The 288,358-nt window shown below is 42.5% G+C and overlaps 3 protein-coding genes and 1 long non-coding RNA gene across 7 annotated transcripts; 2 read left to right on the top strand and 2 right to left on the bottom strand.

Moving 5' to 3' along the window:
- Positions 1-95,295: 95,295 nt before the first annotated feature.
- lygl1 (lysozyme g-like 1) lies at positions 95,296-113,416 on the top strand. Of its 2 annotated transcripts, XM_067997306.1 has the most exons (5): positions 95,296-95,439; positions 99,062-99,148; positions 100,927-101,123; positions 104,545-104,683; positions 111,075-113,416. In XM_067997306.1, exons 1-5 carry the CDS (start codon positions 95,424-95,426, stop codon positions 111,206-111,208), a joined length of 573 nt encoding a protein of 190 aa, XP_067853407.1. In that variant the 5' UTR covers positions 95,296-95,423; the 3' UTR covers positions 111,209-113,416. The 2 variants fall into 2 exon arrangements, with proteins under 2 accessions (XP_067853407.1, XP_067853408.1); XM_067997307.1 differs by lacking the exon at positions 99,062-99,148 and having other exon boundaries at positions 95,297-95,439.
- An 11,595-nt stretch (positions 113,417-125,011) lies between these two features.
- On the bottom strand, positions 125,012-144,315 carry ids (iduronate 2-sulfatase). The gene is made up of 9 exons (XM_067997305.1): positions 144,071-144,315; positions 141,260-141,396; positions 139,288-139,465; positions 136,728-136,816; positions 134,457-134,657; positions 130,323-130,493; positions 129,862-129,988; positions 128,828-129,001; positions 125,012-125,742 (listed from the first exon to the last, which is right to left on the bottom strand). Exons 1-9 carry the CDS (start codon positions 144,183-144,185, stop codon positions 125,279-125,281), a joined length of 1,656 nt encoding a protein of 551 aa, XP_067853406.1. The 5' UTR covers positions 144,186-144,315; the 3' UTR covers positions 125,012-125,278.
- A 15,563-nt stretch (positions 144,316-159,878) lies between these two features.
- Positions 159,879-285,420, top strand: zgc:66433 (uncharacterized protein LOC321250 homolog). 3 transcript variants are annotated; one of them, XM_067997303.1, is made up of 12 exons: positions 159,879-159,976; positions 231,929-232,005; positions 246,948-247,110; positions 253,265-253,397; positions 260,848-261,006; positions 262,693-262,761; positions 268,219-268,419; positions 272,692-272,809; positions 275,111-276,748; positions 277,454-277,641; positions 278,764-278,890; positions 280,355-285,420. In XM_067997303.1, the coding sequence occupies exons 2-12, from the start codon at positions 231,939-231,941 to the stop codon at positions 280,519-280,521; spliced, it is 3,030 nt and encodes a 1,009-aa protein (XP_067853404.1). In that variant the 5' UTR covers positions 159,879-159,976; positions 231,929-231,938; the 3' UTR covers positions 280,522-285,420. The 3 variants fall into 3 exon arrangements, with proteins under 3 accessions (XP_067853404.1, XP_067853405.1, XP_067853403.1); XM_067997302.1 differs by lacking the exon at positions 159,879-159,976 and adding an exon at positions 186,215-186,479; XM_067997304.1 differs by lacking the exons at positions 159,879-159,976; positions 278,764-278,890; positions 280,355-285,420 and adding an exon at positions 186,214-186,479 and having other exon boundaries at positions 277,384-277,604.
- Positions 164,742-184,947, bottom strand: LOC137332770 (uncharacterized). The gene is made up of 3 exons (XR_010965746.1): positions 184,841-184,947; positions 171,327-171,413; positions 164,742-164,822 (listed from the first exon to the last, which is right to left on the bottom strand). It is a non-coding gene; the product is annotated as an uncharacterized lncRNA (long non-coding RNA).
- Positions 285,421-288,358: the final 2,938 nt, after the last annotated feature.

Below are 288,358 nucleotides of genomic sequence, written 5' to 3'. Positions count from 1 at the left end.
TCATTAGTCCGTGAGTCCAGGAGAAGCAAGTGTGCTCCTCTTGGGCCCACAAAAGATATCCAGCCTCTTGCAAGCAAGATTGAGGCTCCCCTCTCTGGTAAAATTAAAGTTAAAATAGGATGGAGAGAGAGAAACGAAGGAGAGGGTGAAAGGACCAGCCCAACTAAAACAACAAAAGGTGTCAGCCATGCCTCAGAGGTTCATGGCTCGCATTTTCGCTTCTGAGTCAGAAGGTCGTGGGTTTAAGTCCCACTCCAGAGACTTGAGCACAAAATCCAGGCTGACACCCCCGGTGCAGTACCAAGGCTGTGCTGAACTGCCGGAAGTGCCGTCTTTTGAATGAGACGTTAAACCCTCAGATGTTTTGAAGACGAGCAGGGGAGTTCTCCCCGATGTCCAGGCCTGTACTTATCCCTGAACCAACATGAATGTGGAACTCGCTACTACAAGGAGTACTTGAGGCGAATAGCATTGATGCATTTAAGGGGAAGCTAGATAAGTACATGAGGGAAAAAAGAATGCTGATAGGTTTAGATGACGAGGGGTGAGAGAAGGCTCGTTAAGAAACATAAATGCTGGCATAGACCAGTTGGTCCGCGTGGCCTATTTCTGTGGTGTAGACTCCATGTAATCCTATGTAACGTCACTTATCTGGTCATTATCTCATTGCTGTTTGTGGGACCTTGCTGTGTACAAATTGGCTGCCGTGTTCCCTAAATTACAACGGTGACTGCATTTCAAAAGTACTTCCTTGGCTGTATAGCGATTTGGAACGTCCTGAGGTCATGAAAGGAACTACATATATGCAAATCTTTCTTTCTATAACACATAGAGGACACCTTCCCCATGTTGGATCAGGGATTGCTATTAAGCATGCAGTAAATAACTATGAATGATAACGTAATGCAGAAAACATAATTTGCTCCGTGTAGCGTGTTGAATAGCAGCTGAACTCAATTTTTACAGTTTCATTAAAGCCATTAATATTTAATTAAATTTGTTAACCTTCCTGGTAAAATGTCATTATTTGTGTCTTCTCCGGAAGCTTTGTGTAATAAGTTGTTTGTGACACAAAACTACACCACATGCTCTTCTAAATAAAGCTACATGACATTTGAAGAGGAAGATACATGACTTGCTTGTTATCCTTTTTAAATCAGCCCATTCAACTTTCAAATTTCATTAGCTTGGAAGTATAAGTGTAATGACACTAATATGTTAGGGGAAGCTTTTAAACAATACTGAAATGACAAAAGGTTTTAATGAAAAATACGGGTAACAACATTTTAATGACTTCAGCAGATTTAGAATTTCAATTCCGTCACCATTAAGTAAATACCACTGAAGCTAAATGGATTCACTATTGTACCTCGCTAATGCTCATTGATTCTAAGTTGCCATTATGTTTTACTGTCCTGACAACCATTTAATCTTGTGAGTGGTACAGGGACGGTGTCATACAAGCTGTGGAAGGTGTTTGATGAGGCTGAGAGGTGCAAGTGTCACCTTCTGTAGTCTGTAAATAACATCCATTCCGCAGCACAGAAGATCAATGATGCTTCAAACGGGTTGGATATTGAAGGGGCTTCACTGGGGAAGTGCAGACGGGCTCTCAGTCTGAGCACTTCTCTATCGCAGTCAATGGCTGACCGTGGAGAACAAGTGATGCTGAATATAAACTAAGAATGTGGAAGAGATCCTCTGACTCCATTTCAATGAAAACATATTTTGAAGTGGCCAGTACTGATAAGTGTGGGCCGTCGAAAGATATTTATTTTTCCTTCACTTTATTACACTAAGTAACTAATGTCAGAAGATGCTTAGTAATGATTAGTAATGTAGAGGTGCTTCTTCTCTGCTCATTTCTGAGGTACAGTAATGGCTAACAGTAGAACTCAGCGGTAGATTGCAAATGGCACTATTATTATCTCTTTAATATTAAAAAAAAGACTTGCATTTCTATAGCATATTTAACGTAGTAAAACGTCCCACGGCGTTTCACAGGAGCATAATCAGACAAAATCTAACACCAAGCCACAGAAAGAGTATTAGGACAGGTGACCAAATGCTTGGACAAAGAGGTTGGTTTTAAGGAGCGGCTTAAAGGAGGAGAGAGATAAGTAGAGAAGCAGAGGGGTTCAGGGAGAGAATTCCAGAGCTTAGGACCTGGGCAGCTGAGGGCATGGCCGCCAATGTGAGGGCGAAGGAAATTGGGGATGCGCAAGAAGACCAGAATTTGAGGAACGCAGAGATCTCGGAGTGTTGTAGGGCTGGAGGAGGTTACAGAGCTAGGGAGGGGCGAGGGCCATGGAGGGATTTGAACACAAGAATGAGAATTTTAAAATCGAGGCATTTAAAAGTGTGAAGTTTTCTTGCAGATGTCGAAGGATGCATTTATAACACAAGATTAATGTTGGTACGAAGTGATCTTAACTTCTCACCAACAGTAAACTGGTAGTGTAAATCCCAGACTCGGGAGTAATGTGGAGTGAGGCTCCCTGAAGGTAATCATCTCACACTGCTTTCGTTTGACACCCTGCGCAGCGTAAATCAAGCAAGCGCCTGAGTTACAAATCCCTCAGAGGAGGCTGTTGAACCCCAGGGCACATTGTAAAGCTACCTTACCCCATCCCAATTTCAAAATATTTATATTTCTAACTGTTGGGAAAGAGTTCTGTTTCCAAGACATGCGCAGTGATCGCTCTCTCTCTCTCTCCTGGGCAGGTTGGTTAAAGCTCCAGCCTGGAAGGAGCCAGGCGATGTAAACAAGGTTCTGGCTGGCTGGAGCTGGTAGCTGCAGTGTCAATGCAACCTTATTTTGGCAGAGGGTTTTCTTGACATTGTGTTGTAAAACTGTAGTCACTGCCTTAATCAGTATCTGATTCTGTTAACAATTAAATCAGCTTTATCTCAGTGGGTAGCATTCTTGCCTCTGAGTCAGAAGATTGTGGGTTCAGGTCTCACTCCAAGAGACTTAAAAACATAATCCAGACTGAGGGAGTGCTGCACTGTTGGAGACGCTGTCTTTTGGATGAGACGTTAAACCGAGGCCCAGTCTGCCCTCTCAGGTGGATACAAAAGATCCCATGGCACTATTTGATGAAGAGCAGGGGAGTTCTCCCCGGTGTCCTGGCCAATATTTATCCCTCAACCAACATCACTAATAAACAGATTACCTAGTCATTATCACATTGCTGTTGGTGAGACCTCGCTGTGCACAAATTGGCTGCTGCGTTTTCTACATTAACACAGTGACTACACTTCAAACATACTTCATTGGCTGTAAAGCCCTTTGGGACGTACCGAGGTCATGAAAGGCACAATATAAATGCAACTTCTTTCTTTCTTTTAATGTTCCTCAAGAAATAAAGGTCTAGAAATTAGGTTTGAGACAGTATTTACACCAAGTGCACTGAAGATGGAGTTCTGTTTACAGACGCTATATTGATGTTTATATAATGGTACTTTTAAACCTCAATAAAGATATTTCCTTTCAAATTGGGTTGGAGGACCTCGGCGTCCTATTTGACCCTGAGATGAGATTCTGACCCTATATCCTCTCCATCACCAAGACTGCCTACTTCCACCTCCGTAACATCACCTGCCTCCACCTGTACCACAGCCTATCTGCTGCTGGAACCCTCACCCATGCTTTTGTTACCTCCAGACGTGGCTATTCTGACTATGGACAATGCTCTCCTGGCTGGCCTCCCATCCTCCATAGTTGAGCTCATCTGAAACTCTGCTGCCTGTATCCTAACTCGCATCATGTCCCGTTCACCCATCACCCCTGTGCTCGCTGACCTACGATGGCTCCAGGTTCACCAATGCCTCAATTTTAAAATTCTCATCCTCTTGTCCAAATCCCTCCATGGTCTCGCCCCCTCCCTATCTCTGTAACCTCCTCCACTCATACCTCCCTCCGAGGACTCTACGTTCCTCCAACTTTGTGCATTCCCCACTTCCTTCGCCCCGCCATTAGCGGCCGTGCCTTCAGCCGACTTGGGCCTAAGCTCTGGAATTCCTTCCAGAAACCTCTCCACCTCTCTACCACTCTCTCCTCCTTTAAGATGCTCCTCAAAACCTACCTCTTTGACCAATCTTTTGCTCAGCTGTGCTAATGTCTCCTTCTTTGGCTCGGTGTCAATTTTTTGTCCGATCACGCTCCTGTGAAGAATCTTGGGACATTTTACAACGTTAAATGCGATTAAAAAATGCAAGTTGTTGTTTTTGGAGGAGCAGAAGATTGCCACGTAGAACTTTAGAGGAAGTGATGTTTTAGTTGATCTAATGTGCTTAAAGTTAACCACAGAGTATCATTTTCGTATAAAAGTTCAAAACTTCCCAAAGGAACATGCCCCAGAAGCCCCCGGAAATGCACCACCTTCCTTACACCTTCAATATTTGCCATTCTCCCTCTAAGCTAATACTTCTGGGTTTTTTTTAACGTAGAATTACATAATAATCACAGCACAGAAACAGGCCATTCAGCCCAACTGGTCCGTGCTGGTGTTTATGCTCTACACGAGTCGCCTCCCTCCCTACTTCATTTAACCCGATCAGCATAATCTTCTATTCATTTCTCCCTTGTGTGTTTATCTAGCTTCCCTTTAAATGCATCTATACTATTCACCTCAACTACTTCTTGTGGTAGCGAGTTCCACATTTTAACCACTCTCTGGGTAAAAAAGTTCCTCCTGAATTCCCTATTGGAATTAGTAGTGACTATCTTATATTTATGACCCCTATTTCTGATCTCCCTCACAAGTGGAGACATTTTCTCTATGTCTACCCTATCAAATCCCTTCATAATTTTAAAGACCTCTATTAGGTCACCCCTGACCCTTCTCTTTTCTGGAGAACGAATGGTTTGTATATCCTGCAGCTTAAGGTACAAAGCTCGTGTAGCTACTTGTTTTCCTATCACAGGATCATAATCCGGCTGTTCTTCGGTTATCAAGTATCTGAGGGTTGTGTTAGCTTTTGCTAGTTTTCTAGATTAGCATCTATGAGGTAGATTGTTTTTTTAAAAGTTTATCATGACCCCCTGGTCCTGCCCTCCTGAACCCAACCCAACCTGCTACACGACAAATTTACTCTGGTGTACAGGTTTGGTAAAAAAAATTGTTGTGTTGGCATGTACCTGGACCAACTCTTTATGGCCAGCTTAAAAAAAAACTTGAATAAAAATAATGCAAAAGAATTACTGTTCGTGAGCAAGTTTTTATTTTCAAATCTGTATAGTTACGCTAAGATTATATAGGAGGGTTTCAGCTCTGCAATAGCATATTGGTACAAGTCACCTTCATTCTGTGTTGCATTCTGACATTTTTAGATTTGAACATTTTGAATAACCAATCAAATAAGTACCTTTAAAAATCAAATTCTCAGCAGTCACTGATAGCTCACCTGAACGGTGTCTGAGCTTAATTTATCTTTTTTTTTGTCCGGATGTAGCCTGATCTTGCCGACCATAATGTTTTTTTAACTGTTCTGCAGGGGATAGCGTAAGTGCAGCTGTGTCTTTTAGTAACTGTTCAGGTGCCTTTACTGCACAGAACAGTGACAGAGTTCAGGCCCACTCTCCTTTGTGGCACTGATGAAAGTTAAGATGGCAGGTGAGCGACTGAGGAGACCAGGAGGGTACTTATGTGACTTTTATGTCTTTCTAAATGGGAAGACCTGTCAATCACAAGTGCACTGAAAGAAAACGAGGTTGGAACGGGAATCATCAAAGGAAAGACAGCAGCGAGATGTAAGAAGATATCAGCTTTGTAGCAATAAGAAGCTGTGGTTCAGGTCTGGGAGCAAGCCGTATTTTTATTAAACAGGATAGGCTTGACAGGTTTATAACACAGTGACTACATTACACATGTAGCATGAATCTACAATGTTCTGTGCTTCCGTCCTGTCCCATTTTTAAACCGCAGTGTAAAGGACAGCTCAAGACTTCTTCCATTTATGAAGAATGCAGGGTCAATTACAACCACTGATAACTGGGCTGCAGTTAGATGTGCAGCATATCACCCTAAGGAGACACAGCATTAGCCACAAGATCATTACTTTCAACTCTGTCTCAATGGTATTCTAACAGTACCCGGGCTCTTTACATTGATCAATAATCCAAGTCCGTCACATCTCGTTCCATTTCCTGTTTGTACTGGTATTTAACATCTCCTTAACCTGCTGTTTGGCATTATACTAGATAATGAAATTGATGGAAAGTAACAACTTTCTCTTGCTGGCTTTAAGTCGCAGAAATTTTAAGTAAGAAAACAATCAGGCACTTTGCTGCTGTGTGGCTATTTCTACTGGTTTGAACGGGCCGTTCAACATTAGAGATGAGCAAAACCTCTTCTTTGTGTCAGTTTGGCTCAGTGGGTAGCACTCTCACCTCTGACTCAGAAGGACAGTACCTGGGCTCTTTACATTGATCAATAATCCAAGTCCGTCACATCTCGTTCCATTGCCTGTCTGCATTGGTATTTAACAACTCCTTAACCTGCTGTTTGGCATTATTGGGTTCAAACCTCATTCCAGGACAGTGAACACGTAATCGAGGCTGAAACTTCAGTGTAACACTGAGGGAGTACTGCGCTGTCAGTGGTGTCGTCTTTCAGCTTAAGGTAGTGATGTTGTTTGAGGGATAAATATTGGCCAGGACACCGGGGAGAATTCCCCTGCTCTTCAAAATTGTGCCATGGGATCTTTTACATCCACCTCAGAGGGCAGATGGAGCCTCGGTTTAATGTCTCATCTGAAAGACGGCATCTCCGACGGTGCAGCACTCCTTCAGTACTGCACTGGAGTGTCAGCCTAGATTATGTGCTCAAGTCTCTACAGTGGGTCTATGAACCCACAACCTTCTGACTCAGAGGCGAGAGTGCTACCACCAAGTCACGGTTAACACCTACAATTTAAAATTAATTCATTGACTGTGAGGTGCTTTGGGATGGCTTGAAGATATTAAGGTGTGGAATTTTCAATTGCTGACCGCCCGTTTCTTTTTTGAAAAACGGGCGTCCGGCAGAAGAAAATCTGATGGGGATCTTGGACACCCATTTACCTGCCTGGTTCAATTTTCAGGCAGGCCTTTAAAGGGTCACCCAGAAATACCACCTTAAATAGGGGAGAAGCTGTTTAAATATAGAAATTGGGGTCCTATGTTAGTTGTAGGACTTTAAGCAATTTTTATGGAGAAATGGAACGAGCATGCAAAGTTATAGAATCGTACAGCACTGAAGGAGGCCATTCGTCCCAACGTGCCTGTGCTGGCTCTTTGAAAGAGCTGTCCAATTAGCCCGACTCTCCTGCTCTTTCTCTATAGCCTTGCAATTTTTTCCTTTTCAAGTGTATTATCTAATTCCCTTTTCAAAGTTATTATTGATTCTGCTTCCACCACCCTTTCAGGCAGTGCGTTTCAGATCATAACAACTCGCTGCATAAAAAAATTTCTCCTCAGCTCCCCCCTGGTTTTCTTGCCAATTATTTCAAATCTGTGTCCTCTGGCTGCCAACCTCCTGCCAGTGGAAACAGTTTCTCCTTATTTACTCTATCAAAACCCTTTGTGATTTTGAACATCTCTATTAAACCTCCCCTTAAACTTCTCTGCTCCAAGGAGAACAATCCCAGCTTCTCCAGTCTCTCCACATAACTTAAGTCCCTTATCCCTGGTACCATTCTAGTAAATCTCTTCTGCACCCTCTCTAAGGCCTTTGACATCCTTCCTAAAGTGTGCTGCCCAGAATTGGACGCAGCTCTCCAGCTGAGGCCTAACCAGTGATTTAAAAAGTGCATGCCAGTCCCAGTTTGTCTGGCTGCTGAGCTGCCTAACCAATGGTCCTTAAAGGGACTGCTTGAGGCCGCACAGAACGGCTAAGTTTTATTCTTCTCCTGGCCCCACAAAAAGCGTCCGGCATCGTTGGCCCGATCCAGGGTCAGCTCTCTCACCACCCCCCCCCGCAACACCACCAATCAACAGGCAAACTGGCAAGGTACAGCGGACTAAACCGCCAAGGTACAGCAGACCACCCATTTGATGTCTCCTAGCTCTCCGGCAAAATCAGAAAATTGTTTGGGCTTCCTGACTGCCTCGAGCGGATGCACTCCCAATTTCCCACCTATTTTGGGCCTCCACACACCACCCTCACCTCAAGGTGCTTTATACATTGTTTCCTCCCAACATCCGGTGTATTCAGACATGACTTTCTCTTTTTAGTATCACTCCTCCAAGATCCATGTTTCTCCATGTTGGTTACTTCCCAGTCACAAGGAGCACCGTTTAATTAATTAATTAAAAGATTCAACGATTAAATTAGTGCTTTATTTTCGCCGAGGTAGAACAAAGGCTAGCTTTTAAAAAAAAATATGAATTGAGGTAAGCCTTCTTATTATGGAGTCTCAGTCCTCACTGTTTTATGACAGTGCTTTGCTTCAAGCATTATGTGCCATTGTTATATAGAGTCACAGTGCTGCTAATTATATTTAAATCAACAGTAAATTGTATCCACTTATTAGACTTGAACCCAGCATGAGCTGCTGCTGTCCTTAGCTACTTGCTGTTTTTTCCATCAAAGCTTATCAGTTTTACAGAGTGGCCAGGTTATATTTAGTTTATCAGGTAATTCCTTTATAATTCCTTTATAAGGAAGGAAGTTATCTGTTGTCAGACTTGAACCCATTATCTCAGTACTGGAAGGCAGACATCTCACAGCTAAGCTGCTTACTGATGCTCTTTATTGCTTGTTGCTCTGTACTCTTTTAACAAATACACGTTATTCTCTTGTGAGTGTTCTGAGATAATACATCAGGCCCTTTCCTGTTTAAGAGGCTATCAGCTCTTCTAACTTGAACCCACACACTCACTGCTGGAAGGCAGAGTTAATTTTCTGCTAATCCACAAGAGTTAATGGTGCCCTCTGTTGTTTGTGTTTCTGCTTGTTGTAAAGCTTTGTGTTCCTTCTGTGTCGATGTGCTGTGACTCATCAGCTCTGTTAGCTGTGGCTCAGCTGGAAGCACTCTTGCTTCTGAGTCAGAAAGTTGTGGGTTCAAGTCCCACTCTGGAGAATTACAGCACAAAATCTGAGGGAGTGTTGTACTGTTTTGTGGATGAGATGTTAAACCGAGGCCCTGCCTGCCCTCTCAGGTGGATATAAAAGACCCCATGGCACTATTCTGAAGAAAAGCAGGGGAGTTCTCCCTGGTGTTCTGGCCAATATTTATCCCTCTACTGGTGTCTCGAAAACAGATCATTATACCAATGCTGTTTGTGGGATCTTGCTGTGCACAAATTGGCTGCTGAGTCTCCTACATTATAACAGTGACTACACTTCAAAAGTACTTAATTGGCTGTAAAGCACTTTGGGGCACCCTGAGATTGTGGAAGGCGCTATCTAAATTCATGTTCTTTCTTTTCTTTTCTTTTTTTTCAGGCCTTTCCAGATAATGCTGCACCATTGCCAGAGTAGGTGAAGTATAATTGGTTCATCTGCTGACTCCCTTTATTTGGGACTATTTAGCCTCAATCCAGCTCTTGGAAATTTAGCCGTCAAAAAAAAACACCATCGGAAAGATTACTGTGAAACATAGGACCATTACAAGGTTTGAATCTCACTTGCTGTTCCGTAGACTATATTTACTACAGTGAATGGAGGCTTTCAATCAATAAATGACAGCGCATCTACATCACCTCCTGTGGCGATGCTCAAGAATTAAACATTAAGGGAAATATAAATTGAATACATACATTGCGCTCACCACCAACACCGCACATAAAGATTAATGAATAAATCCGCATCACACCCACTTACTATATGCTGACTATGTATAAATAAGGGGTATATTACATCAGTAAATTTATCATTTTTCATTGATGGACTACCTCATTTGGGCTGCAACAGGACCACAGTATTGTGGGTGAAGCACGGAGGCACTCTTTATATAACAGTCGTGAATAGTGATCATGACAGACACACTAAATATACAATATATGACATTACTAGATGGACAGAATAGACAAAAGGTGATAAATTTGCGCAGGCACCTGCTCGATTAAGTGAGGTCAGCGTGCCCAAATGACTGCACTCCCAATTTTCCGGCAATTAATTTACATCATTAAATAAATTTAAAACAGAAATAGACAGTTTCCTAGAAGTAAAGGGAATTAGGGGTTACGGGGAGCGGGCAGGAAATTGGACATGAATTTAGATTTGAGGTTAGGATCAGATCAGCCATGATCTTATTGATGTGGAGATGCCGGTGATGGACTGGGGTTGACAATTGTAAACAATTTTACAACACCAAGTTATAGTCCAGCAATTTTATTTTAAATTCACAAGCTTTCGGAGGCTTCCTCCTTCCTCAGGTGAACGTTTGTTGGAACGTTCCAACAACATTCACCTGAGGAAGGAGGAAGCCTCCGAAAGCTTGTGAATTTAAAATAAAATTGCTGGACTATAACTTGGTGTTGTAAAATTGTTTACAATTATCTTATTGAATGGCGGAGCAGACTCGAGGGGCCGATTGGCCTACTCCTGCTTCTATTTCTTATGTTCTTATGTTCTTATCGCCGGAAAATTGGGAGCACCCAAGGCTATGGGGAAAGAGCAGGGGAGTGGGAATACTTGGATAGTTCGTTCAAAGAGCCAGCACAGGTACAATGGGCCGAATGGCCTCCTTCTGTGCTGTATCATTCTATGAATCACACATGCTGACCTCCATGCCTTAAACCACACTCCAGTTGAGTGAGGCTCCATCCTGGGAGTGGATAATAAATGAAGCTTAGAAAAATATGTACATGGTTGTATAAATGCTAGTACACATCAAATAGCATTGTTCTTGGGTAGACCAGAAGCTTGGGCTCAGTTTCTGACGCTTACTATGGTCCTGTTGCAGACCAAATGAAATAGAGGCATGTCCGTCATTGAAATACAACAAATTTACTGATTCAATATACTCCTTATTTATTTATAATCAGCATGTAGGCAATACGTGAAGGACACGCTTGTTGTCAATCTGATTTTGCCTTGAGAAGTTGCTGGTGGGTCTTCTCCTTGGACCACTGCAGTCCTTGTAGTGGTGCTGCTCCCACGATAGTGCCAAGTAGGGAACTCCAGGATTTTGACCCAGCAATGCTGAAGGAACGGCGATATTTGTCCAAGTAAGGGTGGTGTGTGACTTGGAGGGGGGCCTTGGAGGTAATTCTGTTCCCATCACATTACCGCTTTTGTCCCTCTCGGTGGTAGAGGTCATGTAGCTGGGAGGTGCCGCGGTGAATCCTGTAGATAGTGCATACACAGTGTGCCGGTAGTGGAGAGGTGAGTACTGACTGACAAGGTAAAAATACTATAAATCTCACGGACACTGAAAGATGTTAGAGAAAGGGCCTCATAGATTTGTAGTGCTATTTGCCCACCACTTTAGAAAACTTGCTTAAGGTGCAAGTAACTTTGTATTTTCCCTCCAAAAATCTCTTATCCCACTTATTTATGTTACCCATTTGGTTGCTCAGCCTCCCACAGAAGGGTCTAGACAGACTAGATAGAGAGAAACTGTTTCCATTGGTGGAAGGGTCAAGAACCAGAGGACATAGATTTAAGGTGATTGGCAAAAGAACCAAAGGTGACATGAGGAAAACGTTTTTTACACAGCAAGTGGTTAGGATCTGGAATGCACTGCCCGAGGGGGTGGGGATGGAGGCAGATTCAAACATGGCCTTCAAAAGGGAACTGGATAAGTATTTGAAAGGAAAGAATTTGCAGGTCGACGGGGATAGGGCGGGGGAGTGGGACTAGCTGGGTTGCTCTTGCGTAGAGCTGGTGTGGACTCGATGGGCCGAATGGCCTCGTTCCATGCTGTAACCTTTCTATGATTCTATGATCTCGCAGATTTCCGTTATTTGCTTAAGATGCAATTATTTTTATTTATTCTTCCCTCCTCAAAATCTTTTTTTCTCTCAGTTATTTACATGCCTGTAGATGTATATTTCATCTTTAAATACAGTGTGTTTTACACATCTTGTTGAGGCTGCTGTTGCTATAGCAACACACCAGAGTTTTCCCAGCAGTCCCTAAAGGGCAGGAACTTCAACAGGTGACCATTTGCCATGGCCTAGTCTAGACTGAACGATTCCAGCCATGGTGACCAAGTTTTATTGTCAACTGCCTCATAAACATTCCCTGACATTGCTCCAATGGAACTATAATTCCACTGGTGTCAGCTTTGACTCATTTCAGGCACTCTTGCCTCTGAGTCAAGAAGGTTATGGGTTCAAGTCCCACTCCAGAAACTTGAGCACATAATCAAGGCTGACGCTCCCAGCGCAGTACTGTTAGTCGAGCATGGCAAATTTAATAACTTATATTAGAAATGTTACTCATAGACAATATATACAGCTTGATCAGAAATAAAATTGGTGACTGGAGCCAGTAGAAGTCTAAATAATGTGATCTGGTTTAAATTGCAGCCTTTCAAATGGTTGTTTTTCCGTGGGATCTTTGGGATTCATAACTCAGCCATTCAATGTGGTTAGGTTACCTAATTGAGTCAATGAGAAATGTATAACATAATTTTTCTCTTAATAATTTAATATGCCATATGCTTTATGCAAGACTTGTAATATAAAGCTAAACATATCAACTCATATAATTGTAGCAAATTACATAGATTTATCGTCTACTAGTAATTCAAAGTTGCTTTTCACTTGAAAAAAGAATCGAATTAACAGATAACTTGAATTAAGCAACTTCAAAATAAGAGTAGACTGTATATAAATATATTAGATGTGAATACATCTAATTATATATTAAAAATCATTAACTATAAATATGCACATGCAAATATATGCAATTGTACACACATATATTTCTACAATTGTAATATAAATTATAAATAATATATTTTAGAATACATTTGCTGATATCTGTTGTGTGCATCAACTTTCTGTCTGTTCCTTTCTTGTTCCTCACTGATTTCTTTCTCCGTTCCAATTGTTATTTAAACAATTCTTTGATGCAAAAACTTTCCTCCCTAATCACATTCAACAGACAAACATCTCCCCTATCGAATCCCTTTGTCATTTGAAGCATCTCGATCGGATTATCCCTCAACTTTCTAATCTCAAGGGAATACCAGCCAAGTTTATGCAACCTGTCCTCATAAATTAATCCTTTAAGCCACGGTACCATTCTGGCAAAAACTGAAGCAGGGTCTGAAGTAAGCCACTCCTGCCCTCCATCCTATCATAGACATTCCCCTTTTGTTCTATCTCCACCCCCCACCCCCAACTCACCACCCTTTTGCTGACTCTGCAATTGCTTACAAATTGTTAAATCTCTAATTTCTTCCAGTTCTGATTAAAGGTCATCGACCTGAGATATTAACTCTGTTTCTCTCTCCACAGACACTGCCTGACCTGCTGAGTGTTTCCAGCATTTTCTATTTTTATTTCTAATATTTGAATGTGGACAATTGCTTGGATTAAACAGGTTAATAATAGGATGTAGGTCAGGCTAAAAGCAAAGTGGAAATCTCGCTACCTTTTAAAAACTGAATCTGCTGCGTTTTAACCTTCTTCGTCTTCTGAGCAGAGGAATTCTCCCTGGTGTTCTGGTCAATATTTATTCCTCAACCAACATCACTAAAAAATGCAGATTGTCTCATTGCTGTTTGTGGGACCTTGCTGTGCGCAAATTGGCTGCCGCGTACCCTACAATACAATAGCGACTGCGCTTCAAAAAGTACTTCATTGGCTGCAAAGTGCTTTGGGACATCCCGAGGTCATGAAAGGCCCTATATAAATGCAGGGTTCTCTCCGTCTTTCTTTCTAATATTCGTAAATGGACAGCTCTGTGCTTAGTTGTGTGGGCATTGTGCAATAATTTATGGTTCACTATGTTCATGTTTAGTTAGGGTTAAAGGGTGAAAGATACAATATAAATTCAAGTCGTTTTAAAATCTCTATTGAACTCCCTTTTTCATTGATCAATCCTTGTTATAAAGCAATGTACTTCAGAGCAGCTTGCTTATTTACAGTGTAAGATCTCAGTAGTTAGCAAATGGTTTCTGAACACTGAGATCCAGCTTGATGGTGTCTCAGCAAAAGAAAAATGCCTTACCAATAAAAGGACAATAAGAACACGTACAATGCTTTCAAGAGCTGCTAACCAGTTTACACTTGTCCCCAAATCCTTTTAAGCACATTTACAAGAATCTGATCTGGAAGCTGAATTTGACCCCTGCCTAATGCTAAGTCGGGGAGTTATGGGTGATCCTGGTACTCTGCCAAGAGCTACGTTGCTAAGTAACAATATTTTTAGCACACTGTCTTACTGATGTTGAAGAGAAATACCATTTCTGACACAAACCCGTCAGTAATGGTCACCAAAGGGTCAAAGTCAGCTTCTATAATGATATTGGACTCAGAATAGACCCTTTTCAATGTAATATAGTCGATGCTTTATTTACTCCAATTTCAAAGCTAAATCACTATTGTTTTCTTAAGGTATCACCATTTTTTTCCCACTCAGTATAATCACACAGCATGTCGAGTAATAATATTCATTAAAATCTATTCGGAATTAAAATTACACGAGCTGTAATGGAAACTATTTGGATTCATTTATGTACAGCAATGCTAAACATCTTGTGGTGAAAAATTGATGCGTGAAAAAAAAATGGTGTTACATATTCAAATACATGCCATTAATTAGCACACCAAACCAAACCATTTTAAATCATCATTAAAGTGTCAACTGATGTTCAGCTTGAACACAGCAGGGGAATCCTCTAATATCTTGTTAATATCGCACTCTCTCAGTGCTGAACAAGAAGATATGACTTACAAATTGACAATTCTTCTTCATAAAGTCCTGCAGAGTTTTTAAAATGTCACTGAAGAGTACGTCGGACATCAAATCAAATGATACATTGCGAATATCTATTTTCATGTCATAAGGTTTGTATTATAGTTACCTGCTAATTTGAAAGACTGTGGGGGAAGAAATAAATTGGATAAGGCCTATTATTGGGCGTGGGTAGCGCGATCTGCTATTATCCCGCGCCCAGTGGCCCCTGCACAGGCAGGGCGAGACTTTCATGAGGCCTGAGGACTTAGCTGCAAGCAACGTTCCGAATCAGCATTGACACAAGGATTCAATGCAATTTGCACTTTCCCAGCAAGGGGAGCCTCAATGTCTTAAAGGCAGGCTGTCTCTTAAAGGTAGCTGGTACCTGTTATTTGCCGAAAATAATAGTCTGCTGTCTGCACAGAGTCTGAACAGAGATCAGACATCGCACATGCAAAACACAGATGCAGCTCCTGTCCCTATGTTTACAAACTGATGAGTTATATTAAAACATTGAATAAAAGTTGCACACTACTAAATCACACATCCTCCAATCTGCATGCCGGACCTCGCCAATCTGCTGATCTGAGTTTGTACAAGGCATGCGAGAGTGCGTGCCCCGAGGTTCTCTGCTGATGCACTTGAGGCCTTGGTGCAAGAGGTGGACAGAAGGAGGGACATCCTATATCCCGGAGGGGGGGGGGATGCAAAAGGCAGTGGGAGGCAGAGGGGGACGAAGTCAATGCCAGGCGTACAGCATCATGAACATGGATGCAGTGCAGGAAGAAGTTCTATGCTTTGACATGAGTGGTCAAGGTGAGTGAGGTCAACTGTCAAGTGGCGTCTCCTACCAACTACACCACGCACTACAGCCCCATCACCCACATACCAACAGAATCTTTCCATCAGTAATCAACTCTTCCAATCAGATGCTTCCTCTCACCCTTACACATTACCACTGTTGCAAGCCACCCACCCACAACTCACAGGCCACACACAATGGCAGCTATTCATCCATGGCAGGCACATCACCCAAACACACGTCCCGCTTTCTTGCAGGAGAAGGTGGCGCATATCAGGAGGCAGAAAGTGGCAGCGGCATTTAGCCCTTCGAGCCTGTTCCGCCATTCAATGAGATCATGGTGGACCTGTGACCTAACTCCATATACCCGCCTTAGCCCCATAACTATTAATACCCTTGGTTCACAGAAATCTATCAATCTCAGATTTAGAATTAACAATTGAGCTAGCATCAACTGCCGTTTGCAGAAGAGCGTTCCAAACTTCTCCCACCCTTTGCGTGTAGAAGCGTTTCCTAACTTCACTCCTGCACGTCTTGGCTCTAAATGTTCGGCTATGTTCCCGCGCTCTAGTATTCAAGTACAAGAGACCTCCAAAAACACTTACAAATGTCTCGGCTGCCAGAAGCAATAATCCAGCCACTAACCTGTAAATCCTGCATGGTCCCTTTAAATAGGTGGGGGTCCTCCAGACACTCTTAGACACGTTCAGATGGTTGGAGTTAAGACAGCATTGAGTTGAGTGTTAAGTGCCAAAATGGTCTATCACGTTAAATCAGCGTTACATTGTAACCATTTTCTCTTTACTTTACATGCTTCCGGCGTTCAATATTTGTGCATGCGCTAACTCCTATACCAAGATGGTGTCCGGCGCACGTCACGCTGGAAACGTGCGTGCACAGCCAAGACTCCATCTTGGATGTTGGAGACGCCGCATAGCGCCGAAACAATGGGTGCTACACGGCCCAATTTAATGCCCTGTATTACAACAACAACACAACATAGGAACGTAGGAACAGAAGTAGGCCATTCAGCCCCTCGAGCCCGTCCCGCCATTCAATGAGATCATGGCTGATCTGTGACCTAACTCCATATACCGGCCTTAGCCCCAGATCCCTTAATACCTTTGGTTAACAAAAATCTACCAATCTCAGATTTAAAATGAACAATCCTGGATGATTCTCCTACTCCTATCCAAAGTCAATGGGTCTTTGAGAGGGGTGGAATGGTCTATATGAAAAACCTGTAAGCACTAAATGCAGTGGTGAAGCTTCAAAGAAACACATCTCAAATGACCATCAATAACATTGAAGCAATCAGCATAAGAACATAAGAAATAGGAGCAGGAGTAGGCCATACGGCCCCTCGAGCCTGCTCCGCCATTCGATATGATCATGGCTGATCTTCGATCTCAACTCCACTTTCCCGCCCGATCCCCATATCCCTTGATTTCCCTGGAGTCCAAAAATCTATCGATCTCAGTCTTGAATACACTCAACTGCTGAGCATTCACAGCCCTCTGGGGTAGAGAATGCCAAAGATTCACCACCCTCTGAGTGAAGAAATTCCTCCTCATCTCAGTCCTAAATCGCCCACCCCTTATCCTGAGACTATGCCTCCTAGTTCTGGGCTCTCCAGCCAGGGGAGATATTAGGACAGGTGACCAAAGGTCAAAGAGGTAGATTTTAAGGAGTATCTTAAAGGAGGAGAGGTAGAGAGGTGGAGTGGTTTAGGGAGGGAATTCCACAGCTTCGAATTTCACAGGCAACTGAAGGAAATGGTGGGACGAAAAATATCGGGGTTGCGCAAGAGGCCAGAATTGGAGGAGTGCAGAGATCTCGGAGGGTTATAGGGCTGGGGGAGGTCACAGAGATAGGGAGGGCCGAAGCCATAGAGGGATTTGAAAACAAGGATGAGAATTTTAAAATCGAGGGGTTGCTGAACCGGGAGCCAATGCAGGTCAGTGAGCACAGGGGTGATGGGTAAATGGGAGTCTTCTTTTCTCAAGCTGTTGTAAGTGAACTGTGAAACAGCAGTTTTAGTTATATTTTAAATTCTCATAGGACAAGAAACATAAACATTGGAACATTTAACTTTTCATATCAACAAAAGGAAGGAATATTTTGAAGGGATATTTTCTCTCCATAAATCACATTGTACGTTTTGCAGTCAAATGATCCTTTGTGTAGTTTGGGCCCAGAGTTCTATCACTGTTTGAATGGTAATACTAATCTTGTTTTCACAGTCACTGTTGAGGGAGAGAATTTTTTTTAATATATGAGGAATTTTAATCCATTCCCACAGCACACACCATCCATAGTTGAGAGGGTTGGATGCCAGTGACCTCCAGAGGCCTGACCCCTCTAATGTTCTCCTTACCAGTCACCTAAGTTCCATCCTACATAACTCCAACTCGTCAAAAATCCCACCACCCCCACCCTATCCTGCACCACGTGCTGTTCCCCCTTGCCCTTGGCAATCTCCAGTTACAAGTCTTTCCACCCACCCCCCCCCCCCCCACCTCCTCACCCCTCCCCGCCTCCACAACCACCTCCAGCTCTATTTGGCAGCTTGCACCCTCTGCTGTTCATGATTCTTCAGGCCTCCTTTGCGTCTCCTCTTTATCTCCAAACCGCCTCTGGTGGCAGGGCCTTCAACTGTCTCAGCCCCAAGCCCCGTAATGTTCTCCCTAAACCCCTTCACCTTGTTACCTCACTCCCCTCCTTAAAAAACAACCCCGAAAAAGCCCACCCCTTTCGACCAGAAGTAAAGGGAATTAGGGGCTACGGAGAGCGGGCAGGAAATTGGACATGAATTTAGATTTGAGGTTAGGATCAGATCAGCCATGATCTTATTGAATGGCGGAGCAGGCTCGAGGGGCCGATTGGCCGACTCCTGCTCCTATTTCTTATGTTTCTTATGTTCTTATGACCATCGCTTTGGTGAGCTCCCCTAATTCGTCCACCAGCACTGCTTGACCGTTTTCATCGCTGTGAAATCTTTTGGCATGTTTAATTACAGTAAAGGTGCTATGTAAATACACTCCCGGCCAAACCTGCACCAAGCGCTGTTCCCCCTTGCCCTCTGCAACCTCTGTTTACAAGTCTTTCCACTCCCTCATCCCTCCCCACCTCTCCCTAAACCTCTCTGTGTCTCTACCTCTTTCTCCTCCTTTAAGAGGCTCCTTAAAACCTGCCTCTTTGACCAAGCTGTCCTAAGATCTCCTTACGTGGCTTGGTGTCAAATTTTGTTTGATAACACTCCTGTGAAGCTTAATGGGACATTTTACTACATTGAAGGCACCGTATAAATGCAAGTTGCTGTTGACCTGCACCTCAGTTTCCACTGATGCTGATCTTAAAATGGCTGCTAGGAGTTATGTGAGAGTAGCTTAAGACGAGTCTCCCTCCTTGTGGGGAGGTATCTGGCCTCTGCTCCCCACAGTGACATTGTGGATCATAAACCCACAAACCCAGCAATTAATAATCAAAAAGACTAATGGAATGCTGACCTTTATATCTAAATGATTAGAATACAAGGGGGTAGAAGTTACAAAGCCCAGGATAGACCACACCTGGAGTACTGTGTTCAGTTCTGGGCAATGCACCTAAGGAAGGATATATTGGCCTTCGAGGGAGTGCAACGTAGATTTACCAAGCTGATACCTGGACTCCAAGGGTTAAATTACGAGGAACAATTACACAAACAAGGGTTGTATTCCCTGGAATTTAGAAGATTAAGGGGTGATTTGATCGAAGTTTTCAAAGTAATAAGGGGAACTGATAGGGTGGATAGAGAGAAACTATTTCTGCTGGTTGGGGATTCTAGGACTAGGGGACATAGCCTAAAAATTAGAGCCAGGACTTTCAGGAGTGAAGTTTGGAAACACTTCTACACGTAAAGGGTGGTAGAAGTTTGGAACTCTCCCGCAATTGGCAGTTGATGCTAGCTCAATTGTTAATTTTAAATCTGAGATTGATAGATTTATGTTAACCAAAGGAATTAAGGGATATGGGACCAAGGCGGGTATATGGAGCTAGGTCACAGATCAGCCATGATTTCAATGAATGGCGGAATAGGCTCGAGGGGCTAAATGGCCTCCTCCTGTTCCTATGTTGGACACGATGGGCCGAAGGGCCTCTATCTGTGCTGTATAACTCTATGTTCCGATGTTCCACGGCTGCCAACGTTAATGCAAATAATAATTGGAAGATGTACAGTGCTGCAAAACCTGTCTTATTCCAAGGTGTGACGAGCCACCAAATGAAGATTTTAATTGTAGTTTATAATGCATTTTGGAACTGCACAGTATCTTGGGATCACCATCCTCAATTCTATTGGGCTGCAGCTCATGGTGTTCCAAAAACATAAATATATCATTGACAGTATTTGAAGCAATTTGTGATATTGAGTGTCAGCCATGGCTCAGCTGGAAGCATTCTCGCTTCTGAGTCAAAAGGATGTGGACTCAAATCCCACTCCAGAGACTTGAGCGTAAAATCTAGGCTGACACTTCAGTGCAGTACTGAGGGAGTGCTGCACTGTCGGAAGTGCCGTCTTTCGGATGAAATGTTAAACCGAGGCCCCACCTGCCCTCTCAGGTGGATGTAAATGATCTTACGGCTCTATTTCGAAGAAGAGCAGGGGAGTTCTCCTTGGTGTCCTGGCCAATATTTATCTCTCTAAAAACAGACTATCTGGTCATTATAACGTTGTTGTTTGTGGGACCTTGCTGTGTGTAAATTGGCTGCCGCATTTCCTACATTACAACAGTGACGACACTTCAAAAGTACTTCTTTGGCTGTAAAGCACTTTGGGCTGTTCTGAGGTCGTGAAAGGCGCCATATAAATGCAGATCTTTCTTTCTTAGGCTATAACACCCATACAAGCTGCTGCGATATTGATTTTACACATTCCTATTCTTCAAATGCAGGATATAAGCCTGGAAATTACTCTTTCTGGATGAATGCAAAATGCAGATGTTAAATGAATTTATTTTAAAAATTGCAGACAAAGGTGCGTTATATGAAGATGTTAAATATTTAAGTGTCATTTCTAGGCTGTAGCTCCTGGTCAAATGTGGCTTCCTCCACTAAATATTACAAGGACATGACTCGGTACATGACAAGTTCAGATATATAACAAATACTGTATTGCTGATATTATCATGAACAAGCTAAATTATACTTTATTATGCATATAATAAGATGCAAAATAAAGACAGTTCTAAGTATTTGCTAGTTGATGGATCAATATTTGATCAATGTAATTGATCTTAAAATAGGGTCATTACCATATTGTGGATAGACTGACAATGTTTGTGCCAAATAAATAAATCCGCTATTTGTGATTTATTTGCTGGAATCCTTAACTATTACCCTTGTGAAGAAGCAGGTGAGGTGATATGTAACACGCCATTTCAAACCAGCTGAACAATAATAAATAAAAACTCTCATATACTCAGACAGCAAGTGTGTATATATATATATATTTCTTTTTATAATGACAGCAAAACCAATATTAGTTTAGCGTCAATAAGCATTCACCTCTGCTTCCTCTTCCTTCCCCCGGTTGCTTTCAGCTGCAACACTTCAACAAAATCTTGAAAACAAGCTTTTACTGTGTTCATGATACAAAATAAGAGGGAATGGAAGTCAGCATCAGCAGAATATTACAGCATCAGGTTCAATCAGACGAACCATCTGTTTTCAGCTCCCCTGACCTTGATTTTTTTTTTATTTTCAGTGAAATTCTGCAGCGGAATTTTCCAGCACAGCTGGCGACGGAAGTCCGCATGGATCAGCTGAATGTGTTTGGCTGGTCTCCGAGGAATCTCTCCCATCTTTTTTTTTGTGTCAAGAGATTTAAGAACCAGCTCGGAAAGGCGAATTGGAACGCGGCCAACCTGCCTCGATGAATCTGTTATTTATTCAGTCAACAGCGTGTCAAGACGGCAGGGCTAATTTGAATTAAAAGTGGTTATCACAGCACTAGGAAGAGCCATAGATCTCTGCCTTCGCAGAGTGATAAGACAGTGATTTGGAGGGAGACAAAAAAAAATCATTCAGAGACAATCGCCTGTGGCTGTACCTCTTTTGTTGACAGATACAGCGCAGAAATGTTTTAAAGAAATTATATGATTGAGTATTTCATAGTCTTGAGTTTAATTTATATCAAGGAGCTCTCAATTTGATGTGTAGGTGCTTGTGTGTGGGTGAAGTGTCAAATATTGAGCATCCATTTGTCTAGTATATTTCTTCTCATTTGATAAAGATCAACATTCAGATGTAATTGATTCAGCTGTCATTTTTAATACAAATATGTATGTTTTATTAGAATGCCTTAATAATTAGAATAATATTTGCCAAAAAATGATAATTACATTTTGTCTATTCATTGCGAGGTAACTGCATAAAGGAAGAACTGCAAAGAAAGAAAGGGCCGCACAGCCTATGAATTATTTTTGAAGGGCAGTCACTGTTGTCATGTGGGCAAAGGTGGCAGCCAATTTCTGCACAGCGAGGTCCCACTAACGGCAAATGAGATAAATGACCAAATAATTTATTTCTGGTGGTGATTGAGGGGAGAATGCTGGACAGGACGCCTACTCTTCTTCAAATACTGCTAGGAGATCATGTGCATCCACCTGAACAGAGGTGGACAGACAGTGCAGTACTCCCTCAAAGTCTCAATCCGAATGATGTTCTTAAGCCCTGGAGCGAAGTCTATACCCACAACTGTATGACTCAGAGAATGCCAACAGCCGACACTGCAATCAGTTGAGAATTATTCACTGCACTGGGAGTGTCAGCCTAGATGTTTGCTTAAGTCTCAAGGAGTGGGACTCAAACCCACAACTTTCTGACTCAGAGGCAAGGGTGCTACCAAATGAGCCATGTCTAACATAGCTCTTTCTCCCATATGTTTGGCACTCTGCCGAAGTGAGGGATGCACTAATCTTTTTAGACCTAACAGCAGGAGATGCATTAGACTGCTTTCTGCCAGGGTGTGTCCCCTATGTTTGTTAGTGTGATGGAATACTCACCACTTGCTTGGATGGGTGCAGCTGCAAACTGCACTCAGGAAGCTTGATACCATCCAGGAGAGAGTAGTTCACTTGATTGGCACGCGATCACATGGATCAATATCCACCCCCTCCACTGTGGCTGCAGTGCGTATGATCAACAGCATGTACTCCAACAACTCACCAAAGTTAGGGCAACAGCGCCTCCCTCTCCCATGACCTCTATCACTGAGAAGGACGAGGGCAGCAATGTCGTGGGAATACCAACACCTTCAATTTCCCCTCCAAGTCATCCGCCATCCTGACTTGGACATATATTGCCGTTCCTTCATTATCGCTGGGTCATTAGATAATTATGGATCAGGAAGGCTATTTGACCCATCTTAGTTGATCCATTCATCTGTCCAAAGAGATCCCAAGCCTGCAAGTTTTTACCACCTGTTAATCACTCTTTGCGTGAAGAAGAATCTCCTGATATCAGTCCTAAAGTTAGTTGTTACTAGTTTGAATTTGTGGCTCCTGTTCAATCTAAAGTAAGATTCCAGGTTAACCATCTTTATACCCTAAACAATCTTGTACACCTCTGTAAGATCACCTTTCAGTCGTCTCCTTTCTAGGCTGATAAGTCCATGTATCTCCGGTCTTTCTTTATAAATCAGGTCCGTGACACTGGGGATTGGCGCCGTGACTCTTCCCTGCACTGCCTCCAGCGCTTGAATGTCTCTCGTATTTCTTGGCAATCAGAATATCCTGGAATTTTTCACCTAACACCGTTGTGGGAGCAGCATCACCAAAAGGACAGCAGCGTTTCAAGGAGAAGGCCCATCATTTAGGGATGGGCAATAAACGCCGGCCTTGAAAAAAAAAATCTGGCGCAGAGTTAATTTGGGGGGGAATTCCACGGCCGGTCATTGTGTTTGTAGTCTCTGAGTCCGCCATCGATAATGACTGGATGTGGGAGCAGCAGGAGGGGGCAGCGTAACCAGAACAAGTGCAGCACTGTTTCTTTCTGAATGCCGCCCTCCAGTAGGCCTTTGTCAGGTAGGGGTGAAGTTTATCCCTGGTGTACAGACTCATTCAGCCACTGTGCTCCTGCCCTCTAGTAGAGTTGCCAACTCAGCTTTGACATATTCTTGGAAGTTTCATCACATGACCTCCCACCTCAAACTTCCCTGTCCTGTCAAACAGCCTTTATTTTCCATCTGCAATATATATATTGCCCTTTTGATTTTTCTCCCGGGTGTTGCTCGCAGCAGTGTCCTGGAGATTAATCCTTAATTCCTGAAGACTCCAGGGCAATCCTGGAGGGTTGGCAACCCTACCCTCTAGAAACATGCTCTGAGACGCTCTATATAAAGGCAAGCAGTTACTGTTGTGCAGAGTGTACAATGAATGATCTTGAACTGGCCTTGCTGTACACTGTTGCAATGTTGTAAGGTCTATTATCCTACCCTTTCCACTACTCTGCTATACAACAAGTGTGCATCAAAATGACTGCTCAGGAGATGTCATAATAAAATCAATAAAATCCAGTGTACGAATTACACCATAATATGTCTACATTCTCCAAATACTGATAACCAACTTCCGCACCAGTGTAAGCCGCAATGCATGGACGTATACAGGAACAAGCGTGCGTGTATGTTATCTATTATGTACACACTCATGACTGCATGCATGCTTGTCTATAGGCACAAATACAAGGAAAGACTTGCATTTATACACTGCCTTTCATAACATCTCAAAGCACTTACAGCCAATTAAGTATTTTTGAAATGTAGCCACCATTGTAATGTAGCAACCAATTTGTGCACTGCAAGGTCCCACAAACAGCAATGACCGGATAATCTGTTTTTTTATTGATGTTGGATCAATATTGGCCAGGACACCAGGGAAAACCTCCCCTGTTCTTCTAAATAGTGCCATGGGATCTTTCACATCCACTTGTTAAGGCAGTCGGGGGGCCTTGGTTTAAATCTGAAAGACAGCACCTTTGACAGTGCAGCACACCCTCGGTACTGCACTAGAGTACCGGCCTAGATTTTTTTGCTCAAATTTCTGCAGTGGGAGTTGAACCCACGACCTTCTAACCCAGAGGCAAGAGTGCTACCCACTGAGCCACGGCTGATGTACTTGTGTAGACGTACGCACGATTGAGCATATGCGCACACGTGAATGTATGCTTGTTTAAACACATGTTATGCGTGAGTGTACGTGTGTGGTGATTGGGTGTATATGAAATATATGTATTATGTACACACATATTCCTGTGGGTATATATACATTAAAATTACACATCGACAGTAAAAATGGAAGAATGATATAAACTTAGCCACTTTATTTACATCAGGGCCCTGTGTTAATCATCAATAAGTGGCCTGTAAAAGAACAGAGGAATTACAATACCGGGGTACAGTTTCAAGTTCATTAGAAATTTTAGGCATTATGTTTTCACAAAGTTTCACAATTCACAGGCTCTCGAATATCCTTTTAACTGACTTGTGATTGCTACACCAGTAACGGTAAATTCATTCAAAAAGAACAAGTTTGGGTACATTTGGAAGGCAATAGAAACAGCTGTTGGAAAGTCCTGTCTGTGTATATATATATATATATATATACACCCCAACAGCCTAAGCACTTGCTTGAAGTATTTTCTAATAAATATAAAGCAGTTTCTCAGTTTGATGGGCTTGTCATTATTCATAGCTTTCAAATGCAGTACTACATTCAAAACTAAATAAAAGAGTTTAGTAATTGTTTCTCCAGTGATTAAGGGAGGGTCAGCAATCAGGTTTCCCTAGGGACTCCCTGGTTTAAATGAGATCTATATCCAAGCTCTACCATTGTGGAGAGTATGTAAACTAATTCCTAATATATCAGGTTGTGGAATCATAGAATCTTACAGCACACAAGGAGGCCATTCGACCCATCGTACCTGTGACTGGCTCTTTGAAAAAGCCATCCAATTAGTCCCACTCCCCCCCCCGTTCTTTTTTCTTTAAAAAATAGTTCCAATAGTTCAGTGTAACTGCAAAAGCACAGAAACCTCACTTGATCAGGCGAAGTCATCAAGCGAAAGTCTTGGAACTGTCCAATGTTTTACAGGCTCTGTGACTCTGTTAGTTAGAGTATTCCTATCAAGCAATTGATTTAAAGACACTCCTTTTTTTAAAAAACTTGATTAAAATTTATGATTGTCTCACAATTTACAGCAGCTGCAGGTGTCTAATAACAGACACCTCACTTGTTACACAATTCAAACCGGCATCAACATTTAAAGGTTGAAAGCTGCACATGTATCTGTTTTATTTTAAAATGGAAGGTAATTATTTCCAAACATTATATATCTTTGTAATATGAGAGAACAGCCAAATTAGCTGACAAGATGATGTAACCAAGCTAACTTTTCCTGCTGAATAATAAATGCATAGGCCTATTTATATAAATGAGCTGTTTGCTTTGTTCAGGTGCACTGGTCAATTTTAAAAGTAACAATAATATGTCATGCAAAGGTTGCCTTGAAAAATAATCAGCACTGGATAATGAATGTACAGATCTATTAGTATAGATGGGTCGATAAACATACCTCACAGGATAATTTAATCTTATGACAGACTTAAATGTTAGCTCATGTTGCAAGCTTGTGGTGACATGCATTTAAAACATTACGGCAACCTCATGGTAAACACACTTTAAATTACGTTCGGAACGCCCGACAAGCTGAATCTAGATTCAATGGAAGCTCATAGAGGTCCAAGATGTTTCCATAAGCTCATGGTGTGCTTCAAAGAATGCATCGGTAGGGAAGGAGATAAATAAAGAAAGGAGGAGAGATTGAAGAAAAGAGGAAGGAATGAAGAAAAGGGAAGGAGAGAATGCAAGAGTAGGGAAGGAGCGAATAAAAAAGGAGAGATTGAAGAAAAGGGCACGAGCGAATGAAGAAAAGACAAGAGAACGAAGGAAAGGAAAGGAGAGAATGAAAAAAGGGAAGGGGAGAATGCAAGCGTTGGGGAGAAGAAAATGAGAAAGGGGAGCAAGAGAATGAAGAAAAGGATAGAGAAAAATTGAAGGGAAAGGGGGAAGACACAGAATGGAAGGGAAGAGAGAAATGGAATGGAAGGGAAGAAGGAGGGAGAGAAGGGAAAGGAAGGAAGGAACGAAGAAAGGGTGAAATGAAGGAAAAGAGAGAAACAGAAGGAGCTATAGGAGTTGATAACATTTAATCCAAACCTTTATATCAGGAATACAAGGAATGCTGTAACTGCATTTCAGCATTAAATTCACCACAGAACACCAGTGGTGAAGCTCCACACATAAGAAATAGGAACAGCAGTAGGCCATACGGCCCCTCAAGCCTGCTGTATTTCCACCTGCGGAACTCTCTACCTGACGCCATTGTCACTTAGAACTCTACTTCATGTACATGGAAGTTCAAACATAAAAGTAACCATTATCTGCTGAACTAGGGTTCTTGCAGCATGCACTAGGCCTCGGAGATGCTCTGGTCTTGCCTGCAGGCATCCAATTTAAATAAAAATATGATACACGATTTTGTTCCCTCAGGAACTACCAGGGTCAATTTTGAGAGACATCTGTCCTTATTATAGTTGCCTCCAGCTACACTCTGTTTTTATGCACCTAATACACGCACACACTAAAACAAATCAGTCTAAATCTTTTTAAGTGGTGCTCACAAACTTAGGATGTTGGAATCGAAGTGAAACTGTCTATTAAGAGTCCAACAGCTCAAGCCAGAGTCAACAGAGGGAGAAAGCTCATATCCTTCCACAAATCTGTAAAACATACTTATTGATACACTGTATGGCTGTTGTATGACATTGAAAATAGTCAATCGTAATCTACAAAATTGGTAATGAACACAAATCAATTCTAATCAGCAAATAATGTGGGCTAATAAACAAGAAAAACAATTTTAGTACAGAACACGTTGTCACCTCCATATTACCTGAGATAAGTTTTCTCTTTAATGCGGTTTTTGACTTTGTGGATTGTCAAATTTGAGTATTTGCAAAACCAAAGTTATGAAAATGAATGTTAACCTTACAAGCTTGCACATTAATTTACCTAAAGTGGCACATTTGCACACGCACATGCACTCTCACACCCATGCACACATACACGCACTTGCAAGTGCACACACAAATATGCACACGTACATGCACTTGCAAATGCACACACACTCTCTCCAGAGCAGGGGCAAGATGCAGATCAACAAAATGGATCACCAGAGATCATGGACACTGAGCGCCCATAGAATCAGCTGTGATCCACAACTGGACCACCCATTAGACTCCCAGTAATTATTCTTCCTCCACACAAGCACCAGGTCTACATAAAGCAGGGGCTCATCCAGTTTTGTCACTGCCCACAGATAGTAACTGTTCATTCAATACCAAACAGCGGCAAAGTGAATAGTGAGACGCAGAAAATGGCAGCGTTCACATATATGTATAAAGATGTTTTGAGGTCGTGAAAGGCGCTATATAAATACAAGTCTTTCTCTCATTCTTTTAAAGAGGCAAAAGCAAAAAAAGGTCTTAATTGTGCCAAACTTAGATATTTGTGGGCCCAAAGAGATTCAATTCAGATCACTTCAGATGAGAAACTCGCTTCACTTCCTCATCCACATTACCGAGAGGTAAACAGAGTCCTCAGATGGAGAGGTATAATTTGGAGAATTCTATGGATCTAGTGGGGTTGAAGACGTTTTTCTCTTCAACAACATTTTCCTTTGGAAAGAGATGAGTCACAGCCCCGGACTATCGCCCCTCGAAAAAAGTCTGGAATGCCTGGATGTTGAAGTGTGTCAGAGGGCTGTTACAATATTTATCGAAGGAGTGAAGCACATTGAGCAAAATAGCTGCAGACGGTACCTCAAGGCATTGCTAGGCATAGAACCAAACAGCACAGAAGGAGGCCATTCGGCCCATCGTGTCTGTGCCGGCTCTTTGAAAGAGCTATCCAATTAGTCCCACTCCCTCACACTTTCCTCATATTTTTCCTTTTCAATTATTTATCCAATTCCCTTTTGAAAGTTACTTTGAATCTGCTTCCACCACCATTTCAGGCAGTGCATTCCAGATCATAACAACTCGCTGCATAAAAATATTTCTCCTCATCTTTCCTCTGGTTCTTTTGCCAATTATCCTAAATCTGTGTCCTCTGGTTACCGACCCTCCTGCCACTGGAAACAGTTTCTCCCTATCTACTCTATCAAAACCCCTCTTAATTTTGAACACCTCTATTAAATCTCCCATTAACCTTCCCTGCTCTAAGGGGAACAATCCCAGCTTCTCCAGTCTCTCCGCATAACTGAAGTCCCTCATCCCTGATATCATTTTGACATCAGTGCCAATGCACCCTTGAAGAATAGAATTCAACTCATAGAGTTTCCTTGCTAACTTTAGTTAATTATGAAATAATAGTATAAAAGTTAAAAGATCTCTCCTTGTTGGTCTCCAAGGGTTAATTCTATCACAGGGTAATGTACAAAATCTCCCCTGAATATAGTCTCCCTAAAACATTTCAAGCAGTATTTACAATGCGTACAGAGTAACACATTGCAGCACTTAACGTAATAATTCACCAGAATGTCAAACTGCCAACAATTTTTTTCCCCCGGGACTGTGAGAAATACTCTTGCCTCAATAAAAAAATTTTTTTCCTTTTCTTTTCCTTATTAAACAAATACATGGTATGTTCTGACAAGCCTGATGTATGTCAGTGAGAGTCCTGTGCATACTTGAACGTTGACAGCTTTGAAGTATTATCCATCCAGACTCTCAGACAGAAATCTTTCAGCTTTAATGGGTATATATATATATATAAAAAAAACCTTGGTACGGAGCTGGGGATTCAGGTTAGTTTATGTGTTTTTTTTTTCATTTGCACATTGTAGTAATTATGGGGCGACCCCACCTCTTCTGTTGGATTAGCATCATTCTCAAGTCAAATCTCATTCGTGGCCAGCAGCAGAACCAGCTCTCCGAGGAAACTTGATCGTGATTTCTTTAACTTACCTCATACCTCCATATGGAAACACTTTTGCAGTTCAGAAGAAGGGCTAAATCGTATAATGGACACTGAGCTACGAGTGCCTTAGCAAATAATGTACCAACAGAAAATCCATCTTAAGTATTCTGAATGAAGTTAAAACAACTCCATGCAAGGCAGATGGTTTTGCTGCACGGTCGAGTCCTTTATAAGTCGAGGCATCCCGTTAATATTGTACATGTGGTCTGCAGATCTACAATATCCATAAAATATAATCTTCACCCTGGGGGTTTCTTGATTTATCCTGTGCAAGACCTCCTTGCAATGAATGCATGACACCTGGGAGTACACCCACACATTTTGACATTAACTCGCTAAAATTATTATGTGTCATTCTTGAACGTCCGTGAGAATGTTGTGATTTTTTTTTTCTTCATACTTTGATAGTTGTAAATGAATATGCACAAGTTTATTTTCTGGTATGTTTAATATCCATTAATATTTAAAAGCACCCTTCGGGTCCATGGACGCTGACAAGCATTAATAGGAAATTGACAAGTTTCATGGAGCAAGTGAATTCCAAACTGTTCAATTACAACGGTCCAGGAGCAGCACTTGAGAAAACTGGCAGTCGAGTTGATTATTCCTGTAATCATTCACGGACACACATGCATCAGTGCAGCCAAGGCTAGATTAAACAAATCTACCAAGCATTTTAACTTAAAATACCTGAAGACACACAAACATTTAACCAGTTAATCTATTCAATCTGCCGCCAAATACACCTGGAGATTGAGTACACAGCAAATCCTATGAAATCGGATTAGATTTGCATGGCATCAACTCAAAGTAATTTAAACAAATACATGAAGAGCCAACAGAAAGCGATTACTAGGCATTGAGAGACTGTGTGAATAACATTAAAATATCAATAACACTTTCCTTATTTACCGACAACATTGAGATATCACCCCCCTGCAGCAATTCAGAATTTATCAAAAAAAGTAGTAAGGATGCCAATTTGGCCTTTGGCTCATTTCTCAATGATGTGAAGAGCTTCTCCCATCACTCCCCCCCCCCCCCATTAATTTTTCAATAGCATAGAAAACCAGATGCAGAAATAGTAACTGAATAGAGTGTATATAAAAGAGGCTGAGCTAACACTTCCACTTTATGTGTCTGTTCAGATTTAGACCTTTATCCATTACATAGCTAACCCAAACGTCTAGGCTGGTCCTGCACACTAATCCATTAGAGCTGACAATAAGGGTGGGAAGGAGGCCAACCCCACAGCAAGGGGATCAGGCATATCCATAAGACAGGACAAGGATACAACAAAGGGAGAGAAGGGAAGGAAAGAGAAGGGGCTCAAAAGGGTAAGAACCTGGTTCGACAGAGTTGGGAGATGGAATGCTGTGTGCAGTGTTTGAGGAAAGAGGATCAAGTCTGCAGGAATCCCTCCTGATTGAGCTGTAGCAAATACATAATCGGTTCCACTTGAGCAATTTTCCATAACATCTGCACTCAGGTTGAACGTGATGGTAATTCTATCTGGCGCCAGCATCTAGGGATAGGGCGGGCAATATGTAACAAATTCAAAGGGCTCTCCATGAGAAGACCCAACAAACAATGAGATTGGCAAAGATACTGGAAACCACGTCAATCCATCCATCCACTAGTCCCCAATAACAATACTTCTTAGCAATCCCAAATGTATGGAAAAGGCCGCTGACCCTTTCACAGTTCCTCCAGCATCTTTCAGAGACAAATACATGTAGTTCATCAACTGATGTCAGTTATGGCTCTGCGGTAGCACTCGCACCTCTGAGTCAGAAGATTGCGTTTTCAAGTCCCACTCCAGAGACTTGAGCACAAAATCTAGGCTGACACTCCAGTGCAGATCTGAAGGAGTGCTGCACTGTCCTTCGGCTGAGGCGTTAAACCGTTTGGCTCGCAGGTGGATGTAAAAGATCCCATGCTACTATTTGATGAAGAGCAGTGGAGTTCACCCAGTGTCCTGGCCAACATTTATCCCTCAACCAACACCTAAAAAAATTATCTGGTCATTATCACATTGCTGTTGGTGAGACCTTGCTGTTCGTAATTTGGCTGCTGCATTTCCTACATTGCAACAGTGACTATACTTCAAGAGTACTTCACTGGCTGTAAAGTGGTTTGGGGCATGGGTGACTTTTATTCAGCTCTCCTCAAATTCTAAGATCCCAGAGTCTGCTTCTGGCATGCAGTCTCGCTGGGCATGAGTGCAAGTCGGAGAATCAGCAATGAGTTCATCATACCAATTCACCACATTCCCAATCTTCAGTCAATTTTAACGGCTGGATAATCTGAAGCATCGTAGATCGGGTGTGCTGATGTCCGTGACCAATTCAGAGAAGACTTTCTGAAAATTTACGCAACAGTTTGAGGAGTGCCAAATAAATGTCACTCATCACACTTGCTGCACATCAGTGTATTTATATCAATGACGCGCATTTGTCTCTTGTCCAGCAAGATTCCATGCCAGCGATGAAAATGTATTTGTGTTTCTCAGAACAAAGATAAAAGCTGCAAAACTTAAAGCTTCCCTGTCAACAAATATAGAATTCTGGAGACGTTGTGCTTGTGGCACAAAGTAAAATCTAATATCCTCGCAGACTCCCTGGGAAACCCTTGCAAACCCCTTAGGGTTCCAGGATACCAACTTGAAAACCTACCGATTGAAGCAAAGAAACTTCTCCACTTTGGTTTTCATTAAAACTGATTTGATCTTCCACCCTCCGTAAGCTTCAACTCATCCAAAGCTCTGCTGTCCATATCCTGACGCACACCAAGCCCCATTTACCCATCACCCCTGTGCTTGCTGACCCTCATTGGCTCCCGGTTCACCAATGCTTCAAATTTAAAATTCTCATTCTTGCGTTCAAATCCTTCCATGGCCTCGCTTCTCCCTATCTCTGTAACTTCCTCCAGCCCGACAACCCCCTGAGAACTCTGCGTACCTCCAATTCTGGCCTCTTGTGCATCCCTGATTTCCTTTGCCCCCTCCATTGGTGGCTGTGCCTTTAGCTTTCTTGGCTCTAAGCTCTGGAATTCTCTCCCTAAACCTCTTAGCCTCTCCTCCTTTGACCAAGCTTTTGGTCACCTGTTCTAATATCTCCTTTTGAGGCTCTGTGTCAGATTTTGTTTGATAATCGCTCCTTTGAAGCTCCTTATGATGTTTTACTAAGTTGTTGTTGTTGTAAACAACTTGTCTGTTGGTTTATAGCCTGAGCGTCTGTCTGATACAGTATATATTCAATCCGCCTACTGAAGACATGTGGTGGCATGTCATGCATTTTAGTATGCTGGAATACAATGGTAAGCATTCTCTGTTCATCTTACCTAGTTATTGAGAAGGTAAAAGCACATTCCAGTTCATAGGGGATGCGAGGTCCCCTTAACAGGAGTATTTGTGATGCTGAACCCAAATAGAATATCTAGCGTAAAACCCCAAACATTTAACAGCTCACAAGAGCAGCCCAGGTACCTGGCTATTCAAATTCATGCCTGTCTTTTTTCATGGGAAAATGCTGTTCTCCTCTGCACCTCACTCTGGTGACAGGAGTAGGCTCAGAAAGTCAAACCGTTTGACACAAGCATGAATTCTATGATTGCAACACTCCACTGCATAGTGTGCTGGAATTTCAACATGTTCCATCACTCTACTGCTCTCCAACATTAATATTCCTTTCAGTTTTTTCAACAGCTGAATGTTAATGGAGATTTACTTTTAAATTAAGTGAATTTGAAATGCTAAACAACATTTTGATAGGGCTGGTGCATACTTCATCTGTCATTAATGATATGGTATTTTGTTTTTGCAAATGAAGAGGTTTAATTTCCTCTGGTACTATACTCATTAAGGCAGTAATGTTTTGTGCTGTTTTAATGTAGCTGTTAACCAGCTTTATTTTAAAACAGTGCATTAAAGATTCTGGTGCTTTATATTAACCAGTCCGCTAGTTAAAAAATAAAATTTAACCTCCTAAGTGCTGCTAGAACAGGGCACAGCCAGAGGGAACTGTAATGAGGACAGATATCTCACAGAATTTTCATGAGTGCTTTCAAAGACCCGGAATGTGGACTAGACTGTCAAGTTGTAAGCTACCTTTTCTTATGATTTAAATACAAGTTAAGGAACCCTTGTTCGTCAGATAGTGGGTGAATTTGAATGGTTCAATCATATGGATGTGGACATTAATTGTAAATTCACAGATGACACAAAAATGCGCACTGAGGTTAGCAATTCGAATTAAATCAAACGGAGCCAGTGCGTGGCTGAGACACAAGAATGACCATCCGTGTTAGTGGTCTGAGTTTTTAGAAAAAACTGAAGAAACGTGGGATTTTTTTGCCTCAGAAGGAAGTATCTGAGGGGTGACCTAATAGAGGTAGAAGATAGTAAAGGGTATTGGAAAGGTAAATCTGGGAAATTACTTTAAATTAAATTGAGAGAGTAGCAGAAAGGGGCCATAGGTTCAAACTAGTAAAAGGCAAATTTAGGACTGATATCAGGAAGTTTTTCTTCATGTGAAGGGTGATCAACACAGGCAATAAACTCCTGGGTAGAGTAGCGGAGGTGAAAGCCCTGGATTCATACGAGAAAGAAGGACAGGTAAAGACCAACAGATCCATTAGTCTGTCCCATCCTGGCACAATGTAATCTCTACACATCATTACTGCCATGTAAGAACCAATTGGATACTGAGATGGGAGGACTTTAGGCTGATGGATGAGCCAATTGTATTCCTCATTTGTAATTACCTTGTGATCTCGTGAATGGGTTGCAGGCCGATTTAGATTCGTTAATGCATTGGGAGTGGGGAAACTCCAGCCATGTTTATATCTTCCGGGGGAGCCATTAAGTAATGGATCAAAAAGGGGACTTGGGAGTAATTGTTGAACACTCATTAAAGATGCATTAGTGGTGTGAGGTCACTGTAGGGAATGCAAATAATATTTTAGGACCACCAAATATAGGAACAGGAGTAGGCCATTCAGCCCCTTGTGCCTGCTCCGCCATTTGATAAGATCATGGCTGATCTGTAATCTAACTCCATATACCTGCCTTTGGCCCATATCCCTTAATACCTTTGGTTGCCAAAAAGCTATCTATCTCAGATTTAAATTTAGCAATTGAGCTAGTGCCAATTGCCGTTTGTGGAAGAGAGTTCCAAACTTCTACCACCCTTTGTGTGTGGAAATGTTTTCTAATCTCACTCCTGAAAGGTCTGGCTCTAATTTTTAGACGGTGCCCCCTACTCCTAGAATCCCCAACCAGCGGAAATAGTTTCTCTCTATCCACCCCATCCGTTCCCCTTAATATCTGATAAACTTCGATCAGATCACCCCTTAACCTTCTAAACTCCAGAGAATACAACCCCAATTTGTGTAATCTCTCCTCGTAACTTAACCCTTGAAGTCCGGATATCATTCCAGTAAACCTACGCTGCACTCCCTCCAAGGTCAATATGTCCTTCCGAAGGTGCAGTGCCCAGAACTGCTCACAGTACTCCAGGTGCGGTCTAACCAGGGTTTTGTATAGCTGCAACATAACTGCTGCCCCCTTGTGCTCTCGTCCTCTAGATATAAAGGCCAGCATTCCATTAGGCTTATTGATTATTTTCTGCACCTGTTCATGACTCTTCAATGATCTATGTACCTGAACCCCTAAGTCCCTTTGGATATCCACTGCTTTTAACTTTTTACCATTTAGAAAGTACCCTGTTTTATCCTTTTTTGATCCAAAGTGGATGACCTCACATTTGTCTACATTGAATTCCATTTGCCACAGATTTGCCCATTCACCTAATCTATCAACATCGCTTTGTAATTTTATGTTTTCATTTACACTGCTTACAATGCCACCAATCTTTGTGTCATCGGCAAACTTAGATATGAGACTTTCTATGCCTTCATCCAAGTCGTTAATAAATATTGTGAATAATTGAGGCCCCAAGACAGATCCCTGCGGGACTCCACTAGTCACATCCTGCCAATGTGAGTACCTACCCATTATCCCTACCCTCCGCCGCCTTTCATTCAGCCAACTTCCTAACCAAGTCCGTACTTTTCCCTCAATTCCATGGGCTTCTATCTTAGCTAACAGTCTCTTATGTGGGACTTCATCAAATGCCTTCTGGAAGTCCATATAAATAACATCCATTGACATTCCCCTGTCCACTACTTTAGTCACCTCTTCAAAAAATTCAATCAGGTTTGTCAGGCACGACCTACCTTTCACAAATCCATGCTGGCTCTCTCTGATTAACTGAAAATTCTCGAGGTGTTCAGTCACCCTATCCTTAATTATAGACTCCAGCATTTTCCCCACAACAGATGTCAGGCTAACTGGTCTATAATTCCCTGGTTTCCCTCTCTCTCCTTTCTTAAAAAGCGGAGTAACATGTGCAATTTTCCAATCTAGAGGGACAGTTCCTGAATCTAGAGAACTTTGAAAGATTATAGTTAGGGCATCTGCAATGTGCTCACCTACTTCCTTTAAACCCTGGGATGGAAACCATCTGGTCCTAGGGATTTGTCACTCTTTAGTGCTATTATTTTCTTCATTACTGTTGCTTTACTTATGTTAATTTTATCGAATCCCTGTCCTTGATTCAATATTAGTTTTCTTGGGATTTGCGGCATGCTATCCTCTTTTTCTACTGTAAATACTGACGCAAAGTAATCGTTCAACATGTCCGCCATTTCCCCATTGTCAATGACAATATCCCCACTTTCAGTTTTTAAGGGGCCAACACCGCTCCTGACCACCCTCTTTTTCCTAATATAACTATAAAAGTTCTTGGTATTGGTTTTGATATCCCTTGCAAGTTTCTTATCATACTCTCTTTTTGTAGCTCATATAAAATAAGGGTGCACTATACTTAGAATGTATTGGACTCTTGAGTGTCAATAATTGGAGTATAGTTTTGGTACGCCCACACGGTGAGGGATATTGAGGCTCTGGTGAAGGTGCAGGAGGGTGATCACAATGATACCTGGCCTTAGGCTCTTAGTTATCAATAGGCTCCATGAGTCAGGGCTAGTTACTTGGAGAAACACAGGTTTAGATGGAATGTGATTGAGGTTTTTAAAGTAAAGAACGGATTGAATGTGGTCCAGTTGGGTAGGTCATTTGAGGTTGATAGGGATGGTCGGGTTATGGGGCACGTATATAAAATCCTTAGACGAAAAGTTAGATTCGATGTCAGAAGTGCTTGTTTTCGCAAAGAGTGGGTAAGTCCCCGGCTCCATTTTAACTGCCTCCCCCGAACTGGTTTCTGCCAGGTTGTGGGGGGGAGGGGGGAATTGTGGCAGTGAGTTAAAATCAGAGCCCAAGTTAGAGATCACAAGATTACTGCCTTAACAAGTATAGTACCAGAGGAAATTAAACCTCTTCATTTGCCAAAACAATATACCATATCATTAATGACTGATGAAATATGTATTAGCCCTATCAAAATGTTGTTTCGTGTTCCAAATTCACTTAATTTAAAAGCATATCTCCATTAACATCCAAGTTACAGATCACAAGGTCTGGGACAAAGTTCTGTGGACAGGAGAAGCAGTTTGGGTAGTTTCACCACTGGTGTTCCTCAGAGGATGGCTGTATTAGTTCTGATGTTCATGATGTGAACAGCAGGTATGGATTAAGTGTTGGTAACTCTTGTGGTGCTGTACCAGTCATGACCTTGTAAACTGAAATCTTTTTAATTTGCTAAACTAGGTTTCAGAGAAAATATGTGAAAGCCATATCATGGTACATCATTTAATAATGTAACTTTAATCAGTTTCATCTTACTTCTCCTATGACCTACATACTGTTCCAAAAATGTCAGTAGGAAGTCCACTGTCTATTAATAGAAAGTAGGGTATTGATCTCAGCTCTGACCATGCATCAGATAATCATGCTTCCCAATTTATGTTATATGGACCTTTTCTTAATTACTCCTGTTCCCATCAATAACTATCTAACATTTATAGACTGACTGACCACAACACATTTTTCTCCAGAACAAATAATATGGGCAAGTAATGAACTCTGATTCAATCATAAACATCTTACCATGGGCACCAGCTAGCAGGAGAGGTCCCTGTACCGTTTTATACTCTGCTCATGCAAGTTCTTCACAAGAAATACTATAAATATTTAAAATGCGAACTCTTAAAATATCCCTGAATGAGGCGTGACATAAACAGAGCACTTCCTAGGACATCAGGATGTGGAAACTATCAATTAGCCTTTGTGACTTAGTCTGCCTTGTGTTATTGTTTCCATACAGGTCTGTAGATGCATTCTTTATTTTTCAAACGTTTTCAAAATTTGATAAGCTAGTTGATAATCCCTTTCCTAAATCAAAGAGAAATAGATCACTGGTTAGTTGATTTTGAAATAATCATTGCAAAAAGATACTGCACCTTTCAAGTGACATTATATAATATGCTCAGTCAACATATTCTGCTGACAACATAACTGGCACAGCATTAAAAATAATCAAATCCAATACATCCCACTTAATCTAATCAATTATTCTGCCCTTCAGAGTTCTTGTAACAGCATATGTTGTGCTGAATAACTGTATGCAGAGCCTATTATCTAAAAGAGCAGGGGTTAAGTAGACACGTAGCTCTCAGACAGTTGGCTAGCTTGAGCAGTTGAGTGCTTGACTAGCCAGAAAAGTCAGTTCAAGTCTCAGGACTGCCTGTCGCTCAGACTTGCTTGGGTTGTTTGGGGGTCGGAGAGTAAAACTGGTAGGATCCTATTTAGCCCACTTGGAGCCAACCATCTGCAGCAGTGACAGTGACTGCAGAGAAGACCAGAATCAGGAAGCCTTATGCCCTCATGTAGTAGCGTATTACATAGAATTACATCGAATTTTAAAGCACAGAAACAGGCCCAAATTGTCTATGCCGGTGTTTATGTTCCACACGAGCCACCTCCCACCTTACTTCATCTAGCCGTATCAATATCCTTCCATTCTTTTCTCCCTTGTGTACTTATCGAGTTTCCCCTTAAATGCATCTATGCTATTCGCCTCAACCTCTCCATGTGGTAGCGAGTTCCACATTCACACCAGGGCTCTGCAGTGCCACGGAACAGAATAATATTTCTTTTAACAAAAGGCACATGCCTAGAAATTTTGTTTCCAGTATTAGTCGATGAACACTTAATGCATTTCTCTGACCTTTTTTCTGCTTATTTAACAGAGATACAAACCCGTTTTAAAATTAATGGGTTAAAACTTGCTTTAACATAGCAGAGGAATGTTATACAAATGTATGAAGCATTCGCCCGTTCATATTGCCAGCAGTATTTTCTAGGTTATACATTTCTCTTTTTGCATCCAATTCTAATATAATAAGGGCCCCTGTAACAAAATAAACATTCCCACTAGCGGTTAAGTCAAGAGTGCATTATTGGGTCAAGTTCATGAATGGAATGAGTTTCATAATCCTTGAATACCTAAGATTATATTCTTTCTATACTCCACCTACAGGCGAAGAGTATAACATAACAACTTTAAATAAAAGATTTTTCTTTAATTCAAAAGCAAAATACTGCGGATGCTGGAAATCTGAAATAAAAACAGAAAATGCTGGAGAAGCTCAGCAAGTCTGGTCGATCTGAAACGTTAACTCTGTTTCTTTCTCCACAGATGCTGCCTGACTTGCTGAGCTTCTCCAGCATTTTCCTTTTTTATTTTTTTCTTTAATTGTTGGTTTGAGACTCTTATTTAAAGTCCCACGCCACAGATTTGAACTCCAGTGCCATACTGAGCGAGTGCTGCACTGTCAGAGGTGCCGTCTTTTGGATGAGACGTTAAACCGAGGCCCCGTCTGCCCACTCAGGTGGACGTAAAAGATCCCACGGCACTATCAGGAAGAACAGAGGGAAGGTTGTCCCCGGTGTCTTGGCCAATATTTATCCCTCAACCAACATCACTGAAAACACATTATCTGGTCATTATCACATTGCTGTTTGTGGGAGCTTGCTGTGCGCAAATTGGCTGCCCTGTTTCCTACATTACAACAGTGACAACATTTCAAAAATACTTAATTGGCTGTAGAGTGCATTGGGACGTACTGAGGTAGTGAAAGGCGCTATAAAAATGCAAGTCTTTCTTTTTTTTCCTCTTATTAGATATACTCAATTATTTTAGCAGAGGCACTAACCAGTCCATAATAAATGGGTTAATGCTCCTTCTAAGATAACGATGAAGGGGAATTTCAGGTAAAGGCATTAAGTGTTTGTATGCTAATATTCAACAGCATAATTTCAGGCCCTAGTTCCTTTCAAATACAAGAAAAAGCAACAGAAAGTTTTCATTACTGTATCATCAATGTAACAAAAGTTCAATATAGTCCAATTTTAATAAAATAGAGTCATAGAGTCATAGAGTTATACAGCACGGATAGAGGCCCTTCGACCCATCGTGTCCGCGCCGGCCATCAAGCCCAGTCTAATCTAATCCCATATTCCAGCATTTGGTCCGTAGCCTTGTATGCTATGGCATTTCAAGTGCTCATCCAAATGCTTCTTGAATGTTGTGAGGGTTCCTGCCTCCACAACCCTTTCAGGCAGTGAGTTCCAGACTCCAACCACCCTCTGGGTGAAAAAGTTCTTTCTCAAATCCCCTCTAAACCTCCCGCCTTTTACCTTGAATCTATGTCCCCTTGTTATAGAACCCTCAACGAAGGGAAAAAGCTCCTTAGTATCCATCCTATCTGTGCCCCTCATAATTTTGTACACCTCAATCATGTCCCCCCTCAGCCTCCTCTGCTCCAAGGAAAACAAACCCAATCTTCCCAGTCTCTCTTCATAGCTGAAGCGCTCCAGCCCTGGTAACATCCTGGTGAATCTCCTCTGCACCCTCTCCAAAGCGATCACATCCTTCCTGTAGTGTGGCGACCAGAACTGCACACAGTACTCCAGCTGTGGCCTAACCAGTGTTTTATACAGCTCCATCATAACCTCCTTGCTCTTATATTCTATGCTTCGGCTAATAAAGGCAAGTATCCCATATGCCTTCTTTACCACCTTATCTACCTGTTCCGCCGCCTTCAGGGATCTGTGAACTTGCACACCAAGATCCCTCTGACCCTCTGTCTTGCCTAGGGTCCTCCCATTCATTGTGTATTCCCTTGCCTTGTTAGTCCCTCCAAAGTGCATCACCTCGCACTTTTCCGGGTTAAATTCCATTTGCCACTGTTCCGCCCATCTGACCAACCCATCTATATCGTCCTGCAGACTGAGGCTATCCTCCTCGCTATTTACCACCCTACCAATCTTTGTATCATCAGCGAACTTACTGATCATACCTTTTACATTCATATCCAAGTCGTTAATGTAGACCACAAACAGCAAGGGACCCAGCACCGATCCCTGTGGTACCCCACTGGCCACAGGCTTCCAGTCACAAAAACAACCTTCGACCATCACCCTCTGCCTTCTGCCACTAAGCCAGTTTTGTATCCAAAGTGCCAAGGCACCCTGGATTCCATGGGCTCGTACCTTCTTGACCAGTCTCCTGTGGGGGACTTTATCGAAGGCCTTACTGAAATCCATGTATACCACATCCACTGCGTTACCCTCATCCACACGCCTAGTCACCCCCTCAAAAAATTCAATCAAATTAGTCAGACATGATCTTCCCTTGACAAAGCCATGTTGACTATCCCTGATTAATCCTTGCTTCTCCAAGTGGAGACTAATTTTGTCCTTCAGAATTTTTTCCAATAATTTTCCTACCACTGATGTTAGGCTCACTGGCCTGTAGTTCCCCGTTTTTTCCGTGAGATTAGATGAATATTTAAGCCAATAAAATGAATGCAGTTTCTTTAAACAGCACACTTAAAGTAAGTTATTAGCATTACATAGATTTATAGCCAAAGTTGGCCTATGAAAGCATTTGACCATTCAGTGACAGATCAAGGTGAAAAAAATAAATTGCACTAATATTGGAATAATACATCCTTTAAATGACACGTTTAAGTGTTGATAGATTACGTCATTTTTTTTATTCCCAAGGGCTGCCAGTCAGATTAAAGGGAACAGGATGCCTGAAGGGGGGTTTCAAAATGATCAATTTAGGGATTCATTGCCAGTTTAGAATCCCATTGCTTTGGTGGTAATATATGCTCACAGGTATATATTAGGATATAAATATCTCATTACTGTGTGCATAGAAAATATTAAAATAAGTTCATTCTTTCCAAATGCTTAATTTTAGTGTGGTGTTACAGCTCACTGTCAAATCTGTCGGAAGAGTTTCAATATTAATACCCTCCTTAAAACATTTAAGCCCAAGCCAAAAAAAAAGTTATTTGACATAAATTAAATATGCATTGTATGACTAAGAATTCATTAGCTCATTTCTATGCAAATTACTTTTCCTTATCTTATTATGAGTGCTGAGCAAAGAGAGCTGTGCATGTCAATTAAAAGGAGACAAAGGATTGGTGAGATGTATGATGGGGTGAATCAAGGCAAGGATAACTGCACCTTATGGTTAAATGTAAGTCAAACATCTGGTTACAGATGAAGAGTGATTTGTTTTCTATGGCATTCAGTAATTTAAATTAATTGCAAATGCTCGGATGAAGTGAACAGTATTTGTTTTAACATTGGACAGCTAGGATGTGGCACTCCACTTTGCTCATTTTTCTGTTGCTAACCAAAAAATTGTTACTGGATACAGATAAAGATTAATTTTCAACCCTTTTTCCCCCCCAACAACTTTTTAAATCCCTCTTATTTGACTTCTTTCCTTGTAAATTTGACACACGCAGTTTTGTTCTGAAGTGGCCATTTAATGTGGAGCACATAACATGTTGGGAATGTGTGGCAGATCGTCCTGGAAATTCAAACGGTTTCACACCAGCTGAGTGATTGATTTGAGTATTCCTTAAAGACACTCATAGCACCAAGATCTGCTGAGTTGCGACTCTCCACTTTAGGAGTGCACATGTTCAGAATGAAAGTCGTCAGTCATGGCCAGCCTCTGCACACTGACTCCCATCGGTCAGTCCTGTAAACCCCTGACCCTCTCAAACCATTCTACAGATGACAGTGATAGAACGAAGTAACCATGGATGGATTCCAGCAATCTAGAAAACATATAAATGATGTGATTACTGGCCTCACACCAGAAACTGAGTAGCCTTTCAAATACTTGTTATCTGACCCTGAATTCCAGTCCTGTTAGTTCTACTTGTTACTAATGTTTTCAGTTGTGAATAAAACCACAGCAGTGAGATGGGGTCCTATCAAGGAACGGAAAACTGTCAGCTTGGCTCATTTGGTGGTACTCTTGCCTTTGTATTAGAACCACTGTTTAGGCTGACACTCCAATGCTGTACTGAGGGAATGCCGCACTGTCAGAGGTACCATTCATTGACTGAAATGTTAGACCAAGACACAGTTTGCCTCTGCACTGGTTCAGTGGAAATACATATTATTTATAACACGGAAATAGGCCACTCAGGCTAAACAGTCTGTGTCGAATTTTACCCTCCATGTGAGCAGTCAGTCCTGATCACATTTACTCACCCTGATCCCATGTCCCTTCGTCCCCTTTTCCTTCATCTAGTTTTGAATGTTGACATGGTTTCTGCCTCAACTGCTAACCCTGGAAGTGAATTCCACATCCTCACAACTCTCCATGTAAAGAGGTTTCTCCCGCCCTCTTTTCTAACGCTCTTACGTTTAATCTTGTTACATAAGGTTAAATCTCACGGGATCCAAGGTGAGGTAGCCAATTGGATACAAAATTGGATTGACGACAGAAGACAGAGGGTGGGTGTAGAGGGTTGTTTTTCAAACTGGAGGCCTGTGACCAGCGGTGTGCCTCAGGGATCGGTGCTGGGTCTGCTGTTATTTGTTATTTATATTAATGATTTGGATGAGAATTTAGGCATGGTTAGTAAGTTTGCAGATGACACCAAGATTGGTGGCATTGTGGACAGTGAAGAAGGTTATCTAGGATTGCAATGGGATCTTGATAAATTGGGCCAGTGGGCCGATGAATGGCAGATGGAGTTTAATTTAGATAAATGTGAGGTGATGCATTTTGGTAGATCGAATCGGACCAGGACCTACTCCGTTAATGGTAGGGCGTTGGGGAGAGTTATAGAACAAAGAGATCTAGGAGTACAGGTTCATTGCTCCTTGAAAGTGGAGTCACAGGTGGATAGGGTGGTGAAGAAGGCATTCGGCATGCTTGGTTTCATTGGTCAGAACATTGAATACAGGAGTTGGGATGTCTTGTTGAAGTTGTACAAGACATTAGTAAGGCCACACTTGGAATACTGTGTACAGTTCTGGTCACCCTATTATAGAAAGGATATTATTAAACTAGAAAGAGTGCAGAAAAGATTTACTAGGATGCTACCGGGACTTGATGGTTTGACTTATAGGGAGAGGTTGGATAGACTGAGACTTTTTCCCCTGGAGAGTAGGAGGTTAAGGGGTGATCTTATAGAAGTCTATAAAATAATGAGGGGCATAGATAAGGTAGATAGTCAAAATCTTTTCCCAAAGGTAGGGGAGTCTATAACGAGGGGGCATAGATTTAAGGTGAGAGGGGAGAGATACAAAAGGGTCCAGAGGGGCAATTTTTTCACTCAAAGGGTGGTGAGTGTCTGGAACGAGCTGCCAGAGGCAGTAGTAGAGGCGGGTACAATTTTGTCTTTTAAAAAGCATTTGTACAGTTACATGGGTAAGATGGGTATAGAGGGATATGGGCCAAGTGCAGGCAATTGGGACTAGCTTAGTGGTATAAACTGGGCGACATGGACATGTTGGGCCAAAGGGCCTGTTTCCATGTTGTAAACTTCTATGATTCTATGACTCTCGTTCTTGACCCCTCAACCACTGGAAACAGTTTGTTTCTATCTACCCTGTCCTATCCTTTCATAATCTTAAACACTTCAATCATATCGCTCCATAATCTATGTTGTTATGAAGAAAAAAGCCCTAATTTTTCAATTTTTCTTTGTATTTGTATTTCCTCATACCAGACAGAATCCTAGTGAATCTGCATTGTACCCTCTCTAAAGCCTCAATATCTTTCCTATGGTCTGGAGCCACATAATATTCTAACTGATGTCTTATTAAGGTTTTATATTGGCTCATCATTGCCTCTTGGCTTTTATATTCAGTGTCTCTTGTGACAAAAACAAAGAATTCAGTTAGCTTTTTTACAGCCTTATCAACCTGAGGTGCTGCCTTTAATATCCTGGGAACCTGTGCCTCCAAATCCCTCTGCTCTTCCATAGCACTGATCCAACTTCCATTCACAGCATGATTATTGCTGTTATTTTTTTTACACTTGCTGAGACTGATTGCCATCTGCCTCCTTTTAGCCCACTCCTGAATGTTATCAATATCACTTTTCAGCTTCCTTTGCTCTTCTAAAGAATTAACTACACCTCCTATTTTGGAATCATCTGCAAATTTTGACACCGCTCCATCTGGGTCTGAATCCAAATCATTGATATATACACTCAAGCAATGGCTGAAGCTTCGGACAGACAAACTACGCATGGGATTTGCAAATGAGCTCAGAACAGAACATGAGTTAATGCACCCAAACTCAAATTAGCAACTATGATACATTACACCCGAACTGAAATTTATATTAAAAAAATGCTTTCCTTTCTGTTGTTCAATAATTCTCTTTCCTCAAGGCATTGGCTCCTTGCTGGGGTACATTTCCATTGGTATCAGTCTCTCTTAACTACCTTACCAAAGCAGATATAATTCACATTAAGGACCGGGGGGAGATGAGGAGAATTTTTTTTACACAGTGAGTTGTTATAATCTGGAATGCGCTGCCTGAAAGATTCAATAGCAACTTTCAAAAGGGAATTGGATATATATTTGAAAAGGTAAAATTTGCAGGGTTATGGGGAAAGAGCAGGGGATTAGGACTAATTGGATAGCTCTTTCAAAGAACCGGCATGTACACGATGGGCTGAATGGTCAGCTATGTGCTGTATGATTCAATGATGTTTGACAGTTGACAATGAGTGCATCACAGACTATCACATTCAGATGCTATTCTCACTCGGTGTCTACACACATGCAAATGCACAGCACACACACACCTACCCACACAACACACACACCTACCCACACAACACACACACACAACACACACACACACACACAACACACACACCTACCCACACAACACACACACACAACAAACACACACACACACACACACACATATATATTTTTAGCCAGCAGGAGCAGGAACACTGGCCAATTTCCTCTCTCTAGTCTAAGGCGCTAAGACAAGTGGTACATGCACTCCTACCTCAACTGAGATCAAGTAATTTCCATATACAGAGGGTCAAAATGACAGTCTTATCTTACTGCAAGGTTCCTCATCCTTTAGGCAAGGTAACGGGCAGGTGTTTGCCATCAGAGGCTGGAACCACTGTAAAAAAGGTAAGCGTATTACTAAATCTTTGCCTACCTGATCGCTGTTCATCTTGTGAGGTTGGGGAGAGTTTTTAAAAAATTCATTCTTGGGATATGGGCATCGTTGGCAATGCCGGCATTTATTGCCCATTCTGAGTTGACTTGAGAAGGTGGTGGTGGATCTTCTTCTTGAACCACTGCAGAGGGTGAGAGGAAGGGAGAGAAGGAGCACGGGGGCCTTGTACTTCGTATACATCTATTTGACCCGGATAGGTGGGATTGTGGTCTGTATGGTTCTGATGTATCGCATGCGAGACTTCTCCTTGGTGGAGATGAAATTGCTCTATAGCTGATATGGTTTTAGCAAAGCAGGATGCTTTTTTTGAGAGTCTTTTTAACCTTGTTTTAATTCCTCAACCTAAGAGTAGTGTGTTAAACCAGATTTTTGTAATTCTCACAATTAACCACTATATCTTTCCTCTAAGTTCATGTTTGAATTTTAAATACAGAATCAATGTCTTCTTGCATTTTAAATCTGAGAAACAATGAACAGGATTTTTATGCCGTCTGCACAATAAATGCAAATTACAGTCCAGAGAATAACCTGAAATTAACTATTGCGTGTCTGTTTGAAAAGGACCAAGTTTGGGTCAATTAAAGGCTCTCTGAAACTTCAATGTGCATGGCCCTTTGAAAACCAACTATGTACACAAAAGCCCTGTGCACCATTTAGCTATTCTGACTAGTGACCGGCAGATTAGAGGAGTTGATAGGGTAGATAGAGAGAAACTATTTCCTCTGGTGGGGGGAGTCCAGTACAAGGACAACCTTGAATTTAGAACTAGGCCGTTCAGGGGTGATGTCAGGAAGCACTTCTTCACACAAAGGGGAGTGGAAATCTGGAACTCTCTCCCCCAAAAAGCTGTTGAGGCTGGGGGTCAATTATAAATTTCAGAACTGAGATTGATAGATTCTTGTTAGGCAAGGCTATTAAGGGTTACAGAACCATGGCGGGTAGTTGGAGTTAAGATACAGGTCAGCCATGATCTAATTGAATGGCGGAACAGGCTCGAAAGGCTGAATGGCCTACTCCTGTTCCTATGTTCTTATGTTCCTAGATGTCTACATCCAGGTCCCAACACCGTAGTAGTGACATCAGTTGGCCTGGATCTGAATTTGAATCCAGATACTCTTGATAGAGAATCAGGGTCACAAACTCATGGAAAGTCAAGTGTTTCAGTTTGCTACTGAGCTCGGAACTGAATTTATATCGGTGGTTTGGATTTAACTTGAAATTGGATTGAATTCAGTGGGGGGTGGAGGTGGCGGGGAGGTTGTGACAGAAACTGGTGTCTCATCCATGTAATTCAGTTCATTGACATTTAAAACATGATACAAAAGAGGTATTAATGTTATTTAACAATCTTTAGTGTTTAGTATTAGAATTATGCCAACTTAACTTTAATCTATGGCTAGTACTGTATAAACCGTTTAACCATTTTATTAAACTTATATAGGTTACTCCAGTAGAAAATTAAACTTCTATAAGTTCGATTTCAATCCAGCTCCTAAATTATTAAAATACAGCTGTCGCAAATTCATCTTAAGCGCCTATTCTGACATGCTTCAAACTAAAACTATTCCACAGCATGATAGATTTAAAATTGTATATGCGTCTGCCTTAATATAATTTTAATACACCCTTGCTCCACAAATGACTTTCAGAAATCAGGTTAATGGGGTAGATGGAAGAACAATTTGCATTACGAATATATAAATGGCAGTACTTAAAATACTGTACTTTGTTTGATCATTAAATGTTGAATTTATAATTACAACAGTAATCCATTATATTATTATGCTTGTAGATTACATTAACTGATAATGAAGCTATAATTGATACCCATTGTACATTTTTAGAAAACAATTCCAAAATTATTTAATGGAGTGCTGCATGTTAGTACTTAGTCTGAAACAGCCAAGCGTGTTGGTTTAAGACAATGTGAATTGGTGGCAATGACAGCCAACAGAAGAGGTCAGAGGCTGGGTATTCTGCAGTGAGTGGCTCACCTCCTGACTCCCCAATGCCTCTTTTATATTGAAATCTATGATTTCTCTCCTGTTCCTTTAAAAGGCAGTAAAGGAATTCACAGTAAGGTACATTGCTTACCCTTGTACTTCCCTTCACAAAAGACACTCCTTGGCTTAATTCCAAGTGCCTGGGTGCACACTACTGTATCTAGTCTCCGCTATTTTTCCTCTGTTTGTTGGTTGCAAACCCTTGGGCTTCAGGGGGACTGTGACAAAAATTAAGCATTTTTATCTAAGATTTAACATGGATATTAGCGTCTATAATTCTGCCACGGTTTACGAGTGATTTAGAAACTAGCTCCATTCATAAAATAAACAAGTGTTACAGATTATAGTCATTTTGTCTCAGTTAGATGTCTGAAGGAAGGGGCTAAGCGATTCAATTCAATTCAGATAGAAACATCTTGGGGGATTTATTGAAATAGGGTGTGAATTTCCTCAAGGCTTCTCCCGCTGTGCCAGCATAATGTCGGCAGAGGTTCCACCAAAGTCACGGCGATGAAGAGGGAAATGCACCTGAGGAATTTCACCCCCCCACAAAGTGTTTCATGGGCAGCTTTCTTGAAATTAACAAGACAGTTATTTAAATATGTTTGGTCTCCGGTTATTTCCTGAGGAAGTTTTTCTCCGCCTGCCTGGTTCAAATCAGAGAGTCTGTCGAATGTCTTTGAAGAGTGATAGTTGAAAGCTTCTGTGGATGGTGAGAGAAGAAAGAGAACTGCCATATAGGAATATATATTAATAAGTTTGTTTGGCAGTTAAAGCCTATGTATTATTCATAATCAGAAACCCACTAAAGTGGTGAGGTGAGAAGGAAAGGAGCAGGTTGTGCATTTCCCAGCTTAGGAGAATGATTTTCAATTGAATTGAGGTGACTGAATTGATGGTTTCCCTGGTCTGCCACAAGTTTAAAAGCCATCAAAATATTATCTCATTGCTGCTTGTGGGAGCTTGCTGTGCACAAATTAGCTGCCGTGTTTCCTTACATTACAACAGCGAGTATTTCATTGGCTGTAAAGCGCTCTGGGACCTCCTGAGGTCGTGAAAGGCGCTATATAAATGCAAGTTCTTCACTATTATGTCTGGTCTCAGTGGTTCCCCGCGAAGAGATGGGAGGTTGGCCTTAAAACCACAAAACTCGGTGCAATGCAATATTAACTTATGAAACATGTTTCAAAACAGCTGTCGGTGGCAACAGATGTCATCCTCTATATCGAAGATAAAGAATGCAGTTGTGCCAGAACAGGGGATTCCAGGGATCTACTGGGTAAAAATGAGAATACTTGTTGAATCAGATAATCCCAAAATAGGAGGTGCAAGATCACAATACAATATTCGAACGGCACTTGTTGGTGGCCATTTTGTTTTGCAGTACAAAGACACAAGGCAATAGACTGCCTACGGTGCGTTGTGGCTTTAAGCGAACACGGCGGACTGAATGTTAAATAGAATTACAAGATGGAAGCAGGCCATTCAGCCCATCCAGTCTGTGTTGGTGTTTATTCTCCATGTGATTGATAGTCCTAATCCTATGTGCCTGCCCTGTTCCCATTTCCCTATATGCCCTTTTCCTTCAACCACTTATCTGAAGGCGGCCTTCGAGACACACGACAACGCAAAATCGTCGAGCAGAAATTGATAGCCAAGTTCCGCACCCATGAGGACGGCCTCAACCGGGATCTTGGGTTCATGTCACGCTATACGTGACCCCACCAGCGAATAAAAGTTATCTGTTTTTAATTCAACGGGTCATTTTCTGTCTTTCTCTTCCTTTTGGATGTTTCTCCCTCTCTCTCTCTGTTTTGTGTTCTGGCCGTTTGTATATTCGGTGGTCCTGTAGGTAACACCTCTCTGTCTGAACACTTTGATTGCCTTGACAACGGGCAGTTGGAATGATTATCTGTAATCACCAGGTATTGTTCTTTGAATATAAATGCGAAAGGTTCAAGGATTTCCTGACATTCACCTGACGAAGGAGGAAGCCTCCGAAAGCTTGTGATTTTCAAATAAAATTGTTGGACTATAACTTGGTGTTGTAAGATTGTTTATACTTATCTGATTATCATTAGTTACTATAAAACCATATTACCTAGAAGTTTGTAAAGGATTATAAGGTGTATCATACAGTGTCAATTAAAGGGGTAAAAAAACAATAGCCATGGAGTTGACTACATAATCTTAAAAACTATGGATGCAAAAAAATACATTTGATGTTTTCCTCAGAAATGTCAGTGCTCAATGATACTCTCTGCAAACAATGATTAGTGCTTCTTTCCTCTTACAAACAGGCCAAAAAATTTTCCTTACCACTGCAGTCTGAGGTTTAAAGTTTTCATGCAAAAAGCATTTTTATTAAAAAGGAAGCCACATGCACATTAAAATGGTATGTCGAAGGGTGGCTCAGAATGGAGAAGATTAAGAAGACCAGAAAAGCTTCTAAGCAAAGATTTAAGTGTTTTTTTTTTAAAACAGTGGAAAAATATATGAAGAAGCATAGATCAATTATTAAACTGAATACTCCTGAGGTTACACCATCAAACACCTTTCCAGGATCTTTAATCATTATCCAAATGCGGTTAATACAATACTAATTACAGAGCGCTTGACATTCTTGAGGATTCCTAAATAAAATATTTGGCCCATTGTTTTCTTCATCCTGTAACATATGATTGGATTACTCGCTCCTACTGACACGGTGTTGAATGGTTTGTAAAAGCTACAGCTCCTCCATGTGGTTAAAACAAAGACAGACACTAAAACTGAACGGAGCAAAACTGCCGGAGACACTCAAGCAGTTCAAAATCATGAAGGGGTTTTGTTAGAATAAATAAGGAGAAACTGTTTCCACTGGCGGAAGGGTCGGTAACCGGAGGACACAGATCTAAGGTAGAGAGCCAGAGGTGAGATGAGGAGAATTTTGTTTTTACGTAGCCAGTTGTTAACATCTGCAACGCGCTGCCTGAAAGGGTGGTGGAAGCAGATTCAATAATAACTTTCAAAAGGGAATTGGATAAATACTTGAAGGGGGAAAATTTGCAGAGCTATGGGGAAAGAACAGGGGAGTGAGATTAATCGAATAGCACTTTCAAAGAGCCGGCACAGGCACGATGGGCCGAATGGTCTCCTTCTGTGCTGTAAGATTCTATAAGTGGTAAAGAATAGAAAGCATATGTTGTCGATTCATCAGTATGATACCAGGGATTTGAATCTACAGTTATGACGGGAGGCAGGGAGTATTGCTCTAGAGTAGAGAAGAATAAATGGAAATTTAATGGAGGTTTTTAAAATTATAAAGGGTTTTTATTCGGTGAGTACTGAATGGCTACATCCTCTGATTGAGGTGAGTGGTGGGGTCAGTGACAGGAGTAATCAATTTAAAATTGTGCCTTACGCAAGTGAGGAGATAGATTAGAAGAAATTTCTTTACACAGTGTTGTTGGAACATGGAATGCCTTGTTACAGTGAGTAGTTGAGACAGAGACCATTGCATCTTGGAAGGAGTAGATAAACATTTGAAGTAGAAGATATACAAAGCAGCGAGATTAGTTTTACATTGCTTTAGCACAAAGCCAGTATAGGCACGATGGGCCAAATGGTCTCCTTCCCCTCAACATATAAATTTATATTTTAATATACTTTGCATTAGCCTATTTTAAAAACTATCTTTGTTGCTTCAAATTTAGAACCATAGATGTTTTCAGGGTTCTAATTATGAAGCCACAAAGGTAGTATTTAAAATAGGCTGATGCAAATTATATTATATACACATATATATACTTTTCCACATACACACAATCACACACACACCAGGATGGCGAGAGAATGTACCCATAGGAAAGAATTGGGATGGTTTATACCACCGTGTCTGAATTCACACTTAGTTTATTACATTTTAAGACCAATCTTGGCAATTACTGCCTTACAACATGACAACACTTACAATCTTTGGTCACCTATTGATTCCTGCTACACCTGATATAATGTCATATCCCTTATTGTAACAATCACATGGGTCCTTTTCATGGGCCCTTTTCATGGGCACCACTTAATATTTCTTACCACTTGCCATTCATCTGCCTCGACAGACCTCTGAATTTTTAGATCACTTTCAACGATATCTCTCAAACATCTTTTTTTCACATCCACAACAAACCTGAGGCATTCTTCTCGCAATACCTGTGTTGAACTTACTCAAAAAGGGCTTTCATCCAGGATTTTGTAGCACAGGAATAACTGAAGACCACATGAAAGAGATAGGGAGCCAATATTGCTTCTGTTGCCATTTTACTAAAAAAACAAACTACATGTAGAATAATAGTTTCCAAATAGCAGCTAAACCAAACATCTTCTAAACATACAGTATTCGCTGCTCACGATGCGGTCTCCTCTAAATCGGGGAGACCAAACGCAGGTTGGGTGATCGCATTGCTGAACACCTCCGTTCAGTCCGCAAGCATGACCCTGAGCTTTTGGTCGCTTGTCATCCCATTCCCATTCACACCCCTGTTCTCGACCTCCTACACTGTTCCAATGAAGCTCAAGAAACAGCACCTCATCTTTGATTATGTACTTTACAACCTTCTGGCCTCAATAATGATGTCAATAACTTCAGATCATAACCACTGCTCCCATTTTTTTGGACAGCTGGTAATGGTTCTGCTGTTTACAGCTCCTCTAGACCCATCTTTTGTTTCTTTACTTGTCCCATTACCACCCTCCGTGCCTCGCACTATCATCTCTTTTGTCAAATGTAAGGAATCTTACAACACCAGGTTATAGTCCAACAGTTTTATTTGAAAATCACAAGCTTTCGGAGGCTTTCTCCTTCGTCAGGTGAAGTTCTCCTTCACCTGACGAAGGAGAAAGCCTCCGAAAGCTTGTGATTTTCAAATAAAACTGTTGGACTATAACCTGGTGTTGTAAAGCTCCTTACATTTGTCCACCCCAGTCCATCACCGGCATCTCCACATCATCTCTTTTGTCATTTAATCACTCCTGCCCTCCACCCTATCACATTCCTCTCCCTTTTGTTCTTTCCTCCCCTCCCCTTGTTCCCCGCACCCCCCACCCCCGACTTTCCCTGGCTCTGTACTTGCTTAAAAACTGTTAAATCTCTCACTTCTTCCGGTTCTGCCGAAAGTTCATCGACCTGAAACATTAACTCTGTTTCTCTCTCCACAGATGCTGCCTGACCTGCTGAGTATTTCCAGCATTTTCTGTTTTTATTTCAGATTTCCAGCTTTTATAGACATTTCTCTTGTTGGGTTTTAAATATTGGACTGTGATATGTTGGGTACCTACATGCCAGCCAAGGTTTTCAACTGTAAATTACCCAGTTGCTTATTTTAAAACAGCTTTTGCATTTAATTACTGCTACAACACAGGGATACTGCAGTTATACCTAAAAGCTTAAAACTGTGTTTTGTACTATTTTGGGGCATCAATAGAGGTCAAGAAAGATAAAACACGTGGGAGGAAACTTTCATCTTCACCGCATGGGCGGTAATCTGGCGGAGTGGATCGCCTGCACGTTATAGAACCTGCCCAATTTGCATTCATTGATCCGCTTGGCCAGATTACCACCTATGTGGTGAAGATGAAAATTTCTCCTACGGCCGATTACTATTGCGTGTACTCCCATCACGTTTCCAGTTTTGAAAGAAAGACTTGCATTTATATAGCGCCTTTCACAACCTCAGGATGTCCCAAGACGCTTTACAACCAATGAAATACTTTTGAAGTGTAATCACTGTTGTAATGTAAGGGAACGTGATATCCGATTTGCACTCAGCAAGGTCCCACAAACAGCAATGTGATAATGACCACATAATCTGTTTTTTTAGTGATGTTGCTTGAGGGATAAATATTGGCCAGGACACCGGGAGAACTCCTCAGCTCTTCTTCGAATAGTGCCACCTGAGAGGGCAGACGGAACCTCGTTTTAACATCTCACCCAAAAGCTGGCACCTCTGGCAGTGCGGCACTCTGTTAGTGTTGCTCTGGGAGTGTCAGCCTGGATCATGTACTCAAGTCTCTGGAGTGGGACTTGAGCCCACAGTGTTCTGATTCAGAGGTGAGAGTGCTACCACTGAACCATGGCTGACACAGTTTTGAGTGAACAGTAGCACTCTTCATGATCGTTACATCAACCTCCTTTCCTCCCTCTGGTGAGAAAATTCACGGAAATGGCTGTTTTCTTCTTCCTTCCGATTACAATCAAATCTTAAAACCGGTAAATATATTCTGAAGTCAGGACAATTTGCTGTTGGAGGGAAGCTAGAAACAAGGACAAAACAAAAGGTAGCTTTCACTATCGCTTAATGCTTAATATTTATTATGTGGAGATGCCGGTGATGGACTGGGGTTGACAATTGTAAACAATTTTACAACACCAAGTTATAGTCCAGCAATTTTATTTTAAATTCACAAGCTTTCGGAGGCTACCTCCTTCATTCACCTGACGAAGGAGGAAGCCTCCGAAAGCTTGTGAATTTAAAATAAAATTGTTGGACTATAACTTGGTGTTGTAAAATTGTTTAATATTTATTAGCAATGCACCTTTAGTTCCTTTGAGTGTCACATTATTGATAAATATGATGAACAGAAAACTCCTCGGATTAATCACCAAGTGGCTCCCCTTAGCACAGCCGCTGAACTAAAACTATCAACAACAACAACTTGCATTTATTTAGCACCTTTAACGTAGTAAAACGTTCCAAGACGCTTCACAGGAGAGTTATCAAACAAAATTTGACACCAAACCATATAAAGAGATATTGGGACAGGTGACCAAAAGCTTGGTCAAAGAGATAGGTTTTAAGGAGCATTTAAAAGGAGAAAATAACCAACTTATTATTTACCCAATTAATAGGAAACAATTTAGAGTTTCTCTTTGGATCATAATTTAGCCATTACTGTCCTATGAGAGACCTTACCAAATGTTTTCTGAAAGTTAACCTATGCAATATCCACCAAGTTGCTCTTATCCACCAACTCAATTAAAGCTCTAAAAAATCCCAGTGCACTTTCTGGGTATGGCCTATAATTCATAAACACATGCTGCCTTTACTCACGAAATGCTATTAAATTACCTTCCTTTATTATTATAGACTTCAGGATGTTCCCACAGTCGAAGTCAGGTGAAGTTTGCAGGCCTATAATTCTCCCAGGATCATGCGTTTGATATTGTTATTGAGACTAAAATGGAGTTAGTGACCTTGATTAGTTATACTGCACCTATTTTACATTGTGAATATCATCTGGTACTCTACATGGCACGATAAGTAGGTAATCTTCAGGATGCATAAAGGTTGCAAGGGGTCAATCTTAAAACCCTTACTTTTTCTAATATTTATTGGCTTGGAGAAGAACATAATTAGGAAAGAATTTGCAGAGGATGCCAAAACAGGAGGTGGGCGACCAATAAAAGTAAATTCAGAAGGATTTACAACGACAATGTGGATTTATATAGCATCTTTAATGTAGAAAATGTCCCAGGGCATTTTATGGGAAAGCAGGAGGAGGAAAAGAAATAAAGGAACAGGCGCCAAGCTATAGAGGGAGAGTTTGGAGAGGTGATGGAAAATATGGGTTATACGAACATATGTAAAGGTGAAGAGAGAAGTGGAGAGGCAGGCGAATTTGGGGGGGAGTTCCAGATGGCAGGGCAAAGGCACATGAAAGCTCTGCGTCTATGGTAGGGTGAGATTTACAAAGGCCAAAGTTGGAGGATTGAAGGGTGTGGAAGAGAATATAAGTCTAGAGAAGGTTGCAGAGATTGGGTAAGGCAAGATTGTGGAGGGATATTAAGAGACGGATGAAGCTGTTAAATTCAATGCATTGGGGGAGAGGGAGCCAATGTAGGTCGGGAAGGAGGGAGCTCTTGGGCAAGAGGACATAGTGCAACAATAGATATGGGCATCTGAATTTTGGGTAAGTTGGCGTTTATGGAGGATGAGGGACCAGCATGAAAGCTACTGGAGAAACCAGGTTTAGAGATGACAAGAAAGTGGATAAGGATTTCATCAGAAAAGACTGACTTAGGGGAGCAGGATGCAACGTTGTGGAGGTGGAAGCGAGCAACCTTGGTGATGAGTAGGACGTGGGGTTTAAAGCTTAGCTCTGGGTCAAACAGGACACCAAAGTTTCACTCTGTCTAGTTCAGCCTGAGCAAGTGTCCAGGCTATCAGTTGGTCAATAGAAAGGGAATGGAGTTCATGGCAGGGGCCAAAAACAATGGCTTCAGTCTTCTCGATGTTCAGTTGGAGGGAGGTTTGACTCATCTATGACCTAATGTCAGACAAGCAATCTGATATCACAAAAGTAATCATGAGGTCGAACAAAGTGGAGGAGAGGTGGAGATGAGGATCTCTTAAGTAAATGGGTCAGTCCATGGCAGATGCAATTAAATGTGATTAAGTGTAAATTAAGGAGCAAGGAAGCAGAAAAGGGAATATATGTGAAATAGAACAATGGCTTATTTTTGATCAAGAGGTCTGGGGGCTAAAATGGGTGAATTTATGAAACTGCCGGTAAAGTAAAACTAAATAGAGTACAACAAATTTATATTTTTTATTTTGTTCTGTAATTTGAATGAGGTAAACCTGATTAACTTTCCTCCTTAGTGCAGAAACAAACTATCAATACCAAACTTTTATTCCACATAAATCAATAGTAGGCGATTCGATTTCTGGGGTAGTTCACTGAGAGCATACAAAAATCCTTCATCCAGCCCCATCCACCCTTTCATCTAACCTTGTCATCCAGGAATGGGTAGGATTTCCTCTCCCTGGTATTTATTCATTGGCCTTTATATTTAAATGAGCATTACAGAACATCTCTTAGATATTCAGTTAATTAGTAAAAGAAGTGCTGACCTGGACTGTCCAGCTAGGTACACCCAAAATTGGATTTCAGAAGTCCTAGCCACAGCACCAATAGTTCCCCCCCCCCCACTCCCCCCACCTCTCTAACAACTCTCCGTCAGTGACACTATAATAAGACCCTCTGGGCAAGTAGGCAAAACCAACCTTTCCTTACCCCTCTCATCTCCAGAGAATGATGTGGAGATGCCGGTGATGGACTGGGGTTGACAATTGTAAACAATTTTACAACACCAAGTTATAGTCCAGCAATTTTATTTTAAATTCACAAGCTTTCGGAGGCTACCTCCTTCCTCAGGTGAACGATGTGGAAGGAGGTAGCCTCCGAAAGCTTGTGAATTTAAAATAAAATTGCTGGACTATAACTTGGTGTTGTAAAATTGTTTACAATCTCCAGAGAAAACCAGCATCCTGTCAAAACAACAGATCTGCTGCAGATACGTTTCAACATTCCCAATCAATCCAAAAACATCACTCACACCATGCCACAGGACACAAGTGATGAGGCCTGTGAGTCGTAAATTGAGTTACAACCGCATAGCCCCGATTCTGTGCCCCACGCTGATGGCCAGCATAGCAGTTCTCAATTTCTTCCCTCAGTACCTATGGAACTGTCTCCCCCAACATTCAATCTCTGTCCCTTATACGCAGTGCACTTTCTGGACTAGGAATTTTGGAACATCTCAATGGAAATTTTGTACAAGGGTTTTCCCTGTTCTCAGCAACCACCAAATTCAGGATACGTTTGTCCTTGTAGCAGTTGCTCTTGTTCTGCCAAGATGGGGTGGGGGTGAAACTTAAGATACCTACTGGTTGAGTAACACATTCATTTTCACCATTTGAATGTATCTGTATCAAAAGTGAGATGGGGACAACATTCCATCTTACCCGGGTCTATTTTTACATTTTTTCAGAAATTTTAAGTTAAGGGGTATGAATTTATCCAACTCAGAATCAAGCCCATCTCCTCCCATCCATCAGCAAGTACTCCTATGCTCCTTAGGAAGCATGAAGACAATGAGAGACCACTAATTTAGCTCAATTAATTGTTTGAAACAGCACTGGTAGATGATGTGCACTTTGTATATATTGGTTTTTACATGTTTGAAAGGTCAATTGATCCTGGAGTGAAAGTACCACAACCTGGGAGAACTCACTTGCTCTTCTTCAAAATAGTGCAATGGGATCTTTCACTTCCACCTGAGAGAGCCTCGGTTTAATGTCTCATCCAAAAAAAAAATGGCACCTCCGACAGTGCATCACTCCCTCAATACTACACAAGAGTGTCAGCCTCGATTTTATGCTCAGGCCTCTGAAGGGGAGCTTGAACCCACAATTTTTTGACTCAGAGGCGAGAGTGCTACCACTGAGCAAGGGCTGACTCCCTAAATGCAGCTGAGCTCCCTTTGATGGTTTGTGTGAACATCTACATTTTATGGGTTCCAAAAGCAAAACCAAATGCTTACTCTAGCTCTTAAGTACATGGTGTATTGTCTATGGAAAGAAATGTAAACTGTGAGGCCCAACAGAAATCAATACTTGGTTATTGTTGTTATATGCTGCCTTTTTGTTAATAAATCCTGTAATTATTTCCATGACTTTCTCTGAAACAATGACAAAGGCTAAGGCTCAATTTTTACCACAAAGACACACCAGTCTGAGAAATCAGCTTTCAGGAACAAAACTAACGTTTTACGTATGGCACTCGACCAACACTTCCTCCTAGTTTGCTTTGTCCTAATATGAAACAAATATCGCAGTGAGAAATTAATCAATGAATTCCCACAATACGCTAGGATGCTTCAATACTTATAGCGGCCATTAGACATTTAAAGTGACAGAAAATGGATTGTGAAAATGAGGAGTACAATACTGACCTAAACCAGTTGCAACATTTGACTATAAATTAAAATCTGAAACAATGTTATCAGTGAGTGGTAAAATGCCTGTGCTATCTGTGGCATTTTATTCATGACTAATACAGTTTATGCTTCCTGATTCATTTATAGTACGAAAGTGAAGTCATGGGGCATTAAACACAGAATCAAAACCTTCATCCGCAACAAAGGCATAATAGAACAGCCGAGCTCTGATAGATGTCACCTATTGAAATCTCCATTGTTTATTCCCATCCTCTGTTAACAGAAAAATCACTTATAGTACAACCCTTGTTAGAAAATGCTTCTGAAAGGAGCTTTTAATTCTTAATGAAGTTACAAGCATCACTGTGAACTGAAAGGGTAGCATTTGCACAGTAAGAAATGTATAAAAAAAAGTCCGTCCTACACAATAATATTTAATAATTACTATAATCCCCAGGGATGAGGGACTACAGTCATGTGGAGAGACCAGAGAAGCTGGGATTGTTCTCCTTACAGCAGAGAAGGTTCAGAGGTGTTCAAAGAAATTTAATAGAGGTGTTCAAAATTATGAAAGGTTTTGATAAAGTGAATAGAGAAAAACTGTTTCCACTGGCAGGAAGGTTGGTAACTAGAGGACACAGATTTAAGGTAATTGGCAAAAGAACCAGAAGGGAGATGAGGAGAATTTTTTTTAGGCAGTGAGTTGTTATGATCTAGAATGCGTTGCCTGAAAGGGCGGTGGAAGCAGATTCAATAGTAACTTTGAAAAGGGAATTGAATAAATACTTGGACAGGAAAAATTTGCAGGTCTATGGGGAAAAAGTAGGGCAGTGGGACTAATTGGATAGCTCGTTCAAAGAGCTGGTACAGGGAATGTGGGCTGAATGACCTCCTTCTGCACTGCAGAATTCTATGACTCCATGAACACTGAGTTATTAATATAATCATGTAAAGCAGGGTTTTCCACCTGTTTTGGTGGGCTGTGTAAGTGCATACCATGGAGCCCTAATGAAGTGTAAATCCATGTTCCAATTAATTTGCATATATCTCCATTTGATAATACCAATATACTTTGGTGTTCTGATTTAAGACTTATTCACCAATGAGGCAACAAGAACAGCCCTTTCCAAACCGCCCGGCCCATAAAACTCAAACAGGACAAAGCAGCAAGCACAAGTGAACGGTCAGAAAGATTCCTCTGGGCGAGTGACGAACTTTATGTCAGGGGTATCCAACCTGTGACCTTGGCCCTGAGCTGTGGGGAAAGGCAACCGTTTAGAGCCTTCCCGCCATTGTAGACCGAGGGGCTGCAATCAGGGAAAAACCTCCTCGGGCAGAATGTAAAATTCAAATTGATGTAATGTACCTGTAATGAATCTGTAATGTACCTGTAATGAATCTGTAATGTACCTGTAATGAATCTGTAATCAATAATCTGTATTGTGTGTAACGCAATGAGGCACCCTAGAGTGTCATGAACTGTAATTATGTACAATGTGTAAGTGTTCATTGAACTGCAAATTGTATAATCTATATTGTGTACATTTGGAATGTGATATGACAACTGTATTGTATGTATTGCTGCAAATTTTATGAATAATGTATATTTTATGAAAAAAAAATCTGGACTTGAAGCCCAGGCAACTTTGTCCTATTGGCACTGGGCTAATCCAAAAAATTCACAAGTGCACTGCTCTCTCACAGAACGTGAGGATATTATCATGGTCTAATGGAATAATTATACTCCATTGGCGGCTGACCCAACAGTTCATAGTAAGGAACCAACTCCCAAAATGTTACAGCCTATTACTGGGAACTGGGAGTCCTCCCACCTGCCTCCCGATACCCCAAATCCTCAGGGGTTGAGCAAGAAGTGGCTGGACAAGCGGAAGGCAAACTTACTAGTGCTCCGTGCTAGTAGACTATCCATTTGATGATACTCTAGCCACATTAGGGATGGGCAATAAATGCCGGCCTCGCCAGCGACGCCCACATCCCATGAACGAATAACTCTACCTGCATTTGTAAATTGGGGCCCTAAAGCTGTCGGACCCTGATTGAAATGGTCATAGGAACATCGGAACAGGAGTAGGCCATTCAGCCCCTCGAGCCTATTCCGCCATTCAATTAGATCATGGCAGATCTGTATCTCAACTCTATCCACCCGCCTTGATTTCGTACATCTTAACGCCCTTGCCTAACAGAAATCTATCAATCTCAGCTTTGAAACTGTCAATTGACCCTCAGCCTCAACAGCTTTTTGGGGAAGAGAGTTCCAGATTTCCACTACCCTTTGTGTGAAGAAGTGCTTCCTGACATCACCCCTGAACGACCTAGCTCTCATTTTAAGGTTATGGCCCCCTTGTTCTGGACTCCCCCCACCAGAGGAAACAGTTTCTCTCCATTTACCCTATCAACTCCTTTAATCATCTTAAACACCTCAATAAGATCACCCCTTAATCTTCTATACTCAAGGCAATATAAGCTGAGTGCTTGCAACCTGTCCTCATAAATTAACCCTTTAAGCCCTGGTATCATTCTGGTGAATCTGTGCTGCACCCCCTCCAAGGTCAATATATCCTTCCTGAGGTGCGGTGCCCAGAACTGAATGCAGTTTGGATCTAACCAGGGTTTTATATAACTCTAACATAACTTCCACCTCTATGTAGTCCAGCCCCCTTGAGATAAAGGCCAACGTTCCATTAGCCTTTTTAATTAGCTTTTGTACCTGTCCACTAGCTTTTAGTGATTTCTGTACTTGGACCCCTAAATCTGTCTGCTCATCCACTGTTCCTAGCTTCTTACCATTTAGAAAATACACTGATCTATCTTTCTTAGGTCCAAAGTGAATGATCTCACACTTCCCCACATTGAACTCCATCTGCCACAGTTTTGCCAAACCATTTAATCTATCAATGTCCCATTGCAACTTTCTGCTCCCATCTACACTACTTACTGTGCCACCTAACGTAGTGTTTTAAACAAATGGGCAGAGCTTGTGCCACACATGCTGTGCCCAATTGTTCTGGGAATTCAGCAGCTTAACCAGCGGTCCTTAAGGGGACCACTGGAGGCCACTCCAAAAAGGTAAGTACAATTTATTATAGGATCATACAGCACAGAAGGAGGCCATTCAGCCCATCATGCTTGTGACGGCTCTTTGAAAGAGCTATCTAATTAGTCCCACTCCCTCTGCTCTGTCCCCATAGACCTGCAATGTTTTCTTTTTCCAGTGTAGATCCAATTTCCTGGATGTATCCGATGTTTAATACTTTCAATTCTGTGGAGCCAGGAGGGGCAGGGGTGTTCATCGCGGCTCCACAAAAATACTGCAGGCCGACGTCGGCCCACGCTCTTCCCCCATCTCCTCCCCTGCACTTCATCTCCCCGCCCCCGGGACCTGCCTGCAGGATGGCGCAACATCGGGGAGGGCCGGAATCGGTCAGGCCCTGTCCGAGGAGCTACATCGGGATACCCCATTGGCGTCCGCAACTCGCCAGTTCAATGCAAATAAAGCCCAAGGCCTAATTTCACTCAGGCTGATGGTTTTGGGTGCGCGTTGCAATCACTCCCACTCAGTGCAAGTTCAATTTCTTCCCCCAGAAAGACTTGTTGAAACTGTACAGGACACGAATGCTAATCGCAGTGATTTCCCACAGCCTAATACTTCCTTCGACGACCTTGGTTCAGGAAATTAACTTGCCTTTATTTCACCTAAAAAAAAAGCACAAAAGAACAACAACGACAACTTGCATTTATATAGCGCCTTTAACGTAGTAAAACATCCCAGGGCGCTTCACAGGAGCGTTAGCAAACAAAATTTGACACTGAGCCACATAACGAGATATTAAGGCAGGTGGCCTTAAGCTTGGTCAAAGAGGTAGGTTTTAAGGAGCCACTTAAAGGAGGAGAGAGAGGAAGGTAGAGAGGAAGAGAAGTTTAGGAAGGGAATTGCCAAGCTCAGGGCCTAGGCAGCTGAAGGCAGTGGTGGGGTGAAGTAAATCAGGGATGTGCAAGTGGCCACAATTGGAGGAGCACAGCGATCTCAGAGGGTTGCAGGGCATGAGGAGGTTACAGAGATAGGGAGGGATTTGAAAACAAGGATGAGAATATAAAAATTCTCAACGGTTGAAGTCTGAAGAATTTTCGGATTTTGCTGTTGCATTGTGTATATTGGATAACTGTTAGAAATTGGATCTCCTGAAGCAGAGTTTGACACAGGGGCAAATGCATATTGGGAATTCACAGGGAACTCTGCATTGGGAGTGCTAATTTGTATAATCTACCCTATTATGTAATGTGTGGCCACCTCAGATTCACCCTTAATTCCCTGACCACTGCAAGCCCTCCTGTATGAGCAAATTGGTGTAGCTCTGTATCTTGCATGGCCAAGGGATAACAACATGAGATACCATGGAATGCGAAGAGGCCATTTGGCCCATTGTGCCTAGCCCCACAAACATACCACGCACAACTACACTGTGATGGGCTATTTATTCCAGGCAGAACATCTAAAAGAAGCAGAGGAGAGATGAGGAGAATTTATTTCATGCAGCAAGTTGTATGATCTGCAATGCACTGCCTGAAAGGTTGGTGGAAGCAGATTCAATAGTAACTTTCAAAAGGGAATTGGATAAATACTTGAAGAGAGGCTATTGGGAAAGAGCAAGGGAGTGGGACTAATTGGATAGCTCTTTCAAAGAGTCAGCACAGGTACGATGGACCAAAAGGCCTCCTACTGTGCTGTATCATTCTAGGAACTTCCAAAAAAAGAAAGAAAATGAACTTACTCCTTATATTCTTCCCACAAATTCAACAAACCACCGGCGATCTTAAAACTATTCGTGACTTATGCCTAAATTTACCCTTATAACGTACAATCCATTACTTGCCAGGTAATTATCTGACTTCTTTTCAAAGCATGCAATGAATTAGCACCAATTCTGATGACATTTATCGCACACATTAATCATATTGTGAAAAAGATCTATGAGTCTCTAACTACACGGGAGGTTTGACTATCTTGAATCTGTCCTTAACTCTGAAGATCAAAATTGAAATTAAAAAAACAACTTACATCCATTCTTTTCATTATTCTAGACTTGAATTATATCACACCTCAATTTTTCTTTCCAGTGAAAGCAAATTAGCTCCATTAGCCTCTCCTTACAATTTAGAGTTTTGTGTCTCAGAATCATCCTCAGCATATTTCTCCGGATTTTCTCCAGCGCATTCTTTTTTCTTTGAAGATAAGGTGAGCAAAATAGGCCACAGAACTCCAAATGTGGCCCCTTTAATTAGATATAAAGCATTAAATAAGACCTACAGGAGTAAACCTGTCACCATGAGCTGAGACTCCATAATGAAGAAAATGCCCCAACCAGTCCGGAGAACAAAAGTATACTTTCACCATCAGACTGTGCAAATTCACAGGCCTGATTAGATCTGTTTATCAATTATTCAGTAGAATTATCATAGAGTCATAGAGTCATAGAGTTATACAGCACGGATAGAGGCCCTTCGGCCCATCGTGTCCCCGCCGGCCATCAGCCCTGTCTACTCTAATCCCATATTCCAGCATTTGGTCCGTAGCCTTGTATGCTATGGCATTTCAAGTGCTCATCCAAATGCTTCTTGAATGTTGTGAGGGTTCCTGCCTCCACAACCCTTTCAGACAGTGAGTTCCAGATTCCAACCACCCTCTGGGTGAAAAAGTTCTTTCTCAAATCCCCTCTAAACCTCCCGCCTTTTACCTTGAATCTATGTCCCCTTGTTATAGAACCCTCAACGAAGGGAAAAAGCTCCTTAGTATCCATCCTATCTGTGCCCCTCATAATTTTGTACACCTCAATCATGTCCCCCCTCAGCCTCCTCTGCTCCAAGGAAAACAAACCCAATCTTCCCAGTCTCTCTTCATAGCTGAAGCGCTCCAGCCCTGGTAACATCCTGGTGAATCTCCTCTGCACCCTCTCCAAAGCGATCACATCCTTCCTGTAGTGTGGCGACCAGAACTGCACACAATACTCCAGCTGTGGCCTAACCAGTGTTTTATACAGCTCCATCATAACCTCCTTGCTCTTATATTCTATGCCTCGGCTAATAAAGGCAAGTATCCCATATGCCTTCTTTACCACCTTATCTACCTGTTCCGCCGCCTTCAGGGATCTGTGAACTTGCACACCAAGATCCCTCTGACCCTCTGTCTTGCCTAGGGTCCTCCCATTCATTGTGTATTCCCTTGCCTTGTTAGTCCCTCCAAAGTGCATCACCTCGCACTTTTCCGGGTTAAATTCCATTTGCCACTGTTCCGCCCATCTGACCAACCCATCTATATCGTCCTGCAGACTGAGGCTATCCTCCTCGCTATTTACCACCCTACCAATCTTTGTATCATCAGCGAACTTACTGATCATACCTTTTACATTCATATCCAAGTCATTAATGTAGACCACAAACAGCAAGGGACCCAGCACCGATCCCTGTGGTACCCCACTGGCCACAGGCTTCCAGTCACAAAAACAACCTTCGACCATCACCCTCTGCCTTCTGCCACTAAGCCAGTTTTGTATCCAAAGTGCCAAGGCACCCTGGATTCCATGGGCTCGTACCTTCTTGACCAGTCTCCTGTGGGGGACTTTATCGAAGGCCTTACTGAAATCCATGTATACCACATCCACTGCGTTACCCTCATCCACACGCCTAGTCACCCCCTCAAAAAATTCAATCAAATTAGTCAGACATGATCTTCCCTTGACAAAGCCATGTTGACTATCCCTGATTAATCCTTGCTTCTCCAAGTGGAGACTAATTTTGTCCTTCAGAATTTTTTCCAATAATTTTCCTACCACTGATGTTAGGCTCACTGGCCTGTAGTTCCCCGGTTTTTCCCTACTCCCCTTCTTGAATAATGGTATTACATTAGCGGTTCTCCAGTCCTCTGGCACATCCCTGTGGCCAGAGAGGTTCTGAATATATGTGTCAGAGCCCCCGCAATCTCCTCCTTTGCCTCACACAGTAGCCTGGGATACATTTCGTCCGGGCCTGGGGATTTATCCATTTTTAGGCCTGCTAAAACCGCCAATACCTCCTCCCGCTCGATGTTAATATGTTCGAGTATATCACAGTCCCCCTGCCGTATTTCTATGTCTACATCGTCCTTCTCCATAGTGAAAACAGATGCAAAAAATTCATTTAGAACCCCTCCTACATCTGCCGGCTCCACACACAGATTGCCATTTTTGTCCCTAATGGGCCCTATTTTTTCCCTAGTCATCCTCTTACCCTGAATATACTTATAAAACATCTTAGGATTTTCCTTTATTTTGCTCGCCAGTGTTATTTCATGGCCCCTCCTTGATCTCCTAATTTCTTTTTTAAGTATCCCCCTGCACTTTTTGTACTCCTCTAGGGCTTCCTCCGTCTTTAGCCTTTTGTATCTGTCAAAAGCCCTCCTTTTTTTCCTAATCCATTCTCGTATATCCCCTGACATCCAAGGTTCCCTGGAGTTCTTGGAACCACCCTTGACCTTTACGGGAACATGTTGCCATTGTATGGTCTCAATCTCCCTTCTGAAAGACTCCCATTGCTCCGATGCGGATTTTCCTACAAGCAGCTGATCCCAGTCCATTTTGGCCAGATCCTGCCTTATCCTATTAAAATCAGCCTTCCCCCAATTTAGAACCTTTATTTCCGGCCCCTCCCTGTCCTTTTCCATGACCACCTTAAATCTCAACCCTGAATTAATCCCATATCCATGATCTTTTAACGGCTATCCTTCAATATCTTGCAAAGGTTCTACGCAGAGCAAATTAAGACTGAAATAATGGCTCAAATGTTGAACCAGTGTTTACCCATGAGTAACAACATTCCGATGTTTAAAAATTGAACGAAAACCATTGAATGAAATCCTTCACTGTTTACAGAGGCAAATAAACTCTGAGCAGCTAGACTTACTTTGATATACACACAATTAACAACATCAACTGAGCTTGGGAGAGCGGCTATGCCTGATGTATTTGTTGAATGCTCCTCTCCTTGAGGGAAATGAATGTATCAGGAAACCATTGTTAAGGAGCATCTATGACTCCCTGTGTACACACATAATTGAGCGGGATGCCTAAATCAATTGAGACTTTACAGTTCTTGTGTATAATGCCGTATGTGAGCCGCAAAATCACTGGGCAGCTTGATTGAATCACGCTCTTCCTTAGTAATAGGTTTCATTGATAAGTGAGTGGGCAAGAACTTGGCAGATGGAATATAATGTGGAAAAATGTGAAGTTATCCACTTTGGTAGGAAAAACAGAAATGCAGAGTATTTTCTAAATGGTGAGAGATTGGGCAATGTTGATGTTCAAAGGGACCCTGGTGTCCTTGTACATGAGTCACTGAAAGCTAACATGCAGGTGCAGCAAGCAATTAGGAAGGCAAATGGTATGCTAACCTTTATTAGAAGAGGATTTGAGTACAGGAGTAAAGATGTCTTACTGCAATCATATAGGGCCTCGGTGAGACCGCACCTGGAGTATCGTGTACAATTTTGGTCTCCTTACCCAAGAAAGGATATACTTGCCATAGATGGAGTGCAACAAAGGTTCACCAGACTGATTCCTGAGATGGCAGGATTGTCTTATGAGGAGAGATCTAGTAGACTAGGCCTGTATTCTCTAGAGTTTAGATGAATGAGAGGTGATTTCATTGAAACACACAAAATTCCTATAGGGCTCGACAGGGTAGACGCAGGGAGGATGTTTCCCCTGGCTGGGGAGTCTAGAACCAGGAGTCACAGTCTCAGAATAAGGGGTAGGCCATTTAGGACTGAGATGAGGAGAAATTTCTTCACTCAGAGGGTGGTGAACCTGGAATTCTCTACTCCAGAGGACTGTGGAGGCTCAGTCATTGAGTACATTCAAAACAGAGATCGATAGATTTCTAGATATTAAAGGCATCAAGGAATATGGGGATAGTGCAGGAAAATGGCATTGAGGTAGAAGATCAGCCATGATCTTGTTGAATGGCAGATCAGGCCTACTCCTGTTCCTATTTCTTATGTTCTTATGTTCTTACTATTTGCGCATTAATCCCATACAACTGAAAATATCAGGTGCTGTTTAAGACAAACAGATAAAAATTCAAAGGTTGATCTTTAGTGCACTGAAATGGTGCAACACTAATACAGAGTCCATTGCTTTTGTCATACCAAAAATATTGGTTCATAGAATCATACAGCACAGAAGGAGGCCATTCAGCCCATCAGGCCTGTGCCGGCTCTTTGAAAGAGCTGTCCAATTAGTTCCACTCCCCTACTCTTTCCACATAACCCTGCATTTGTTTCCTTTTCGAGTATATATCCAATTTCCTTTTGAAAGTTACTATTGAATCTGCTTCCACCATCCTTTCAGACAGTGGGTGCCAAATCATAACAACTCGCTGCCTAAAAGAATTCTCCTCACCTCCCCTCTCTGGTTCTTTTCCCAATTACCTTAAATCTGTGTCCTCTGGTTACCGACCCTCCCGCCAGTGAAAACAGTTTCTCCTGATTTACTCGATCAAAACCCCTCATAATTTTGAACACCTCTATATAACTCCCTTTAATCTTCTCTGCTGTAAGGAGAACAAACCCAGCTTCTCTAGTCTCTCCTCATAACTGAAGTCCCTCATCCCTTATGCCTTGAGTGCTGCCAACCTTCTAAGTTTTTTTTTGAAAGGAACAATCTCGGACACCTCACCTACATAATATATATATAGATATATATACCCAAACCCCTCCACATAATGAATTACCAACCTCAGCTATACCATCAGGGAGACAGGAAACCAGGTAAAAGTCTCATATCTTCACGAGGTGGGAGGAAAAATTGGAGAGATAATCGCCATCAATTACCAACTTGTAGTACCTGGGTATACAGCAGCACTGGTTGAGATCTGAGGGCAGGTCATCCACCTTTGGTCATGGGTAGCACTAAATGGAGAAAGGACAAAGTAATAAACACTGGAATCTTAAACTTTAAAGTTTCTACGTCTGGTGAATATTCTGAAGATATGATTCTGACTTTCACTTCCAGTAGCAGACTCTAAAGCTGAAATTCAATGTTGCAGAATTGACAGAACCTGGAAATCCTGGAATTTGGTCCAATTCAGGCCATTTTGGATTTAGATCTTCATATCTTATTAAAGAAGACGGTAACTCACCTATAAGTACAAAATGTCGCTTCGAGATGGGGCAGCGTCTTCAGCAGAGCCCTGCTAAAGGTGCTGTGCATCTGTTAAGGCTGATGTCAGTATCGGGTTCAAAGCAACAAACATTGCTTTTATATATTTGGACCATATCAGTGGTGGAATGGTTCTGTCATGGTGGGTCAGTATTGTTCCTGTTGTTTGTGTTAGGCTTGTCCATAATGAATGCTTTCCCTGATAACTGTGTTGGATACGATGTGAGGTATGTGTACAAACCATTGAGAGCCAGTGGATGGGGATAAATCCATTCCCTACTAATCTACTGAGGAAAGAGTTGTGTTCCATCTTTTGTGAACTAGTGGGAAGAGGTAGTAAGTATTCAGTTTCAGAACTAAAAGCTCCTGACAGTCCCATGAATCGTTGGCAGTGTACAGTGTAATACTTGCAGAATGTGTAAAAATGTTCAGAGCCACATTTAATTTAAAATCTCATCAAGCTTGATCAGTCCACTGTCATCGTTGTTTTATTAAATGGAATTAAATGGCGTGGAGACCTAACAGAATGTATATCAATGGGACTTCCTTACAGTGCATTTTGAATTGCTCTTTATGTTAGTTGTGCAGCTCCTACAGTTGCCAGCAGGAGTCATCTGTGATCTGCTACGTTGGTACATTGATATATATTCATTTGCTGCTGCAGTGTGTACCATCTACAAGATGCACTGCAGCAACTTGCCAAGGCTTCTTCGACAGCACCTCCCAAACACGAGACCTCTACCACCTAGAAGGACAAGAGCATCAGGCACATGGGAACAACACCACCCGCACGTTCCCCTCCAAGTCACACACCATCCCGACTTGAAGATATATTGACGCTCCTTCATCGTCGCTGGGTCAAAATCTTGGAGCTCCCTACCGAACAGCACTGTGGGAGAACCTTCATCACACGGACTGCAGCGGTTCAAGAAGGCGGCTCACCACCACCTTCTAAAGGGCAATTACGGATGGACAATAAATGCTGGCCTTGCCAGCAATACCCACATGCCATGAATGCATAAATTTTTTTTTATAGCAATACCATGTGTCAGCCATGGCTCAATGGTAACACTCTGAGTCAGAAGGTTGTGGGTTCAAGCCCTACTCCACAGAGTCGACCACATAATTTAAGCTGACACTCTAGTGCAGTCCTGAGGGAGTGCTGTACTGTTGGAGGTGCCGACTTTCGGATGAGACATTAAACCAAGTCTCCGTCTGCCCTTTCAGGTGGATGTAAAAGATCCCATGGCACTATTCGATGACCAGCAGGGGAGTTCTCCCCGGTGTCCTGGCCAATATTTATCCCTCAACCAACTAAAACAGATTATCTGGTCATTATCACATAGCTGTTTGTGGGACCTTGCTGTGCGCAAATTGACTGCTGCCTTTCCTACATTACAAAAGTGACTACACTTCAAAAGTAATTAATTGGCTGTAAAGCACTTTGGGACGTCCTCAGGTTACAAAAGGCGCTATATAAATGCATGTCTTCCTTTTTTCATTCATGTTGGAAGCTCTGGTAGTGCTATATTCAAAATATGATGACCACGATTTAAAAAAGAGATGTTAACTTGTTGTTTTATGCCACATATATGGATTAAATGTCAATCATTAATTTGTATGGGACAAATTTACATCCTTAAGGCCTTAACAAACAAAAGATTTTTGTTAAAATAGCAAGTTGAATGATAGAGCTGAGAACAGTTGCACTGTGTGGGAGTATAATGCATTGGTTTCTAAATGCATGCTACAAGGAAATCCACATGTGTCTGAGATCCATATTCACAGCACATACACTGAACAGTTAATGTATCACCATTAATTTATCAAGTGAACTGACACCTTGCGCAAGTGAGTGCAGCAGGAATAACAAGATGCTGTAACTTGCAATCTTTTCACCATAACGATTGACAATTAACTTTGATACATGTTTTACAAATTGATACAATAACCCTTTACTGCAACTTGCAGTTTAAAATATGGCCAGATGTTCCTTCGGCAGAATTCCGAAAGCAGATGCAAAGGCGCAGAATTATTTTGGGGAATAAACTTGCGATTTAAAAAAAAAAGGTAATTCAAAAGCGTTTTCGATTGCATTTTAGCAAATCATCATGCTGTTTGATCTGTTATTCTGTGCACTTTGCAGAGGGCACTGACAGTTGAATTTTCATCACTGAGGCAGTTTGTACTCAACACTAAACTTAGTGGCACTGGTTTTAAGCTTCTTCAGATTGTTTGAAGGCATAGGTTTAACAGTTTCTCATTTTGTTTGTCAGTTAGCTCTAGTTCCATGCTGTGTTGTTACAAATTCACGTAGATGATCAAACATAATTTATAATTACTGAAAGATGTAAGGACTGAAGAAGAAGAAGAGTAAACTAATGCAATAAATTAAGGGGGAAATAAAGAATCTAAATAGGGTGGAGGAGCGAAGGGATCTGGGGGTACAGATACACAAATCACTAAAAGTAACGACGCAGGTTAAAAAAGCCATAAAAGAAAGCAAACCAAACACTAGGGTTCATTTCTAGAGGAATAGAATTGAACAGCAGAGAAGTTATGTTAAACTTATATAGAACCTTGGTTACACCACACTTAGAGCACTGTGCACAGTTCTGGTCTCCATATTATAAAAAGGATATAGAGGCACTGGAAACGGTCCAAAAAAGATTCACAAGCATGATAGCAGAAGTGAGAGGTTATACCTATCAGGAAAGACTGAACATTCTGGGCTCTTTTCTTTAGAAAAGACAAGGCTGAGGGGTGACCTGATAGAGGTCTTTAAGGTTATGAAAGGGTTTGATAGGGTAGACCTAGAAAAGATGTTTCCACTTATTGGGGAATCCAAAAGTAGGGGCCATAAATATAAGATAGTCACTAATAAATCCGATAGGGAATTCAGGAGAAACTTCTTTACCCAGAGAGTGGTTAGAACGTGGAACTCGCTACCACAAGGAGTAATTGAGGTGAATAGGATAGATGCATTTAGGGGATTCTAGATAAACACAGGAAGGAGAAAGGAATATAAGGTTATGCCGATAGCGTTAGATGAAGAGGGGTGGGTGGAAGCTCGTGTGGAGCATAAACACCGGTATGGACCAGTTGGGCCAACAGGCCTGTTTCTGTGCTGTACATACTATGTAATTCTATGCAATCAAACATAATTTATGATAATGAAACTTTTCAAATCTTTTTTTTCGAAATTGTAACTAACGATTTTAATACAGTGACGACAGACCTTTTAAGGTAGAAAAACAGCCCAAGTCACTTCACAGAGGAAGAGAGAAAAGGATGCTGAGCCTTTGTGAGGAGTCAAGAGAGGTGACCAAAGACTTGCTCAAAGAGATGGGTTTTAAGGAAGCTTTTAAAGATGGAGAGAGGGGAAAGAAGTTTCGGGATTGGCTTCCAGACATTGGGACTGAGACAGCTGAGGGAACTGCACCCAATGTTGGCAATGAGGGGGATGCAGAGAACGGCAGATTCAGCAGGCAAATTAGGCTGGATAAGGTTGCTGAAGCAGGGTGCAGCGAAGCAATGGAGGGATTTGTAGATTGGAAGTTATTAAAATAATCCAAGCTCAGTTTTTATTGGATTCCCCAAATCGAATATAGTAGCTGTTATCACAATCCCTGTTATAACATGCTCAGAAACTTCCTCCATCATAACATAACCCTTGTTATAACATTTTTAACATAAGTCTGAAAGCAAGCCTCATGGATTCTAATGTAACCGTCGAATAAACATAACGGCCTTGAATCTCCTTGAGCATTCTGCTGCTGCACCACCGTCGGAAGCCATATTTACGGTGTGTCAATGGGGTTTCTGCTGCTCTTCAACAAAGGTATGGTGTCATATTGGCAGAAAGTCCTAGGAAATTCAGGGCCAACATTTCAGAATAGGATTATACACATCAGGATGATATTACACAGACAACATTGGGAGCTCACACACACTACCTGGGCTTCTTGTCCACGTACAATGCAGCAGGCACAGAAATAAAATGAAACAACTTTTATCACCTTCTCACCCTTGCACTTGTGTAATCGAGGAATAAGGGTTCAGAAGAAGAGTTGAAAAATCTGTGGCAATATTTTGCGAATAAAATGATCATCATGTCAGATATTGCTTTGCAGGTTCATATATCCATATTAAACATGTGAAAATGATCAATGCTACTTTATAATTCCCTGTTTTTTGGACATTTGTTGATTTCAATTTTAGGTGGGATAGTGCAGTCAGCTGGGTGCCAATTATAATTACAAAATAAAGACTTTCCCTTAATTCATTGCACTTATTTACTTTTCTTAGATGTTCTTAACTTCATCATGGATGCATTTAAAGGGAAGCTAGATAAGTACATGAGGGAGAAAGGAGTAGAAGGCTATGTTGATAGGGTGAAATGAAGTAAGGTGGGAGGAGGCTCGTGTGGAGCATAAACACTGGCATGGACTACATGATTTAATATTCTCTTGTGATTTGGTTATTGAGTTTCAATAATAACACTCACTCTTTACCCAAAGGCTCACTCCGTTTTTTGATTTTCATAGGCAAGGCTGTAGCTTTTCTCACTCAAAGGTATTGTATTAATTTGTATTGATTTTGTCTTCAACATTATATTTTGTATCTATGAACATGTAGGATAGATAGAGAGAACTGTAAGGCAGATTATTTACTTTCTATGACCTTTATCTTGTTCAGAAAATGTCTATTTTCCTAAGAGTCGACTTATTCGATTTTGATAATGTAATCAACTCAATTAAATCACTTTACTGGCAAATAAACGTTGTTTTTAACCATATCTGGCTGTCCTGTTCCCAACTGAGGTAGAGCGAGAGAGAGTGAGACCATAGATGAAGGAAGAAAATTATTCTAAAAACGCATTGAGGAGAACCCATTAGGATTGGCCCGATTTGTACTAGGAAGTCAAAATGCCTAACCTGTTATAAGTTTAGGGTCCGTGTTAGATAGTCTCTGGAAGTTACTCTTCTGAGTAGTCTGAGTATCTTATGTTTAGAGTTGTGCCCATAGTGCCCATGTGTTCTTCTTCAATCTCTTCAAAGACAGACTGAAAAAAACACTTGGTAAGATGAGGTCAGATGCAAATTATTAAGTTGTATTATTTCACAGCAAGTGAACATACTGAGCAACAATTACGATCAGACTCACTTATTTCAATCAGTGCAACTTGCCTTCAAGTTATAATACACAATAATGAAAATGCCACGCTTTCCTACAGCAGTGTGTCGTCTTGTAAACAAAATAATTCCTAACTAAACTCTTACATGCTCCTTCTGATCTTAGCCAAAGCTCACCTTTGTAGCTTTCTATTCATAGGCCTGATTGACTGCCCATGTCTCTCTCTACTTTTTTCATCTGTTTTTTCATCTGTCCTGTTCACTGCCAGAAGGGAACTGAGACTTCCTGTCGCAGTGGGTGTGAGGTGTTAATCAATGGCCATGGAAAACTAACAATTTGCTTAATATTTAGTCTATGGGTGAAGAACATCAAAGTGAGCTTATTATCACTGCAATCGCCTATTGTCTCAGTACCTATTTTAATCTTGTGTGATTACATGTTGTTTTAAAAACCTAATTTTCAAAAGTAACTCTTTTATTCCAAATCCTTTCTCTGGAAAAATGGTAAGAAAAAGAAAGTTTGAAATGTGACATACCGTGACACTCCCACTCCCCACGCTAAGTCTTACCATTACTCCCCTAACTCCACTATAGCCGCACAACACCAGGTTATAGTCCAACAGCTTTATTTGAAATCACAAGCTTTCGGAGCTTTGCTCCTTCGAGCAAAGCTCCGAAAGCTTGTGATTTCAAATAAAGCTGTTGGACTATAACGTGGTGTTGTGCGATTCCTTACATTTGTCCACCCCAGTCCATCACCGGCATCTCCACATCATCACTATAGCCAAGTCAGTGATTTTCAAATTGGGGACTGCAGACGATGATGGGTTCTATGAGAGGTTGCCATGGGTCCACAATGTCATAACAGTCCGCCTGTCATTTCAACAGATCAGCCATTCCAAGCACCACATTTCTGTTGCGATAACACAGCTTACCTTTGGGTTGCTGACATTGTCGATAGGATGGTTTAGGATAGAGGTCCAAAGGAGCATGTCAATATTCACAAGGTGTACCTCGCAAAGAGGAACATAAAAAGCACTGACTGAAGGCTTTTCTTTGCTCTGCTGTCACCTGTGGCATCATTGCCCCCCCCCCCAGGCCTTTATCCAGCACTGCTGAAGGATCACCCGACGAAGGAGGTAAGCTCCGAAATCTTGTGATTTTCAAATAAAACTGTTGGACTATAGCCTGGTGTTGTAAGATTCCTTACATTTGTCCACCCCAGTCCATCACCGGCATCTCCACATCTATATCCCTCCTCCTTCCTCTTCTTGGTGCAGCTTTAACCTTGGCTCCCACCTATTCCCCCATTCCCTCAACCTTACTGGATGATGTAACCTTAAAGTGTTTTGGTTGCACTTCTTTACAGTTTGAACTCCTACTTGTTCATGCCTTTTACTTCAGCTACTGTGAAATTGTCAGGTACACTGTAGCTTTCAATACATCCTGAAAGAACACAGCAGTTCAATGTAATTACTACCTGCTGACATCTGGGATTTTAGTTGGAATTAATGAGGAGAGGCATCAGAAGACACTATAGTCTAGTTAGATTCAGATCAATTGCTTTTTTCCTTCTTTTTGATTTCATTAAGTCTTCACAGTGTTGACCACTTTGATTTGTTTTTCTCCTCTTCTGAGTCCCGTGATCCTTAAATATTTTATATATTCAAACGCTCCCATGTTCTGCTCCAGTAGCTTCTTTCTTGTCATTTACTGAAGTTAATCTCAAAAACAAATTTGCTACAGAAAAGTACTGGAGAATTCTGCCAAGCGTTTAATTAACAGATGATAATTTAACATGAGTTATGGCTGTTCACATGACAAGCAGTTTGTCTGAATGAAAAACTGTTCTTGATCTTTGTCTGACATGCTGCAACAAAGGGTTGTGATGTCATTGCCAATCATCCAATTTACACTTCCTTCTGGCAATTGGGAGTAGATCAGTAGTTGTAGGAACTTGCAACTAGATTATCCAGGAGCATTGCTTCTAGTTCACATATACCCTCCCCCCTAGATCATCAGGGATCAGAAGGATGCAACAACATTCCAACTCTGGCCTCATGTCCACCCTCCACTTCCTTCACCCCACCATTGGCTGCCGTGCCTTCAGCTGTCTAGATCCTAAGCATGGGAATTCCCGCCCCAAACCTCTCCGCCTCTCCACCTCTCTCTCCTCCTTTAAGATGCTGCTTAAAACCTACCTCTTTGACTCAGCATTTGGTGACCTGTCCTAATATCTCTTTCTTTGTCTCAGTGTTAATGTTTTTCTGATTACGGTCCTGTGAAGTGGCCTTCGGACATTTTGCTACTTTAAAGGAGCTATGCAAATACAAGTTGTTGTTGTGAAAACGTCACATACACTCTGCTCCCTCCCCAATTGGAGAACCAGGAATCAGATGCATCTGTTGGGAATTAGTGATACCACCCCCCCATTAGACTGACAGCCATATTTAACCTTCTGGTTTCTCATTTCATTAATATATTGATATATAGATGATTTGCCTTCTGCCAGGTAAATCATAAATAATTGTACAGAATGCAGTTTCCAATAATATTTTCAGACCACTGTCTAATAATGTAATTATAGTAGGCAGTTTTCACAAAACTGATTCATTGCACAAAATCAAAAATAAATCCATCACAGGTTAATAATGTATCTTCTATTCATATTTAGTGTAGAAACTACACGGATAATATGAGAGTAAGACATGAGGTATTAAAATTATTTTCAAATTGATTGAATGCAAAACAACAATGTTCAATACCTTCTTTCTTATTCTTCTCCCCACACAATAAAACTAGAAATTGCCTGTCTATCGTATACAAAGGGATCCTCTCTACATCAGGAGGCCAATCTGCGACTACCTAATCCTGGACAACTCTGTATCAACAAGGTTCTGCTACATTATTGGCCAGCAGAGGACTTTCTGGGGTGGTGCTGCTCTAGATCAATTATTAGGCTGCCCTAAAGTGCTGGTCTGCATTGACGTGAATGGAGCTGTTCTGGGAGATACTTAGTTGCCCCCTGTGACTGATAGAGTAGAGCTTCCACTTAAATGCATCTATGCTATTCACCTTAACTACTCCTTGTGGTAGTGAGTTCCACATTTTAACCACTCTCTGAGTAAAGAAGTTTCTCTTGAATTCCTTGTTGGATTTATAAGTGACTATCTTATATTTATGGCCCCTAGTTCTGGTCTCCCCCGCAAGCGGAATCATCTTCTCTATGTCTACGCTATCAAACCCCTTCATAATTTTAAAGACCCCTATCAGGTCACCTCTCAGCCTTCTCTTTTCCAGAGAAAAGATCCCCAGCCTGTTCAGCCTTATTAAGAAAGAACACATATTGAAAGAAAAAGTAGAACAGTATAACTCCCAGCTTAGATCCACAGTAATTTCAGCTTTGACACTCCTCTACACACACACACAGCGGGCTAGCTTGCCTAGACTTCATCCAGCTTGAGCACATCAGCAAACAATTATACTCAGGAAACCCTTACTTGATCACCTTTCAGATCACACTTCGGTTTTTATTGATTCCTTGGGCCATCGGAAACCTGTGCTGCAATTATATAAAACACACTGTACCTGAATGAAATAACCAAGCCAGCTTTTACCAGAACAACTAGGAATAGTTCCACAGCTACACACCACTCCGTAACGCAAAGGAGAACAGAATTCATTTGAATGCTATTTATGGCAAAGCCAAGCATGGATTATAAAGAACATGTTTCCAATAACACTATGAATAGTGAACAGAGGAAATCCCCCCTCCCCCACAATTTATTCATTTTTCAGTTAATTCTCAGGATGTGGGTGCCACTGGCAGGACTGGCATTTATTGCCCACCCCTAGTTGCCCTGGTGACAGTGGTGGGCCTTCTTCTTGAACCGCTGCAGTCTGTGTGGTGAAGGTCCTCTCACGATGCTCACATATAAAGATTGCAATATATGAGCACTCAGTAGTCGTCTAGAGACGACACCTAATCTCTATGTGGAGAAATCATCTGGGCAAAACCTATATTTATATTGGGGTTGACAATTGTAAACAATTTTACAACACCAAGTTATAGTCCAGCAATTTTATTTTAAATTCACAAGCTTTCGGAGGCTTCCTCCTTCCTCAGGTGAACGATGTGGAAATGAAATCCTCGAAATGAAATCGCATTTATAATTCACAGAACAATGCTCGGTGATTACAGACAGTTTTTTCAACTGCCCGTTGCCAAGGCAATCAGTGTGCAGACAGACAGGTGTTACCTGCAAGGTCTCAGAATATACAAATCACCAAAAAAAACAACAAACAAAAAAAAACAGAGATAGAGAGGTAGAAACATAGAAAAGACAGCAACTGACCCGTTATATTAAAAACAGATAACATTTGTTCGCTGGTGGGGTAACGTGTAGCGTGACATGAACCCAAGATCCCGGTTGAGGCCGTCCTCATGGGTGCGGAACTTGGCTATCAATTTCTGCTCGACGATTTTGCGTTGTCGTGTGTCTCGAAGGCCGCCTTGGAGTACGCTTACCCGAAGGTCGGTGGATGAATGTCCATGACTGCTGAAGTGTTCCCCGACTGGGAGGGAACCCTCCTGTCTGGCGATTGTTGCGCGGTGTCCGTTCATCCGTTGTCGCAGCGTCTGCATGGTCTCGCTAATGTACCATGCTCTGGGGCATCCTTTCCTGCAACGTATGAGGTAGGCAACGTTGGCCGAGTCACAGGAGTATGAACCATGCACCTGGTGGGTGGTGTCCTCTCGTGTGATGGTGGTATCCGTGTCGATGATCTGGCATGTCTTGCAGAGGTTACTGTGGCAGGGTTGTGTGGTGTCGTGGACGCTGTTCTCTTGAAAGCTGGGTAATTTGCTGCGAACGATGGTCTGTTTGAGGTTGGGTGGCTGTTTAAAGGCGAGTAGTAGAGGTGTTTATATTGTTAGATTTCACTTGATACTGCGACTTAATGCCGCCAATAATTTAATGTTAGTAGCGATTTCAGGAGGGCTAGATTTTCATTTATGAGTGAAGATTTGGGGATGGTACATAAGGGTATGCTGTTAAACAATAACTGTGATACAGAAGAAAAGTGGATTCTTTTTTAAATCTATGCGGAAGGACGAGGAAGTCCTAAATATCCTTAGGGTTAAAAAGGAGGGTTCGAGATAACGTGACATTTAAAGGACTAAATAGGGATGTTTGTAGAGTATTTTGTTACATCAAAAACTATCACAAAACTGTCATAAAAGTAGATGAATATCAAAATATAGCAGAAGATAATTAAAGTTGGTATTAGGAATGTTAAAATGGCATTAGACAAAGGATGGTGGACCACTGCAATAGAGATGACCGAGTTATATTTCAAGTCAGAAAACAACTAGGGCACACATAAGTCCTTCAAGAGATTTGTCAGGGCAAGTTAGGTGTAAAGATAAGGACTTAGCTGAAATGTTAAATAGATCCTCTTTCGGTGATGTCACAGCGGCAGTATTACAGGAATGGTGTGTAGCTAAAATTGCTTCCTTAGATGTAACTATGGAAATAGTTTTGGCTCAAATTAATGTGCTTAAGACTGATAATCATAGGATCATACAACACGGAAGGAGACCAATTGGCCCATCGGGCCTGTACCGGCTCTTTGAAAGAATTATCCAATTAGCCCCACTCCCCCGCACTTTTCAAGTATATATCAATTCCCTTTTGAAAGTTACTATTGAATCTGGTTCTACCGCCCTTTCAGGAAGTGCATTCCAGATCATAACAACTCGCTGGGTAAAAAAATTTCTCCTCATCTCCCCTCTGATTCTTTTTCCACTTATCCTAAACCTGTGTCCTTTGGTTACCGACCCTCCTGCCAGTGGATACAGTTTCTCCTTATTTACTCTATAAAAACCCTTCATAATTTTGAACACCTCTATTAAATCTCCCCTTAACCTTCTCTGCTCCAAGGAGAGCAATCCCAGCTTCTCCAGTCTCTCCACATAACTGAACTCCCTCGTCCCTGGTAACATGCAAAACAATGTTACAATTCACTGCACCCCCTAACTATATATCTTATAATCTCTGTATAATTCAATAGGTGATGGGGACAGGTGCCCATAGCTAGATCTGAAGGGATAGAAATTGGACAGGGCCAGCCTGCTGGCAGAAGCTGGGCACAGGGAACGATCTCTGCGCTGGAACAGATAGGCCTAAGGCCCGATCGAGGCCCAGGGCAGCTCGCCGACAAAGCGGACATCAATTTCTAGCTGTCAGCGGCTCTCGGGTAAGTCCTGGGGAGGGGGTGGGGATGGGGGGACGTGGGTTGGAGCGGGCTGTGTGGGGAAGGGGGAAGATCGCAATGCCGGTGGAGCTAGGGGAACATTCCAGGCTCCCTGGGAAGGGCTTTTAATAAGAAATAATTAAAATTACCTATCGTTGGCGGCCGCAAGGACCTCTGAAGAATCCTGAGCTAATTTTGAAACGGGGACCTTTAATAAGCGATAGGCCCCTAATTTATGTATTCAAGGGCATTCAGTCATGACACCTAAAAAGTAGGCCCCATTAATTTAGCAGTGAGACCAATGCCTACGCAGATTGGGAGCAGGCTGTCCCGCTGATAAATTGGTACGCTTTGCACCCATTTTACGCCCGAGAAATGGACGCACGCACACCAATTTCTAGCCCAAAGAGTTTAGTACTGTTGCTAACGCAGAACACATTTCAGAACCTGAGCAAACCACAGCTTAAAGACTGTAAACATACAAGTGACTTTGTCATGCCCCCATTTCATGAATGCGTTTGTACATCAGTGCACGCGGGCAAACTGTGAATTAAAGAACGGTCACAGCAGCCCCCACAACTTCACTCGCAATCTGTGAAAGTATTGACAATCAATGAGGTAATTATGCACTCAAAGACAGTGAATTCTGCTAGTTGCAACCAGGAAAACGTTAGCTTAAAAATAAAGGGGAAGCCAGATAAGTACATGAGGGAGAAAGGAACAGAAGGTTATGCTGATAGGGCTAAATGAAGTAGGGCGGGAGGAGGCTCGTGTGGAGCATAAACACCAGCATAGACCAGTTGGGCCGAACGACCTGTTCCTGTGCTGTAAATTCTATGTAATTCTTTGTGAAAATGATAATCAAATATTCCAGCGTTGAAGGGTTTTATTTAAAAAAACAGTAGCCTGTTTGGAAGAGCCCAAGGCCAGTGTAATAATTAGTAATTGGACAGGTGCACTCCATTTCATTTATGGCACCAAAACCTTGAAGGTAACGTGCTATCAGTAAGCCATGACTGTTTGCCCGCAGGCAAAACCAAACTGTTTATGCACAGTCACTCGGGGCTAACACTCGCAAAGACCTGTCTGGCTGTGAAAAGGGAAATCAGTAAAAGGATTGAAGTTTCAAATTTAAATTCTTCTTACTTTGTTGGGACGCCACAACAACATCTTGCAATTATATAGCACCTTTAATGTAGTAAAATGTCCCAAGGCACTTCACAGGACCGTAAACAGACAAACAAAATTTGACACCGAGACACATAAGGAGATATTAGGGCAGGTGAACAAAAGCTTTGTCAGAGAGGTAGGTTTTAAGGAGCGTCTTAAGGGAGGAGAGAGAGAGGTGGAGAGGCGAAGAGGCTTAGGGAGAGAATTCCAGAGATCTAGGGCCTAGGTGGCTGAAGGCACGGCCGCCAGTGATGGGGCAAAGGAAATCGGGGATGCACAAGATGCCAGAATTGGAGGAGCGCAGAGTTCTCAAAGGGTTGTAGGGCTGGAGGAGGGTACAGAGATAGGGAGGGATGAGGCCATGAAGGGACTTGAACACAAGGGTGAGAATATTAAATTTGAGGCATTGGTGGACCACGGTCACTAAAGGAATATTCAAACATGATTTTGCAGTCAAACAAATACCTGCATATTTTCTGTCTGTTGCAGATGTAACACGATAAACAAAATTGGATCTTTCGATTAAAAATCATCCTCACATTTCCTGTAATTATAGCATGGGGTGCTGGTAACACCATCAATCCTAATTACTTGGAAAAACTCGCAGTTTAAACTTCAGAGGCTTTTGCATTCCATTGCTGTGTGAATAAACCGATGCCAACCAGATCAAACCAAGCACTGATGGCACAGCCTAATGCCCTTCCTTTTACACTGAGCAAAGTAAGCTGGTGGTAACCTTCCATCCTGATCGGAGGACTGAGATGTAAAGGGTCTTGAGCTGGGCAAAAAGAGGTCTAACCGATTCAGCTTCCCTGGTGTCCATGAGTATGAAGTTAACAACCCGAGTCCTTCAATTCAACTCAGGCAACACGAGAGTGTCTTAGTAGAAACAGAGCTGTTCACTTGCCCAGAGCAGTGCAGCTTTGTCAAAATAAAATTTAGGAATTGTAAAATGAAAGAAAAAAATCTGTTTTCATCCATAAACATTCAACATGCCGCTGGATTTCTGGAGGGGAGAGGTTAACGTGAGTGGTGAACTGACCTTTGTTCAGGCAGATCCTTCCTCTCAAACGTTTAAAACCCCACTCCATGTAAAAGCAAGATTCTGAATTAGCCCCCGTTGACAATATTTATTAAAGAGAATAATATTTTGTTTATTTATTCTTGGGATGTGGGCATCGCTGGCAAGGCCGGCATTTATTGGCCATGCCCAGTTGCATTTGAAGTGGAGGTGTTGGGCCTTCTGCTTGAGCCGCTGCAGAAATTGGACTCTGCCCCGTTGACTTAAGAACCTGAGAGCGTGGAAAAGAGATCACACAAATCCAGACCGAGCACGGAAACATGAGTGAGCCTGCCTGCCTCCAGCGAGATCCTTTACAACTAGTTTCTCTGTCCCCAGGTGAGCAACAGCTGCCTGGGCAGTGGGCAGGGACAATGTTAACTCCAGTCAGATCATGACACAGCACAGGCCCCGATTCAATTCTTCAGCCTCGTATTGTATTTAACAGTGTTGCGAATTGCCACTTGTCTGCTTGGAATCAGTTACAACTCAAGAATGACCCACACTTGGTCAATTTGAAGGGAAGACCACAGAGATATCCAAAGCATTGAGTAGCTCTCACTGAATGTTAGGTAAGACTTCTATTAGCAGTTGCTAAAATAGTAACTCAAACTACTGATAATCCTGAGTAACTAGCAGTGAGAGAGTAATCAATGAAAAACTCCTCAGCTGCCTGGTGAAGGCTAACCAAAAAAATCTGTCCTACATAGACACTGGAATCAGCCAAGGGAAATAATAATCCACTTGCTATTTCCATCAGGGAAGAAATAGAGATTGAACTGAATGAATAGCTCTTATTTATTTTATTGCATAATACCAAACAGATTATATTGAGTATTACCCCTCCTTGCCTTGCTACTTTCCTCCTTGTCTTTAAAAGCTTGCTCAAAACCAATATTGTTCAAGCAGCTTTTCTGTTAATCCTCCTAATTCTACTACCATTCAATCTACTCTCCACTATGTAAAGAGCCTTGGGGATTTTTATTACCTCAAGGGTGCTACACTACTGCAGCTTGTTGTTAAACAGCTTGACTTCCATCAGGCTAATGGCAAACACTTTTTTTTTCAGTTAATAACTTAACTTTCATTAGATTCCAGATGGTGTCAGGATGGGAAAATTGGCAAATAAATGAAATAATCTAACATTCCGCACAGAAGTGGTGATATGTTTTGCATGTGCTCGGAATACTAGTTTGTTTGGCTGTGTTTATCAGTGCATGCAGGAAATAAATCAAACAGTTTTATTATACAGTGGGTGGAATTTTCTGTTGATCATGATTTGACTCGAGCGGAAGGCTGGATCCAGTTCTTTTCTGATTAAGCGCTCTCCACTGCACTTGTATCATTATTTGTTGCAGGCCAATCATCTCAGCCCCAGGACATTGCTGCAGGAGTTCCTCAGGGCAGTGTCCTCGGCCCAAACATCTTCAGCTGCTTCATCAATGACCTTCCCTCCATCATAAGGTCAGAAATGGGGATGTTCGCTGATGATTGCAGTGTTCAGTTCCATTCGCAACCCCTCAAATAATGAAGCAGTCCGAGCCCGCATGCAGCAAGACCTGGACAACATCCAGGCTTGGGCTCATAAGTGGCAAGTAACATTCGCGCCAGACAAGTGCCAGGCAATGACCATCTCCAACAAGAGAGTGTCTAACCACCTCCCCTTGACATTCAACGGCATTACCATCGCCGAATCCCCACCATCAACATCCTGGGGGTCACCATTGACCAGAAACTTAACTGAACCAGCCACATAAATACTGTGGCTACAAGAGCAGGTCAGAGGCTGGGTATTCTGTGGCGAGTGACTCACGTCCTGACTCCCCAAAGCCTTTCCACCATCTACAAGGCACAAGTCAGGAGTGTGATGGAATACCGTCCACTTGCCTGGATGAGTGCAGCTCCAACAACACTCAAGAAGCTCGACACCATCCAGGACAAAGCAGCCCGCTTGATTGGCACCCCATCCACCACCCTAAACATTCACTCCCTTCACCACCGGCGCATAGTGGCTGCAGCGTGTACCATCCACAGGATGCACTGCAGCAACTCGCCAAGGCTTTTTCGACAGCACCTCCCAAACCCGCGACCTCTACCACCTAGAAGGACAAGAGCAGCAGGCACATGGGAACAACACCACCTGCACATTCCCCTCCAAATCACACACCATCCCGACTTGGAAATATATTGCCGTTCCTTCATCGTCGCTGGGTCAAAATTCTGGAACTCCCTTCCTAACAGCACTGTGGGAGAACCTTCACCACACGGACTGCAGCAGTTCAAGAAGGCGGCTCACCACCACCTTTTCAAGGGCAATTAGGGATAGGCAATAAATGCCGGCCTCGCCAGCAACGCCCACATCCCATGAACGAATAAAAACAAAATTTGTACCTTCTATACCAGCTTATCTTGCCCCAAAAACAACAGTGACTATACTTCAAAAGTAACCCGCTGGCTCGGATTTGGGACATTATGAAAATGTGCAAGGTGTATATATATATATATATATATATATGTCAGTAGAAACTCTCACCTCTGAGTCAGAAGGTCGTGGGTTCAAATCCCACTCCAGTTCGGTATTAAAAACCCGAGTTCTCTCTCGAAGATAAATCCCATGCCCACATCTCTCCTCAGTAATTTCTAAATTCACCACTGCTACAAACTGTGCTTTTGTGCACTTTAGATTCCACCACCCTGCCCCGCAACAAAAGCAATAGCGTTGGGTGAAGCTACAGCTTACATTATGAAAAACTCATATCCTGCTCCACTTTCAGTCTAACTTCTTGTTTTTATGTGTTGTGGAACCTATATTCAGGGCTGTTTCAGAGTTTGGTGCTGCTGATCGGTTTTAGCTAGTTTTTTTCAGGTTAGAAGGTATGTGTATGTTATCTCTATGTGTACTCTTGCCAATTATTGCTTAAGAAAATATTGGGTGTTCTGCATTATGTAAATAAAAATAAAAAACTTGCATTTATATAGCGCCTTTCACATTGTGAGGACCTCCCAATGCGCTTTACAGCCAATTAAGTACTTTTGAAGTGTAACCACTGTTGTAATGTAGGAATCGTGGCAGCCAATTTGCGCACAGCAAGGTCCCACAAACAGGAATGAGATAATGACCTGGTAAGCTGTTTTAGTGATGTTGGTTGAGGGATAAATGTTGGCCAGGGAGAATGCCCCTGCTCTTCTTTGAATAGTTCCATGTGATTTTTTACGTCCAACTGAGTTGGGGAGATGGCGACTCACTTTAACATCTCATCTGAAAGACAACATCTCCGACAACGCAGCACTCCCTCTGTACTGCACTGAAGTGGTCAGTCTAAATTTTATGCAAAAGTTCCTGGAGTGGGACTTGTACTCTCAACCTTCTGACCCAGAGGCGAGAGTGCTACCAAGTGCACCACAGCTGACACCTAGTCAGTGTAGTCAGTGTCTCGTGGATAAAACTAAGGCCTTGAATTTCCTCACAACTGCTTCAATTCTGTTTGCGCACATAAATGGGGTTTCCATCGCACTTCCAGTTATGTCGGTAGGAGCTTCAAGCGGGAGCAGCTTCAAGTAAATTCCCCATCTAAGTTAATGTTACTGGCCCTTTAATGGTTCGTCCCGAGGAACCAGCTTCAACCTCTGCCATATTGACTTAGAATTTGCATTACAATAGGGGTGAGATTTTGAGAGGTCAAATACTAGGCAATAGCGAGTGCGACTTTCGCTTGTGTATTTACGTTTGCATAAGTCTATAAGAAAGGGACACTGGAATGCTTGAGATCCTGGAAGGGCCTATAACTACTTTGGCACATCGTAATTGGAATTCATGCAAAAAATAAATGGCGGGAGCAAGAAAAGAATTATTGGATGGTGCAATTTGCTGATGCTGGTGACGTTCCATTTCCTATTATGTTATCTGGTCATGGAATTTACAGAAAGCATCATCCGATTATGGGAAAGTGCCCATTGACACAAAAGAGTTCATACCGCTTCTTGTGCTGGGTTCATACCGCTTCCTGTGCTGGGCTGATACAATCAGCACAGCATTTATTTGTCAAAAAGAAACAGAAAGTCTGACAAGCACAATTTCGCAAAAATGGGTACGTTGTTTCCTGATTCAATTCACAGGCTGAATGCATAAATTAGAAAATGTGATTTATAATAAATCTGCACTGTCCTTTTAAGCAGATAACCAAGCCTCAATATAATACAAACTCTATTCTAACATTGGTTTTCTGTTTATGCCTTAAGCCTCGGTCTATGATGATATTACAAAGGTTGACACAGAAGATCGCAAAAAAAGGACAGGCTGCCATTGGTGCTGAGTGCAGAATATAATTTATACTTTGAATTTTAAAAATATTTAATATAACAACTTGCAATTATATAGCGCCTTTAACGTAGTAAAACGTCCCAAGGCGCTTCACAGGAGCGTAATCAGACAAAAATTTGATACTGAGCCACATAAAGAGATATTAGGGCAGTTTGGTCAAAGAGGTAGATTTTAAGGAGCATCGGAAAAGAGGAGAGAGAGTTAGAGAGGTGGAGAGGTTTAGGGAGGGAATTCCAGAGCTTAGGGCCTAGGCAGCTGAAGGCACGGCCGCCAATGGTGGAGCGATGAAAATCGGGGTAGCGCAAGAGGCCAGAATTGGAGGAGCGCAGAGATTTCGGAGGGTTGTAGGGCTGGAGGAGGTTACAGCGATAGGGAGGGGCGAGGCCATGGAGGGATTTAAAAACAAGGATGAGAATTTTAAAATCGAGGCGTTGCCAGACTGGGAGCCAATATAGGTCAACGAGAACAAGAGTGATGGGTGAACAGGACTTGGTGCAAGTCAGGATATGCGGCAGCAGAGTTTTGGATGAGCTCAATTTACGGAGGGTAAATATATGACTGTTTAAAGAAATACCACTGTGCTTTGGATGTGGTACATGGAAATATCCCACAAGTCTTGCCAACATTAAGGTAATTTGGTCATGTAAAAGGCTATTACTACCACAAGATAATCTGTATTTTACAGTCAAAATTTGTAAATAAAAAATTATACCGGTCTTGTCAGGGACTCTTTTGATTCAGGTACATAGGTTTAAAAAGAATGAAAAGGTTTCCTCTAGCTCACGTGTGAGATCCAGGACCAAGCTGTGGGGGGAAGCACGTGCAAAGAAAAAGGCTTGAGGCCTGCAAACCTCTTGTGTCTTTGGGTATCCTGGCGGAAAATCAGCCTCCCACCATGCAACGTCACCGCTATACCCGGGCCAAGATGGAGATGAGTAGATAAATCACTCCCCCCCCCCCCCTCAATCAATCATGCTGCAAGTCCTGCCCCACTCCTGACACCATTGTGTCAACCAATGAGTTGGAGGCAGGGACGGGACTTACGGCCAGAGAAATGGAGATGATTGGGTAAATCCCCAGGTCAATCACGCCATCAATTCCCCAGTCACTCCCAGCAGTGCAGTCTCCAGGCATGATTGACAGGTAAGGGAATTACCCAATCATCTCGATTCCAGCCTGGGACTTGTGGAGTGCAGTATGGGCCAAATGCCTCTCCTTTCGGTGAAGAGCTGGATTTCAAACAGTCAGTGGTAAGTAAGGCTTAACAGGCAGAACTGGGGGTGGTGGACATTTGCGAGCTGCCCTGTGTATGCCCCTGGAGGCAACTCATCAGGTGAGGTGAGTGAAGGTCCCTGCCTCACCTAGGCTGTGGTAGTTGATAGTGACGGACGGTTCAGCCTTCTGATGGTCAGGTGCAATCGCTTCCCTCTTTTGTTTCTGCCATTTCATCACAAAAAAAAACTACATCGAAAATGACAGGTAGGCAGATGGAGGGAGTGCAGCGTAGATTTACTAGAATGATACCTGGACTTCAAGGGTTAAATTACGAGGCGAGATTACACAGACTAGGGTTGTATTCCCTGGAATTTAGAAGATTAAGGAGTGATTTAATCAAAGTTTTCAAGCTATTAAGGGGAACTGATAGGGTAGATCGAGAGAAACTATTTCTACTGGTTGGGGAGTCTAGGACTAGAAGACATAGGCTAAAAATTAGAGCCAGGACTTTCAGGAGTGAAGTTAGGAAACACTTCTACACACAAAGGGTGGTAGAAGTATGGAATTCTCTTTCACAAACGGCAGTTGATGCTAGCTCAATTGTTAATTTTAAATCTGAGATTGATAGATTTTGTTAACCAAAGATATTAAGGGATATGGGGCTAAGAAGGGTATATGGAGTTAGGTCACAAATCAGCCATGATTCGATTGAATGGTGGAACAGGCTCGAGGGGTTAAATGGCCTACCTCCTATTCCTATCTTCCTATGTCCTGGGACTGTGGCACAGGATATAGGCGCATTCATAAAGGGGCCAATTGCCATGGAAACAAGCTGGCTTAAGTTAGTCATGTCTCACCTGGTCACCAGACATCACTGATGATGCCCTCTGCCTCCCTAAAGACAGATGTCTATCGTACAGCTGATTTTAGTATTTTAGAGCTGCCCTGTGGTAGAATTTAGTCATGGCGGTGAGATATCCATATGTCTTTCGGATGTGACGTTAAACCAAGGCCCTGTCTGCCCTCTCAGGTGGGTGTAAAAGATTCCGCGGCCACTATTTCGAAGAAGAGCAGGGGAGATCTCTCCCCGTGTAGTGGCCAATATTTATCCCTCAACCTACATCACCAAAACAGATGATCTGGTCATTATCGCATTGCTGTTTGTGAGAGCTTGCTGTGCACAAATTGGCTCCCGCGTTTCCTACATTACAACAGTGATGACACTTCAAAGGTACTTCTTTGGCTGTAAAGTGCTTTGGAACACCCTGAGGTTGCAAAAGGCACTATATAAATCCAAGTTCTTTCTCTATAACAATGTTTAAATTTCCCACCAGTGGCACTCGGGTAATTTAATGCCTGAAGTGATGAACACTCTGAATGGGAACAGAATAACAGGGGGCGTGAACATGGCAGGTAAGTATGAGCTCACTGGAAAGGGTTGCTGATTGCAGGGAACCCATAAAGATGAAGTCCAGAGACATGGAGGACAATTGTGAGAGAAAGTATTTAAATAAATAGCTGACTACCATGGCCTTCAAGGCTACTTTGTTGCCTTTCTCATTACACAGGTTCTTATACTGGAACATCTGGACAAGGCAGCAATTACTGACGGCCATCCCCAGTTGCACTTATGCCATCGATGAACCCACTCCAGCTGTAAGCTATTACCAGTCATGTGAATGCACAGCAAAATATGGGTTGCTGATGGTAGTGCCGTGAAAGATGGATGGCACCAGTAACTGTGAAGAACATAAGAAATAGGAGCAGGAGTAGGCTGTACGGCCCCTCGAGCCTGCTCCTCCATTCAATAAGAGGCTGATCTTCTACCTCAACTCCACTTTCCCACCTTACTTCCATATCCCCTGATTCCCTTAGTGTCCAAATAGCCATCGATCTCAGCCTTGAAATTACTCAACGACTGAGCATCCACAGCCCTCTGGGGTAGAGAATCCCAAAGGTTCACAACCCTCTATATAAAGAAATTTTTCCTCATCTCAGTCCTAAATGGACGAACACTTATCTTAAGACCCCCTAGTTCTAGACTCTCCAGCCAGGGGAAACAGCCTCTCAGCAACTACCCTGTCAAGCCCTCTAAGAATTGTATACGTTTCAATGAGATCACTTCTCATTCTTCTAATCTTCAGAGAATGTAGGCCCATTTTACTCAATCTCTCCTCATGGGACAACCCAGGAATCAATCTAGTGAACCTTTGTTGCACCCCCTCTAAGGCAAATATATCCTTCCTTAGGTAAGGAGACCAAAACTGTACACAGTACTCCAGGTGTGGTCTCACCAGAGCCCTATATAATTGAAGCAAGACCTCCTTATTCCTTTTTTTAATTCATTCATGGGATGTGGACATTGCTGGTAAGGCCGGCATTTATTGCCCATCCCTAATTGCCCTTGAGAAGGTGGTGCTGAGCCGTATGTCTTTTTGTAGCAGGATTGTACAAATGAGTGGCTTGCTAGGCCATTTCAGAGGGCAGTTAAGAATCAACCACATTGGTGTGGGTCTGGAGTCACATATAGGCCAGACCGGGTAAGGACGGCAGGTTTCCTTCCCTAAAGGACATTAGTGAACCAGATGGGTTTTTTTTTAATGACAATTTAGTAGTTTCATGGTTACCATTACTGATACAAGCTTTTTATTCCAGATTTTTATTTAATTAACTGAATTTAAATTCCCCAGCTGCCGTGGTGAGATTTGAACTCATGTCGCTGGACTATTAGTCCGGGCCTCTGGATTACTAGTTCAGTAACATAATCACTATAACCACTATACTACCGTACTCTTATACTCCAACCCCCTTGCAATAAAGGCCAAAATACCATTTGTCTTCCTAATTGCTTGTTGTACCTGCATGTTAACTTTCTGTGAGAGAATCATGGAATCATAGAATAGTTACATCATTCGGCCCGTCGAGTCCGTGCTGGCTCTCTGCAAGAGCAATCCAGCTAGTCCCACTCCCCTGCGCTTTCCCCGTAGCCCTGCAAATTTTTCCCTTCGAGTACTTATCCAATTCCTTTTTGAAAGCCATGATTGAATCTGCCTCCACCACCCCATTAGGCTGTGCATTCCAGATCATAACCACTCGCTGCGTAAAAAAGTTTTTCCTCATGTCGCCTTTGGTTCTTTTACCAATCACCTTAAATCTATGTCCACTGGTTCTTGACTCATCTGCCAAGTGGGAACAGTTTCTCTCTATCTACTCTGTCTAGACCCTTCATGATTTTGAATACCTCTAACAAATCTCCTCTCAACCTTCTCTGCTCTAAGGAGAACAACCCCAGCTTCTCCAGCCTATCCACGTAACTGAAGACCTTCATCCCTGCAACCATTCTAGTAAATCTCTTCTGCATCCTCTCTAAGACCTTCACATCCTTCCGAAAGTAAGCTGGCCAGAACTGCACACATTACTCCAGTTGTGGCCAAACCAGTGTTTTATAAAAGTTCATCATAGCGTCCTTGCTTTTATACTCTATGGCTATATTTTTAAAGATGTGGAGATGCCGGTGATGGACTGGGGTTGACAATTGTAAACAATTTTACAACACCAAGTTATAGTCCAGCAATTTTATTTTAAATTCACAAGCTTTCGGAGGAAGCCTCCGAAAGCTTGTGAATTTAAAATAAAATTGCTGGACTATAACTTGGTGTTGTTATATTTTTAAAGCCCAGGATCCCGTATGCTTTTTTAACCGCTTTCTCATCCTGTCCTGCTACTTTCCAAGATTTGTGCACATATTCCCCAGACCCCTCTGGTCATGCACCCCTTTTTGAATTGTACCCTTTAGTTTATAGTGCATCTCCTCATTCTTCCGACCAAAATGTATCACTTCACACTTCTCTGCTTTAAATCTCATCTGCCACGTGTCCGTCCATTCCACCAGCCTGTCTATATCCTCTTGAAGTCTATCACTATCCTCCTCACTGTTTACTACACTTCCAAGTTTTGTGTCATCTGCAAATTTTGAAATTGTGCCCTGGACGCTCAAGTCCAAGTCATTAATATATATCAAGAAAAGCAGTGGTCCCAGCACCGACCCATGGGGAACACCACTGTGTACCTCCCTCCAGTCTGAAAAACAACCGTTCACAACTACTCTCTGCTTACTGTTACTTAGCCAATTTCGTATCTATGCTGCCACTGCCCCTTTTATTCCATGGGTTTCAACTTTGATGACAAGCCTATTATGCGGCACTTTATCAAACACATTTTGGAAGTCGATATACACCACATCATAGGAACATGAATAGGCCATTCAGCCCCTCGTGCCTGCTCCGCCATTTGATAAGATCATGGCTGATCTGTGATCTAACTCCATATACCCGCCTTTGGCCCATATCCCTTAATACCTTTGATTGCCAAAAAGCTATCTATCTCACATTTAAATTTAGCAATTGAGCTAGTATCAATTGCCGTTTGCGGAAGAGAGTTCCAAACTTCTACCACCCTTTGTGTGCAGAAATGTTTTCTAATCTCGCTCCTGAAAGGTCTGGCTCTAATTTTTAGACTGTGCCCCCTACTCCTAAAATCCCCAACCAGCGGAAATAGTTTCTCTCTATCCACCCGATCCGTTCCCCTTAATATCTGATAAACTTTGATCAGATCACCCCTTAATCTTCGAAACTCCAGAGAATACAACCCCAAATTGTGTAATCTCTCCTCGTAACTTAACCCTTGAAGTCCGGGTATCATTCTAGTAAACCTACACTGCACTCCCTCCAAAGCCAATATGTCCTTCCGAAGGTGCGGTGCCCAGAACTGCTCACAGTACTCCAGGTGTGGTCTAACCAGGGTTTTGTATAGCTGCAGCATAACTTCTGCCCCCTTGTACTCCAGTCTTCTAGATATAAAGGCCAGCATTCCATTAGCCTTATTATTTTCTGCACCTGTTCATGACTCTTCAATGATCTATGTACCTGAACCCCTAAGTCCCTTTGGACATCCACTGCTTTTAACTTTTTACCATTTAGAAAGTACCCTGTTCTATCCTTTTTTGATCCAAAGTGGATGACCTCACATTTGCCTACATTGAATTCCATTTGCCACAGTTTTGCCCATTCACCTAATCTATCAATATCACTTTGTAATTTTATGTTTTCATCTACACTGCTTACAATGCCACCAATCTTTGTGTCATCGGCAAATTAGATATGAGACTTTCTATGCCTTCATCTAAGTCGTTAATAGATATTGTGAATAATTGAGGCCCCAAGACAGATCCCTGCGGGACTCCACTAGTCACATCCTGCCAATGTGAGTACCTACCCATTATTCCTACTCTCTGTCGCCTTTCACTCAGCCAACTTCCTAACCAAGTCCGTACTTTTCCCTCGATTCCATGGGCTTCTATCTTTGCTAACAGTCTCTTATGTGGGACCTTATCAAATGCCTTCTGGAAGTCCATATAAATAACATTGACATTCCCCTGTCCACTACTTCAGTCACCTCTTCAAAAAATTCAATCAGGATTGTCAGGCACGACCTACCTTTCACAAATCCATGCTGGCTATCATGTACATCATAGCAGCCCAATTTACATATCTTAATGAGGTTCCTGCCTGAAACAGGCAGATACCTAGGCCATCCTTGCCAAGACCCCAACAAAAATGGCAGAGGGCAGATCAGGAACGGGAATCAGGCAGTAAAAGAAAGAACTTTCATTTATATAACGCCTTTCACGATCTCAGGACGTCCCAAAGCAATTTACAGCCAATGAAGTACTTATGAAGTGTAGTCACTGTTGTAATGTAGGAAACACAGCAGCCAATTTGCCCACAGCAAGGCCCCACAAACAGCACTGAAATAAATGACCACATTTCTCTTTAAAAATCTGTGCAAAAAAAATACAACCCAGTGACAGACTAGATAAAAATTTTCAATTATCTTCTTGGAGTGTTCTGTGACTTTAACTTTGCTTCCTGTTCTGTGGGGCACACCGGACACATGAAATGTCAATGAGCTGTATGCCTCTTGCAAGTCTTTCCAGTTAAGTCTGATCAAAGGAGCCCCCCGATTGCTTCCTTTGCTCCTCGGAGATGATTTTTTTTAATAAACTATAAAATAGATTTTACTTCAGAATGCTTGTGGTAACACATTTGAGGTAAATTACTTGTCAATATTTTTTTTAATTTTTATTTAGCTATAAGTTTAGTCAGGAATTCAGGAGAAACATTACCCAGAGAATGGTTAGAATCTGGAACTCACTACCACATGGAGTTGTTGAGGTGAATAGCATAGATGCATTTAAGGAGAAGCTAGATAAACACATGAGGGAGAAAGGAATAGAAGGCTTTGGTGACAGGGTTTGAGGTGGCTCGTGTAGAGCACAAATACCAGCATAGATCAGTTGGGCCGAATGGCCTGTTTCTGTGCTGTCAACTTCTATGTAATTGTATGAAAATGTTGGTTTGAAGAACATAACTAGATTGCATATAAGCTATCACGGGAACTGAAGTAAAACATAATCAGCAAAAAGAAAATGCCACAACATTACATAATGATTTCCATTAGAGGTTATCTAAAACTGAAGGAAAACAGATGAAACATAGTACAGTACATCATAAAATAAATATTACATTTTACAATATATTACAAATAAAAAGCATTATACTCAGTATATTATAAAATTCATTAGTTTACTTCTCTTCACTCTCCAGCAGGGGTCTGTCACAGTGCAGAAGCTGTCTGACTGATAAGCTCATTACCAAATTAAACACGTGAAAAGATGGAGTTAGCTGACTGTGGAATCAGAAAGTCCCCTTTAGAAACTTCTGCACACATCTGTAGCACCTTTTGACTGGTTACCAACTGTAGGCACTTTAAGCACCAACAAATCGCTGGGGAGGACACTTGCAGCTAAAACGACAGAGAATTACAGGGTGGAGTGATTGAGATCAATTGTTAGCAACATCCCTTTTATATTACACAACCTGATCGTACATCCTGTCATTTCCGAGAAATACTGAGAGCTAGTGTACGCCCTTTATATAACGACGCAATCGCATAGTTTTCTAACCGAAGATCATTCGACCTGCAGCGACAACAAGTAACAGCAACAATGTGCTCACCAGTTGGTAAGTCCTTCTGATACTCCATTAGCCAGTTATTAGAAGTTAGTTTCTCAAATCAACTTTAATAGAATTGCAGTCAAAACATGTAAAAGAAGGATATGCAGATAGGGTTGGATGAAGTTGAGTGGAAGGAGGCTCCTGCGGAGCATAAACACAGTTGGGTCTAATGGCCAGTTTCTGTGCTATAAATTCTATGTATGTAATAGAGTCATAGTCATAGAGTCATAGAGTTATACAGCACGGATAGAGGCCCTTCGGCCCATCGTGTCCGCGCCAGCCATCAGCCCTGTCTACTCTAATCCCATATTCCAGCATTTGGTCCGTAGCCTTGTATGCTATGGCATTTCAAGTGCTCATCCAAATGCTTCTTGAATGTTGTGAGGGTTCCTGCCTCCACAACCCTTTCAGACAGTGAGTTCCAGACTCCAACCACCCTCTGGGTGAAAAAGTTCTTTCTAAAATCCCCTCTAAACCTCCCGCCTTTTACCTTGAATCTATGTCCCCTTGTTATAGAACCCTCAACGAAGGGAAAAAGCTCCTTAGTATCCATCCTATCTGTGCCCCTCATAATTTTGTACACCTCAATCATGTCCCCCCTCAGCCTCCTCTGCTCCAAGGAAAACAAACCCAATCTTCCCAGTCTCTCTTCATAGCTGAAGCGCTCCAGCCCTGGTAACATCCTGGCGAATCTCCTCTGCACCCTCTCCAAAGCGATCACATCCTTCCTGTAGTGTGGCGACCAGAACTGCACACAGTACTCCAGCTGTGGCCTAACCAGTGTTTTATACAGCTCCATCATAACCTCCTTGCTCTTATATTCTATGCCTCGGCTAATAAAGGCAAGTATCCCATATGCCTTCTTTACCACCTTATCTACCTGTTCCACCGCCTTCAGGGATCTGTGAACTTGCACACCAAGATCCCTCTGACCCTCTGTCTTGCCTAGTGTCCTCCCATTCATTGTGTATTCCCTTGCCTTGTTAGTCCCTCCAAAGTGCATCACCTCGCACTTTTCCGGGTTAAATTCCATTTGCCACTGTTCCGCCCATCTGACCAACCCATCTATATCGTCCTGCAGACTGAGGCTATCCTCCTCGCTATTTACCACCCTACCAATCTTTGTATCATCAGCGAACTTACTGATCATACCTTTTACATTCATATCCAAGTCGTTAATGTAGACCACAAACAGCAAGGGACCCAGCACCGATCCCTGTGGTACCCCACTGGCCACAGGCTTCCAGTCACAAAAACAACCTTCGACCATCACCCTCTGCCTTCTGCCACTAAGCCAGTTTTGTATCCAAAGTGCCAAGGCACCCTGGATTCCATGGGCTCGTACCTTCTTGACCAGTCTCCTGTGGGGGACTTTATCGAAGGCCTTACTGAAATCCATGTATACCACATCCACTGCGTTACCCTCATCCACACGCCTAGTCACCCCCTCAAAAAATTCAATCAAATTAGTCAGACATGATCTTCCCTTGACAAAGCCATGTTGACTATCCCTGATTAATCCTTGCTTCTCCAAGTGGAGACTAATTTTGTCCTTCAGAATTTTTTCCAATAATTTTCCTACCACTGATGTTAGGCTCACTGGCCTGTAGTTCCCCGGTTTTTCCCTACTCCCCTTCTTGAATCTAATATCTGCAAGTTAACTTTAAAATTTAGACTGTAACAAATGCATGTATACAGGGTCGTAGTGCTGTTTCTGTATTCTGGTGTCTTAGAGACTGGGGAAAGCCTCTTACTTGGCTAAAAATAAAGCATTCAGGCTTTCCTCAGTCACCCAGTAGCTGCCAAGCCCGTTTCCTGCCCGACCTGTCACTCCTGCAGGTGCTCCTCTGGTGTAAAGCACTGCAGATGCCTTCCTGCTCTTGCTCTGATGGTGCGAGGGGCAGGGAATGTTAGCAAGAAGTGAGGCTATCCCAGCCTTCCTTACGCTGTGGGAGGCGCTTTGAGTGGCGTCCCCATTTCCATGACCCCTTTCGCCATCACCCCTTCCCTGGGCCAGGCCCACACCACTCCAACCGCTCTGCTAGACGACAGTATGGAGGACAGGTGTGAAGCCTTGCAAGGCCAGTGCTGGTGTATCTGCCTGCCTGTTTAAGGCAGCAGAATGTTGCTTCTATGTATGTAATATCTGCAAGTTAACTTTAAAATTTAGACTGTAACGAATACATGTATACAAGGCCGTAGTGCTGTTTCTGTATTCTGGTGTCTTAGAGACTGGGGAAAGGAAATCAGGGAGGAACGAAAATCAGTCGGTGCAGGGATGTGGGCAATAAAGTGGTCAGGAGGAGGTGGAGGAGTATCACGTGGACGGGGAAGGAATCTGGGGAATTCGGGAGCTTGGCTTGAGGGTGTCAAGAGTTACATCCTGGAAATCTGATCACCACCTTCAGCATATCTCCACCCTCCCTTTTGTTTCCAGGCAATTCTCTATATTGGCAGCCAATCTGTCTGCCCTTGCCTGACAATCCACCTGCCCTGTCGTCTCTTTTTACCCAGAATCAGTCCCAGTGATCTAAAATGTCCTCACCTTTCTATGGAGACCACCCAACGTGTTTGCTAAATGAGTCCATGAGTAATGGCACTTCAATCCTCCACCTATTGCATTCAATTCTTAAAATGATTTCTTCCTTTTCTCTTTCTGGGCCTCGTTACCCAAAGCTGGGAGATCAGCCCCGGGTGATCTGCTGCCAAACCTTTGCATGCCCTCTGGTAACCAGTCACTAAAAGGTCCCCAAGAGCAGATTGTGATGATTCTCCCTTTAAACTTTAAGGATACAACACGTGAAAGATCGTAGTTAAGACGGGTGGTTTGCCAGAGAGTGACATCTTCCGGCAATTCTACATTCGTAGCCGGACTTGCTGCCCATGCACAGCAGTTTTATATAAAATGTCCTGGAGGCAGTGAAGGTATTAAATTTCTGACTGATCATAAATTACTTGCCCTAATCAGAGAATCATAGAATTTTATTGCATGGAAGGAGGACCTTTGGCCCATCATGCCTTTTCCAGCTCTTTGAAAGAGCTATCCAATTAGTCCCACCTTCCTCATATTGCAATAAACTCAATCTTTAAATGTACATTAGTTTTGCCTACAATGCCCTTTGACCTCTGTTACTGTCATAAATTTTGGGTCTGCCTTAGATAGTCTCTTGGGTTTTAACAGCTCTGGTATCTCCCATAAGTGGATCCTGTATTTCTTACATTCAGGAATTCACCTGTACTGCCTAAATATCTCATGTCAAATATCTTTGAAAGAGTGATCCAATTATTCCCGCTCTTTCCCCATCGCCCTGCAATTTTTTCCTTTTCAAATATATCTCCAATTTCTTTTTGAAAGTTACTATTGAATCTTTAAGGAGAGGAAATATGCATAGTGTCTCCTACAAGACCAAACGTTCATTCCATTGCAGGGCATCTGACTGGAACCAACAGAGTTCAGTTGGCAAGACTCTGTTACCTTAATGTTGGCAGTGGCTTTGAACATACCCCAAAAATTGTACTTCATGTTTCAACTGGTGCAAGAAGAAAGGAGGAGCAGAAACACTATTCTCGTGTTATGTTTCTGTTTGTCATTTAAACATAATTTAGTCATTTTTTCCCATTTTACGAGGGCGTTCCATCTATGGCGATATTACAAAGGTTGACACAACAGGTGCTTCCCAGGCGACTGCAAATCAGGACAAATTGAAATATCACGGTAAGCGATGGATGTGACTAATAGCTAGCGTGATATCACAGATGTGCGGCTGCAACATATGGAAATATCCTGCGAGTGATTGTGCTCCAATTCACAGTAATTATAAAATGCTTCTAACACTACTGTATGTAGTCTACATTTTATGGTCAAGATGCATTCTGTTATTGAAAAATTATACTGGTCTTATCAGGGATTCTTTTGATTCAGGTACAGAGGTTCAAAAAGACTAGAAAGGCTTCCTCAGTAATTTGTCATTTGTCCAGATCCACAGCACTACCATTTATATTGACCAGGCAAGTTGGCATACTATTGGAAACTACAGGTTGGGAGGGCTAGGATTCTTCCCTATCTGCTGCTAACCAAAACCTTAAAGGGTAGGGCAGTCCTTGGTGGACTCACAACATAGGCTGGGTGGTTTTAGCTGGTTAAATTCCAGCATTACCACCATGCAAACTTGGGGGTCCCTAATCCCTGTCTCCCCAAATCTGGACCTAGATAAACGGGAGGTGTTCCTATGGGGAGGAATTGTGCACTTCATATCAGGCAGGTTTCCCAGTAATTGAAAAAGAGTTGGGTGGGCGTTGGACCAGGGCAGGTTTAGATGGAGCCAGACTATGATACTGATGGATCGCTGTCTAAACACCTTCGAGATTCACACACAAAGAAAGTGTGGTGGATTAGTGAGACCTGCCTGAACATGGAACCACAATAAGTCTTCCGATCAAGAACTGGGAGGGAACCATGGAGAAAAAAAATTATGTTTACGAGTCGGTTAGAAAATTATTCAGGATGAGCGTTGCTGTTTTAATTGTTAAATATAAGATCCATAACATAGGAAGCTAGGTAAGGTTAAATCTAGGATTGCAACGGGATCTTGATAAATTGGGCCAGTGGGCCGATGAATGGCAGATGGAGTTTAATTTAGATAAATGTGAAGTGATGCATTTTGGTAGATCGAATCGGGCCAGGACCTACTCCGTTAATGGTAGGGCGTTGGGGAGAGTTATAGAACAAAGAGATCTAGGAGTACAGGTTCATAGCTCCTTGAAAGTGGAGTCACAGGTGGATAGGGTGGTGAAGAAGGCATTCAGCATGCTTGGTTTCATTGGTCAGAACATTGAATACAGGAGTTGGGATGTCTTGTTGAAGTTGTACAAGACATTAGTAAGACCACACTTGGAATACTGTGTACAGTTCTGGTCACCCTATTATAGAAAGGATATTATTAAACTAGAAAGAGTGCAGAAAAGATTTACTAGGATGCTACCGGGACTTGATGGTTTGACTTATAGGGAGAGGTTGGATAGACTGAGACTTTTTTCCCTGGAGAGTAGGAGGTTAAGGGGTGATCTTATAGAAGTCTATAAAATAATGAGGGGCATAGATAAGGTAGATAGTCAAAATCTTTTTCCAAAGGTAGGGGAGTCTATAATGAGGGGGCATAGATTTAAGGTGAGAGGGGAGAGATACAAAAGGGTCCAGAGGGGCAATTCTTTCACTCAAAGGGTGGTGAGTGTCTGGAACGAGCTGCCGGAGGCAGTAGTAGAGGCGGGTACAATTTTGTCTTTTAAAAAGCATTTGGACAGTTACATGGGTAAGATGGGTATAGAGGGATATGGGCCAAGTGCAGGCAATTGGGACTAGCTTAGTGGTATAAACTGGGCGACATGGACATGTTGGCCGAAGGGCCTGTTTCCATGTTGTAAACTTCTATGATTCTAAATCAAATGGAATGTGAATCTGTAGCAGGATTTTTTTTTTTGCTTCTGTTTTTACAGGTGTGGCAGCTTCTCACAAGTTGATGGAGACTGACCTGCAGAGGGTGAACAAGTATGAGACTTCGATAAATAGAGTCGCCTGTGCTAATCAGATAGACCCGACCATAATCAAGGCGATCATGTCCCGTGAAACTCGCGGTGGCAATACCTTAGTAAATGGCTGGGGCGACAATGGAAATGGATTTGGCCTCATGCAGGTAAGAAGCAAGGCACTTTGTGACATAGCAAGCTTTCTCCTTGGCACGTGTTAGATCCGCCGTGGCGAAATTAGCCACTGGCTATAATTTAATGGCTGAATCCCTAATACTACCAAGGGAGAGAGGGTAAAAAATTGGATTGTCAGTGTAGTGGATAGGTACGAGACCAATGCTGTGCCCCTCCATCTCCCAAGAGAAGGAATGGAAAGTGCCCCTTGACTCCAATGAATTCACGAGGCTGGAGTTCTGAGACACACAAGAGAAAAGGGTTGCATCTGAGTGAAGGGAGAAGTAAATAGCTGGCTGCCTTCTTGCCTTTCTCAAACTGGAAATTCTGGTGGAATCAGATGATCGTTGAATGCCCAGCCTCTGTTTCCCATAATACCAGACATCAGTTCACAGAACACGGCGGTTCTGATGTTGACGTAATTTGAAAATATTAACACATTGAATCCAACTTCTCCCATTCCAGCTGGCATTTGCCTGGTACTGGGTACGCTGGTATAATGAAAATAGTAGCTTGCAAACTGATCTTAAACTCAAAAATATCAAAAAGACCGAGCAAGAATGCGCTTTTACAAAACATTCCATTTTATCACTTTAATTAATGGGAATTAAACAATTTCTAGAACACAAAAGATGAAGTCTAATTACACTTTTTTTGGGGCCGGGGGGGAAGGGGCAGGGGGGAAAGGGCAGGGGCAGGGGGCAAGTGTTGGAAAACACCAGGAACTGAGGCTCAACGCTTTGTCCCATTGTACAGATAATTGTAACGATCAGCAGCAGACAGCCGGACTCTGTTTCAGCCCATATCTCCACCAGCGCCACTATTCACAGCGGTAAAAACCCAACCAACCTGCAGACGGGTTGATTGTTGCTGTTTTCTTGGCACCTCCTAGATGTCACTGTGCCCTCTGAAGGGGGATGGAGGGAAGGTCTGGGCATCCAACTAACAGGAAAGCATGGGTACACACTGCACAATGTCACTCCTCGAGGCAGGTAGCATTGGACGGGCAGTAATTATTTCAGGTCGGCAGACTCTGTGACCACCGCCATCTTTTCATACCTTCTCTGAGATGTACTGTTGGGCCACCTCACAGTGAGGCAGGCAGCAGGACTGTTGTTAAAGGCTCCAAAAAACTGCTCACCTTTGAGATGACTTCATACCCACTATAGCACTCCTCTGCCCTACTGTTGCCTGATGACATCAGTCACCATGACAAGGTTGAACAAGACAGCTGAAATCTCCCAGGTGCCATCCATCCAGCTTATCATTTCCATGGAACACATCTCGAATATAGCAGATTGTAGGAATCATGCAATCTCCCTAACTTGCATCAACACCAATAACTTGCATTTATGTAGCAGCTTTGATGTAGTAAAATGTCCCAAGGTGCTTCACAGGAGCGTTCAGACAAAATATGACATCAAGCCACATAAAGAGAGATTCAGACAGGTGACCGAAAGCTTGGTCAAAGAGGTAGGTTTTTAAGGAGCGCCTTGAAGGAGGAGAGAGGTGAAGAGGTTAGAGCCCAGACAGCTGCAGTCATGGCCGCCCGTGGTGCGGTGAAGGAAGTGCGAAATACACAAGAGGCCAGAATTGGAGGAATGCAGAGATCTTGGAGGGTTGTAGGGCTGGAGGCATAGCACACGTACACTGATTGAGTGATAGCCCCTTCTATTTCTGTGCGTTATGACGTGGCACAATGGAGCTACATTTGTGCAACAAATGATGCCCCGAACCCTAGGGAAATTGGTAAAAGAAACCTTGTGCAACAAACAACATTCAACGAGTCAGCAACAACAGCTGATGGTTTCCGCACCGTTTTGGAGCTGGTGGAGAACTCCAATTCTTCGTAGCACTGGCAGTTGCCCTGATCAGTCCATTTCTTCTGTTCTGCCTCCACTTTAACCCTAATAGCAATGGGCGCTGGCCTGAAATCTAAGTGGAAGATTGGATCTGAGATGGTGTGTTTATGTTGCCTCCAGTTTCACAAATCTGTACACATGGTGCAACATTGTCACCTATTGGCAGAAGATCTGTACTGCAGCAACAACCTGCTTGATAGGAACAAGAGTAGGCCGAGCACCTGAACTCCATTTACCCGCCTTTGCTCCATGTCCCTTGATACCCTTACCCAACAAAAATCTATCGAACTCAGTCTTGAAAGCTCCAATTGTTCCCCAGCATCCACATCCTTTTAGGAGAGTTCCAAATTCCTACTACCCTTTGTTTTTTTTTTATTATTCGTTGATGGGATGTGGGCGTCGCTGGCGAGGCCGGCATTTATTGCCCATCCCTAATTGCCCTTGAGAAGGTGGTGGTGAGCCGCCTTCTTGAACCACTGCAGTCCGTGTGGTGACGGTTCTCCCACAGTGCTGTTCGGAAGGGAGTTCCAGGATTTTGACCCAGCGACGATGAAGGAACGGCCGATATATTTCCAAGTCGGGATGGTGTGTGACTTGGAGGGGAACGTGCAGGTGGTGTTGTTCCCATGTGCCTACTGCTCTTGTCCTTCTAGGTGGTAGAGGTCGCGGGTATGGGAGGTGCTGTCGAAGAAGCTTTGGCGAGTTGCTGCAGTGCATCCTGTGCAAAAAAGTGCCTCCTAATTTCGCTAATGAATGGCTGAGCTCTAATTTTAAGATTATATCCCCCTTGTTCTAGATTTCCCCACCAGAGGAAATAGTTTCTCTGTATCTACCCTATTGAATCATTTTAACATTTTAAACACCTCAATTGCAAGCTAAAATTAAAAATGAAGAGGAATTTCCCCCCCCCCACCCAGAAAAAACCATTGTACATTGAATTGGCTCATATTAGTCTAGTTTCTTATCATTGTTGAGAAATGATATGACCAGTGAAACCTATAGTTGCTTTAATATTTTTTATTTGTTGACGGGACATGGGCGAAGCTGGCAAGGCCGCTCTTACTGTCATCTCGAGTTGCCCCAAGAAGGTAGTGGTGTCCCTTCTCCTGGAATGGCTGAAGTCCTTGAGATGATGGGGCTCTCTCAATATGATGAGGTAGGGAATTCCCAGGATACTGACTCAATGACGACGAAGGACTAGCCTGGATGTTGTGTGATGTGGAGGGGTACCTGGGGGTGATGGTGCTCCCTTGATATTGCTGCTCTTATCCTCCTCAGCGGTAGCGGTTGCGGGTTGGGAGCTGCTATCAATATTGGGTTTAGTGGCGTATTAGTGCTACTGCCACATCGAGATCACGCAGACAGCAGTGATGTCAGAGTAGCTATGCTGGAAAAAGCCAAGTAAACTTTTTTTTTGACAAAAAGTTACTCATCGACAATAGCACCCTATTAAACTCAACATCAACTCATCTTTATGTTCATGCTTAATTCAATAAACTTCTTTTGCAAAATGGATCCCAACACATGGCAAAGAATGTAGTGTTTATTTCAGGTTGACAAAAGATATCATGAACCTGTTGGAACTTGGAACAGCGAGGAACATCTTACACAGGGGACACGGATACTGACTGACATGATTAAAAGCATTGAAAAGAAGTTTCCCACTTGGACCAAAGAACAGCAACTCAAAGGTTTGTGCCCTTTTGTAGAATCATAGTATGGTTACAGCACGGAAGGAGGCCATTTGGCCCATCGAGTGTATGCCGGATCTATGCAAGAGCAATCCAGCTAGTTCTACTCCCCCACCCTATCCCCGTAACCCTGCAAGTTTTTTCCTTTCAAGTATTTATAAAGTTCCCTTTTAAAAGGCCATGATTCAATATGTCTCCATCACCCTCTCTGACAGTGCATTCCAGATTCCAACCACTCACTGTGTAAAAAAGTTTTTCCTCATGTCACCTTTGGTTCTTTTGCCAATCACCTTAAATCTATGTCCTCTGGTTCTTGACCCTTCTGCCATTGGGAACAGTTTCTCTCTATCTAATCTGTCTAGACCCTTCATGATTTTGAATACCTCTATCAAATCTCCTTTCAACCTTCTCTGCTCTAAGGAGAACAACCCCAGCTTCTCCAATCTATCCACATAACTGAAGTCCCTCATTCCTGGAATCATTCTAGTAAATCACTTCTGCACCCTCTCCAAGGCCTTCACATCCTTCCTAAAGTACGGTGCCCAGAACTGGACACAATATTCCAGTTGTTGCCAAACCAGTGTTTTATAAAAGTTCATCATGACTATCTTGCTTTTGTACTCTATGCTCCTATTTATAAAGCCCAGGATCCCGAATGCTTTATAATCACTTTCTCAACCTGCCCCCAGATCTCTCTGTTCCTGGACCCCTTTTAGAGTTGTGCCCTCTAGTTTATATTGCCTCTCCTCATTCTTCCTATCAAAATGTATCACCTCACATTTTTCTGCATTAAATTTAATCTGCGACGTGTCCGTCCATGTCACCAACCTGTCTATATTCTCTCGAAGTCTATCACTATCCTCCTCACTGTTCACTACGCTTCCAGGTTTTGTGTCATCCGCAAATTTGGAAATTGTGCCCTGCACACCCAAGTCCAAGTCATTAATATATATCAAGAAAAGCAGTGGTCCCAGCACCGACCCCTGAGGAACACTACTGTGCACCTCCCTCCAGTCCGAAAAACAACCATTCACCACAACTCTTTGTTGCTTGTTACATTGCCAATTCTGTATCTATGCTGCTACTGCCCCTTTTATTCCATGGGCTTCAATTTTGATGACAAGCCTATTTTGCGGCACTTCATCGAATGCCTTCTGAAAATCCACATACACCACATCAGCTGCATTGCCCTCATCAACCCTCTGTAACCTCATCAAAAAATTCTATCAAGTTGGTTAAACACAATTTGCCTTTAACATATCAGTATTGGCTTTCCCTAATCATTCCACACTTGTCCAAGTGACCATTAATTCTGTCCTGGATTATCGTTTCTAAAAGCTTCCCCACCACTGAGGTTAAACTGACTGGCCTATAGTTGTTGGGTTTATCCTTACAGCCTTTTTTGAACAAGGGTTTAACATTCGCAATTCTCCAGTCCTCTGGCACCACCCCCATATCTAAGGATGTTTGGAAGATTATGGCCAATACCTCCCCAATTTCTACCCTTACTTCCCTCAGCAACCGAGAATGTTTCCCATCCAGACCAGGTGACTTATCTCCTTTAAGTACAGCTAGCCTTTCTAGCACCTCTTTATCAATTTTTAGCCCATCCAGTATCTCACTTACATCTTCCGTTACTGAGACTCTGGCAGCATCTTCTTCCTTGGTAAAGACAGATGCAAAGTATTCATTTAGTACCTCATCCATGCCCTCTGCCTCCATGAATAGATCTCCTTTTTGGTCCCTAATCGGCCCCACCCCTCCTCTTACTAGCAATTTACTGTTTACGTGCCTATAGAAGACTTTTGGATTTTCTTTTATGTTGGCCGCCAGTCTATTCTCATACTCTCTCTTTGCCCCTCTTATTTCCTTTCTCACTTCCCCGCTGAACTTTCTATATTCAGCCTGGTTCTCACTTGTGTTATTAACCCGACACCGGTCGTACACCCCTTTTTGCTGCTTTATCTTACTCTCTATCTCTCCGTCCAGACCAGGGGTTTTATCCTCGAAGTTTGATTAGTTTATCAATTATCTCCCCCTTTTCTATCTTAAATGTCTATACCGTTTTTGATCTCTTCTTCTAAAGTCATGCTCACCATGTTAGTTTCCCTGGTAAATACCGAGGCAAAGTCATTATTGACTATTTCTGCCATTTCGCTGTCGGTACTTGAGTTTATTGTGTGTGTCCCTCAGTGGCTCCATCCCTAGCCTCATTTTTCTTTTGTTACTTAGGGTGTTTGTAGAATACTTTATCAAGTAATATCAAAAGATATAGTAATTTAATTTCATAGTTTCTCTTTGCCTTCCCATTTTTTTTTATTTCTTTCTTAACCTTCTTGTATTCCCTTTTGTCATCCTCTGCTTTGTATGTGTATGTCTTTTTAATTTAGTTTCAACTTTGCCCTTATTCATCCATGATGTATCATTACTGGCTAGTTTGTTCTTGCTTTTTGGTGGGATATATTTCTCCTGGACTCTGTTGATCACCATTTTAAATGTTTCCCACTGCTATTCCATTTCTTTGTTGGTCTATAAATTTTTCCAGTTTATTTTCCCCTAGTTCCATTCTCATCCCCTTTTAAAATCAGCTTTTTTTCCAATTTATTACTTTGGTCTTTGTCTTACTTATTTCCTTCTCAATCTTTATCTTAAACCTTATGTTGTGATCACTATTGCTTACTTCCCCTATGCTTACTTCTCTTATCTGTTCTGGTTCATTTCCCATTACTAAATCCGGCAGTGTTTCCTCTCGTGTTGGGCTTTTGACATACTGGGTAAGAAAGGAGTCCTGAACACATTGTAAAAACTCCATTCCCTGTATCCCTTTACCTACCTCTTCTTGGCAGTTTATTTGGGGGTAGTTAAAATCTCCCATGATTATTCTTCTATGTCCTTTACTCATTTCACATATTGCTTCCCCCACCTCTTTTCCACTATTAGGTGATCTGTAGTATACTCTATTAATGTGATCGATCCCTTCTTGTCTTTTATTTCAATCGATATGGATTCCATTTCTATCCTTCTGTCAGTTATGTTCCTATTTTCAACTGCCATTATATTATCTGCAATTAGTACAGCTACTCCACCCCCTTCCTGCCCTAGCCTTTCTGATTAAGTTATAACCTGCAATATTTAGTTGCCAGTCCTGTTCTTTATGTAGCCATGTTTGTTGTTCCTACTACATCTGGGTCTACGCTACAGATTATCCTCCAGTTCCCCTGTTTTATTTTGGACGCTGTTTATGTTGCTGTACAGGCAGTTTAATTCATCTTTAAGAGTTATTCCTTTTACTTTATTTTTAAACAGTCCTTTTATACTTTTGTTCCTTGACTGTTTGTTATCTTAATTCCTTACCCTGGTCTGACCTTTACATTCATCTCCTGTTTTTTATCTTTAGGCTTTTGTTATTGCTACCAGATCCCTCCCCTCATCTTAAAACCTTATCCACTGCTCTATTTATCCTTTCCACCAGGACTCTGGTCCCAATCCAGTTCAGGTAGAGCCCATCGCATTGGTACTGCTCCTTCCTGGCCCAGTACTGAAACCCCTCCTTCCCAAACCAGTCTTTCAACCATGCGTTCACCTTTCTAACCTGCCTATCGCTATGTCAATTAGCACATGGCGTGGGTAGTAATACCAAGATCACCACCTGTGAGGTCCTGCTTTTTAATTTAATTCCTCGATTCTGATATTCCCTTAGCAGGACCTCCTCCTTATTGTTCTCATGTCATTGGTGTCGACATGGACCACAACAACTGGATCCTCCCCCTCTCTTTCCAAGTTCTTCTCCAGTTGCTCAATGTCCTTTACCCTTGCACAGGTAGGCAACACACCCACCTGGATTCTTGGTCAAGACTGCAGAGGACGCTATCTATCCCCAATTATAGAAAATCCCCTATGACTACAACCTTTCTATTCTGCTCCCCCCCCCACCACCCATCCTCACCTTGGACTGCCTCATGCTTTGTGGTGCCTCGATTAGCGTTCTGGGCATCGTCCCTGCAGCCTTCATCCTTATCCTCACAGGTAATAAGTACCTCTTACCTGTTGGACAGGACTAGTGCCTGCGGACCTCCTTCTCTACCTCTCCTAGGTTCCCACTACCCTGCTGACTAACAATCTCCTCCCTTAAGTGTCGGGGTGGCTCAAGCCAGAGACATTTACTGCAGATGTGGCAATCCGAGACAGTCTCGCTATCCACAAACTCCCACATTTTACAGTCCTGACACAGCCTGGACTGCCATTTTCTAGTTTTGAATTTATTTATTTATCAGTAGTTTATTTCTAGGACAAATATATAGATCTCAAGTGATTCTATTTAGTAAATGGATTCAGCCTGATTTTAAAAAAACATAAAAAGACTAAGTAATTACTAATTATTTTTAAAATTTAAGTTTTAAAAGTTGATTAGTTTATAGGCCCTTGGTTTAAATCGCTTCGCACCTCCTTCCCCCTCTGCACCTAATTCCCCCACTCACCAAGTTCCCAGTTGAAAGTCCTCACTCTGTTAGCAATTTACTCCGTTAGAAGTTCACTCTCTGTCCTTACCAATCTCTGCTGAAGCTCATATGCCAATCCCATTTCAACCATACAGACAGGATTGTTTTCTCCAAACACTGTCAGATGTCAAACAAATTTTGGGCTGCCTTCAAGTCTCTGTTCACATCTTGTAATCATCACGTTGTAATTACACCCTCCAGCCAGTGGTAGCACTCCACTGGGGGTGGGTGCAACTACAGCCTGACAGCTGCCTGTGGATGTTTTCCATTGTAAATGAGGACATTGCATCTTATAATGGAAAAAAAGGGACAGAAAATGTGCGTACAAATGTAAGATTTTTAATACATATGTAAAAAAGGCCACTCATGTATACAATATTTACAGTTTTCATTGAAAAATTAAGAGTCACGGAATTCAACCCCCAAAACATGGATAAAAATCCCAAAATACAATGTAATAAGAACAGAATATGACTTAATCTGTCAATCTTAAATCAGGCGGCCCAATATATTTTGTGTTACATGGCATAACTCCTCCATTGCAAAATAGTTTATCATCTCTTTGTGATAACCTATGGGATAGTTGCATACTACACACATTATATAAATGTGCACACACAAGCACATGTCATGCAAATCTCCCATGGAACCACTCAGTGAGTCAAGGAAATGTTATTTTATAAGGATAGGGTATTATTCTACTGCTAGAGTGTACTTAATTAGGTGTCCCTTTAAGGCCTCAAAAGTCTGATAAATAAACACTGGGTGAGTTCATACATTGGTCCATTAAGAAGCTGCAGACATTCTGGCTCCAGTATTTTTGTTCCATCGTAAATGACTGCCTTAGCTTCTTTATACTTTTTTTTTGTTCTTAAATGTAACAGATATTTGCAATATACAGTGTCTGAATTGTGGCAGAGATGACATTTGCATAGTCATAGATAGTTTGGGGTCCAGATCAGTTGCTTTGTCGAAAATGCCAACAAATCATTCTTTACAACCATGCATAGAAAGAGAAAAAGTCTGCTGCTAATCTCTAACTGACCATGGAATTTGTCAGTTCACAAAATTATACCTTGTGGCCTTAAGCAGATAAGCCATTAAAACACTTCTCTACCTTCATGCAGAATGATGCTTTCCATTATATCATGCTCCTGTTACAAAACAGAATGACATTCACCAGGATGTTACCAGGGCTGGAGCGCTTCAGCTATGAAGAGAGACTGGGAAGATTGGGTTTGTTTTCCTTAGAGCAGAGGAGGCTGAGGGGGGACATGATTGAGGTGTACAAAATTATGAGGGGCACAGATAGGATGGATACTAAGGAGCTTTTTCCCTTCGTTGAGGGTTCTATAACAAGGGGACATAGATTCAAGGTAAAAGGCGGGAGGTTTAGAGGGGATTTGAGAAAGAACTTTTTCACCCAGAGGGTGGTTGGAGTCTGGAACTCACTGTCTGAAAGGGTTGTGGAGGCAGGAACCCTCACAACATTCAAGAAGCATTTGGATGAGCACTTGAAATGCCATAGCATACAAGGCTACGGACCAAATGCTGGAATATGGGATTAGAGTAGACAGGGCTGATGGCCGGCGCGGACACCAGTATCAGGTTTAAATTTATCACTCCACTGTTGGCGGCCATGCCTTCAACTGCCTAGGCCCTAAGCTCTGGAATTCCCTCCCTTAGCCTCTCCGCCTCTCTCTCCTCCTTAAAACCTACCTCTTTAGCATAGCTTTTTGGTCACCTGTCCTAATCTCCTTTTGTGACTCGGTGTCAAATTTTGTCTGATTACGCTCCTGTGAAGCGCCTTGGGATGTTTTACTACATTAAAGGCGCTATATAAATGCAAGTTGTTGTTGTTGTAAATGTAATGTGTGATCTGTTTACTGCAGGTGGGATTTCAGCGTACAATGCTGGGCCAAGCAATGTCCAAACCTATGCAAGAATGGATATTGGTACGACCGGTAATGATTATGCTAATGATGTGGTTGCAAGGGCCCAGTGGCTGAAGAATAATGGATATTAATTGTACTTTGATTCTCCTTTCATTGATGCTAACCAGCATGTTCTGTCTCTGATAACAATTCTTAGAACATTGTGGCATGTGAAATGTCAGAATCCTGTAAAAGATTTTTTTCCCTGTATAATACTGGTGAATAAGATTGACTGAATCTGGAACGCAAAGAAATTTAAATCAACGATAAAATGCAACACCACAAACAAAATGGCATTCGACAGCTTGAATATTTCTGAAAACAAAAAACGAGCATAAGAAATTAAACGCCACTGGGGTCGAGCTTCCGCTTGTAATATCAGCGGAATCCGGGCGAAACCAGTGCAAAAGAGCAGGGAGTTTTAAACGTGAGTGAGTAACGGCCAAAACCATTTCCGTGAGCTTTTACGCTGGCTCAAGATTCAATTCACCCAAATCAGGCCCTGCCCACAAAACCGGCCACACCCCCAGGTCGAAATTTCGAGATTGCGCTGGTTCAGGAAAGCTCTTCAAAATGCGCTCATTTGGTTTTTTTTGGTGCACGGGCACTAGTAGTCACGTTTTTAAAAAAAAGTTTCTTCATATCGAAAAATGTTTAATTTTCTGAGGAATTGGCTAGTGTACACCAATTAAACTATTAAATGGTTCAGTACAGGTTTTCTTTTTTAAAAGTCATTTTCAGCGATTTTAAATCGGGTTACTCGCAGGTGGAGGACTGACTACCCTTACTGAAAATGCTTATTTTTGGTGGTAAACCCATTTTCAGCTGCATTAATAAAACTGCGCCAGGTTTCCACTCTTAAACACATCAAGGAATACTTTTAGAAATGGAAAGAAAAGTTATATTCTTTTACTCTGCCGATTGAACTGGTTCATTGAAGATTTTATGATTATGCAAATGAACTTTCCAGTTGCGCCCAAAGCAGAAACTCTACCCTCAGTAGTTTTATCTTTTCTTACAATACTGGTCAGTTTTTGTTGTTTACATAATATTAAGCGGAATTAAAAACAGCCAGCGACAACTGGAAGAGTCAGTGCCTCACAAATTTAAGGTTGCTGAGACCTGGATTTTGAAATTATATTGTGGGATATTAACGCAAGCTCAATGTGTTTCAGAAGTTTCTCTCTCAGCTACTTTAGTGGAGTTAAGCTGTTTATATTTTTAAAAAAGGCTTATCGCCTGCACTAAAAGAGAGGAATTTCAGACAAACCCATTAAGTGCTCATATGGGGGGGCGGGGTGATTTTAAACCCCAAGAACGGGTGGGTGGGAGTTGAAAATAATTGGTTCCTTTGGGGTCGCAACCGCAAAATTTTCAGACTTTGCATTCCCGGTGGGAAGCCCGTACTTTTACAACGCCGACATTAAACCCGGAAATAAAGCCGGGTTGCGGTCAGCGACCCAAGAAACAACTATTTTCAACTCCCACCTGCCCCCAAGCCACCCGTTCTGGGGGGTTAAAATCCCCCCCATGGTAATGCCCCACAGTGCAATGTCAGGGCCCTGAATAAACCATGCTGTGTGCTCTCCAGGGGAAGCCCAAGTACGAATGTCAGTCAAAACTGGAATTCAAATTGGTCTCCTTGGTTGGAAATGCAGGAGCTAAAGTGGCCATTATAGTCCTTCCTTTGATAGTTATTTTATATATACACAAGAATGTGCACTCAGAAAAATGAGCAAACATGTACGGCTTACATCATGTAAATTATAAAATTACTTGTTTTCAAAAATGAAATTTCATGGAATCACACAGCACAGAAGGAGGCCAATCGGCCCATCGTGCCTGTGCTGGCTCTTTGAAAGAGCTATCAGGGCTTTCCTCATAGTCCTGCAAATGTTTCCTTTTCAAGTATATTAGATTACCTATAAATTATACTCACAATCCTTAGAAATAATCCACACAATAATCCACAACTGATAAAGTGCAATAAAATCAAAAGAATACTAATCAATGTGACACTTCAGACTTGAGAATAGGGAAAGGTCCTGCACAAAACCTCTTTTTGTGGCCAATTTAATCAGGTCGCAATAACTCTATAGCTTTCCAATTCTTTGTCAAATTCAATTTACCCTAATTCAAAACAATTAATATACTTAACAACTGAACCCAACAGAGTCAGTCAGTCACTCACAATGTGAAGTTTTAAAGGAACTCAATGATTGAGAATCAATTTACAGACACACAAAAGTGGCTCCATGCCATCTTGAATATTTAGAATAAAAGGAAAATTTCAAACTTTTGCTGCTGTTTTCAGTTTAAATGTATTACATAGAATTTACAGCACAGAAACAGGCCATTTGGCCCAACTGGTCTACGCCAATGTATATGCTCCACACGAGCCTCCTCCCTCCCTACTTCATCTCACCCTATCTGCATATCCTTCTATTCCTTTCTCCCTCGTACTTATCTTGTTTCCTCTTCAAAAGGCATCTCTGATAGATGTTTGAGAGATCCACAACTCCATGAATGAAGTACGATTGCTTCATTCACTACAGATGGCAACATCCTCCTTTTATTCTTGTCGGAACGACGACATAGGCATATCTTTCCATAATAAACTGATGAAAGGATCCCCCACATCCAGTCGATTACTTACCTTGTCATTCTGAAAAGATATTTTTAATAATTCTAATACTTTAGATTTTACTTCGGAATGTCTATGGCAACATATTTGAAGTATTTTGTTTTCTTGTTCATTAAAATTATTTCAAGGACACAATAAATAGGAGCAGGATAAGGCCATATGGCCCCTCGAGCCTGCTCCGCTATTCAATCAGATCATGGCTGATCTTCGACCTCAACTCCACTTTCCCACCCTATTCCCTTAATGTCCAAGTATCCATCGATCTTAATCTTGAATATACTCAACGTCTGAGCATCCACAGCCCTCTGGGGTACAGAATTCCAAAGATTCACAACCCACTGAGTGAAGAAATTCCTTCTCATCTATGTCCTAAAATGGCCGACCCCATAGTTAGTTTCCCGCATAATTTAATCACAGTAATGGAAGTAAAACAGACCCAGGAAAAAAAAGATTTTAAACAGAATTCTCACTTAAAATACGGCATATTACAAAATAAATGCACAAGAATGACATTATAAAATTTGTTACTTTAGTTTACTCCTCTTCGTTCTCCAGCAGGGGTCAGTCACTGTGAGCATCAGTCAGGCACAGTACAGAAGCTGACTGTCTGAACCTCAATACCAACTTAAACACGTGAAAAATTATAGCTGAATCAGAAAGTCCCCTTCATAAGATACTGCATGTATTTGTAGCACTGCGACATCTACAAGCACTTTAAACATCAATAAATCGCAGGGTCAGACACTGCAAGTTCAACAGCATATTACAGAGTTGTGTGCCTATGGTTAACTACCAGCAACACTCATTTTATATTATTTAACTTGATCGTTTGGGGAATACTTAGATTTAATTACCAGGTATTTGATCTAAGCTCTTTATATAAAGACACAACTGTTTGATGTTTTTTTCTGTGTCCCATGCTTTTCAATTTGGAGTGAAAACAAGTAACATCTTGATGCACACAATTGAATAAGTGTTTCCTTCTGATATGCCATTAGTCGGTTATCAGAAGTTAGAGTTTGAAATCAACCCTAATAGGATTGGAGTCAAAAGATGTAATATCTGAAAGTTGACCTTCAAATGTAATTTTAACCTTTAGACTGTAACAAATGCATATATACAGGGTTGTAGTGCTGTTTCTGTGTTCTGGTGCCTCAGAGACTGAGGAATGCTTTTAAATAGGCCAAACAAAAGGTATTCTGGATTTCTTCAGTCACCCAGTAGCTTCCAAGCCCCTCTCTCTCCTGTCCGATCTGCTGGTGCAGCTCCCTCCCTGCCCTTGCTTTGACGATGAGGGGCAGGGAATGTTAGCAAGAAGCAACAAAATATAGAACATGCTCTGGGAGAGAAACTGGAGGATAATGAATATCTGTCGAGTGATGTGCTCCCAATTGTAGTCCATCTGGAACAGAGTGTGAACCTCTGGAAACACTTGGCAGTTATTTTAACAGCTGGTCCTTGTTTTGATATTATAGGACAGTAAATTATTTTTTAAATCAGATGTTTTACTTTTCAAAACATGTGGTCAGATTTATCCTGTATAAACAGATGTGCCGTGACATTGTAAAAAAAGTTGGGCAGATTTCCTTTGTTCAGTATTCCTGGCAAAATCATAAAACGTCTTGGGGCCAATAATTGATGGGTCACCATCCCAGCAGTTACTCTGGAATGGCATCTATTGGTGCCCTCCAGCACTGACCCCGCTGGGGTTTATGGGTTCAGTAGGCGGGCACCTCATTAGCACGGTAGAAGCGGGCACAGAGCCCATTTTGGGGCAATCGCTGGTGTCTGCCTGCTCGTTGCAGCTGGAAACTCTGGCGCACTTGGCGGCGTTGCCCTCAAGAATCCGTTCAAGCACCACTTCCCCTTCAGCAGCCAAAGAAGAGGCTGGGCGTCAGGCTGTGCCATCATTTGCCTGCGCCATCATTTGCCTGCAACATAAGGCTCTCTTTTCCTTAGTCTGGCCTACCACTTCTTAATTCGAGAAAGAGCAGGGGAGTTCTCCCCAGAGTCCTGGGCCAATATTCATCCCTCAACCAACATCACTAAAACAGATGACCTGGTCATTATCACATTGCTGTTTGTGAGAGTTTGCTGTGTGCAAATTGGCTGCGGCGTTTCCTACATTACAAGTGACTACACTTCCAAAGTACTGCAAAGCTGTAAATGCTTTTGGACATCATGAGGTCGTGAAAACCGCTATATAAACACAAGTCTTTCTTTCTCTGCCAGGAGCTTCCAATCGTGGGCTTATACTTGGCCACTTGTGCTGAGCTCACCTGTCGGTTTGAAGCCAGCAGAGATACAGGGCTAGTCAGAGGACTTCTTACTGGAGTGGGTTTCAGGTCTCAAGAGCTATGCCATGTCTCAAGAGTTGGGGAAGGTCAAACCTGATTGGCAAAAGCATTGGCAAAACAGCTTCCCCCTCAATGATCCTGTGGATGATTCACCTTTCTAATCGTTTTCATTCTAGTTTTGTAGCCCAGTAGCAAGAAGTCGGGCCATTGCAAATACATGCCAGTTTCCAACAGCTGAGTAACAAACTCGTGTAGTACAAAAGGTAGCACTAGGTTTTGAAACAGAAGTAGTTGAGAATCAGACAATGAACTCGAGCGTTGATCGTGCATTAATTTGAGGGGCTCATTAAGCAGCCAAAATTCATTATCTGGCACAAGAAAATCATTATGGGCCTCATCTATTGATTGGGCTATAAAGCCAATTAATAATCATCTCTTGGCCAAGTTGCAGACACATTTTTCATTAGTGCACAACTTTAAGTTATTTTAAGATTGACAACACCATAAAATAGACTGCAATCAGAATGAGGAGAGCTTACATAAAAGGAACAAGGGGCCTCCTCGCCAGACCATGCAGAAACAACCATTACCTTCATATTAAATATTTCATGGGACCACAAAATCATTTAAAAACTGGTACATTTTGATGAATGCTCTTTTAGCTACTTTCAGTTTAAAATACACCAGTTCAATAAAACCAAGACTCACCAACAAAATATAGAACATGCTTTAAAAGCACAACTTTCCCTCGATTGATATTTCCCTCCCAAAATGGACAGAGATCAACATCTGAGTCAGGGAGCAGGAGTATTAAGCAGTCACTTCTATAGACACCACTGTGGGATTGCAACAGGTCAGCTAGTTTCACCTTAAAGCAATAATCTATTTTAACAACGGGTAAAATTGTATTACTAATCGTAGAATAATTTTCCATCTATAAGCAAACGTTGTTTCAAAAAAAATTCCTCTGATGACCATGAGAGAGAGAGGGGGAGAGTCTTGCATTTGTATGATGCCTTTTATGACCTCAGGACGTCCCAAAGCGTTTTACAGCCAATGAAGTACTTTTGAAGTGTAGTCACTGTTGCAATGTAGGAAAGGGGGAAGGTTTGCTCTCTTTCCTAGGCGTGCTAGAATCAGCATCACATTTAGAAAGGACAGGTTGAATGATTTTGTTACAACTAACGTACACACAGTAAATCTTGACCTAACTGTAGTTAGTATGATTTTCAAAGTACATTATCGATCACTTGGTTTCAGGGAGTACCTGAAAAGGCAAGCAGAGTAAAGCACACTACTTCTGCAATGCGTACAGCTACAGGAAACAAACTAACATACATTTCATTTTTAATGGTTGTGTACCCTTATGGCAGTGCTGAGGAACAAGGCATTCCCGCACTTTACAATCCAGGATAGCGTCACGCACTTACAGCAAGTATAACAGGTACAGAAAATAATCAAAGAAGCTAAAGGAATGCTGGCCTTTATATCTAGAGGACTAGAATACAAAGGGGTAGAAGTTATGTTACAGCTACAAAAAGCCCTGGCTAGACCACACCTGGAGTACTGTATTCAGTTCTGGGCACCGCACCTTAAGGAGGATATATTGGCCATGGAGGGAGTGCAGCGTAGATTTACTGGAATGATACCTGGACTTCAAGGGTTAAATTACAAGGAGACATTACACAAACTAGGGTGGCATTCCATAGAATTTAGAAGATTAAGGGGTGATTTGATCGACGTTTTCAAGATATTAAGGGGAACAGATAGGGTAGATAGAGAGAAACTATTTCCGCTGGTTGGGGAGTCTAGGACTAGGGGACATAGGCTAAAAATTAGAGACAGAACTTGCAGGAGTGAAGTTTGGAAGCACTTCTACACGCAAAGGCTGGTAGAAATTTGGAACTCTTCTGCAAACGGCAGTTGATGCTAGCTCAATTATTAATTTTAAATCTGAGATGGATAGATTTTTGTTAACGCTTGTTATTAAAGGTAATAAGGGATATGGGGCTAAAGGGGGTACATGGAGTTAAGTCACAGATCAGCCATGATCCCATTGAATGATGGAACAGGCTCGAGGGGCTAAATGGCCTACTCCTGTTCCTACAAAACCTGACAGATGGAATATCCAGCACTGCTACATTTCACAATGCACATTAACCCTTACCTGAATGCCTTTTAATTGAGATAATACAATTCATCCGTTCCCTACATAACATCCAGGGTTTCTTGGACCAAGACTGTAGAATCATTATCAATTAGTGCTTGGTGAAGTTCACTGCTACACTTTTTCCAGGTATGGAAGGGTTTTCTTGTGAGGAAAGATTGAACAGGTTGGTCTATACTCATTGGAGTTTAGAAGAATGAGAGGAGACCTTGTTGAGACATACAAGATTCTGAGGGGACTCGATAGGGTAGATGCTGAGAGGATGTTACCCCTCATGGGGGAATCTAAAACTAGGGGGCATAGTCTCAGAATAAGGGGTCGCCCGTTTAAGATGGAAATGAGGAGGAATTTCTTCTCCCAGAGGGTCGTGAATCTTTGGAATTCCTTACCCCAAAAAGCTGTGGCGGCTGAGTCATTGAATACATTCAAGGCTGAGTTAGACACATTTTTGATCAGCAAGGGAGTCAAAGGATATGGGGAAAAGGCAGGAAAGTGGAGTTGAGGTAAAAATCAGATCAGCCATGATCTCTTTAAATGGCAGAGCAGGCTCGAGGGGCTGAATGGCTGACACATCTTTCTTATGGTCTACACTGTGAGCTCGCATCCTTCTGGAGTTTAACTTAATTACAACCCCCTCTCACCCCCCACAGATACACCAACAACTTACATTTATAAAGCGCATTTAACATAGTAAAATGTCCCAAGGCGCTTCACAGGAGCGCAATCAGGCAAAATTTGACACCGAGGCACATAAATTGGAATTCTGGGAATTGTTGGAATTAGGACCATAATGATCCACTGTTGAGCTGTGGCTGAGTTGGTAGCTCTCATGCCTCTCAGTCAGAAGGTTGTGGGTTCAAGTCCCACAAAATATAGGCTAACACCACCAGAGCAGTACTGAGAGAGTGCTGCACTGTTAGAGGTGCCGTCTTTTGGATGAGACATTAAACCGAGGCCCCGTCTGCTCTCTCAGGTGGACATTAAAGATCCAATGGCACTATTTCAAAGAAGAGCAGGGGAGTTCTCCCCGGTGCCCTGGCTGATATTTACCCCTCAATCAACATCACTAAAACAGATTATCTAATCATTATCACATTGCTCTTTGTGGGACCTTGCTGTGTGCATATTGGCTGCCGCGTTTCCTACATTACAACAGTGACTACACTTCAAAAGTACTTCTTTGGCTGTAAAGCGCTTTAGGATGTCCAGAGGTCTTGAAAGGCGCCAAATAAATGCGAATCTTTCTTTTTTTCCCCCCCCGGGGTGAGGGGCTGAGCAGCCTCAAATGTTCAGACGAAAGAACCTATTCTGATAAAGGGCATGCACCCAATATTTATTAATCTTTATAGATGCCGACTGACCTGCTGTGTATTTCCAGCATTTTCTGTTTTTTATTTAAGAACATGGGAACAGGAGGCAGCCATTCAGCCCCTCGAGCCTGTTCCGCCATTCAATTAAATCACAGCTGATCTGTAATTAGATAATGGCTGATTTCAGCCTCACATATGGTTGTACTTTACATTCTGTTTCTTTTAAAATTCTTCATTCACTTATTCAAGCCGACAAAAGATTTGAACGGAGAAGGAATGCAAGAAGTGTGTGTGAAATTGTTGGCTGCAGTAGGGAAAAGGCCGTCGGAGGAAGAAGAAAAGTAAGGCCGTCGGGAGCAGCAACAGAGGCAACAATTGGCTGTTCAGGGAAGGGGCGGGGTGGAGCCGCCTGTATATGGCTCTCCTTACATTTTATTTCACTTCAAAGGAGAGGTTGAAAGGCTCTTCCGTTCCCCTCAACAGCTGACCAGTACCCTCCGGTGTGCGGACAACACAGTGTGAACGGAGAGTTTGGTAAGTGTGGGAGGTGGTGCTGCTTTGCCTTGCTTTTCCTAACTTTTTCCCCAGAGCGGCAGTGGACCTGAGAGTGGAAGACTGAGATTGGGGCATAAAAGCAGCAGCAGACCTGCAAAAAGAGACAACTACTGTGCGACGTCACAGGTGAGGCAGGAGAGTCCGAGAGGTGAGCACAGTATAAAAGGGGAGACTGAGAGCGGGAGGAGAGTCTGAGAGTCTAAGGCAAGTCATGGCAGCACAGCTCGCACCCGTGATATGCTCCTCCTGCACTATGTGGGAAGTCATGGACACTACCAGTGTCCCTGACGACCATGTGTGCAGGAAGTGTGTCCAGCTGCAGCTACTGGCTAACCGTCTTTCAGAGCTGGAGCTGCAGGTGGATTCACTGTGGAGCATCGGCGATGCTGAGACTATCGTGGATAGCACGTTCAGTGAGGTGGTCACACCGCAGGTAAAGATTACGCAGGCAGAAAGGAAATGGGTGACCGCCAGGCAGAGTAAAAGGACTAGGCAGGTAGAGCAGGAGTCCCCTGGGGCCATCTCCCTCTCAAACAGATATTCTGCTTTAGATACTGATGGGGAAGGTGGCTTATCAGGGGTAAGCAGCAAGATCCAGGTTCGGGGCACCACGGGTGGCTCTGCTGCACAGGAGGGGAGGAAGAAGAGTGGCAGGGCTATAGTGATAGGGGATTCGATTGTAAGGTGAACAGATAGGTGTTTCTGCGGCTGCAAACGTGACTCCAGGATGGTATGTTGCCTCCCTGGTGCTAGGGTCAAGGATGTCACAGAGCGGCTGCAGGGCATTCTGGAGGGGGAGGGTGAACAGCCCGTAGTCGTGGTCCATATTCGTACCAACGACATAGGTAAAAAAAAGGGATGAGGTCCTGCAAGGTGAATTTAAGGAGTTAGGAGATAAATTAAAAAGCAGGACTTCAAAAAGGTAGTGATCTCAGGATTAGTACCGGTGCCACGTGCTAGTGAGTATAGGAACAGGAGAATAGACAGGATGAATGCGTGGCTGCAGGGATGGTCTAGGAGGGAGGGATTTAGATTCCTGGGACATTGGGACCGGTTCTGGGGAAGGTGGGACCTGTACAAGCGGGACGGGTTACACCCGAGCAGGACCGGGACCAATGTCCTCGCGGGGGCGTTTGCTAGGGCGTTTGGAAGGTTTAAACTAGAGTGGCAGGGGGATGGGAACCTGAGCGGGGAGTCAGAAGGAAATAAAGTTGAGAGCAGCAAGAGAGGGGAAGACCCAGGGGAAATCTACAATACAAATAGTACAAACAGTTGCTCAAGAACAAGTGAAAGGGAAAAGCGTAGAGCAGCGGAAAGAAAGTGTACCTTAGGCACAACAGATAAAATAAAATCTAGAAGGCGTAAGGCGATTAACCCAGCATCAAAGCTGTGGCAGGAGGTTGGGAACCTGAGCAGGGAGACAGAGGAAAGCGTGTCAGGATGGGACAGAAGGTATGGAGTAAAAGGTAAAGTGTTAAAAAAGGAAAAAGCAGGAACTAAGTGTCACAAAACATATTTGAAAGTTCTTTATCTGAATGCACGTAGCATTCGTAACAAAATGGACAAGTTAACGGCACAAATAACTACGTATGGGTATGATCTTGTGGCCATTACAGAAACATGGCTGCAGGGTGACAACAACTGGGAATTAAATATGCCAGGGTATTTAACAATCAGGAAGGACAGGCACGAAGGAAGGGGAGGTGGGGTGGCTATGTTAGTAAAGGAAGGAATCACTGTAATACAAAGAAATTATATTGGGACAAAGGATCAGGACAATGAAACAGTTTGGGTAGAGATAAGGAATAATAAGGGAAAACAACTAGTGGGCGTAGTATATAGGCCTCCTAATAGTTGCAACTCTGCTGGAAGAAGTATTAATCAGGAAATAGTCGGGGCATGTAATAAGGGAACAGCTATAATTATGGGGGATTTTAACTATCATATTAACTGGACAAATCAAATTGGGCAGGGCAGCCTTGAGGAAGAGTTTATTGAGTGTATTAGGGATGGATTTCTTGAGCAGTATGTAACTGATCCTACAAGGGGGCAAGCAACCTTGGACCTGTGTAATGAGCCAGGATTAATTAATAATGTCCTAGTTAAGGAACCCCTTGGAACAAGTGACCATAACATGGTTACATTCCATATCCAATTAGAGGGTGAGAAGGTTGGTTCTCAAACAAGCGTACTGAGCTTGAATAAAGGAGACTATGATGGTATGAGAGTGGAATTGATTAAAGTGGACTGGGAAAATAGATTAAAGGGTAAGACGGTACATGAACAGTGGTGTTCATTTAAGGAGTTATTTTACAACTTTCAAAAAATATATATTCCACTGAGGAAAAAAGGGTGTAAAAGAAATGACAGCCATCCATGGCTAAGTAAAGAAATTAAGGACAGTATCCGACTAAAAACAAGGACATATAAGGTAGCCAAACTTAGTGGGAGGATAGAAGATTGGGAAGTCTTCAAAAGACAGCAAAAAGTAACTAAAGGATTGATTAAGAAAGGGAAGATAGATTATGAAAATAAATTAGCAAAAAATATAAAAACAGATAGCAAGAGTTTCTATAGTTATATAAAAAGAAAAAGGGTGGCTAAGGCAAACATAGGTCCCTTCGAGGATGAGACCGGGAAATTAATGGTGGGAAACATGGAGATGGCAAAAATGCTGAACAAATATTTTGTTTCAGTCTTTACGGTAGAGGACACGAAGAATATCCCAACACTGGACAAACAGGGGACTCTCGGGGGGGAGGAGCTAAATACGATTAAAATCACTAAGGAATTGGTACTCAGTAAAATAATGGGATTCAAGGCGGATAAATCCCCTGGACCTGATGGCTTCCATCCTAGGGTCTTGAGGGAAGTGGCAGTAGGGATTGTGGATGCTTTGGTAATAATTTTCCAAAATTCTCTGGACTCGGCAAAGGTCCCGGCAGATTGGAAAACTGCTAATGTAACACCGTTATTTAAAAAGGGTAGTAGGCAGAAGGCTGGAAATTATAGACCAGTTCGCCTAACATCTGTGGTGGGTAAAATTTTGGAGTCTATTATTAAGGAGACAGTAGCGGAACATTTGGATAAATATAATTTAATAGGACAAAGTCAGCATGGCTTTATGAAGGGGAAGTCATGTCTGACAAATTTGCTTGAGTTCTTTGAGGATATAACGTACAGGGTGGATAAAAGGGAACCAGTGGACGTAGTGTATTTAGACTTCCAGAAGGCATTCGACAAGGTGCCACATAAAAGATTATTGCTCAAGATAAAGAATCACTGGATTGGGGGTAATATTCTGGCACGGGTGGAGGATTGGTTATCTAACAGGAAGCGGAGAGTTGGGATAAATGGTTCATTCTCGGACTGGCAACCAGTAGCCAGTGGTGTTCCGCAGGGGTCGGTGCTGGGTCCCCAACTCTTTACAATCTATATTAACGATTTGTAGGAGGGGACCGAGTGTAACATATCAAAGTTTGCAGATGATACAAAGATGGGAAGGAAAGTAGAGAGTGAGGAGGACATAAAAAGCCTACAAGGGGATATAGACAGGCTGGGTGAGTGGGCGGAGATTTGGCAGATTCAATACAATATTGGAAAATGTGAGGTTATGCACTTTGGCAGGAAAAAATCAGAGAGCAAGTTATTATCTTAATGGCGAGAAACTGGAAAGTACTGCAGTACAAAGGGATCTGGGGGTCCTAGTGCAAGAAAATCAAAAAGTTAGTATGCAGGTGCAGCAGGTGATCAAGAAGGCCAACGGAATGTTGGCTTTTATTGCTAGGGGGATAGAATATAAAAACAGGGAGGTATTGCTGCAGTTATATAAAGGTATTGGTGAGACCGCACCTGGAATACTGCATACAGTTTTGGTGTCCATACTTAAGAAAAGACATACTTGCTCTCAAGGCAGTACAAAGAAGGTTCACTCGGTTAATCCCGGGGATGAGGGGGCGGACATATGAGGAGAGGTTGAGTAGATTGGGACTCTACTCATTGGAGTTCAGAAGAATGAGAGGCGATCTTATTGAAACATATAAGATTGTGAAGGGGCTTGATCGGGTGGATGCGGTAAGGATGTTCCCAAGGATGGGTGAAACTAGAACTAGGGGGCATAATCTTAGAATAAGGGGCTGCTCTTTCAAAACTGAGATGAGGAGAAACTTCTTCACTCAGAGGGTAGTAGGTCTGTGGAATTTGCTGCCCCAGGAAGCTGTGGAAGCTACATCATTAAATAAATTTAAAACAGAAATAGACAGTTTCCTAGAAGTAAAGGGAATTAGGGGTTACGGGCAGCGGGCAGGAAATTGGACATGAATTTAGATTTGAGGTTAGGATCAGATCAGCCATGATCTTATTGAATGGCGCAGCAGGCTCGAGGGGCCGACTGGCCTGCTCCTATTTCTTATGTTCTTATGTTCTCACTCCCTACAGCACAGGCGGCTGGTCTCATGGCTCTGGTGAAAATTCTCAGGTTGATAAGAAAGCAAATAATCAAGGTTTCGCTGTCCACAACATTCCAGCAGATATTACAAACTCTGAATGCATTCGAAGTGTTAACCTTGGCTCAGTGGTTGCACTCTTCCCTCTAAGTCAGTCAGAGGGTTGCAGTTCCAAACCCCACTCAGAGTACACAATCTAAAACACTCGAAGCTGAAAAATTAGTGCAGTGCTGAGGGCTGCATTGCTGGAGGTGCCGTCTTTTGGATGAGATGTTAAACCAAGGCCTTGTCTGCCCATTAAAGATCCCATGGCACTTATTTCAATGCGAGCAGGGTACTTTTCTGCATGTCCTGGCCAACAATTTATTCCTCAACCAACACAACTAAAGCAGATTAACTGTTCGTTTATCGCATTTGATGTTTGTGGGATCTTGTTGCAAAATGACTCATCACTTTTGCCTAATTAACGACAGGGACTGCAGTTCAAAAATAATTCATTGCATGACAGCCAGGGCACTACATAAAACGCAAATTCTTCCCTTCTAACAGACTCGTGGGCACTACCGCAGCAAACATTAGCTAATCAAAGACAGAATTAAATTCGGAACCTCTTCAAAAAGTTAAGTACTGTGTTTTTAAGAGCAGGAGACAAAATTTGGACATTCTTCATAACGTCACTTTTCTATTTGCGCAAAAATCTAGTACAAAATCAGCGCATCTCATTCACAAAAAAATGTAAAATCCTTAGGTTTTAAGTAAGGCTGTAAGTTTTTGTACCATAGCAGCAAATTCAACGTTGTTATACAAGTTGTTATCCTGTCCTGGGTCAGTTTTATAAAGATAGAGTTCTCCAGCATGAATGTCACTGAGATTGGCACTGAAAGTAGAGGGGTTATAACCAACCCATTGCGTGTATCTGTACTCATCAGAACGGATAGAGTATCCCATGATTCGAATGTCCTTCAGGACAGGAAGGTCAGAGTTCAACTTGGGTGCGTCCGCAGGCCGAGGGTATTGGCTGTAGGCGACCAATTCACTGTTACAACTCGTGGGGTCGGAGTTTAAATAACGGGCAATACCTGTCCCCTCGGTACACAGTTCTACGTGAAAGGAAGATTCCGGACACTTCGGTGGGACAGGTAACCCAAGAAGTTGACAGAGTGTTGGGAAGAGGCCCACTAATTCCACATTGACATCCCTCGTCAACCCTGTAACAAAATTCAAACACTTGAGTCACTTATTTTGTGAAGAAAAAGAAAATGCACCAAGGAAAATGAGGCTTTTAACTAGACATCGCCATTATTTTGCACACATCAGTGGAGCTGGCTTATTGCGCAAGAAGTGTCAAAAAAAACAAGAAATGGTTCTTTGGTCTATTATTATAACTATCCCAGCCCGTACCCAAAACAACATAATTCGCAGACATGGCATCAGATTCCACTCATACGCTGACGACATCCAGCTCTACCTCTCTGCCACCCTCCTTGTTGTCGGGTATCCGGTCATAGATAAGCCGCAATTTCCTGCAGTCAAAGGTTGGGAAAACTATAGCCATCCCCTCACCACAGATTCCATCACCGTTCCCAGCCACCATCTCCGGCTGAACCAGGCTGTTCGCAATCTTGGCGTCCTGTTCGACCCCAAGCTGACCTTCAGATCCCCTGTCCTCTCCATCACAAATATCTCCTCCCTCCCTATCTCTAACCTCCTCCAGCCCTACAACCCTCCGAGATCTCTGCACTTCTCCAATTCTGGCCTCGAGCATCCATGATTTTAAAATCGCTCTACTATTGGCAGCCGTGCCTTCAGCTGCCTAGGCCCTAAGCTCTGAAATTCCTTCCCTAAACCTCTCCGCCACTCTCTTCCCCTTTAAGATGCTCCTTAAAACCTACCTCTTTGATCAAGCTTTTGGTCAAAAATATCTCCATATGTGGTTCGGTATCAAATGTTGTTTGATGATCGCTCCTGTGAAGTGCCTTGGGACGTTTTAGTACGTCAAAGGTGCTATATAGATGCAAGTTGTTGGTTCTTGTTGGATTGTACATCTCCGCCCTTGCCTCTGCTCATCTGTCTCTGAAACCCTCTTCCATGCACTTGTCACTTTCAAGAAACAACTATTCCAATCCTCTACCTTCTGTACACTTCAGTTCATCCAAACCTCTGCTGCCCCGTATCCTACTCCGCACCAGATCCTGCTCACCTATCACCCGTTTTTGCTGACCTACAGTGAAGGCATTAAAGGATCAGGATCCAATTTAAAATTCACATGCTCGCCCTTCATGGTTTTGCTCTTCACTATCTCTGTAACCTTCCTCCCTCCCATCGTTCCACTATTGGCAGCTATGCCTTCAGTCACCTGGGCCCCATGCTCTGGATTTCCCTCCCACACCACCTTCCTCTCCTCCTTTAAGACTTTAAGGCCCTCCTTAAAAATCAATCTCTTCGACGAAGCTTTTGATCACCCCTCCTAATATCTGATAACGCCTCTTGTGAAGTGCCTTGGGATGTTTTTCTACATGGAAGACACTATATAAATGCATTTTTAAAATAAGTCAAAAGACACATTCACTTCAGCAAAACATGAGAGGTACAGAAAGATAGACGTACAGAAGAGAGGAAACCAGAGGGAAGGAGAGATTTACAGATGGAAAGGGAGAAAAAAAAAGTGGGGAACAAAGAAATAGGAAGGAAGCACATACAGATGTGGCAAAAAGAGAAAGTATGTAACAACAACTCGCATTTAATGTAGTAAAACATCCTAAGGCGCTTCACAGGAGTATTAACAAAAAAATTTGATACTCAGCCACATAAGGAGATATTAGGACAGGTGACCAAAAGCTTAGTCAAAGAGGTAGGTTTTAAAGGAGCATCTTAAAAAGGAGAGAGAGGTGGTGAGGTTTAGGGAGGAATATAAGCAGAAGGAAAGAAAGAGAGAGGCAGAGGACTTGACAGTAGAACACCCCAAGTTACAGGGGCCTACAGTGGCATTTTATGAAAATTGGTAACAACACTTCCACTTCATGCAACCTGATTTTTAAAAACTCAGCAAAATCCATTCAACTTCAGGAAGCAGACTACTCCACATGCATTCATACTTTGGAAACTAGCTTCTGTTTTTTTCAAAACCAGGAAGTGTTCCAACTTTTTAAAAGCTGGAATCAATGTCAGCTTGGGGCCTCGACTCATAGCATTCTCCTCCAACTCAAAGTCTTGGGTTCAAGCCCCACTCGAGGACTTGAGTACATAATCCAAGTATTAGTACTGAGGGAGTGCTGCACTCTTAGCAGTGTCGTCCCTCAGAAGGGGTGTTAAACAGGATCTTTTCTGCCTTTTTCAGAACTAAAAACATCCCTCAGCAGAAAGTGTTCTCGCAGCCAATATTCCTCACTGAATCATCACCAAAAAGAGATTAACTGATCATGTACCTTCCTACGTTTTGTGGGATCTTGCTGTGCACAAAATGGCTTCTGCACATGGTTACAAAGGAGCAATTACTGTACCTGAAAGTAATTCACTGTATGCAAAACACTTTTGAATGTTCGAGAGATGGTCCTAAAGGAACTACTTAATTACACGTCTCTCTTTTATTGGGAGTTATAAATTAACGCACAGCTGATGCATTGAGGATTAGTAACTCTGGTAGGTACCCATATCCTGGCTCCCCTCACCAAGTTGGGGAGATATATGTATCCACACAACTTCCACCTTGACACCACATTTAGCGTGCAGTCACCACAGTTGCTTGGCTTCCATGGAAGAATGAAAATGAGTCAACCATTTGAAGGAGCAGAGGTAAACTCCAGTGAAACATACACTCTACAGGACATCATTGAGGACACAATGCTGGCAGTCAAAGCACACGGAATACTTGTACTAATTGATTAACAGGACTTCACATCTATATAGGTTACACAGGGGGAAAAAAAATCATTGAATGGGGGCATCTAGAAAATTAATTCAGGTATCTTAACACATTAGTCAAAATTACTTTGTCAGACGTTAAAAATAAGGAAAATGAGAATGGTTGAGGCATCATGTAATTTATAAATATGCAGATTAGTTTCTAGGTTATGCACTGTATTACATCTTTTACTTATTACACTTTACTGGGTTTTGATTTTTTTGCATACATTACTCATATATTTTGAGCAAAGTACTTTGAATATTGAGTGCTAAAGTACAGTTGGGCTAGCAGCATTTCAAACATTACTGCTGGAAGCAGCAACAAGTTTCACCTTCCAACCTCTGAAAATTTTCAGATGGACTTATTTACACTGAATGCTATAAACCTACCTGTGGGCAACTCCCCCACTTTATTATTAAAGGGACTAATAAAAGGAAAGATCCTTTGGCCCGGAAGAGGAAAAGCCGCAGTCATTCCTGGTACATAAAATATCAAAGGGACACGGGTGGCTACATCGAAGTTGCTGTACTTAGCCCATTCTCCATGTTCTCCAAGTGACCAACCTAGAGGATACAAGACAATAGGTCTAATTCTAAAACCAGAACATTAAAAAATACTGAATGTGCAACCTCTTGCACAGATAGTTCAATGTTAGAATTAACAGCAAATTCCCCAATGGAATGGGGACATTAATGAACCAGTTGGGTTTTTAATGACAATCGGATAGCTTCATGGTCACTTTTACTGATACCTGTTTTATATTTCCAGATTTTTTAAACTGAATTCAAATTCTCAAACTGCCATGGTGGGATTTGAACTCTCGTTCTCTAGATGGACTCGTTCTCGTTCTCTGTTAGCTGGATTACTGGTCCAGTAACATAATCACGACACTACCGTTCCAACTCACAAATCTTCAAAGGAAATCCTGTACATTGCAGCACTTAATGTATTTTACTAAGCATCAGCTCCTTCACAGTTAGCAATTTTATTAGTTCACAATTTACCTACCTGCACAATGATTAAAGTTGTCTGATTAAGCTTCTATGAAGCATCTTACGACGCGTTTCTATGTTAAAGGCACTATATAAATGCAAGTTGCCGTAGTTACCATTATCGTCACTAGTGCACATCAAACTAGTTGACTGATCTGGTATCACTGGGGTCAACAGTGCCAACTAGTGCAGTGACTACTGAGTGAGAAACGGCCAGCACAGAGTTTGTGTGGAGCAAGAATCAGGTACGTCGAGGAAGTATTATTTAATCACTATCAGTTTATCAATAGGTTCGTGAATAAAATCAATAGTTCTTCCTCATTACTGCCAAACAAAAATTCCCCAACATGAACCATTGAATATAGTTAAAAATATCGATGTAGTTCTACATAATATCCATTTGCCAAACTAGACCCAACTTTATTCCTTACCATGGTCAGAAGTAAACACAACAACTGTATTATTGGCCAGCTCCAGTTCATCCAGTGCATTCAGCAGTTGGCCCACCTGAGTGTCTATGTAGGAGACAGCAGCAAAGTAACTCTGGCGAATCAGCACCTGGAAGATACGACAGCACAAATCACACAGCCAAAATTCCGAATTAGTTGAATATGCAAGACTAAAACGTAAACAAAAAGGTTTCATTTTCCAGACTTGTGCCAACAAGAAGTGGAGCAGGCGATAGAGACACAAGGCTTATAAAGGGGACATTGCCCCATACAATATTTCAAAATCCCTGGTGAAACTTGGGAGCAAGTCATAATTTTCCCCTGCCAAAAAATATCTAAAAGCTAGAAGTCCATTTCCTTTACTCTGTATGAAGGAGGCTGTGCTCAGCACCTGGTATTTTCATTAACTGAATGCTCCCTTTATGAGCGGATTAAACACATACCTGAAAGTCATCAGGAATGGGTCCATATGGAAAACTTATATTTAGGGCCTGAACGTCCTCTCTCCTTCTTATATCAGCCCATGGATTATATGCCACTGGGGGTAGTTTTGGCGGGACTTCGGGATCAGGTGCAAGGTGGATCTCCTCGTGTGGATACAATTTTAAAAATTCCTGAACAGAATAAAATCACCAGCTTAGATTTACACAACCGGCTGTACAAAAATTCTTGATACCAGCATTCTTTGACCCTTTACGGATGCAAGCCTTCTCCTGTACACCCACAGCCTGAGACTCAATTCTTGTTCAAATAGTTTTTAAGACATGTACAGTTGTATCCATTATAGCATTAAACAATGGGCCATAATTTGCTCTCACCATCTGCTTCGTATTTCAAAGAAGAGTAGGGGAGTTCTCCCCAGTGTCCTGGCCAACATTTATCTCTCAACCAACATCACAAAAAACAGATTATCTGGTCATTATCACATTGCCGTTTGTGGGAGCTTGCTATGTGCAAATTGGCTGCCGTGCTTCCTACATTACAGAAGGGAGTAAAGTTGAGAGCAGCAAGAGAGGAGAAGACCCGGGGGAAATTTACAATACAAATAGTACAAACAGTTGTTCAAGAACAAGTGAAAGGGAAAAGCGTAGAGCAGCAGAAAGAAAGTGTACTTTAGACACTACATGATGTGGAGATGCCGGTGATGGACTGGGGTTGACAATTGTAAACAATTTTACAACACCAAGTTATAGTCCAGCAATTTTATTTTAAATTCACAAGCTTTCGGAGGCTTCCTCCTTCGTCAGGTAAACATTTACCTCCGAAAGGAAGCCTCCGAAAGCTTGTGAATTTAAAATAAAATTGCTGGACTATAACTTGGTGTTGTAAAATTGTTTACAATTAGACACTACAGATAAAGTGAAAACTAGAAGGCGTAAGGCGATTATCCCAGCATCAAAGCTGAAGGTCAGGCTAGGGTGTGAGGCCCAACTAAGTTCTATATACAAATGCACGGAGTATAAGGAATAAATTAAATGAACTACAGGTTCAAATTCAAATTGGAGGGTATGACATGATAGCTATTACTGAGACATGGCTGCAGGATGGTCAGGATTGGGAACTAAATATACCGGGTTATAAGGTCTACAGGAGAGATAGGGAAAATGGAAGAGGGGGAGGAGTAGCCTTAGTGATTAGAGATGAAATCAATTCAATGATAAAGGAGGATATAATGAGAGATAAGCAGCCAACAGAGACCTTATGGGTTGAATTGAGAAATAGGAAGGGATCTAAGACTATAGTGGAAGTTGTATATAGGAGCCCTGGCAGCAGCTCTGAAGTGCTAGATTGTATAAATGCAGAGATTAGACAAGCGTGTAAGAAAGGCAGAGTGGTCTTAATGGGGGATTTTAACCTTCACATAGATTGGGGAAAGCAGACTAGCAACTGTCAGAAAGGTAGGGAATTTCTTGAGTGTGTCCGGGATAGTTTTCCACAGCAGTATGTCCTAGAGGCAACAAGGGGGCAAGCCATGCTAGATTTAGTAATGAGTAATGAACCAGATTTAGTTAACAGCTTAACTGTGTGAGAACATCTATCCAATAGCGATCATAACATGATCGAGTTCAATGTAGTGTTTGAAAGGGGAAGAAAAAGTGAGTCAGCTGCTAAGATTCTAGACTTAGGTAAGGCCAACTTCAATGGGATGAGACAGAAACTGTCCACAGTAAACTGGGCAAATCTGTTAATGGGTAAAACGACTGATGATCAGTGGGAAATGTTTAAAGAAACATTTAACGAGATACAGAACCGGTTTATACCCCTGAGGGGCAAAAACTCTACTTGCCAATAAAAACAGCCATGGACAACTAAAGAGGTAAGGGACAGTATAAGACGTAAGGAAAGGGCATACAAAAAGGCAAAAAATGGCACAGATCCAGATGAATGGGAAAGGTACAAAGATCAACAAAGGGTCACCAAACAGATAGTAAAAGCTACAAAAAGAGAGTATGAAAAGAAACTCGCAAGGGATATCAAAACCAATACAAAGAACTTTTATAGTTATATTAGGAAAAAGAGGGTGGTCAGGAGCAGTGTTGGCCCCTTAAAAACTGAAAATGGGGATATTGTCATTGACAATGGGGAAATGGTGGACATGTTGAATAATTACTTTGCGTCGGTATTTACAGTAGAAAAAGAGGATAGCATGCCGGAAATCCCAAGAAAACTAATATTGAATCGCGGACAGGGACTCGATAAAATTAACATAAGTAAAGCAACAGTAATGAAGCAAATAATAGAACTAAAGAGTGACAAATCCCCAGGACCAAATGGTTTCCATCCCAGGGCTTTAAAGGAAGTAGGTGAGCAGATTGCAGATGCCCTAACTATAATCTTTCAAAGTTCTCTAGATTCAGGAACTGTCTCTCTAGATTGGAAAATTGCACGTCACTCCGCTTTTTAAGAAAGGAGAGAGAGAGGGAAACCGGGGAATTATAGACCAGTTAGCCTAACATCTGTTGTGGGGAAAATGCTGGAGTCTATAATTAAGGATAGGGTGACTGAACACCTCGAGAATTTTCAGTTAATCAGGGAGAGCCAGCATGGATTTGTGAAAGGTAGGTCGTGCCTGACAAACCTGATTGAATTTTTTGTAGAGGTGACTAAAGTAGTGGACAGGGGAATGTCAATGGATGTTATTTATATGGACTTCCAGAAGGCATTTGATAAGGTCCCACATAAGAGACTGATAGCTAAGATAGAAGCCCATGGAATCGAGGGAGAAGTACAGACTTGGTTAGGAAGTTGGCTGAGCGAAAGGCGGCAGAGAGTAGGGATAATGGGTAAGTATTCACATTGGCAGGATATGACTAGTGGAGTCCCGCAGGGATCTGTCTTGGGGCCTCAATTATTCACAATATTTATTAACGACTTAGATGAAGGCATAGAAAGTCTCATATCTAAGTTTGCCGATGACACAAAGATTGGTGGCATTGTAAGCAGTGTAGATGAAAACATAAAATTACAAAGGGATATTGATAGATTAGGTGAATGGGCAAAACTGTGACAAATGGAATTCAATGTAGACAAATGTGAGGTCATCCACTTTGGATCAAAAAAGGATAGAACAGGTTAATTTCTAAATGGTAAAAAGTTAAAAACTGTGGATGTCCAAAGGGACTTAGGGGTGCAGGTACATAGATCATTGAAGTGTCATGAACAGGTGCAGAAAATAATCAATAAGGCTAATGGAATGCTGGTCTTTATATCTAGAGGACTAGAGTACAAGGGGGCAGAAGTTATGCTGCAGCTATACAAAACCCTGGTTAGACCGCACCTGGAGTACTGTGAGCAGTTCTGGGCACCGCACCTTCGGAAGGACATATTGGCCTTGGAGGGAGTGCAGCGTAGGTTTATTAGAATGATACCCAGACTTCAAGGGTTAAGATACGAGGAGAGATTACACAAATTGGGGTTGTATTCTCTGGAGTTTAGAAGGTTAAGGGGTGATCTGATCAAAGTTTATCAGATATTAAGGGGAACGGATAGGGTGGATAGAGAGAAACTATTTCCGCTGGTTGGGGATTTTAGGAGTAGGGGGCACCGTCTAAAAATTAGAGCCAGACCTTTCAGGAGTGAGATTAGAAAACATTTCTACACACAAAAGGGTGGTAGAAGTTTGGAACTCTCTTCCGCAAACGGCAATTGATACTAGCTCAATTGCTAAATTTAAATCTGAGATAGATAGCTTTTTGGCAACCAAAGGTATTAAGGGATATGGGCCAAAGGCAGGTATATGGAGTTAGATTACAGATCAGCCATGATCTTATCAAATGGCAGAGCAGGCACGAGGGGCTGAATGGCCTACTCCTGTTCCTATTACAACAGCGACTACACTTCAAAAGTATCTTACTGGCTGTATAGCGCTTTGGGACATCCAGAGGTCGTGAAAGGTAATATATAAATGCAAGTTATTTCTTTCTACCCACAGGATATTTAAATCTGTGATAATATAACAAGCGTATGCTTAATATTTATACAGCAACCTCTACAATATTTGTGTTGTGCTAAGCTTACGCGCACACACAATATAACATACAGCTCCCAAAGACTGCATCATACTCTTCGGTTGTTACCTGAGGATATTTCAACGGAATGTGTGGTTTATGGTAACCAACAGCCAAAAAGAAAGGGCTTTCCACGCTTTTCATGCTCTTCAGTAACCAAATTGCCTCTTCGGTGCTCTGTATATCAGGCAGCGTGTGTTCTGGCATTTCCTCAACATCCACTGGGCAAACCAAGTTAGCATGTCTTTTACCCTCTGGTCCTTTGCAGACCTAACTGAAGAAAAAGCCAGTTAATCAAGTTCTCTCTGAGTGCCAGTATTTATATTTTGAATGGGCTGTTATCATACACATTACTTGCAGAACTTCCAATGTTAAACTGTCAGTGCAACAATGCTTATTTTTGTATTAAAAAGTACCACAGACAGTTATATCAGCTTTGAATTCTTCAGCTGACTAAGGAACAACCTGAACAGGACAAAGTTTCTGGTCCTTACAGTAAATTAAATCTGGTCACAGACTCATGCATTCTTGTTATGTGGTTAGTGATACTCAAACGTAGCCATGTTTGAACACAGACTGCCTGTACAAGCAAAGAAGTGGAGAGAATGATAACGCCAACAGCAGGAAAGTAATCTCTCCCATTTTACATGACATGCTTTTCAACCTTCTGACTCAGAGGCGAGAGTGCTACCCACAGCTTACACTAGATCCACGTGAACCCTTAGTTGGCTGAATTGAAAGTAACTGAGGCACGGTTCCCTCAGAGATGGAGACGAGAGATGGAAAAAGTCCATCCCAAGGCATATGCACTTACTTCTGGCAAGCAAAAGATTGCGCATTACCAACAGGTGAAGACTAAGCTAATGCATCGGTGCCAAATCTACCATTTGAGACACAAGGCCTGGTCTGTGAAGAATTTTACAACACCAAGTTATAGTCCAGCAATTTTATTTTAAATTCACAAGCTTTCGGAGGCTTCCTCCTTCGTCAGGTGAACGATGTGAAAATGAAATCCTCGAAAAAAATTTTTTTTCGAGGATTTCATTTTCACATCGTTCACCTGACGAAGGAGGAAGCCTCCGAAAGCTTGTGAATTTAAAATAAAATTGCTGGACTATAACTTGGTGTTGTAAAATTGTTTACAATTGTCAACCCCAGTCCATCACCGGCATCTCCACATCATGGTCTGTGAAGACAAGAGGAATTGTCAGCGCTCTGCTCTAACAGATCCAAGAACCAGACTTCCTCAGTTAGGGCCTATCACCTGGGCTTGTAAAGAATGAGAGGAGCAAGTAAATTAACATCCCCCCACCCCAAACTAAGAGAATGCATAATCTTTGAGTTTTACAGATCAATGTTCTCAATCCCTGAAACACAACTTTGTTAGTTCCTTCTTTCGTTTTGAGAATTTAACAGAGCAGTCACTAAAGATGGAGCATCCATCCCTGGGGCAGGGGATACTTTGCTCCAAACTAAGAAACCTGCCCCTATATTCTCTACCCTAGGTGCTCCACAGACGGGACAATCTAGCAATTTGCAACCTTGACTCCAAATGCACAGATTTCTCCCCTAATTAGAACTAGGTGATGTGCACATTGCACAACTGATTTGTTCACCTTAAATCATTAATAAGAGTTTAAATTGCCCAAGCTATGAACATATAGTTATTATTGTACACTGCGTTGAATGTATGCAGTAGTGTAATGGTTATAGTGCTGGACCAGCAACCCAGAGTTCACGTGTTCACCCTGGCAAGTTGTGAAATTGAATTCAATAAATCTGATGATTTGTGGATTAGCACCAGTAAAATGACCATGAAAGTGACTGAAATATTGTAAAAACCAAACTGGCTCATTAGTGTTCTTCAGAGAACGGAACCTGCTGCCCCTCCACAGTCTTTTAAAAAAAATTCATCCTTTAAATGCGGGCATCGCTGGCAAGGCTGGCATTTATTGCCCGCTCCATCCCTGGTTGCCTTTGAGAAGATGGTGTTGGGCTGCCTTCTTGAACCTCTGCAGTCCATGTGGTGGAGGTGCTCCTACAGCGCCTTTAGGTAAGGAGTTTAGGTTTTTGACCCAGCGACAATGAAGGAACGGCCGATATACGTCCAAGTCAGGATGGTGTGTGACCTGGAGGCGATGCGTGTTCTCATGCACCTGCTGTCATTGTCCTTCAAGGTGGCAGAGGTCTCGGGTTTGGGATGTGCTGCCAAAGAAGCCTTGGCACACACGTGACTCCAGTCCAAACTATGTGGTTGACTCAATGCCCTCAGAGCAAACACTGTCAGTGTCGCCCACATCCAGAGAACAATCTTTTTTAAAAAAAACATTTAAGCCTTACCTTGGCATTTTTATATTTCTGCGTTGAAGGATGAAATGGAGGAATGGACCAGCTGTAAGGATAATCATCTGTATGATTGGACACAATCCCTGAAAGATGAGAGGCATTTCAGTTAATTTTTAATACTGTAGATCATGCACTGAAGTATATCTTGAAATGAAACATAAAAAAGGTACAAAAGTTTTGAGAGGAAAAGAAGCCAGACGTTAGTCTTTTGTGCCACATCTCTGGTACTGTAAGCAAAGACAAATCATTGTATTGCAATTAGTTACTTCATTCTGTTATTCACAGATAATGAGAATGTTAGCACAACCGACTTTACAAAGATTGCTAGGACATAGAATTTGCAGCACAGAAACAGGCCATTCATCCCAAATGATCTGTGCTGGATGTTTATGCTCCAAACAAGGCTCGTCCAACCCTACTTCGTTTGGCCCTATTGGCATAACCTACTAATTTGTTCAGTATGTGTATATACACACACACACATATTGAACAAATAAATATATGATGGAACATCCTGGTCCCGCCACAAATTCCGACCCCTCCCCAAACACAAGAATTGCTTGGACATGGTCTTCAGAAAGTGCTCAGTGGCCTTGTAGAAAGGAGATTAGATTTGATTTGCTGCCCTGAACTATAGAAGCGGACAGTCAATCAACTGAGCAAATCCTTTTGAGGTCACACTCGATGGGAGTGTACTGTAACGAGGCAGGGAGGAAGGAAAGAAACAGAAAGAAAGAGGGAGAAAGAAAAAGAAAGAAAAGAAATTGAATTTATATAGCGCCTTTCACAACCTCAGGGCATCCCAAAGCGCTTTACAACCAATGAAGTACTTTTAAAGCGTAGTCACTGTTGTAATATAGGAAACGAGGCAGCTAATTTGTGCAGAGCCAGATCCCATGAAGAGCAATGAGATAATGACCAGATCATCCTTTTTTTAAAAAAAAATGATGTTGGTTGAGAGATAAATATTGGTTAGGACGCCGGGAAGAACTCCCCAACTCTTCTTCAAAACAGTGCCACAAGATCTTTTACGTCCACCTGAGAGGACAGACGGGGCCTCAGTTTAACGTCTCCAGATGCTTGCAGGACAACATAGAAACACAGACATTTGATGAATTTAATTGAATGTGACTGTGCTGGAAGAAGATTTGCTCTGTGCACGAGATGCAGTGAAATCTTGAATCTTAAATAAGTTCTTTATAAACGAGCTTACAATTTCACTACAGCTAGTGCAGAGAGGAGAGAACTCTCCTGCTCTCCTTTGAAATATTGCCACGGGATCTTTTACTTTCCCCCCCCCCCCCCTCCCCCCCGAGAACGCAGTCGAGGCCTCGGTTTAACGTCTCATCGCAAGTCGGCACCTCCAACAGCTCAGCACTCCCTCAGTACTGCACTCGAGTGTCAGCCTAGATTGCGTGCTCAAGTCTCGAGTGGGACTTGAACTCACAACCTTCTGACTCAGGAGGTGAGTGTGCTGAGTCACAGCTGACACCTCTCACCTGGATGAGGGATAAAAAAAAATGACAAATTGTGCTCCAAATTTGAATTCAACGATGCCAACATTTTAATTGCCAAGATTAAGGGAACATTCACAGACTGGATCCCCAAAAGCAAAAACTACAGCGATCTGCAAGTTGTATAGCATCACTCCAACCTCATCGCACACTAACAGCTTAAAACAAACAACAACTCCTTTGCCTTAAGCCACCCGTCCACTCTTAATGAATGCAGCAGAATGGCAACATCTTCTGCAATGTCACAGCTAAGATCACCTTCAGCCATTTATTTACTTCTGGTTAGCATTAAGGCAGAAAATAACTCAAAACACAAATTCACGATTCCCCCGCCCACCTCGAGATTCTTCGCCGCCTGACGAGTGGGAAGCAGAATGCGACGTCTCAGTGTTACCCGTCCACAGCACAGAGGGGCCAGGTCCGCCAGAAGATTAACACCCATTTTAAAATGTTTTGTAGCCTATAGTCGCATTTCAAGTACTACGTTCAGTTCTGGGCATCGCACCTCAGGAAGCATATATTGGCCTTGGAGAGGGCGCAGCGCAGATATACCTGAATTATACTGGTGCTAAAAGGGTTAAATTATGAGGACAGGTTGCATAAACTAGGCTTGTATTCCCTTGACTATCGGAGGTTAAGGGGTGATCTAATTGAGGTGTTTAAGATGATTAAAGGAGTTGATAGGGTAGAGAGAGAGAAACTATTTCCTCTGGTGGGGGGAGTCCAGAACAAGGGGGCTAAACCTTAAAATTAGAGCCAGGCCATTCAGGGGTGATGTCAGGAAGCACTTCTTTAGGGGTAGTGGAAATCTGGAACGTCCCCCCCCCAAAAAAATGCTGTTGAGGCTGGGAGTCAATTGAAAATTTCAAGACGGAGATTGGTAGATTTTTGTCAGGCAACATTATTAAGGGATACGGAACCAAAGCGAATAAATGGAGTTAAGATACAGATCAGCCATGATCCAACTGAACAGGTTCAAGGAGCTGAGTGGCCTACTCCTGTTCCTAGGTTCCTATGCTACAAAGAAGCGGAGATCTTACCTGGATGAAAGACTTTTCCCACTGACATGGTCAAGTAGCCATTCATCTTCAAATACTGAGGAAGTGTTGTGTAGTTCCCAGCATGCGCCCTCCAGTAGGAATTGTGATCATAGAGCCGAGTGGTGTCAGGCCTACGGCTGGTTAAAAGTGATGTCCTGCTGGGCCCACATAAAGCTTGCTGCCACAAAATTAAAGAAGTGTTACTTTGCTTCCTAAAATTTCACACCAAATAAAACATTAAGTCTAGTTTTCAATACAACCCCTTTTCAAACAGCGGAGGGGGCGGTTCTATTTTGAGCATTGTTTGGGCATACGCCCGGAGTCTTCGGTGTGTGATCCGATCGATTTTGGTCCTGGATCCTCATTACAACGTGGTAGGTGGGCTGGCAGTGTGAAATGTGGTCCCCGATAGGCAGCTCGTGATCTGGGGGGACGGGACAGGACGGCCGAATGTGATGGGCCTGCAGTAGCACCTTATAGGGGAGAGGTAGTGGCATCGGGTATCGAATGAGGCCACACTTTAGAACAGCAACATGTGCGCAGAACCTACAGCAGGAGGTTCATTACATAGGGAAGCCTGAGGCTCAAAACCAACAAGCGACTGGCACAAAAATATCTCACAAACCTCCACCCAGCTTTTCCCAGGTTTGGTCTGTGCTGATCTCAACTCGGGTAAGAAAAGACTTACATTTATGTAGTGCCTTTCATAACCTTAGGGTGTCCTGGAGCACTTTACAGCCAATGAAGCACTTTTGCAGTGTAGTCAGTGCAGCAATGTAGGAAATGCAGCAGCCAATTTGTATGTGGCATGGACCCACAAACAGCAATGAGATAATGACCACATAATCTGTTTTAGTTGTTGGTTGAGGGATTAAATATTGGCCAGGACCGCAAGAAGAACCCCCCTGCTCTTCTTCGAGGTAGTGCCGTGGGGTCTTTATGCCTACCTGAGAAGGCAGATGGGACCTCGGTTTAACGTCTCATCCGAAAGACAGCACCTCCGACGGTTCAGCACTCCCTCAGTATTGCACTAGGGTGTCAGCCTGGATTTTGTGCTCAAGTCTCTGGAGTGGGACTTGAACGCACAACCTTCTGACTCTAGAGGCGAGTGTGGTACCGCTGAGCCATGGCTGACAATGTAGAACTTGCCTCACCATCCGCAGGTTAGGGATGGGAAAATTGACCAGGGTTCTCACTCCTGATTGATATGTGGGCAAGCAATGAATAGAAAGGATATACATTACCATCGGATAGACTTGGACCATTAATTAGATGGGCTTACGCATGAAACAAGCGATCTAATGTGGATAAATGTAGGGTAATGCATATAGAAACATCCAACAGCAAACACGTATATAGCTTGAAAGCCTCTACCAGTACAGAACCTGAGGGGAGAGGATTTGGAATTATATTCTGAAATCAAATATTGCAACAATGCATAACTGCTACACCAGATTAAGGTTTTTCAGCTAACAGATAAACGAATAGTAAATATTGCAACTTTAAGCAGGGTGAGGGAATCTACTCCCATTTTTTTGCAAAAGAACTGGGTGGGGGGGGGGGGAAAAAGGAGTTGAGGAGAAACTTTTTTCCGCAGCGAGTTATGATGATCTGGAATGCACTACCTGAGAGGGCGGTGGAAGCAGATTCAATAGTAACTTTCAAAAGGGAATTAGATATATACTTCAAACGGAAAAATTCGCAGGGCTGTGGGACTAATTGGATAGCTCTTTCAAGAGCTGGCACAGACAATGGGCCGAATGGCCTCCTTCTGTGCTGTATGAATAAGGTAAGTGGAAAAAGAGGTAATCTAGTAAGTACGAGTTGAATTGGCCTGATTAGGCTAACTAAGACAAAGGACATCTCTTACATATTATGTCATGTAATCATTTTTATCGTTGATTATACTAGTACAATGCCAACACAAGCTACACAGTGTTTCATTTTTACCCACAGTGATTGTTCAACTTACTTGGGCGAATGCATTTTTGAAAACAACACTCTTGGAGGCAAGCTGATCAATGTTTGGCGATTTCACTATCGGATCACCATAGCATCCCAGACTAGTGCGCAGATCATCAGCAATAATGAAGAGTACATTCAAGCTCTCTGATGGCAAAAAAAAATGATATAGATATTAGTAATTTAATGTTACTTGTTCTAACTTTGCATGATTTTCTAACAATGCCAGTTTGGTTAGATCAGTTGCAACAATCGTTGAACATTTTTGAATAGTGGGGGGGGGGGGTGAAATTGGCCTTCAGCAAAACAGGCGTTAGCGAATCGGCAGCCGGTTTTACATTGCGCCCGGTTTTCTTTCCCATTGATGTCGCTATTGCCCATTTAGCGATACTACAGAGGATCAATTTCACCTTCAGTGTGTCAATAACATTTGGCAATCAATACACAAGGTGCATTAACCCACATAGAATTTTTCAAGGTATCCTAGACAGGACTGGAACATAATCTGTAATTATCTTGAACAATGAGTTGATATTGAACCTGCATAGTGCTTATAACAATATCACAATTGGTTGCTGCTACTGGTTGTTATGAGAAGTGAACACATTCAGACACAATACCAATTATCAAAGATAAAATGATTTATGAGATATGAAAAAGAAAAGGATCCTTTTTTTCTTTATATTTCTCTCTCATATACTGCTTTCGGTGAGATGTTTGCACACTTGACTTTGGATCACTTCCTTTACTGACCAGCAAATCATACATAGAGTTTAATACCCAAGTGGTGGAGGCAGATTCAATTGTGGCTTTCAAAAGGGAACTGGATAAGCACGTGAAAGGAAAAAACTTGCAGGGCCACGGGAATAGGGCGGGGAGTTGGACTAGCTGGATTGCTCTTGCATAGAGCCTGCACGGACTCAATGGCCTCCTTCTGTGCTGTAACCTTTCTATGATTGTAAGTGGAGAAAACTATCAAAAAGCCACTTTGGTGTAAAGGCGTGGTCACAAATGTTGTTATCCCAACCCAACCGCGTAGAGTTGATAACATCTCCACAGCGTGAAATTTTAGACTATCAAAAGTTAATACAGCAATGGATTTCATAGAATCACACAGCACAGGAGGCCATTCGGCCCATTGTGCCTGTGCCGGCTCTTTGAAAGCTTCCCTGCAAATTTTTCCTTTTCAAGATTTGCCCAAGTTTCTTATTTTGTTGCATCCTCTTCAACTCTGCTGCTCCCCAAGTTGTGGAAAAATTATAGTGCGGCAGAAACAGAGCTTTACCGTCTGTCAAATAGGGAAACATTCTGTGTTCTATATTTTTTTATGTGACTTTAGATAGACAACATAACGTGAATTAAAGATTGGCTTTGGATTTACAGTATCCTAAAAAAAAAAGAGTTTTCTCTGTAGCAGAAGAAGAATAAACAATACATGAAACTCTCCTGAGTCAGCTGAATTGTAGTTAAGGGTCATCTGTCCCAAGATGGTTTTCTTAATGCAGAGGATTTTTTTTGTCAGTACCTTTTAATAGATAGAAAATAATAGGCAGTGTAGAATTTTGTGAGGTAGAATTTTTACCCCAAGGTCCCTACGTAAGACAGAGAAGCAGAATTTGTTTTAAGTCTTTCTCAATAAAGGGACCATTATTTTCTTCCCTGCTCTGAGCTGGGTTAGCTGGTGGTGACCAATGGACAGTCAATGAAATCAACAAGTTTTAGTCCCATCAGGCTAGAAAGTTGGGGGTGGGGAGAGGATGTCAACCATGGTCCCCATTCCGGATTATTTAGTAACCCCCGTTACAAATGTATCGATATTGAGTACAGGACCAACCACAGTTGTGATTCAGCCTCTCTCTCTCTCTCTCTCTCTCCCTTCCTTCCACCCAGTCAAACTGTCAACAACACTCACTGTCTAGGCTCATGAATGAAGATGAGCTACACCCAATCAGTCCAGACCTTATTCTTAAAACACACAACTATATTTGTCCATGTAATACAGAACAGTAGAGTACGTAACCAGTTCTTTGATCCAAACTCTTGGAAGCAAATAGAAAGGCCCAAATGCCATTTTTTTTGCATCAGATTCACTTGGGGCTGGTAAAGGCAGGGCTTGGGTTAAAACAGAGAGAAGAGGGGATGAACTGAAATAATATTAAAATTCCTTATTCTCTATAACTAATAGCTTACCAAATTAAACTGCAGGAACACACAACTTTGAAACACCAGAATGTGATTTTGTTAACAGGTCATTATTGCAGCAAAACACTGGTGCTCTCACAATTTGCATGACAGAAATCTTACTCCCAAATCATAGGGCAAACTACTTGTGTGAAGGGGTTAGAATAGAGTTACCAACACTGGCTGGACATAGTCCTTGAAGGTTTCATCACATGACATCCCACCTTTAACAACCCCACCCAGTCAAACTATCTCTCCACCCACCCCCCATCTCCAATATTTTAATAACTAATAAACGAAAGTGTTCAAAAGAGAATGAGTAAAACACAATTCTTTTTTAACACCTCTTCGATTTTTCTCCTGGGTTGCTAGCAGCATCGTCCAGGAGATTAACCTTTCACTCCTGGAGACTCCAGGGCAACCCTGGAGGGTTGGCAACCCCAGGTTAGGAGGCGTGTTTCCCCATGCACTTTACAGCCCATCCTCTCCCTCCCATCTTTCAAATCCCAGAACTGCCCCTCCTGTGCCCTCAAACTCATTATATGCGGGCGGACCTTTGATTCCAGGTCACGCCAATACGGCAGCTCCTGAAAGACCCGCTAGTACTCTCCTCGAAAAGCCTCTCACCACCTCTCCATACCTCTCTTCCGCATAAAATCTTGGGCTGCAGTGGGATCGAGCTGCCCGAAACCAATGCAACAGGTCAACGCGGCCACCAGCATCAGCCTTTCTTCCGATTTCCACTTGCGATTCATTCCCGAAAAGTTGCAAAACGAGAGCCAGAAATCACAATGTCGACGGCAGACTCCTCACTTGCAGCAATTCAGGTCATTCCAAAAACACATTATCGACAAACTTCCAGCTGATGCACAACTCATGTGACCATCCGCATCACAGGTCCCGCCTCTGATGCCCGCAATAAACTCGCTCCCTGGTGGTGAAACGTCCTGTCATTCAATTCACTGGCCGCTGACAATGTCTGGAATACCCGGAAATTCAGGGAGCCGAGCTGCTGCTGAAACTTGCTGGATGTCAGACCATCTCACCAATGGCACCAATCGATGCAGTGAAGACACTTTAGTGTCAACTTTAGCCAATGACAGATGCAAAACATTTCACTATTGGCGATTGACCAGGCAATGGGATTACTGAGTTAATTTCATCTGGGGCTATTCTAAAGCTTGTTTTGTAGCAAATAGAGTAACTATTACACATTAAACCTTCCCAACGTGCTATTTCTCTCAAGGATAGAGGAAGCAAGTTTACAATTGTACAAACTCCTTCCAAATACCCCACCCCCAAAGAAAGAAAATACTTGCATTTATATACTGTGGAGCCTTTCACAACCTCAGAACGTCCCAAAGCACTCAACAGACAATGATGTGTATTTGCAGTTGTAATGTCAGAAACACGGCAGCCAATTTGCGTACAGCAAGCTCCCAGAAACAGCAATGTGATAATGACCAGATAATCTGTTTTTTGGTGTTGGTTGAGGGGTAAATGTTGGTCAGGACACTGGGGAGAACTCCCCTGCTCTTCTTCAAAATAGTGCCATGGGATCTTTTATATTCACCAGAGAAGGCAGACAGTTTAACATCTCATCCGAAAGACGGTACCTCCGTCAGTGCAGCACTCCCTCAGTACTACACTGGAGTGTCAGCCTAGATTTTGTGTCCAAGTCGCTGGAGTGGGACTTGAACCCACGACCTTCTGACTCAGAGGCGATCTGCTTACACCCTTCATCCTTCCACTGAGTTTTAGGAGCAGGTTGTTTCAGAATCTCACAGATCACAGGATAAATACAGATGAGGAGGCCATCTTAGCTCATCCAGCCAGGAAAAAGAATGCATTAAGCTTTTTGTCTCGAGTACCCTACCCAGAAGGCCATTAATCATTCCACGAGTGAAGGACTTCCTGACATCGGTCCTAAATTGACTTTTATTTTAATCTGTGTCCCATTTTCTGCTTAGGAAATCTTGAAGTAGTGCTTCAGAATGATTTTATGAATGCCATTTAGTACCTTAAATACCTCTGTAAGGTCATCCATCAGCCACTTACCTTCAAAACCAAAAGGACCCAGTTGCTCTAGTTTTCCTTCATAACACAATCTTCTTGCTCTAGGGATCAGCCTTATGGCTTTTCTTTGGACTGAGGAACATAGGAACAGGAGTAGGCCATTCAGCCCCTCGTGCCTGCTCCGCCATTTGATAAGATCATGGCTGATCTGTGATCGAGCTCCATATACCTGCCTTTGGCCCATATCCCTTAATACCTTTGGTTGCCAAAAAGCTATCTATCTCAGATTTAAATTTAGCAATTGAGCTAGTATCAATTGCCATTTGGGGAAGAGAGTTCCAAACTTCTACCACCCTTTGTGTGTAGAAATGTTTTCTAATCTCACTCCTGAAAGGTCTGGCTCTAATTTTTAGACTGTGCCCCCTACTCCCAAAATCCCCAACCAGCGGAAATAGTTTCTCTCTATCCACCCTATCCGTTCCTGTTAATATCTGATAAACTTTGATCAGATCACCCCTTAACCTTCTAAACTCCAGAGAATACAACCCCAATTTGTGTAATCTCTCCTCGTAACTTAACCCTTGAAGTCCGGGTATCATTCTAGTAAACCTACGCTGCACTCCCTCCAAGGCCAATATGTCCTTCCGAAGGTGCGGTGCCCAGAACTGCTCACAGTACTCCAGGTGCGGTCTAACCAGGGTTTTGTATAGCTGCAGCATAACTTCTGCCCCTTGTACTCCAGTCCTCTAGATATAAAAGCCAGCATTCCATTAGCCTTATTGATTATTTTCTGCACCTGTTCATGACACTTCAATGATCTATGTACCTGCACCCCTAAGTCCCTTTGGACATCCACAGTTTTTAACTTTTTACCATTTAGAAATTACCCTGTTCTATCCTTTTTTGATCCAAAGTGGATGACCTCACATTTGTCCACCTTGAATTCCATTTGTCACAGTTTTGCCCATTCACCTAATCTATCAACATCCCTTTGTAATTTTATGTTTTCATCTACACTGCTTACAATGCCACCAATCTTTGTGACATCGGCAAACTCAGATATGAGACTTTCTATGCCTTCATCTAAGTCATTAATAAATATTGTGAATAATTGAGGCCCCAAGACAGATCCCTGCGGGACTCCACTAGTCACATCCTGCCAATGTGAATACTTACCCATTATCCTTACTCTCTGTCGCCTTTCGCTCAGCCAATTTCCTAACCAAGTCTGTACTTTTCCCTCGATTCCATGGGCTTCTATCTTAGCTAACAGTCTCTTATGTGCGACCTTATCAAATGCCTTCTGGAAGTCCATATAAATAATACCCATTGACATTCCCCTATCCACTACTTTAGTCACCTCTACAAAAAATTCAATCAGGTTTGTCAGGCACGACCTACCTTTCACAAATCCATGCTGGCTCTCCCTGATTAACTGAAAATTCTCGAGTTGTTCAGTCACCCTATCCTTAATTATAGACTCCAGCATTTTCCCCACAACAGATGTTAGGCTAACTGGTCTATAATTCCCCAGTTTCCCTCTCTCTCCTTTCTTAAAAGCGGAGTGACATGTGCAATTTTCCAATCCAGAGGGACAGTTCCTGAATCTAGAGAACTTTGAAAGATTATAGTTAGGGCATCTGCAATCTGCACACCTCCTTCCTTTAAAGCCCTGGGATGGAAACCATCTGGTCCTGGGGATTTGTCACTCTTTAGTTCTATTATTTGCTTCATTACTGTTGCTTTACTTATGTTAATTTTATCGAGTCCCTGTCCGCGATTCAATATTAGTTTTCTTGGGATTTCCGGCATGCTATCCTCTTTTTCTACTGTAAATACTGACTCAAAGTAATTATTCAACACGTCAGCCATTTTCCCATTGTCAATGACAATATCCCCACTTTCAGTTTTTAAGGGGCCAACACTGCTCCTGACCACCCTCTTTTTCCTAATATAACTATAAAAGTTCTTTGTATTTGTTTAATCCCTTGCAAGTTTCATTTCATAATCTCTTTTTGTAGCTCTTACTATCTGTTTTGTGACCCTTTGTTGATCTTTGTACCTTTCCCATTCATCAGGATCTGTGCCATTTTTTGCCTTTTTGTATGCCCTTTCCTTACGTCTTATACTGTCCCTTACCTCTTTAGTTGTCCATGGCTGTTTTTATTGGCAAGTAGAGTTCTTGCCCCTCAGGGGTATAAACTGGTTCTGTATCTCGTTAAATGTTTCTTTAAACTTTTCCCACTGATCATCAGTCGTTTTACCCATTAACACATTTGCCCAGTTTACTGTGAACAATCTCTGTCTCATCCCATTGAAGTCGGCCTTACCTATGTCTAGAATCTTAGCAGCTGACTCACTTTTTTTTCCCTTTCAAACACTACATTGAACTCGATCATGTTATGATTGCTATTGGATAGATGTTCTCACACAGTTAAGCTGTTAACTAAATCTGGTTCATTACTCATTACTAAATCTAGCATGGCTTGCCCCCTTGTTGCCTCTAGGACATACTGCTGTGGAAAACTATCCCGGACACACTCAAGAAATTCCCTACCTTTCTGACAGTTGCTAGTCTGCTTTCCCCAATCTATGTGAAGGTTAAAGTCCCCCATTAAGACCACTATGCCTTTCTTACACGCTTGTCTAATCTCTGCATTTATACAATCTAGCACTTCAGAGCTGCTGCCAGGGGTCCTATACACAACTCTCACTATAGTCTTAGATCCTTTCCTATTTCTCAATTCAACCCATATGGTCTCTGTTGGCTGCTTACCTCTCGTTATATCCTCCTTTATCATTGAATTGATTTCATCTCTAATCACTACTCCTCCCTTTCTTCCATTTTCCCTATCTCTCCTGTAGACCTTATAACCCGATATATTTAGTTCCCAATCCTGACCATCCTGCAGCCATGTCTCAGTAATAGCTATCATGTCATACCCTCCAATTTGAATTTGAACCTGTAGTTCATTTAATTTATTCCTTACACTCCGTGTATTTATATATAGAACTCTTAGTTGGGCCACACACCCTAGCCTGACCTTCAGCTTTGATGCTGGGTTAATCGCCTTACGCCTTCTAGTTTTCACTTTATCTGTAGTGTCTAAAGTACACTTTCTTTCTGCTGCTCTACGCTTTTCCCTTTCACTTGTTCTTGAACAACTGTTTGTACTATTTGTATTGTAAATTTCCCCCGGGTCTTCCCCTCTCTTGCTGCTCTCAACTTTACTCCCTTCTGTAATGTAGGAAGCACGGCAGCCAATTTGCACATAGCAAGCTCCCACAAACGGCAATGTGATAATGACCAGATAATCTGTTTTTTGTGATGTTGGTTGAGAGATAAATGTTGGCCAGGACACTGGGGAGAACTCCCCTACTCTTCTTTGAAATACGAAGCAGATGGTGAGAGCAAATTATGGCCCATTGTTTAATGCTATAATGGATACAGCTGTACATGTCTTAAAAACTATTTGAACAAGAATTGAGTCTCAGGCCGTGGGTGTACAGGAGAAGGCTTGCATCTGTAAAGGGTCAAAGAATGCTGGTATTAAGAATTATAGTTAGGGCATCTGCAATGTGCTCACCTCCTTCCTTTAAAATCCTGGGAAGGAAACCATTTGGTCCTTGGGATGTGTCACTCTTTAGTGCTATTATTTTCTTCATTACTGTTGCTTTACTTATGTTAATTTTATCGAGTCCCTGTCCGCGATTCAATATTAGTTTTCTTGGGATTTCCGGCATGCTATCCTCTTTTTCTACTGTAAATACTGACGCAAAGTAATAATTAAACATGTCCGCCATTTCCCCATTGTCAATGACAATATCCCCACTTTCAATTATTAAGGGGCCAACACTGCTCCTGACCACCCTCTTTTTCCTAATATAACTATAAAAGTTCTTTGTATTGGTTTTGATATTCCTTGCAAGTTTCTTTTCATACTCTCTTTTTGTAGCTCTTACTATCTGTTTTGTGACCCTTTGTCGATCTTTGTATCTTTCCCATTCGCCAGGATCTGTGCTTTCTTTTGCCTTTTTGTATGCCCTTTCCTTACGTCTTATACTGTCCCTTACCTCTTTAGTTGTCCATGGCTGCTTTTTTGGCAAGTAGAGTTCTTGCCCCTCAGGGGTATAAACCGGTTCTGTATCTCGTTAAATGTTTCTTTAAACATTTCCCACTGATCATCAGTTGTTTTACCCATTAACACATTTGCCCAGTTTACTGTGGACAGTCTCTGTCTCATCCCATTGAAGTCGGCCATACCCAAGTCTAGAATCTTAGCAGCTGACTCACTTTTTTCCCTTTCAAACACTACATTGAACTCGATCATGTTATGATCGCTATTGAATAGATGTTCACGCACAGTTAAGCTGTTAACTAAACCTGGTTCATTACTCATTACTAAATCTTACTATAGTCTTAGAATGTTTCCTTCATGTCTGGTGAACAAAATTGGGCACAATGCTGGAGCTGCAGCCTAACCAGCACATTGTACAGTTTCAGCATGACAACGTCTGACTTATGTTCTGCTATATAGTTCTGCATTAGTTTTATTGCTGCTCCACATGTTAAGTGCTGAGCCTCCGATGACTCATCTCCCCCCTTCCCCGTCCCCATGGCTCTTTTCAACTTCACTATTAGTTTTATTATATTCCATCCATAATGTATGTACATCATGCATTCTTCCAACGTACAGCACCTCATGTGTTTATATTAAATGTCCACTGCCACCTTTCCTTGCCTGCATCCCCACCATCACCACCAGTTCCCCTCCATTACCATGTTAGGACTTTAAATATATCAAAATACAGTGGACTACCTCAAAGAAATTTTCACTTTACATTTGCAATAAAATAAATATTAAAAGTCTGGTCTGAATGTTCACTCATTGCACTGTCCATGTGGACTATCCTCCTACAAGTTGGGTCTGTATAGATTGGAGTTTAGAAGAATGAGAGGTGATCTTATTGAAACATATAAGATCCTGAGGGGATTTGAAGGGTGGATGCTGAGAGGACATTTCCCCTTGTGGGAGAGACTAGAACTAGGGGACACAGTTTAAAAATAAGGAGTCTCCCATTTAAGACGGAGGTGAGGATAAATTTTTTCTCTCAGAGGGTCGTGAGTCTGAGGAACTCCTTTCCCCAGAGCCTTGAATATTTTTAAGGCTGAGTTAGATAGATTCCTGATTAACAAGGGAGTCAAAGGTTATAGTAGGTAGACGGGAAAGTAGGGTTGAGGTCACAATCAGATCAGCCATGATCTTATCAAATGGCAGAGCAGGCTTGAAGGGCCGAATAGCCTACTCCTGCTCTTAACTCGTATGTACGTATGATAGTATGTTGGTACAAGTCTCAGTTCATTTGCAAAATCATAATCCTAAATTAAATCTGCATGTTGTATTAAATCTCAAATGCTCTCTTACAGTCTCAACACGAAGTACATTTAGTCGTGACTACCTACCGCATTTTCAGTATTCCATGGCAGATGAGACTGTTCAAAAAATGCCTTTGGCTTCTGAAAACCTATCTGAAGTGGAGATTGAACCATAGCGTTGGTTGGAAGTAATCAAACTCTATTGAGCAAAATCAGACTCAACTTAGAATACCATCAGGAGATTCTCCCTGTAATACATAATGAATATCAGTCATTTGCTTTGTTCTGTCAACATCAATGGAGAATTTTTTTGCCCAGTCAGTATCCTTGACAGACCTCTATTTCTAAATTCCCATTTTTATAGAAAACTAATGCGCTTCCTCATAATTTTCAAAATGCAAATTGAGTCATCCACAAGCATGATGTCAGCTTTCATATTTACATTGGTGATCACCAACTTTACTTCTCTGCCATCAAATTCGACTCCATTTTTCTGTGCTGTCCCAACTTACATCAAGTTATGGATCAGCGGGAATTTTCTCTAGCCCAACATCAGCAAGGTAGCAGTAATACTTTTCCGCCCTCACCAGGTTACCAAAAAGGCTAACGGAATGCTGGCCTTTATATCTACAGGACTAGAACACAAGGGGGTAGAAGTTATGCTACAGCCATACAAAGCCCTGATTAGACCACACCTGGAGTATTGTGTTCAGACCTGGGCACCGCACCTTAGGAAGGATATACTGGTCTTGGAGGGAGTGCAACATAGATTTACTAGAATGATACCTGGACTCCAAGGGTTGAACTACGAGACGAGATTATACAAACTAGGGTTGTATTCCCTGGAATTTAGAAGATTAAGGGGTAATTTGATCGAAGTTTTCAAGATATTAAGGGGAACTGATAGGGTAGATAGAGAGAAACTATTTCTGCTGGTTGGGGAATCTAGGACTAGGGGACATAGCCTAAAAATTAGAGCCAGGACTTTCAGAGGTGAAGTTTGGAAACACTTCTACACACAAAGGGTGGTAGAAATTTGGAACTCTCTTCCGCAAATGGGAGTTGATGCTAGCTCAATCGTTAATTTTAAATCTGAGATTAATAGATTTTTGTTAACCAACGGTGTTAAGGGATATGGGGCTACGGCAGGTAAATGGAGTCAGGTCTCATTGAATGATGGAACAGGCTCGAGGGGCTAAATGGCCTAATCCTGTTCCTGTGTTCCTACCGGAAACTTTGCATCTTAACTTTCCATTCCATTCCCCTTGCTGGCTGCTTGCTCGGACTGGAACCTTTCTCATCAACTTCACTCCTGAATCTGGAAATTCCCAAATCAGTAGTGCAATTCTGTGCAGACTTCACTTTAGTAAGGAAAAGCTGAGGAAAACAGTTAGGTAACAATGTAGGGACAGAAATTTGGAAAGCGCAAATGAAATGTGAATGAATACTAGACTGAATCCTGCCAATTTAAAATTGTATACCAGGCATATCTAACCCACTACGGGTTACAGAAGCTGAGCATTGTGCCACACACGTAGTGTTGGTGACGCAGAGGGGAGTATACAGTTAATAGCAGTCTGCCAGACTGCCAGTCCTCAAGATGTTACAGGAAAGAATGTTTAGTAGGCCAGTTTATGTGTTAAATCAGTTACATTAGAGTACAGCCAGTTAAATCCCAGGTCAATAAAAAAAAAACAGCAAAGAATGGGCTTGTTGTCAGTGCTTTTTTGCAAAGACAGTCATGTCACAGTTTTGGAAAAATATCGTAGCTCCAACAAAATTCCAGTGATGGAATGTTCTACTAGTCGTGGCCTGTGTGGCAAAGAAACCATTTAAAATACAGGGTAGACTGTGGAAATACGACTGCAATCCATCGTAGGAAATAGTGAAGTAGTGAGAAATAGTTGGAGTGACACATGAGTTCGTATCAGCGAATGGGATAGAATCTACTGCAGGAGAAAGATAAGCTTTGCCTGTGAGGTTACCACCTATTATAGGGGTCAAGGATCTTAATAACATACTCTTAATGAGATACAAATATGATAATTGGAGCTTTGTGCTGATTCGGTGCCGTAAACTACCACCACCTCCCCCGCCCCACCACCCCCCTCCCCTCCCCCTCCGGGGTAATGACATCTGTCATCTACGAACATACCAAAATAACGGGCAGGAAAAGACCAGCTGGCCCATCAAGCCTGCCCCACACTCATGGTGCCTGGAGCATCATGACTAGACCCTTCCTTTACCCCCTCTCTCTCCCGCCCCCCACCCCGCTCCTCCCCGCCATGTAATCTCCTGGGAGGGACAAAAAAATTCCTCTCCGACCCCCTCAGGTGATCAAAACCAGTCCAGGAGATCACATTGACCATGTGTACATTAACGGTTAACCCACTTACCTTTTATATGATGCAAAATATATTTATATTTGTCTACAAATATGTTATTATCTGAGCAGAATCTTTGACCTGAATGGCCAAGTCTAAAAGTATTTAATGCTCTCTGCTCGGATTAACACCTTAATCGTGTTTGGTATATATCAATTTTCAGAAAACCTTTCTTCAAATATGAGGAGACTTGGCTACAAATTCAGCAATGTGGGAAAACTAACTTTTGTTTCACTGCCAACCAATACTAAAACAGTTAATTCCTTTCTTGAATCCTGCCAAGGAAATTGCCACTAAAATGTTGCTCCCCTATGTTTTAATGTAAATGAACCACAGTCACATAACTAAGAGTGGTTTGAATACTCTTCATTTTTAGAAGAGTACAAGGGGTGCTGTTTCACTTACCACTCCCTCCCCTCCTGTTCCAAAAGCAAATTCAAGCAACATTTATGATTGCCACTGTAAAAACAATAATTTGGAGATTACCGTTGGTGATATTAATGGACGGATGCTTAACCCGCTCGTTTGACACTCCTCTGTCCGTTATTTTATCGGAGTGGTTAGCTCATTTAAAATAAACAAATTAACACCTCTGTTGAAACAAGGAACAGAATGTCATTGGAAGAAGTTAAGCATTCATCCATTAATATCGCCAACAGTCATTTCTTTCTTTTATATCAGCTTTAAAAATTGCTAAGAAGAAAGAATTCTGAATGAATTCCCCTTGTGTGTAGTGCCATTCTGACTGTTGTCTGCCTCTAGCTGTTATTGTCTGATATTCTCTTTACTGAATATATTTGTTCCTATCTCCAGTTGTCTAATCCCTCCCCTCTCTCTCTCTTTGTCTCTCTGTCTCAGACAAATATATATTCTGGATACTGTGGTTAGACTGTCTTTTTGATTTCTTCTCCATTCCTAGTGTATTCTCTGACTGATTCCTTCCTTTGTTGCTGTCAGTCCTGTCTCATCCTGAACATATATGTTAATGCCTTGCATTGTGTGAAATTCTGTTATAGTCAAGTTCTGCCGATGGTTCAATAAGAACAACAGCAACGCAATCTGGCGCACACTAAGCCTATTTTTAAAAAAAAAACTAGATGTACTTATGCTTTAAGGTACTGTTGAATTTAAAATTATTTTCATTAGTAGGTCTGTATTGTTATAAAATGCTGAACAGCTAACCAGTGCAGAAAGGTATGGTATGGCTTCCATCTCAGACAATCGGTTTGAAGATGTCAGTAGTAGCTACACCCCAGCCAGTGTAAGGTGATAATGCTGCCAGGCCACCATTAGAAGATGGAATTAATTGTACCAGTCCAAATGAATTTGCGATAGCACCAGTGATACTTTTCCACACTCTGAAATCAGACTTTCAAAGGTAGTAACACGACACGAGTCAGGAATGCATGACATAATTATGGACATAACAGTGACTTGTAGCACTGAAAAACAAAGATTAACATTTATATCATGTCTTTCACAACATCAGGATGTCTCAAAGCGCTTTACAGCCAATGAAGTACTTTTTGAAGTGTAGTCACTTTTGCAGCCAATTTGCAAACAGCAAGGTCCCACAAACAGCATTATGATAATAACCAGATCATCTGTTTTTAGTGAGGCTGGGTGAGAGATAAATATCAGCCAGGACACTGGGGAGAATTCCTCTGCTCTTTGAAATAGTGCTACAGGATCTTTTACATCCACCTGAGAGGGCAGATAGATTTAAAGTCTTATCTGAAAGACTACACCTCCAGCAGTGTAGCACTCCCTCAGTACTGCATTGGAGTTTGAGCCTAGATTTTGTGCTCAAGTCTCTGGAGTAGGGTTTGAACCTACAACCTTCTGACATCAGAGTGCTACCCACTGAGCTATGGCTGATATTTCATCAGTTAATATCTCCATTTCTACACAATCATTCATTAGTTTGATCATATCAGCAACAAACTGAGTGGAAGACTTTGATTTTCTTCATTTCTTTGCTTCAAATTGCCCTTATAGAATCATAGAATCATAGAATCATAGAAGTTTACAACATGGAAACAGGCCCTTCGGCCCAACATGTCCATGTCGCCCAGTTTATACCACTAAGCTAGTCCCAATTGCCTGCACTTGGCCCATATCCCTCTATACCCATCTTACCCATGTAACTGTCCAAATGCTTTTTAAAAGACAAAATTGTACCCGCCTCTACTACTGCCTCTGGCAGCTCGTTCCAGACACTCACCACCCTTTGAGTGAAAAAATTGCCCCTCTGGACCCTTTTGTATCTCTCCCCTCTCACCTTAAATCTATGCCCCCTCGTTATAGACTCCCCTACCTTTGGGAAAAGATTTTGACTATCGACCTTATCTATGCCCCTCATTATTTTATAGACTTCTATAAGATCACCCCTTAACCTCCTACTCTCCAGGGAAAAAAGTCCCAGTCTGTCTAACCTCTCCCTGTAAGTCAAACCATCAAGTCCCGGTAGCATCCTAATAAATCTTTTCTGCACTCTTTCTAGTTTAATAATATCCTTTCTATAATAGGGTGACCAGAACTGTACACAGTACTCCAAGTGTGGCCTCACCAATGCCCTGTACAACTTCAACAAGACATCCCAACTCCTGCATTCAATGTTCTGACCAATGAAACCAAGCATGCCGAATGCCTTCTTCACCACCCTATCCACCTGTGACTCCACTTTCAAGGAGCTATGAATCTGTACTCCTAGATCTCTTTGTTCTATAACTCTCCCCAACGCCCTACCATTAACGGAGTAGGTCCTGGCCCGATTCGATCTACCAAAATGCATCACCTCACATTTATCTAAATTAAACTCCATCTGCCATTCATCGGCCCACTGGCCCAATTGATCAAGATCCCGTTGCAATCCCAGATAACCTTCTTCACTGTCCACAATGCCACCAATCTTGGTGTCATCTGCAAACTTACTAACCATGCCTCCTAAATTCTCATCCAAATCATTAATATAAATAACAAATAACAGCGGACCCAGCACCGATCCCTGAGGCACACCGCTGGACACAGGCATCCAGTTTGAAAAACAACCCTCTACAACCACCCTCTGTCTTCTGTCGTCAAGCCAATTTTGTATCCAAAATTCCATATTTCTTCCTAATTTTTGCTGCCAATGGTGTTTTGTTACTTTTTTTTTAGAAACAACAACAACTTGCATTCACATAGCAACTTTAACATAGTAAAATGTCCCAAGGTGCTTCACAGGACCATAATCAGACAAAAATTGACACTGAGCCATATAAAGAGATACTTGGACAGGTGACCAGAAGCTCGGTCAAAGAGGTAGGTTTTACCTAAAACCTGACTTAAAGGAGGAGAGAGAAGTGGATAGTCGGAGAGGTTTAGGGAGGGAATTACAGAGCTTAGGATCTAGGCAGCTGAAGGCGATTCTTTTAATTAGGGCTCAGCCACAAACATCAGTCAATTGCCCATCACTCCTCGTGTCAATCAGATGCAGAAAGTCATATGGGCGGAGAAGGAGACCATAACAAAGCCCATGGGTTTACAAAAAAAAACCTACGATGGCTTAAATTTGAGACACTTGGGGGCCCAATTTGGTTCAGGTTTCTTTCTTAGTACCAGCAATTCCTGAATTAAAAAGGATCAAAAGTTATCATTTTGATATCACTTTGACATTTCCCCCTTTCAATCAAGTGATCCACTTCCACTATCACACCACAAGCTTGCACTTACTCATTTGAATAGAATATCATAGCATAATTTCACTTCTAATTGTTGTGCGGTAAAATATATTTATACACAACTTGCACATGTGCACATCTCTGAATGTCTAGCTTATATCACAATGATTAGTTGGGAGGAACAGGCAATGGAATATTGAAACAGCTTTACAGATGCACTGTCCAGTCCCAAAAGTGAGCAAGAATTGATCATCAGGGTCATTTGGGGTTTCATCTTCGTCTTGATAGGCCCTTAAATTTCCTTATTTTTGAAGTCTGAATCTGAAGACAAGGCTCACTAGCTTAGGTTAGTGAAACACTGCTGAAAAGATGAGGGGGGGGGCGGAAATTTTATTTTACTTACTGCCCGTTTATGCTGAAAAATGGAGTGGTTGGATAACAAAAATATTTTTCTTTAAATCTCCCACTCAGTGGTCACTAGAGGCCCGCCCAACTCAACTTTTGAGCGGGCATCGAAAAGGGCGGCCAGTGCTCCCACCGAAAACAGGCTAAGAGTGACCGAAGAAAGAAAGACTTGCATTTCTATAGCGCCTCTCACCACCTCAGGATGTCCCAAAGCGCTTTACAACAAATGAAGTACTTTTTTTTTAAAGTGTAGTCACTGTTGTAATGTAGGAACATAATCACTTCTTGTTAGAAAGTGAAAACGATTGCACTAGTTATAATGAATGTTTGATATCAGTGCCCAGATCTCATTGACTCCAATATCAAAAAAGTTAAAAGAAAGACTTGCATTTATACAGCATCTTGCATGACCTCAGGACGTCCCAAAGTGCTTTACAGACAATAAATACTTTGGAAGTGTAGTCACTGTTGTAATGTAGGAAAAACAGCAGCCAATTTGAGCCCAGCAAGATCCCACAAACAGCAATGTGATAATGACCAGATTAGTGATAAATTTTTGACTAGGACACCAGAGAGAACTCCTCTGCTCTTCTTCGAAATAGTGCAATGGGATCGCTTACATCCACCTCAGTTTAAAGTCTCATCCTGCACTGGAGTGTCAGCCTAGATTTTGTGTTCAAGTCCCTGGAGTGGGATGATGAACCCACAACCTTCTGACTCAAAGGCAAGATTACTGCCACCGAGCCAAGGCTGACACTTACACAATACAAAGCAGCTTATTTAGTAAAGATATCAAACATGGTGGAGTAGATGGATTATGTACACCTATCAAGCAATGGAGTGAGCCCGACGTGCTAACTGCTGTTTTCCCTTCATCACTTTCTATGTTTTTAGGTACTAAGGATTTCCATTTTCATACATTTGAGAAATACACCAGTCTGCCATCTTGTTCCCCCTCCCATTGGTAATGTCTTGTAAACACCATTCTTTGGGGGGGGGGGAGAAACATTTAGGAACATAGGAACAGGAGTAGGCCATTCAGCCCCTCGTGCCTGCTCCGCCATTTGATAAGATCATGGCTGATCTGTGATCCAACTCCATATACCCGCCTTTGGCCCATATCCCTTAATACCTTTGGTTGCCAAAAAGCTATCTATCTCAGATAGATCAGATTGAGCAATAGTTAACCAGATCTATATTAAAAGACCTATCATGTTCTCTCCAAACCATCAAAAGTCACTTGCTTTGCAGACTTTGCACACTTCAATAATGCAACTGTCATTCTCATTTTAAATATGTGATTCCAATATTCAAAAAGGGAGATCAAACCAGTCCAGGGAGCTATAGACCAATTAGCTTAACTTTGGTGGTAGGAAAGAGAATGGAATCCTTACTCAAAGATGTAATAGAAAAACATCTAAAAACCAAAAATATAATAAATAGTCAGCACAGATTTCAAAAGGGAAGGTCATGCTCGACCAACCTTATTGAATTATTTGACTAAGCAACAGAAAGGGTAGACAAGGGTAATGTAGTAGATGTAATATATTTGGATTTTCAAAAGGCCTTCGATAAGGTACTGCATAGTAAACTCATGACTAAGGTCAAAGCATGTGGAGTTGGGGGGACAAGTAGCAGAATGGATAGAAAGCTGGCTACAAAACAGAAAAGAGATTTGGGGTTAAAGGCAGGAATTGGTGTTCCACAAGGATAGGTGCTGGGACCACTGTTGCTCACAATTTACATTAACGATTTGGACTCGGGAATCAGAAGTACAATTTCAAAATTTGTGGATGGCACGAAATTGGGGGGGGTGTAGTTAATACTGAAGAGGACTGCGACAAAATACAGGAAGACATTAATAAACTTGCAGAATGGGCGTGTAATTGGCAAATAAATTTCAATATAGATAAGTGTGAGGTGGTACATTTTGGTAGGAAGAATAAGGAGGTCACATACTGCTTGGAAAATAAGAGTTTAAATGGGGTAAAGGAGCAGAGGGATCTGGGGGTACAGATACACAAATCACTAAAAGTAGCGACTCAGATTAATAAGAACATAAAAAAACAAATCTGAGGTTCATTTCTAGAGGGATAGAATTGAAAAGCAGAGAAGTTATGTTAAAGCTGTATCAAACCTTGGTCAGACCACTCTTGTTGTACGGTGAACAGTTCTGATCTCCATATTATGAAAAGGATGTAGAGGCACTGGAGAAGATCAAAGTAGATTTACCAGGATGATACCAGAACTGAGAGGATATACCTATCAGGAAAGATTGAACAGGCTGGGGCTCTTTTCTCTAGAAATGAGAAGACTGAGGTACAGTGTTCGCATGTGTACACGTTCAATAGTGCCCAGGGATAGACTGTGCTCTGGGGTGGTTACGACAGGAGCAACCCGCTCCCCGCTCCCCGCTCCCCATACAATAAACCCCCTGTTAGTTGCTGGGGCTCGGTTTGCTCCGTCGGTTTCATGTGGTCTACTTCGCCCCTTATAAGGAAAATGACGCGGGGGGCGAGGCCCTCCAAACAGATTAACTGTTTGATCTCGTCGGGTAAAAAGCAGTAAGAAAGACACCGAGAGAGAGAGAGAGAGAGCTGCAAACACCAGAACTCCGGCAAGCAAGCAAAGCATTTATTACAGATAAACAAATAAGGGAAATCGCAAAGAGATCGGCTCCGGGAGAAGGAATCGCAGTAACTGTAAGGCATTCTTGATATTTTTATTGGCATTTTTTTTTATTTAGCAGCGACTGATGCTCAAACTTCTCATCTGAGAGTAATGTATCTGTGTAGAGATAAGCGAACTTCGAAAGTCTGATACTTGTTGGCAGCATTAAGCTTTGAAGTATATCTGGACACTGTTGCAATGTTATATTGTTCTTGGCTTTAATTTGTAGCAATAAATTCTAGAGGGACTGATTTACTGCGAATATTAGACCTGGGTTCAGCATTGAATGCTCAAAATTTTTAACATAAACTCAACCCCACCCCCCCCCCAGTCAAAATGGGAAACATTTGGGGTACGGGGGTGGGTTATGGTTTATTTATTGTGGTCCACTCAGGCACAATAAACAGAACAGGTCTGCTATTAGCATGGAGTAAATGGACCGCAACTGTGGCACGGATCGTTTGACCGTGAGGACGTGTCAGTTCCCCCCCCCCTGTAATTAACGAGTGATCATTACTTTACTGGGTGGAACTTGCTTGTTGGGGCATTGGGCAGCAGGACCGGCCCGTGAAAAGGACCCTGGATGTCTGGTGACGACAATATTAACCACCACCAATCGATGAAATACTCTGGTGAAATGGCACCGCTGTCTCCCTCTCAGCAGCACAGACTTCCAGTGATGCTACAGGACTATTTACATTGCCAATTCGTATATTTTCAATTTTCGTCGATAATACCATTTGTTTCAAAGCTTCAAATTATTCCCTTTGCCTTTTTTGTTTTTTTATTTTTGCAAGCATGAAAATAGATGATCTTAAAGGTCTGAATTTGAGCCTTCCCCAGTCCACCCATTGACTCAGTGGGGTGAATTAACTCAAGTACCAAGAGGATACCAGGTTATCTCGCTAGCCTGTGATGAGTTGATCCATTTAGGGCATCAGCAGTGATATTACAATTGGCCTCAGCATTCACAGTGGGGGGGAGCCTGATCCTTATCCTTATCTAGCTCTCCTTTCTGGAAGAGCGCATGTGAGGCCAGGACTTCAGTGCGATGGCTCAGTGGCTGAATAGCCCATGAGCTGGAGTAAAGGGGAAAGTGATATGATTTGTCAATGATGGCAGACAACACAACATGAACAAGTGTGATGCATATGTGCATGTCACGCGATGCTGTCGGAGACATGAAACATCCAGTGTGGCTGGAATGAGTGAAAGTCCAGCTCGGTCACAAGTAAAAGAAAGAACGAAAGAGCATTTATATAGCGCCTTTCACAACTTCAGGACATCCCAAAGCGAATTACAGCCAATGAAGCACTTTTGAACTATCGTCACTGTTGTATTGTAGGAAACGAGGCAGCCAATTTGCACACAGCAAGGTCCCACAAAGAGCAATGTGATAATGACCAGGTCATTTTTTTTTTAAGTGATTGAGGGATAAATATTGGTCAGGACACCAGGGAGAACGCCCCTGCTCTTCTTCAATACAGTGCCGCGGGATCTTTTACGTCCACCTGAAAGGACAGACAGGCCCTTGGTTTAACATCTCCAAAAGCTTCCAAGAAACACAAGAAAATTTGATGAGTTTAATTGAGTGTGACTGCGCTGGGGGAAGATTTGCTCTGTGCATGAGATGCAGTGAAATCTTGAATCTTAAATATGTTCTTTATAAATGAGTTTACAATCTCACTGCAGCTAGTGCAGAGAGGAGATATTTCCCTCTCCCTGTGTGGGTACAAAGGTTATTTTTAAGATACTACATGGTGACCATATATAGTTACCATTTAACAGTCAGTATGTAATTATTTGTAGTCACATATGGTAATTTCCTCTTGACAGTAAATTACACCATTCCACAGAACATGTAATGCTACAAATGAAGTAGCTCGGCTTCCGGAAATTAATCATTTGACCTTAGTTAACAAATGTGGCTTTGTTTCTGGTAGTAGTAAATGCTGGAAAATAACATACAAACTCAAACACTAATCCACGGCCATATTTCATGGAACACAAGCATCAAACTTCTGTGAAGGAATTCAGAAAAAAGAGAGCCAAGTTACAAGTTCAAAAAACATGCTCCCTACAACTTGTAGGAATCATAGAATCACACAGCACAGAAGGAGGCCATTTGGCCCATCATGTCTGTGCTGGCACTCTGCAAGAACTATCCAATTAGTGCCACTTCCCTGCTCTTTCCCCATAGCCTTGTAAATTTTTTCCCTTCACGTATTTATCCAATTCCCTTTTGAAAGTTACAATTGAATCTGCTTCCACCGCCCTTTCAGGCAGCGCATTCCAGATCATTACAACTGGCTGTGTTAAAAAAAATTTCTCCTCATCTCATCCCTGGCTTTTTTTGCCAATTACCTTAAATCCGTGTCCTCTGGTTACCGCTCCTCCTTCTACCAGTGGAAATATTTTCTCCCTCTCTACTCTATCAAAACCCCTCATCATTTTGAACACCGTTATCAAATCTCCCCTTAACCTTCATTGCTCCAAGATGAACAATCCCAGCTTCTCCAGATAACCGGTACCATTCTAGTAAATCTCCCCTGCACCCTCCTCAAGGCCGTGACATCCTTCTTAAAGTGTGGTGCCCAAAATTGTACACAATACTCCAGCTGCGGCCTAACCAGTGATTCATAAAAGTTTACCAAAGGAGATCAAAACAACTGGTTAAAGTATCCTGAAAAATTAAAACATTTTCCAAACTGAAGTGGATCGAAAGGGCAGCGGGGAACATGTCCATTTCCTTTAAAAGGGTTTCAAAGATGAATGTTATGAATCTTATAGCGTTAAAAACCAGGTTAATTCACATAAAATGGCCCAGCTTGTTCTCCAAACTGACATTTTGGGTGAAATTCAACATTGCCGGTGGTGCAAAGTCAGTGGAAAGGAGAGTCGTGTGGTGTGTGTAATGGGCCGCAGATCCGCAACTGCCTGTTTTTGCACCCCCCACCGAAGTTGAATCTCACCCCCATCATGTCTGGCAGGTATCTGAGGGAGCGGCCAAGCCACTCAATTCAAATGCAAGCTTCCAGCGGGTTCTATTGTACCACTGATCCAAGGCTGACATCTCGGCTCATTATTATACAATAGAACCCACAGGATGCTTGTATTTGAAGTAGCAGCGATAGGACATATATGGACATTAAAAGTACGCGCCAAAAATGCAGTGCTGATTAAAGTCAATGGACGGACGGCCACGAGCTGCATGCCCGCCATTTTCCAAGATGCGCTTGCCGGGAGAGCTGCTCCACACTGGGAGCGCCAGATTGCGGAATCATCGCTGTGGTGTCGTGATGTCATTTCCATGAATGTGAAAAATGTTCAATGGAAATTGCCTGACATATCACGGATATATCACGGATATATCGGTCTAGACTTTCGGCCGACCCCCCTGTCAATTTTCAGCTAGGAGGGGAGAGAGTAGCGCACTGCCTCCTTGCACCTCCCGCCCCATCTCCCAGAAGCTGAGCCCATCGGCGGAGGATATGCCAGCTCACATGTTTTTTTAATTCTTGGGATATGGGCATTGCTGGCAAGGCCAGCATTTATTGCCCATCCCTAGTTGCCCCAAGAAGGTGGTGGTGGGCTGCTTTGTTGAACCATTTGATACAACCAAGTGTCTTGCTAGGCCACTTCAGCCGGCAGTTAACAGTCAACTACGCTGATGTGAGACTGGAATCACGCATAGGCCAGACTATGTGAGGACAGCAGGTTTTCTTTCCTAAAGGATATTGATGAACCAGTTGGGTTTTTATGACAATCTGATGATTACTTTACTGACACCAGCTTATTTAATTTAAATTCAATTTGTCAAAGTACCACGCTGGGATTTGAACTCATAGTCTCATGGATTATTACTCCAGGCCTATAGGATTACTAGTCCAGTAACATAACCACTTCACCACTTATGTGGATGGACATAGTTCCCCCTCATTCATCTCTTTTACCTATGTCCTCTGGCATATTTCCCACAGTTCCATCCTTTGAGCTCTGGATGCAGGGATTGCCTGTTATGCCTCAATATCCAATCTTCCCCTGGTGATTGCGGGGACACCAAAGTGTTTTTTTATGACTACGTTGCTGCACAGGGCTGAAGAGGAGGCCCCTTCATTTATTGTAAAACAAAAAAGGCTGTGTTTGGTGACACCACAAGTTCTGGCCAGAATGGAGATGATTGGGTAATTCCCCCGGAGACCACACTGCTGTAAGCGACTGGGGTTGATTTTATGCACATAATTTGTATTATATATATTACATAACTATTCCCCACTCACTGCATTTTGCGGGAGAAATAATTCTGCTTTTGTCGGGAGACTTTGCTGTAGTTTCGGTCATGAGTTCTGTTTGCTGTAGTTTGTGGAGACTCTGTTTAAATAGATTCTGTTTGCTGAGTAAATAGACTGTTTGCTGTGAGTCCTGCCATAAGTCCTGCCCCTTCTCCAACTCATTGGGTGACACAGCTGTGTCAATACTCACTTTGAAAAGAAAATGTTGTTTTTTGCAGGAGGCGGCCTGTATCCCCACTTGGTGGCAACCCTCAGGGACCACCCAGTTAAACTGCAACCCTACCTTGGCAAGGCTCTCCTGAGGCCTTGGCGGCATATTTCTATGGCAGCCAAATGGACATTCCCCCCCCCCACCGATTACAGGAAGGGGCCGCAGAAAGTCTATAACACTTATTGTCCACTTTCATCGTGATCCACTAGAATTTTAAAAAGTAAAATTAGGTCAATATTTCATGTAATGTCTTTTAAAAACGTCACAGATAATGTAGAGTCCAAAGTCATACGTTGATAAATCATTCTTTAATATCTATAGAGTTCGTTCATTTCTCCAAGCCACAGCTGAATCCTCTGCAGAAGATGTTATAGTCTTGTCCAAAGAAGAGGAAGAAGAAACAGAATTAAAAGAAAAAAGTCAGCCATCATTAGTGAAATAAAACATGAAAGCACATATCAGCCAAAGAAATCAGGAATTGCATCCTCAAACCCTCCAATCCAACTTCCTAAGACAACAATGGAGACAGAGAGAATTGCAAGAGATCATTTTTAAAAATTCATTCTCGGGAGATGGGCGTCATTGGCAAGGCCGGCATTTATAGCCCATCCCTAGTTGCCCCTTGAGAAGGTGGTGGTGGGCCTTCTTCTTGAACCGCTGCAGTCCACGTGGTGAAGGTGCTCCTATAATGCTGTTAGGTAGAGAGTTCCAGGATTTTGACCCAGCGATGATGAAGGAACGGACGGTATATGTCCAAGTTGGGATGGCGTATGACTTGGAGGGGAGCTTGGAGGTGATGGTGTTCCCATGCACACACTGCCCTTGTCCTTCTAGGTGGTGGAGGTCGTGGGTTTGGGAGGTGCAATAATGACTTGGGTGGTGCCTGGGATTAGTTGCATGGCTACAAAGCAACACAGACTGCAATTTAGCTGGACACAGCCAAGCAGACTGTCTGTACTCGTGATTTGCTGAATATATTGGATTACATCCTCCTTCGTGCAGTTCAGGCCTTGCACCAGTGAGACCGCTCTAGAGATTTCTGATGGCTAACCTATTGCAATTTTTAGCAGTCTGGAGTATCACTGTGGCAGAAGTTCCTCATCTCTCCATGGCTGACCTTTGTACAGCCTTCCGTTTTTACCAGAGACTCATGAAAATCCTGTGCCCTGCACGCTAGCTGTTAGGAATCTGATGGAATACCTACCACTTGCCTGGATGAGTGCAGCTCCAACAACACTCAAGAATCTCAATACCATCCAGGACAAAGCAGCCTGCTTGATTGGCACCCCATCCACCACCTTAAACATTCACTCCCTCCACCACTGGCGCACTGTGGCTGCAGTGTGTACCATCTACAAGATGCACTGCAGCAACTCGCCAAGGCTTCTTCGACAGCACCGCCCAAACACGAGACCTCTACCACTGAGAAGGACAAGAGAACCAGGTTCGTGGGAACACCACCACCTGCACGTTCCCCTCCAAGTCACACACCATCCCGACTTGGAAATATATCGCCGTGCCTTCATCATCACTGGGTCAAAATCCTGGAACCCCCTACTTAACAGCACTGCGGGAGAACCTTCACCACACGGACTGCAGCAGCTCAAGAAGGCGGCTCACCACCACCTTCTCAAGGGCAATTAAGGATGGACAATAAATGCTGGCCTCGCCAGCGACACCCACGTCCCAAGAATGAATTTTTTAAAAAGCCGACTATTATGGCAGGTTCCGACTGAGTAGATTAACTGCTACTTCAGGTTAATGCTTGCATGAAATTAATGCACGCATGGGGTTTGGTACAAGCACGTTCAGTGTTTGGTCGTGAACTTCGCCAGTCAGATTCTCTACCCTAGCGGCTGATTTATTCATGTAGTTCATCATTGGAGCATTCTTTGTAGTTAAATCAGAAACATGCACTTATCCGTATGGGCTGTGCTTACTTTAAATTCTAGTGGATTTCCTGGCTGCCTTTTAATCATTTCTGTAGAAAATAGTGATTTTAAATGGGCACTTGTGTGGAGGGTGGAACACTGGGGGATGACATCAGGTTGTACTGTTACACAGCATGCTGGAAGCTGATGCAACTCATGTTAGTCATGTCAAATAGTGGAATAAAAACAGAAAACGCTGGAAAACACTCAGCAAGCCAGTCAGCCTCTGTGGAGAGAGAAACAGAGTTAACGCTTCAGGTCGATGACCTTGTCAGAACTGGAAGATGTTAAGAGATGAAAAATATTTAACAAGAACAGAGACGGGGAAAAGGGGGGCAGGAACAGAACAAAATGGAGAGGTTTGGTGATAGGGTGGATGGCAGGAGTGATTAAATGACAAAAGTTGCACCATCATCAATTGCCATTGATCGAGCTGACCAGACTGACAGCTCCCCCTCTCCTTGCAATGTTACTGGTGATTCCCTGGTGCTGAAGTCCAGCGTTTTCACCCGTGTTATGCACATTCTTAGCCGATTAGCAATAACCAGGGCAGTACAGCACACTCAACGATCAAAAAACACGGGCACACTCTGCTTTTCATCTTACCATTTTACTAACAAACGCCTAAAAAGGTTAAAACACACAAGCATACGCCGTACAACTATGAGTAGTGAGATCACATGCCCATTGGTGTCTATTACTCTTTTTTTTTTATTAACTAATCAGAAATACCAAGTAGCCACATTTGGATTCCCAACTAGCCACATATGGCTAATGTATTGGACAACACTGCTTTAAGAGTGGTATTGGTGAATTGGTCCTATAGTATAAGAGTTTCTTTTGCCTTGTGCCTGTTCTGTGTTCTGTTTCTGATATTGCTAGGCTGCTCATTTCATTGCAATGAACTCTATCCAGGAAACACTGTGCGATACAGATTAGAGCCGGGGTTTTGTTTGGTTTGTTAGCGGGGTAAATGAAAGTAATGGAGTGCAGCTGGGCTAAGCTTACGTTTGCAGGTTTGTTGACAATAAATTTGTAACGCTGTTGCTCAACTTATGTTGTTCCACTCACAATGGGGTAGATCTTGACTTTGTGACAGTGTAAAATGGGCGCTAGCGAGTCGACAGCTCATCTTACACCTCTCTTGAATTTTATTTCCATTGGAGTCAAGAATGACAACTTGCATTTATTTAGTGCCTTTAACATAGAAGGATGTCCCAAGGTGCTTCACAGTGGTGTAATCAAAAATATGAACACCAAGCCAAAAAAGGAAATATTAGGAGGGGTGACCAAAAGCTTGGTCAAAGAGGTGGGTTTTTAAGAAGGATCTTAAAGGAAGAGAGGAAGGTGGAGAAGCAAAGGGGTTTACGGAGGGAATTCCAGAGCATGAGGTCTAGGTGGCTGAAAGCACGGCAGCAAGGTTGGGGCAAAGGTGGGGGGGGGGGGGGGAGTGCACAAGTGGACAGAGTTGGAGGAACACAGAGTTCTCGGAGGGTTAGAAGAGGTTACAGAGATAGGGAGGGGTAAAGGCATGAATGGATTTCAACATGAAGATGAGAATTTTAAGTTTGAGGTGTTGGTGGACCAGGAGCCAATGTAGGTCAGCAAGGACAGGGCTGATGGGTGAGTTGGACTTGGTGTGAGTCAGGATACAGGCAACAGAGCTTTGGAGAAGATGAAGTTCATGCAGGATGGAAAGCTGGCTAGGAGAGCATTGGAATTGTCAAATCTTTAGGCTAGAAAGGCGTGGATGAGGGTTTCAGCAGCAGATGGGCTGAGGCAGGAGCGGAGGTGAGTAATGTTACAGAGGTGGAAGTAGACAATCTTTGCGATGGAGACAATATGGGAGTCGTAAGCATATCACTGGGTCAAATAGGTCGCAGAAGTTGTGAACAGTCTGGTTCAGACTCAGACAACGGCCAGGGAGGGAGATGGAATTGATGGCAAGGGTATGGAGTTTGTGGTGGGGGCTGAGGTGGGCCCAATGTTTAGCTGGAAGAAACCAGCTCATCCAAGACTGGATGTTGGACCAGCACTCTAACAACACAGCGGCAGTGGAGTGCCTAGAGGGGTGGTGGAGAGTTAGAACTGCATGGCATCAGCGTACATGTGGAAGTTGTCTTCATGTCTATGGATGCTATCACCAAGGGGAACCATTTAGATGAGGAAGAGGAATGGGCGATACATAGATCCTTGGGGGACTCCAGAGGTGACGGTGTGAGGAAGAGCAGAGACAACATTGCTGGAGATACTTTGGTTATGATCAGAGAGGTAAGCTGGAGGAGGATGGTGTGGTCGCCCAAGTCAAAGTTTCGCCCATAGAATGGGACAGGCTCAAGATGGGGACAGACTGTACTGGAATATAGAGTGAGACAGGCCCAATATGGGGACAGACTGTACTGGAATGTAGAATGAGACAGGCACAAGATGACGTTGGCTAAAACAACTTTTAAAAACTCTGTTTGGCTCTGTGGTGATGGCTGAAGCACGGAATCGAGTGGGAACTTGAGAATTTGGTGAGAGGGGGAAGGACAGTGAACAGAGAGGAGGAGCTCTGAGAGACCTGGAATAAAAGGGTAGGTTAATCGGAGTAAGTAAATTAATAATAATCGAGTATCTAAAGGGTTTTTAGAAAAAAAAAGGTTTCTGAATATAATGGACGGGCAGCTGAGACCCATTGCCTGCAATTCCTGTGCCATGAGGGAACTTCAGGAAGCTTCATGTGTCCTGGAGGGCCACATGTGCAGGAAATGCCTCCAGTTGCTCGAGCTCAAGCTGAGTGTTTCTGAGCATGTGGGGCGGCTGGAGTTACTGCAGAGCATAAGGGAGGCTGGTGGTTTCCTGGATCATAAGTTCCAGGAGGCGGTCAGCCCGCAGCCACAGAAAGTGGGTGGCCATCTGACAAGGTAGGAAGAGGCAGGCAGTGCAGGAATCTCCTGGGTTTGTGGCACCCTCAAACCGGTAGACAGCATTGAATACCAGTGAGGGTGGCGGCACCTCAGAGGAGTGCGGTTCTGAGCATGGCACCATGGGGCAAAGGACTGCACAGGGGGGCACAGTGAAGTGTAGAAATGCAATAATCACAGGGGATTCGATAGTCAGGGGGACAGATAGGCGTTTCTGTGACCATCAGCGTGAGTCCCGCATGGTGTGTTGCCTCCCTGGTGCCAGGGTAAAGGACATGACGGAGAGGACGCGGAACATTCTGTGGGGAGAAGGGGAGCAGCCAGAAGTCATGGTCCATGTGGGTACCAACGAAATAGGAATGAGGAGGGATAAGGTCCTGCGGCTAGAGTTTCAGGAGCTAGGGAGGAAGTTAAAAAGCAAGACCTCAAAGGTAGTAATCTCTGGATTGCTCCCAGTGCCGCGCGCTAGTGAATACAGAAATAGGAAGGTAAGGCAGGTTAATGCCTGGCTAGAGACATGGTACAGGAGGGAGGGCTCCAGATTCTTGGGGCATTGGGACCAGTTCTGGGGCAGGAGTTCAAGATGGATGGGTTGCACCTCGACAGAGCTTGGACCAATGTCTTCACAGTGAGCTTCACTCGTGCTGTGGGGGAGGGTTTAAACTAATTTAGCAGGGGGATGGGCACCAGGATGTAGCATTAGAAAGGAGAAACAAGGGGCACAAAGGATTGGGAGAGACAGATAGCACTAGAGAAAGAAATAGTTAAGCATTAGGTGGGCTCAGACTGAGAGAATACAAGAACGTCTAAGAGATTTAGAGTGGATGTGTGTAAACGCACGAAGTGTGGTAAATAAGGTTGGTGAGCTGCAGTTGCAAATAGCCACATGGGAATATTATGCAATGGCAATAATGGAGACCTGGTTCAAAAAAGGGCAGGATTGGGTACTAAATATTCCTAGACACAGTGTTCAGGAAAGATAGGGAAGGAAAAAAAGGAGGGGGGCGGTGTGGCAGTATTGATTAAGGAGAATATTGCAATGCTGGAGAGAGAAGGACAGAATCTATTTGGTTAGAGTTAAGAAACAATCGAGGTGCCATTACGCTACTGGATGTATTCTATAGGCCACCAACTAGTGGGAAGGAAATAGAGGAGCAAATTTGCAGGGAAATTACAGAGAGGTGCAGGAATTATAGAATAGTGATAATGGGGGCTTCAACTATTCTAATATAGAGTGGGATAGTAATATTGTAACGGGCAAAGAGGGGCAGGAATTTGTGAAGTGTGTTCAGGAGAACTTTCTTGATCAGTACGTTTCCGGCCCAACGAGAAAGGAGGCATTGCTGAATGTGTTCAAAATAATGAAGGGTTTAATAAATAAGGAGAAACTGTTCCCATTGGCAGAAGGGTCGAGAACCAGAGGCCACAGATTTAAGATGTTTGGCAAAAAAACCCAAAGGCGACATGAGGAAAAGCTTTTTTACGCAGCGAGTCGTTATGATTTGGAATGTGCTGCCTGAAAGTGCGGTGGAAGCAAATTCAATCATAGCTTTCAAAAAGGAATTGGATAAATACATGAAGGGAAAAATTTGCAAGGCTACGGGGAAAGAGCGAGAGAATGAGACTAACTGGAGTGCTCTTACAAAGAGCCAGCACGGGTTCGATGGGCCGAATGGCCTCCTTCTGTGCTGTAACCACTTTACGATTCTATGATTAGGTTGTGATGAAGGGGACGAGGGGGGTTAGTTAAAAATGTCCTTTTTACAATGTACAACTTGTGATGCATTGGTGGGTAGAAACGTATTTTTCAATTAAAGTAATAAAGTTGATGCTACAGATCTGTATTGAACTGGATCCAAACATGACATTTCGAATCACATACTCATCTATTTATATTATAAAAGTCTTCCATCTGCCTGTATTTCCTGTTTAACATTTAGTTCCTATAACAATCTTCTATCATGGTTCTTCTGTCACAGTCGTGCTTGTGTCTTACTATAACTGTTGTAGTTTTTTGCAATTTTTCCATTGATTTTACTTACCATGCTTGGTCTCCAAGGTAGGAGGCGCTGTTGTCTTCTTGACATTGAGGCCTTCGAGTCTCCACTGTGGCTGGTGTTATTTCAAGCCTTTGAAAGTTATATCAAAAAAAGATTTTAAAAGGTTTTAAATATCCCTGGCCTACTCGTGCCTCAGCCTTCCTCGTCCTGTTCTTAGCTGTCGTAGGCTTCCTTGAGCCCCTTCTCAGTCACTATTCTGGCCCCCTGGTCTGCTTCCTGCTGCCAATGTCCTTTGGGCCTCAGGCCTTGCCTCTGTGGTTCCTTTCACTGACCCTATCCCTCCCCATCCCTCCGTTCCTGGGCATCCCTAAGCACTAAGCTGGGAAATTAACAATTCGTTTTTTCAAAGCGCTTATAATGCTTCAGTATATTTTTGCCCACTGACCTATAGCCCTTCCCAGACACCTCCCTTGATGGAACCTCTCCCTCATCACCTGAAAATGTGCCCTGCAGCCACCTGGGGCTCCATTCCCTGACCAACTAGTGCCCGCCACTAACAAAAGGTGGCCTGTGGCCATGAGTAGCTACCCTCCCTGCCATGCCCTGGCAACCACCACTTGCGTCTGAAAGGAAAGGAAAAAGAGAACAAAAAAAGGACAAAGAGAAAAATGCTGAGAAGAAGTGAAAAAACAGCAGCAGAAGGGGAGAAACAGGAGAGAGAGGCACAGAGTAAGAACCAGCAACAGAAAGATGAGAGAGACAGTCCGAATGCTCCAAATACCAGAGAGCATTGCCAGCAGAGATCTACTAGTGTTACAAAAACTTTACGTACACCCTCCTTGTCCGTCACAATTCAGATGTTATACCTGGATGAACATTTCTGTGTCAGACTTGGAAAAAAAGTATAAAGAAGCCAAAAGTAATCACTTCATCCTTCCCCTCATCTTATCGCTCTCTTCATAATTTATATCTTCCCTCCCCCTAACACTTTCCACTATCTCCATTCCAGCAGCCTAACTCTGAAATCCCACGAGCTTTCTCCCCTTACTTTTCCATCCCCTCAGCTGTCACTTCTTCCCCTTACTGTTTCCCCTTCCCCTTCACTCACTCTTCCCCATCCCCTTCACTCACCCTTTCCCCTCTCCTCACCCTGTCCGCTCTTTACCTCTCTCTCCCACTGTCTCAGGCCTCCTCTGCCACTCTTCGCTATAAGTTGGCAAACACATTATAACTGCTTTGGGCCTTAACGAGCAGCCTAAGGAAAGTGGTGAAGAGCTGGAAGACACTGCGGCTCTTCTCTTACCTTCTTTGTTTTAACGAAAAGATCTGATAGAGGGGTTCGACATTATGAAGGTTTTGATAAAGTGAATAAGGAAAAACTATTTCCAGTGGTTCATGAGTCAGTAACTAGAGGGCAATCGTTAAGGTAATCGTTAAAAGAACAAAGGGAGAAGTTTATTTGATGCAGAAGGTCATTAGGATAGGACTGTCCCACCTGAAATAGTGGTGAAAACAGAATCCAGAATAACTTTCAACAGAGACATGGATAAATATTTGAAGAAGAAAAAAAGTAAAGGTGATGGGGAAAGGGCAGGGGACTGGGATTAAGAGGATAGCTCTATCAGATCAAGTGGCCTCCTTCTGTGCTATAAAATTCTGATTCTCTAATGTACTATTTGTGATTCTACCAGCAACAAGGATAGATTAGTATTTCAATCTGTGCAGCCCACACAGGGTTGGGGTTTCTTATGTTTGCCCGAGAGCAGCGTGATCAATCAACTCTTTAATTAGATGCCATGTTGTATTAATTTAAAATGCTCAAAACCAAACTTAGTTTCTTTCATAGAATCATTGAATCTTACAGCGCCGAAGGAGGCTGTTTGGCCCGCCGTGTCTCTGCTGGCTCTTTGCAAGAGCTGTCCAATTTGTCCCATACCCCAACTTTTTCTCCTTAACCCTGCAAATTAGTCCTCTTCAAGTACTTGTCCAATTGCCTTTTGAAAGTTCCTATTGACTCTGCTTCCACCCCCCCCCCCTTTCAGGTGGTGCGTTCCAGATCTTAACAACCCTCTGTGTGAAAAAAAATTCTCCACATTTCCCCTTTAGTTCTTTTGCCAATTATTTTAAATCTAAGACCTCCGGTTACCGACCCACTTGCCAGTGGAAACAGAGCAAATAGGGAGAAACTATCAAAGCCCCTCATCATTTTGAATACCTCTATCAGGTCTCCCCTTAACCTTCTCTGCTCTAAGGAGAACAATCCCAGCTTCTCCAATCTGTCCACATAACTGAAGTCCCTCATCCCCGGTATCATCCTGGTAAACCTGCTCTGCACCCTCTCCAAGGCCTTGACAGACTTCCTAAAGTGTGGTGCCCAGAATTGTACACAATACTCCAGCTGTGGCCTAACCAGTGATTTATAAAAGTTTAGCATGACTTCATTGCCCCAATTTACTAAGCCAAGTATCCCTTGATAACTGCCTTGTCAACTGGCCCTGCACCTTCAAAGAATAGTGAACTCATCACGTCGATGGATATGCTGGAAACAGAATTGGCAGATTATGTTGGTCTGGAGTTTTAATCTGTCTCTCTAGATCTGTTTAATCCAATGGGGGAGATTTCGAGGCCTCTTGCCCGGGTTGTTTTCTGCCCAGCGGACCTCTGACCCAATGCTGTTGAGGCCCAGCCTCCCGTTGGTACTATCGGTCGGCCAGACAGGGCGCTCCGCCAACTGGTTAACCTAACACTGCTGTGGTGGGGGCGGAATCTACGACAACAACAACCAATTGCATTTATGCCACATAAGGAGGTATTAGGGCAGGTGATCAAAAGCTTGGTCAAAGAGGTAGGTTTTAGGGAGCGACTTAAAGGAGGAGAGCGAGGCGGAGAGGTTTAGGGAGGGAATTCCAGAGCTTAGGGCCTGGGCAACTGAAGGCACACTCGCCAGTGATGGAGCGATTAAAATCGGGGATGCATAGGAGGCCTGAATTGGAGGAGCGCAGAGATCTCTGAGGGTTGTAGGGCTAGAGGATGTTACAGAGATAGGGAGGGGGCGAGGCCGTGGAGGGATTTAAATGTAAGGATGAGACTTTTAAAATCGAGGCAATGTAAGTCAGCGAGCACAGGGGTGATGGGTGAGGCAACGGACCAATGGAGATGGTTGGAGCACAAAGATCAGAACAGATGTGAGAGGCCATTTGGTCCATCTAGTTTATCTTTCCACAGAAACCCACCGCAGCATCTAACTGCCTCTTGAATGATTCCAGATGATTTTGACACTACCTTTCCAGAAGATCATTCCAGGTATTGATCAGACTTTGGGGTAGATTTTCAACTTGACACCTGGACGTAAATCTGGTGTTGTGAATCGACCACACATTATAGAGACCATTGAGGGGCCCACATAAAGGAAGAAAAGAAAGAACTTGCATTTATATTGCGCTTTTCACATCCTCGGGACGTCCCAGAGCACTTTACAGCCAATTTGTTGTGTCGTCACTGCCGTAATATAGGAAACGCGGCAGCCAATTTGCGCATAGCAAGGTCCCACAAACAGTAATGTGATAAATGTGATAAATCTGTTTTTAGTGATGTTGGTTGAGGGATAAATATTGGCCAGGACACTGGGGAAAAACTCCCCAGCTCTTCTTCGAAATAGTGCCATGGGATCTTCTACGTCCACCTGAGAGGACAGCTGGGGCTTCATCCAAAAGACTGCATCTCCGACAGCGCTTCCTCGGTACTGCACTAGGGGTATCTGCCTGGGTTACGTGTTCAAGTCTTCGGAGTGAGACTTGAACCCACAACCCTGTGACTCAAAGTCTAGAGTGCTACCAACTGAGCCAGCAAGCCTCCAGTACTTGGCGTACTGACCACCATAGCAACACAGAGGCCCAAATGAGCCACAGGAGCAGGATCTCCCTGTAAAGGGAATCCCTGGCCACGATTTTAACGTGAGGACAGGTTGTGTAGACTAGACTTGTATTCCCTTGAGTATAGAAGGTTAAGGGGTGATCTTATTGAGGTGATTAAAGGAGTCGACTAGGGTAGATAGAGAGAAACTATTTACTCTGTTGTGGGAGTCCAGAACAAGGGGGCATAACCTTAAAATTAGAGCCAGGCTGTTCAGGGTGATGTCAGCAAGCACTTCTTCACACAAAGGGTAGTGAAAATCTGGAATTCTTCCCCCCCACCGCCCCCCCCCCCCGCCCCAAAAGCTGTTGAGGCTGGGGGTTAATTGAAAATTTCAAAACTGATATTGATAGATTTTTGTTAGGTAAGGGTATTAAGGGTTACAGAACCAAGGCGCGTAAATGCAGTTAAGCTACTTTTCAGCCATGATCTAATTTGAATGGCTGAACAGGCTGGAGGGGCTGAATGGCCTACTCCTGTTCCTATGTTTCTAACACTTACAGAATTCTAGGGCCTAAATGTTCTAAATTTAGAACAGGAAAACTATTAACTGAAAGATAAAACAATTCTTTAATCGTTCTCTTGATGTATCGTCTCTTCTTTTGATATCAAGAACAAGCACATTGGTATTATAACTACACACCATAGTTTAACTGTGGAAACCACATCGGAAAGAAGAGATAAAAGAGTATGAGTGAGGCAGTGTTACACCCCTCAGAAATGACGCAACAAATGGTCATTGAGATTATAAATGGTAATTCTGTAAACACATTAAGCAGCAAAAAAACTAGGATTAAGTTCGACTAAATGTCTCCTGAATGAAATTCATTTGGCATGCCTCTTCATGTCACGATTTTATTCACCATTTACTTCTCGTAGTACAAACAGCACCAAAGGAAACCAATTTTTTTTAAATAGACACTCCAGTCAAAAGACCAAAAAGTAAAACTGGCATTCAACATCAACAGCTAAATATTGCAGCTAGGGTTATCTTTTCGCTCACTTTTTAAAATAAAAAATGTCCTTGTTTTCTTTCCAACAAACTCTGCTTCCTGCCTCCAATCTGTCCTTGGTCAGGGAGTTCCTAACTCAACAGATACCATCAGTGTAACTGCTGAACAGATCTGCTGAGAGGGGTACTCAAATTTCACAAGCAGGAACCCTTTCTCAGCTGGGATTCTTTCCATTCCCTCGATGCGCTGACTGAGACCAGGAAGTTCATCACTCGAGAAAGCCTGAGTGCAAATGTCAGTCAAATCTGGAATTCAAGTTGCATAAGCACCTGAATGTTTAATAGTGCAGCTACCAAGCTGTAGCCAGAAACATAGCTACTTAAAACAAGAGGAAAGGAATATTTAATGACGAGGCTTCCACAGATTTTTTTTTCCACAGGAATTGCACACTTTAAACAATTTAATTAGAAGTACCATTCCAAGGGAATACTAGAGCTCATTTTATCTTACCATACACTTGGATAACACCTACAATACCATATAATTGTTACAAAGTTAATGAATTGATTATTTTCTCGTTATTGTTAAGCATAAAAGATCAAGGAAAATACTGTGTTGTTCAATGTGAAATAGTTCCAACATGCTCCGAGGCAGGCATACTGTCAGTGCAGAGGCCAGCTCCCACTTCAGGCAGGAAAAGAAGCTCGTCACGAGCATCTCAGGAGACCCCCTTGATTCATGTTAGACTCCCTGTATTCTGTTACCAGGAATGTAGTCATGGATGAGGCCACTCTACAAGGGAAAGGGCTATTACCCATATGAGAATCAGGGCAATAGTGCAATGCTATGCATAAATTGTCAGTCCAATGCTGACTCACTTTGCAAAGCTCACAATTACAAACCTCAGTAAAACTGCCAGCGGCAACTATAGGTTTAAATGTTGTGTCGCTGTGGTGAATAAGCAGTAAAAAAATGCTCAGATGTTCCTTCTTAAAAAACATAAATGAATAAAGTAACTGTTTGCATTTGGGAAATAAGACACTGAAATTATCTTAGATCCACACATAAAATATATGAAAGTGGAGAAAATTATGGTTTTCCTAGTTAAATCATGACATTTAGAGAAGCCTTATTTGATATTGCCGGAGTGAAAGGTTGGGGTGAAAGGTTAGAGCAAGGGTCAAAATGGAATTTCATGGCTCTTATGAAGCAGACTCTCCAGAGTATAGTCACTGCCTCTTTCATCAGTGTGATTTATTAGTTTTTCATCATCATAACTTGGTGACCAATTATCCTGCCACTACCATCAGGTAAATGGACAGGTACTCTCGGACTAGGGATCAAAAAATTCTCCCACTAGATCATCAAGAAAAACACGTGCTTACTTACCAGGGGAAATGAGATGTGTATTCAACTCTACCAAACCTCCCCCACATACAGAGTCAAAAAAACACAAAATCAGAGACATTTTATTTCTCTTAAACTGCCACTGTTGCTGTGATTCGAGCTAGAGTGAGCAGTTACTCAACTGCCTTAGTGGAAAACTAAGAGACAGGGCAGTAATAATAGCCTGCTCACAAACAGAAGGTCATTTGTCCACATGTGCAACAGCAATTCTTAAAGCAACAGGTCAATCCCAAAGGAAAAGGAAAAGGAACGGAGAAGACTTGCATTTATACAGCGCCTTTCACGACCTCAGGATGCCCCAAAGTACAGCCAATGAAGTACTTGTTTTGAAGTGTAATCATTGTTGAAATGTAGGGAAATGTGGCAGCCAATTTGCGCACAGCAAGGTCCCATAAACAGCAATAAGATAAATGACCAGATAATCTCATATGGGTAATAGCCCTTTCCCTTGTAGAGTGGCCTCATCCATGACTACATTCCAGGTAACAGAATGCAGGGAGTCTAACATGAATCAAGGGGGTCTCCTGAGATGCTCGTGACGAGCTTCTTTTCCTGCCTGAAGTGGGAGCTGGCCTCTGCACTGACAGTATGCCTGCCTCTGAGCATGTTGGAACTATTCTGTTTTTTTAGTGATGTTGGTTGAGGGATAAATATTGGCCAGGACATGGGCAGAACTCCGCTGCTCTTCTTTGAATAGTGCCCTGGGATCTTTTATGTCCACCTCAGAGGTTTAACATCTCATCCGAAAGACATAGAGATGCTTGTTCCACGGGCAACAAAGAGTTAATTAAGACACGAGGGTCTTGAGTTGACAGCCAAGTGTTTTTATAAGCCTATTGGAAAATACTGTCTGCAAATTCATCCACCCCGGGAGAGCAGACGGGGCCTCGGTTTAACGTCTCATCCGAAAGACGGCACCTCCGACAGTGCAGCAAATCCAACCCTGAAACGAAATTGGGCAAAGTTCAGGAGGTAGATTTTCGTCTACACAGATTTCATCGATTTCCACGGAACGAACATCAGGTGGGTTCTGCAAAGGAGTGTGTGATCCCCTCCATCAGATTACTACCCAGTCAGTGAAGACAAAAATCTACCTCCAGGTGTTTGAACTTTAACTAGAAGTAGTTCCATTTGGGCCACTTTGGGCAACGAACTGAACTCTTAACCTTAAGATGATAACACCCATTAAGTTAGCTCAGTGCTGACATAAAAGAGTCTTCTGTTCTTAAACTGGCCAGTTTGGTGACTTTTTTTCCCATCCATCTCTAATGTTCAATCAATGCATAATAAATTGTCCTAGATTTTAGAAATTTGAGGAGTTCGTAGAGTTCACCTGATGGGTAAAGAGGACTTTGGGGTAAATGTTAAAGTTCCTGCTCTCTGCACACAGCTTGTCCTGTCAGGAGCAAATATCAGGAATTTGGGTCCGGAGGTCAGTCGAGTCTCAGGATTTTCCATTTAGTAAAATGAATGGACAGAAAACCCAAATTAGTGATGTACACTCCCAGGGATCAAAACTCTGCACCAGGAGTGCAAGATCCTAAATTCTGCCCTTATACATATTAGTACGAAAAACCAACAGAAAGACTACTTGAATATTTAAATTAAGTCTTAATAGTGAACAATACAATTTTAAATAATCATTTTGAAATTAAATTTGTAAAAATGGATTTAATTCAGCAAAGTATTGTTAACATAGCCCCATCTAGGAGGCATCTTGCATTTCAAGTAACAGGAAAACATTCATCTTCCTGCTGATAATTCCTCGTGTTTACACAAGTTTGATGGATGACTTCCTTTCATTAATTTAATGAGTAGCATCTCTGTGCTGTTGCTTTAGACCTTGCTATGAACTATGGAATATTAAAACAATGCAAGATTCTATAAAAGTGTGACATTCCAGTCAATTAAAAGTAAGAATTTTTAAAGTTAATCTTCTAGCACTATGTATTAATATATTTTTTAGTTTTTCCCAAATTCTCTGTTTTTACTTTATAACAATATTTTCTGGAACTTGCAGAAAATTAATTTTTCAATGTTATATGGAAAAATAAGCTACATATTTTAAATGCCTTTAATCTTTTGGTACTTGAAGGGTTAATGTTAAGTGTTGGGGAACTGGGTGGTGCAGTGGGCTGAGACACCTCTGGGATCAAATCTAGCCCCGACTGATAGGATGAAAGTCTCCTGGCTGTTGGCTGTAAATGCCCTATGTGGAATGAGTTTGGACAGTCTCAACCCAGTTCCTAATGGGCACAGCCCAACAGCACAATACTGCCCCTAATTTGGCCCCAATTGTCAATGCCATTCAGACAGGCCTCGGATGGTTGGTTGTTGTAGGAAATGCCACACTTCCACAGTTCGGGTGTGTTTCTGCGATACGGTGTTGGGACAGAGTAGAGGAAGAAAAAATAATTGCATTTATATAGTGCCTTTCATGCCCTCAGGAGGTTCCAAAGTGCTTCACAGCCAATTAAGTACTTTTGAAGTGTAGTCACTGTTGTAATGTAGGAAACACGACAGTCGATTTGTGCACAGCAAGATCCCACAAACAGCAATGAAATAAATGACCAGATCATCTGTTTTAGTTGTTGATTGAGGGATAAATGTTGGCCAGGACACCAAAGTGAACTCCCATGTTCTTCTTCAAAATAATGTCATGGAATCTTTTACGTCCACCTGAGAGGGAAGACGAGGTCTCGGTTTAATGTCCTATCCAAAAGACAGCACCTCTGACGGTGCAGCACTCCTTCAGTACCGCAGTGGAGTGTCAGCCTAGATTTTATGCTCAAGTCTCTGGATTGGGACTTTGAACCCACAACTTTCTGACTCCGAGGCGAGAGTGCTATCACTGAGCCACAGCTGATACCAGAGCTTTAACAGCTGATTCTGTTCTTCCAATGGTTAAACCATGCTCACAGGCAATGCCTTGCAAGCACGCAGCTGGTGATTCTAATGAACAGAAAATCGGGGGCTGTGGGCCTCACGATTGCCCCACCAGCACTCCGGGTCACAAACATCTGATCGGAGAACCAGCCCTCAATCCCATCAGATCTCGCCATCCCTTTAACAAACATAGAAACTAGACAAACTCTTCGGTGGTACAAGCTTGCTTGAAAATTGCTCCAAAAATGAAACAATTAGCCTTGGCCTTGGCCTTCCTTTTACACAAACACTCCGGGAACCAGGCCATGTTCCTGTTGTCCAACAGCTCCACACCACAGATATCAAAGCCACACTGAAAGGTTACATAGAATCTACAGTACACATACAGGCCATTCAGCCCAACTGGTCTGTGTCGGCGTTTATGCTCCACACGAGCCTCCTCCCACCCCTCTTCATCTAACCCTATCAGCATACCAAAGGTGATTTCCCTCCACCAATTTCTCCGAGGCTGCTTCGCTCGATACTATGAAACAACCATCTTGTGCTCTATTAACATCAGCAACTTGATGAGATGCTTGCGACCCGGAGTGCTGGTGGGGCAATCGCGAGGCCTGCAGCCCCTGATTTTCTGTTCATTAGAATCGCCGGCTGCGCGCTCCCAAGGCACTGCCTGTGAGCCTGGTTTAGCCGTTGGAAGAACAGAGTCAGCCCTTGGAGCTCGCTGTCAGCTGAGGCTCGGTGATCCATACAGCGTCCCTAAAAAAGTGGAACTCACCACCACAAGGAGCAGGTGAGGCAAATAGCATTGATGCATTTAAGGGGAAGCTGGATAAATACAAGAGGGAGAAAGGAATAGAAGGGTATCCTAGTAGGGTTAGTTGAAGTTTGGGGGGGTGGGAAGCACAGTGCTGTAGTTTCGATGTAACTCCATCAGCTTTCCTCCCGATTATTCGCTAGAATATTCACAGGAAAAAAAGCCTCGCGTGGATGCTGGGGGGGTCAATTGAATATTTGAAGACTGAGATCGGTAGATTTTGTTAGGTAAGGCCATTAAAGGATCTGGAACAAAGGCGGGTAAATGGAGTTGAAGTGCAGATCAGACATGATCTAATTCAATGGCGGAACAGGCTTGAGGGACTGAATGGCCTCCTCCTGTTCCTGTGAAATCGACTAATGGGGGTAGATTTCCCTCTGTGCCTAAATTTAAAGCAAAATTGTTTCTTTAACTTTTAACTGGTTTATATTAGTTCAGTTAGAGAATTTTTCTCTAGCTTTACACACAGAGAACACACACCCCATGATGGAAAAGCACCACTCTATGCTTGTTTTGGAAATAAGTGGAGCAACACTCTATTTATAATTAAATACTGTGCACTTGTAATGACAGTTCAAGTGCTAGGCCGAGAAATTCGGCTAGGCAGCACCCATTTTCCCGGCGCTAAACGGCCTCATAAGCCTCCAATATGGCGGCAGGAGGCGCGCGCTCATTATGAGCCAGAATTGCGCCGCCCGCCATATTGGTAAAGGCTGAAAAATCGGCGTGCAGTGCTGACGCTTGAAACAGGCGTTAGTCCCTTTGCAACTGCATCAAGACCCAGTGATCAACTGCAAGTTTGATCCTGCAGGGCAGGCCACAGTATTGAACCACTTGGATTTCAAGTCAGTAGAGTATTCATAGTATCATAGCATGATATAGCATAGAAGGAGGCCATTCGGCCCATCGTGCCTGTGCTGGCTCTCTGGTAGAGCTATCCAATTAGTCCCGCTCCCCTGCTCTTTCCCCATAGCCCTGCAAATTGTTTCCCTTCAAGTATTTATCCAATTCCCTTTTGAAAGTTACTATTGAATCTGCTTCCACCGCCCTTTCAGATCATTACAACTCGCTGCGTAAAAAATGCTTCATGTCACCTCTGCTTCTTTTGCCAATCACCTTAAATCTGTGCCCTCTGGTTGCCGACACTTCTGCCACTGGAAACAGGTTCTCTTTATTTACTGTGTCACAACATTCTCTACAGTGTTGTCTAGAAGGGAAAGATCGCACATCTGTGAGACGAGAAGAAACAAACTTCTTTTCTCCTTTGTTGTTGCTTCCCAAATTGTAAGAGGACTGCCCAGGGTGAAGAAGATTTATAACTGCAGTGATGATTTGCTTGTGGAACAAATTCATTAGGGTCACATACGTAGTCATTCGTAACTCATTCAGCAGCAAACCATTAGATAATGAGTTTTATGAAATAATTAAACCGCAACATCACTTCATTGACATTTTGCTTATGTATAATGTTGTTGTCAAACATACATTAATAATGCAGATATATTGAAATTAATATATCTTTTTAATCAGTTGAAATCAGCAACAAAAATAACACTCTCAACAGTGCAGTGCAATTATCCAGACAGTAGAAATGCTGGAAAATCAAATGCTGCTTTGAAAATCCTAAACCTTTCCTTGTGGATTGATTTAAATCCTTCTGCAACAAAAGGACTTTGTATGACCTGAAATATTCTGGCTGCCCCCAATATTTTTTTAAATTTTGTGTTCAGGAAATGGCAGAATCTGTAGCTAGGAAGTGAGAAATGAACCAACATTCCATTCCAACCCACCAAACTCACAAGTCGGCATTATGGGATGGGAGAGCTGCTTCCTAGGAACATAGGAACAGAAGGAGGCCATTCAGCCCCTCGAGCCTGTTCCACTATTCAGTTAGATCATGGCTGACCTGTATCTTAACTCCATCTACCCGCCTTGATTCTGTAACCCTTAATACCCTTGCCGAACAAAAATCTATCAATCTCAGTTTTGAAATTTTCATTTGACCCCCCCCCCAGCCTCAACAGCTTTTTGGGCGAGAGAGTTCCAAGATTTCCACTACCCTGTGCACTTGTAATGACAGTTCAAGTGCTAGGCTGAGAAATTCGGCCAGGCAGCACCCATTTTCCGGGCGCTAAACGGCCTCATAAGCCTCCAATATGGCGGCAGGAGGCGCGCGCTCATTATGAGCCAGAATTGCGCCGCCCGCCATATTGGTAAAGGCTGAAAAATCGGCGTGCAGTGCTGACGCTTGAAACAGGCGTTAGTCCCTTTGCAACTGCATCAAGACCAAGCATAGAGTGGTGCTTTTCCACCATGGGGTGTGTGTTCTCTGGTGTGTAAAGCTAGAGAAAAATTCTCTAACTGAACTAATATAAACCAGTTAAAAGTTAAAGAAACAATTTTGCTTTAAATTTAGGCACAGAGGGAAATCTACCCCCATTAGTAGATTTCACAGGAACAGGAGGAGGCCATTCAGTCCCTCAAGCCTGTTCCGCCATTGAATTAGATCATATCTGATCTGCACTTCAACTCCATTTACCCGCCTTTGCTCCATATCCTTTGATGGCCTTACCTAACAAAATCTACCGATCTCAGTCTTGTGAAGAAGTGCTTCCTGACTGTTAATTGTATCCATGTGGTTTATATTAATTAGTGTTAATTGTATTCAGGCGGTGGGTATCAATGGGGGACTCTCTTGTATCCATTTATAGGACAGAGCTTATCTAGGGGGTGCACGATGTGTAAGGGTGATCTCTGAATAAAGGCTTGGAAGCAACTGAAGACCAGGCTTTAGTATTCTATCCTTTATCACCTGGCTATCCAACTTTTGACACTGACATCACCCCTGAACAGCTTAGCTCTAATTTTAAGGTTATGTCCCCTTGTTGTGGACTCCCCCCACCAGAGGAAATAGTTTCTCTCTATCCACCCTATCAAATCCTTTAATCATCTTAAACACCTTATTTAAATCACCCCTTAATCTTCTATACTCGAGGGAATAAAAGCCAAGCCTGTGCAACCTGGCCTCATAATTTAATCATTTTAGCCCCGGTATCATTCTGTTGAATCTGTGTTGCACCCCCTCCAAGGCCAGAATATCCTTCCTGAGGTGCGGTGCCCAGTTTCAAATGTTGCTTTGAATGGGGTTCCTGCAGAAGTAACACTTTGTCCTGACTTCAGTGGATCAACTGGGACATGCTACACAAACTAGTTCTCCTTTCAGATACACTTCCTTTCATGCTTTGCTAAGTTATTCATTACTGTTATAGATAACCCTTCCATCCCACATGGGAAACATGACCCTAATTATTTTTGGATGAGATCCGTGTGTTTAGACAATGTCACAACCCTACGTTCCATCTGACCGATCGAAGGCATCCTGCTGAAGGAGGTTATTGATCAAATATTCTAATGCTCTCCTGGCCGGCCTCCCACCTTCCACCCTCCATAAGCTCATCCTAAACTCTGCTGCCCCGTATCTTAACTTGCACCAAGTCCAGTTTACCCATCAACCCTGTGCTCACTGATGTACATTGGCTCAATGTAGGTCTGGTACATGAACATCTCCATTTTAAAATTCTCACCCTCGTGTTCAAATCCCTCCGTGGCCTTGTCCCATCCTATCTCTGTCACCTCCTCCAAGAACTCTGTGTTCCTCCAACTCTGATCTCACGTCCATGCCACCTTTCCTTCAGACCACCATTGGCTCCTGTGAAGCGCCTTGGAATGTTTCATTATGTTAAAGGCACTATATAAATGCAAATTGTTGTTGTTGTAATGCAGAAGTCAAAGGCAATTTGAATACAATAAATCTTTGCAGGACTTGAGCACGTAATCCAGGCTGACACTCCAGTGCAGTGCTGAGAGAGTGCTGCACTGTCGGAGATGCCACCTTTTGGATGAGACGTTAAACTGAGGCCCTGTCTGTCCTCTCAGGTGAATGTAAAAGATCCCATGGCACTATTTCGAAGAAGAGCAGGGGAAGTTTCCCCCCAGTGTCTGGGCCAATATTTATCCCTCAACCAACACCTGAAACAGATTATCTTGTCATTTATCTCATTGCTGTTTTTTGGATTTTGCTGTGTGCAAATTGATTGCCGCGTTTCCTACATTATAACGGTGACTGCACTTCAAAAAGTAATTCATTGGCTGTAAAGCACTTTGGGAGGTCCTGAGGTTGTGAAAGGCGCTATATAAATGTAAGTCTTTCTTTGAGTTCAATTCCCACCGTGGCAAATTGAGAATTTCATTAAATCGGGTAATTCTGTGCTCTCACCAGAAAATGACCATAAAAAACTACCAGGTTGTTGTAAGAACCTAGTTGGTTTACCAATGTCTTGCAGGGAAAGGAACCCTCTCGCCTACATGTATCTCCAGTCCCACATTGCTTGGCTGACTCTCAGTGTTCCTCATATCCCCCCAAAAAAGTCAACAGCCCAGTCGCATCAAAAAAAAGCCTGAAAGATTATGAAGATATAATTACCCTTAAAAGTTCAGGAGAACAACTGGATACAACACCTTGCTCCCAAAAGAAATATATTTTGTGTCCTTTTTTTTTCATTCCTGGTCCTAATTAAAAGAATCTCCACATAGTCAACAGGACAAATGCAGCGACAAGTATAAGTGCTTACCAGAACAAAATATCTTTAAAAGAACATTTGTACAAGTTTTTTTTAAACTTGGATAGAACCAGGAGTGGGTTTTAAATCTAGTGACAGAATCTGCTGTTGACAGTTGGATTGACTTCATACATTTCTCCGAATGTACGCCTGCCAAAAAACACAGAATTTCCTCAGGGCAATTTATACCAATTAGTGACTGAGAGAATTCACTGACCGTGCAGATAAATACAATGTCAAACAACATGTCTGGGCTCTTAGATATCGTAGACATGGGGAGGAGAGTTGGGAGGGGTGGGGGGCAGGGGAGTGGTGTTGCATTTATATGTGTGGAATGAGTGCAGCTCTTTGACACGGTTCAGTACTAGCACTGGGGCCTCTCAGTCATTACCCCGTGTCACTCTTGAAAGCGAATAGTGCCTTGAGCTGGCTAGTAATTACAAACGCATTCTGGAGTCCATGTGTGTGGCCAATTTACTCAACAGAAGGCCACTGACCGGTTCTTTGTGCTTGACACTCATGACTTGGAGAGAATGGAGTTGGGACTGAGCCTTCTGTGACAGAGGATGGCGGGCTTTTATTGCTGTCTTCGAGGCACTTCAGGGTAAGGGAAAGTCTTCTTTTAAATAAAATCTACCTTGGTATCTTCTGCTGGTGCAGAAGACTGCTGTTCTCTTGATGTATATGATGCTCGCTGTGTAAAGACACACTACTCTGTAATAAACTAACAGCAGGAAGTAAGTGGGAGGAAAAGGGCTTTTACTGCGTGAAAGCTTTCTTCGGGCAGTATATCCTTAATAATAAAAAAAAAACTTCCTGTTAAAATGGAAAGACTTCACAAAGAGTTTTGGAGGATATTGTTTACATTGGGGCATGAAAGTGAAGTTTGCGTTGGAGCTGGGGACTGGTTAGTTCCATGGTAAAATTAAAAAAAGAGCCTACACTACTTTAAGCTTGCAGCTGCAAAACATTCAGACTGCAGCATGCTATCTGTCCTGCTCACTCTCTGAATTCTTATTCTTATCAGCAGTCTCCCATGGGTTTCACGCACTGTCTTAAGTCAAAAGTAACTCGTTTTCGACACAGATCTTTCTGTGGAACATTTGTCAGTCATCATGTGTCGGTGAACATTTTTCCTCTGAATGCTGCATTCCATTTAGCTGAATAAAATTATGAAACACCGAGCTGTCTTTAACAAGGACAGTTTGTATAAAATGAGGCTCCCAGCTTTTTGGGGATCCAACTAATTAAGGCAACAAACCAGCAGAGTAATGATAAACTAGATAGTGCTTCTCAGATTCCAAACACATATGTTACCTTGAAGCTGGAAAACATTCTGAAGATTTAGCCTGTTGTATTATTGATTATGAAGATGTTGTAAAAACTGTTTGTCTCCCATCATCGATTCACAGGAGCAATTAAACAAGATCCTGTCTCAGGAAACGGTAATTTTAAAATTGTACAAATGGCTCTGGGTTTCAAGCATTATAGGCTAAAGAACAAATTGTGTTTTAAATTAAACTCTGACTTTGTGTTCAAGTCTACAATTTAGCTGAGAGCTAAACAGATCAAGGTTCAATGGACTGGACACAGAGGAGCACAGAATGGCTGTGGGAGGGGGATTGGGGTTGGAGGGGATGAGTGCCCAGATGGTACCCGACTGACAGTATCAATAGGTCACAGATGAAATTCTATCACCTATCTTTCCTTTTTCAGTTCTCATTGTATCCAGTGATACTGAAAGTCATTTGAAGCCTCGTTTGTCCAAAGCATTGTTAAAGTCTACTAAAGAACAATGAACATTTATAAAGTGCTAATGCAGCTTATTCTTTGTGTGAAGAGAGCACTAGCTGGAGAATCCAGCTATTAATAAAAACAAAAAAAGGGCTCAGGATGTCCATAGATGGGCTGAGTCCATGAGACTGAAGTTAAGCAGCACCTTACTTTCAGTGTACTTGGGAGTCAACATGGGCCCTGACTCCTAAGTTATACCACCATTTTAACATCAATGTGCACCTAAAACACTGTGCACCAATGTGGAATTGACAGTATAACTGCGCCCTAAGTGATGATGAGGTAGATCTTGACTTTGCGCGATAGTATAAAACGGGCGATAGTGAGTCGGCAGCCTGTTTTACATCTCTCCCCATTTATATTTCTGTTGACTTCGATGGGGAGAGATGTAATACGGGGTGTCAATTCATTATCACCCGTTTTACACTATCGCGCAAAGTCACGGTCTAACTCGTAACTGCTCTAAGTTAATAAAAAAGACCCTTTTTGCAATGTGAAAGACGTGGTTCTGCACATGGGGCTATTGGATCATCAGCGAATACAGGAAAATCAGGCGGGCTTGTGTAGCGGGCGGCGCTCCTCCCACCTGATTTTCCTGTATTCACTACAGGCGATCCAATACCCCCAGGTGCAGGACCAGGAAAATCTGCCCCGTGCAGTGTGTTAGTTACTGCTTCATTATTTGGTTTGCATGTTTTAGGGATTATGCAGTTTGCAATCTTGGACCCGATGTGCATTTTCAATCAGTTGTTGGAGTCTCCAGTTTTACAGCCTGACCTTAGCACAATCCGACTTTACTCGCACCCTAGGTGATGCTAAGGGTGCAGTTACACCGCAGCTGCTGGTCGGAGACTGGTCGCTATAGTTTGCGTTGCAGTCATGCAGAATCGTGCCTTTATGGCCTGTCTCCTGCCAGGCAGGAACCTTATCTGTACCACCTGAGATGCAGCTCTCTGGACGCACTGAATTCTCTCAACAGTGGTGTAAGACTACGCCTTCGAGGAGTCTCACTCCACTTTGCTCCAAAGTCAGGTTGGGCCCTGACTTCAGAATTATGCTACCAGTTTAGGGCCAGTAGAGAGCAGAAATTGCTTCACACCAGCGCTAATGCACCGTAATGCAGAAATACCTGATGACAGTGCCTCTTTAGTAAAGATATATCTCCCTATTGCACTCCCTATTGCACTCATTGGGTCAAGCTTTAATCTCAATACATTGGCCCAGAATTTGCTGTAGCAGGGCTACGAGCAGTGCCTGCCGTTAGTTAGACTTGCCTGTGCCCGTTTAATCTCGATGGTTTTTTGCGCCATAAATTGCTGAAAGTGCAAGGTGATAATGTCGCAGCGAGGGAAACAGGGCGAGCATCTCCTTAACCGAACAGGTTGAAGGATTGTGAAATTAACAGCACCATCACGGAGAAGGAAGTGTAAATTAGAGTGGATGAATTCAATGTCAAATCAGGTACAGAAAGAGAGAGAAAGAAAGATTGGATTGAGAGAAAAAAGAGAAACAGAAAGGAAAAGTTTTTAAAAAAATTTAATTAATTTTTTTTCAAAACCTTAAGGATTGAGACTCCACACTTGTAATAGTTAATTTTCAGTGCCAGAGAGGTTGATTGGTAGTAATTAACACTTATCACGTTGTTAAAAGGGTACTTAGACTTGAAATGACTTGACTTTAACTTTCTCGGCAAGTTTAGTTCGTATCCACCGCGCAAATACAGGAACTTCATGCAGTTCAATACATTTCAAGGGTGAGGCAGACAGCAAGATGCCGCTTTCACGAAGCTAATAATGGAGCGGTGCATCGCGGATAGCAACTTTTGGATTTCTGCGTTTAACCGCACACTTGCCCTTGCCTGAAGTTGCTGTCACATTTGCGCATAAATAACGGTGAGCGACATTTGCCTCAGTGTTATTTTGACAGCAAATTCTGGGCCATTATGTGCAGTTTAGATGGATTACACTTAATTATCATACTATGTGACTCAACAGATGACATAATTTCTATGTGAGCTACTATGTTGCAGGTTCCCACGTTGCACTAAAGTGGTTTGTTACTGTATCAGTGTTGTGGGATATGTTCAGGCATGTTATACTTGAAACATTGGTTTAAGAAAGAGATGCAGTAAATAGCTTTGGGTTTATGCCGTCTCCTGTAGGGGCACTGATAGCTTCCAAACCCCTTCCCAGAGAAAATGGCCTAAGCTGTAGTCTTTCCTGAGGCCACTATCAATCCTGTTCAGAATTTCAGTTTGATCCTGTTTAAACTAGTTGCTCTACTGATGAGATGTGCTTCACGTAAAGTGTGTTAGGCACCGTCTTGTTTTCCGTTTTGCCTTGAGACAGAACATCTCACAACCAAGAGCTGCCCAAAATCAGCCAGAGAACACAAAGTACCTCCAGCTGACAGCAGGCTGCCCGAGGACCATGACTCGTGACCTTCTTGTTGAGAGTCACGCACTTAACTGATTGAGTTACCAGGCTACTGCTAATTAGGTTTCAATGAACAAACTTTTCTTACCACCAGCACTGAACAACTAGCATACTGACCATGAAAAAACCTCTCTGTTGATTTGGCATGAGCAGAATTCAAAAATGAAGAAGTTACATGTTTTTTTTTTAAGTTTCTCGTTTATATGCAGTTCGTTCAGTGGTGATTCAGGAGAGGTTAAACGTCAAAACGCATTAATAAATGAGGTACAAACATTCGTGACAATATTCCCGTACTCCCCTCATAAGGAGATTGCACAAAAGACAATCTGAAGCTTATTACCTTTTAATAAAGTGCTGAACTCGGGCCTCTTGCGTATCTCCCACTCCCTTCGCCCCACCATCGGCGGCCGTGCCTTCAGCTGACCGAGCCCTAAGCTCTGGAATTGCCTCCCTAAACCTCTCCGCCTCTCTCATCCTTTAAGACCATCCTCAAAACCTACCTCTTTGACCAAGCTTTTAGTCACTTGACCTAATATCTCCTTCAGTGGGTCGGTGTCAATTTTTTGTCTGATTACGCACCTGTGAAGCAACTTGGGATTTTTTTTGACATTAAAGAAGCTATAAAATGGAAGTTATTGTTGATTTCTATTAATTATAAAACATTTGACTTGGAAACGTATATTTGTTGTATCTTCTACCTTTTTGACCGGGTTCTGTTTAAGGCTGATCTGAATTAAACTTTTTTATGAAAGTAGCCTGGAGTTTCTTGAAGTAAATTTTCTGACATTCTAAATGGCTAGAAGTTCTGATAAAGCAGCTGAGTGGCCGCTGCTCCACAAGTACTTGGAGCTATTTCCCCACCCAAAACCTGAATAGTCGTCAAAAGTGAGACTTTAGTGAACCAGTTGGATTTATATGACCATCTAGCAGCTTTCATGGTTGTAGTTCTGGTGCTATCCCAGAAATCGTTAGATTTGATCTCGTGACCTGAGCCTAAGCCTGCCGCACCCTGTGGATGGACATCAACCACTGAGAAAAGGAGGCATTTGAGTTTTAATCTGACTTTTCCCCTTGCAAATCTGAGCGCAAATATCTTCAATTGGACCAAGCACTTCAGTTGAATTGAATTTAAGGAATATTGTGTTAACAAAAATGTTTGCCAATGGACTAGGGATTTGTGGAGCCAAAACAGAAATCAGAATAAAACAATCCTACATCACAAAAAAATCTCCAAGTCGTTTATATTTCTCCCTCACCAGCAACTAAGACAATGCCTCTTTAACCTGTACCAAATATATAGAAAGTGACAAGGGGCTGGTGCTTCAGTTTTGCAATGTAATTTTCCACTGATGTGACAAAAAAGTACTTCAATAGTCATCTGAGACTGGGCTTAATCGTGAAGAGCTGTAGGGTTCAATAGCGAAGGGCAGTAGGGTTAAGAACATAAGAAATAGGAGCAGGAGTAGGCCATACGGCCCCTCAAGCCTGCTCCGCAATTCAATCAGATCATGGCTGATCTTTAATCTCAACTCTACTTTCCTGCCCGATCCACATATCCTTTGATTCCCCTAGAGTCCAAAAATTTATCTATCTCAGCCTTGAGTATACTCAATGTCTGAGCATCCACAGCCCTATGGGGTTGAGAATTTCAAAGATTCACAACCCTCTGAGTGAAGAAATGCATCTTCGTCTCAGTCTTAAATGGCCGACCCCTTATCCTGCGACTATGCCTCCTAGTTCTAGTCTCTCCAGCCAGGGGAAACAACCTTTCAGCCTCTACCCTGTCAAGCCCCCTCAGAATCTTGTATGTTTCAATGAGATCCCCTTTCATTCTTCTAAACTCTAGAGAATATAGGCCCATTCCACATAACTTCTCCTCATAGGACAATCCTCTCATCCCAAGAAGTAATCTAGTGAACCTTTGTTGTACCGCCTCTAAGGCAAATATATCCTTCCTTAGATAAGGAGACCAAAACTGTACGCATTACTCCAGGTGAGGTCTCACCAAAGCCCTGTACAATTGTAGTAAGACTTCCTTACTCTTGTACTCCAACCACCTTGCAATAAAGGCCAACATGCCATTTGCCTTCCTAATTACTTGCTGTACCTGCATGCTAACTTCTTGTGTTTCTTGTACGAATACACCCAAGTCTCTCCGGACACCAACACTTAATAGTTTTTTAACATTTAAAAAAAATTCTGTTTTTCTATTCTTCCTACCAAATTGAATAACCTCACATTTCCCAACATTTCCTCCATCTGCCACCTTCTTGCCCACACACTTAGTCTTATCCTCACTTATCCCTTTGCAGACTCTTGGTGTCCTCCTCACAACTTACTTTCCCACCTAGCTTTGTATTGTCAGCAAACTTAGACACACTGTATTCGGTCCCTTCATCCAAGTCATTAATATAGATTGTAAATAGCTGAGGCCCAAGCACCGATCCTTGCGGTAACCCACTAGTTAAAGCCTGCCAACCTGAAAATGACTCATTTATCCCTACTCACTGTTTTCTGTCCGTTAACCAATTCTCTATCCATGCCAATGTTATCCCCAACCCCATGAGCCCTTATCTTGCGTAACAGCTTTTTATGAGGCACTTTATCGAATGCCTTTTGAAAATCCAAATATGCAACATCCACTGGTTCCCCTTTATCTACCTGCTAGTTACGTCCTCAAAAAACTCTAATAAATTTGTCAAACACGATTTCCCTTTCATAAAACCGTGTTGTCTCTGCCTAATCATATTATGATGTTCTAAGTTCCGTGTTACCACTTCCTTAATAATGGATTCCAGCATTTTCCCGACGACTGATGTCAGGCTAACTGGCCTGTAGTTCCCTGTTTTCTCTCTCCCTCCTTTCTTGAATAGTGTGGTTACATTTGCCACCTTCCAATCTGCTGGGACCGTTCTAGAATCTAGGGAATTTTGGAACATCGTAACCAATGCGTCCACTATCTCTGTAGCCATCTCTTTCAGCACCCTTGGATGTAGGCCATCAGGTCCAGGGGATTTAGCAGCTTTTAGTCTCATTAGTTTCTCAAGTACTTTTTCTCTACTAATAATGATTACTTTAAGTTCCCCACTCTTATTAGCCCCTTGGTTCCCCACTATTTCTGATATGCTTTTTGTGTCTTCTACTATGAAGACAGATACAAAATATTTGCTTAACGCATCTGCCATTTCCTGATTCCCCATTATAATTTCTCCTGTCCCAGCCTCTATGGAACCCATGTTTACTTTTGCTACTCTCTTCCTTTTTACATACTTGTAGAAGCTCTTACAGTCCATTTTTATATTTCTTGCTAGTTTACTTTCATATTCTATTTTCTCTCTCTTTTTATCAATTTTTTGGTTGTCCTTTGCTGGTTTCTAAAACTCTCCCAATCCTGAGGCTTACTACTCTTCTTGGCAACATTATAGGCCTCTTCTTTTAATCTAATACTATCCTTAACTTCTTTAGTTTGCCATGGGTGGATCACTTTCTCCGTGGAGTTTATATATCTCAATGGAATGTATATTTGTTGAGAATATTGAAATATATCTTTAAATGTTTGCCATTGCTTTTCAACCATCATACCCTTTAATTTAATTTCCCAATCTATCTTAGGTTTACCGGTGAAGAGCAGTGGGGTTTACCGGTGAAGAGCAGTGGGGTTTACCGGTGAAGAGCAGTGGGGTTTACCGGTGAAGAGCAGTGGGGTTTCTACAAAAACAGAGTTTAGTTTGGGGGAAAAAAAGGCTAAAACAACCCTTCTCTAAAAATTCAGGGATGAACAAAAAGAATTTGATGTGTAAACTTCCGTGTATCAACTATCAATGGGTTTGATTTATAAAAACTCTGATTAGTGCTGAATTCATTCTTTTTGCTTTAATGTGCTGTAAATCATTAACAGGTAGTTTATCTGTGGGTATAGGCATTTCAGTTTATGCAGAAGTAAAAGGGCTTGATTTGAAGTTAGAAACTGTGTGGTATTTATCTGAACGATTTTGGAAAATGAAGGCTACAGATTTCAATGTTAAACCTTTTGCTTTCACAGCTCTTTTTAATGTTATACCTTAATCCTGTTCTACTGAGTACTGATAGTACTTTTCATTGTACTTCAATGCAGCACTATGTATATTAATTAAACATTTTCTATCTCATTATATAGAAATGGCACGTTAACATCTTACCAGTCATTAAAGATAGGCTTTTGAGTAGCTTTTTACCTAATGTTCTTGGAGTTGTACTCAGCTCTATGCACATTATGGGAGCTTTCAAACCCATATGGGCAAATTACTTGGTGGCACAGTTTGAATAATAAACATCAGTGAAAAAATATCTTAATTGTTACTCAACCGCTTAGCGAACAGATTTCTTTTTTGAACTCATCCATATAAACTGTTCCCTCTTACAAAAACTGTTATTTGGAGTTTAACCAGAGAAAAGAAGCCTTCAAAAAGATTTTTTTTTAAATGTGCCTTTGGTTCTCAATGAGGAGCTAGTTAGTGGAGAAGGGAAGAATTTCAAAGGGTAACATATGATTGAGTAGGTACAGTAAGAAAGCAGGGGGAAAAGGTGATGAAGGGTTGACGCTGGAGATATAAGCACTGGTGTCACCAGCAAGCTGGTCAGTTGCTTTGATTTTAAGGTCACCAGTCCCCCCTCAGCCTGTTAATGATTGGAATTTTACAGACCTACAACATACACAGTATAATGCAGCTTTGTGCACTGGTCCAATAGTCTAGGAACAGGGGTAGGCCATTCAGTCCCTCAAGCCTGTTCCACCACTCAATTAGATCATGGCTGACCTGTATCTTAACTCCATCTACCCACCTTGGTTCCATAACCCTTAATACCATGCCTAACAAAAATCTATCAATCTCAGTTTCGAAATTTTAAATTGACCCCCAGCCTCAATAGCTTTTTGGGCGCGAGAGTTCCAGATTTCCACTACCCTTTGTGTGAAGAAGTGCTTCCTGACATCACTCCTGAATGGCCTAACTCTAATTTTAAGGTTATGCCCCCTTGTTCTGGACTCCCAGACACCGGAGGATATTGTTTCTCTCTATCTACCCTCTCAAATCATCCAATTGTTTTAAACACCTCAATTAGATCGCCCATTAATCTTCTATACTGAAGGCAATCCAAGCCGAGTCTATGCAGCCTGACCTCATAAGAAGGCCAACGGAATGTTGGCTTTTATTGCTCGGGGGATAGAATATAAAAACAGGGAGGTATTGCTGCAGTCATATAAAGGTATTGGTGAGACCGCACCTGGAATACTGCATACAGTTTTGGTGTCCATACTTAAGAAAAGACATACTTGCTCTCGAGGCAGTACAAAGAAGGTTCACTCGGTTAATCCCGGGGATGAGGGGGTGGACATATGAGGAGAGGTTGAGTAGATTGGGACTCTACTCATTGGAGTTCAGAAGAATGAGAGGCGATCTTATTGAAACATATAAGATTGTGAAGGGGCTTGATCGGGTGGATGCGGTAAGGATGTTCCCAAGGATGGGTGAAACTAGAACGAGGGGGCATAATCTTAGAATAAGGGGCTGCTCTTTCAAAACTGAAATGAGGAGAAACTTCTTCACTCAGTGGGTAGTAGGTCTGTGGAATTTGCTGCCCCAGGAAGCTGTGGAAGCTACATCATTAAATAAATTTAAAACAGAAATCGACAGTTTCCTAGAAGTAAAGGGAATTAGGGGTTACGGGGAGCGGGCAGGAAATTGGACATGAATTTAGATTTGAGGTTAGGATCAGATCAGCCATGATCTTATTGAATGGCGGAACAGGCTCGAGGGGCCGATTGGCCTACTCCTGCTCCTATTTCTTATGTTATAATTTAACCGTTTTAGCCCTGGTATCATTCTGGTGAATCTGTGCTGTACCCCCTCCCAGGCCAATATATCCTTCCTGAGGTGCAGTACCCAGTCTCGTCATTTTGAATTCATACAAGCAAAATATTTGTATACAGTGACCAGCTGCAGCACAAACTGAAAAGAATGAAGACAAATGGATTGAGGTCTTCAACGTTAGGAAGGATTATGATAAGGCAAAATAGTAATATATTGTGTGTGCTGGTCACTGAGCTAGCAACAAGAAAGAACGTGCATTTATATAGCACCTTTCACAACCTCAGGATGTCCCAAAGCGCTTTACACCCAATGAAGTACTTTTGAAGTGTTGGAATGGTAACCAATTTGCTCACATAAATTTAAGATCATCTCAAAAGGAATTAGAGTGGTGACAGAAGATTTCTTTGCACAGCGACTGTGGCGTTCTATCACAAACCATTGTTGAATCAGCGTCTAAAGATCCATTCAAAAGGGAATTAGTTGCTTGAAAGAGAGGATTTTTAAGTGGGAGCAAGCAAGAGAGTTGGACTAGGCTGGATGAAGAAAAGCACGATGGGCTGAATGGAATGTTTCTGTGTGCTGTGACATCCTGTGATTCTATGAAAGCTTTTGTTTATTGTTAATGCTGCGAAAGGACTCCATGCTTAACACTTGGGGGAAGAGAAGGAAATTAGTCGAAAAAGGGAAGCACATGAATTGAAAAGTCATTGTTGACTAAAGTAGCCAATGAAGTACATTTGAAGAGTAGTCACTGTTGTAATGTAGGACCAAGTCTATATGTGTGCGTGTGTATAATGTGTATATATATATATAGTGTCGTCACTGTTGTAATTTAGGATAGATATGTGAACACCCAATAATTTGGCAGCACAGTGATCAAAGTACTTGCTCAATCTCTCTACAGTTTGGTGTTCTTCTGGCCAACATCCCAGCCCATCAACTAGATGTAGAAGGAATGCTGTCAATTTTTATCCATGCTGTGCACCACCTTGGGGGTGACCCACTCTCCATCTTTCCTCATAGAACTGTGCCTCCTGGTTAGACAATCCACAGCACACCATGGGCTGCTGAAGAGTCTACTCAGTCTGTCTGCTTTTCCTGTTGCCCCAAGATAAATTTTATCAAAAATGGTCATAAAGAGGAGCTGAAGCAGTAACAAAATAACAATATCGCCGAGTGTTTACACTCGTGGGCCCTTGAACCACAAATTTATATATGGGGCCAGAGTTGCATCACAGGCATTCTTAACTGCAATTAAATAGACTATTTTATCCACATTGTTTAGCATTCAAAACAGGATATGCATTTGAGATATCGATTTAACACTTCCTTTTTCCAAACTCGGAGAGAGCGTGCCCAGACAGACGCATGGATTGTCGGCCGGGACTAAGGGTCAATTATTGAATTTCATGGGATCACCTTCTATGTCGTTCTTTCAGTTGGTTTCTTTTGCTTTACTTGCTCTCGAGGCAGAGGCCAGTGTAATTCATCTTGTTTTCACACATTTATCATTAGTGAAAGGTCCTTTTCCTGGCCCCCGTGTGTGGCACTGTAATTGTTTCCATTACTTTACATGTTTGTGTAGGTAATAAACCGTTGGAACATTTTAAATATGTACGTTAAGAACACCATGTTAGTGCTTCATACTGGATTGTGATGCTTTTAAAGTGCTTTTGGTTATTTGCTACAAACCTGTTATATTTGGAAAAAAAAAGAACATGAATTTATATAGCACCTTATCACGCTCTCAAGATAGGATCATACAGCACAGTAGAAGGCCATTTGGCCCATCGTGCCTGTACCAGCTCTTGAAAGAGCTATCCAATTAGTCCCACTCCCCTGCTCTTTCCCCATAGCCCTGCAAATTTCTCCTTTTCAAGTATTTATCCAATTCCCTTTAGAAAGTTACTATTGAATCTGCTTCCACCACCCTTTCGGGCAGTGCATTTCCAGATCGTAACAACTTTCCGCATTAAAAAATTCTCACCTCCCCTCTGGTTCTTTTGCTAATTATCTTAAATCTGTGTCCTCTGGTTACTGACCCTCTCAGCAATTGAATTAGTTTCTTCTTATTTGATCTATCAAAACCCCTCATGATTTTGAACACCTCTATTAAATCTCCCCTTAATCTTCCCTGCTCTAAGGGGAACAACCCCAGCTTCTCTAGGCTCTCCAAATAACTGAAGTCCCTCATCCCAATCCCAAGCAAATATGACAGCTAATTAGTGCACAGCAATGTCTTACAAACAGCAAATGAATGACCAGATGATAGGTATTTTTTGGTGTTGTATGAGGGAGGAGTGTTGGGCAGGTCACTGTTGTGAGTCAAATGGGATCTTCCACATCCATAAAGGTGAAAAGCATTGATCAGCGACGGCAAGTGGTAATCCACAATTGACTTAAAGACTTGGTTAGTGCTCGACTCAGCCACCTGCCTGTTGAATAAACAGGAATGCCACACTATTACCATTTTAGCAAAAGGCTATCCTAATTCATTTGTGCACAAAATGCTGATGTGAACGAATTGCAGTAACTCAGCATCGCTAGTGAGCTGCTCTTTATTAGCTGCATTGAGGGAGGTTTCCTCTGTGTGCAGTAGATAACCAAGTCACAAGCCCCACAAATAGGAGGACTTCACAGGAAAAGAAGATCGGGAGAGGTGTATAATGGGCGGCTGATCCAATATCACCGGTTTTACACTGTTGCCCAAAGTTAAAATTACCCCCAATGAGTTACATGTTGTATAGCACAGAGGAAATTTTCTCAGATTGCCTGCGGCGTACTTTGCTCAATATGAAATTTCATTATTTGCTCTTTTTTCTACTTCCTTTGTGTAACCACTCCCGAGTGGCCTTGGGAATTCCTTCTTCCCAAGGTCAGCCTCTCACGTCCACCGTATTCTCCTTGAGAGGCAGAATTCAAATGATGCTGTTCCCAGAGACCTCCATAGATGCTTTGAATATTATAACTACCCTCCTTGAGACACACTTGAAAAACACAAAAAGGGTTCCACATGCCAATTTTTCCTTCACTCCCAGATAGCCCAATCTCAGCCAAATTCCTTTTGACAGCAACTAACTAGCTGCAATGTTTTAGCACTGGACTCTCAACCAAGGGACCTTCTTAGTTTTGACCCCGAAGGGTAATAATAATGGTCAAGGCAGACACAAGTCCCTCGGTCGATATCCAGTGCTGTACCTTTACAGAAAGTCCATCACCATCCCCTTCAGATTAAATAACCACAGACTAGCATGCAAGTACAGTACTTAGACTGTGTTGCAATGTTACCAATGGAACTTCAATTAATTACTTCAGCATGCAACCTCAGAGTGGAGGTTACAAGAACTTGCTTTTTCTATTTGTGCCGGAGCTTACTGAGGTTGCTTCTCTTAAGGAAATTCCTTTTTCCTTGTACAGCATTTCTGAATTCAGCCAAGGGCAGAGCAGCTGTAGTCTATTAGTGCTTCATAAACAAAGAATGTTATTCGATTCACACGACGACTCCATAAAAGAAAGTAAATCTGTCTATATATCTATATATACAATTCACATATAACTTTTTATCTACACACAGATATATATATACACACACATATATATATATATATATATATATATATATATTAGGTTTCTATAGAAGCATGACCTAGAAGGGCTAAATGGTCTCCCTCAGCTGTCCTTTGTGATAAAACCTCCTTCAGATAATCCTTATCTTCTCACACATCCAGAGGTCATTTAAGAGCTGGGTGAATTGAGAAGGGTCCTTTTCCTGGCCTCCTTGTGGGGCACAGTAATTGTTTCCATTACTTTACCAGTTTATGTAGGTAATAATCTTTTGGAATGTGAAAGGTGCACATTTTAAATATGTTTGTTAAGAGCATCATGTTAATGCTTCATTCTGGACTGTGATGCTTTTAAGGTGCTTCTGGTAATTTGCTATGGACCTGTTATATAAATTTTTTTTAAAAAAGAACTTAGATTTATATAGCACGTTATCATGCCCTCGAGATGTCCCATGATGTTTTACAACCAATGGACTACGCCTGAAGTGCAGTCATAGAATCATGCAGCACAGAAGGAGGCCATTTGGCCCATTGTGCCTGTGCCGGCTCCTTAGTAGTAGAATAAATTTTGCAAGGATCCATTCACAGTGTAGAGCCTCACTTGTTGGATTAATAAATGGGGAACACCATGCGTCAGACACACTGACCTCTGTACCCAATTCTCCAATCTACGCTCCTGTCTAGTAAGGCTCCGTGCTGGGAGTGGAGCCTCATAATGGTTACCACACTGATGTGAATTTTTTTAAAAATTCATTTTCAGGATGTGAGCAACGCTGGTAAGGCTGGCATTTATTGCCCATCCCTAGTTGCCCAGGTTTCATATGACTGAGTGGATTGCTAGGCCACTTCAGAGGGCAGTTAAGAGCCAACCACATTGGTGTGGGACTGGAGTCACATATAGGCCCAGATCGGGTAAGGACGGCAGGTTTCCTTCCCTAAAGGACATTAGTGAACAAGTTGGGTTTTTATGACAATCCGACAGTTTCATGGTCACTTTTACTGATACTAACAACAACTTGCATGTATATAGTGCCTTTAATGTAGGAAAACATCCCAAGGCGCTTTCCAGGAATGTAATCAGACAAAAATTGACATTGATCCAAAGAATGAGATATTTAGATGGATGACTAAAAGCTTAGTTAAAGAGGTAGGTTTTAAGGAGGGTCTTAAAGTAAGAAAGTCGGAGAAATAAGATACCAGCATTTTTGGTGTCCATACTTAAGAAAAGACATACTTGCTCTCGAGGCAGTACAAAGAAGGTTCACTCGGTTAATCCCGGGGATGAGGGGGTGGACATATGAAGAGAGGTTGAGTAGATTGGGACTCTACTCATTGGAGTTCAGAAGAATGAGAGGCGATCATATTGAAACATATAAGATTGTGAAGGGGCTTGATCGGGTGGATGCGGTAAGGATGTTCCCAAGGATGGGTGAAACTAGAACTAGGGGGCATAATCTTAGAATAAGGGGCTGCTCTTTCAAAACTGAGATGAGGAGAAACTTCTTCACTCAGAGGGTAGTAGGTCTGTGGAACTTGCTGCCCCAGGAAGCTGTGGAAGCTACATCATTAAATAAATTTAAAACAGAAATCGACAGTTTCCTAGAAGTAAAGGGAATTAGGGGTTACGGGGAGCGGGCAGGAAATTGGACATGAATTTAAATTTGAGGTTAGGATCAGATCAGCCATGATCTTATTGAATGGCAGAGCAGGCTCGAGGGGCCGATTGGCCTACTCCTGCTCCTATTTCTTATGTTCTGATGTTATTTCCAGATTTTTTAGGAACTGAATTCAAATTCTAAAACTACCATGGTGGGATTTGAACTCATGTTCTCAGGATTATTTGTCCAGGGCTCCGGATTAACACAACCAGTACACTATCGTACCCAGCAGGAGACATGATTCACACAGTTAGACAATAGATATAGATATTTAAACAACAATGTGCAGACACACTTATATGGAATAACGCTGATCCTCAGCTTTTTCATGTTGAGTCTTTATTAGGACTTTATCATAAACAGAAGTAATAAGTATACAAGCTTAATTGTTTGGGTTTAATTTGTATGGTCCATTATTGCCATACAATGGGTCTGTTTTACACCTTCTTATCACTCAGTGCAGAGCTGCTGTTATTGATGGTTTAATGATTCTAATTCTTGACCATTTCCAGGATATACTCCTGCCAAATGGACCTGTACTCATTGTTACGGCAATGTTTTCTTAATAAAAATTATTGGCTAAAGGAAACAGTTTTCTCCCTAAGGGAGAGTTCCCAATATGCTGAAGCCTTGTTTATATTAGTACTGTGTTGTTCCTCCGTTATATTGTTGCTAAACTTCTGACAATTCAACAGTGAACATTGAAGGAATAATAACTAGATTTATCCTGGTTGAAAACAATGTTACCTTCAGCAGCTCAAACTCTGCTTCCAACCAGCAGACTGGCTTAAATCTCCAATCCAGTTCTAACTGGTTGCTCTTTAATTGAAATATTAACATTACTTATTGATGTTAACGGAATGCCTATAAAGCCTTGCACTCAAACTAATAAAATACAGGTATGTTCCAATATACTTTGATCCAGGGTTCAACGGCTTCACTTAAACTGCAGCACACAAAAAGAAAGAAAGACATGCATTTATATAGCGCCTTTCAAGACCTCAGGACGTCCCAAAGCACTTTAGAGCCAATGACTTACTTTTGAAGTGTAGTCACTGTTGTAATGTAATCAACACAATGGTATGCAGAATGAACGGTGCACATACACAAATATCTGATAACAATTTGGTACTTACTCTTAGGAACACGAGTAGGTCATTCAGCCCCTTGAACCTGATTTGTTAGATCATGGCTGATCTGTACCTCAACTCCATTTACCCACCTCTGCTCCATATGCCTTGATACCCTTACCTAATGAAAATCTACCTATCTTAGTCTTGAAATTTCCAATTGTCTCCCAGCATCCACAGCCTTTTGAGGGAGGAAGATCCAAATTTCTACCACCCTTTGTGTGAAAAACTTATCCCTGATTTCGCTCCCGAATGGCCTAGCTCTGATTTTAAGATTATCTTAATCCAATGAGTCACACAATACAGGAAAATTCTAGCTTCAAAAGCAGTCTTTGCTGAGTGAACTGATCTCAACTAGACCCAATAGAGGTACTGAAATTTGGCCTCAGCACCCCTAAGCTATGGAGGAAAATAATCTGCCAGGGTCCCAACTTCTGGTCAACCAGTGTCTTCGACTTTGTGAGCATTGGATGCGGACAGGATTAGGCTCAACTGTGATGTGCCCTGTGGTCAAATAGCTACTAAAGCCGCCACACAAATCATTGCATTGATTTGCTTGCCACTTTACATAATATGAAGCTGATTCAGACAACATCATTTTAATGATTGTGGTCCTCAGACTGACACTCTCGGCATTTCTTGTACATGTCGCATCTCAGTAATGTTTAATTGTACACTGAAGAGGGTATGTTTTCTGGTCTCGACTGGGTCACCTGAAGGGTGAGAGATAACTATCTTGGAGGGGGGGTGGGGGAAGTAGAGACCATGTTCTGCATCACTCAAGAGTGTCCCCGTTAAGTCAGCCAACTAGTGATACTGGCAAGCTGCACGCAGGAGTCGGCCAGCTGAATTTTTCCACATGCTGAACTGAAGAGGATTGCGTGAACACAAAATATGTGTGGGAGTGGGAGGGATTGGTGGAGCGGGGAGAGAAGAGGGTGTAAAGAGCACATAAATCACAAACACAGAATGCTTATAAAAATCGGTATGTACATCAGGGCAGTGTGCCGCTAATGTGTGCAGGAAGTGTGTCCAGCTGCAGCTACTGGCTAACCGCATTTCGGAGCTGGAGCTGCGGGTGGATTCACTGTGGAGCATCCGCGATGCTGAGACTATCGTGGATAGCACGTTCAGTGAGGTGGTCACACCGCAGGTAAAGGTAAAGCAGGCAAAAAGGAAATGGGTGACTGCCAGGCAGAGTAAAAGGACTAGGCAGGTAGAGCAGGAGTCCCCTGGGGCCATCTCCCTCTCAAACAGATGTACCACTCTGGATACTGTTGGGGGAGATGGCTTATCAGGGGAAAGCAGCAAGAGCCAAGTTTGTGGCACCACGGGTGGCTCTGCTGCACAGGAGGGGAGGAAGAAGAGTGGCAGGGCTATAGTGATAGGGGATTCAATTGTAAGGGGAACAGATAGGCGTTCCTGTGGCCGCAAACATGACTGCAGGATGGTATGTTGCCCCCCCTGGTGCTAGGGTCAAGGATGTCATGGAGCAGCTACAGGGCATTCTGGAGGGGGAGGGTGAACAGCCCGTAGTCGTGGTCCATATCGGTACCAACAACATAGGTTTAAAAAAAAAAGGGATGAGGTCCTGCAAGGAGAATTTAAGAAGTTAGGAGATAAATTCAAAGGTAGTGATCTCAAGATTACTACCAGTGCCACGTGCTAGAACATAAGAACATAAGAAATAGGAGCAGGAGTAGGCCAATCGGCCCCTCGAGCCTGCTCCGCCATTCAATAAGATCATGGCTGATCTGATCCTAACCTCAAATCTAAAGAACACAAGAAGTAGGAGCAGGACCCGGCCACTCAGCCCCTGGGCCCTCTCCGCCACCCACAGGGCATTGACCGATCCGAACTCAGCTTCATGTCCAATTTCCTGCTCGCTCCCCATAACCCCTAATTCCCTTGACTTCTAGAAAACTGTCTATTTCTGTTTTAAATTTATCTAATGATGTAGCTTCCACAGCTTCCTGGGGCAGCAAATTCCACAGACCTACTACCCTCTGAGTGAAGAAGTTTCTCCTCATCTCAGTTTTGAAAGAGCAGCCCCTTATTCTAAGATTATGCCCCCTAGTTCTAGTTTCACCCATCTTTGGGAACATCCTTACCGCATCCACCCGATCAAGCCCCTTCACAATCTTATATGTTTCAATAAGATCGCCTCTCATTCTTCTGAACTCCAATGAGTAGAGTCCCAATCTACTCAACCTCTCCTCATATGTCCACCCCCTCATCCCCGGGATTAACCGAGTGAACCTTCTTTGTACTGCCTCGAGAGCAAGTATGTCTTTTCTTAAGTGTGGACACCAAAACTGTATGCATTATTCCAGGTGCGGTCTCACCAATACCTTATATAACTGCATCAATACCTCTCTGTTTTTATATTCTATCCCCCGAGCAATAAAAGCCAACATTCCGTTGGCTTTCTTGATCACCTGCTGCACCTACATACCAACTTTTTGATTTTCTTGCACTAGGACCCCCAGATCCCTTTGTACTGCAGTACTTTCCAGTCTCTCGCCATTAAGAAAATAACTTGCTCTCTGATTTTTCCTGCCAAAGTGCATAACCTCACATTTTCCAATATTATATTGCATCTGCCAAATCTCCGCCCACTCACCCAGCCTGTCTATATCCCCTTGCAGGTTTTTTATGTCCTCCTCACTCTCTACTTTCCCTCCCATCTTTGTATCATCTGCAAATTTTGATATGTTGCACTCGGTCCCCTCCTCCATATCGTTAATATAGATTGTAAAGAGTTGGGGACCCAGCACCGACCCCTGTGGAACACCACTGGTTACTGCTTGCCAGTCCGAGAATGAACCATTTATCCCAACTCTCCGCTTCCTGTTAGATAACCAATCCTCCACCCATGCCAAAATATTACCCCCAATCCCGTGATTTTTTATCTTAAGTAATAATCTTTTATGTGGCACCTTGTTGAATGCCTTCTGGAAGTCTAAATACACTACGTCCACTGGTTCCCCTTTATCCACCCTGTACGTTATATCCTCAAAGAACTCAAGCAAATTTGTCAGACATGACTTCCCCTTCATAAAGCCATGCTGACTTTGTCCTATTAAATTATGCTTATCTAAATGTTCCGTTACTGTCTCCTTAATAATAGACTCCAAAATTTTACCCACCACAGATGTTAGGCTAACTGGCCTATAATTTCCAGCCTTCTGCCTACTACCCTTTTTAAATAACGGTGTTACATTAGCAGTTTTCCAATCTGCCGGGACCTCTCCTGAGTCCAGGGAATTTTGGAAAACTATCACCAAAGCATCCACAATCCCTACTGCCACTTCCCTCAAGACCCTAGGATGTAAGCCATCAGGTCCAGGGGATTTATTCGCTTTGAGTCCCATTATTTTACGGAGTACCATCTCCTGAGTGATTTTAATCGTATTTAGCTCCTCCCCCCGTAGAGCCCCCTGTTTGTCCAGTGTTGGGATATTCTTAGTGTCCTCTACCGTAAAGACTGAAACAAAATATTTGTTCAGCATTTTTGCCATCTCCATGTTTCCCACCATTAATTTCCCGGTCTCATCCTCTAAGGGACCTATGTTTGCCTTAGCCACCCTTTTTTTCTTTTTATATAACTTCCCTTTCTTAATCAATCCTTTAGTTACTTTTTGCTGTCTTTTGAAGACTTCCCAATCTTCTATCCTCCCACTAAGTTTGGCTACCTTATATGTCCTTGTTTTTAGTCGGATACTATCCTTGATTTCTTTACTTAGCCACGGATGGCTGTCATTTCTTTTACACCCTTTTTTCCGCAGTGGAATATATTTATTTTGAAAGTTGTAAAATAACTCCTTAAATGAACACCACTGCTCATGTACCGTCTTACCCTTTAATCTATTTTCCCAGTCCACTTTAATCAATTCCGCTCTCATACCATCATAGTCTCCTTTATTCAAGCTCAGTACGCTTGTTTGAGAATCAACCTTCTCACCCTCTAATTGGATATGGAATTCAACCATGTTGTGGTCGCTCGTTCCAAGGGGATCCTTAACTAGGACATTATTAATTAATCCTGACTCATTACACAGGACCAGGTCCAAGGTTGCTTGCCCCCTTGTAGGATCAGTTACATACTGCTCAAGAAATCCATCCCTAATACACTCAATAAACTCTTCCTCAAGGCTGCCCTGCCCAATTTGATTTGTCCAGTTAATATGATAGTTAAAATCCCCCATAATTATAGCTGTTCCCCTATTACATGCCCCGACTATTTCCTGATTAATACTTCTTCCAGCAGAGTTGCAACTATTAGGAGGCCTATATACTACGCCCAATAGTGTTTTTTTCCCCATATTATTCCTTATCTCTACCCAAACTGTTTCATTATCTTGATGCTTTGTCCCAATAGCATTTATCTGTATTACAGTGATTCCTTCCTTTATTAACATAGCCACCCCACCTCCCCTTCCTTCCTGCCTGTCCTTCCTGATTGTTAAATACCCTGGCATATTTAATTCCCAGTCATTGTCACCCTGCAGCCATGTTTCTGTAATGGCCACAAGATCATACCCATACGTAGTTATTTGTGCCGTTAACTCGTCCATTTTGTTACGAATGCTACGTGCATTCAGATAAAGAACTTTCAAATCTGTTTTGTGATGCTTAGTTCCTGCTTTTTCCTTTTTTAACACTTTACCTATTACTCCATACCTTCTGTCCCTTTCTGTTACGCTTTCCTCTGTCTCCCTGCTCAGGTTCCCAACCCCCTGCCACTTTAGTTTAAACCCTCCCCAACAGCACTAGCAAACACTCCTCCTAGGAGAGCGGTCCCGGCCCTGCCCAGGTGCAGACCGTCCGGTTTGTACTGGTCCCACCTCCCCCAGAACCGTTTCCAGTGTCCCAGGAATTTGAATCCCTCCCCCTTGCACCATTCCTCTAGCCACGTATTCATTTGAAATATCCTCCTATTTCTACTCTGACTAGCACGTGGCACTGGCAGCAATCCTGAGATTACTACCTTTGAGGTCCTATTTTTTAATTTACCTCCTAACTCCCTATATTCTGCTTTTAGGACCTCATCCCCTTTTTTACCTATATCGTTGGTGCCTATGTGCACCACAACAGCTGGCTGTTCGCCCTCCCCCTCCAAAATGTTCTGTAGCCGCTCCGAGACGTCCTTGATCCTTGCACCATCCTGGAGGCAACACACCATCCTGGAGTCTCGGTTGCGGCCGCAGAAACGCCTGTCTATTCCCCTTACAATTGAGTCCCCTATCACTATGGCTCTTCCACTCTTTTTCCTCCCACCCTGCTAGTGAGTATAGGAACAGGAGAATAGACCAGATGAATGCATGGCTGCAGGGATGGTGTAGGAGAGAGGGATTTAGATTCCTGGGACATTGGGACCGGTTCTGGGGATGGTGGGACCTGTACAAGCGGGACGGTTACACCCGAGCAGGACCGGGACCGATGTCCTCGCGGGGGTGTTTGCTAATGCTGTTGGGGAAGGTTTAATCTGGAATGGCAGGGGGATCCGAACCTGAGCAAGGAGACAGAGGAGCGGGAAACAAGGATAGAAACAAAAGACAGAAAGGGAAGAATCAATAGTGGAAGGCAGAGAAAACAAGGGTGAAAAACAAATGGGGCCATAGTGCAAAATAAAACTAAGATGACTAGCAATCTTAAAAAGACAATTCTAAAGGCATTGTGTCATAATGCACGAAGCATTCGCAATAAGGTAGATGAATTAACAGCACAGATAGATATTAACGGTTATGATATAGTTGCGATTACGGAGACATGGCTGCAGGGTGACCAAGGATGGGAACGGAACATCCAGGGGTATTCAATATTTAGGAAAGACAGGCAAAAAGGGAAAGGAGGTGGGGTAGCATTGTTAGTAAAGGAGGAAATCAATGCAATAGTGAGGAAGGATATTGGCTCGGAAAATCACGATGTGGAATCTGTATGAGTGGGGCTAACAAACACCAAGGGGCAGAAAACGTTGGTGGGTTTTATCTATAGGCCCCCAAACAGTAGTGGAGATGTAGGGGAGGGCATTAAATAGGAAATTAGCGATGCATGCAAGAAGGGTACAACTATAATCATAGATGACTTTAATCTACATATAGATTGGTCAAACCAAATTAGCAATAATACTGTGGGGGAGGAATTCCTGGAGTGTGTACGTGATGGTTTTCTCGACCAATATGTTGAAGAACCAACTAGAAAACAGGTGATCCTAGACTGGGTGTTGTGCAATGAGAAAGGATTAATTAACAATCTTGTTGTGCGGGGTCCCTTAAGGAAGAGCGACCATAACATGATAGAATTCCTCATTAAGGTGGAGAGTGAAGTAGTTGAATCCGAAACTAGGGTCCTGAATCTAAATAAAGGAAATTACGAAAGTATGAGGTGCGAGTTGGCTATGATAGATTGGGGAACTTTACTAAAAGGGATGACGGTGGATAGGCAATGGCTAATATTTAAAGAACGTGTGCAGGAATTACAACAATTATTCATTTCTGTCCGGCGCAAAAATGAAATGGGAAAGGTGGATCAACGTGGCTTACAAAAGAAATTAGGGATAGTATTAGATCCAAAGAGGAGACATATAAAATTGCCAGAAAAAGCGGCAAGCCTGAGGATTGGGAACAGTTTAGAATTCAGCAAAGGAGGACAAAGAGATTGGTTAAGAGGGGGAAAATAGAGTATGAGAGTAAACTAGCCGGGAACATAAAAACTGACTGTAAAAGCTTCTATAAATATGTCAAGAGAAAAAGATTAGTGAAGACAGATGTAGGTCCTTTACAGTCAGAAATGGGGGAAATTATAATGGGGAACAAAGAAATGGCAGAACAATTAAACACATACTTTGGTTCTGTCTTCACAAAGGAGGACACAAATAACCTCCCAGAAATGTTAGGGAATCAAGGGTCTAGTGAGAGGGAGGAACTGAAGGAAACCAGTATTAGTAAGAAAATAGTGCTATGGAAATTAATGGGGCTAAAGGCTGACAAATCCCCAGGGCCTGATAATCTACATCCCAGAATACTAAAGGAAGTGGCCCTGGAAATAATGGATGCATTGGTGATCATCTTCCAAAATTCTATAGACTCTGGAACAGTTCCTACAGATTGGAGGGTGGCAAATGTAACCCCACTATTTAAAAAAGGAGGGAGAGAAAAAACAGGGAATTACAAACCAGTTAGCCTAACATCAGTAGTGGGGAAAATGCTAGAGTCTGTTATAAAAGATGAGATAACAGAACACTTGGAAGGCATTAACAGGATTGGACAAAGTCAGCATGGGTTTATGAAAGGGAAATAATGCTTAACAAATCTACTGGTGTTTTTTGAGGAAGTAACTCGTCGAATAGATAGGGGAGAACCAGTGGATGTGGTGTATTTGGATTTTCAGAAGGCTTTTGATAAGGTCCCACACAAGGTTAGTATACAAAATTAAAGCACATGGGATTGGGGGGGAATATACTGGCATGGATTGAGAATTGGTTGACAGACAGGAAACAGAGAGTAGGAATAAACGGGTCTTTTTCCGGGTGGCAGGCAGTGACTAGTGGGGTACCGCAGGGATCAGTGCTTGGGCCCCAGCTATTCACAATATATATCAATGATTTGGATGAGGGAACTAAATGTAACATTTCCAAGTTTTCAGATGACACAAAGCTGGGGTGGAATGTGAGCTGTGAGGAGGATTCAAAGAGGCTCCAATGTGATTTAGACAAGTTGGTGAGTGGGTAAGAACATGGCAGATGCAGTATAACGTGGATAAATGTGAGGTTATCCAGTTTGGTTGTAAAAACAGAAAGGCAGATTATTATCTGAATGGTGATAAATTGGGAAAAGAAGAGGTGCAATGAGACCTGGGTGTCCTTGTACACCAGTCGCTGAAAGCGAGCATTCAGGTGCATCAAGCAGTTAGGAAGGCGAATGGTATGTTGGCGTTCATTGCAAGAGGATCTGAGTACAGGAGCAGGGATGTCTTACTGCAGTTATATAGGGCCTTGGTAAGACCACATCTGGAGTATTGTGTGCAGTTTTGGTCTCCATCTGAGGAAGGATGTCCTTGCCATGGAGGGAGTGCAACGAAGGTTTACCAGACTGATTCCTGGGATGGCAGGACTGACGTATGAGGAGAGATTGAGTCGACTAGGCCTATATTCACTTGAGTTTAGAAGAATGAGAGGTGATCTCATCAAAACATATAAAATTCTAACAGGACTAGACAGACTAGATGCAGGGAGGATGTTCCCGAAGGCTGGGGAGTCCAGAACCAGGGGTCACAGTCTCAGGATACGGGGTATGCCATTTAGAACCGAGATGAGGAGAAATGTCTTCACTCAGAGGGTGGTGAACCTGTGGAATTCTCTACCACAGAAGGCAGTGGAGGCCAAGTCGTTAGATGTATTCAAGAAGGAAATAGATATATTTCTTAATGCTAAAGGGCTCAAGGGATATGGGGAAAAAGCAGGAACAGGGTACTGAATCAGACGATCATCCATAATCATTTTGAATGGCGGAGCAGGCCAGAAGGGCCGAATGGCCTACTCTTGCTCATATTTTCTATGTTTAATAGACAAACAAATTCATACTTCCCCAGTTCTTTTGTAGTGAACAGCCGAGTGGAATGATACATGACCTAACAGGGGAGATGTTCATGGGTCTGCCCTTAGGTGCACTGGGTCTTCTGGGCGCTGGGAATATCGGTCCAGAACATGCACCTGTAAAGGAATCCGCCCAACTCTCCTTCCATTAATTTAAATCCTTTGATATCCACTCTCCCCTTCCACCAATAAAATACTTTGTTCTTTCTTATGTTGTAGGTTTTTAAATGGCGGCGGGGCCTTGGGGGGAGGATCCTGGACGTGGGAGGATCCATGAACTGTTCACAGGAAGGCCCGAGATCATCAGATTTCTATGTGCCTGCCATGAGATTTCTGTTGATTCATAAGCATGGTACTGTTGTTGTTCATTAATTAAAACATGGTTTCTGCATTGATAATACTGTCTTTCAGGAACTAGGAGGACTCGGTATCAATATTTACAGCGGATCCCCATGAGCGTGTCAATATTTACAGGGGATCCCCAGGAGTGCGTCAGTATTTACAGGGGATCCCCAGGAGTGCGTCAGTATTTACAGGGGATCCCCAGGAGTGCGTCAGTATTTACAGGGGATCCCCAGGAGTGCGTCAGTATTTACAGGGGATCCCCAGGAGTGCGTCAGTATTTACAGGGGATCCCCAGGAGTGCGTCAGTATTTACAGGGGATCCCCAGGAGTGCGTCAGTATTTACAGGGGATCCCCATGAGTGTGTCAATATTTACAGGGGATCCCATGAGTACGTCAGTGTTTACAGGGGATCCCCAGGAGTGCGTCAGTGTTTACAGGGGATCCCCAGGAGTGCGTCAGTGTTTACAGGGGATCCCCAGGAGTGTGTCAATGTTTACAAGGGATCCCCAGCATTGTATCAATATTTACAGGGGATCCCCGGGAGTGTATTAATATTTACAGGGGAACTCTAGGAGTGTGTCAGTATTTACAGGGGAACCCCAGGAGTGTGTCCATATTTACAGGGAACCCCAGGAGTGTGTCAGTATTTACAAGGGAACCCCAGGAGTGTGTCAGTATTTACAGGGGGTACCCAGGAGTTATCGATTTTACAGGGGATTTCAGGGAGTGTGTCAATATTTAAAGACAGGCTTCCACTCAGGAGTGTTTGAAAGCCATTCATTTGCAGGATTACATTTTTCATGTTACTGTAATATTTCTGGAAGATAACTGTATAAGGAATTCTTCTGTGTTGGAGGTTAATTGGCAAAATGCTGTTCCTGTTGAAACCGATGACTTGTTGTAGCAACGTGCTGTACAATTGAGTGTTCGGATGGCCACAGCGAGTTCCTGATTTCATTCAGGTCATCGGGGATAGCACTGACTACAAGTGAAATGATGAATAGTGGTGTGTTGCTTATCCACATGAAGGGGCAGGGGGAAATCAGAAAGTGAGTCGTCCTGGGGCCACTCTCCATGACCTCTTAGTGTGTAGCTATGGAGAAGTATTGACCGAAACCTGCATGCCCACCATCTCGGAAAATGCAGCCTGGCACAGGGTGAAAACTTAAATGTGGGAGGGAAGGGAGGTGAGAGAGCAAAAGAAAGAGTGAAAGAAAGGAACTTGATTCATACAGCACCTTTCATGATCTCAGGACATCTCAAAGCTCTTTACAGCCAACGAGGTACTTTTGAAGTGTAGTGACTGTTGTAATATAGGAAACGCAGCAGCCAATTTGTGCACAGCAAGCTCCCACAAACAGCGATGAAATAAATGACCAGATCATCTGTTTTAGTTGTCGGTTGAGGGATAAATGTTGGCCAGGACACCAGGGAGAACGCCCCCAGCCCTTCTTCTCTACCTGAGAGAGTAGACGGGACCTCGGTTTAACATCTCATCCGACAGGTGGCACCTCAGACAGTGCAGCACTCCCTCAGTACTGAAGCATCGGCCTAGATTCTCTGCTCAAATCTCTGGAGTGGGACTTGAACCTAGAACCTTCTGACTCTGAGGCGAAAGTGCTGCCCACTGAGCCAAGAGGAAATAGCTTTAAAAAAAAACGATCAAGCACTGAAATTCACAGAAGTAAATTTCCAGGCTTTGTCAGGCTAAAAAGTTGAGCCACAGGAAAACTTTGGAGAGGGCTCTGTGAAATGATGTGGGAGATTCTGCATGCCACACATCGCCATACAGCTGATGCACTAACTACTATGTAATGGCAACATACCGATAAGCACCCTATATCACTGTCCTAACTGCTGATTACTGTGCAAATTCAGCCAATAATCCACTTGTGCTCATTGTTACTAAGTGAAACTGAGTAACTCTCCTGAACTGCAGGCCAAGGCAGTTCAAAATGCCATCCACATTGCCAGTAAATTTATACTTTCGATTGCAGCCTATACAAAATACTTTAACTATCGATAGTCTAGGGGAGTCTAGGAAATCGCGTTTTATACAAATAATGATTAAAACACCCTTTAGAACTGCAACAAGTGATAAAGGTGAGAGTCCCATAGTTTAGGATAGTGAGTGACTTCATCTTTTAATATTAATTGGTTAAGACTGAAATATGCAATGATTTTCAGTTAATAAATGGCCCCATTCGTGTCATCCGATGCATGCAGCTCCTGTACAAACTCTTCTACCGGATTCCTGACTGCGCCATTTTAACTCTGGCATTAAGCAGGTTTTCATCTGCATTAAAATAACACAGACTCTAATGTACAAGCGCATTAAGCATCCGTCTGAGAACAACGGCAATTGTTACTCCTGTCCTGTCAGTGTACCTTTCTCTTTCAGATGCTTGACTGACCGGATGTGTAAAAAAGAATGAACTTGCATTTAAATAGCGCCTTTCACAACCTCAGGACGTTCCCAAGTGCTTTACAGCCAATTAAGTACTTTTTCTGAAGTGTAGTCACTGTTGTAATATAGGGAAACACGGCAGCCAATTTGGGCACAGCAAGGTCCCACAAACAGCAATGTGATAATGGCCAGATAATCTTTTTTTAGTTTGTGGCTGAGGGATAAATATTAGCTAGGACACTGGGGAGAACTCCCCTGCTGTTCTTCATGGAATCTTTGACATCAACCTGAGACGGCAGACAGGGCCTCGTTTAAACATCTTATCCAAAAGACAGCACCTCCGACAGTGCAGCACTCCCTCAATACTGCAGGAGTGTCAGCCTAGATTTGTGCTCTGGAGTGCAGCTTGAACCCACAACTTTCTGACTCCGAGGCGGGAGTACTACCACTGAACCACAGCTGACTTTGTGTATTTACTTGCTCATCTTTTATAAACTAAATTTCCCTGATATTTTACCTTAAAACAAGGTCTGAGGTGATGCTCTGCTGCTTTCCAAGACTTGAGTTAGATCTTATAGAGACAGTAAATAAGTCCAGTCGCTAAAAGCAGTTACCAGACAGGGTTTGCTGTTTGTTTCCCTGGCTTGTTAACAGAAGCTGACCTAGATTTCAAAGCATGGATAGACCCACCCAAAAGTGTGGGAGTAAGGACTCACCCATGAGAGTGCCCTAAGATACAAAAGCCAAAATAGTCCAGAGTAAGAAAGTTTCTTAAAAAAAAATCCCATAAACATAACACACTGTTTACAGACTAACTCGGCAAATATGCTGTTCACAGACTAAATTGGGAATGATATCATTCAAGCTAACCCAGGAAGTATAGTGTTTACAGACTAAATCAGGAAGCAAACTTTTAACATAATCAGGTACTATGCTCCCACATTGTTTTATTTAGATTAACTTTTATTTATTTGATTCTGCTACAGTACTTCAAAGCGGCAGTGCGCCCACACAAACTGAATAAGCATGCACTGAAATTCCTGATGGTGTACTGATATCTCCGACAACACTGTAGCTAATGCGACATGTTCAAGAGCAAACCAAATACTACTTCATCATGGCTCTCTGCAGCTCATCTGTCGGCCGGTATACTGTTTACAGACTGAATCAGTTAGCAAACATGTTCACAGGCTGAATTAGTTCCTCCACTTTCCATAAACTCCAACTTGTCCAAGAATCTGCTGCGCACTAAGTCTTGCTTGCCCATCGTCTCGCTCTTGCTGACCTACATTGGCTCCCCATCCCATAGCGCATTAAATTTTAAATCTTCGTTCTAGCTTTTAAATTCCTCAGTGGCCTCGCCTCATCCTATCCCTGCGATCTCCTCCAGCCCTATATTCCCCCCCCCCCACCCCACTTCTCTCGGGACACTCTTGCCTCTGGCCTTTTAGTACGTATCTTCCTCCATTCGTCCCATCCTTGATGGCAGATCCTTCAGCTGCTGGGGTCCTACTCTCTGGAATTCATTCCCTAAACCTCGTCACCTCTCTCTCCTCCTTTACAAATCTTCTCAAAACCCATTTCTTCAACCAACCCTTTGATCACCACTCCGAATCTCTCCCTTTCCTGCTCAGTGACTGTTTTCCCTGCATATTTGGGATGTCTTTTTTTTACATGTTAGAAGCACTATATAAGTGCAAGTCGCTGTTGTAACCAATGAAACTTGCAATATTATATAAAAATAACGGTAAAAGAATCTTAACTGCAGTTGTTTTTGAACTGCTTACGTACCATAAGTAGATTGAAATTGTCCAGTGATTTTTTTTTTTCCTCCTCATTTATCTTCTACCGATTTTCTGCCCCCTTCATAAGGTGTTCACTCCTTGTTGTGATACAATTTCATGGTAAGACACCCTGACGTTCTCACACAGATGATTATTCTTTATATGTGAGCTTCGACAGGCTAGTTGACCAAAGGAGTATCACTTCCGAGTGTGGATCCTGTCATCACCAGAGGGCCACACGGAAATGTTTCTAACTTTGGTCACTGGATAGTGATCAGGGTGGAAACTCTCGATGGCTTTCTTCTCCCCCAACCCAATTGTAGCATCTCTTCCGCTGACCAGGCCAACGTCGACTAACTGAGCACAAACCAGAGTCCACCCATTGGGACACACTCACTGAGCCACTGGGAAACCAAATCACTCTGTTTTTATCTCCAACTGTATATGGGGGACTTTAGTTTATTGTATATGGGCGACTTTGGATTTTTGTGTATGCAAGCCTGGATTTTTATATATGGGAGTGCCTTGGAATTTATGTGGGGGCTTAAATCTTTTGCATGTGGCAAGTTGATTATTTTATATATGGGAGTCGCAATGAGGAGCAGCACTCACAGTTTTGCCAACACTCACAAATCCTGTGATTTTTGGAAGTACATTTGAATCAAATGGGAAATTTAAAACTATATTTTCTCTGTTTAAATTTCTCGTGTGAAGTATGAATGTTAATAAAATAAAACCCAACAATCACGTGATTCACATGTGAATGGGAACATCAAGTCATGAATGGTTTTGTGCAATAATTCTGTGTTTCAAAAGTATAAAGTGTGAATTAGCCAAGTTAATCACCACCTGTTGTTAAATCATGTGTGGCCCATTCATTGGTGCAGTGCTGAGGGAGTGTTGCATTGTCAGAGGTGCCGCCATTCGGATGAGATGTTAAACCAAGGCCCCGTCTGCCCTGTCAGGGGGACGTAAAAGATTCCATGGAATACACAATCAATGGGAGGACCCTAGGCAAGACAGAGGGTCAGAGGGATCTTGGTGTGCAAGTTCACAGATCCCTGAAGGCGGCGGAACAGGTAGATAAGGTGGTAAAGAAGGCGTATGGGATACTTGCCTTTATTAGCTGAGGCATAGAATATAAGAGCAAGGAGGTTATGATGGAGCTGTATAAAACACTGGTTAGGCCACAGCTGGAGTACTGTGTGCAGTTCTGGTCGCCACACTACAGGAAGGATGTGATCGCTTTGGAGAGGGTGCAGAGGAGATTCACCAGGATGTTACCAGGGCTGGAGCGCTTCAGCTATGAAGAGAGACTGGGAAGATTGGGTTTGTTTTCCTTGGAGCAGAGGAGGCTGAGGGGGGACATGATTGAGGTGTACAAAATTATGAGGGGCACAGATAGGATGGATACTAAGGAGCTTTTTCCCTTCGTTGAGGGTTCTATAACAAGGGGACATAGATTCAAGGTAAAAGGCGGGAGGTTTAGAGGGGATTTGAGAAAGAACTTTTTCACCCAGAGGGTGGTTGGAGTCTGGAACTCACTGCCTGAAAGGGTTGTGGAGGCAGGAACCCTCACAACATTCAAGAAGCATTTGGATGAGCACTTGAAATGCCATAGCATACAAGGCTACGGACCAAATGCTGGAATATGGGATTAGAGTAGACAGGGCTGATGGCCGGCGCGGACACGATGGGCCGAAGGGCCTCTATCCGTGCTGTATAACTCTATGACTCTATGACTATGACTATTTCGAAGAAGAGCAGGAGAGTTCTGGCCAATATTTATCCCCCAAACAACATCACTAAAAATAGATTATCTGGTCATTATCATTTGGTGTTTGTGGGACCTTGCTGTGTGCAAATTGGCTGCCGCATTTCCTACATTTACAACAGTGACTACACTTGAAAAATACTTCATTCACTGTAAAACACCTTGGGATGTCCTGAGGTCGTGAAAGGCGCTGTATAAAGATGCAAGTCTTTCTCTATTGGATGTAGTACGTGGATCCAACCTCTGATCCAAAAGTTTGGACACCCCTGGGCTGGGATATAGGACATTTAGCCTGGGGGACATGATAGTCTTCATCCCTTTTAACTTATCAAGTACCTCCTCCTCTCTGCTTTCAAAAGTTCTGCGGTATTCACTGTACCACCATAATTGGTTAAAGGAATTTTATTACTTGCTAAGCAATCTAGAAAATAAGCAATAAGTGGTTGAACTATTTTCTCTTCACCTACTGTTACTCCACTTCTTTATCTTTTAGAGATCTAACTCTCTCCATCACTAACTATTATGACACTGAAAAATTATTTTGTGCCTAATGCCCTTGGCTATATTCCTCTCTTTGCACCCCATAGACATTTTTAACCCTTTTTAAACGTTTTTGTTAATTCTTTCCAAATTACTTCTCCTCCGTTATCCCTGTAGACTTTATATAGCGGGCCCGAAATCCCAGGGTCCCTACTCTGCCGTCTGAAGTGCTGCAGGGTGGGACTACCAGCCGCCACTGTGCCGTGGAGTTGACCCCTTCCCAAATTGCGGGGAAGGGTCGCAAAAATAGTCTGGGCAAGCCTGTAGAGGCCCATCAGAGGTGCCTGGTTGACTGCCCAGGGGAAACGTGGGAGCAGTACCATGTTGCTCCAGTGAAGCCTTTAATGGGAACACCATCACCTCCACGTTCCCCTCCGAGTCACACACCATCCCGACTAGGAAATATGTCGGCTGCTCCTTCATCGTCGCTGGGTCAGAATCCTGGAACTCCCTTCCTAACAGCACTGTGGGAGAACCGTCACCACACGGACTGCAGCGGTTCAAGAAGAAGGCCCATCACCAACGCCTTATTTCTGCGTTAATTTCTCTGGTCATCCATATTGAAAAATGTTCAGCTTGCATTTATTTCTGTAGAGGTGGGAGTGTTCTTAATATTTTGGGGTTCTTATTATGTGACCTCCTGTTTCGATTGCCTGATGGGGTCGGAGGGGATTTTTTCCCTTTTTGGGCCCGGGTTCTTTTCTCTGATTTTTTTTTTTGCCTCTCCCAGGAGATTACATGGCTGCAGGGGGCGGTGGGGGCATGGTGGGGGGGGTGGGGAAATGTTTAGTCATGAGGTGTAGGGAAGACTTGATGGACCAGCTGGTCTTTTCCTGCCTGTTAATTTCATATGTTTGTATGTTCCTAATGTTTGAACACGTTTTGTTCCTGTAATATTAGTGTTTGTTTGAGCGTCACAGTCTTATCAAGTGAAGGCAAATTAAACTAGTTGGCCCATGGAGACAGAAGTTTCCCCTGAACCTGCCAGGAGTGTGGAGCTTGATTCCTGCCAAAACTAAGATAGAAGTAAATCTGTAGCATTGGGTGTGTTTGGCAATGCAATAATATTGTCAGTGATCCTATCATTACATCCAATTCTGTTTACAAATGGCACATTACCCCCAAAGTTGCCGCCCCTTTTAAGTCACCTCTTTGGAAAACATCTAGACTACTTGTCAACAAATGGGATTCAGGGTTATCAGAAATGCAGCACAGGAATACTGTTTCGGACAGCAAGTGCTGGTAATGGTTCTGCTGTTGCCATTTACAGCTACTCTGGACAGATCTTTTGTTTCTTGTTCCATTACCACCCTCCTTGCCTTGCACAATCATCCCTTGTGTCATTTAATCACACATGCCCTCCACCCTATCACAGACCTTCCCCTTTGTTCTTTCCACCTCCGTCCCCCACCTTTCCCTGCCTCTGTACTTACTTAAAAACTTTAACTCTTTAACATCTTCCAGTCCTGACGAAAGGTCTTCGACCTGAAATGTTAACTGTGTTTCTTTTTCCACAGATGCTGCCTCACTTGCTGAGTGTTTCCAGCTTTTTCTGTTTTTATTTCAGATTTCCAACATCCTCAGTATTTTGCTTTTGACAGAAATACTGTGGGTAGGTGGGCTAGATGGGCCAAAGATCTTCTCCTGCCTAAAACTGTTACTAAGTTAATTAATTTTTTTTTGGCACATTACTAAAGTGTAATGAAAAGTGTGTTCTAATTAACCTTTTCAATAATTCAGGAGTAGTTGCTATTGCATTATAGGAAATGATAGCGTGAATCTGACAGCAAATCCTCCACCTGTGTACAGCCCTCTTAAACCCATCTCTCACACGTCAGATTGCTATTGTTTCGTTAAGAGGTGGGAGGGTGGGAGGGTCGATGTTGTTGGTGCTGTTCTGACAGTTCCTTTCCAACATTTAGCTGGAGAAGCTCATGATATTGCAGGTATACTACTTTATAATACACACGGCATATAAATGAGTCAATCTTTTGAACATTGCTCTGTTCAGCTAACCATTCCGTCAAACAACCTGTTTGTATGTTTAGATTTATCTCACACCTTCAATCATTTATTTCAAGTCACCTTGTAGTTATTATGTTTAACACCGAGCAATTGATCCATTTACAATTTAGCTTATTGTTTGCTTATGATTTGCCCTGACTTTATTGATTATAATTCAACATTGCTCTGTTTAACTGCCAAAACTGCATTACTTCAATTTGATTGCAATGCAGGCCATAGACTCATCGAAATTTACAGCATAGAAGGAGGCCATTCAGCCCATCGTGTCTGCCGGCCGAAAAAGAGCTATCCAGCCTAATCCCACTTCTCAGCTCTTGGACCGTAGCCTTGTAGGTTACGGCACCTCAAGTGCATATCCAAGTATCCTTTAAATGTGATGAGGGTTTCTGCCTCTACCATCCTTTCAAGGCAGTGAGTTCCAGACCCCCACCACCCTCTGGGTGAAAAAAATTCTCCTCAACTCCTTCCTAATCCTTCTACCAATCACTTTAAATCTATGCCCCCCTAGTTATTGACCTCTCTGCTAAGGGAACTGGTCCTTCCTATCCACTCTATCTAGGCCCCTCATAATTTTATACACCTCAATGAAATCTCTCCTCAGCCTCCTCTGTTCCAAAGAAAACAACCCCAGCCTATCCAATCTTTCCTCATAGCTAAAATTCTCCAATCCTGGCAACATCATCGTAAATCTCCTTTGTACCCTCTCGAGTGCAATAACATCTTTCCTGTGATGTGATGACCAGAACTGTATGCAGTACTCTAGCTGTGGCCTAACTAGTGTTTTATACGGTTCCAGCATAACCCCCCTGCTCTTATATTTTATGCTTCAGCTAATAAAAGAAAGTATCCCGTATGCCTTCTTAACCACCTTATCCATCTGTCCTGCTACCTTCAGGAATCTTTGGGCATGCACTCCACTTTTCTGCCCAACTGACCATTCAATTGATATCTTCCTATAGCCTACAGCTTTCTTCCTCACTATCAACCACACAGCCAATTTTTGTATCATCTGCAAACTTTTTAATCATGCCCCCTACATTTAAGTCTCAATCATTGATACACCACAAAAAGCAAGAAACCTGGTATGAGCCTTGCGGAACCCCACTGGAGACAGCCTTCCAGTCACAAAAATACTCGTCGACTACTACCCTTTGCTTCCTACCACTGAGCCAATTTTGGATCCAACTTGCCACTTTCCCTTGGATCCCATGGGCTTTTACTTTTCTGACCAGGCTGCCATATGGGACCTTGTCAAAAGCCTTCCTAAAATCCATGTAGACTACATCAAACATGCTACCCTTATCGACCCTCCTTGTTACAGCCTCAAAAAATTCAATCAAGTTGGTCAGACACAACCTTTACTTAACAAATCCATGCTAACTGTCCTTGATTAATCCGTGCCTTTTCTAAATGACGATTAATGCTGACCCTCAGAATTTTTTCCAATAATTTGCCCACCACTGAGGTTAGGCTGACTGGCCTGTAATTACTCGGCCTATCCCTTTCTCCCTTAAACAATGGTACAACATTATCAGTCCTCCAATCCTCCAGCCTGTAACCAGTGAGGACTGGAAAATGATGGTCAAAGCCTCCGTTACTTCCTCCCTTGCTTCTTTTAACAGCCTGGGATACATTTCATCCGGGCCTGCTGATTTATTTACTTTCAAAGATGTTAAACCCCTTAATATTTCCTCTCTCACTATGTTTATCCCATCCAATATTTCACACTCCTCCCCCTTAACTACAATGTCTGCATCATCTCCCTCTTTTGTGAAGACAGACGCAAAGTATTCATTAAGAACCATGCCCACTTCTTCCGCCTCCACACATAGGTTGCCTTTTTGGTCTCTAATAGGCCCTACTCTTTCCTTAGTTAGCCTCTTGCTCTTTATGTATTTATAAAACATCTTTGGTTTTCCTTGATTTTACTTGACAGTATTTTTTGATGCCCACTCTTTGCTTTCCTAATTTCCTCTTTAATTTCACCCCTGCACTTTCTATACTCCTCTACGCTTTCTGCAGTATTGAGCTTTCTGTGTCTGACATAAGCTTCCCTTTTTTGGTCTTATCCTACCCTGTATGCTCCTTGACATCCAGGGGGCTCTAGATTTGGGAGTCCCACCCTTTTTCTTTGTGGGAACATGTTTACTCTGAACCCCTTGAATCTCCCCCTTGAATGCCTCCCACTGCTCTGACACTGATTTACCTTCAAGTAGCTGATTCCAGTCCACTTTTGCCAAATCACATCTCAGCTTAGTAAAATTGGCTTTTCCCCAATTGAGAACTTTTACTCCTGGTCCATCTTTGTCCTTTTCCATAACTACATTAAATCTAACTGAATTATGATCACTACCACCAAAATGCTGGCTAAAAAAGTTTTCCTGAATGCTTTTTAAGAATTCTGCGCCCTCTATACCTTTTTACACTGGTCCCATCCCAGTTAATATTAGGATAGTTGAAATCCCTAATAAGTTGAAAACCGATAGATGATCGCATTGTATATTCTTCACTCATATACTTCATTTGGAATTCAGTTAAGAATTTCTTACAGGGTTTGATTCTTCATCTTCCAGCACGTGACAGAAAATAGACATTGTGTAGCTAATATAGGGATAAATGTAGATGGTTTTGTCGTTTTGAAGCAATAAGTTAATTTTCAAAACTGGCACCAAATATCAGGTACTATTTTAGGCCCTGGATATGATCACTAAGAGACAATATTACTTTTGATTACCTTTGTAGGATATTTGCCAAGTTAAAAGAACAGGATCACCTTTTGCTGGATTAAAACCTGGTTAAAATGATTCAATAATCAAACCTACACGAACATCTCTTGTATTATTCTCAGTGCCCTCTTAATATTTATGGTAATAACATCCCTTTCTAGAAGTGTACATGGGCTGCATTTCAAACCACGAAACCTCTCAAAGCACATTATTGAGGGAAGATAATTCTTCATAATGTCTATTTTCTTTTTTTTTTCTTTGCCAAATATATATCATAAATATTTATTTAAATAATGCAATCGTTCCTCAGCTGTGAGGAACAAATATAGCCACTGTTGTCCACACACCAGATGATCCAAGTATCATTTCCACAATTCCAGACATATTACGTGCAAAAAGATTCTGCTGCATTGAAACGTATTCCAAATGAAGTATATGAGTGAAGAATATACAATGTGATCACCTACAGCAATCCTAGGGGATTTCAACTGCCCTGATATTAACTGGGATGGAACCAGTGTAAAAGGTATAGAGGGCGCAGAATGCACTGTAAGATAATAGGTGCGAACATTTAATGGATTCACCTGAAATGTGCTGACGATAACTCCCTGAAATATGGAAATCCAGGCTGTTTGTTAACCAGCTAATTAGCCATTCTGCTTTCCAGTTTCTAGGTCTTCCCAATGATTCTACTGCAGGCTTCATTCAGTCACTATGAGCTGCCATCTGTTATACAGATCACATATCCCATTATATAACACTTGCAACCTGTCTCTTGTCCCCAAGCTGCCTGCTGATGTATCTGTAAAACAAATATAATTTTTTTTTTGAAAAGCAGAAACCGGGGTGGAAATTTGTCTTAGGCTGTCATGTACAATGGGCGTTATCGCATTGGCCGGCTGCTAAACCCCCGGACCCGTTTCTACCCCCACATACTTCCATTAAAAGCCCATCAGGATTGCAGATCAGAATGGTCTGCAATGAATCTTATGGCCTTAAAATGACACTGCAAAACAATAGGTACAAACACATACTTTGTTTGTCTAAAGTTCCTCTCTCTGGTTGTTTGAGTAGAGCAATTAACCGATTTATTCTTGACTGTCAATGCGACAGGTAAATTAGCAGAGGTACAAATTTCAGGCGAATGCAGTGGGATCCTGTTGCAGGTAATATGTCTGTACTTGGATCCATCTGTTATGTTCATAACAGTGACTACACTTAGAGGTATAAATTACTTGGATGGTTTATTTGCAAAAATTATATTTTGATATAAATCAGAAAAGAGCACAACATTCAAGTTAAAATAATAGTCCTCATTCTCTCTGTCTCATTATTGCCAGTAATGCACTACAATACCCATTAAAGAATTTGGGTTGTACATTTAAATGTACTGCTGCGATGTGCACAGAGTTCTTTTAGAAACTGCTGCAGAACTGAAATAAGTTCACTTGTCAACGCATGTGGTATAACTGCCCTAGACAGATATTGCTAGTTAATTATTCAACTGAGTAAACTATTTATCCCTCACGCAACATCGCTATAACAGATTGTCTGGTCATTATCACATTGCTGTTTGTGGAATCTTGCTGTGTGAATATTGGCTGCTGCATTTCCTGCATTACAACAGTGACAACAGTTCAAAAGTGTTTAATTGGCTGTAAAACACTTTGGGACGTCCTGAGGGCATGAAAGGTGCTATATAAATGCAAGTCTTTCCTACGATTGGTTGTCAAATAATAAATATCTCCGCATGTTCATCGATGCGCTGAATAAGTTTCTGAGTTTCAACTGACTGTGAATACACAAGAGTCTTTATTTTGATGCAGTTCCAAACTGGCGCAAGGTATTTCTTTATGTAATTCTTTTTCATTCAGTATTGTATATTGGAGGACTCTGCTCAGTTCTGGTCTCCATATTACATAAAGGATATAGAGGCACTGGAGAAGGTGCAAAAAAGGGAAGGGGAGAATACAGGAAGAAATAAAGAAAACCAACAGCAGTGTCAGAAATGCTATCTTGATTCCACTCTGCTGATACTTAGTAAGAACGATGATATGAACGATAACAGAAAGATAGGAGTCACGGTCCATCAGTAAAGAGAAGCTCAAACCCGACTGCTGATAAACCTGGACATGATTAATTGCAAAGTGAAGGTTCTCAAAGCACAAATTCCCTCGCAGAGGAGAGTAACTGGAGCCTAATTAATCACAGTGCGGGAAATACTCTGCAGAATAACAGGCTCAGTGTTGAAAGCAATAATATGCTGTACATCAAGAGATTTCAGAGGTCTGGAAGTATCTGGAATTTGATGGAAACTTCAGAAAACTAAATATTTTTACATTGCTAACATTCTTCACAGCGCCGAGGATTGGCTGTAATTTCTCCAAACTTCCTTTTTTTTGGTGGGTGAGATTCCCTGCCTGGAAAGTAGTTATGCCCCTTTCTCCTTCTCTGATTTCACCCCTCGATGCATGTGCTCAGCACCTCCCAACAGATGAGAATTGTAAAATAGAACTTATATTTATATAGCGCCATTCATAACCTCAGGACGTCCCAAAGTGCTTTACAGCCAATGAAGTACTTTTGAAACGTAGTCACTGTTGTAATGTAGGAAACGTGGAAGCCAATTTGCGCACAGCAAGCTCCCACAAACAGTGATAATGACCAGATAATTTGTTTTAGTGGTGGTGTTTGAGGAATAAATATTGGCCAGGACACCATGGAGAACTCCTCTGCTCTTCTTTGAAATAGTGCCATGGGGTGTTTTATATCCATTTGAGAGGGCAGATGGGTCCCCCATTTCACCAAGCTGATCTTTAAGGTCAAGGTAAGAAAAATGTGGGGGGACGGCATCTTAGTCAGAGATAGGTTTGTCGTCGCACAGGGGAAGTTACAGCATCAGCCGTGGCTCAGTCAGCAGGCGCAAATTCAACTCAGAGGGTACGACATGGTAGCCATTACTGAGTCATGGCTGCAAGACGGCCAGGACTGGGAACTGAATATACCAGGTTGTAAGGTCTATAGGAAGGACAGGGAAACTGGTAGAGGGGGAGGAGTAGCCTTAGTGATTAAGGATGAAATTACTTCAGTGATAAGAGAGGATATAATGAAAGGTAAGCAGGCAGTGGAGAATTTATGGGTAGAATTAAGAAATGGAAAAGGATTTAAGACAGTAGTAGGAGTTGTGTATAGGCCCCCTGGTAACAGCTGTGAAGCAGCAGAATGTATAAATGCAGAGATTAAACAAGCATGTAGCAAAGGCAGTGTGGTTTTAATGGGGGATTTTAATTTTCATATAGATTGGGATAAGCAGACGAGCTCATGTCAGAAAGCTAGCGAATTTCTTGAGTGTGTTCAGGACAGCTTTCTGCAACAATATGTCCTAGAACCAACATGGGGGCAGGCCTTATTAGATTTAATAATGAGTAATGTGACAGATTTAGTTAACAGCCTAACGGTGTGTGAACATTTATCTAATAGCGATCATAATATGATCGAGTTCAACGTTTTGTTTGAAAAGGAGAAATCTGTATCAGCTACTAAGATTCTAAATTTAGAGGTAAGGCCGACTTCAACAGGATGAGACAGAATCTGTTCATAGAATTGTACAGCCCAGAAGGCCATTCGGTCCATCATCCTTGTGCCAGCTCTTTGAAAGAGCTATCCCATTAGTCCCACTCACCCTGCTCTTTCCCCATAGCCCTGCAGATGTTTCCCTTTCAAGTATTTATCCAATTCTCTTTTGAACGTTACTGTTGAATCTGCTCCCACCGCCTTTTCAGGCAGTGCATTCCAGATCATTACAACTCGCTGCTTAAAAAAAATTCTCCTGATCTCCCCTTTTGTTCCTTTGCCAGTTACCTTAAATCTGAGTCCTCTGGTTACTGACCCTCCTCCTAGTGGAAACAGTTTCTCCTTATTTACCCTATCAAAACCCTTTATGATTTTGAACACCTCTATTAAATCGTCCCTTAACCTTCTCTGCTCTAAAGAGAACATGATGTGGAGATGCCGGTGATGGACTGGGGTTGACAATTGTAAACAATTTTACAACACCAAGTTATAGTCCAGCAATTTTATTTTAAATTCACAAGCTTTCGGAGACTTCCTCCGAAGGAAGGAGGAAGTCTCCGAAAGCTTGTGAATTTAAAATAAAATTGCTGGACTATAACTTGGTGTTGTAAAATTGTTTACTAAAGAGAACAATCCAGTCTCTCCACGTAACTGGAGTCCCTCATCCCTGGTACCACTTTGGTAAATTTCCTCTGCAACCTCCAAGGCTTTGACATCCTTCCTAAAGTGTGGTGCCCAGGATTAAACACAATACTCCAGCTGAGGCCTGACCAGCTGATCTCTCACCCTGATAGATACAAGGAAATGGAAAAGAAAAACCGCAGAAAATACTCGCTTTTATGTTACTCTGATGCTGCCCGGTTTTTCAAAAGCGTGAAAAGGCTGTAAGCCAAATGTAAAACTACCAGGACCGGCTTGGACCAGCATCCCAGGAACCTCACTAAAAAAAGGCCTGTCTAAGCGAGCCCCGTGTTTTGGGAACCTAGCGATGTAAAACTGCCTCTGGTTACCTATTGATAAGCACATGGACTCTGGGTAACCCGAGTACCCTGTTAATGGGTAAAACGACAGAAGATCAGTGGTATTCAAAAATGAATTTAACGTGATACAGAACCAGTTTATACCCCTAAGGGGCAAGAGTTCTACTTGCTTAAAAAAAAAGCCACTGACGACAAAAGAGGTAAGGGACAACATAAAACTAAAAGAAAAGGCATACAAAATGCAAAAAATAGCACAGATCCCAACGAGTGGGAAAGATAAAAAGAACAAAGGGTGACAAAACAGACAGTAAGAGCTACAAAAAGAGAGTATGAAAATTAACTTGCACAGGATATCAAAATCAACACAAAAAATGTTTACAATTATGTTAGGAAAAAGAGGGTGGTGAAGAGCAATGTGGGCCCCTTAAAAACCGATAATGGGGATATTGTAAATGAAAATAAGGAAATGGCGGACATGTTAAATAATTACTTTGCGTCAGTATTTACAGTAGAGGAAGAGGATAGCATGCCTGACGCCCCAAGGAAACTAATTTTGAATCAGGGACGGGGACTCACCATGATTAACATAAGCAAATTAACAGTAATGAAAAAAACAATGGCACTAAAGAGTGACAAATCCCCAAGACCAGATGGTTCCATCTCAAGGTTTTAAAGGAAGTAGGTGAGCAGATTGCAGATGCCCTAACTATAATCTTCCAAAGTTCTCTCGATTCAGGAACCGTTCCTGTAGATTGGAAAATTGCACATCTCACTCCGCTATTTAAGAAAGGTAAGAGAGGGAAACCAGGGAATTATAGACCAGTTAGCCTAACATCTGTCATCGGGAAATTACTAGAGTCTATAATTAAGGATAGAGTGACTGAACACCTTGAAAATATCAGCTGAGCAGAGAGAGCCAGCATGGATTTATAAAAGGTAGGTCCTGCCTGATGAACCTGATTGAATTTTTTGAAGAGGTGACTAAAGTAGTGGACAGGGGAATGTCTTTGATAAAGAAGGCATTCGATAAAGTCCCTCATAAGAGACTGTTAGCTAAAATTGAAGTCATGGAATTGAGGGCAAATTATTGACCTGGTTAGGAAATTGACTGAGCGGCAGGAGACAGAGAGTAGGGATAATGGGCAGGTACACAAATTGGCAGGATGTGACTAGTGGTGTCCCACAGGGATCCGTGTTGGGCCTCAACTATTCACTGTGTTTATTAATGACTTAGATGACGGGATTGAGAGCCACATATCCAAGTTTGCCGATGACAAAGATAGGCAGTATTGTAAGCAATGTAGATGGAAGCATAAAATTTATAGAGATATTAATTAAGTAAATTGGCAAAACTGTGGCAAGTGGATTTCAGTGTAGGCAAGTGTGAGGTCATTCACTGTGGACTTAAAAAGGATAGATCAGAGTACTTTCTAAATGGTGAAAAGTTCGAAACAGTGGAGGTACAAAGAGATTTAGGGGTCCGTGTACATAGATCATTAAAATGTCATGGACAGGTACAGAAAATAATCAAAAAGGCTGAAGGAATGCTGGCCCTTATATCTAGAGGACTAGAATACAAGGGGGTAGAAGTTATGCTACAGCTATACAAAGCCCTGGTTAGACCACACCTGGAGTACTGTGTTCAGTTCTGGGCACCGCATCTTAGGAAGGATATATTGGCCTTCGAAGGAGTGCAGTGTAGATTTACTAGAATGATACCTGGACTCCAAGAGTTAAATTACAAGGAGAGATTACACAAACTAAGGTTATATTCCCTGGAATTTAGAAGATATTAATGGGTGATTTGATCGAAGTTTTCAAGATATTAAGGGGAACTAATAGGGTAGATAGAGAGAAACTATTTCCGCTGGTTGGGGATTCTAGGACTAGGGGACATAGCCTAAAAATTAGAGCCAGAACTTGCAGGAGTGAAGTTAGGAAACACTTCTACTTGCAAAGGGTGGTAGAAGTTTGGAACTCTCTTCCGCAAGCGGCAATTGATGCTAGCTCAATTGTTAATTTTAAATCTGAGATTGATAGATTTTTGTTAACCAAAGGAATTAAGGGATATGGGGCTAAGGCACCCGCCTTAGCCCCAGTTAGGTCACAGATCAGCCATGATCTCACTGAATGGCGGAACAGGCTCGAAGGGCTAAATGGCCTACTCCTGTTCCTATGTTCAGTGGGTAACACTTCACCTCTGAGTCAGAAGGGTGTGGCTTCAAGCCCCACTCCAAAGACTTGGGCAAAAAATCCAGGCTGGCAGTCCAATGTAGTACCGAGGGTGCACTGCACTGTCAGAGGTACCGTCTTTTGGATGAGCCTGCTCTCTCAGGTGGATGTAAAAGATCCCAAGGCACTATTTCGAAGAAGAGCAGGGGCGTTCTCCCCGTGTCCTGGCCAACATTTATTCCTCACATTGCGGGCACATGTCAGAAAAGGATGATTAGCAAACTAGTAGGTAATTTAAACAGGAGCCATCTCTAATACACTTGACTTCGACTGCCCTTTATCATCAGTAAGAGAATACAAAAACCAACTACTCGTCTGATCCATTTTTGATAGTTGGTGAAGCGGTTTGAGACATAAACCAGTTGTAACAAAGAAAATGCTTGGCGGTGCTCGCTCAGTGTTACTTTAAACATTTTCTGGGAAAACAGATCTATCAGATTGGCTTCAGGGCTTTACATGTGCTAGCTGAGCTTGTGTTGTGAGGTGGTGTTTGGAAGCTTTGTGATGCTGAGAATATACTGTTCCCACAAAAGCTCTGAATGGATAGGAGCATCCATCTTTAATGACTTTTTTTGTGTGAGTTTTCAAGGTGAGGGATGTCAATGTTGGGCAATGAAACTCCTTCCATTTTGGGCACCCAGAGCTAGCACCAAGCAATCTCAGGTCAGGTCACCTTTACTCTTCCCTAACAATGTGCATCAGACCCAACCTCAGAAGAGCCAACCCTACTGGACCAGAGTGGTATTTTGAGCCCATTCTGTGACATCTCCTGAGTGACATTATCAACTGATGCAAATTAGGTGCAGTTTCGTTCTGTGGGGGACTACACCCAACAGGACTTGCATTATGACTGCCACAATTATTATTCAGGCAAATAGACATTTTAAGAAATCAAAGGCCACTCCATATTTAGTCTCAAATAGGTTTTACAATTGGACCATCAAAGTATTTGTAAGCTTCCAACTTACTTGTTCATATTTTACACACTTTAAATTACACAAAACAAATCTGGGAACATCAGTAGAATTATTCGCATATATTTCATTCCAGCTACTTATATTAGCATTTAACACCTCTACCTATTAAATCGATTAGGTACTAACACTTAGAAATGAAATCCAACAATGTTGCTATCCCTTCAGACTGTAAAAGACTGAAAAGTTCACCCCTGATGTGTGGTCCAAGAACTACAATATTAGAGCACTGAGTTCTACATAAGAGACGCAAAAGAGTCAGTTGTAGCTCAATGGCAGCACTCGCGCCTCTGAGTCAGAAGGTTGTTGGTTCAAGTCCAACTCCCAGGACACCCAAGTGTAGTACTGAGGGAGTGCTGCACTGTTGGAGGTGCCATCTTTTGGATAAGACCTTAAACCGAGGGCCTCGTCTGCCCTCTCAGGTGAGGGTGAAAGATCCCCGGGCATTATTTTGAAGAAGAGCTGGGGAGTTCTCCCCGGTGTCCTGGCCAATATTTATCCCTCAACCAACATCACTAAAAAAATAGATTATCTGGTTATCACATTTCTGTTTGTGGGACCTTGTAGTGTGCAAATTTGCTGCTGTTTTTCTCTACATTACAACATTTCAACAGTCCTTCATTGGCTATAAAGCGCTTTGGGACGCCCTGAGGTTATTAAATTGTGCTACAGAAATGCAAGTCTTGCTTTTTAAAAAAAATCTCAATCCCATTCTTGACCGATGCTTTCCTTAGAGGTGAGTTTGAGTTGGATCATTTGGAGAAGAAAGGAAAAAGGAGGCGGGGGGGGGAGCATCCCCCTTCTACACTGGAAAAAACCTTCTGGAACAACACGGACACTCTGCGTGGAACTGTCTGCTTTCTGGATGATCCAACTATTCCAGCTCAGTGGGTGGGTGGTGGGAGGAGGGGATAAAAAGAGTGTGTGGGGGAAGAGGAGAAAATTAGATTAACGGCAGTTACAGACTAAAGTATTTATTGGAAAAACTTTATGACTGGATCCGCTGTTTATATTTAGAATTCAGTTATAAAATTGTATTTTTTGTGCTGAGGACTCGTGAGACACAGAACAGCAGTTAAAAATCAAGGGGAATATTATAAAGGTCCGTCTGTCTGCTGGAGAGACAGAAATATCTTCCAGATAAAACCCTTTTAAGTCGTACGGTTTTCAGTCACTTAGCTCTACATTTAATGAAACAAATAATTGTGTTCAAATCCCTCCAAGACCTCGCCCTTCTCTATCTCTGTAACCTCCTCCAGTCCTACAATCCTCCGAGATCTCTACGCTCCTTCAATTCTGGTCTCTTGCCCATCCCCGATTTCCCTCGCTCCACCATTGGCGGCCGTGCCTTCAGCTGGTTAGGCCCTAAGCTCTGGAATTCCCTCCCTAAACCTCTCTGCCTCTCTCCTCCTTTCAGTCGCCTCTTAAAACCTACCTCTTTGACCAACCTGTCCTAATATCTCTTTATGTGGCCCGGTGTCAATTTTTTGTCTGGTAACGCTCCTGTGAAATGCTTTGGGATGTTTTACCAAGTTAAAGGCGCTATATAAATGCAGGTTGTTCTTGTTGTTGATCCTGCCAGACAAAGACTAAGGGCATTTTAGGGTTTCATGAATGCACAATTATAATTCACAAAAAGTAATTCTCTTACTTTCCTCCCCACACAGAGATTATATTATGGCTACGGGACTGCCAGATGTAAGGCAGGCTTCAGAGGCTGAAGAATTCAATGAAGAATGTTCAGGTACATCATTTCCGATTTACCCATTTAACGTTTTCAAAAGTCGAAAGAGCTCTTTGTTGAACCTAGCTGCCCGGGCTCTCATCTGTTGAGCAGTGAGTAATGTATATATTGTGGTGAAAAGTCAGTGATAGTCTTCACATGATTTCAACCGAAAACGAGTATTTCCCTTGGCAAAAGTTACTGACCTTCTACAGGGTTCACCAGCTGTTCAAACCAGCAGTTTGACTTGCCAACATCATTACAACAGGAAAATAAACCCAATATCCTCCGATCCTTCCAAGATGCTGCCTTGTATACTTTGCAATCCGATTGACATGGCCCTCACCAAGTTTCCTGATTTCAACTGTCAATGGTACCAGGACTTTTGTGTCAGTTGACTTGTTTATCTATGCACACTTGAGGGCACTGGGAATCCAAATTGAATAAGAAAATAAAGAAAGTTCTGACACATACCAGTTGAACTGTTTTTTCACTATATGGTATACAAAGTCTTCTAGACATCAGTATTCAGCTAAACCAAACACTGTCCAGTGAAGCAGCTTAAATCTGTCATCCTTCCATTTGAAGTTAAAGTCCTTCCCACACACATTCAAATCTTCCCAGAAGGTGGTACTGTGACCATCTTGAGTTTGAAATTAATTGCATTAAGACCCTGACATCTAGTATAGGGCAGTGTCTTTTTTTTAATGTGACCACCTCATAGAATCATAGAATGGTTACGGTGCAGGAGGCCATTCGGCCCATCAAGCCCATGCCGGCTCCTTGTAGGAGCAATCCAGTTAGTCCCATTCCTCCGCTCTTTCTCTGTAGCCCTGCAAATTTTTTTCCCTTCGAGTATTTAATCCAATTCCTTTTTGAAAGCCTCGATTGAATCTGCTTCCACCACCCTTTCAGGCAGCGCATTCCAGGTCATAAGTACTCGCTACGTAAAAAAGTTTTTCCTCGTGTCGGCTTTGGTTCTTTTGCCAATCACCTTAAATCTATCTCCTCAGGTTCTCGAGCCTTCTGCCAATGGGAACAGTTTCTCTTTATTTACTTTATCTAAACCCTTTATGATTTTGAACACTTCTAGCAAATCTCCTCTTAACCATCTCTGCTCTAAGGAGAACAATCCTAGCTTCTCCAGTCTATTCATGTTACTGAAGTCCCTCTTCCCTGGAACCATTCTAGTAAATCTTTTCAGCACCCTCTCTAAGGCCTTCACATCCTTCCTAAAGTGCGGTGCCCAGAATTTAACACAATACTCCAGTTGTGGCCGAACCAGTATTTTTTATAAAGGTTCAGCATAATTTCCTTGCTTTTGTACTCTATGCCACTGTTTATAAAGCCCAGGATCCTGTATGCTTTTTTAACCACTTTCTCAACCTGTCCTGCCACCCTCAAAGATTTGTGCACATACACCCCCAGGTCTGCCTGTCCCTGCACCCGCTTTGGAATTGTACCATTTGTTTATATTGCCTCTCCTCATCTTCCTGCCAAAATGTATCACTTTGCACTTCTCTGCGTTAAATTTCATCTGCCACATGTCCATCCATTCCACCAGCTTGTCTATGTCCCCTTGAAGTCTATCACTATCCTCCTCACTGTTTACTACACTTCCAAGTTTTGTGTCATCTGCAGATTTTGAAATTGTGCCCTGCACACCCAAGTCCAAGTCATTAATATATATCAAAAAAAGCAGTGGTCCTAGTACTAACCCCTGAGGAACATCACTGTATACCTTCCTCCAGTCCGAAAAACAACTTCAGCTGAACCATGCCCAGCCAGTGCCCCCTTGCTGCAGTGCCTCCCTTTCCCAAACAGTAAGGACCAACTAGACCTCCGCTCTAGACTTGATGTGGTGGTTAAAGGAGGACAATGTACGACAGGGCAATCCCCTGTGACAACATCTCCCACAGTTGACAATGTTAACAGACATGCCCTGGAAAGGAGGTGCCATCCATCTGTAAGAGAACGGGGCCCGAAATTTCCTCGGAGCTGCTCCTGCACTGTCGCCGTAACTTTTGCCGAAATCCCGTTGGCAGCGGAGTGGGAGCAGGTCTGAGGAAATTCCAGGCCCTGGTCTGAGGACAGGCGGATGACAGAGCAATCTACTTGGCACGTCAATTGATAGGAACTAAGGACACCAAAGTTAGATATGAAACAATTCCTAATCACAGTACAGGAGACTGGGCTGCAATGGGGGAACTTGCTCTTGCTCTTGCTCCCTTTGTCAAGATGCTATCCAACTAGTAAGCTGATGTCTTGATCATTAGGTTATTCTCTCAGCCGAGTATTCATCCAAGGTAGACAACACAACAGCGGATGCTTTCAGTCATCCTCATGAGTGGATGACCAGAGTTCAGGAGATGTGGGTACCCGGGAATAGACCTGTTCTCCTCTCCTGACAGCCATCAGCTCCTTTATTTCTTCTTGAGAACAGAGGGCGTACGAGCATAGAGGCTGGGCTCTTTCCCTGGACACTGAGGCCCCGAAATTCCATGGGGATTCTACCAATGTCCCAGTGTTGATGCCATTTCCCTGGGAGTTCTGGCGGAAGATCAGGAGAATCCCCGCAAAACTTCAAGGCCTCGAATTTCTGCTGCACATTTTCCCTGTTTCCCTTGATCCCTAGAAATTCGAAACACATGAAACTGCTATACTGGTGACCACATATTGGCCCCACACACATGAATGGCTTTTGGACACAACAGCAGTGAGCAGAGGATTCTTCTCAGAGTTGGGGAGGGTCGAAGCTCCCATCTGATCCAGGAGGCATTCTGGTTGACTGCTTGGTTGTTGAAAGATGAAGGCCATTTGGATCTCCTTTCCCTGATGGTGGATACCTTGACTGGTTTCCAGAGAGTATTCACTAATAGAGGAGGTAAAAGGGAAAGTGCCTGCACAGTGGTGTTCTAATGGTGCTAAGTCAGTTATTCCCATCTCATGTGCTGTCCAGCATATTATGGAGTATCTCCAGCATTGGTCCAAACTGATTCAAAACCTGGTTTTATTCGGGTTCATTTTATAACTGTTTTAAATCTTTCCTGCATTTGGAACATTGATCACCCATTGGCACCCTGTTTTGGGCCAGCTATTTGCAAATTGTGGCCAGTTTAGTCTTCACTGGGCAACTAACTTAGTTCTTCCATGTACCTGCCGTTGATTCTCTTTGTGCGTGCGAGTTGAAGTTTCTTACGTGGATGACTGCACTGTGGTTAGTTCTGGGTTTTGCTGCCTGAGCGCGTGAACTTATTGTAGATCAGCTGTATTTGGGTGGTCCATGGTTCCCACCCAGAATCTTTACCTCAAGTTGCTTCCCTGTTTCATCTGGGTCCAGAAACTGTTGTTCCATTGTGTTATCCACCAGCGTACAAGTTAGAACTGGAACACCTGCATAGAATCATAGAACCGTACAGCATAGAAGGAGGCCATTTGCCCATCGCGCCTGTGCCGGCCCTTTGAAAGAGCTATCCAATTAGTCCCGTTGTGGATATGGAGGTGTAGTGGTTAAGTTACTGGACTAGTAATCCAGAGAATGAGTTCAAATCCCACCATGGCAGTTTGAGAATTTGAATTCAGTTTAATTAAGCTGGTATCAGTAAAAGTGACCCTGAAGTTGTCGGATTGTGGTTAAAAACCCAATTGGTTCACTAATATCCTTTTAGGGAAGGAAACCTCCCATCCTTACCTGGTCTGGCCTATATGTGACTCCTGTCCCACACCAACGTCCTTGACTCTTGGCTGCCCTCTGAAATGGCCTAGTAAGACACTCAGTTATACAAGGTCAACTCGGGATGGGCAATAAATGTCGGCCTTGCCAGTGACGCCCACATCTCGAGACTGAATAAAGGAGAAAAAAAAAGTTCACACACCCCTGCTCTTTCCCCATAGCCCTGCAATTTTTGTCCTTTTCATGTATTCCCTTTTGAAAGTTACTATTGAATCTGCTTCCACCAGGCAGCTACTTGTAGAGCCCAGAGTATATTAGGAGCCAGAAATAACTGGCACCGACATCTTACAGATGCTCAAGTTGTTTGTGTTAAATCCCTTTCTCCACCATTTTAACAGAAGATTTAACCTATTTAAAACAAAGAGATTAAATCGCAGCGAAGGGAATTTGACATCAGTGCGTTAAACGTTTCTTCGATAACACGGCTTGCAGTGATTTCTGTGCTCAGGTCTCTCAAAGCAGTAAATAGCCAAATGTATGGCTGAGTATGTTATTACATTGCTACACCATCTTGCAGGGAAGAAGCCCTGGAGGTAAGGTTAAAGGTCATTCCTCTCAATCCACAGCTGCTTCCTGGGCATTTCTTAGCCTGGTTCCAGTCGATAGCGTCTGCCAGGCTGCCACATGCAGAAATCCTCACAGGCTTACTCGACGTTACTGCCTCAGTTTAACCACAGCACATGGGAATGCTTTTGGCAGATCAGTCCAATAAGCTGATGACTCCACAGCGTAGTGGAATTCCCCCCCACCCTCCTAAATTTATACTACTTTGGTGTTTGGAAGGTGTGGAATGAAGAAGAAAGATGGATTATTTACCTGGGTAATAAAGGGTGCAATAGCCTAGTGGTTGTGGTTCTGGACTAGCAACTCAGAGGTCAAATCTCACCAAGCCAAGCCCTGAAATTGAATTCTGGTATTTTGTGGACTGGCACCAGGAAAATGACCATGAAAGCTGTTGGATTGTTGTAATGCCCCTTCAGGGATAGGATCTGCCACACTTACCCGGTCTGGACTACATGTGATTCCTGTCCCACACCATGTGGTTGACTCCAAGTGCCCTCAGGGCAACTAAGGATGGGCAATAAATACTGTCCTGGCAATGTTGGCCACAACCCAACAACAAATGTATATTAAAAAAAAATGGTAGGTTCTTCTTCATTGAATAATATCCATCCTCCACATATCAGACTTCTGCCCTGCCGGGGTAAAGCTTTGGATGGGGAAGATGGGCCCGATGAGCCCCCACAGCAGCCAGCGTGCCTCCTTTAACTGGATGTACCAGATGCTGCTGTTCCATCAGGTCGGAGACAGGGAAACTACCAGCCTGGCAGACCCCTCCCCCAGGCCACGCCCTCTCTAGCGCATGTGACCTTGTTTGAAGCTTACAGATGTTCCACCAGGATGGAAACCGGCGGGGCGGGTGGGGGGGGGGGGGCGGTAGGTACAGTGGGGGAGGCTGGGATCTGGCATATCTGGGTCCCAACCAATTCCCGGCCCCTGTACCCAATCCTGCCAGATTTATGACAAGGGTTCCCCAGATAGGGGGTGCAGATTTGAAGGCGCACGCCTATCTGTAACACAATGACATTCACCTTTATGCTCAGTGCATTTTTTTCGCCAGTATCTTTCTCCTATGTTGTGTGGACGATGCATGTCATTTTAGGAATGAATATGACCCTCCTGGCCAGGTAATCAATCTGTTCTCTATGTTGGAAGGTGAGGCCTAGCTAGGGGTGGGAATAAGTGAGCTTGAGGGGGCGGGGGTTGTGCGTTGCAATAATTGCAGAGCTGCACTGTTAGAAAGAAATGAACAAGAATCAAGCATCATTTCTCCTTGTTATATTATTTGCTTCTGAGCCGTTTAATTCAGTGGAGGATTTCCCCTGAGCATTGCGAATGTGTTTATGGAGAGCACATATACGATTTTGTTACAGAGACTAAATAAGAAATGTTCCCCCGTCGTTGGATCAAACATGCATTGCTACATGTTAATTAACAAAATGTGTTCACATACATAAAATGGCATGGTCCCTGAACTTATGCCATGGGGTACAAGGCCTCCATGGCCCCGCCCCTCAATATCCCTGTACCCTCCTCCAGCCCTACAACCCTCCGACAACTCTGCGTTCCTCCAATTCTGACTTCTTGTGCATTCCCCACTCACTTCGCCCCACCATTGGCGGTCGTGCCTTCAGCTGCCTCGGCCCTGAGCTCTGGAATTCCCTCCCTGAACCTCTCCGCCTCTCCACACCTCTCTCCTCTTTTAAGACGCTCCTTAAAACCTACCCCTTTGACCAAGCTTCCTGTCCTAATGTCTTCTTTGGCTGTGGAGCGTTTTCACTATGCTAAAGGCGCCATATAAATGCAAGTCGTCGTTATTGAATACTTAACACCTTTAAAATTCCTCTGGCTGTTAATTTGGTCACTTGAAAATAAATGGGTTAACATGTCCACTAGTAAAATGCGGAGATGAATATCAGACAAACATTCGAGCACTCGCACACTTGTATCCCATGGTATAATTTCAGGGCCAAGGTTTTTTTTTTAAAGTGCTCAAGTACTTCAACAAAATAAAAAGGCAAATCTATAATTAAACACTAATGTAGTGAAGTGGTAACATCATGTGGTGAAGACCAGATTCCAATGGGCTCTTGTCTTGAATGGCCCTCTGTACAGGCCAGGTCACAGGCAGGACAAGCAGAGCTTCAAATCACTGTTTGTTTCCATAACTGGCTGCTTTGTGAACTTTTAAGTTAGCCCCAGATGGGAGCTCACTGCAGTGCAGTCCAGCGAAGTCTGCAGCACAGATTTACTGGACAGAAATGGAGAAACAGTCTGTTGTTGTCTAGGCCGCACTGAGCAGTCAGAATGGCTCATCGAAATGAACAATTAAAATAACACTCACGTGTTTCATTCCTGGCCCGGGGAGACTGAATTACCCGGGACCTGTTGGCAGTCTAAGGGTTAACGAGGCACACCAGTTTCAATCAGGTTAAAAAAACTCCATTGCTTTCCCAGCAATATTATCAAGCGGTTTTATTATATGAACTGTTATGGGTAGGCAGATAAAATGCAGCCAAAAAAATATATATTCGACAAGAAAAAAGCCTAATCGTGCAGCTGGATCCAGATAATGGCTGCACACCAAAGAGTTTATGTTCTCTTGGTAAGAAACACTGATGGCATCGCACCTATGGATAAAGTTGTGCCAATGTCCTTAAAATATTCAGCGTAAATTAAACTGCCTGGCGAGTCACCATTGAATAACTGCATGAAACATTCCTTAAGCATGAAGTAATGTTTGGTTGATTCACTTAGCAAAGTTATTGACAATGTCGATGTACGTTCATTGATCTAATTGAGCCCCCAATTATTCCTACTGCTCGATAGATATCTGTATGATTGAGTGGAGATGTTGAGGGAATGTTTCCTTTGTACATGCAACTTCAGCACAATTGAGGTGTTTAAGATGATTAAAGGAGTTGATAGACAGGATAGAGAGAAACTATTTCCTCTGGTGGGGGGAGTCCAGAACAAGGGGCCATAATCTTAAAATTAAAGCTAGGCAGTTAAGGGGTGATGTCAGGAAGCATTTCTTCACACAAAGGGTAGTGGAAATCTCTCCCCCAAAAAGCTGTTGAGGCTGGGGGTCAATTGAAAATTTCAAAACTGAGATTGATAGATTTTTATTGGACAAGGATATTAAGGGTTACGGAACCCAGGCGGGTAGATAGAGTCAAGATACAGATCAGACATGATCTAATTGAATGGCAGAACAGTCTGGAGGGGCTGAATGGCCTCCTCCTGTTCCTTTGATCCTACTCCTATGTTCAGTGTATTATTACGAGGGGAACTTTTCAATCGTACTCAACACAATGTCTAAAATAGTCACAATTCCAAACAGTGAAAGGATTTTTTCCAATAAAATTTTGAACAGGCCATGTTTTGGTATTATTTGATTGCTAAGCTCAAATACAGCAACTTCTCATCAGCACCTGATGAAACAACATTTTTTCTAATGCTCATCGAGGTGAGGATATGGTAGTGCCGAGCAATGGAACTCTTCCTATTTCCTGCACTAATTGTCAGCATCAGGAATTCTCAGGTCAGCGAAAGTACAGCCAGGTGCAGAGTAAAAACTCATTCCAGTCTTCCCTTAGGGTTGCCAACTCTGCTTGGACGTATTCCTGGAGCTTTCATTACATGAAATCCACCTCCAATCCACCTTGCCCAGTCAAACAGCTTTATTCCCCCCATTTCCAATATGTTTAGAACTAATAAATAAAAGTGTTCAAATAAAATGGAAAAAACACAGTTGTTTTTAACGCCCCTATGATTTTTTTTCTCCTGGGTGTTGCTCACAGCAGTGTCCGGGAGATTAACCTTTAATTCCTGGAGACTTCAGGGCAATCCCAGAGGGTTGGCAACCCCAACAATGTGTCTCAGCCCCGACCTCTGAAGATCACTAGTGGGACACTTTTTCTCTCCATTTCCCACACCAGCCATCTTGTGATCTTTCTGAGTGAGAGTGACAATGTGTCCCAAATTTGGGACAGTTTTGTGATTTAGGCCCACCTGCGCCAGGAACTAGATTGAGGCTGATCAAAACTCATTTCACATTGGACCCCATACAACCAGCAGATAATGGAGTCCTTCACCCTATTAATCAGGGGTGAATTTGAACCCAGGTCCCAGCTGTGAAAGGCTAGCTGTCTAAGCCACTGCACCATCCAAGATCACCATCTTGCATTATTATAGTGCTTTAGCTGCAGCTTTCTGTTCAGGTCCAGCAGTATGAGCTAAAGTGGAATCTCCAGCTGTAATAAACGTTTAGTAAAATACTTTCACCTCTTCAGTGAATTCACACACAGTTTCTGCCTTCTCAGCATAACTTTTCTCTCTGGGGGGATGGGTGGGTCGCAGGTCAAAGAATTCAACCACCAGTAGGAGTCAAGACGTTTGTGTTTTAATTAAGTGCGAGAGACACTTGCAATGGAGTCTCTTGTTTCCCGAAGGTTATGTGTCGATCCTTTCCTGTATACAAGTTTGGCAATTTTCTAACCAAAACATTGTGGGCTCTTAGAATGAGATTTTCTGCAAGCTAATTACATATGAGGAAAGATGTAGCTAGCAGTGCAGGCCCGGGGAAGAAAAATCTGATTTCACAAAAAGAGAAAGGTACTGAGTACTGCTATGCTTTTCCGTCACCTTTTGTTACAGATAACAATAATGGGTGACTGTTGAAACCCCATCAGCCAGCACAAGTACCCTTCTCTATTCCAAAGTAATTACATGGCATTTCTGTGTAACTTTTTGGAATTGCTTCCAGACTCGACAGGAACAGACCTTGAAGTGGCAAGTTGCTTCTCATGTTTGCGTGCCAGTGTCGGATTAGATTGCAAGACAAACAGAAAACGTTTCAAGGCTGGAGTTAAATCAATCAAGGACAATACGATGAGGGGAAGTTGGAGAGGGTACTGGTTTTACAAATGACAGCTTTTAACGCTATAAAGACGATAAAAGCTCAGCACTACAATGCCCATCCATCTGGCTGTTGCATCTTGTGTGCTTTTAGCTGGTGGTGGTAATAATATTACCTATATGTATAAAATCCGTTAAAGTTACAAGTCAATAGAATAAAATTCAAGGCAATCTAATCTCACGGCGACAACTAAAATTCCAAATTAATCAAAGCCTTACTCTCAAATCTGGTAGAAACATGTATCAAGCCCAAATAAAATTCAAACTGATCTAAGCTTAGATTTGACGAGATAGATTTTTGTTAGGCAAGGGTACCAAGGGATCTGGAACCAAGGTGGGTAAATGGAGTCAAGATACAGATCAGCCATGATCTAATTGAATGGCGGAACAGGCTCGAGGGGCTGAATGGCCTACTCCCGTTCCTATGTTCCCATGTATGTCCCTATGCATGTTCATATTTTCCCGTGCATGTTTCCATGTATGTTCCTATGTATGTTCATATGTTTCCATGCATGTTTCCATGTATGTTCCTATGTATGTTCCTGTGACTAGTTTGGGTTTAGTGTTTGTCTCGACTGGTTTTCAGTCCAAGACTTTCCTAAAGTTGAATTTTGCCTGTGTCCTTTCTCGTAGGTACACACCTGTCTTTCTCCGACCATCTAATACCCCGGGAGCAAGCTTTCAACTCCTGGCAATTAGTAGGTGGTGTACTTGATCCGTTTTGGCCAGTGGCTGATTGGTGTGCGGTGTCCTTGCTGATGTGGGTTAAATCGCCCACTTACTTCTGCAGCAGGCTCAACGCTCAGGCTTCAGATTTGGATTTGGATTTATGTCGAGCTACATTTTTGAGCCTCTGAAGCTGAACTCTGCATATCTAAATATTCACCCCTAGCATCTGATTTATTAGAACATTAGCAGCTTAGCAACTTGGAAAGATTTATTACACTATTGCCTGGTAACCTTTTTGGCCTGGCTCTATCTGGTGCGGTGAAGATTTGTTGGACTCGCTGATGAAGGGGCACAGGCATCATACATCACAACATCCTGCCAGCCAGATGTGCAATGCATCTCATCTGTTCCCAGCAGGACTGTTTGGGTGGTGTAGACATCTTGACTTACTCTGTGGTATCGCATTGTGGAGTAGCTCGCAAATGCTACTTTGCATCTGGATTTGCTAAATTCCCTATTTTAACCCCCCCGCCACAAGTGCCCAATGAGAACGGGGCATGCGGGGGGTTTAAAATATTGGTAGTATGACGCTCACCTGGAGCCCCGCGTCAATCTGAGGTCCCCATCTGCCCTCTCAGGTGGACGTAAAATTACCCACAGCACTACTCAAAAGAAGAGCAGGGGAGTTCTCCCTGGTGTCCTGCTTAACATTTATCCCTCAACCACCAATCACTTAAAAAAAAAAGATTATCTAGTTATTTATTTCATTGCTGTTCGTGGGACCTTGCTGTGCGCAAATTGGCTACCGATTTTCCCTACATTACAACAACGACTCCAATTCAAAAAGTACTTAATTGGCTGTAAAGCGCTTTGGGACATACTGAGGTCATGAAAGGCGCTGTATAAATGCAAGTTCTTTCTTCCTTTGAAGTGTTAAGGTAGCCTCCTAAATCATGTTGTTATCTACACTTTCACTTTTCTGTAATTTCCCTTCCCCCCAATTCCTTCACAGTTGAAAGATCACAGCTGCAACATAAATCAATCCTTAGGAAAGCAGATGAGTGAATCAGGCTTCAATCCATTTTCCCAAATACCTTTGTTAGTCCTTATTTCTCTGTTGTTATTTTTACTCCCAAAAGGTATTAGTATTCAGGGTTTTACAATCTTTAATAATGCCGCCTTAACTTAAAGTTGGACTGTTCCCAAGGCAAGTCTTATACACTAAAATTTTAATGATTCTAATTTCTACTAGAACAAAAAGCACTCAGTTTGACTGTAACAATCTATTTGTCGTACCATGTAATGTTTTAAGAGATATAATAAGGCCTCTTCCAGAGGTTTGGTGGGTAAAGAGATTGGCCTCGAAAATCCGCAGCGTCTGCAGGGTAGGTTGGAAACTAGGCCCGAACCCGGATAGGCCGAGTCCCCCGTCGTTGCACGCGAATTTCCTGCTTGGACTAGCAAGGGTTGGAGCCTCCCGTCTGCCACTCACAAGCCAGCTATGGAAGGAGGCGGGGCCGGGAGTCTTTCAGTCGATGGGGAAGCAGGATCGGCGGTCGACGCACCCGGTGAAACCAGTGTACCAGGCCGCCGAACAGCGGGTGTGGGGAACAACGCGGGAGTTCGGATTGAGATCATGTCCTGCACCCCATGAAGAGGGCTATTAGGGGGCTAAATTTGGGAGCACCCACTTTTGAACCGCCTCGGGGCAAACCAATGTTGGGGCGCAGACATGAAGCGGGCATTAGGCCCCTTATTTTCATACGCAAAGGGATTAAAGTCTGCTTCAGGCGCGGGTAAAGGACGCCTCTTGTTTGTCCTTACCCAATACGATGGGCGGCGCACATCCGGCCGGAAGTGTGCGCGCGTGCTTCTTGCCCGCCATTTTGGGGCCTTAGGAGGCAGCTGTAGCGCCTGAAAAAACGGGCCAATTTAATTCCTAAATTTTTTTTTCAATTTTAACGCAGCCCCATTACAAAGGGGGCCGCTTGGGGCAGCTGACGGAAGTTTCCGGGAGGAGCCAGCTGGCCGCTCTTCAGCTGGGCTTTCCGGCCTCACTGGCATGTCGGGTGTCCCTGGTGCAACCCCTGAAAAAACGGGCGCGCTGCTTGCCAATTTCTACCCCAATAAATTCAGAGCGGAGCGCGGGTCCAACCATTAATTCAGCAGGTTCTGTGCAGCACTGATCTTTTTTTTATATATATATATGTGTGTGTGTGTCAGAATGCAAAATGCTGCTGAGCCTTTACACGTAAAATGACACAGGCAGCACAAAAGAACTGAAGAGGAGTCACAGCCCAGCTGGGTGTCAGGCGGGTCTTGTCAGATATAATAAGCACGGTAGAATTTGCTTGTTATTCATGGTCTGGCAGAAATGACACTGTTTGTTATTTCACTTCCACTTTGATATGCTACTCCCTTCGCTGCAAGTAACGCACACACATTGACTTGTGTTGGAACATTTTAAAAGTCTGCTGAAGGAGCATCAAAGTATAAGGAAATAAAACATCTGGCAATGCCAAAACACTTACTTGACTCAACAGAATCAGAGAATCATACAGCGTAAAAGGAGGCCATTCGGCCCATCGTGCCTGTGCCGGCCCTTTGAAAGAACAATTTGTTCCCACTCCCCCGTTCTTTCTCTATGGCCCTGCAAACTTTTCTTTTTCAAGTAAAGATCCAATTCCCCTTTTGAAAGTTACTATTGAATCTACTTCCACTACCCTTTCAGAAATTGCATTCCAGATCATAATTTAAAAGAACACCTGAAAGTTATCAGAAATGATTGCTTCTCAGCGGGTGATCAAATAAACATTGAAAGGATTTAAGGACTATCAGTACTAATCGCTTCATATTAACTCTGTTATACTAGTATAGCACTTAGCAAAAAGCATATTAAGTAATAACTTCTGTTCTTTTGTAATTCTTGGACTACATATTAGCAATTTGTAACATTTTCAACCGATACACAAAACCTAAATGGCTCATTAAATTTTTTAAACTGCTTGCTTTCAATTGAGGTTAAAATGGGTGTCATTAGATTTTTCTTGCCGGTCAAATTATTATACTTCAGTATTTAATTCAATTTATTTAATGCTCCCCCCCCACCCCCCCAATCATTTGAGGTTCCCCTGTTAAATATGCCATTGTCCAGATGTCAGCTCGCTCCCAAGCACCTGACGATGCTACTTTTGATCTCATCACCAGGGGGTGCCCGGGAGGCTACGGGTGATCTGCCGTCTGATTTTTCGCTCCCCTAGTGTCCTCTGCGCAGCAGTGCGTGATAATGGGATCAGGATCAGGATCAGGATCAGGAATCGACTGGTGGGGATCACAGCTGATCTACTACTACACATAGAGTAAGCTGGAGCATTAGGGTTCTGTGGCACGATGCCAGCTGGGTGACAGTCAGCAAAGAGTTCAATGGATGGTTTTATATCTTAGCCGGTTCTGGTATATGAATGGAGGGTAAAATGCAGAACTATTCTAAGTTTTTCCTTTGCCCTACCATTGGCGGCCGTGCCTTCAGCTGCCTAGGCCCTAGGCTCTGGAATTCCCTCCATAAACCTCTCTGCCTCTCCACCTCGCTCTCTTCCTTTAAGATGCTCCTTAAAACCTACCTCTTTCTCCAACCTTTTGGTCACCTGCCCTAATATCTCCTCATGTGGCTTGGTGTCTAATTATTTTGTTTGATAATCGCTCCTGTGAAGCGCCTTGGGTTGTTTTACTATGTTAAAGGCACTATATAAATGCAAGTTGTTGTTGTAATGTGTGCAGTATGTTCTTTATATACATGGTCCAGGAATCTAGCTTGGGCCTAAATCAATAATGACAAAGGAAAGGGTCAAAGAATCACTATATTAACTGTAGTATTGCTGACAGATAGTCTGCGATCAAACAAGCAGATGTTTAACTATTGAGATGGATCTGTGCTTAAACTGGCCTATTCCTTTAGGGACACTTGCCTTGCACTCCCTGAGGGGTAGTGATCTACGTCGGGACACCTAGTTCAGTTAGAGGAACATTTCCATAGATTGGCAGCTGCCTGTAAATTCTTCGTTCCTGTCCTTAGGGACAGGCTGGATAATCAAGGTTGGAAAAAACGAACAGGAAATGACTAACTTTCTTCTCTCTCTTTTTTGAATACTTTTATTAAGATTGTTCAGCCGGATATCTGACGAGTGATGGATACACACTAAACTTTTATTTTATATATTTTTATATAGACCTCCTATGTCATTGCTCACAGTTAAGTCAAATGCTTTCAGTTCTGGGCACCGCACCTCAGAAAGGATACATAGGCCCTTGGAGGGGGTGCAGCACAGATTCACCAGAATGATACTGGGGCTAAAAGGGTTAAATTATGAGGACAGGTTGCATAGACTAGGCTTGTATTCCCCTGAGTATAGAAGATTAATTCTGGTGTTTAAGACGATCGAAGGAGTTGATAAGGTAGATAGAGAGAAACTATTTCCTCTGGTGGGGGGAGTCCAAAACAAGGGGGCATAAACCTTACAATTAGAGCCAAGCCGTTCAGGGGTGATGCCAGGAAGCAAATCTTCAAACAAAGGATAGTGGAAATCTGGAAAACTCTTCCCCCCCCACCCCCAAAAAGCTGTTGAGGCTGGGGGTCAATTGAAAATTTCAAAACTGAGATTGATAGATTTTTGTTAGGCAAGGGTATTAAGGGTTACGGAACCAAGGCAGGTAGATGGAATTAAGATACAGATCAGCCATGATCTAACAGGCTCGAGGGACTGAAAAGCTCAACAGGTTTTTGGAGCTAAAAATTTACAAGCATTTAGCAATCTGCAGACATCCCTCACCAAACAACAATTGAACTCTATATGCCCTCAGCAACCAATTAGACCACTTTCCCATAAGCCTTACCTTAAAGAGACTGGCCAGGTTAGTAGCTAAATATCACAAATGGGCTGCAAATCCCAGAGTAATCATGAGCAACTCCGCAGGAGATCAGCTGATAGTGTAAAATATATCACCGAATAATGCGTTGGCGTGTTAGCTATGCCCTCTGTCCTGAATTTCCTGTAACATTTGGAATTTTATTTGTTCTTCACAGGTAAAAAGAAGTCAAAATTTAAAACCTTCAAAAACTTTTTTGCCAAGAAGAAGAGGAAAGAACCAACAGCTCCCAGGGGAGAAAGCGGTCTGAAACCCAGTCAATCAAGCAGCGATGTCAGCATTCCAGAACCTTCCGTAGCCTTGCCGGACTCTGAGACAGGGTAAGAGATGTCATGGAAGCAGCCCAATGAGATGTGAACTTCCGCAAGTATTGCAATAATCTTATGTCCAACCACATCTTAGTGTTTTTGCCACAGGCAAATCTCTGGTGGGTAAGTAAAGGGAAAGACCTTACCCATCGAGAACAAATATGCCGAAGTGCTACAATTAACAGATCAATAACATCTGCATCAACAAACAACTGCTATGCAGTTCCAGCATTTCTTGTGATTTTAAAGTTTAGTATAGCGATATTCGTGTAAACTTATCAAATCCAGAGAATGTAAATACTCTGTCTGCTACAAATAGTTTCCTTATTATTCCACGGAAAGCTCTCCAAACAACTCTACATTACCAATAAACCCAGGATCATTTATATTGTAGGTGTGGCCAGGGTATGGTAAATGTTGATACAGCAATAAAATGCAGCTCCTCCCAATCCCTGACTGATGGATCCATTAACAGACATTGCAGTTGTATTTCCCAATTCTATTGATCAATAGTTTATAAAAAGCATTAACAGTACTGTAACACACTTAAGTTACATCTAACCTCATTTACTTCTAAAAGAAAAAGTATTTTACGAATGTGATTCTACATCCAGTCCACTTAGCCATCAAATATTAGAAAACAGTGCAATCAATCATTCTTTTCCCGTCCCCATCATTAGCACTTAAGCCCTTAAGTCATGCTCTGCGTTATTAGTGCCTGATGCGTTGCTTTGAAATCCTTCTCCCTGCTATTTTAGTAGAGGCCATTACGTTTTGGGGGTTTCTTTACTTTTTTTTGTACCCTAACTATTTTTGGCTTCCATCAATCAGACTACTTTTATAGGCGAGCCCGAGCTCCCCATGTCACAGCGAGTGTTTTTACTTGCCCAGGTATCTAGGTAAATCCATACCATGTCCAGGGAACAAACAGCAGACCCTTTTCAGTTTATTTGAGCTATTGGTTTTACCAGGTGATCCTCCTCATCTTCAGAAGACAACAGAATAATCGAAGTGAACATTGTCACCACTGTGTCAGCCAATGAGTTGGAGGTGGGGCGGGATTTTGGCAGAACTCACAGCAAACAGAGTCTATTTATTCAGCAAACAGAGTCTATTTAAACAATGTACTATAGCAAACAGTCTACTTACTTAGCATACAGAGTCTATTTAAAAAGTGTCTCTATGAACTACAGCAAACAGAACTCATAACCAACTTCTCCCGATAAAAGCAGGGTTATTTCGCCAGCAAAATGCAGCGAGTGGAGGATAGTTACATGATACAAATTATGTGCGTAAAATCAATCCCAGTCACTTACAGCAGTGCGATCTCCAGGCATGAATGACGGGGGAATTAGCCAATCATCTCCATGCTGGCCGGAAATAGTGGTGTCACTATATGCGGCCCAAAATAATACTACGCTAGACTTTGACTTCAGATTTAACCATCAAGCAAATTTATTAAACAATAATGAAACAAGCAAATAATAGCAGAAATATAACATATGCTATGTCAGATATTACACTTAGCTAGCTCTTCAAATATTAGAAAAGAATAAAAAGTTGTACCTCTTGCATTGAATCGTGAAGTAATATTCGATATAATGGCTCCTTTTTCTCATCATCTACGCAAGTTATCGGGCCTGCTCTCGGAAGGCTTTAGGCAGATTTCCTGACTTGAAAAAGGCAGGGTGATAAATGCCTTCAAAAAAGTAACCTGAATTATTTAATTTAAAAAAAAACCTTCCAATCAAAAGTAAATTTAAACAAATCCCAAAAGATACTTCTATTTGAGTTGAAAGATTTGTCTCAGACAAGCTAATGGATTGTTGCAACAGTTGTACCAAGTTAACCCTGATTATGTTTAGCGTGAGTGAAGCTGATATAGCAACAGAAATAAAAAAGGCAACAGGCCAGATTTTGCTGGGATGGGGTATCTTGCAGTCCTCTCCGTTAGTTAGATGTGTTCGTGCACGTTTAGGTTTTAAAAATTTTTCCCCACAAGTTGCTGGAAGTGCGAGCTGGTAACAGTGCAGCGAGGACGATAGGGGCATCGGGGACCAACAGTCTATCTCCCTAAATAATGAGGTTTAAGGACTGAGAAGAAGGGTGAATTAGAATGGGTGAATTCAATGTCAAATCAGGTACAGAAAGAGAAATAAAGAGGTAAAAAAAGAGACAAAAGAAAAGTAAGCAAAAAAAAGTTAAATTTTAAAATTTGACTTTTTAAAAATCTTCTGTAACAATTCACAACCTGAAGGAATGAGACTCCACACTTTTAATTGTTCGCCTACTGGGCAAGAGAGGTTGATTGGCAGTCATTAACAATTATCACATTGTTAAAAGCGTATTTAGGCTATTAATTACTAGACTTAACTTTCTGTGGCGAGTTTAATGAGCAATTAATGTGCAAATGAAGGAAATTCATGAAAATCAGGGGGCGGTTGAGGGCAAGATGTCGTTTTCGCTAAGCTAACGGCAAATCGTCCAGCAACTTGTGGCGATTCGCAATTCACGGGGTATCTCTTCCTCGCCACAAGTTGCTGGCCGGTTTGCACATTATTTTAAATGGATTAGCATTTAGCCAAAATAGCCGAAAGAGGAATTTTAGATGAACACATTAAGTGTTTGTGTTCTTAGCATTCATTACTTAAAGTAGCACAGTTAGACAATCCCACTGTTGCTTAAGTCACCATTGAACAATGAATAAATACTTTACTGACTCAGGCTTTTAAAAAAAAAAGCATTATTTTCCTGGCTGTCCTATCTTTATTTATTCTAATAAACTGCGGTTCAGTCTCAGCCTCCAAGATCACAACATCAATTCAGAACGTATGGCTAACTTCAACAGGACATTGATATCATGAATAATTGGCGCTATTTAGACAGATATTAACAGCAATCACTTTAAAATCAATCCACATACTCTGGTTTTTAATATGACAGAAACAAAATGATTGAAATAATTTTCTTTGTTACTGGAGCTGCTCATCTTGGCGAGAGCTTTTGGTGTAAACTACGACAGTTTGCCTGCAGTACAATTTTATGTAGGAACAGGAGTAGGCCATTCAGCCCTTCGAGCCTGCTCCACCATTCAATTAGATCTTGGCTGATCTGCATCTCAGCTCCATTTTCCTGCCTTAGCTCCATATCCCTTGATAGCCTTACCTAACAAAAAGTGCTCAGAGGCAGTTAGAGGTTGGGAGAACTGAGAAATAGTCTGCTTTGGTGTCACTCTTAGTTCCAATGGTGTATAAGACCTGTGATCAGCCAGTCATGCATTATTGCCAAGCTATTTGGGGAATGGTGGCATAAACTAGGCAAACATGTCGAAAGTGAAAAAGGAAGATATCCAGGGTAAGTTTAAGGTCTCTTGGCTGAGGAATCTGCTGCTGCTAATGTTTGATGACTGGGATAATGCAGTTGGTGACTGTCAACATGATAATGATACCAGGGATGAGGGACTTCAGTTATGTGGAGAGACTAGAGAAGCTGGGGTTGTTCTCCTTAAAGCAGAGAAGGGTAAGAGGAGATTTAATAGAGGTGTTCAAAATCATTAATGGTTTTGATTGCCAGTGGCAGAGGGATCGGTAACCAGAGGACACAGATTTAGGATAGTTAGCTAAAGAACCAGAGGTGAGATAAGGAGAATTTTTTTTAATGCAGCGAGTTGTTATGATCTGGAATGCACTGTCAGATTCAATAGTAACTTTCAAAGAGGAATTGGATAAATAATTGAAGGGGGAAAATTTGCAGAGCTTATGGGGAAAGGGCTGAGGAATGGGACTAATGGGATAGCTCTTTCAAAGAGCCGGCACAGGCACGATGGGCCAAATGGAGTCCTCCTGTGCTTTATCATTCTACGATTTTATCATGGGTGGTGTCATTCTGTTTACGATCCCGGTGAAATGCACCGCAAGGTAGTTCACCGACTGACCATGCTCACTTAGGATTCATTTTCTACCGCAAGAACATTAGCTTCATACTTAAACACAGAGCTCAGCCTCTGTTCACTCCCATGGCCCATATACCAACCAGTGAAGGCCACACTTATCTGCCACATGGCACGTCTTGATAAACCCAAAAGTTGTAAGACTCATGCAGAGATTAAAGAATCAAAAATATAATTTGGCTAAAGTAGAAAATTTGTCTCAAATACTGTTTCATTAAATCAAAACGCTTCATCTTAAAATCAACCCTAAGGCCAGACATCATACATTCTAACCTTTTAAAGGGACACTGTCTCCATGAAAAAAGTGCTGGGCAAACTTGATCTTCACATTTACAAAAGAACCAGAAAAAGGCTTCCATGAAGAAGTGTCCCTTTTAGCTAAACGTATGGTCCCATCAGTGCTTCTGTACGATACTACAAGTGCAGTTTCCGTAACACTTTACAGGGTGTCAATGTTATTTCCATCATCTTAGATTCTAATGGGTTACCCACCGTCTTGAACATTTTATTTGCCTTTGGAAGTTCTGCCCAAAACTGACAACCCATTCAGTGTTTGATAAACGATTGCATCTCGATCTTTTTCTTAACACACGTTTTTAAATGTTAAACCCTTCATTTTGTAATAGTACTTGCTGTTTTTAGAATCAGTATGTATACTTACAGTATATCAAATTCTGTCAATGATTCATTCATTCTTTTGTTAACGTCAGTAGATAGAGACTCCTTCAACAACAAATTGCACTTTTTGTAGCGCCTTTAACGTAATAAAACATCCCAAGGCGCTTCACAGGAGTGATTATCAAACAAAATTTGACACTGAGCCACATAAGGAGATATTAGGACAAGTGACCAAAAGCTTGGTCAAAGAGGTAGGTTTTAAGGAGTATCTTAAAGGAGAAGAGAGAAGTAAAAAGGCAGGGAGGTTTTGGGAGGTAATTCTAGAGCTTAGGGCTCGAGCAGCTGAAGGCACGGCCACCGATGGTGGAGCGAAGAAAATCGGGGATGTGCAAGTGGCCAGAATTGGAGGAGCGCAGAGATCTCGGAGGATTGTAGGGCTGGAGGAGGTTACAGAGATAGGGAGGGGCGAGGTCAGAGAGGGATTTGAAAACAAGGAAGAGAATTTTAAAATAACGGCATTCCCGGACTTGGAGCCAATGTAGGTCAGCGAGCACAGGGGGTGAACGGGACTTGGTGCGAGTTAGGATGCAGGCAGCATCCTATAAGTCCCATATTTAAGCAGTGCATCAGTGTACATACTAATATAAGCAAGCAATTTATGACATGGAGAATAGTCTTAGGGCCATGTTATCCAACTCTTATTGGCTTGCTTAAACCTGCTGGAAAGCTCAGAAGGCCACATACACTAGTGATTTATGATTGGTTCCTGAATGGAAATAAAAATCACCTCGATGGGCTGTTTTACTGATGAGTGTACTCAGTGCTATTTCTAAAGTTTGTTGTATTTTTTGACGAATGTGAACCCAGACGTTGCTTTCTTGCTTGCTACGATCAGACCTTGCTTTCTTTGTTTCACCACCCTGCAGAGGCAGCCATTTAAAAAAATCCCTGGGGCAGGATAAGTTTTCAAACAGAAGGGTCATCCCAGCTTCAAATACAGCTGATTCAGAGGGAGCCTAGGGGATGTAACATAGGAATAGGAACATAAGAACAGGAGTAGGCCATTCAGCCCCTCGAGCCTGTTCCACCTTTCAGTTAGGTCATGGCTGATCTGTATCTTAACCCCATTTATGCCTTGGTTCCGTAGCCCTTAATATCCTTGCTTAACAAAAAAGTAATGAATTTAAGTTTAGGCAAGAAGCTACTGTTAGTGATCTTAGGGGGAAAGGACTCAACCTGTTTGCACGACATTGCTTTGTCCATTGTTTCAATGCGGGTATCATATCATTTAAAATAAATAGGGCAGATTCCCATTTAAAATAGTGGAGAGAAGAATGTCCTGCAAGCAGGCTAGGTAATCATCTGCTAATATAGTTAACAGTCATCTCTAGCATTGGGATACAAAATGAAAAGGAGACATAGGCCAAAATTTACTGCTGTATAGAAATAAAACCATTCTTCCTGCTGTGGTGCCAATAATTCACTGATAACATTGAAAATGAACAATTAAGAAAAACAATTCCCTGAAGTGTTTTTCCTTCCTCAGAGGTGTTTTATAATAATCTGAAGTGTTATATTGATTAATACTTATTATTTCAGCTCCCAAAGTAGCATTGGAAACAGAGCTGTGTCACATGACAGCATCTTTATTCCGGAACTGTCCATCTCAGAGACTGCACCGGTCAGAGTGACGTCCCAGGAAAATATGCCTGGCAGGGTGAAAGCTTTGCAGGTGAGTGACAGCAACAACGGCTTGCACTTGCGTACGAGCGTTAAAAAAACGACGGGCAGGTAGAGACCAGACCAGCCGGTCCATCAGTCCTGCCCCACGCTCAAGATGCCTGGAGCATTGTGACTAGTCAACTCCTACTCCCCAACACCCCCACCGCCCCCACCGCCCCCCAGCAGCCATGTAATCTCCTGGGAGAGGCAAACAAGACCCAAGGCCAATAATGGAAAGAAGAAACACGTTTCTAACAGCGCAGAACTCCTTCAATACTGCATTGGAGGGTCAGCCATAGATTGTGTGCTGAAGGGTTGGAGCGGAGTGGGGTTCGAACCCATAACCCTCCAACTCCGAGACAAGACTGCTACCAACTGATGTTACAAATAAGCATTAAAAATAATTAAGACAATTGTTGTTCATATTAAAAAAAAATCATATACAATTTTAAACATCAAAACATCTATCTTTCGGGAACTTGTCTATAACCTTTTGGTGAAGCTATTATTCAATCATTCTTTTCTCCTGTTATTTACTTTGAACTGGAGATGACACTGCTTATCATTTGGCTATTTAAATCCACAATTTCTTGCTGGTCAAAATTGCCAGAAGCAAATATAAATGCTGCATGTATCTAAAATTGCAACTTCAAACTTGGACTATTGAGAGACACCGGATCCTTAGAGCAGCACAAGTCTGTTTACTGTGAAAGCATCGTTTCCCACCCGATCCCACTAAGTACCAGCCGCAGTATTCCCGTGGGTTCGGAGAGCTGGGAATGGGTGGGTCTATGGATGTTGTGGTGTGGGGGCGGAGAGGTTGGTCTAATCTTAGAATTGTGAGAGTGCGGTACAGAAACTCTGTAATGATTATTCATTTGTAGAGAAAATAATAGAATCATAGAATTATAGAAAGGTTACAGCACGGAAGGAGACCATTCGGCCCATCGAGTCCGCACCGGCTCTACGCAAGAGCAATCCAGCTAATCCCACTCCCCTGCCCTATCCCCATGGCCCTGCAATTTTTTTCCTTTCAAGTACTCATCCAATTCCCTTTTGAAGGCCATGATTGAATCTGCCTCCACCACCCCCTCGGGCAGTGCATTCCAGATCCTAACCACTTGCTGTGTAAAAAAAAAAGTCTTTCCTCATGTCACCTTTGGTTGTTTTGCCAATCACCTTAAATCTATGTCCTCTGGTTCTTGACCCTTCCGCCAATGGGAACAGTTTCTCTCTATCCACTCTGTCTAGACCTTTTATGATTTTGAATACCTCTATCAAATCTCCTCTCAACCTTCTCTGTTCCAAGGAGAACAACCCCAGCTTCTCCAATTTATCCATGTAACTAAAGCCCCTCATCCCTGGAATCATTCTAGTAAATCTCTTCTGCACCCTCTCTAAGGCCTTCACATCTTCCCTAAAGTGCGGTGCCCAGAACTGGACACAATACTCCAGTTGTGGCCAAACCAGTGTTTTATAAAGGTTCAGAATGACTTCCATACTTGTGTACTCTATGCCTCTATTTATAAAGCCCAGGATCCCGTATGTTTTTTTAACAGCTTTTTCAACCTGCCCTGCCACCTTCAACGATTTGTGCACGTATATCCCCAGATCTCTCTGTTCCTGTACCCCTTTTAGAGTTGTGCCCTCTAGTTTATGTTGCCTCTCCTCGTTCTTCCTACCGAAATGTATCACTTCATATTTTTCTGCGTTAAATTTCATCTGCTACATGTCCGCTCATACCACAAGCCTGTCTATATTCTTTTGAAGTCTATCACTATCCTCCTCGCTATTTACTACTCTTCCAAATTTTGTGTCATCTGCAAATTTTGAAATTGTGCCCTGTACACCCAAGTCCAGGTCATTAATATATATCAAGAAAAGCAGTGGTCCCACCACCGACCCCTGGGGAACACCACTGTACACCTCCCTCCAGTCCGAAAAACAACCGTTCACCACTACTCTCTATTTCCTGTCACTTAGCCAATTCTGTATCCATGTTGCTACTGCCTCCTTTATTCCATGGGCCGCAATCTTGATGGTATGCCTACCATGCGGCCTTTTGAAAGTCCATATACGCCACATCAACTGCATTGCCCTGATCTACCCTCTCTGTTAGCTCCTCTAAAAACTCTATCAGGTTAGTTAAATACGATTTGCCTTTAACAAATCCGTCCTGATGCAGGAATTCTATCCAGAATAACCAGAGGTCGTAAACACAACACCTCAATGCCTTATCGACTTGTGACAAGACCCCTCCTGGTGCAGAGCCCACTGGTTCCGTGTGCAGCAATAGCTGATAGCAATAAAAACTTGGATCCAAACAGAACAAGAACAACCAAATGTGGTAAATAAAGAGCAATGCATGTTACGGGCGTCAAATAATTTTGCAATATTCAATTGGATGATCATAACATGCCTCGAATTGGTTTGAAAAATGAAAATTAAAAATAAGGTTTTAACCACATGAACAGTAAATGATCAAATACCATCTGACAGTAATGAGTATACTTTACTGAATCAATAAGCTATGAGTGCTTAAAACTTTATTAAGTGCAGGAGAGTTAACAGGCAGATTAAGTTCCTTCATTTAATACTAGAAGGCCTCCCATGGTGTGAGTCAGAGGATACGCAAAAGTGTGACGTCTGAAGTATGACAGCTAAGTGACAGGAAGTACGTGTTATACGTAAGACTTTTAATACATCATAGATATGTGTATGGACTCTAAACTGGTGCTTGGCGCTCAGAAGAAGTTTTTGTCTCATTTTATATGATGATGTATGAGGATAATGCCCTAATGCAGGTGTCCACCAAATGCATAAATATCAAACGTATCAGTTCCACCACAATCACGCCAAACGTGGTCTCACCCAACGTGTCACAAAAATTCTGCGGATTCTCTAGTCGTATCTATGATTCAGCCAGGTGAATCTTTACACTTTGGACTTTTTGCACAGCTGAAATATAAGTCTTTTGGACCTGTTTTTTTTTATTCAGCCAAGGACCAATTTTTTTCAAAGTTGGTCCCAACCTCACATATGGCAAGTCAGGAGAAAGAATTACATAGTACGGAAAATTGTTTGTTCACAGGATACAAAAGGCTTTGAAGTTATGCTGTGGGCAACAATGGACGAAGGATTAAAATGTCCATCTGAAGTTGTTCTCTTGTTATTTTAATGGAGGTGTGAACCTACTCATTTTTAAAGAAGAATATAGCTAAAAATAATAAAAAATAGAAAAAAGAGAGAGAGGGGGGAATGTTAGCCTTTACATCCAGTGTCCGCATGAAACACTCCAGTGTCAGTTATAGCATAGTCAGGGGCAGTGGAAAATTCCTTCTAACAATGTGCTCCCCCCACCTCCAAGAGTGATGTTTTATTCACACCAGCCATCATGTGACCTCTCTGCATGAGATTGACAATTAGAGCCACATTTGGGACCGTTTTATGCTGTAGGACCAGTGCCCACTAAGAACTGGATTGAGACTTCCCAGTCATTTCACATAGGACCCATACTCTCAGGAGACAGAGGAAACTTTCATTAAATCAGTCTGGGCTGGATTTGAGCCCATGTCCCAGAGGTAAAAGCTTAGTGTCTAACCCACTACACCTTCCAGTTACCCTTACTCATCTTCTTCAGTTCTGTTTTCCTTTCCCACTCTTTCATTGTTGCTTGACTTCTGTTTCTCTCCCTCGCGTCTATTTTTGTTTCTCTCTTTATTCATCCACTTCTGCTTCTCTCTTTCCCACCTCTCAATCACTTTCATTTTTCACTGTCTTTTTTGCTTCCATTCTCACTCGATCCTCCTTCCCTTCAATTCTCTCTCTCTCGCGCTCTCTCTCTCTCTCTCTCGCGCTCTCTCTCTCTCGCGCTCTTCCTTCACTTCACTGTTTACTCTATTTCCTTCCTTTGGTTCTCCCTCTCACTTCCTTCACTTTGTTTCTCTCATTATGATTCGGAATGCGCCGCCTGAAAGGGCGGTGGAAGCAGATTCAATAATAACTTTCAAAAGGGCATTAGATATATACTAGAAGGGGAAAAATTTGCAGGGCTATGGGGAAAGAGCAGGGGAATGGGTCTAATTGGACATCTCTTCCAAAGAGCTGGCACAGGCACGATGGCTCGAATGGCCTCCTTCGGTGCTGTATCGTTCTGTGATTCTATGATTCCTCTTCTGCTTCTGTTAATTTTTCTTTTGCTCTTCACCTACAGTTACTGCAACTATTGAGCATTTGAAAAATAATTTAAATACCTCAGGATTTGAGCTGAAACCACTTCCAGTCCTGAGCCCTGCTTGTTTATGTATTTATTGTGTTAAACTTTACCAATCACAATACAATAGTAGCAATAGGGTTATTGTTAAGTAAAATGAACTCTTTATAACCAACATTCCTACCTACCCACAAGATCAGCTCTTGCTTAACATTTATGCCCATGAAACTTCTATAGGCTGTAATTACTGTCCCCTGTGTTTTAAACAGACTTATATTTAAGGATAGATAAGGATAGTAGTTCAGATTCCAGACACTTAAAACGCTTTGGGGAAACGTGGAACTTTGACGTGTTTAAAGAATTAGATTGGGTAGAAAGAGAGAAACTATTTCCTCTGATGGGGGAGTCCAGAACAAGGAGGCACGTCCTTAAAATCAGTGCTAGGCCATTTAGGGGCGATGTCAGGAAGCATTTCTTCACACAAAGGGTAGTGGAAATCTGGAATTCTCGTCCCCCAGAAAGCTGTTGAGGCTGGGGGGTCAATTGAAAATGTCAAAACTGAGATTGATAGATTTTTGTTAGGCAAGGGTATTAAGGGTTACGGAACCAAGGCGGGTAAATGGAGTTAAGATACAGATCAGCCATGATCTAATTGAATGGCAGAACAGGCTCAGGGGGCTGAATGGTCTACTCCTGTTCCTATGTTCCTAGTTTCTGAGCAGAAAGACATCTTAGATCAAGCCGAAGGTTGGTAATGTTTAAGAGTATATACAACAGTAATAGAAAATGGGGTAGGTCTTGGGTGTCATCTTTCTTCCTCCCAACATACGCTGAACTCGTTTTGTATCACAAGATAAATTTCTTTTCTTCCCATCTTACAGAGAGGTAGGAGCAATATTGATGGAGCTGATCAGACGTTGCACCAGAATTTTCCTTACTTTTAGCTGGCCCTCCTGCTGCAGCCACTTTGCTGTAAAGTATCCCCTGAGTAAATGTGACGCACAAATCCTTCCACCCGCCCTGATAGGAAAGATGCCCAATCTGACTTCAGTGCCTTATTTTTAACTTCCCAGTTCTTGCATACATCGAGTGAATGAGCGCTGTTGGGGAATATTTCCTCTGTGTGTAAGTTGCACTAATGTTGTAAATATATTCTTTTCAAATGAGTTTATCCTAATGCCCAGCATAAAGAGGAAATCTTCCCCTATATTTTTCATGGGCCACATCCAGCCATTTGCATCATTGTGGGTTCTGAAGGAATTCTGCTGCATCACTGCAAAAGTTCCACAGGAAGAGATTAAAATAACCTCCTAATGCTTACTCACTAGCCACAAATTGAGTGAGTTGGTCATTTGTGTTGTTCAGTCTATATGTACAGATCTACTGAGAGGGAGGTTCCTGGTGCGTTGAAAATTACAGTCGAAGGATGAGGTTCCTGCCTTAATCCTGTCCACATTCTGGACTGGTAACTCGTGCATCAGTCCCAAGTATATCTGTGCAGGCTACGTGAACATTCCTGCTGACAGATCGTGGCATTCTGATTTAGGATTTATCCAGCAACAAGGCCGCACCACCAAGAACAGCCCTTTCCAAACCTCCAGGTCCATGAAATTTAACAGGACAAACCACGAGATAAGAAGTATTAAGGGGCAAATGGAAACTGAGTTGACTGGGTCGTGTGGGATTGATTGCCAAGGCTCGCAGACCGCACGTGGCCCATGGACTGTAGTTTGGACAACCCGGGGGTAATTTTACATGGCAACGCTCACAGTGTGGAGTCTCGCTGGTGGTGGGCATTGGCCTACAACATTGCATTGACTATATAGAGATGGGGGGGAGTGTGGTGACTATATGGTGTACATACTATTAACCAGATTGGTAGGAGCCAGCCTTTGGATCAATAGTGGCATTCCCACCTCTGATCGCAGAAAGTGCAGAGTTCAAACCCCTCTTCAGACAATCCCGGCGAGTGGATACTGGAACTCCGAATTCTGGGGCAACATCCAGCGGGACACTTGTGTCCAGTGGGTGTGGGTGGGTTGGTTGGTGGTCCCTCCCATCATATTGGTTGTGGGAGCCCATAAAACATTCCCACCGTACAGGACCAACTCCCCTAAAAGCTGGTATAAGGATGGTTACAGGCCCTGGAAGGAGCGTTCACATCACGGCCTGCCAGACGTACAAGGATTACTGTTCCTTGCTCAGCCCAGGACTGTCGAGGTCCAATGTTATCTTGAAATACTTTTCATATGAAATTTTGTTCATCCTTACACAATATGATACTCCACGCATTTTAACACCTGTTTTTCAAAAGCACTCTGTAGGTGCAAGAACTGAAATATTAAATTTATCTGATAAAAATGCCCTACTCATGTGGTATTGAGAGAGAACATTTTTACTCTGCACAAGTATCTATTTTGTTTAGTGTTCACAATACCACTTTACAAACATGATACCAGAACTGAGAGGTTATAACTATCAGGAAAGGCGGAACCGGCTGGGACTCTTTTCTCTAGAAAAGAGAAGGCAGAGGGGTGACCTGATGGAGGTCTTCAAAAATATAAAGGGGTTTGATAGGGTAGATACAGAGATGTTTCCACTTGTGGGGGAGTCCAAAACCAGGGGCCATAAATATACAATAGTCACTAATAAATCCAATAAAGAATTCAGGGGTAACTGCTTTATCCAGAGAGTGGTTAGAATGTGGAACTCGCTACCACATGGAGCAGTTGAGGTGAATAGCACAGATGCCTTTAAGGGGAAGCTAGATGACTGCATGACGGAGAAAGGAATAGAAGGATATGCAGATAGGGTGAGATGAAGTAGGGTAGGAGGAGGCTTGTGTGGAGCATAAACACTGGCATAGACCAGTTGGGCTGAATGGCATGTTTCTGTTCTGTAAATTCTGTGTAATTTTATGTATATATTTCCGATAATCACTGATAAAATTAGTACATCGCCCATCCATAGGTCGTCTGTGATGCTTTTTGATCACATGTAATGCACCCAACATATTATTCTGATGCTGACGTGCCACTGTGTTTAATCCAGTGTCCCTTTAAGGCCTTATGGTCTAATTGTTGCTGATTCAAGACATCCTGAAGTCTTGTTCATTTCTGTCTAAAGAAAGCAGCACAAAATGGATGACTACCTAAAGCATGAGGTCTAAAGTGATGGACTGAAAACTTTTATACAGATAGACTTTCATTACATTCAGCTTGCTGACCAAATCATTAATTTCCCTCAGTTACAACTTCAACAGAACATCAGATTGGTTTCTCCAAGTGTGCTGATTTCTACCAAAAAGAGTGAAGATGCAGGAACTATCTCAGAGGACGATGGGCTACCTAGAAGTCCTCCGGAAGTGTTGTCCCTTCACGCCGTCCTAAGATGCTCCACTCCTAAGGTACAAAGGTTTTATCTAAAATCAAATGAAAATTCTGACACTTTATACTGAAGCTACTCAGACATGAAGCAATGTCAAATTCAGCTGGAAACAGTATAAAGGCCAAGTTACCAAATGCATGGCTGGAATCCCTCCTGATGGTGCATATATCAGCAAATCAATTTCCCAATATGTTCAGCTGGCGGGTGACGCTCTCCCACCCCCTCCCCCTGCTTCCATCCCCCACCCAGTCATGTAAATTTTGGAAAGTCGGCCGATCCCAAGCTTTTGTATTAAATCAGAATTAAAGTTAGTGGAAAATTCTGAGGGCAAAACATATGTGTTGACTGTAAAGTATCCCATTTAGTAAGGGTGTAGGACAGGGATGTTCCCACTGATTGCCGCTGCTCTTACAGTATAAGCCAGCAAAGTGCCACTGCCCAAGTACAGCAGTGCATCTCTTCAAACCACTACCCTTGAGATTACTGGCTTTTGGGACACTCGGGGGGGAAAGGTCCCTCTACCTGCTGCACAGAGCGAAATGGTAAACCTATTCTCTATAATTGCGTGTATGATTTTGATGAATGTAGCACACAGGGAAACCTTTCCCCCTATTATTTTTACTCTGTTGTGATAATAAAAAGCTAACCCACTAATAATTATCACAAAGATGATCAAAGTCATTGCTAACTCCTTTATTTTTTCCATGCAGTGGTTAAAAGCATTTAAAATATTCTTTCATTTCAGAACATTAGCTTGTAATATATTGAGTAGCATGTTCCGTCCGTCCCTCCCTCCCACTCAAAGCACAGAGGATTCTGGTACTGTTGGTAAAACCTATCATTAAAAATATTCTGGTCAAGGCCAATATCACACAGGTATTTTACCACCGTTCTGTTAGAACTAAGAAAGAAGGAACAAATGTGCATTTCTGTAGAGCCTTATCACATCCTCAGGATGTCCGAAAGCACTTCACAGCCCAGGAATTGCAGTCACTGCTGCGGCAAATGCATCAGCCAAATGCACACAGCAACATCTTACAAAGAGCAAGTGAGATGGATGGTGCTGGTTGAGAGATCAATGTAATGGGAGAATGTCCTGCTCTTCTTCAAATAATGCCATCGGATCTTTTATAGCCATCTGAACAGGCAAATGTAGCCTCAGTTTAACATCTAATCAGAAACACAGCACCTCCTACAGAACTCCACTTAAGTGTCAGCCTAAATTATCTGCTCAAGTCCTAGTAGTTGAATCTCCTGACTTACAAGGAAAGAGTGCAATCAACGTAACATTAGCAAGGAGCGGTTTGATGCTACAGTAGGAGAACTGTAGGGTCTTTCTGGACCAATGATGGACCAAAATGTCCGACTCCTCCCTATCAATCTTGTGATGTAGTAAAAGCGGTTAGCAAAAGAGATGATGTTTATCTTCAGCACCTGGACAGGTAATCTGGCGGGAATGAAATGGAATGAGAATCGGGCAGGTTCTATAATGGGTGTGCGATCTGCCCCACCACCAGATTACGGCCTAACCGACACAGACAAAAAAAACTACCCCAATGTGTTTCATCCGATAACCGTGTGTTGTTCTTTCCGAGTGTGCTTTTAACTTTCTCCACCATTTGAAGCCTATTGTCTCCCAACCCTACAGACATTTGCCTGACAGTCTTTGCCCTTCACTAACCCTCTTCCTAATTCCATCCTACAGTCTGCTGATCCCGTTGAGCGACACAGCTCTTTGAGTTTAGGTGGGACAGAAAGTGAAGATGAAGAACAGGTAAAGTTTAGCTTTTCTCTTTTTGAGATGATATTTAATGGCAGAATATATGTGATTCTACACTGTTGTTAACATCACACAATTATGACCATAGGAAGCACTATAGCCTAGAAATTGCTGTTAGTGACTTAACAAGCAAATAAAACAATAGTACAGAAGGAGGCCATTCGGCCCATTGTGTCTGTGTCGGCTCTTTGCTTTAGCAATCCACAATTAACTCCTCTGCCCTGTACTTTCCCCATTACCCCGTATCCTCCTCTGTTTCAAATTTTCACCTACTCATCCCTTAAAAGATGGATATTTTTGCATTGTACAACTTTTCCATTTCAAACAGGATTTTCAAACACTAATGATTCTAGTCTATGTTACCGAGTGCTAACATAAACAATGTATTTACCGTTAAATCATTGCACTTACCTAGAAAGAACATTATTGGAAGATGTACCGGTGAAAATTGATGGTTATGACAAGTAATTTATACCTATTTGCAAAATGGTGCATTCCAAGCCACATGCTACATTTGTATGCAAATGAATGCAGGACCCACAGGATAAAAAAGGCGATTATGCGGAACCGATGATTCTTCAAGCAACACATGTCACAAAAACTTCTTTACTCAGAGAGTGGTGAGAATGTGGAACTCGCTGCCACAAGGAGTAGTTGAGGCGACGAGCATAGATGAATTTAAGGGGAAGTTGAAATGCCGGACTTCACATGCAACTTATTTTTTTGAAAACTGCTGTCAATTCTTTTTCACTCTCCACAATTTTCTCCTGAACTACATAGAATGTACAGCACAGAAACGGGCCAATCGGCCCAATAGGTCCATGCCGGTGTTTATGCTCCACACGAGTCTCCTCTCTCCCTGCTTCATCTAACCCTATCAGCATGCCCTTCTATTCCTTTCTCCCTTATGTATTTATCTAGCTTCCCCTTAAATGCATCAACGCTATTCGCCTCAGCTATTCCTTGTGGTAGTGAGTTCCACATTCTAACCACTCTCTGGCTAAAGAAGGTTTTTCTGAATTCCCTATTAGATTTATTAGTGACTATCTTATATTTATGACCCCTAGTTCTGGTCTCCCCCACAAGTGGAAACATCTTCTCTACGTCTACCCTCTCAAACCTTTTCAGAATCTTAGAGATTCCATCAGGTCACCCCTCTGTCTTCTCTTTAGTTCTGCAGTTAGATACAGCCCCCCTACATTACCTTTTCCCCAATAGCTGTTTGGCATTTGTGAACCTGGCGAGTAACCGCTGACAAACTATTCGGCCATGAGGGGGGAAATCGCCGCTGAGCCTGACCCTATCCCTACTCGCCATCTGCACTTATGTCCTTCCGCCAGGGGGTCACCGGAATAGCAATCAGGAGCAGGAAACATTGGCTGAACTTACCTTCCCCTAGAGCGTGTGACTTTTTATATGAAATTTGAAGGAAAATGCCATCGTGGACAAGCAAAAAGCAGAAAGAAGTGGCCAATGAACAATTTTAATTCCAAACAACCTGGAAAACCTATATGGTAAGTGGAAACTGTTGGAGTGTCGACATATTGAAGATGAATGGTGCTGCGTTCACAACTTTAAAATACTATTTTGATTTTAAAACACCTTGCAGTTAGATTATTTTAAGTGCTAAAGTACAAATTAATGCAACGCCAGAGTTGAAAGTATTAATTGTGAGGTGTATGAAGAGAAGGTTGGATTGCAATATGAGCGTGCATTTTGTTTGCCTACAGATTTTGCAAGAACATCATTATTTTCAGTACAGACACCCGATGCAGAGTCACCCTGATATGGAGTGGCACACTAACTAAAGTGCCATTGGGTAACATTCAAACAATCCAGTCAAAATCGACTTCAGTTCTCAGAAGTTATAGGACAACATCCCCCACACAGTAAGAAAGAGGACTCTTTCACAGATGTGTGCATCGATATCAATCAGGGAGAAAACATAATGCAGCAACTCGCTACCATGGGTTTGCAAAACATCTGGAAAGGGATTTATGTCCTTGCACATGTTGCTTGAACCCAGCGTCCATAAATCCATCTAGCTTCTGACACAGGGACTATGATCAATTTCCTGCATGGTTCTGGAACTGTAGTGGGGATAAAGGGAGTCTCTTCTGGGGCAGTGCATCCCTCTTAGTTTTGGTCCTTTGCGGGATACCTGGGTAAGAGTGACTGCCTCTCACCACCTGACTGTACGGACTTCAATGCATCTTTCTCAAGCTCCACACTGTCCTGAGTCGCCGTAAGTTGGGCAGAGACTTCCTTCAAGGTCACGACGGTTTGTATGATTCTGACTCCCAAGGATGAAGATGTGAAGGAATCACATGCAGAAATATGGACAGGAGCTTTACGGAATGGATGTTGGATTACTTCATAAATTGTAGGATTACAGCACATCAGAAGGACGACTGCTTTCATTTTATCCAACAACAAAAAAAACCCCCAACTGATTATGGGTCATTTACTCTTCGTTTGAAGCACTCGCATACATATCGCCACAGCGCATATTACACAATGTTCAATAACAATAATTGAGACCGTACTAAGTCTAATTAAAAAAACAAGGACTTGTTAATCACAATCTAGCACTCACAGGATTGATTAACAGCACAGGAGCAGGTGTCAGATCTATGATCCACAAGATTTAATTCAGCACTGTGGGTCTTCTTTGCTCTACCCAGATTAGATATTTTGGCACATTGCTATGTTCTATTGTAGTTTTTTTGCTTTTTTTTTGTTAAGCACTGCATTAACAACTGATGTGATCTCAACAGTCCTCAGGTGTGCGGGCTTTTTTAAAATTCATTCTTGGGATGTGGGCGTCGCTGGCAAGGCCAGCATTCATTGCCCATCCCCAGTTGACCTGACTGAGTGAGTGGCTTGCTAAGCCATTTCAGAGGGCAGGGTTCAAGTCCCGTGCCAGGACTGGGGCACATAATCTAGCTGACCCTTCAGTGCAATCTTGAGTGAGTCTCCTGGATGAGGCATCAAGTCGAGGCTCTGTCTGCCTGTACAAATAGACATGAAAGATCGAATGGGACTATCCAAAGAAGAGCAGGAAGTTGTCCCCGGTGACCACTTCAACATTTTTCCCTCAGCCAACACCACCATAGGTTAACTGGCCATCCAAGTTATTGCAGTGCACAAAATGGCTGCCCGTTGACCTACCTGATGCCAATGACTGCGTTTCAAACTCATCGCCTGTCAAGCATTTTGGGGACATCCTGAGAGACTTGATTGAACACCATATCAATGCACGTCTTTTCCTGTACAATAATATTTCCCGCATCCAAAAGTGAGATTTCATTTGTGGAAAGTTCATTTTCATCCCAGGCTCAGGACCCCAGAAGTTTTTCGACAAAAGCTCCAGAGAGAGTGAGCCGTTATATTTGGTCGTGCCTCATAATAGTTTCTGGTTTTTTTTAGTACAACTTCGTGGGCCATGTTGTCATTTCGATTCGATCCGAGGGTTTCTTGGCAGAAACTATCAATTATGTGGATCTCAGCTGAACTTAATATATAACATCCCAGCAATTGCCTCTGGAGAGGAATGTTCTATTTTCATCTTAATAAAACGTTTAATGCAAAATTTCAGAACTCGACCTTGCAATCTGCAGTTGGGCTGGTCCTTCAGGGATAGTGTCATCCTTAGTAATTTAATTTTTGAAATCTGGGGCAGAAATTGGTCGTCGATGCACCCGTTTCCCATGCGGAAAATGGAGCCAAGAATGGCCTGAGAAACGTTCAAGGTCATTATTGGCTTCGGACAATTTTCAGGCGTCCGGGGTTGGGGGGAGGGGTGGGGGTGCAGCCTCAAACAGGCTCCAGGCCCTTTGCCTACGTTAATGAAGGGCCCCTCAGGGAAATTGAGCTCCGGGCCTACTTTGTTCAGGTTTTGCTGGCGTGGATGCGGCCTAACAACCGGCCTCCACCAAAAAGTGCCCCTCCCGGCTCCACAGCACTCCTGACAGCCGAGATCAGCCCCTCTCCTGTTGCCGTCCTCTCCCCACCTCCCGGAACTTACCGCAGGCCGTTACCGGCAAGGCACGCGACCCAAAATGTAATTCTCCTGAAGGGAAGAGCTGCCTGTGGAGGTGCGAATATTTAGATGAGGCCCGAGGCCCAATTTAGAATCACAGAATGGTTACAGCACAGAAGGTGGCCATTCAGCTCTTCTGCCATGTGTCCACTAGCCTGTCTATATCCTCTTGAAGTCTATCACTATCCCCCTCACTGTTCACTACTCTTCCAAGTTTTGTGTCATCTACAGATTTGGAAATTGTGCCCTGTACACCCAATTCCAAGTCATTAATATATATCAAGAAAAGTACCGACCCCTGGGGAACACCACGGTACACCTCCCTCCAGTCTGAAAAACAACTGTTTGCCACTACTCTCTGTTTCAGGCCTCATTTCTCTGCTCTGGCACAGCTGGGTGCGGGGAACGTAAATGAGCCCAGATGAATTTCTACTCACTTTCTGGCTAGCTTTACATTAAATGTGTTTCCTCTAAACAATCTTAAACGTTCTCTAATTAATTACTTATGTACCACTATTGACTTCATGTGCTTAGCACCTACACTAATTTGCGTCCTTTTTGAAAAGGAACAGCTAATCCCTTTGTCTCGACAAGTTTTGAGAGGCCTACGTGAAATGATTGTGGAGAGCCTCAATATCAGTGTCAGCCTTGGCTCAGTTGGTAGCACTGACTCCTGACTCAAAAGGTCATGGATTCATGTCCCACTGCAGAGACTTGTGCACGAAATCTAGGCTGACACTCCTGTGCAGTGCTGAGGGAGTGCTGCACTGTCAGAGGCGCTGTCTTATTGGATGAGATGTTAAACCGAGGCCCCGTCTGCCCTCTCAGGTGGACATAAAAGATCTCATGAAACTATTTGAAGAAGAGCAAGGGAATTCTTCTTGGTGTCCCGGCCAATATTTATCCCTCAACCATCATCACTAAAAAAAAACAGATTATCTGGTAACTTATCACATTGCTGTTTGTGGGACCTTGCTGTGTGCAAATTGGCTGCCATGTTACCTACATTACAACAGTGACTACACTTCAGAAGTACTTCGTTGGCTGTAAAGCACCTTGGTCCTGAGGTCCGGAAAGGTGCTATATAAATGCAAGTTCTTTCTTTCTTTCATTTCATTCCCCAGTGCTGAGAGATCATATTAAATAGCCGTTCACTCAATTTGCAATAACTGAGCAAATTCACTCCTGCTGTAAGGATAGATAGAAGCATTTCATGGGCATTGTAGGGGTGGTAACACATCATTGAGGCAGTTTACGGGACTTGGGTGATACGTGACCTGTGGCTACGGCAGCAAAGTGGGAAAAAAATCTCTTTCTGAAGCATTTGGCATAGTACACAAAAGTTCTACATAAAATGATTTATTGTAATGGTAATCAAAACTGTCGTCTACATTTTTTTTCTCTTACAGATATCCTCAAGGCTTTCTTCCAGACCTCTGAGTCCCCTCTCACCACTGGTTCTCATGACAACCAGCTCTGACTCACTTCCTGTTGATTTCAACTCTCCAGCTAACCCTCTCGCCTGCCTGGATAACTCTGCAGCAAAGCATAAGATCGCGGTTAATCCTCGCAGACACAAGTTCTTTGCCAAACAGATGAAGCCAACTATTGTAAGAATGCAGTGTCCGCTGACAAAAAATAAATAAATAACCAGAAACCTACATAGCACGTACATCATCAAAAATATCAGCACCTTGTTTGTAAAACGTAATCCAACCACTCTTAATAACTTAAAACCAGCCTTATCAAATGTATTTGGAAAGAAAAATACACAGTAGATTTTGTTCTGTATATTTAACACAATTTTCATGTTAATTTAATAATAAAACAACTGCATTGAAATGCAATTGTTTTATAATTAATCCAATCAACAATTTTTTTTAACTAAGTAGAGTTTGACATTTCATTATACCTAAATTAGAGAAAATAACCCAAGTTAAAACTGAAATAAGTTAATCAGACCCAATTTTTTTATTGGCATTTATTCAGTCTCGATATCGTATCATGTCACTTCATTTTCATGATTTGTTTCCTCAATAAGTTTCTGGTTATTTTCTTAGCTAAATCTGTTTGAAATGATTGTCTCTTGGTCTCAATTGCACAACCTATTGACCCATATTTTGCTTTAGTTATGTCGGCAGAGGAAGCCATGGTCATGTCCACGCAGACAGACTTGGATTTGCCCTGCTTGGCTTTTGTTGCAAAAAGGATCAGGTCACCCAGACAAATCGGCAGTGGAGGGGTCGAGGGAGGTGGTGGTGAGAAAGAACCAGGCGAAGTCAACGTACGTGTGGAATCTGATGTCATGTCTTCAGATGATGTTGCTGAGAGGCAGCATGTAGACAAGAAATAGGAGAGGGCCAATGGTAGATCCTTGAGGGACTCCAGAGGTGATGGTGCAGGAGTGGGAAGAGAAGCCATTGCATGTGATTCTTTGGCTATGACTGGATAGGTAAGAGTAGAACCAAGCGAGGGCAGTCCCACCCAGCTGGACTAGTGGAGGAGAGGCGTTGGAGGAGGATGGTTTGGTCAACCTTGTCAAAGGCTGCAGACAGGTCGAGAAGGACGAGGAGGGATAGTTTACCATCGTCACAGTCACATAGGATGTCATTTGTGATTTTGATTAGTGCCGTTTCAGTGCTGTGGCTGGGGCGGAAACCTGATTGGCGGGAGGTTCAAACATGGAGTTGCAGGAAAGACTGGCATGGATTCGAAAGGTTGACCTCACTCGTTGTATCATATCAAGTATAAGCTTGGCTCGGTTGGTAGCACTCTCATCTCTGAGTCAAGAAGGTTGTGGGTTCAAGCCCCACTCCAGGAATTCAGCACATAATCTAGGCTGACATTTCAGTGCAGTACTGAGGCAGTGCTGTCTGGTTGGAGGTGCTGCCCTTCAGACTGGCTGTACAGGTGAACTTTAAATATTACATTGTGCTATTTGAAGAAGAGCAGCAAGTTCTCCCAGTTTCTTGGCCATGTTGCTTCCCTCAACCAACACGTTAACTGGTTATTCATCTCTCTCGCTGTTTGTGGGCTGTGTGCAATTGGCTGCATAAGAACGAAGACCTCACTTTCAAAAGTAATCCATTGGTTGTGAAGCACTTTGGGAAGTCATAAGTGTAATAAAGTGCCAGACAAAATGAAAGTTCGTTCTTTTTCTTTTGCTTGGTAAAGTTTTGGGTGGATCAGTCTTTCTCCTCCTTGAATTTTACTCTTCAATCTTCAAGCACTTTTTTTTTGATGACTGCATCTCTCCAGCTCACACCGAGTCTTTCATTTCCATCACCAAGACCGCCTACTTCCACCTCCGTAACATCGCCCGTCTTGCCCCCTGCCTCAACTCATCTGCTGCTGAACCCCTCACCCATGCCTTTGTTACCTCCTAGACTTGACTATTCCAATGCTCTCTTGGCCGGCCTCCCATCTTCCACCCACCATAAACTTGAGCTCATCCAAAACTCTGCTGCCGTACCCTAACTCGCACCAAGTCCCGTTCACCCATCACCCCTGTGCTCGCTGACCTACAGTGGCTCCTGGTCCAGCTACACCTCTATTTTAAAATTCTCATCCTTGTTTTCAAATCCCTCCATGGCCTCAACCCTACCGATCTCTGTAATCTCCTCCAGCCCTACAACCCTCCGAGATCACTGCGCTCTTCCAATTCTGGCCTCTTGCGCGTCCCCGATTTTAATCGCTCCACCGTTGGCGGTCATGTGTTCAGCTGCCTAGACCCTAAGCTCTGGAATTCCCTCCCTTAACCTCTCTACCTCTCTCTCCTCCTTTAAGACGCTCCTTAAAACTTACCTCTTTGACCAAGCTTTTGGTCACCAGTCCTAATATCTCCTTATGAGGCGTAATGTCAAATTTTGTTTGATAATCACTTCTGTGAAGCGCCTTGGGACATTTTACTCCGTGAAAGGTGCTATATAAATGCAAGTTGTTGTTGTTCAATTATAACCCTTAGTCAGCAGGAGTTTCCTCAGCCAGTTCACATCACAGAACTTTAACAGTTGGAATAGTGAGCCAGATCAGGGTCTGTGATACTCTTGTACAAGACAAAGTATCATCAGCCTACAAATGAAGTTGTCCACCTAGATTCGACCAACTAATGAATCTGTTGGACAGGTGCTGCCATCTTCATTTCAGCTTGTTTACGTGACAATGGGTGGAAAAAATAAGTAAGTTCACATTAAAAAGCTGTCCCCCTCCCACCCTCAGAAAACCCTGTCCACGTTTGTGAAAATCTTTGACATTTTGGATCGCTTCTTCCCAGCTATGGAAATAATTTTCTATGGGAAAAACTGCTAAATAACAGAATGGAAAACTGGAGAAAACCAGGACTGGAGATTAGTCACAGTTGTGTTTGGATGAACTGGAAACCTGGAAGCTCGTTATATTCATTTTTTATGAAATAATCCTCTTGCCAACTTCAATGGGTGGTATAACACTGCGTAGAAATCTGAACCAATCCAGTTTAAACATACTTCTGCTTTTTTTCTTTAAGAGTCGATGTTACAGTAGAAATTTTAAGCTGCCATAGGCAGTGTTAAAACTAGCTGACAAGACTTGCATCCAGCTGTGAGCAGTTTTCTGTGGTTTGTTGTTTATGTAACATTAAAAAGGCAGTCTAGTATGGGTGGATTGTTGATATTTTTAGGATGTTACAAGATTAAAGAGAATTTCTAGCCCAGAATTTGCAGCTTATATAATTGGTATTTATATATTTTTTAAACTAAACTGCTATGTCCCTATATATTCCCTTTTGGTATTAATATTAACAATAATTACATCTTCTACAAATTCACATGATAAATGTAATCATTATAACAATCACATACAAAAATAATGTGTTCATTGCTGCAATATATGTATAACCTTTCTCCTACAGATTCAATGATTGGCTTTGTGTTTTGAAATGATCGTGTATTTGAACCTAGAAGTTACTGATGCTGATGTTAGCAAATGCTTAATTCATTCAGATAACATTCACTCTCCGCTGTTCTATTGTAAAATAAACGGCTTAACACCTGCACTAAAATAGAACATGTAGCAATGTCCTGTGAATGCATTAAATGTTCAGCCGAAAGTATCAGTAATTTCTAGGCTAGGGTTCTTAATTCACTGCTAGCGAGCAAATTATAAGATGTCTGGGGAGAATTAAGACTCTCGTCACAACGACATTCTTAAAGCAATAGCAACTCAATGCCATGGACTGTTCACCACGAATTAATTTTTAAAATATATATATATTATATCTATCTATATAATATATATATATATATATATACACACACATATATAAATAAATGAACATGTGTAAGAACATAAGAAATAGGAGCAGGAGTAGGCCAATCGGCCCCTCGAGCCTGCTCCGCCATTCAATAAGATCATGGCTGATCTGATCCTAACCTCAAATCTAAATTCATGTCCAATTTCCTGCCCGCTCCCCGTAACCCCTAATTCCCTTTACTTCTAGGAAACTGTCTATTTCTGTTTTAAATTTATTTAATGATGTAGCTTCCACAGCTTCCTGGGGCAGCAAGTTCCACAGACCTACTACCCTCTGAGTGAAGAAGTTTCTCCTCATCTCAGTTTTGCAAGAGCAGCTCCTTATTCTAAGATTATGCCCCCTCGTTCTAGTTTCACCCATCCTTGGGAACATCCTTACCGCATCCACCCGATCAAGCCCCTTCACAATCTTATATGTTTCAATAAGATCGCCTCTCATTCTTCTGAACTCCAATGAGTAGAGTCCCAATCTACTCAACCTCTCCTCATATGTCCGCCCCCTCATCCCCGGGATTAACCGAGTGAACCTTCTTTGTACTGCCTCGAGAGCAAGTATGTCTTTTCTTAAGTATGTAATATTATTTTTCCACCAGAGGGAACATTCTGGAAGTCCAAAGATTCCCAAATTTATTTTGTTTGAAAGGAAAGATGAAAAAGATCGAGTCACACCCACTGCAACTAATTCGCCGGATGAAAATAAGAAAGAAATTGGTATGACATTTTTGCTATCAGCTTTAATTAAATATCAAATGAAAGAAAATACTGACTAGATATATGTCATTAAGAAATATATGTTTTGTATAGCACTCTTCAGTCCAAGTAATGATTAAATAACTTGTGGAAGCTGGTAGCACTTTTGCCTCAGAGTCTGAAGGTTATGGGTTCAAGCCCCACTCCAGAACTAGAGCATATAATGTAGGCTGATGCTGCAGTGTAGTATTGAGGGAGTGTTGCATTATTGGTTGTTCAAATGAGAGGCTAAATCACGGCCCTGTTGAATCCCATGTTACTATTCAAGGACGAGAAGGGAGATGTCCTGGACAACATTGCTCCATAATGGTCATTTCTCTCATTATTGTTTGTGGGATCTTGCTGTGTGCAAAACGCCTGCATAACAACAGTCACAGCACTTCAAAGTATTTCATTGTATGTAAAGTATTTTGAGAAGTATCTGAAAAATATGTGATAAGGTGCTATGTAAATATAAGTGCATTTTCTCTCCATTCATTGTATAATTTCATAATATGATACACATATGAGGTGTAAACATAGAAATTGTTTTTATAAAGTTCCTAAGATATAAAATTGTTGGCGAGAATCAAGTCAGACATTTGTATTTAGCGACTTTCACTGCTGACCAATGGCAGTAAAGAATGGAAATCCATTTTAAGGAGCATTGTTCCTTTGCTAACATTCATGAATTTCTGACTGGCCAGACTAGCTCGTGGGTATAAACAAACAAAATATTGCTAAACACATAATCCCCTACAGAAGATGACTTGGGAATAGGATTACTCATATTTTTCACTGTGGACAAGGCCTCGGTCATAGAATCTTATGCCGCAGAAGGAGGCCATTTGGCCCCTTCGTGCCTGTGCTGGCTCTTAGAACTATCCAATTAGCCCCACTCCCCTGCTCTTTCCCCTTAGCTCTGCAAATGTTCTCTTTTTCAAGTATTTATCTAATTCCCTTTTGAAAGTTACTATTGAATCTGCTGCCACCACCCTTTCAGGCAGTGCATTCCAGATCATAACAACTTGCTGCGTTAAAAAAATTCTCCTCATCTCCCCTCTGGTTCTTTTGCCAATTATCTTATATCTGTGTCCTGTGGTTACCGACCCTCCTCCGGGTAGAAACGGTTTCTCCTTATTTATTCTGTCAAAACCCCTCAGAATTTTGAACGCCTCTATTAAATCTCCTCTTAACCTTCCCTACTCTAAGGAGAACAATCCCAGCCGCTCCAGTCACTCCACATAACTGAAGTCCCTCATTCTTGGTATAATTATAGTAAATCTCCTCTGCACCCTCTCCAAGGCCTGGACATCCTTCCTAAAGCATGGTGCCCAGAATTGGACCACAGACTCCAGCTGAGGGCCAACCAGTGATTATCCCCAAGATCTGGTCACTTTTAATGACTTTATTACCATCTTGTTTTTACATTGGCCTGTACCCTCGTTGGAGCAACTGCTTTTCCAGCTGAGCAGAATGAGAGCTGTCACTTTCAGGTGACAGCACCACAATCCAGAAACATTCCCCACTGGGTTATGAAGGTGATTTCTGGAAGATTCCTGAGCTTTGGGTTCATCCTTCTTCACCCTCAAAGCACAATCTAGATGGATTTGTTCTTTTTTACTACCTTTCACTATACCAGTGAGTGTTTTCCTACATCAGTTGGTTTCTCATGATCATGTTATGCCTTTATATTAACGTAGATTTGATATCATGTTATCATTCAAAGTTGATAAATAAAATCTTTTGTCACTAAAACAAAAATGAGTAAAATTCACAACGGTCTCACTTTCTATGATTGGATAGAACTTTCCTATTGTTAGCATCTTCGGCTGTGCTAAACTGTCACAAGTATTGTTTACGTCTCCACCATCTCTTTGAATGTGCCACAATAGTCACAACGACAAAACCTCATTAGTTCTGAGCAAACATATCTGAATCGAGTTTTACATTGGTTGGATATTACAGTTAGGGATTTATAAGCTATTAAGGTGATACAATGACTGAATCCACAATTGGTAAGGTAAGAATAAAGGCTATTGCTCTAGTGCTTTAATATGCATTAAATGAATGAACTGCAAAACTAGCATTAAAAGTGAAAACAGCAAAAATCCAACAAAACCAGCTTCTGGACAAATGACTTTTCCAAGCCTGAGAATTGCACTGGGTTTGACCAAGATTTTGTTGTGTTCAACAAATTAAAGTTAAGCTGTTGCACGTCCTTTTTGTCATTGTAAAATGATGTTAAATAGTGTATCTCCTTTCTTGTCTAATTTGTAACAGATCTGTTGGCACAAGGCGACAATTTAAACGATGATGTCCGTCACAATGAAGTGCATTGTCCAAAGTTTCCTGAAACGAATGGAGAGCAATCTGCAGAAAAAAATTCTCAGAGTTCCAAAATGCTTGAGGCTTCTTCTCGTGGCAGACCAGTGCCTGAAGGTACATTTGATGGAAACGCTACAGGACAGAAAGGAGACGTATTGCCTAATCCTTCAGTTCAGGCGACATTTGATTCAGAAGACATACATGAATCTGAGAAAACACCCATCATTCAAGGATTATCACCAGAAATGTTGTTAATGCACGAAGATGACTTCAAGTCAACTTCAGTAAAGTCCAATATGGACAATAAAGAAGACACTGCTTTTCCCTCCTCCACGACACCAACAGCCATTACTGCATCAGCAGAATGTTCTGAGACAAAAGATCAGGCAAAAGGTGTAACTAAATCTAGTGAAAACACCACATTGGAGAATGCTGAGGAGGAATTGCTTCCCTCTGCTGCCGACAAACCTCCATCACAGAAAGGCATCTCAGTTGTACTGCACACGGAAGAAGGTGAGGAGGAAGATGCTCCAAATGCAATACAGTCAAAAAATAGCTCAACTTCTAAACAAATGGAGGGAGTGACTTCTGTCACACCTCCTGATGAGACTTTTCATTCACCCATTAAGAAGGAAGGACGGGAAGAAAATATCCTGACAGATGAATCAATAACGGGAGTGGCAGATGTTGAGACCGTATTAAATAACAGGGCATTTATAATAGAACACATCCCGGCTCCAAGCAATGAATTGACAAAGGATATTGGTTTTACATCACAAGTTCCACTTGAAGATTTAGTAATCCAATCTGACCCTTCCACTCCACAATTACTTTGCAGTCAGGAACAGACTGAGCTTTCAATGTCTGATGAGTTGTTACAGGAAGATCACAGGTCTGTTAATCAAGGTTCAGTCAAGTTCTCAATTGCATCTGCCTGGCAGAGGTCCATATTGGAGGCCAATCGAAAAAATGAAGGTTTGGACACAAATTGTAGTCCTTTGACAGCACCGAAATCGGAGAATTGTGAAAACATATCTGAAGAGAATGCAAATGAAGCAGCATCAAATCAAGATACAGGAAGTTCCATGAAATATCAACAGTTTCTTAATCAGCCGTTGAGAATGAAATCAGATGAAACTGAACCAGCTCCTACTGACAAATCATGTCTTCTGAAACAGAAAACAAAAACTCAACTCGATACCAAAGGAAACCCATTTGGCGTCAAACTCAGAAGAACCTCACCTCTTTACAAATACTCTACTGAAAGTAACTTTGAACATCAGGTAGCTGAAAGGCAGGAACATAAGGGAATGATACCGTGCACAGCAACACAGATTCCAGTGCTTGAGAGAGGTGATGCTGTGACAGGCGGGCAAGTGGACGATGTTTTGATGAGCAGAACTGAAAAGGACAACGGGAAAAATGCAGCCAAATTAGTGCCCGAAAGTCACAAGGATGGTTATCCTCCGCCGGGAAAAGCTCATTCAGTGGACGCTTCAACTGAGTTAGTAACGCAAGAAAAATACAGTGTTACTCGAGAAAAGAATGAAAGAAAAAATAGCGAAACCCATCTCGACTTCGGTAAAACACCAGGTGCGAAAAATGAGTTTGTTTTTAGCCATTGCCTGAGCTGTTCATTTTTTAGTGGTTGAAGGGGACTGTGATGGTGAGCACGATAATGACTGCTGTCTGTTCAACTGCGTTACTATTGATGAGTGAACAACACCGTGGTTGCATTGTGTGATTTCTTGATGTTCATGCAAACATAAGAACATAAGAACATAAGAAATTGGAGCAGGAGTAGGCCAATCGGCCCCTCGAGCCTGCTCCGCCATTCAATAAGATCATGGCTGATCTGATCCCAACCACAAATCTAAAGAACACAAGAAGTAGGAGCAGGACCCGGCCACATAGCCCCTGGGCCCTCTCCGCCACCCACAGGGCATTGACCGATCTGAACTCAGCTTCATGTCCAATTTCCTGCCCGCTCCCCATAACCCCTAATTCCCTTTACTTCTAGGAAACTGTCTATTTCTGTTTTAAATTTATCTAATGATGTAGTATTGAAGTTAATTTAACACAAAAATATCAAATGCGTACAAAAACTAACGTAAGGTAGCTAGTTTTTATTGGTGTATCATTTGTTAAAACAGTATAACTAAGATAAACCTTCCAATGACCCTCTGAGTAAAACCTTATCTTGCATTGTCTGAATCAATCGTATTTAGATCTAAGAAGACACTCAGCTTGTTTTTCTCTGCTGAAAAGATGTTTGATTGCACAAAATCTGTTATGCAGAGAGGAACCCGCAGCCTGCCAAACTTGCTACAACAGACAGCACGAGCACGGGAGTCAGTTCCTCTGAGCCAGTCTGGATCTCCATGGCTAGACAGAAACAAAAGGGCTTTCAAGGCCAGCACTCACGAACACAGGAAAGATCTCAGCCTCAGGAAGACAAGTTCTTGGTTCAAATGGACACAAAAAAGGTAAAACTGCTTTCATATAAGATCTGTTATATTTGTAAGACAGGTCATTTGTGATTGATAAGTAGTTTAGGTTTGTCGCACGATTTTCTTTTTCTGATAATTAGTTCAGAATCCATTAATTTAATTCATCCCGAAAGACCATCCAATTACTCCTGCTGCAGCATCCAACTGTTTCTTAAATGATTCCAGGATTTTCTTCTCCATTGTCCTACCTGGGAGTCCATTACATGTGCTGATCACTCAACTATATGAAGAAGAACTTCCTGATATCAGTCCTAAATTTGTCATTTGTTAGGTGAATCCCTTGTTCGACTGTCATGGTTTAGTTTGAAGCAATGTTCCCGATTCACTTTCTCTTGTAACTCTCCTCTGAACCGCCTCTTGTGTCTCAGTGACTAGAACTGGACGCGATACTCAAGGTGTGGTCTGAGTACTTGTAAAATGCATTCCTTCACACTTTCCTACTTTGAACTGCAGCTGCCGCCCACCTGCCCATTCTGTTAGTCTGTCCATTGCCTCCTGCAGTCTTTCACATCTATAATGCTTGTCTACAAGCAGCATTGAGTGAGTCCTGGGAGTAAATTAGTTGCCTGCCCTCTCGGAACAGTGTGTGGTGTAAGGGGATCTAAAAAAGGGAACAAATTTTTTTTAAAGTTTAGATACAATAACACAGCTTGCATTTATATAGCACCTTTAATGTAGCACAAAAACAGGCCATTCGGCCCAACTGGTTTATGCTGGTGTTTATGCTCCACATGAGCCTCTTCCCATCTTACTTCATCCAACCTTATCAACATATCCTTCTATTCCTTTCTCCCTGATGTACTTATCTAGCTTCCCCTTAAATACAACTATACTATTCGCCTCAACCAATCCATGTGACAGTAAGTTCTACAGTATCACCACTTTCTGAATAAAGATGTTTCTCTTGATTTCCTTGTGGATTGATTAGTAATTATTTTATATTTGTGACCTCTCCCCCGCAAGTGGAAACATTAAGGGATTGGCTTCATTGAAAAAATAGCCTGAACGTTTAGTTCTGCATTGGCAGTTATTAAACCAAATAATTTTACTGAATTAATGAGTTGTATGGCAGTTAACTTTGATCTTTTTTTCTTTTAGGAAGTAACAAAGCATCTAAAGGAAAAAGCTGGAAATAAAGACTCCTTACCCAGCTTTCAGAACAAAGAAATGAAAATAAATGTGAAAGAGGGTGACCAGTCGAAGCTGACAAGTCCACCTTCACTTGGTAAAAAAAAAACTTTAAATGGAACTTTTCAAAATCAGGAGGTGCCGTTATAAATAAGCAGGTGCTCGATATGTAATGGGCTGTTCGCCAATACCTGAGGACTGTTCTTTGCACTCGTTCTCCCCAGAAATTATGGCATGGGACATTAACGCACGAAAGCTTAATGTGGGAGAAATTTGACTTGCGTCCAAAATGGGATCCGTGCTGTCCTGAGGCCTGGGCCCAGTTCGGATTCGGGCCTCATCTCAATGCCGCTGGCAAACTGCAGACTCCCCACTGCAGCTCGCCGGTCAGGGAGGGCGGGAATTCGGCCGGCTCTCAAGTGTGTCGAGTCTGGGAGGGTGGGTGGGTGGGTTGTGGGGGGGCATGCATTTCCGGGGTGGGGGAGAGGAGACCTCCAACAAGCCGGAAGCAAGCTGGAATTTTTTTTTTGTGGGCCGAGGAGAAGCAGGAGTGTAAAATAAGCAGAAAAATAAAAACTGATCATTTCTTGGGCCTTTTTTTTTTGAGCAGCCTCCAGCGGTCCGGTTAAAGGTTAGGCCGCTCAAGACCTGGTACAACTGGGCGGGGCCTGAGTGGCACAAGCTCCGCCCATTTGTACCTGAATTTTTTGCATTCAGGGTCATACAACCAGGGTAGGATCCTGATTTGCATCTTTTAAGGGGCCTAACGGGCAGGAGTCCTGGACGACTAAAAGCCACTTGAGCCAATACGGCATCCGGTGCACTTCTGGTCCAGATCAGGTGCAACAGATCATGACGCAAAGGTTAGAAGCCTGACCCCCATTTTACGGGTGCAAAACAGGTAGCTGCAAATTGAATTCAATGTGTTCATATCGGATTCCTCTCCAATATTTTAATAAAGGAAAGATTTGCATTTATGTAGCGCCTTTCATGACTTCAGGATGCCCCAAAGCACTTTGCAACCAATGAAGTACATTTTGAAGTGTAGTCACTATTGTAATATAGGAAACGCAGCAGCCAATTTGCACTCAGCAAGATCCCACAAACAGCGATGTGATAATGAGCAGATAATCTGTTTTTTAGCGATGTTGGTTGATGGGTAAATATTGGACCCAGGACACCGGGAAGAACTGCCCTGCTATTTTTTTTTCTTTCTTTCTTTCCTTCTGGGGGCTTGTCCGAGGGTGTGGTGCTACAGGAAAAGTTTTACTCTGTTTCTGACAGATCATCTTCAATTCTTCAGCAACATGCACTCCAACAATTCAAATCAAAGAACACTGGTGTAAATGCCGAATTAAAGATCTTCACTGAAGATGACTTTGGAGTTGAAAACAACTTGGCCTGTTTAATGTCACCAGTCATCGATTTACACTGGTTTAATATAAACAGTTTGCCGAATAAGCACATCATTTCTACTGGGGCTGATGAAAGCTTCAGGCTACATTAGGAGCGATGTATTTTTGATATTGTGAAGTTGACCCCCTCTTTGTTGTTTTGTTAGGTTCTCATTTACAGCCAAAATCACAAGGCTGCGGAATGGGAAAGCGAGAGAAACGGCCGATGTCCAATATGAAGATTGCTCCTCTGGCCGCTGCAGAGCCTCCATGGCTGGCCATTGCCAAGAAGAAGGCCAAGGCCTGGAGTGACATGCCTCAGACTGTCCAGTAGAACTCCAGCTTCAAAAATAAGACTTCAGAGAGAAGATTGCTCTTCAAAGTATTTCTGAGACCCCCCCCACCTACTGTGACTATCTTCAACACTGATGCAGACTGCTGTGGTACAAACTGTAGCCAAGAAATGACTGTTGGAGATATTGGTGGACGAACAAAAAGTGTTAGAGATTCGTCTTGACCTCAACAGAACCCAATGTCAACCAGTGCGTATAACAGGCAGCCCGTACGATACGGCCCACTTTGTGTCCACGCCCAAATCGAATTTCACTCCCCAAAGTACGATCCTATGGCGTTCCTCTGTTCACTGTTTTAACGCATGCATTAAACTATTTTAAATAGCTTAACGTCTCTGCTAAAATAACTTGGCAGAGGAATGACCTATTCAGCTAATATTACCAACAGTAATGTCTAGGCTGATAACTTTACTTGTCAATTTTTATATCTAAATAGTTCTTTATTTTCAAATTATTTTAGACTTGTCTGTTCAAGTGATTTAAATATGTAATCTTTTACGTTGTTTGTTGGAGTCGCTGGGTCTTATCATTGATAAATGCTCAATTCACTTCTATAATGAACTGTAAGCTCAGCAAAATGCCTGCAAGACTAAGTGCGCGCGCACACACACACACACACACACACACACACACACACACTTATTTTGGAAGCTGGAAGTGTTTAGAAAAAGGTTTCAGCTATAAACTGATCAAGAAACTGACTGCAGGTTCAGTGGGTAGGACTTGCTCTTCCACCTCTGTGACCTGGGTTCAAATTAAGTCCAGACTAATGGAAAGAAAGTTTCCTCTGTCTGCTGGCTGCAAAAGATCCCAAGTCAAGTGCGTTTGAACAATCTGTATCTAAAACTGCCTCTGCGTTGGCTCTAATCGGCTATCGCTGTCAAAGTGGCCACAGAATAGCAGGTGCAGTAGGGGCGCTGTTCTGAGACTGGGGCTGAGACACATGGTCGGGACAGAGTAAAAAGAACATTTACCCTGCAGCTAAAGGAAGTCTTTACGCTGCAGCTACTGGGTCTGAGATCAATTCAACTGGAACAGCCAAGAATTGAAATCTTGAGAAAAGGGGAGGGGAGAATCCTCGGCTCTTTAAACATCTAAATTGGGTTAAAAAGACACGTGGAAGTTTACAGCGCAGAAGGACGGCCATTCAGCCCATTATACCTGTGCTTTTGCTAGAGCCATCTAAAATTAATCCCACTGCCCCACACTCTGCCAGTAGCCTTGTATCTTTCGCTGCTTCAAATATTTATACTATTTTCCCATAAAACAAGCAATGGTCTCTGCCTCAACTATTCCCTGTGACATTGCTCCGACAACCCTCTGTGTAAAGACGTTCCTCCTAACCTCCCCTCCTCACTCTTTTAGTGATGATTCCTCATCAATGACTCCCCACTAAGAGGAAACAGTCGTTCCCTAGTCACTGTATCAAAACTCTTCATAATGTTTAGAGAATCCGATGGTTTGAGACTGCCCTGGATTTACATATCACACGATGTCAAACCAAAGCCTCGCAGACTACTTTGTGGAGGGAGTCTCGTTCCATTTTACTCTGGGTGGGGCCCTGATTCTCACGGCCAGTTTACCGTCAGCGCACGGCCAAAATCACTTCACGTTGAGGCTAAACTTGCAGTTTAAGTGCACCCAAACTGTGCCAAAACTGACCCCGAGAGTGCCCAGAGCAGAAAGGGTTTCATTCCCCAACACCTTCAGTCCTCACCTTGATAAACGCAACAAAATTTTAAAAAAACACACCAAAAAAAATAACAAACTGTAGCAATTATGTCATAAAACAAACCCGGGAGCTGAGCATCTGAAATAAAAAACAGAAAATGTTGGAAATATTCAGCAGGTCAGGCAGCATCTGTGGAGAGAGAAACAGAGTTAACAGGCCCCGATTTTAACTCCCCCCACCCCGTCTCCTTAAATATGAATTTTGGGGCCATGATGTCATTGGGACCCGACCTACAATTTTAATCCGAGACCCGAGCTAGGGGAGGGGGAGGAGAAGGGGGAGGAGGAGGAGGGAGGAAGCAGTGACTGCTTCCTCGTCAGGCCAAACCTGCCGGGAGGGGGAAACGTGGACCCACCCCCTCCCCCCGACTCCTCCCACCCTCCGCTTACCACTTACCTGAAACCTGCGGACTGATTTCACCCACCACCCCCTCAACCCCCCCGACCCCGGGTCTCCGGCTCAGGCTGCCTGTCGGCGATCTCCACCGCCCCCCACCATCTGGCGTCCAGGATGTGTGTCTGGTTGGGTTGGGGGCGGGACTCCGGTAAACGTTATGGTAATAAAGGCCCGATGGTTAAGATCAGCCGGGCTTCCACATCCCCGGAATCTCCGGATGTTCTAACGAAAGGCCATCGACCTGAAACGTTAACTCTGTTTCTCTCTCCACAGACGCTGAGTGATTCCAGCATTGTCTGTTTTTATTGTAGCAATTATATACCACAAGTTCTAAATATTTCCAACTGTTTTGCTAGACATGTGCATGTTGATAACAGAGAAGTCTGGAGTTACAATGATACTTTACGCTCTCTGCTACATGATAGGAACATAGGAACAGGAGTAGGCCATTCAGCCCCTCGTGCCTGCTCCGCCATTTGATAAGATCATGGCTGATCTGTGATCTAGCTCCATGTACCCGCCTTTGGCCCATATCCCTTAATACCTTTGATTGCCAAAAAGCTGTCTATCTCGCATTTAAATTTAGCAATTGAGCTAGTATCAATTGCCGTTTGCGGAAGAGAGTTCCAAACTTCTACCACCCTTTGTGTGTAGAAATGTTTTCTAATCTCGCTCCTGAAAGGCCTGGCTCTAACTATCGTCTAACGATTTTGATGTCCCTAACACAGATAGTCTAACATTTGTACTGTTGCAGCTTGAAGAATTTCTTTTCAATTAATCCAGATCTACACAGAAACTGAACAATTCAGTTTTGTGTCTGTTCATTGTGCCAGTTAATCCATTGGGTGCCACTGCTGTATCCTACACTTCAGGCTGTTTTGTGACTGTGTTATTTTAACAAAGGTTTTAACCTAAATGGTTGACAGAGGAAATGGTTAGGAGTTTTTTTTTAATGCAGAGGGTTAGGAACATAGGAACAGGAGGAGGCCATTCAGCCCCTCAGGCCTGCTCCACCATTCAATTAGATCATGGCTAATCTTCACCTCAACTCCATTTTCCCGTCTTTAGTCCATATCCCTTGATACAAAAATACATTGATCGCAGTCTTGAAAGCTCCAGCATCCACAGACTTTTGGGGGAGGGAGTTCCAGCTTTCAACTACCCTTTGTGTGATAAAGTGCTTCCTGATTTCGCTCCTGAATGGCCCAGCTCTAATTTTAAGGTTTTGTCCCTTTGTTCATGGTGAGGAATGAAGGTTGTTAGGACATGCAGTGCCCAGAAACAGTATTGGAAGCAGAATCCACGATTGCTTTGAAAATGGAAGTAGATAAATATTTGAAAGAGAAAAATTTGAAAGGGTATGAGGAAAGAGCAGGGGTCGGGGACTAAATGGGTAGATCTTTCAGAGAGCTGGCATAGGAACAATGGGCCAAATGGCCTCCTTCTGTGCTGTAAAATTCTATAATCCAAAGGAAACCTGGTTCACCCATCAAACTGAATCTTGTTTTTATTTCATTCTTGGGATGAGGGCGTCGCTGGCAAGGCCGGTGTTTATAGCCCATCCCTAGTTGCCCCTTGAGAAGATGGTGGTGGGCCTTCTTCTTGAACTGCTGCAGTCCATGTAGTGAAGGTTCTCTGACACTGCTGTTAGGTAGGGAGTTCCAGGATTTTTAGCCAGCTCCGATGAAGGAATGGGTGATATATGTCTAAGTCGGGATGATGTGTGACTTGGAGGGGATCTTGGAGGTGATGGCGTTTCCCATGTGCCTGTTGCCCTTGTCATCCTAGGTGGTGAAGGTGACGGTTTTGGGAGATGCTGTTGAAGAAGCCGTGGCGAGTTGCTGCAGTGGTTCGAAGTGGGGAGGGGAGGGCATGAGTAAAATGTGTATTATTGCCCCATATTGGTAGATGGTACACACTGCAGCCACGGTGCGCTGGTGCTGGAGGGAGTGAATGTTTAGGGTGGTGGGTGGGCTGCCAATCAAGCGGGCTGCTTTGTCCTGGATGGTGTCGAGCTTCTTGAATGTTGTTGCAGCTGCACTCATCCAGGTATCTGAACAAGTTATGGTGATAACCAAGCAGTTCTCATTACATATGTACAGGATAATCCAAAAGCCTTACAAAGCGATAGGCTTTAAATGAAAACCGAAGCAACCAGGTTCAGCAAGTCCCCGTTATTCTCTCCACATTACACCGAAATTAGTTGCCACTTAAGTCTTGGCTGTCTCACCTGGTTCTTCAAGGGTCCTGTGTTTCCAGCAGGGAGCAGTACTCGGAGAGAGCATGAGTCAGAGGTAGTGCCCTCAGCATGACCTGCACTCCCTTCGACCATGGGGCCTTGCTGCAGAAAATTCATCTTCCAGCGTCACATGCACGTCCTTGTGTTTTACCAAACTGTGCCTCCACTGCTGTTTTACTTCTTTAAAAGTAGAGTTCAAACTAACCAACAACGAGACAAAAATAAGTATCGGGGTGGGGGGGGGGGGGCAGCTTCCACGGTAACCCTGAGCTTGTTTATGGTGCTGGTGACTGGAGTGCATATTATTGGATGTACAGTAACCAGCTGGTGATCAAAGTGGGAGGGGGAGGGCATGAGTAAAATGTGTATTGTTGCCTCATATTTTACATGGAGCAGGATATATATTTTCCAGCTCGTAACCCAATCCCTGGTATTTATTTATTCTGTGTGCTTATTGTATTATGTTGAAACTCTATTTTCAATCATATTCAATAAAATCTTTTTCACATATAAGCTTGAAGACTTTCCATTGCTTTCATGGGCATTCACCACTATTCTCAGTTGCTACCTGCGGTGTTTGATTGATATGGTGATGGACAATCCATTAGAAAATCAGATACCACAAATGCACTTGGATAAAGAAGCTCTAATGACAGGACTTACAGATTCCCAATGGCTGAATGAGTAACTGCACTGGGCGATCTAGAATGGAGCCGTACTGGCCAGATTTAACCTGGTGCTCTCTACTGAGTTAGCGGATTTCAGTCAGGTTCGCAAAGTGGGTATTATAACTTACCCGAGAGCCCCGAGGCTTCAGATAAAGAGGGGAGGGAGAACTGGGCTCATGCTTCAGCTTACCATCCAGTGACCTGTGTTGGAAATGGCACACGGGTGAATGTCGAAGGAAAGGATATCGTTCACTTGAGATGCCCCAACATGACTGACATTCATGCCTAGGTTTTCTGATCACTTTAATCTGACATTAACCTATTCATTTTAAAAGAATGCTCCTCCTGACCCCACAAAAATCAGTTTTGTTCCATTCAGTTCCATTCGCAACTCTTCATGCGTGCCCGCATGCAGCAAGAACGTGCAACATCCAGGCTTGGGCTGATAAGTGGCAAGTAACATTCATGCCAGGCAATGACCATCTCCAACAAGAGAGAGTCTAACCACCTCCCCTTGACATTCAACGGCATTACCATCGCCGAATCTCCCACCATCAACATCCTGGGGGTTACCATTGACCAGAAACTTAACTGGACCAGCCACGTAAATACTGTGGCTACAAGAGCAGGTCAGAGGCTGGGTATTCTGCAGCGAGTGACTCACCTCCTGACACCCCAAAGCCTTTCTACCATCTACAAGGCACAAGTCAGGAGTGTGATGGAATACTCTCCACTTGCCTGGATGAGTGCAGCTCCAACAACACTCAAGAAGTTCGACACCATCCAGGACAAAGCAGCCCGCTTGATTGGCACCCCATCCACCACCCTAAACATTCACTCCCTTCACCACCGTGGCTGCAGTGTGTGCAATCCACAGGATGCACTGCAGCAACTTGCCAAGGCTTCTTCGACAGCACCTCACAAACCCGCAACCTCTACCACCTAGAAGGGCAAGAGCAGTAGGTACATGGGAACAACACCACCTGCACGTTCCCCTCCAAGTCACACACCATCCCGACTTGGAAATATATCGCCGTTCCTTCATCGTCGCTGGGTCAAAATCCTGGAACTCCCTTCCTAACAACACTGTGGGAGAACCTTCACCACACAGACTGCAGCGGTTCAAGAAGGCGGCTCACCACCACCTTCTCAAGAGCAATTAGGGATGGGCAATAAATGCCAGCCTCGCCAGCGACGCCCACATCCCATGAACGAATTTTTAAAAAATCTTCCCACCCAATTGTCGGTCCCTTAGTGCCCATCCCCCGCCGTTGCCTCTCCCCTCCCCCTTTAACCTCCAACCTACAGTTTATCTGCATGGTTCAGCACATACAGCTCACCAATCAGGCGCAAATGAGGCCTGAGCATGAAAATGGCTTGGGTCTCGTGCCAAGCACACCAGACGGGTGTCACGATGGTTCCACCTGATACCTGCCTGTAATGAACTTCGACTCTTCGGACGTCTAGAGCCGTACAAGAGAGTAAATGGTAAGGAAAAGTTTGATCCAGAATACTACTTTAAATTGAACTGTGGGACACAGGTTCAAACTAGTAAAAAGTAACTTTAGGACTGATAGCTGAAGTTTCGTCCCACTGATAGTGGTCAGCATTTGGAATGGGCTCCTGGGCAGAGCGGTGAAGGTGATATCCTTGGAATCATTCAAGAAACAACTAGATGTTTCAATAGCGGGGAGGGTGGGGGGGGAAGAGTAGGGTTCTTCTGGATAGATGTATCATGATGGGCTGAACAGCCTTCCTCACCCGTAAGTATCTTGTGATCTGGTGAGATAGGTCCAGGAGGAAGCAGTGCAGAATGACGAAGAGTCAACCATCCTCGGCTGAGTTGAAGAACTTAAATCTTCACCGGCTCATCGGCCTAGGAATAGAATTCTCTGCGTTTTTACAAGAAATTACAGTTGCTGATATTAGCAGACAAATAGTTAATGTGTTTGTATAATATTCCTCTGTATGCTAAATTAACTGAGTCCATTTAAACATATGATGTGTTTTTCGCACTAAAACAACAGTAATTTCTAGCCTTACAGCAGTAACAGGGAAGCATTCCTGGCCTAAAGTATGTTGAAGCCTAGTCCACTATAGCTGAAATCTTGGTTATCATGTGAACTGTCAGGAGTTATGCACAATGCACAAATGTCTAACTTCTACTTGTCCGACAATGCCCCCATGTGGATACAGTTATAGTGACTTAAACCCAAGTACCAATACCAGAACTCGGAGACTAAACATCTCGTCACAAAAATTGTTAATATTTTTAACACCAGAATATGATTGTTTATTTTTTAAAACTGATAACCAGGGATCCAGAGCATCTCCAGGGATTTTCCTGGAAGCGCAGAAGGTGTTTACAATTGGGCAGATGGTACAATAATGGGCCTGAACTTGCTGGAAACTTGCGCCATAGCAATGACGCAGTAACGATGTGCGCCATTATTGAAATGTAATCGTTCCCTGGATATAATGGTGTAAGTGCGTTATGCCATTAGATGCACCATAATTTCTACTTTATTTTTAAACCTAAACTCTTTCACTTCAGTACACATTATGGTTTACAACATGAGATTCCGTACAGACGTAAAATGGTTACTGTTCCTCCCCATACAGAGATTAACATTTTCCCCCTGTTCTTATCTTACAACATTACTGTGTAAATATAATGCAGGACAGTGCCGGGCCACTGCAGACGCGCCATCTAGTGGTTTGCACAGGAGTTGATTGTATATTAAGTACAAAATTCACTTAGCAACATATGTAAAAACATAAGA

Source organism: Heptranchias perlo, chromosome 15, assembly GCF_035084215.1.
Source record: "Heptranchias perlo isolate sHepPer1 chromosome 15, sHepPer1.hap1, whole genome shotgun sequence".
NCBI classification, from domain to species: Eukaryota; Metazoa; Chordata; class Chondrichthyes; order Hexanchiformes; family Hexanchidae; genus Heptranchias; species Heptranchias perlo.
Note: the sequence above shows the minus strand (reverse complement) of the source record. Positions and strands in the feature narration are given on the sequence as shown.

Excerpts from the sequence above, each read along its gene's own strand:
- zgc:66433 (XM_067997302.1), top strand. The coding sequence starts at position 186,442 with ATGGCGGGCTTTTATTGCTGTCTTCGAGGCACTTCAGG. Across the intron at positions 186,480-231,928 it reads TGTCTTCGAGGCACTTCAGG|AGATTATATTATGGCTACGG; the intron begins GTAAGGGAAAGT and ends CTCCCCACACAG. Across the intron at positions 272,810-275,110 it reads TGAAAATAAGAAAGAAATTG|ATCTGTTGGCACAAGGCGAC; the intron begins GTATGACATTTT and ends AATTTGTAACAG.
- ids (XM_067997305.1), bottom strand. The coding sequence starts at position 144,185 with ATGAATCGCAAGTGGAAATCGGAAGAAAGGCTGATGCTGGTGGCCGCG. Across the intron at positions 139,466-141,259 it reads TCAAAAATGCATTCGCCCAA|CAAGCTTTATGTGGGCCCAG; the intron begins GTAAGTTGAACA and ends ATTTTGTGGCAG. Across the intron at positions 129,989-130,322 it reads CCATTCCTGATGACTTTCAG|GTGCTGATTCGCCAGAGTTA; the intron begins GTATGTGTTTAA and ends CGTATCTTCCAG.
- lygl1 (XM_067997306.1), top strand. Across the intron at positions 99,149-100,926 it reads GGACAAATTGAAATATCACG|GTGTGGCAGCTTCTCACAAG; the intron begins GTAAGCGATGGA and ends CTGTTTTTACAG. Across the intron at positions 101,124-104,544 it reads ATGGATTTGGCCTCATGCAG|GTTGACAAAAGATATCATGA; the intron begins GTAAGAAGCAAG and ends TGTTTATTTCAG.